General features: G+C 33.3%; 2 protein-coding genes across 2 annotated transcripts; one reads left to right on the forward strand and one right to left on the reverse strand.

Moving 5' to 3' along the window:
- Nucleotides 1–20,370: 20,370 nt before the first annotated feature.
- On the reverse strand, nt 20,371–92,598 carry Nubp2 (NUBP iron-sulfur cluster assembly factor 2). Its single transcript, XM_072529787.1, has 5 exons — nt 92,350–92,598; nt 87,558–87,646; nt 65,106–65,287; nt 37,354–37,525; nt 20,371–20,599 (listed from the first exon to the last, which is right to left on the reverse strand). The coding sequence occupies exons 1-5, from the start codon at nt 92,458–92,460 to the stop codon at nt 20,386–20,388; spliced, it is 768 nt and encodes a 255-aa protein (XP_072385888.1). The 5' UTR covers nt 92,461–92,598; the 3' UTR covers nt 20,371–20,385.
- Nucleotides 92,599–92,725: 127 nt separating this feature from the next.
- On the forward strand, nt 92,726–232,152 carry Ttc26 (tetratricopeptide repeat domain 26). Its single transcript, XM_072529786.1, has 10 exons — nt 92,726–92,914; nt 105,182–105,322; nt 105,391–105,562; nt 108,342–108,573; nt 137,022–137,151; nt 152,317–152,463; nt 190,746–190,925; nt 190,985–191,153; nt 203,127–203,479; nt 231,920–232,152. Exons 1-10 carry the CDS (start codon nt 92,861–92,863, stop codon nt 232,058–232,060), a joined length of 1,719 nt encoding a protein of 572 aa, XP_072385887.1. The 5' UTR covers nt 92,726–92,860; the 3' UTR covers nt 232,061–232,152.
- The last annotated feature ends 22,714 nt before the right edge of the window (nt 232,153–254,866 follow it).

Consider the following 254,866-nt stretch of genomic DNA (forward strand, 5'->3'; position numbering starts at 1 on the left):
GATACGGAAAAGCTAAAGGCCAATAAAGAAAAATATACTAATAAGGTAAAAACCGCCAAAGCACTGAATCTAGAACAACTTGGTCTAAATAAAATTAATTCAGCTATAATAAAAGAACTACTGAATGCTAGCTCAAAAATAGCAACCCCTCATAGAAACAAAAAAACCAAAATAAGTGCAGAATCACAGAATTAGAAAATATCAAGATTGAAAGAGTGATAGAGAAAAATCAATGTATCAAATATACCAAAACGAAACTAAGAAAGAAAAATATCGCTATGAAAAACCAACAAGACCAACTAAAAACAAGTAAAGTTCAGATAACAAAGATAATTGAAGACTTTTATACTGAGCTATACCACTCAAGAAATGATCCTCCGACTCTTTAAAGCAAAATCTGAAAAGACAAATAACAAACGTAAATTCTTAAGTAATGTCCGAAATTAGTGAAGAAGAAATAGAAAATGCCATTAAAGAAACGAAAAGCAATAAAGCACCGAGCAATGATCGAATTCTAGCAGGAATGTTGAGATAAAGCGTAGAAGAAGGAGTCAGATACCTAGAAATACTTTTTAGTAAATGTCTATTTGAAGAAAACATACCTAAGGAATGGAACGCTGCTAAAACTATGTATATTAATACGCAAAAAAGGGCACACTGCAGATCTGAAAAATTATCGTCCAATATCACTATTATGGCAACTCTATAAAATATTCACAAACATAATCACAAATAGATTGTCAACAAATTTCGATGAATATTAACCAGTAGAGCAAGTCGGTTTCAGAAAAGGGTTCAGCACATATGACCATCTTCACACACTAAAACTTCTAATAGAAAAAGTTAACGAATACAAATTACCAATCTGTGTGGTATTTATAGACTCGAAAAGCTTTTGAGTGCATAATTATGAGCTATTGCATTATGGCCATTAACATGCGGAAATGGTAGTCACGATGATAACGGAATAAAAACGAGGCCAATAAAAATAAACCGAGGAGTAAGACAGCGAGACACCGTATTTCCAAAACTATTTACAGCCACATTTGAAGACATCTTTAAATCACTAAATTGGGCAACAAAGGGACTCCCGATAAATGGAAAATATTTAAACCACCTAAGATACGCAGATGACGTAGTACTAATAGCCAACAGCTGAAAAGAACTGAAGACGATGATCTATGAGCTTCATACAGAATCCTTAAAAAAGGACTGAAAATAAATTTGAGGAAAACTAAACTATTGTCAAACAAAATTGATCAACCGACGATAACCATTCAAGGAACAAAAGTAGAACATGTAAAAGAATACATATATCTGAGTTAAAATATGAAGGTAAACAAACAAAACCAAACTACTGAAATAAATAGACGAGAAAGAATGGGACGGATTCGGAAAACTCATACATACTGAAAGACAAAAAGATACCACAAAACCTTCGAACCAAAGTTTTTGACACTTGTATCCTTCCCGTTCTCACTTACGGAGCTCAAACCTGGACATTCACAAAGATAAACAAGGACAAGATTCGAAATACTCAGCGAGCCATGGATTGACAGATGCTTGATATCTCACTCGTAGATCGACAAACAAACGAAGCAAGCTGGAACAAAACAAAAGTAAGGGACGTCGCGGAGCAAGCAGCTAAATTAGTGAAAGTAACAAGTGAAAAGTTGGAAACTGAGGCCAAGAGGAAGACCTCAAATGTGCTGGAGCGACGATATCAAAAGAGTCGCAGAACGATTGTGGAAACGCCTCACCCACAACAGGGATGAATGGCGAGAAAGGGAGAGGCCTTCATTCGACAATTATATATATATATATATATATATATATATATATATATATATATATATATATATATATATATATTATATATTTATTATATATTATATATTATATATTTATTATATATATATATATATATATATATATGTGTGTGTGTGTGTGTGTGTGTGTGTGTGTGTGTGTGTGTGTGTGTGTGTGTGTGTGTGTGTGTGTGTGTGTGTGTGTGTGTGTGTGTGTGTGTGTGTGTGTGTGTGTGTGTGTGTGTGTGTGTGTGTGTGTGTGTGTGTGTGTGTGTGTGTGTGTGTGTGTGTGTGTGTGTGTGTGTGTGTGTGTGTGTGTGTGTGTGTGTGTGTGTGTGTGTGTGTGTGTGTGTGTGTGTGTGTGTGTGTGTGTGTGTGTGTGTGTGTGTGTGTGTGTGTGTGTGTGTGTGTGTGTGTGTGTGTGTGTGTGTGTGTGTGTGTGTGTGTGTGTGTGTGTGTGTGTGTGTGTGTGTGTGTGTGTGTGTGTGTGTGTGTGTGTGTGTGTGTGTGTGTGTGTGTGTGTGTGTGTGTGTGTGTGTGTGTGTGTGTGTGTGTGTGTGTGTGTGTGTGTGTGTGTGTGTGTGTGTGTGTGTGTGTGTGTGTGTGTGTGTGTGTGTGTGTGTGTGTGTGTGTGTGTGTGTGTGTGTGTGTGTGTGTGTGTGTGTGTGTGTGTGTGTGTGTGTGTGTGTGTGTGTGTGTGTGTGTGTGTGTGTGTGTGTGTGTGTGTGTGTGTGTGTGTGTGTGTGTGTGTGTGTGTGTGTGTGTGTGTGTGTGTGTGTGTGTGTGTGTGTGTGTGTGTGTGTGTGTGTGTGTGTGTGTGTGTGTGTGTGTGTGTGTGTGTGTGTGTGTGTGTGTGTGTGTGTGTGTGTGTGTGTGTGTGTGTGTGTGTGTGTGTGTGTGTGTGTGTGTGTGTGTGTGTGTGTGTGTGTGTGTGTGTGTGTGTGTGTGTGTGTGTGTGTGTGTGTGTGTGTGTGTGTGTGTGTGTGTGTGTGTGTGTGTGTGTGTGTGTGTGTGTGTGTGTGTGTGTGTGTGTGTGTGTGTGTGTGTGTGTGTGTGTGTGTGTGTGTGTGTGTGTGTGTGTGTGTGTGTGTGTGTGTGTGTGTGTGTGTGTGTGTGTGTGTGTGTGTGTGTGTGTGTGTGTGTGTGTGTGTGTGTGTGTGTGTGTGTGTGTGTGTGTGTGTGTGTGTGTGTGTGTGTGTGTGTGTGTGTGTGTGTGTGTATGTGTCCGTTGTGTCCATATTCAGACGTTGGCCGTCATCTTGTTTACAATTTCCTGAAATGGTATGCCGGTAACCAAAATTTTTGTCATTCACGCGAATTTATTAAATTAACGGAAAATAAATTAGGACATCAAAGATTGAATTTAGTTTTGGTTGACTATTAACGGTGATTAATCAGGGAATATGAGTCAAAGTTAAATTTGAAAACAATTACTATTTTATGCACTTTGTTCTGATTGACAATATGAAGTATGATATGGTTGTGGGAGCAAACGAATTGGGCGATAAAGAGGCTAACGTAAACTTTGCGGAAAAATATGTGAAAATGGACAGGGATACGGTTAGGATAAAAGGAAAATTTGCGAATAAAACTGAAGACGACAATACAAAGGAAGAAGTGAATCTAGTAAAGGTCCAGGAATTTGAAAATGAGATGAGAGTATCATCGAAGAAGATTTAGAGAAGGACGGACAGGAGAATTGGGAAGAAAGAGACATTTTTAAATGCGAATATGTAAATAAAGAGATTAAAGTGGTTAATTTTAATGAAACAAAAGAAGATAATTATTATGAAGTAAATGCAGCTCCGAATAAAGGGGCGGGCGACTCGGGCGACCGCCCGACGCGCCAGATTTTGAGGGTCTCCAGAATAAAAATATAATATTTTTTAGATTTTGTAAATTAAAATACATTTTTTTTTTAATATACTAACAAGCTGAGGGATAAGTTAAAAAAAATTTCTCGGCTCCTTTATTAGATACAAACATGATTTTTTTTAAATATTATTTTATCTTTGAGTTAAACAAACTTTTTTTTTTGTTTTTAGTTCAGATGAATAGCCTGTTTTCTGGAGGGCGCCTAAGTTAACTTAAAAAAAAACAAAAAATTTCAACGGGATTACGTAAAGAAAGCACCCTTGCAAGACAATTAACCACTTTTAATCGAAAATTTAAAAAAAAAGGCAATTGAACATGTGAAGAAAAATTTGAAAAATTACTTTGTAATACAAATTACTTTACAATTACAAAAACAAAAACTTTGTACTTTTTTTTGTAAAAAGTGATTGTTTTGTAAGGGTGCTTTCTTTAAATAATCCCGTTGAAATTTTTGTTTCAGATGTGCCAATCCTGGGAATGTTCTGTCAATGCACATGCATTTATTTGTTTGGTTTTTATATCACTACGATGTGAGATCACCCTACTATGAAAATTACGAGATGATTCTCCTATGTATATTTTGTTACAATTGGTACACGGTATAGAATAAACAACATTCGATGACTCCTGTATTGTGAAAGGATCTTTTGTTTTTGTGTATAGCTTCGATACCGTTTTCACATTTTTGGTTGTAATTTTTAAACCACTAACATTTTTAAAGATGTTCGTTAGCTTCGGTGTCAGAAATGGAATGTAGGGTAGGCAACCATAAGTTATTTTAGATGGTATCACTGATGTGTTGTGTGTCAGTGTGAATTGTCGGACCTCATTGTTATGAAAATTTTGGTTGTCAGAAAATTCAACCATTCAAAACGTGTTTTCTTGGAAATGTGTTCTATAAAATCTAGTACATCGTGCATCAATAAAAAGTCTGACAAAGATAAACTGAGCAACATTTATTGTTACTTACTGGAAAAACATCCAAAATAAAATAAATATTTACCTATACATAAATTACACTTGGATGCATAACATGTTGCATACCATAAAGACAGGTTTAAAAATTTAAAAATTAAAAAGTAAATCACCCAAGATGGGCCTCTAGTATTTCTTAAAAACAAATATAATATTAAGTACACCTAATTATTTTTTAATCATAGGGTTTTTACTTTCTGTTCTCTATGTGTTAGAGTTAAAACACACCAGTAAAATATGCCATAAACTAAGTTTTACTATCTGTACCTAAATTTTAAAAATTTTAGAATGTATTTTGTCCATTATTTTATATTTTATATGTGTGTTATTAATGTTGAGTGTCAATGCTTTTACAAATAATCTCAACGACTAGTAAGTTGCACTGAAGAATTGTGATATTTTATAAATATTTACATATTTTTCTTATTACAGTGTCTTGAAAAAGGAATAAAACCATTCCTAAAGCTAGACAAAAAGTCAAAACAGTATTTCATTAACATCCCGGCCAATTTTCTGACTGCAACCCTAATAAACTGTGTAAATTTAAGTAAAATTGGTTTTCACGTAATATAAATGTATGTAGATTTAAAATCTTATTATTATAAAAATTTGAGTTATTTTCTTGTATCCTGATTGATAAGATAACGACAGAATTTGATAATTGTTTTATTCTTTCATATAAAATAAAGAAACGTAAATTTTTGTAATATAATATATTTTTTTTATTCTTATCCTTTTTTCTCCTCCCGATAAAAGACAACTAGAAAATCTTTGAATCCATCGATCACAGGTAATATAAGGAGTTTAGTAAGTAAGTAAACATCATAGCAATATATATATATATATATATATATATATATATATATATATATATATATATATATATATACATCAGAGTAAGGAAAAAGAAGTACTTGTCACTCGTTTGGAAAAAATTTATATATATATATATATATATATATATATATATATATATATATATATATATATATAGGTCTTAGCAGTCTAAACGGTCAAATTTTCAGCTTACCAAGCAATCAACAACCGAGAACAGCAATAGATGTTCCCAGAAAAATCAAAGCCTCCCCCATGGCGCAGTTTTGCACCTCAGACGTAACTGCGGTTAAAGTGAAATGACCATGGGGAAAGGGCAAAAATAGAGAGTTGAAACTAGCATCAGTCTACCTACCCTCAGATACAGCCACCCTACCACCAACAAGGGAAATGGAATACCTGGTAGACCATTGTCTCAGTCAGCAGAGATAACAACGCTCGAGGTAAGTCTCTTTATGACTATATTATTAAAAAAGATTTGTATATCTTAAATAGGGGCACCGAACTTTATTAATGTTCGTAGCCAAACAGTCATAGATATCACGCTGGCAACAGCTGAAATATCGAATAAAATTCAGAACTGGCAGGTATCGGAGGATATTTCTATGTCTGACCACCGCTGGCTAACCTATAATATTAGTCTGGAAAAAAGCCTTATCAAATCGCGCGACCCTAGGGGGACGGATGTAGAACTCTAGAACCGACTCTTAGAAGATGCTCTGCGGAATGAAAAGCCTCCAACTCCAGGAACTAATACAGAATTGGAAAGGTATACGGTATCTATCCAAAACAAAATAAGCTATGCTTATAAAAAATCCTGTCCAATAAGGATGGTCCAGGAAAGTCGCAAAACCAACTCTTGGTGGTGCACTGAATTGGAACACCTTAGGAAGATAGCAAGAACAGCTTTTAATAGAGCGAAACGCACCAAACTCAAAGATGATTAAGATTCTTATCAATCAAATCTCAGAAAGTCTGCAGACAAAGAGCTGCTTGGAGAACCTTCTGTGAGGAAATCGAGGATTTCCCTCAGGCTTCCAGGCTACAAAAAGCGCTCTCAAAAGACCCACATCGGCATGTCGGCATACTAACGAAGGAAGATGGGAACAAAACTTCCAACCTTCGCGAAAGTGCTGAGGTCCTGATGAAAACACACTTTCCCGGTTCCAGTGTCTCAATAGCACCAAACAGTCGGGACTGGATATCCTTCTGCCGCACCTCGTGGAAATATTCAGAGCCTCTTTGGTTCTGAGATATATTCCTAGGAAGTGGAGAGAGGTACGTGTGGTCTTCATACCAAAACCAGGTAGGATGGACTACATCCTACCAAAGGCTTTCCGACCAATCAGCCTAACATCCTTTCTGTTGAAAACGATGGAAAGGCTATGCGAGAGGTACATAAGGGATGAAGTTCTGGTCCATCACCCACTTCACCCAAATCAACATGCATATACTTCGGGAAGATCTACCGATTTTGCACTGCATCATGTAGTGGGAAGAATTGAAAGATCGCTGGATAATAAAGAATCCTCCCTAGGTATATTCATAGACATTGAGGGAGCGTTTGACAAAACCACATTCTCAACTATCACCCAACAGCTCAACGTCAGGAATGTTCCCCTGGCCGTAAGCGAATGGATATTCAGTATGCTCTCTAATAGAGCAATAAGCATAAGTGTAGAAGACATTTCTGTTAGAGGCATGATTACGAGGGGCTGTCCACAGGGAGGGGTGCTATCACCACTACTCTGGAACATAGTTCTAGATACCCTGGTTGACCAACTTAGCAGCAACGGTTTTTACAAAATAGCCTATGCAGACGATATTGCTGTCCTGCAAAGCGGTAAGTTTGAGAACACACTATGTGAGAGATCACAAGTTGCTCTCCGACTAATAGAAATATGGTGCAAGGAACACTCACTATCTATAAATCCTAAGAATACAGAGATGGTCCTCTTTACCAGAAAAAAAAAAATCACGGGCTTAATACCCCCAAGGATTCTAAACGACAGTCTAAATTTTTCTGACGAGGTGAAGTACCTTGGTATTACCTTTGACATGAAGTTAACATAGAACTCACACTTAGATGGTAGAGCTAAAAGAGCATATATTGCCTATGAGCAGTGTCGACGAACGGTCGGACGCACCTGGGGCCTCACGCCCAGGGTGATCGCCTGGGTCTACACTGCTGTCATTAGGCCAATGCTAACTTACGGAGCTATTGCTTAGGTACCAAAAGTGCTGCAGGCAACAGCGATTAACAAACTAAACCATATTCAGCGGATGGCTTGCATAAATATAACAGGTGCCATGAAAACAACACCAACTGCTGCAATGGAGTTGATCATTGGCATCACGCCTCTAGATATATATGTCAAAGAGGTGGCGCTAGGGAGAATGATGCGACTGCGCTCAGCTGGTGCAAACCTTGATGTAGGAATGGGACAATTGAGAACTCGTTTCTGGCGGGGAGAGATGGATGCGCTACCACTGCTACAGGCAGGCTGCGACTCAATTGAACCAAAGTTTGTCTTTAACAAACCCTACAAAATTGAAACAAGACAGTATATGGAGACAAACGTGGCAAATGCCTATTGCATATACACCGGTGGCTCCAAAGTGAAAGAAGGCTCAGGATGTGGGATATACTCCAGATCACTGAACCTAAGAATAAAGTGGGGTATGGGCAAAAATGCCAGCGTAGTTCAGACAGAACTGACTCGTATCTCCATAGCCGCAAAAGAGATAACCCAAAAAGGTATAGCAGGGAAAACTATAATGATCTACACAGATAGCAGACAAGGGCTACTAACCTTGAATAGACCAAGTGTCACATCAGGTTTAGTAATGGAGTGTCACGAACCACAAACCCAAGCTTCGGATGGTAATACCATCATCCTGAGGTGGGTTAAAGGACACAATAGGAATAAAGGCAACCGCATTGCTGACCAATTATCTAGGAAGGCGGCAGGCCTAAGACTCTTAGGACCTGAGAATCTTTTTGGTTGGTCAACTACAACAATCGCGGAAATTGTCAAATGTCACTCTCATACGCAAACCGTAAAAAGATAGGAAGAAGGGCAAGGATATAAACTTGCCAGGGTAACATTAAGTAACCTTGAAGAGTCAACATCAAAGAAGTACTTCGGACTGGCCAGGCAAAATCTACGTTTGGCAGTTGGTTTTTTAAATGGTCATTGTCAACTAAGCAAACACCTCCACACACTGGGGCTAGCAGACACACCTCTATGTAGGAAATGTGAACGAGAAGACGAAACTGTAGAGCATGTCCTATGTGAATGCCCGGAGTTATCGTTAATACGAGAGTACGCGTTCGGTGAGTCCTGGCCCACACCTGCCCACATAAGAGAGATGTCTCCTGGTGACTTTTCCACCTTCCTAGAAATGGCAGGATGGACAATGAGCTAAGGGTGACAGCTCCCTAGGAGGATGCACAATGGGTCAATTGTGGCCTAAGTGCTGTGAAACTTAACTCGCCCTCCCTACTCTACAGATACAGAAACACAAGGAAACTTTCAAATTAAGTTAATATATATATATATATATATATATATATATATATATATATATATATATATATATATATATATATATATATATATTATATAACGTTTACAGCACACAGCAATTCTATAAATAGAGAATGATGTGTAATGACGAGATCGTATGTTACGATTTCAGATTGTTTAGTCTAATGAAAAAAATAAGATTTTCCAAAGTTTTCTGTTTTTTGAAGTTTTGTATTAGGTACTCTCTAATAAGAATAAAATTTTACTTTAATTTGTTAGACAACTATAAGATACCTGTTAAACTATTTGTTCGGGCTGTTAGGCCGTTGTCTTCTGAGAGTAGTTCTCGACGTTTCGCCAACACTAGGGGTTGGCATCTTCTGGAGATGTTACTGCTTCACTTGTAAGCTGAAACTGAAAAGTAACTAGTGTTGGCGAAACGTCGAGAACTAATCTCAGAAGATAACGACCTAACAGCCCGAACAAACAGTTTAAAAAGTTAGACAATGGCCGTGAAAGCCTAACGCATTTTATAAGATACGTGTCAAAAGACTCATGATAATTTAATAATTATATCGGTATTAGATTTAATTTTTACGTAATTACTTATGTGTTTAAATAAATAATTAAATCCATTCAAATCAAGTTAAAACAAAACAAATATAACGTTTATAGCAGACAGCAATTCTATAAATAGAGAATGAAGTGCAATGACGAGACCGTATGTTAAAATTTCAGATTGTTTCGTCTAATGAAAAAAATAAGTATTTTGCAAAGATTTCTGTTTTTTGAAGTACTGTATTAGGTACTCTGTCTATAACAATAAAATTTTACTTTATTTTGTTAAACAACTATAAGATACCTAAAAGACACATGATAATTTAATAATTATATCGGTCTTAGATTTAATTTTTACGTAATTACTTATGTGTTTAAATAAATATTTAAATTTTTTTTTGGTACGCCTCTGCAAAATTGATAAGTGGAATATGATTTCGTTGAAAAGTTATCGTTAAGCGCTTTGTTAAATGCGATGTTGCTAAGTAATCACCTTTAATTAAAAATTGTTTTAGAGGTATATATATATATATATATATATATATATATATATATATATATATATATATATAATGGTAACCAACGTCCTTTTAGGCTATTATCTTACCATCATAGCTATCTTAATTTTATTCACTGCCACCCTAAATAGCATGCTGTATCAACACCATACCAATCTCGCAAGTTCTTCAACCATGAGGTTCTTCTTCGTCCTGGGCTGCGTTTACCTGCTATTTTTCCTTGCATGATATTTTGTAGCAACCTATATTTGGGACCTCTCATTACATGTCCGAAATACTCTAGCTTTCTCTGCTTGATGATTTTTATGATCTCAGTAGTCTTGCTGAGACGTTCTAGTATTGTGCAGTTTCGAATCTTCTCCACCCAGGAAACTTTTAAAAGTCTTCTATAACACCACATTTCGGAAGCCTCAAGGCGATTTAGATCGATTTTATTCACAGTCCAGGACTCGACACCATAAAGTAAGACCGAGAACACATAGCAGCGAAGTAGGCGGATCCTCAATGCCAATTTTATGGCTCTGTTCCATAACACCTTAGACATCCTTCTAAAAGCCGCTCTAGCCTAGATCTAATTTCGCCGTGACTTTCTGCGTTACAATTTAATTGCTGTCCAAGGTAAACGATTTTATCAACTTGCTCAAGTTTGGTATTATTTACATATATAGACTATAGTATTTTATATGCTGTTGTTTACTTATTACGAGTATTTTGGTTTTCCGTATGTTCAGATCCAGACCTGCCTCCCTATAACTCTCAACGACACTATCAAGAAGTGTTTGCAGATCTTCTCGACTAGAAGCTAGGAGTACTGTATCGTACGCATATCGCAAATTATTGATGACTTCACCGTTCACAAGTATTCCTTCTTGTTTTTCAGCAGGGGTGACAAGAGGCATCCTTGCCGTACTCCTCTTTTAATATTAAGAGCCTATGATTCCACACCATCTACTAAAACTGATGTTGTTTGATTCCAATATAAATTTGCAATTATTCGAACATCTTTGCCGTCCAAAAATTCTCTGGGTCAAAAATTTGGTGTTTCTTGTCCTAAATCATATTTTAAGTTGGATATTTTTTTGGCAGATGTGGAAAATATAATAGATGAAATACCGGACACATCTAAACAATTAAGAACAAAGGTTATTAATGCCGTTACAAACTTGTTAAATCATTCCGATAAAGAACATCCCAGTGTATTGAACACAGAGTTTAAAGAAACTGAACAATTCTTAAAATCACATTCAGATCTTTAAAATTTTGCAATCACATAAGGGAAAGTATACAGTATCCAACTACTATGATGCAAACTTCTTACAATAAATTTATTAAAGATATGAGAAATATCTTCAAGAGTTATTTCTCATATCTTTAAGATGTAAGATTTAACAGTTAAATTAACGCGAAATAAATCAAGAATTTGCCAAAAAACTGACTATATACAATTCATCTTGTCCCAAACTTTACTGCTTACCAAAAATTCATAAAGAAGGCATACCACTTAGACCCATTGCAAGCTCTACCAATTCAGTAACATATGACGTATCCAAATTTCTTACTAACATTCTTAAATACTTTTTTGACAAAGTGAATAACTATAATACAAGAGATACATTTTCGTTTGTTAATGATGTCAGAAAGTTGTTTCTATCGAAAAATTATGTTTTGATTTCGTTATTTACTAATATACCAATAAATCTGGTTATAAACATATGTAATACAATCAAGATGGAATTTAATTCAGAATTATACAACAATCTCTAAAGATTTTTAGCTTTTTATTACTTCTAAAATATATTTTTGACAACATCTATTTTAGCTTTAATGATGAATTCTACCACCAAATATTTGGAGCACCTATGCCCACTTAGCTCCATAATAGCAACTATCATTTTCGATCATTTACTTGACACCATGATTCCACAATTGTCTTTTTCTTTGCCCTTCATTAAAAAATTTGTAGACTACCTTCTTTGTTCTGTTCCTTCTTCACAAATTCAAAACACCTTAAACATTTTCAATACTTTTAATAAACATATAGGTACAATGTAGGTACTTTAGAGATTGAAAGTAAGTGTTCAATATTATTTCTAGACACAAGAATAATAAGAACTGAACAAAACAAAATATTGATAGATTGGTATCAAGCGCCAACACAATCTGGAAGATATTTAAACTATTTTTCAAATCATCATACTCATCAACAGTTTAATACAGTAATTGAAATGAAAAATAGGGTAAGGATATTAGTGACCAAAACTTGCTATTAAACATCTTTGAAAATAATGGATACACAAAACATATCCTCAAAAAACTGATATTTAACTAAGACATTTTTAATGGCCCCACTGATGTCGGAGCAGTACAGCCAATTTAATATAAAAAACTGCCATTGATTAAGCATTTAACCACTTCTGTGACTAGATTATTTAAACAATTTACTAATATAAAAATTGTTAAATATAATATATTAGAAAACGGACAACTATATATCTTCTTCTCAGCATATTCTACCGATTATGGTGTAGCCTCCTTTACATATTCATTCTTCATATCTGCCCACGATTGTCTAAAATTCGCTTTTCTGTGCCATGTTGTACCGGTTTGTTTCCTTGTGTCATAGTCCCATCTTAAATTTGGACGTCTTCTTGGTCTTTTGGATACCACAGTGAAATTCTAGTGGACCACATATTGTCAGTTCTTCTCGCTAAATGTCCCGCCCACTGCCATTTTAAAGATTTAATTATATGGATTACATCAATAACCTTGGTTTTCTGTCTGATTCATTCTATTCTTTTTCGATCTCTCTTTGTTATACCTAGCATGAATCGCTCCTTTGTTGACCTTTGAGTGACTTTGTTTCGATATTTTCTCTTTCTTTAGTGTCCATATATCATGCGGTCCATATGTATGGAATAAATTCATTTTTAGTGTTATTATGTACTATCTGCAAAAAAACCTGAAACAGGTCGATTTTTATTCTTAAATTGACAATTTACAGTATGAAAATATTATCTCTTTCCAGCACCCCCTCGAAAATTTTAAATAACAAAGGGGGTCGTGTGGCACCTTGTTAGAAAGGGATTTTAGTCCTCTGTTTAGCAATATAAAGTTTTTTGAGTTTGTGCAATCATAACTGAGAAAATTGATTTTTACAATTAAATTAAATTATATTAAAAAAAACTTTTAAATCAGCAATATTGCCGGGTCTATTAAAATATACCTACTTTAGAAATAATCAGGTATTTTCGAATCTGTTCTGCTAAATATTAGGGAAAAAACTTTGAAAATAATAAAATATTAGTCAAAAAGCCAAATAAACAATTAATATGAATCTAGTAGGCTGATGTCATTTAGGTATTTAAAGTTTCTAAAAAACGTCAGTATAATATTTGTGCGCGTATTAAATTTAATCATGGCTCATTTGTCCGAGACCTAAAGCATAGACATTTTAATTATGATTGGTTTTGGTAATAAAACAAGAACTCAAAAGGAGGTTTGTGAAATGTTTAATAATAAATACCCTGGTCTACAAGTTTCGCAGTCTACAGATAGAAAAATTGAACAGAAGTTTCGTTATACTGGATATGTAAAAAATATTGAAAAACCAGATAGAAATGTAAAATTTACTGATGAAAAAAGTTAGATGTACTTCTAGATATTGAGGAAAATCCGCATGCGACAACTCGAAAACTGGCCGCCGTCAATGATGTAAGTAAATCATCTATTTAGAGAGTATTGCATAAAGAAAAATACCACCCTTACAAAGTTTAGGAGTTAAATGAAGATGATCCCGATAGAAGGCAAGAATTATGTGAAACAATGGTGGACGGAATGAACGCATATTTGCAGTTCATAAACAAAATAGTTTTTTCTGATGAAGCGACGTTTCATTTAAACGGAACGATTAACAAACTCAGAGAAAATCCTCACTTGGTGTGTAAGACTCACGCAATATCCTAAAAAAAATTAACATTTGGGCTGGTATCATTAACAATAAAATTATTGGTCTTTATTTTTTTGAGGGCACAGTTAATGGTGAGGTTTATCTAGATTTTTTGATTAACTTTTTAGTGCCTACATTACGAAGATTTTTTCCTGATGTCAATCATACAAATGAGATAGATCGATCTATTTACTACCAACAAGACAGAGCTCCTCCGCATTTTGCACGTATAGTTAGAAATTATTTAAACGAGGTTTTTCCCAATAGGTGGATTGGAAGACGTGGAACGATCGAATGGCCGGCTAGATCTCAGATTTGACTCCTTTCGATTACTTCTTATGGGGTTATTTAAAATCTAAAGTATATTTTAATAGACCAAACAGTATTGGTGATTTAAAAGTTAGGATAACGGAAGAAATTAACAAAATAACCCCCGAGGTCGTACAAAATGTTGTATTCCAAAATCGCCTCGGCTACTGTCAAGAAGTGAATGGTGGTCATTTTGAACATTTAATTTAATTGAAAATTGCATTGAAAAATATATTCTTAATATTATGTGACATTATTATCTTCATTCAACCTAAAGTTTTGTGATTGAGACATTATCAAAATTTTACATCTTAAAAATCAATTTTCTTAGTAATGATTGCACCAAACTTAAAAAACTTTATATTTCTGAACAGAGTACTAAAATCCCTTTCTAACAAGGTGCCACACGACCCCCTTTGTTATTTAAAATTTTCGAGGGGGTGCTTATAATTCAAAGGGAGTGCTAGAAGGGAATAATATTTTCATACTGTAAATTGTCAATTTAAGAATAAAAATCGACCTGTTTCAGGTTATTTTCAGATAGTACATAATAACGCCAAAAATGAATTTATTCCATACATATGGACCGCATGGTATTTATATATATATATATATATATATATATATATATATATATATATATATACATATATATATATATATATATATATATATATATATATATATATATATATATATATATATATATATATATATATATATCGTACATCTAGTTCAATAGTGCCACAATTGCAAAAAATTCTAATTTTGAGTTAGGGCTTTAAAAAGGTTGCCTATATAATACCCCATCTAATGCAATACAGCCTTAACTGAAATATTGTCTTGGATAAGTATAAAGTAAGATACTTCGGTATTACACTGTAGGGTTTTGAAATGCAATATGGCCATAACTAGGTGTGGCGATAATACACTCCGCCACAATACAACCGATGTAATTCAATACGGCCACAACTGCAAACATTGTTAAGTTAGTGGTACGATTTTATCAGTTCTCAATTATGTATGCACGAGGTATCCACGTTTTTAGTGTAAAACTATTTGATTTAAAGTCTGAAAACAGTGTATAGTGGATATTATTATTAACTTTATTATAAAACACAATGTCAAGGACAAGAAAAATGCTTGGACTAGCTTTGCAAATTAAAGATGATGAGAATCTGAGAGAAAATTTAGAGGTTTTTGAGGCTATGAATGACATACCCTTTGTGTTGACGGAGGTTTGTATTTCAACAAAAATCACAGTGAGTTCCGGTTGCGTTACCCGTACAATCAAATCATACAGCAAATACATTTGAACATCAAGAAAAGCTACATACAGACCCTCGCCAAGATGATTACATAGAGCTGCTATATTTTCTAATAATGCACTTTTCAAAAGTTTATTTTTTGTTGAAATTTGTGAACTAATATCAAAACAGTACAGTTTTTAACATTGCTTAAAATATAATTACAGAACTGTATTAAATATTAATGTACCTGGGCAACAAAGAAAAACGTGGGAAGACTTTAAAACCAGCATGTGGAGAAAAATGTCGTACAAAATGCAGCTAAAAATTCAGCAATGCTGATAGATATGATATACATTCACGTTTCTGGAATTTGAAAGACAACGCTCTTCAAAGACAATTTGCTGCTTCCCATTTGGAAAAGTTGGTTACTAAATACAGAAGAACGGTTGAAGGCAGTAACCGCGGTATGAATTTACCTTATTTTTTAACAATACACGGTGTAAAAGTTAAAGTCTACAAAAAGTTTTTTATGAATACCTTGGATATTGGTGACAAACTTATTAGAACAACTTGGAGAAAATCAGATGGTAAAGGATCTGTGGAAAAGGATAAGAGAGGAAATTTTATGAAACGAGAAACGGTTACTGGACCGGTAAAAAATAAAATAAGAGAGCACATAAATTCTTTCCAAAGGGTAGAATCACATTATTTTGGAGCACAAACTACAAAGGAATACATAGATGGTTCACTTACTTTAGCACAAATGTATCGGTACTACAAACTACAGGAAGAGACTGAAGGAAGGCCTGTGGCTAAAAAATGCACTTACGAGCATATTTTCAAAAGTGAGTTTAACATAACTTTCTTTCAGCAAAAAAAGATCAGTGCGCGGTTTGTGAATCATATAAAAATTCTTGTGTTGAACAGCAAGCTACTCTTGATCAAACTTATAATAAACATATCCAGAATAAAATTAGAAGCAGAGAAGAAAAAGCACAAGATGTAGCAAGAGCAAAACATGATTCTTAAGTATTGGTAGCTTGTTTTGATTTGCAGGCGATCCTTCCTACACCTTGTGGAGATGTTTCAAGCTTCTACTATAAATGCAGCCTAAACTACTTCAACTTTACAATTTTTTAAATGGTACAAAACAGTGGTTACTGTTACTTTTGGCACGAGGCTATCGCTAACCGCGGCTCAAACGGAATAGCTACGTGACTGTTTGATTATCTTTCAACTCATTGTAATGATAAAGACGTTATATTTTATAGTGACAATTGTGTTAAGTAAAATAAAAATAAATTTATAGTTACCATGTATCTCTATGCAATTGCAAAAATTAATATTAAATCAATCACACATAAATTGTTAACATTGGGACATACCCAAAATGAAGGGGACGCCATGCACGCAACTATTGAGAGGCAAAAGAAGAAAATATGTACTTAAAACAGGTCCCATTTATGTTCCTGCATTATTGCCTGTCATCATAAGATCTGCAAAAAAGAGGGAAATCCTTACAATGTAAAGGAAATGTCAACAGAAGACTTTTATGACTTTAAGGATCTCAATTCAAAACTTGGAGGAAATTTTACAAAGAATAAAAAAGATGAAAAGGTAGTCTGGAATGATATCCAAGTTATTAAAGTTGTCAAAAGCAATTCTGGAAATTTCATTTTAAAGCATCGACAAGGGGGCGCTCAGCAACTTTGGAAGCAGTAATCGATTTAAAAAAGCCAACATCGATATCCTCAAAAACAAAGCAACACCTTTTGGAACTGTGCAATAAAAACTTAATAATACCTGTTCATCACAATTTTTATGAGGACTTGGTTAATAGTAATTAAAAAAATGTTTGTACACACTTGTAATAATAATAATAAAAATATTTTTGTAAGAACTAGTTGATATTATGGTGCCGCCGTATCTCCTAGGTATCGTTTTATCCATGACTTTCTTCACAATGCAATATCGCCATAACTATCAAAATACAATTAACGTTTTATTTTTAATAAATTCTTAATTCTTCTTTTTAATAAATAAGATCCAGCGAATAACTTTATAATTTGCTAACTGAATTGTAATTTTCAAGCCAGTCATTCTAAAAATAAATTATTTACAAGGCATAACTCGTTTGTTACAGAACGTTTTGCTCATTTCTCGAAATTATTGTATTTTGCACTTGTGGCTCTATTGAACTAGGTGTGCGATATATATATATATATATATATATATATATATATATATATATATATATATATACATATATATATATTATATATATATATATATATATGTTATATATATATATATATATATATATATATATATATATATATATATATATATATATATATATATATATATATATATATATATAGCTAATCCGGCCACGCTTTGCTGTGGTTTGGTTATTATACGACTAATATTATGTTTAATTTATCTAACTGAGTTAAGTAAATATCATGAAATCCGTGATGGCAATTTAAAGATTCTTTTGGATAATTTACGGCTTCGTGTTCATTAATACTGTCGACTAATTTAAAAGATATCAGATCACCTGGTAACAACTGTTGAATCTGTAAGTTAAGCTCGTTAACGTCAATATTTTTCGCCGCCCAAATTGCACAATCAATGAGCCAACTATAATTCAAGTAATTATTCAGTATAGCCGGGACGACACTTACAATTAATTGATGTTTGGTCTCATCAAAAGTGCAGAAATTATCTAGAAGTTTGATGTATTGTGTATTTGGATGCAGTTTTACTTTACCGTTTCCAATGTTTAGCAAATGTTTGGAAAATATTTGTACCGGTATATCATTTTGCACTCGTACTCTTAATGGTTAAACGAATTACATCACTGCAACCATTATACTTCTTTTTTTAATTTTACATATTACATTTTGTAGTATGTTCCGCAATATATGGAATAGCTAACACTCTTAGCGTTTTCATTTTCTCCCCTTATCTGATTGATATCTTTAAGAGTTACAGTGTGAAAGAGATTTCACCTCATTCCATTTGTTCTTCACTGCTTCTTATTGATTTTGTCAGTCGTTGCTCATTATAATATATATATATATATATATATATATATATATATATATATATATATATATATATATATATATATATATATTTATATATACCAAATATTGATATATATATATATATATATATATATATATATATATATATATATTTATATATACCAAATATTGATATATATATATATATATATATATATATATATATATATATATATATATATATATATATATATATATACAGTAAAACCTCCGTTAACCGAAATAATTGGGGGGAAGGCCGTTTCGGATATTAAGAATTTCGGTTAAAAATAACATTGCTTTTTATAAAATTCCTGATCAAAGTATTGGTATTAAAAAATACCATGAGTTGATTTCGTAATGTTTTCTAATAAGTAAATCCAAAATAAAGTAATAAAATTAAGGAAAATGAACAAGTTTAACATGCTTTTTTAAAGAAATCTAGTTTTTTTTGCGTTTTCGTTTGACAACGATGTTTCTCTCTCCCTCCATCGTTAATTTTCAGAACGTCATGATTTTGCCTCATTCGATTGTTCGACGAAACGTAAAGCAATCTGAAAAGGACAAAACTTTATGCAATAACAACAAAAATTAAGAACCTAGTCGTGTCCCTAACTAATTAGGCCTACTGTATAAAATTCTTTCCTCTAAAGCATTGAAAATCTCGTCGACGGTCTTGTGCTGCCTGTTGCCTCTTGGGTCGTCATCTTCGTCGTCTGATATGCTCAGGTTGTCTTGATAAAGAACCATATCAATGATGTCCTGATCGATGAATTCACGTTCTGAGTCATCAGCTGCTAACCACTAATGTATCTCTTCTTAGTTAATTTCGTCATATCCCGGCAAATTTTTAATGAAAGGTTTAATTTCTTCTGTCGTTTCCTTACCATTTTCTTCTTCAGGATCATCAATCAAAATCTTATTAAAAAGTTTGTTCCAGCATTTTTCCAAAGTTGAAGATTTGATCTTGGCCCACGACTCAGCTCACCAATAAACATGTTTCATTTTTAAAGATTCGAGAATTTCGGGAACACTTTTGGATTAATTCGTCTCCTGTAATAACAGATGTCTTAAGAATGCTCCTCTATAATGTCTCTTGAATGTCTCTATGACTCGCTGGTCTAACGGCTGAATTAAGCTTGTGACATTCGGTGGCAAAAATCTGACAATTGTCACCACTTTGTAGATTTTGAGGGTGAGCGCGCATTACCAACAAGGAACAATGCTTTGATGGGAACGTTTTTTGATTTTAAAAAGGATTTTACACTTGAGACGAATTCGATTCGAACCATTCTAAAAATAAAGTGGTCGACATCCATGAACTTTTTTGGCTTCTATAACTTAAAATGCCTTTTAGGAAATATCTTTTAGAGCTCTTGGTTTTTGTGATTTCCCAATACACATAGACATCAATCGGTGAGTGAAATTAACGGAATTGTTTACGTTTTGCGAAATTGTATTGACGAAATTATTGAAACTGTCAGTCGTTTCGGTTAAACGATGTTTCGGTTAAAAAGGTTTCGTTTAAGGGAGGTTTTACTGTATATATATATATATATATATATATATATATATATATATATATATATATATATATATATATATATATATATATATATATATATATATATATATATATATATATATATATATATATATATATCAATATTTGGTATATCAATAATAAATGGAGGAATAAATCCAATAACATTTATTTATTTATAATCTTGTTTACAATATTATTAAATTCTTTAGATAATGGTGAGTCAGGAAACTCTTTAATGCAACATTTTCCCAGCAATTCTCCAACTTGTGGGTCGATTGGCAGAGTACCCAATAAAGGAATTTCCGTAAGTTCCGCTAGGGATTCTCCTCCACCTTTACTGAATATATTCGTACAATCAGAACAATGTGGACAAACAAACCTAAAAAAAAAAAAATATATAACGTTCGTTCGTTATAATTCAAATAATTTATAGGGAAATTGTTCATTATTTCTTTCTATTTTATTTTTACCTTCGGTTTCACCGATCAATAGAAGTTAGTGTGCTACCTGTTATAATATATATATATATATATATATATATATATATATATATATATATATATATATATATATATATATATATATATATATTGTTATGATGTGTTTTTTTGTTTGAATGATGAGCAATGAGTATTTTTAATAATATAGGGTTTTTATCGCGGTTCTCAAAGAATTAGTTTGTAAGTACTTTTTTAAATTATCTTTATTATAACTATTATGGAACACACATATATATCTAACCTTGATAAAGCATCTGCCACTATATTGGATTTTCCAGAAATGTATTTGATTTCAAAGCAGTATTCACTAAGTATTAGACTCCACCGATGTATTCTACTGTTTCCATATTTGTTATTTAATATAGACGTTAAAGCTTGGTGATCTGTTTCTATTGTAAATTCATTACCCAACAAATAAAATCTTAATTTTGTGACACAGTGTATTATACTTGCTAGTTCTAATTCTGAAACTGAGTAACCCTTTTCATGTGGCTTTGTAATTCTTGAAATGAATTGTATTGGGTATTCGACCCCATCATGTATTTGTAATAATACCCCTGATAATCTCTCTATTGATGCATCTGTTCTTAATATGAATGGCTGTGTGTAGTCAGGATAGTATATTTTCAAATTTGACAGAAAAATGTTTTTAATCTCTTGGAATGCTAGTTCTCTTCTCTGATCCCATCTCCATTTTACACCTTTTCTCAGTAGTTCAAGTAATGGAATTTCTTTTATACTTAGATCTGGTATCATCCTTTTATAATAATTAATTATTCCAATGAATCCTCTTAAAGTTCTTAAATTGTGTGGTGTTTTATATTCCTGAATGACTTGTGTCCGTTCTGGATCCATTTCGATTCCCTTAGTATTAAGTTTATAACCTAAATATATTACTTCTTTTTGAAAAAATGTACATTTTTCTTGATTTATTTTTAGTCCAACTTTGTCTAATCTATTTATTATAATTTTTAGGTGTTTCTCATGATCTTCAGCCGTTTTAGAAAAAATTAAGATATCATCAATGTAGTGAATTACAAAATGTTCATATTGATCCAAAATATCATGAAGACATCTACATAGAGCACTGCAAGATGATTGAAGTCCAAATGGTACTACTTTGAATTGATATACTACTCCATCTATCTGAAATCCTGTATACTGTCTACTTTTTCTTTCTAGAGGTATTAACTAGAAACTATGCTGTAAATCGATTTTAGTGAAAAATGACATTCCTGTAATTCTTCCTAATATTCTATCTATACTCATTGGTGCTTCAAATTGCTTTTCAGTAATCTTGTTAATATTCCTTGCATCCAAACATAACCTGATTTCACCTGATCTTTTTCGTACTACTACTATGGGGTTAATAAAACGTGTGTCTGCCTTCTCAATGATCCCATCTTCTAACATATTATTAATTGTTTTGTTTACTTCTTCTCTGTATTTATATGGTATTGGGTATGATTTTGTTTTAAAATCTTTTTCTTCTTTAACTTTTATACTATGGATATAATTTTGTGCAATTCTATTTTCTTTATTGACAAGTCCCTTGTGTTGCTGCAATATGGAAATGACTATTGATTTATATTCTTCAGGGCAATTTAAAACTTTTATCACATCTTCTTCTTTACAAATAACATTATTCTTCATTATGTACTCATTATTCCTTGCTTCCAATTTTACGCACTCCGCCTCGTAGGCATCCATCTGCTTAAAATTTCCATTCCTTAAATATTCACTACAATAATTATTCTTTACATTCTTTTGGGACATTTCCCTATCATCAAAATACATTTCTTCTTCATAAACATCATTATTTTCTTTTAATAATATCCTATCAACTCTTATTCCTTCTTCTACCTCATCTTTCTGCATAAATTTAATTATTTGCCCTTCCAAAGTTACCATTTTTTCTTCAAAATCTATCTTTACTTTCTTCTTTTCCAATTCATCATTTCCCATTAATATATCAACACATAAATCCTTGACAATAAATCCTTGCATATTAATTTCTTTATTAAGAATATTAATTTTAAAATTGGCTAGTTTATCAATTTCACCCAACTTCTTATTATTTGCACCAATAATTTTAATTTTTGGAATCTTTATTATATCTGATAGTTTTAATGTATTAAAAATAAAATTCTCCGAGACTAATGTACTTTCTGAACCAGTATCTATAATAATTTTAATCATTTTATTTTTGGCCAAAGCATTTATATAAATTAAATTAATAGATTCAATAATTTTCTCTTCATCTAAAGAAATAAATTCAGAAGGTTTTTCATAATAGCAATGGCCTAACTTGTAATTCAGAAAGTTTACTGCACAAAATTTTGATTATTAGAATTGTCAGATTGTATCTGACCACTTGGATCTGATGTCCTATGTCTTTCCCTACTATGACTTCTACTCACATTTTCTTGCCTTGTACTATTTCGTTCCCTGTCTTCGCAGCTTCTATTCCTTCGAACACAATTTACCTGTCTGTTATAGTTAGGTCGCTCTGTATTTCTTCTATTGTTAAAATCTTGTCTATTATTATTAGTACTGTTATTAAAATGTTGTCTATTATAACTAGTATTGTTATTACAATTTTGTCTAATTTGATTACTGTTATTATTATTAAAATTTTGTAAATTATTACCATACCTAGTATTATTGTTATATGATTGTCTATATTGTTGATTATCATTTTTATTATATTGAAAGTTATTATTGTTTTTTCTGTTGTTAGTATTACTTGTCATATTGCCTCTTTGTATTCTTTGAATAAAATTAATAAAACTATCTATTGTTTGAATATTTTGTACAGTTACTGTTTGCACAACATCAACATCAAAATGTCTAGATACATTTAAGACTGTTTCATCCTCTCTAAGTGGTGGTTCTAAATATTTTGCAACTGTTATCAGTTTTAATGCATAATCTACCATATTTGATTTTAAATTGTGATTATACTTTCCAAAATATAGAATTTCTCTAAACTTGGCTTGCTCTAATTCACCCCAATAATAATTTAAAAATTTATTTTCAAATGTTTGAAAATTATCTAAATCATTCTCAATACTAGCAAACCGAGTTGCTGCATTGTCATTTAATGTCATTCTAATATAATCTTTAATATCATTAATATTATTCACAAATCTTAATTTATGTTTTAAACTATTTATGTATACTCTAGGATGCAAATTTTTTATATTACCAGAGAATTTAATCCCAGTCTCATTTGTTAAATTTAAGTAAGGTCTTCCTATGTCTCTCATTTGTGAAATATCATCTATTCTCTGTTCCACATTTCTTATTTGATTATTATTTATTTGGATATTTTGTTGTATATCATCTAATTTTTCTTCTGTGTTTCTCCTGTCTTCGTTAATTTTTACTTCTAAGTTACATTTCTGTAACTCTATTTTCTGTTCTATATCTATCTTATTATCTTGAATAATCCTCTTTACTTCTGTCCTCTCATTTTCTATCCTTTTCTTGTAGTCATTCCGTATAATTTTTATTTCATTTGCTACTTTTTTCTCTGCAGCTTCAAGTTTTTTATCCATTTGTTTTTCTATTTGTTTTACAATTTTATTATTATTATCTTCTATTTTCTTTTCTAATTTTCTATAATTCTCTTCTAATTTCTGTTCCATTTTTTTCATGTCTTCTTTGACTTCTTTTGAATTCTCTTCCAATTTTTTTATGTCTTCTTTGACTTGTTTTGAATTCTCTTCCAATTTTTTTATGTTTTCTTTGACTTCTTTTGAATTCTCTTCCAATTTTTTTATGTCTTCTTTGATTTCTTTTGAATTCTCTTCCATTTTTTTCGTATTCTCTTCCATTGTCTTGTTCATCTGCATCATTAATGACATCAAAGCTGCCATATTGACATTTTCCTCTCTTTCTGGATTCATTTCTGCAGTATCTTGTGGAGCTTGAACTAAACTCTCCTCTTGTATAGGTTGTGTTTCTACTTCCACATCTTCTTCATTCTTTTTGCTTCTTGTACCTTTCTTTCCTTGAGACATTTTGAGACTTTACTTGTTCAAATATAATTAAAAATAAAATCTATAATTTTTCCTTTCTACTGATGATTAATTTAATTATATGAGAGCACTTATCTTCCCAAACTAATTCTTTTAAATAGAGAGCCACCGCGTTGGGTGCCAAATTGTTATGATGTATTGTTTGTTTGAATGATGAGCAATGAGTATTTTTAATAATATAATATATAGGGTTTTTATCGCGGTTCTCAAAGAATTAGCTTGTAAGTACTTTTTTAAATTATCTTTATTATAACTATTATGAAACACACATATATATCTAAACTAGCCAATGTAAATTTAAAATAAACTATCTTTAAATTGATATTCTTATAAAACTAATTAAATTCTATAGACAATGTAAAATTTAAACAAACTATCTTCAAAATTGAAATTGTTATGACACTAACTAAATTATATTAACAAAATTTTGTACCTTTCTTTCACTGAATGCCTAAATGAACTGTTTTCCACTATATAGATTCTAATCATCACTGAATGTCTTCGTACTTCGGTTATCCTTGTTTTTGTGAAATTACTTTTTCCAATTATCAGCTTCTACCAATTTAAGATATAGTTTTCTTCACCAGCATTTATACACCACCAAGCAAACCAGCAAACACCATTTATATTTATTCTTCTTTTCAATATACCAATATCCAATTATTATAAGTTGATTTATACTAATCTCCAATCATAATATAATTTTAATTCCTTCCAATGTCCATCCAATATTCTTCTAATATACTTTTATAATCTTCAATAATTATTTGTGTATAATTATAAATGTGCATTAAATATAGGCATAATTTTTAATCTTCATTTAACTCACTATGTTGAACAATTTGACTATTTGTAACTGATTCACTGACTCCAACTAAATTTCATATTTCTTACTAAACTTTTCTGACTGACTTCTTGAAAATTCTGAACAATTTACTTCACTAACTAAATGTATCTACTAACTTTCATAATAAAACTGGCCTGACTTCTGACTAAAAACTGCCATCTTGAATCCAAATCACGGGTATTTATATCTTTTTGGATATTCCAGAATCATCTGGTAAGAGATCATGTTCCATTCGTTCTATTAACTTCTATATAGATGTTCTCGAAAAAAAATATCTGTTCGATCCACCGCCATAATCATTATTCCAGAATGTTCGACCGTAAACAATGGTCAAATTCTGCATTCTGGAGAATTCGTTCATTTTTTATTGATAATTTTGTTTACATTTAGGCTTTTCAGATCAGAATATATAATTAAATTAGTAACTTAACATTCTAATTTAATAAACTACACATTTTAAACAACTATAACCCCACTTATATTCGTAAAATTCTTAAAATGACACTTGGAATGGAGGGTATAGTGTGTTGCCTAGTCACATGGCTCACTTAAATATATCTACAAAATCATAACTACTAAAATGCAACTTTTTACAATTATTATATGCTAATTTCTTAAAATGCCCTCACATAAATATATTTTTATAAAATTCTCTAGTATATAACTTATTTAAAACAACCAAATATCTAATATTATGTAGTATATAACTTATAAATTATTTTCTATAAACCCTAATCGTATCAATATATATATATATATATATATATATATATATATATATATATATATATATATATATATATATATATATATATATATATATATATATATATATATATATACATACAAATAATGACGTCACTTGCTTGATGAGGTTGCGTTCGCGTGTATCTACTTTTCGATATGGGTACAAGTTAGCGTGTACCCAGAAACAGCGAAAAAAAAAATGGCGAAATATTCAGAAAAACTAATTTACAAATAAACATTCCCAAATGTATTGTAGTCAGACAGGGCATAATAAAATATATCTCTACAGAAATTTCGGTACATTATATTAAAAATAAAATTAAAATGTTTGATTCACATTGTAAATTTAAAGTACTGAAGTACCAAAAGATTAAAACGAAAGCAAGTAAATAAGTCAAAATATATACAAAATATATTACGATCAATAAGGTTCTAAAAGAAGTTGAAAAGTGTTATCGTTTTAACTGCCTCAGGTACGGACGTACTGGAAGTTAATGCAAGAACAGAGCTAGGTGTGACAAATGCAGTGTATCTCCAATACCAAAGATTGCCAAAAAGCCGAATTTATTCCAAAATGCTTTAATTGTGAGTGCGACCATTTCACTACCAATCCAAATGTGTGTTCAGAATTTAAACGACAAAAACTCATTAAAGACGCAATGCCAAACAATAATATTACTTATCAGGATAAGAACAAACAATTTACCATACAAGTCTTTCTACCACTACAAGGACAAACTTATCCTGTCAAAAACCTTTTCTCCATTAAATCCTAGTAACGTCACATCAATACAATTTCGTCACACCCAATGCATGGGTAACAAGAAACAATTATTTCCTTAATAATAGTACAAATAGCATAAATATGCCAAATAATAAAAAAAAGAGACCAACTAACCCAGATCCAATAACCAGGGAATTATATCTTCTCCTAGATATGAACAACCTAGGAAAGGAATATTAAATAGCAATAAGAGTAACATTAGTAATCAATTGGCTTCATCCTTCTCAGACTTAAGTAGGTATGATAAATCCAAATTAGCGTAAATAAAAGATGTCATACTCAGTTAAATCATCTTTAGATGATTTACCAGATTAAGACAAATACACCACTGCATTGATATCCGAGACCTGGTTTAAACCAGAAAAATATTATAATTTCAAATGTTCTAATAATATCCGCTGTGACTGTGACGACAAACATGGCGAAGCAACCATTTTATTAAACTCACATTTAATTTATCAAGAAATTTCAATTTCAACAGTAATCAGTTTTGATCATGATTGTATTTTAGTTAACATTCCCCATACCAATAAAAAAATATTATACTTAGTTTCAAAATATGTTAAACCAAGATCTCGAATATCAATTGCAACCGTGGATAAATTTTCTGGAACAAATTCCCAAGCCTTTTATAATTGGAGGCGATTTGAATGCTCATAATTTAGTTTGAAATTGAGAATATTAAGATGTATATGGTAGAGTTCTCTTGAAAGCAAACGTACACTGTAATTTAATCATTTTAAATGACGGATCACCTACATTAGTGAATAGTAAGAAATCAGCTATGGACTTGTCCCTGTGCCCTCATAACCTAGTACAACACATTACATGGTCTAACTTTAGAAAAGATTCTAAAGCTACCCTTACATATTAAATGTAGAAATGACGCCCCTCCTATACAAATTCAATAAGTAAAGCATAATATCATTAACGGGTATTATTGACAATATTAACAAGGCTGTGATGAAAGCAATTCCTTTAAGCTCTTCAAACTCTGAAAAACGTAATCACTGTTAGAAAGAGTGGTGGAACGAAACCTGTAACATAGCTGCTAAAGCAAGGAAACAAGCTTTCCTATGCTACGGGAAGAAACCAAAAGGAAAAGCTGGATTAGTTACTGTCAAAATCTAAATCAAAACACCCCAATTAAAGAAGTGTGGAATAAAGTAAACCAATAAAAAATCGTAAACAAATAGGCGTCCAATAAATCCTGAAGATGACTGGGTGAACTTCACGTTAAAATCACCCCCCCCCCTCATGGATAGAAAATGATGTTACCCACCAAATAACCACCGTTTACAAAAGCACTTATCATCGGTATTTTACTTATGGGAACTTGAACAATGCTTTAAATTAACAAACAATAAATCTCCTGTTATGGATAATATCTCATGCAGTATGTTAGATAAAATGTCCTTAGCACATAAAAAAGCTATATTAGAGTTATTCAATTCAATTTGGACCAACAGAATCATTTTTCCAACAATGTGGAGAGAGTATATCGTAAAAACTTGAAAAATCGGATGAAAATGCAAATTCACACCCATAGCTTTAGCATCATGTTTATTTAACACTCTGGGAGACAACTCAATATTGGTTGGAAAAGGAAAACATTCAACCCGATTCACAATATGCCTTCAGAAAGGGTAGTACTTCTCTAGAGCCTCTTACAATACTAGTTACTGATGTCTACTTAGGATTTACTCAAAAACACAATCTTTTAGCCTTATTTTTGGATATACCTTCAGCATGATAACGTCCAGTTAAATATTGTAGAAGAGAAGCTCATCAATATTGGGCTACCAACTTCTTTCACCAATTTGATTAGATCAACTTACTCAAATCGATCATTTCTTTAATAATTAATCAACAAATTAAGCTTCAAGAATCTGCAGATGTGGGTTACCAGAAGGTAGTATTCTGCGTCCAACCCTTTATGTCTCTATACAATGAATTTAGAGATTATTTCCAAAAATCTAAAATTATTCAATACACCGACGACGTCGTCATTTACACCAGTGAATAAACAGAGGAAAAATATATACAAAATATTACCACTGAATTTAGCAAAATTCAAAAATGGTTACGTGTATATTCCTAATACATGTATATTCTCTAGAAAAAGAAATATCTATCCAAACAAATAACAATAAAAAAATGTAAATTATCTATTAGTCATTCTGTGAAATACTTTAGCCTACAACTAGATAGAAAACTACTATGAAAGATTGCATTCAACAAATTATCAAAAAAAAAAAAAATAATAATAATTCTATAAATATTCTCAGAGACTTTGCAAAACGAAGTGGGGGCAGATCTAAACACTGCTTTTACAAAACAATGATACGATCCATAATAGATTATAGCAGTCAACTGTATGGAACTGCAACATATACTCATTTAAACAAAATTGAAGCACTACAAAATAAATGTCTAAGAATATGTTTAGGGCACCTTAAATCAACACCTATTAATAGAATTATTCTTAATAGATATTGGCATTCTAAGAAAACTCCTCTTATAGTAGAAAGTTTCACAGAAATAGCTAACACAGTACATAGCTAACAGGAGTACTTTATTCCAAGCAAAGTCCTCCTATCCTAGCTTTCCCACCCGAAAATATATCTGAAGGAAAAACTCACGGGGAAGTATCGAGAATCAATCAAAATTCAACTAACCAAAAAACAAATACTCATCTAATTATGAAAACATTTTTACTGATGGATCAAATTCAAATGAATATCAAAAGTGTGCCTCTAATCACTAAATTTAATCACAAAATATGTTTTACCTATGGAAGCTTTCATTTATACTGACGAAATAGCAGCAATCATGCAGGCTATGAAATATGTACAGATAGCAAAAATGGGTCGATCAATAAACCACATTGAAGCACAAATTTTGAATTACCCATTACTTAATGAGATTCACAACAAAAAAGTAGTCATTTATTTATGGGTAAAGGAACACATAGGCATAACCTTCTCTGACCTATTCATAAAACAAAAAAAAAACCAAATAAGAGAAACCAAATTAGAGAATTATAGTTATGAGTGCCCGTCGGCAAAAAAGTTTATGAAAGATACTCTCTCCAAACTTTGGGTATCGGTCTGCGATATTGGTTTGGGTTTGGTTCTGGGGCGTGTTTTTCTCTAATTTTCCCAAAAATTGTCACCCGTCAGATAGGAAAATCGGAAAACAAGTTCCGTCAGATAATATGAAATTATCTGACGTAGTTGTTTTTGCTGCTGTTAATGAAGAATCGTGAAAATTTAGCTGGTTACCTATGAATTTCGTCACAGTAGTTTTTCCAACATGTTCGAGTCGTCAGAAGCGTTGAATGACGTATATTTATCAGTCAATTTAATTTCGTGTTTTTCTTATAATTTTTGGGCTATCTAATTAAAAGAATATATTGTCAGACGGAACATTGATTATATTGTCATTCGAGGAAAAACGCTCCAGAACCAAAAAAATTCGCAGAGTAAAATCGTGTCAGACTCGACCTAATGAAGCGATGCCTAAAGTTTGGAGAGAGTATCTATTGCTAACGGGCACTCTAACTATTACATATTGAATTCACAAACGGATTAAATTTTGTAAAACATCAAAATAGAATTCCCAGACAACCATGGTGTCATAAAATGTCAAAATAGGTGCTAACCATGCACAAACATCGTACTATAAGTACAAAATGAAAATGATAGATAATCTATTCTGCAGTTGTGGTAGAATGAGAACATTAGTTGGTACATATTCTACTTAAGTGTCGAATACACATCATAAAAATTAATAAATCAGATAATGATTAATCGATTATCAGATAAGTCTTACTACAGATCTAAATTGTATTATTTTTTCAGAAAATATTAACATATTTTATGTACTTTATCAACACATTTTAAAATGAAAACTTATAATTGTAAAATGACTAATCAGAAATGAAAAAGTATGTATAATACAGATGCGATGAGGCACTTGGACAGTTCATAGGAAAGTAGCTTTCGAATTATCGAAGATGTAATCATTTTGAGCAGTGTATTTGATTGGTCTAGCATTATATTACAGTATACTCCCTCTATAACGAACACGGTTATTACGAGGTTTCGCTTATAACGAGGTACATTAGATGTCCCGTAAAATTTCTATTGAACTATCACTCTCTATAGCGAGGCAAATTTGGTTATAACGAGACAAAATAAAATTGAAAAACGTGTTTTTTTACGTTTTGGGCCCGGACGTGGCTATAAATAAATACCTTTTTAAACGGCCCCGCAATAAATATAACTGCCGCCCTCAATAAACTTCTTTACAATAAATACAACTGTTTCACATATTTAGAAAATATGATAGATAGAATAATAATGAACAATTTAAAGCAGTCAAAAATGAGAGAATTCTTCCAATTGCAGAAGCAATATGTAGTTTATATTATCCTTGAAAATGGGCTTTATACATTATGTAGTTGGAAAAAATTCAAGTACAGCTTTTTTGTTTTAACCTATATCATTGACAATAAAAAAAACTCTTTCATTGTATTTCATTGACAATAAAAGTAAACCACTTTTTTTCAAAAACGCCTTTCAAACAATATTTATTAGCAGCTTATATTGCTCCGAATGGTTTCACTATAGGAATTTAATGTTTTAGAAAACTACATATTCATATGTATGCACAGTATTATTGTTGTCTGATATAACGAGATCGGCTTATAACGAGGTAATTAGTCTGCCATTTCAGTTCTCGTTATAGAGGGAGTCTACTGTATATTTATTATGACAGATAAATAATAAAATAAATAAACAAACAACAAACAATTGATTACATATGTTAATTCATAAATTATAATAATTATTAAGGTCTAAATTTTGATTTATTCGAATTATTTTGAATTCCTGCATTTTATAAAGAGTATATAAATGATAGTTTTTACATAAAATAGGGTTGTTGTTATTATTTTTATTATTATTAAGGAATAAAGCAAACGACTTAACTAAACAATATATTAAAGCAAGAATATTAACCAAATTAAAAGATAACTGGCCACTATCAGAGACAGCAAAACATTTTAACATAAGCAGAACCACAGTTTTTCTATTAATCAAAAATGGAGGGAACAAGAAACTCTCGAAAGAAAACGAGGGTCTGGAAGACCAAAACTATACTAAATTTAGGTATGTAAAAATAAAATTAATATTTTGTAATATCTCCATCAGCATTGATAACAGCTTGTAGTCTTCGGTCCATCTGCGTGAAAGGAACTATGATTGTCTTCTTCAGAGAGCTCTTCCCAAACCTGTTGTATACCGTGCCACAGCTCTTCAACATTTTTAAGGTATAAAATTACGCAGATACAACAACCGTTTTATAATAAGCCCCCACACATTCTCGATTGGATTTAAATCTGGACTATTAGCGGGGGCATGGTAAGGTTTCGATGTTGTTATTCTGGAGCCACTGATTTATTATATTTGCAGTGTGAACAGAACAATTATCTTGATGGAGGATAAAATTATTTTCTGGAAACAACTGTTCTACACTGGGAAACATGATGTTTTCTAGAATATTCAGAGAAGTCTGCCCAACAAACCTACCATCAATACGTCATATTATTCCCATTCCTCTAGATGAAATCCATCAACATATAGATAATTAAATCTATTATTATTTGGTCCATACACCCCAATTTTGCCTTTTTGGAGATTGAAAAATTTAAGTCAAGCATTTAAGTTAAGCAAATATGGCTTGATTGCTTCTGTTGTGGCGTAAGAGCTTATTTTTTTTTGCTGCAGTTCGGTACCTAAGACGCGATGCTTTAATACTGCGCCAAGTTGTTGCCTTTCTTCCCGGAAACTGTGACATAATTCTTGCAGTTTTCGCATCTTCAAAAGCATTCTCTTCTAATCTCTCCAAAAGCGTACGATCTTCATGAGTGATAGATATTTTTGATCTTTCAGAACCTTGCTTGGACTGATAGTGACCAAAGTACCATGTGAAGCCAAGATTTGGCAGTGACAGTGACAGTATGTAAATAACAAGTATTTATCCTTCAAAATACACTGCTCAATTTTCTACAAAATACGCTTTAAGAGTCGTACCAGTTTTTTTAGGAACCAGCTGTAGATTAATAAATGTATTATGTTCATGTTGTAATATAGTGATGATACTCACTTCACAAATCGAACAGTCTGGTTAATTGGTCGTAACCAAAGCCATTATTAACAGGAAAACATATAATCTGGATCTCACCCAATGACTTAACAAATAACCAAATCGATCATGTGCTTTTATATGTTAGATACTTCTCCAACTTAATGGATGTCCGCAACTACAGAGATGCTGACATTGATTCACACCACTTTCTAGTTGGCACAAATATTCGAGCTAGAATCTCACATCCTAAGAAGGAGAGAAGAACCAAAAGAACTCACTACAATATTAAACCTATTAAAAATATCAAAATCAGAACTATATCAAAACTAATGAGGATCTATAGTCAAATATTAAATATTAAATAAAACTATAAATCAGAAATTATGCGCTGTAAGTGGTCAAATGTAGCCGAAATCACGAGCTCATCATGAATTCTAGGAAATTATGAATTAGATCATGGGCAGCGCGTAAGAAAATGTTTCCTTTGGTCACTTTACATTGTAACAGTACAATATTATCTTTCTGCTTAAGAAACATATACACTCGCGATCATAAAATCCGGGTCATCTTTAAAATCACTGATATTTCATTTTTAACGAGCTTTATCGTAAATAATAATAACACAAATACAAACTAATGCATGTTTCTGATAATTTTTGCGGTTTCCTTTGTAACAAAGAATTACAATAGTGCCGATTTCGCGGTAAAGTGCACACTTTGCAAAATAAACGCTACCTGTAACTACCGCTTGTTTTAAATGTCTCATTTGTGCTTCGGCTTTCTGTTCAAATGCAATGGACAAACGTTTATTATTGCCACCATTAGTGTTTATTAGTGCCATTATTAGTGTTTATTTTTTGCCAAACATGCCTTTGACTGTTGTTGAAACGGCACAAATTGTTACACTTGTGGAAGAAGGTTACATTCAACAGCAAGTCGCATGAACTGTTGGCGTAAGCCTTTCTACGGTTCAACGAGTTCTTCAACGCTTTCAGTAGGCAAGTTGGCTAACCAGACGACCTGGCTCTGGACGAAGAAGAACGACCACGCCACTAGATGACCGTTTCCTTTTGTTTCAAGCTTTACGAAACCGGACCTCAACTGCGGTTATGCATCAAAATCGTCTAGAGGAAGTACGAAATCGCAATTTTAGTGTTGCAATAGTCAGAAGAAGACTTCGTTCTTCTTGACTATCTTCTCGGGTAATGGCTAGAGGACCGCCACTTCGCCGGGTGCCTCGAGTTGCCCAACTAGCTTTTGCTCGACAATACGCGCATTGTGGAATTAACGATTGAAGCAAGTGTTATTCTCAGATGAATCCCGTTTCTGCCTAACTGGATCCGATGGACGTGTAAGAGTTTGAAGGAGAACCGGTAAACGATTTTCACAAGCTTGCATTGCTCCAAGAATGCCATTTGGTGGAGGCTCGGTCATGGCTTGGGGAGGTGTATCTTCCGACTTCCACACAAAATTACCCTTCATCGAAAATGGGTCCCTAACTGCACGAAGGTACATTACGGAGATTCCGGAAGAACATGTTATGCCCAACCTGGCAGGGCTTGGATAAAACGCCGTTTTTATGCAGGACAACGTGCTACCGCACATTGCCAGGATCAGTATGTTATACTTGGACGAGGTTGGAATTACGAGGGTACCCTGGCCAGCTAGGTCTCCGGACCTGAATCCCTTTGAACATCTCTGGGACGATTTGAAAAAAACGTATTCAAACCCATACACGTTCTCCTAACAACACACAGGAGCTTAAGGATCTGTTAGTGAGAGAGTGGAATAACATACCACAACATGTAATACGGAGAAAAATTGAGAGTATGCCCCGTCGTCTGCAAGAGGTTATTAGAGCAAGGGGAGGCAATACACGATATTAGTCATTGAAATTTCACTGATTTTTTACCACGTTCTGTATTTTCCATTTTTTTTTTCGTATGTCTGTTTTAGCAACAATTTGATTTGTTTTCAGTTTTTTCAATAAAAACAATAAAAAACCATTTTTTTTTCTTTTAAAACAAACATTGATGACAAATAAAAAATACATTAGCCAAAAAAAGGTTATTACTGCGCCAGAGGCAAAAATATTTAAGAAACTTGAAATTTTCAAGATGACCCGGATTTTATGATCGCGAGTGTATATGTGGTATATATTCAACATTGACTTCTCCATTACTCTCTGTACCACTTGTATCTTTTTTTCTGGTTACTTTTCTGGTAAGGGTCAATGTTTCTGCTCCATACGTTAGAACTAGAAGTACACATTGATCAAAGACCTTTCTTTTTAAGCACATGGGAATCTCTGAACTAAAGACTTCCCTCAGTTTTCTGTAAGCTGTCCATGTTAGTCCTATCCTCCTGTTTAACTCTGTTGTTTGATTGTCTCTTCCTAATTTAATCTCATGGCCCAGATACTTATAGGTGTAAACTTGTTCAATATGCGTGCCATTAGTTAATGTTTTATGTGAGTATAAGGTTGGTCACGTATTGTGTTTTGGAAAAGTTAATTTTAAGGCCAACTCGTGTACAAGAGCTCTGAGGATCTTAAAGAAGTTGACAGGCATGATATACTCGGTCTGCAATAAGGACTATGTCGTCTGCAAACCTCAAGTTGTTCAGAAACTCCCATTTATGTTGAATCCAATATTTCCCAATTATTGTTTCCACTTATAATAATAAAAATAATACATACAATAATACATTAGATCTAGTTTATAAAATAAGTTCTCATTCACATTAATAATGTATCGACTTAGCGGATAAGCGAACGTCGATTATGTACCTTAAGATGTAAAATACTCAAATTAGTAATGTTTGTTTGGTCTAGTATGCACATAATATATATATATATATATATATATATATATATATATATATATATATATATATATATATATATAAATAATTTGGTCTGGTATGTACATAAATGTCTTCTAAAAACATGCCAAAACATGTTTATTTGAAAGAAGTTATACATTGAGTCATGCAGTTCATGAATCATATTGTTACAAATACATTATTCACATATCAAAAGTAGAAACTTAAGCCAGAAAACAAAAATACGAATACAAAATACAACAAATATACAAAACAAACTTATACAAAATCCTTGTACTACCAGTGCTGACATATGGATCGGAAATATGGATCATCTCAAGAGAGATGAAAACCTCTTTCTATGTCACAGCCAATGTGGAATAGATGAAGAGGTAGGTCAAAACTAAAATGAAAGGATGGTGTAGATGATGATGCTAGAAAAATAGGTGCTGCGAACTAGAAGCGGTTGATACTTAATATGGTTGACTGGCGAAGTAGACTTGGAAAGGTCGATGCTCTACTAGAGGGCTGTAGCATCAATAATGATGACGTGGCGATCATAACTCAGTGGCTATGTACTGGCTTATACCAAGCCGTCCGACCTGCATTCGACCCCGGCACAGACACTCTGAATTTTTTAACTGCTAATTTAATTGAGACACCTCCGTGCTTCGGAGGGTACGTAAAGCTAGCTATTTTATCTGTTTCGAGAACAGTTGTTTTATTAACTCAGCTGAAGAGCCGGCCTTTGATGATTAGTTTTAGCGAAGTGATTTTGGAAAATTAAAAATTAAAAGCGATAATTATTAATATAATTAGAATTTGTTATTCGTAATTTGGTGAGTCTCTGCAGTTTGGTGAGTTAAAATAAAGTTAGTTAAACCACGTTTGCCTCGTAACAGTATTTTTATACATTAGTATTGTAATTACTATAAGTGTGCTATTTAGATACTTACAGCAATTGGTAAATTGCGTATTAAGAATACGAATTCAGAATATTGCAAACCAGAAATTCTCAATTTCAAAAGATAAAACGATGTCAATAATCGGTTGTATTGAATGCTTTAGTATATTGCGTAACACGAGACACTTTTATGTTGAATATCGATATCCCTATGTTCTTTAGTGATAAGAAGACAAATATATTGATGAACATTTCTTAGTATTAATTATTAGAATTTTGCAACCATTACAAGAATTTTAGACTTTTCCTTATTGCCTTCTATCGGCACTTACCCACTCATATTTTCAATAAGTCCTAATATCGGAATTCCAGTTTTTTTAGAAAATGTTATTTCTTTCCTAACATCTTCAATAGAGACCTGCTGCGGAGTAGTTACTATAATAGCGCCATCACATTTAACAGTTTTTAAAGTCTCCATCACTGTTATATGTTCGTCTGAGGTTCCTATAAAAATAGAATATAAAATAGCTATAATAATATAAAACCAGAAAAACAAAAAAATAGCAACATGATAAAAAAGCAAGTACTTATATAAAAGGAAAAGCACAATACACATCAAAAACAATATAAAATAAAAAAAAATTATACTAAGAAATAAATATTGTGAAAAAAATAGTACTATAATTAATATATCTAAAAATGAATGAAATCGAGGAAGGAATAGTGCCATTTACCTTCGCCATAGTGTAATAGAAACAAAGTAACCCGTGTCGATTATTTTCATTGAAGGATCCTGTAATATTTTATATTTCACGTTGTTTTGACAGGCGCGAGAATGAATAAAGTGGATTATTTGCCTACGTCAACAAACTACGTATAACTGAGCATGAAAGAAAATTTTTTTTTCTATATTTAGACCACGAACATTCTGGCTTTTTTTTATCGTCATGGCGAATACAAAACTAACCGAACATTCTTCTTCTTCGCGTGCCATATCAGAATTATCCGACGTTGGCGATCACCATTGCGAAGGCTTCTCGATCTTCTGCAATATGGAATAATTGTCCTGCATTTGATATCTGTGTCCATCAGTTGTAATATTTTATATCGGCTTCCCCTTACTATATGTCCCAGATAAGATATTTTTCGATGTTTAACAGTCTTTAGCAGTTCTCTATCTTTGTTGACGTTCCTCAGTACTTCTTCATTAGTTTTCGTTGCTGTCCAAGGTATCTTCAGCATTCGTCTATGAACCCACATTTCCAATGCTTCAATTTTGTTCATGATCGATACTTTTATCGTCCACACTTCTGCACTATACAAAAGTAAGGACCAAACATAACACTTAACCATTCTTTGTCGTAGTTCTAAACTGGGATGATTATTGTAAAAGAAATGACTTCATTTTCATAAAAGTAGTTTTAGTCATTGCTATTCTACGTTTTATTTCTATGTCTGGATCTAGTTGGTCCGTTATCACAGTTCCCAAATATGTCATTTTGTGGACCTTCTCAACTTGGACTCCGTTTAATTAAAGCTTTGCATCGGGATGTGGGTCACGACTAATCACTAAAAATTTGGTTTTGTTTAAGTTTATTTTTATGCCCATTTCCTCTCCTACCTCGTGAATACGATCAAGCAGAATTTGGAGACCTTCAATATTATCTGAAAGAATTACTGTATCATCTGCATATCTAATCACATTAAGTAGTTCCCCGTTGATTTTTATTCCATATGGTTGTCTTTCAAGTGCCTTTTTAAATAACTGGTTGTGGTTCACTGGAGTGAACATTGAACAATGTTGGCAACAAAATGCAACCTTGTCTGACTCCTCGTTGTATGGAGATTTCATCGGTGTAGTTATCTCCAATTTTTACGATAGCAGTTTGATTCCAGTACAAATTTGTAATGACACGAATATCCTTATCATCTATTCCGATATTTTTCAGTATTTGCATTAACTGTACATGCTGTACTTTATCGAATGCCTTTTCGAAGTCCACGAAACATGCAAATACATCTTTTCTTTGGTCACGGCATGTTTGTAATAGGATGTTAAGCGCAAAAGTGCCTTTCTGGTTCCCATAGCATTTCTAAAACCAAATTGGGTATCTTCGAGATCTTCTTCGCATTTGCGTCTAATTCTGTTGTGAAGTATTCTTAGGAAAATTTTAAGAGCGTGGCTCATTAGGCTAATTAATCGATATTCTGAGCATTTTCTCGCATTGTGTTTTTTAGGTATTGCGACAAAGATGGATTTGAGCCAATCTGTGGGAATCACTCCGGTGTTATATATTGAATTAAAAAGTCTTACTACTACTTTTATGTTATCATCCTCTATTAGTTTTAGCAACTCAGTTGGTGTATCATCTGCACCACAAGCTTTTCTAATTTTAGCATTATTTATAGCGTGTTCTACCTCGCATTTCATAATTTCTGAGCCGTCAGTACAGTTTTGGTAGAATTCGTCAATATTATTCCTGTCATCTTCAAACAACTCTGATATATACAGCTGCCCTTCTTTTCTTATTTCATGCTCATTTACAATAATTTTGTTATTATTGTCAACGAGTACAGAGGGAACTCGTTTTTTAAATATGTTACATCCTCCATTTCGTCGCACCTTTCTCTCATCCATTTTTTTTGGCTAATTTGATCTCCTTTTTTATTCTTCTCTGCAGGTTGTCTATATTCTGTTTCATTAGATTTTATCAGTCGACGTTGTTCCATTAATTTCAAGATGTCGTCTGTCATCCATTTATTTTTCTTGATTAAGTTTTTTCTATAATCATTGTGTAGATTTCATTAACTTGATGATTTTATTTCTACGATTGTATGTGCATGTATGCATATGTATGTGTGTATTTATGTATGCATGTATGTATGTATGTATATATATATATATATATATATATATACAGTGTAGGTAAAAGTTTATGGTCGGTATGGACCTTACGTGAGATGGAGTGAGAAACACCTGTTTAAAAAGAGAAAGGTATATTAGGTCCGCCCTTTAAATATCGCCGAAAATACATGAGTGGAAATAATAAAAAAGGGGAAATTCAACGTTGCCAAACTTATTGGTTTTATTTGACCTGTTGTCTTTTTAGCATTTGAACAATGTTCTAAGATAATAAAATTTTAGCGAAATGGATTTAAATGGCAGCTTACTGTTTTTTTATTGGGATATGCCACAATTTTACTTTACAATAAGTGTTATTTAACATTTTGATTTCCACTTCGGAAATCGTTTTATATAAATAAAATTTATTAATGTTTCGTATTTTGAAGTCACATTGTGCCTTATTTCCAATAAAAATAATAAACTGCATTATAACGCCAACAATACAAAAGTTTCATACAAAATTATTTGGCAACGTCGCGTTGCAACAGCAATAGCATTTCAGCAACAGCTGACCCGATATTCGACAGGCGATAACTAAGAAACTAGAGGTGGGACGTTGATATTTTTATCGTTAACGAAACTGAATCGTTTTTCGTAAACAAGTAACTAGTTGATTGTTACCAGTAGTTTCAAATAAGCGAGTACATAAACAAACATAATGGATATTATCGTTTATGTGTATATTTATTGAAGTGAAAGAAACTAATGAAGGATATATTTATTATAATTTGAAAAATAAACTAAACAATACAAATAGTAAATCGTAGATTTACATTAGACGTTATTATTAAATCGCGAATCGTCTAAATTGACATTTAAAAACATAAGTTTTTCTACTTTACTTCTTGTTAACCGTGTTCTTCTTTTATTTAAAATTAAATCAAATTTTGAACTTGTGTTCACATTTACAATATTTTATGAATATAGTGGTTAAGTTAGGATATACATGGCGATGGTTTTTCCACCATTGTAATGGACTCTCGATACAGGTGTACGTTTAGATAAGTCATGTACAGTTAATTGATAAAAAATACTTAAGTCATCTTTATCGGTTTCTTTTTCTTGTACTGGTTGATTTTCAATAGTACAATCTTCTTGTTCTTTAATTATAGAAGTAACCAGCTTCTTAACTCTTTCTTTTGTTTTTTTAGCTTAATTTTTATCAGAAAATCGATGCACTTTAAATCGTGAATCCATAAATGTACATAATGAGAATGTGCCACACTGTTCTATCCCTCTAAATCATTTTGCTAAACCCGATATTAGTAATTGTACTACGTCGGATACTATGGATGTAAGGTTACCGTTTGCTAAAATTTTATTGCAAGATTCTTGCAGGCAGCGTACCATAACAATCACTGAACTACCCTTCAAGTATTTTTGACCACTCATTGTACTTGTTATTTCTTTAAAAGGTTCTACCTAGTTTCCACGTCTTGGATTGGCCAAGATAAGGTACTTTTTTTGAAATGTGTTTTTTGCCGAATTGTCGAAAAAATACTTTTTATTTTATCTATTTGTACACGACAGCATTTAAGTGCGTCCTCCACCAATAAATTTAACGTATGAGCAAAACAATTTAAATGTTTTCATTCCAAAACATATTTAATATCTTTGACCATATTTGAGGCATTATCAGTTACTGCAAAATGTACTTTTCGTTTTAGACCCCGCTGATTAATAATTTCACTAATTTCAAAAGCGATGTTTTCTGAATTCTGAATAATGGCAGCAGCCATATAAAACCGTTTTCAATTCTAAATTTTCGGTTAAATATTGTCCTGTTAATGCGATGTAACTCTCAGTTACTCCAGATGTCAGTAGTAATACAGATATTTTCTACTTTTTTAACAACTTGTGATCTAATAATTTGCTCAGTTTTGATATAACATTTCTAAAGTAATGAACCTGACAAAGTTTTTCTTGTTGGCGGTTTATATCCAGAAATCCACCCTGCAAACTTTTTAAAAGCTCGTTCTTCAACTATGGAAAACGGATGAAACGAGTCTTTGCATAGGTTTAGTAAATCCATATCTATTTGTTTCTTTTGTTCTAAACTAATATTTTTATTAATGGAAGTATCCATCACCTTCGAAAATGCAGATCAATCGTAAATCGAAACTCATTCATTAATCAGAATACCTAGTTATTTTATTTTCAACGTTAACCGATAGCCCGACTGTCCACTGTCCCGAAAGAGTTTTGTAGTAGTCTCCCAGATCAACCAATCGTCCTCGTCGACGTAAAGTGTTCGTTGCTCCTCTGTTTACGTCTATACAAAACGTAGTTTTTTTGAATCCACCATCAACTAGTTAGCTTACCAGTGAGAAACCTTAGATTCGTAAATGACAAATAATGATTTAAAATGCAGGGATTTTCTGATAAAAATGAAGGTAAAAAAACAAAAGAGTTAAGAAGCTGGTTACTTCTATAAAAAAAGAAAAAGAAGATTGTACTATTGAAAATCAACCAGTACAAGACAAAGAAACTGATAAAGATGACTTAAGTCTATGGTGTATTTTTGATGAATTGGACATGACTCATCTAAACATACACCTGTATCGAGAGATATAAAAGAAGTCGACATGTATTTGTCTGATATATTACCCACAAAAAAAATCGAACGGAGATTGGAACTGTCCATTACAGTGGTGGAAAAACCATCGCCATGTGTATCCTAACTTAACCACTATATTCATAAAATATGTAGTATTGTAACAAAATCTGTTCCTTGTGAACACATGTTCAAAATCTGGTTTAATTTTAAATAAAAGAAGAACACGGTTAACAAGAAAAGTGGAAAAACTTTTGTTTTTAAATGTCAATTTAGACGATTCGCGATTTAATAATGTGTAATGTAAATGTAAGTACTATTTGTATATTTAAAATGTCAACGACCCACCTCTAGTTTCTTATATTAGGATCGGAACTAGAGATATGTAAAATATCTCTAATCGGAACTAATCGTCTCACTAATGGGCAATGGGCGTCAATAAGAAATATGGAGGGGAGACCAAGGGGAAATATGATTGTTATCTTTGTCTATTCGCTGAAAATATGATTTTATATCTGTGTTAGATATCCTGTTAAATTTTACCATACCGGCCATAAACTTTTACTTACACTGTATATATATATATATATATATATATATATATATATATATATATATACATATATGTATTTGAATATGTGCGAATACAGGGTATGGCCTCAACTCCGACACAGCACGTCTCAATGACAAATAGGGGACGTCTTATATAAAAATAGAATATACGTGAATAAGGTACAACCAAAGAAGCACCCGTGGATCAACTGATAACATTGTATGGGAGCGGCAGCTTTATCATTACTGTAGATTTGTCAATTGAACATGGCACAGGCACAGACACACACAAACACACACACACATACACAAAAAAACTCTCATCATGGTCAATTGGCATATCACAGACAACGGGGCCTGTCGTAAGAGGCGACTAATGGGAAGGAATGAACAGATGGATACTTAGAGACCTTGGGAGACTTAAGAGTGGAAGAGGAGAGCTCCTCGGCGGTACCTGTCCACGTGCGAGGTCGAATCTTGACCTGCGTCCACCTTTCCGCCCCGGGAGGGATAACGGACGGGTGTTCGTACCGCAACACAAGTACTACGGGGAGGGTGGAGCCCAGCGATGCTCCTTGCAACGCGCCACCCTCAAATGGTGTCGGACTCGTAGGGGTTAGTGGCTAGCAAAAGCTCGTATGCCGAAAGGCCAGGTAGACCTGGGTAAGGCCGGCATTTATTGTCGGGGTACACGAATTTCATCATGTATCACTGTCCCAAATATGCAGCCAAAAGGTGTTCCGAGAGGAACAGGCTTTGCACAAAGTAGCAAAGAAACGTCTCTCCGATGCTCAAAAAAGAAAGATGACGAGAGGTAAAAATGGCTGCTGGGAAATGGACCACAGCAAATCATCATGAAACCAAAAAAGGAGTACCCGCAAAACCCGCGGGTAAAAAGAGACCACGACAGAATACTATTATCCACCTGCAACAAAGGGTTGCTAAAATACCAAGGAACTCTAATGAGCGGACATAAAAGTGTTACACTGATATGGGCTTCAGGTCATCGGAGAACATATGGCAATGAAAGAGCTGATGCACTTGTCAGAAGAGCATCAGCTACAAAGTACTTCGGTTAAAGCCAGCCGTGGGATCTGAAGCCAACACTACTCACACTAGGAAAATATACCCAGCCAAACACATGGCAAGATATATATTGGACGGACATGTGCAAATAGGGCTGAAGTACAGCGGGAAACAAGCAGGAATGAGCTGAGTCATAACAGGGTTACTTACTGGACTGCCAGTTAAGGGACACCTGCATATGGGACTGGTTCATGGAGACTTGAGCTGCAGACTCCGTAGCAGATAAACTGAAACAGTCAACCAAATCTTACAAGACTGCGAGGCATTCGATCGCAGGCAGCAAACACTTTTCGAGACAACGAAGTGACTCCAAATATACACGATACCCATCCCTTGGACCTTTATAAGCTAGTACAGGGTTCCAGAATCTTGGACTGTGTATCACAAAGGAATGGAAGATGTACAATAAGCCAATTGGCTTCAGTACGACCAGTATATAACAGATGGTTTCCAGAAAAAAAAAAAGATTTTATTTTGAATGATTAAAAGTAATCTCTATTCTTGTTCTTTGCTGCTAAAATTATTCTTTTATTCAACCAATTGTAATTTTTGTGTCAAGCGATGATGTTTGGGAACACTGAGTTCGTCCTTCGTTGAGACAAAATGGCAAAAATTCGGCGGAAACGAAATCAAACCATTCCTTTCGTGGACAGGAATACGGCCATTTCCGATAGCTAGCAATTGCTTGGAGAACTGTTCGACAGAAATATCGTTTAATAATGCACCTTTCTTGTGTATCGTCAGTTAGTTTCATTAGCTTATCAGGCACTTTCTTATATTGTGGGTTCAATATTGGTATAGTGGTTAGAACTAAATGGTCCAGTGCTTCTCAATCATATTCACTTTAACGTTCCAATTCTCGATTGAAACCGTCGCTCAATTCTCGATTGAAACCGCTGCTCAATTCACGATTTGGCGATAGCATTCCTACCTGATCGGAGGGCATTCACCTCGTTTCATTGTGAAGGTTACATGTGTTGACTTGGTCTCATTTACTCTAATTCGTCATTTTTTTAGCCAATTTTATTTAGGTTTTCTTGTAAATTTACTGATGCTTTTGTGATATTAGAGTCCACGGTCAGTATTGCGGTGTCGTCTGCAAAAGTAGCAACGACTGATGGATGGGAGGCCTGTAGTGAACAAGACAAATAAAATAGGTCCTAGTACGCTTCCTTGTGGAACACCTGTTTTGATAGTGTGGAGCTGAGTGTATTCATCGTGCTGCTTTACCAGGAAGTATCTATCTGATAGGTAAGATTTTAGGAGTGGAAAGAAAGGATATGGCAATTGTTTCTTTATCTTTTAAAGTAGGTCTTCATGCTAAACCTTATCGGAAGCTTGACTGACGTCTAGGAAGGCTGCTGAGAGGCAGGACTTACTTTTCAGTGCGTAGGAGATTTTTTTTACTATTCTGTGCACCTGCTCGATTGTCCCATGCTTCTTAGAAGCGGGGCTTCTAAGTTATGAATCTCGCTAAAATTGTCGTTGGGATCTGGTTCGTTTGGTTAAAAAAATTTTACTAGGTGTTCAGCAAAGGCTGCGGCTTTTTCTTTGTTATCTCTGGCCCATTTACCCTGCATGTCTCTTATTGGAGTATAATATTGTTGTGGTTGTTTTAGCTTTTTTGTTCTTCAGAGGCTGCAAGACAACTTAGGTAATCCTTGTTACCTTTGTTTTTGATATTATTTAGTAACTATGTTAGATCTTTGGTAGCTCTATTTGGTTTTGCTTTACCGCTTGGGCATCTCGATATCTGCCAATTTTTTCGTACCTGCCTTTTCTCTAGTATTTTTTGTTTAACTGTAGGGTCAAGATTTTTTCCTGGTTTAGTGTAGTCAATAGTCGGGGTTGCTGCCCACGCTTTCCCCACGCTGCCCACCCATGCTTTCTGTATATCTATTGTGAATTATTTTGTTGCATGTTCTATTTCTTGCGGCGTTTTTAATGGAATTTGCAGATTGATTGTGTGCATCTAACTGTTCCCTAAATTCTACCCAGTTTGTTTTATGGTTATATAGAGTACTTGGTATTGTTCCATTTTGTTGTTTTTTTGGGGGCCAGTATATAGCAGATACTACTATTAACTCCGTGAAGTCATGAATGCAAACTGTTATTGCCTGTAGATAATCTCGTTTATATCCTTTCATCATGGTTTATATCCTTTCATCAGTCCATCCATGCGCGGTCCCATCTGGATGTTCGGTATATATTTTCGTTACAGTTGACACATTTAACATTGGTATCTTGAGTTTTCCTAACGACTATCTGTGCATTTTACACAGCAAGGTTTTCTGCGAAAAAAATTTTTTGTGTGTCCATATCCTTCTCTGTTGGGGCGTGGTGCTTCAAAAACTACATTTGAGTGCATTAGATGTTTCGTTGTATATATGTCTTTGTTATTTTCATTTTGTTTTAGATCTGTAAAGAACATAGGTGGTGGTTTTTTAGTCTCTTTAATGTTTGTTGATGAGTAGATGTTCTTTAGTACTACTCTAAATGTTTTCATTTTGTTAGTTTTATATGTATGATATTGCGTGTTTTTCTCCTTTAGGGCTTTTATGATTTTAGAGTAAGTTTTTCCATCTTCAACCTGTATTTTTACCTCCTCAGTACCGGCTTTAATACTGTATTTACCTGCAATTTCTTCACCTAACAGTGCCATGAGGGGATTTATATTTTCTACTCTAGTGACAAATATTGGTGGTGGTTTGGGTTCTTTCTTGGTACTTTCATCTGGTATTTCCATAGTTTCTTTTTCTGACTCTTCACTGAGGCTACTAAATCTATTTCTTAGCTAGTATTCATTGAGTTTAGTTTGTCTTGTGGATTTTCTATTTTCTTCCTCTGGACTTCTCGGGCGTTTCCTACTGGGAACTACATGTCATTCGTTATTAGGGTTAGGCGAAGGTAGTGACGGAAATGAGGTAGAATATGGCATTTGGTTTGGTATGACATTTATGACAATGTTTGATTTATTATCTTCTGGTAACCGGTGAATTGCTCGAACGCAATTACTCGAAATCAATTAATCGAAATCAATTACTGCGAACACTCACCAACCCGTCCGGCAAGCGTGATGTTTTAATGCCAATATACCCGTCAAAACACAACATGTTGAACTTGAAACAAAATGGGACGATACCCCAGGTGGGTAGACCTAGCAGCTCAGAATCCCACACCGGAAAACCGGTCAGCCTCACGGATTCTGGGGGAGGCACAAGCTCAACAAAACACGCCAAAAAGACATACGAATAAACAAAAACAGTTACTACTAGCCACATACAACATCCAATCTATGGCTAAAGATGAAAAGGTCTACGAGTTAGAAGAAGAACTATCCAAGATAAAGTGGGATATTGTAAGACTATCAAACGTGAAAAGAAGAGGCGAACAATGCATACATCTAAACTCTGGAAATCGCCTATACTATACAGGGAAATAGACGAAACATATGGTGGAGTAGGATTTCTTTTCAAAAAGTATCTCACACCATACATTTTTACATATAAAAGCGTTTCTGATAGAGTAGCTTATATTATAATGGACCTAGATCAAGGTTATACAAGTGTATGCTCCCACAACAATACATCAGGAAGAGCTAGCTGAAATGTTCTACGAAGATTTGATAATAGCATTAGAAGAAAATGATACAAAGTATACCATCATTATGGGAGATTTCAACGTAAAATTGGGTAAAAAAGAAGAAAATACTGAAACTAAAATAGGGGTGCATAGTTATGGCACACGAAATGAAAGAGGAGAAAACTTATATAACTTTTTAGAACAACAAAATTTATATGCCATGAACACATACTTAGAGAAACCAGCAAACCGAAAATTGACGTGGATATCTCCCGATAAAAAGACGAAAAACGAGATCGAATACTTCTTGTGTGGGAACAAAGACATATTTGAAGATATAACTGCTCTCAATCGATTCACAACTGAGAGCGATCATCGCCTTTTAAGAGCAAGGATTCTTATTAAACAGACGAAAACCAGTAGAAACAGGCCACATAATTATTCTAATCCGATAGATCAAACTAAAATACGACAAAAGGGAGATGAGTACAGAGAAGTCTTAAGAAAAGAATTTGTAGAACATTAGCAACAAGAATATTCCCACATGAACACAATTAATAAAGAAATGCAACGAAAGCTCTTGAAAGCAGGACTGACTGTTGCAAAGAAAACGAAAAATAAAGAAGACAGAATAAGTGATGGAACAAAACGGTTGATGGAAAAGAGACGCACATTTCTAAGCGAAGGAAAGCGAAACACCAATGATTTCAAAGAATTGAATAAACAAATAAAGAAGGGAGTAAAGGAAGATTTAAGGATCTATAATGAAAACAAGGTAGAAAAAATAATAGAAAAGAACCGAGGTCTGAAATGCTTAAGATCAAACTTAGGAAAGCCTATAACAATCTCATTGAAGGATAAAGATGGAAAAGAAATAAGAGAAACGAACGAAATCCTAAAAGTTACTCAAACATTTTACCGTGATTTATATTCCTGAAAAAAGAACCCAGATAACACTGCAAAGGAAGATCTTAAGAGAAAGATAACGAATGTCAACTCAGAAATACTCCTAACATAGAATCTTTCGAAAAAAAAAACGAGCTATGGCACAACTAAAGAACAATAAGGCTCCGGGCCCAGATGGAATACCAGTTTGACAATACTTCTCTTTAAAAAGGAGACAGGGTAGATCTGAAGAACTATAAGCCAATCTCCCTGCTATCCCAAATGTGCAAACTGTTTATGAGAGGAATAACTAACAGGTTAACGTCGAAGCTCGATAGCTATCAACCGGTAGAGCAGGCAGGATTCTGAAAGGGTTGCAGTACAGCGGATCATCTTCTTACAGTCAGAACGCTAATAGAGAAAGCCAATGAATATCACTTGAACTTATACATTGGCTTCGTTGATTATGAAAAGGCATTCGACTCCATAGAACTTTGGGCAATAGAGAGAGCTATGAACAACTGCAGGATAGACTTCCAATACAGAATACTCATACATAATATTTACAAGAAAGCTACAATGAAAATACAAAGAGATGTGAAAACCAAAGCTATACCAATCAACAGAGGAGTTCGCCAGGGAGATGTTATCTCATCAAAGCTATTCACACTTGGACTGGAAGATGTGTTCAAAGACTGCTCAGATAAAGAAATAAATATTAATGGAAGAAAACTGAGTCATTTGAGATACGCTGATGTCATTGTAATATTCGCTACAAGTTTCCAAGAACTACAGACCATGATGACGCAACTATTTCAAGCTTCGGAAAAAGTAGGTCTTAAGATGAACTCGGAAAAAACAAAAATAATGACAAATATAATGTAGCATTATAACTGCTACATTGCCTGCTTTCTTTCTTATGTTAATATATTTCGTTAATTCTATTCTCCAATTTCCATATCTTCTGTCATAATTCATATTCTTCTATATCCTCCATTGTATCTCTTATTTTTCTATATATTTTCTCAGATATAGATTGTATCAGAATTATGTCGTTACTTAATTGATTCATTATTCTCTTTTCTCTTTTTTCTGGTATTTGGTATAAAAACTAGTTGGCGTCCAAATCTATCTTCTTTATATATATATATATATATATATATATATATATATATATATATATATATATATATATGTGTATATATATATATATATATATATATATATATATATATGTATGTATATATATATATATATATATATATATATATATATTTCAGTATCTACCTTTCCTATTTTCTTAATAATCATCATTTTTATCTTTTACTCAAGTTTCTAAAGAATGAATTTTATTTTCATCTCTATTTCTGTTACTTTGGAACGAGAGGTGCCATCTTTATTCTCTGTTTAGTTTAATGCTAGTGACAAAGACTCCTTTTTGTTGACATTTCCCCCTTCCCGTTCGATACAAAAGTCGATATAATTGCTTTTATTTCTAAAAATGTCGATTTTCTTCATGACTTTTGTAAAAGTATAATAACCAATTGTTGTGTCGTCTCCTGAATTAGGAGTCAACCTCCGGGATACATTTCTCAGGTGCGGGTCAATTTATATTAACATCCAGAAGACCAACCGGCCTGAGAATGGCACTATCATTCCAATAGGAGAGTTGACTCCAGGGCAAGAAAATCCACAACTAACAACATGGCTTGCTAACAACCATAGCAGAAAAGACCAGGATAAAACCTAGGATTTGGTGACAAGCATTTTTCCTTACTATAATGTAACACTGTAGCAAGAAGTCAAATAATTTTTATTTAAATTCAATATAATATTTAAACATGTATTTTTCTGCCCTTTTTGTTTAATATTTTAATAAACATGTGTTAATTTAACTGTGTATTGTTTCTTCTTTTTACTTGTTTGCGTGTGTTGCTCCAGAGTAGGCCATATTCACGTCCTGAGTGAGCTAGCCAGGGAGTGTTTCGTATAACGTCTAATGTAGCAATTTTGCAATTGATACATTAGGGGTTATGACGTTAAAAATTGGTCCCAACGGGAAACGATTTGTCACTCCAACGTTGTTAGTGATGTTAGTCGGATTGTAGCAGCAAACTAAGGTTTGCGGTTACAAGTTGACAACAGCAGCTCAACGTTGGGATGTTACAAATTGAGCCTCGAAGGATTACAAATTGGCACCCAATGAATGTTCGTTGGAACGTTACAAATTGGTGCCTAACGTTACAAATTGGCGCACCAACGTAATATACTCTGAGTAATGCATACATTCTTGTATTTAGTTGAAACAATACTTTTATATTTTCTTGCTATTATTATCTTTAACATTTTTCTTCCTATTTTGAGTAGTAAATTTATTAAATTTCAGTAAAAATATCTATTTTCTATCTTACTTACTTTTTTATACTTATTTTTTTTATCTAGTTTTTACCAACCTTTTTTGTCTGCTGGTTATCATTAACCTTGACAAGTCCATGTGTTGTTGGGTAGTGTTAAAACTTAATTAAATATAAAATAGTAGTTTTATATTATTTTCGTAAATTTAATTATCTTTATCTTTAAAGTTGATTTGGTTACTTGTTGGTTTACATAAATTATTGTTTTTTAAATAATCTTACAAAATGGCTACCATCAACCCTAAGCATTTGAAAACTGATGAGTTAACCTATGAGTTAATTATTAGAGATCTTGAGGTTCCTTCTACTGTCGATGAGAAAAGAAGAGTCCTTAGTGGAATTTTGTCTCAGGAAGCATCAGACAGAAGCTTCTCTGAAACAGTTGTCCCTCTTGAATTTGAGCAAGACCATAATCAGGCCTTGGCTACTCTTGCTGATTTATCTAGTATCATCGATGAATTTTCAGGTAGTAAGTCTGATTATAGGTACAAATGTATTTGTTCTCGTTTAACTCATTTGTCTGGCCGTGTATCTCGTCTGAAGACCACTTCTTCAACGCAGGAAACAGTCAAAAGACAGTTACGGAGTAAATTATTGTCAATTGAGGGTGTGCTTGTGGAAAAACTTAATCTTCCTTCAGAATCTACTCCAGTTAGGGTAGAATCACATACTGCATCTTCAGTAGTGAAGTCTGTGCCCATTTATAAATGGGGAATTCAAAAGTTTTCCGGCAAACAGCCTTTGATTCCTTTTCTTGAACAAATTGAGACGCTTAAAATCTCCAGGAATTTTTCTAATGATGACCTGTTTCTTTCTGCAGGAGATCTGTTTGATGGCAATGCTTTCACTTGGTGGCATAATCATCTTCTTAAAAAGACATTTCAGTCATGGTCTGACTTAGTTGCCGCTTTAAAGGAAACTTATCTTCCGGCAGATTATGAGAGGAATTTGTGGGAACAAATTCGTTCTACAAGGCAATCTTTTCGAGAACCTGTATCTACATTTATCTCTAATTTTGAAGCTCTTTTCTTCCGTTTACCTTCTGTCGTTTCAGAGAAAGATAAAGTATCTGAAATTAGACGTGGTCTTTTGCCAGACTACATCAAAGCTTTGGCTTTGCACGATATAGACACTGTATCTGATCTTACCTCTTACTGTAAAAGAATTGAGTCTGCGTTATCTATACCCCACTTTAATAATAATAAGAAATTTTCATATGAAACAAATTCACTTGATGAAATTTGTTGGAATTGCAACAAACGAGGTCATTTGTATCCTCAGTGCAGGTACCAGAAAAATAAATTTTGTTATGGTTGCGGTTTTAAGAACGTTATTAAGGCACATTGCCCCAAATGTTCAAAAAACGAAGCGCGAGGTTGTTCGATAGCGGACAGGAATCAACCTCATTGCAGTCAAATGTCTGCATTAAACCTAAAAGGGAAGAACATACCAGGAAAAAATTTGAAGAAAACTTCAAACAAAGGACAAGCAGAGTAACATTTCAACTACCACCTATTATTAAAACGCGAGCTGAAACTTCTGATTCTAATTGTGATTTTAATCCTTTACCTATAGACAAAACTCCCATAGATACAACGCACAATGTTTCTTTAAATCCTGCGAATATTTCTTTTCCGTTGATTTCAATGTCTGATACTTTATGTAGAACTAATCCTCTTCTCGATATTCGTACACAGGATAATCGACCATATATTTCAATAAATATTGGCAGAGAAACAATATCTGCACTTGTAGACTCTGGTAGTAATGTCTCTATTATTGGCTCTCCAGCCTTATTTCTTCTTAAGAAGCTGAATTTGCATCTTCACTATGATATTTCAGTACAGCTAACTACTGCTGATGGTAATGTCCAAAGTACCTTAGGTTATGTGTTTTTACCTGTTACCTTATCTGGTAGCACACAAAAGTTAAAAGTTTTAGTGGTTCCTTCTATCTCACATAAAATGATTTTAGGTATGGATTTTATGAAATTGTTTAGAATTTCTTTGGATTTCACAAATTTTTCGTATAGTACAGCTAAACTGTCAACTTGTGTTGTTAATACTATAGTAAGTTCAGAGAATTTATCCACCCATCAGCTTTCACAACTACATTCGGTAGTCAAACTGTTTAAGGAAATAGGCCCAACAGATTCTATTGGTAGAACCCACTTGTATACTCACCATATAGACACTGGTGATGCGAAACCAATTAGGCAAAGACAATATCCTCTTTCGCCTGCTATGCAGAAAATTCTCAACGAAGGAGTTGATGAGATGCTTAAGTTGAAAGTCATCGAACCATTAACAACCAGTACACCTTGGTTGTCTCCTTTGTGGTTGGTTCCGAAGAAAGATAGTTCCTATAGAGTTTGTTTTGATGGTCGAAAACTTAATTCGATAACAGTTCCTGATAGTTACCCCATGCCTTTAATAGATTCAATCATATCTAAAGTAAGAGATGCTAAATTTATTTCGTCAATCGATTTAAAATAAGCTTTTTATCAGATACCTTTGGATGATCAATCCAAATTAAAGACTGCATTTACAGTTCAAAATAGAGGTTTGTTCTGTTTTAATGTATTACATTTTGGCTTAAATAATAGTGCACAAGCTATGTGCAGAGTTATGGATTCAGTTATAGGTCCTTTACTGGAGCCTTATGTTTTCTATTATCTTGATGATATTATTGTTGTTACTCCTGACTTTGATTGTCATATCAAAATTCTTAAAATGTTGTTTAAGAGACTTAAATATGCAAATCTTACAGTCAATTTTGAAAAGTGTCAGTTTTGTAGACCTTCTCTTAAATTTCTTGGTTTTGTTGTAGATCAACAAGGGTTAAGAACTGACCCAGCTAAAGTAGAAGCTATTTTGGAATATCCAGTTCCAAAAACTACTACTCAAATTCGTAGACTTATCGGATTGATAGGTTATTACCGTCGATTTTTGAATAATTTTGCATCCATTTGTACTCCCATTTCTGATTTACTCAAGGGTAAAAAGAAAGGACAGTCTATTGTTTGGACTCCAGAAGCTAACTTAGCTTTCAGTCAGATTAAACAGGCACTAACATCTGCTCCTGTTCTTGCTAGTCCAGACTTTGACAAGCATTTTTATCTTGCTTGTGATGCAAGTGACACTGGTGTTGGGGTGTATTATTTTAAAAAGAAGATGGTTTAGAGCATCCTATAGCTTTTAGTAAAACTCTCTCTAAAGCTCAACGTAAGTACACTACTACTGAGAAAGAACTGCTGGCTATTTTATTATCTATTGAAAAATTTAGGTGTTATATTGAAGGAAGTGAAAACTTCACTGTGATTACTGATCACTCATCCTTACAGTGGTTATATTCCATGAAAAACCCTTCTCCTAGAATTGCCAGATGGATAATGAAACTATCCTGTCACAAGTTCACTGTCATTCACCGTAGTGGTTCTTTAAATGTTGTGGCTGATTCCCTTTCTAGAATACCTGAACAAAATCCTGAAATTTCTCTTTTAGATTTATCTAATCTTAAAACAGATACTTGGTATGATAATATGGTACAAAAAGTACAAAATAATCCAGATCAATTTCCTGCTTTTAAAGTTCATGGTAATGTTCTTTACAAGCATATCTTTTCAAGGAATAAGTTTTCAGATCCTTCCCCAGAATGGAAAATTTTCGTTCCGTCTCCTCACAGAAAAGATATTTTGAAACTCTTTCATGATGATCCTACAGCTGCTCACCTAGGAGTATATAAAGCTCTCTAGAATCACGGAATTGTATTACTGGCCTAGAATGAGACTTTATGTCGCAAACTATATCAGTAAGTGCAAAATCTGTGCTGCTAGTAAACCAGGAAATGTACCTCCTGCTGGTTTAATGGGAAAGTACAGAGATATTAATTTTCCATTTCAGTTTTTATCTGCTGACTTATTAGGTCCTTATCCTAGATCTAAAAATGGAAATCGTTTTCTTTTAGTTGTTGTCGACTAGTTCACGAAATTTATTTTTGTCCATCCAATGGCAAATGCTACCTCTACAGCTATTGTTAAATTTATTGAAAATCAAGTTTTTCTTATCTTTGGGGTACCACAAATTTTCGAAGTTGATAATGGGAAACAGTTTGTTTCCAATGATTTCAAAAATTTAATGAGTAAATATAAAGTACAAAAAATTTGGTATAATGCGAGATATTTTCCTCAAATAAATCCTACTGAGAGAGTTAACAAAACTATCGTAACAGCTATTCGTTCTTTTATACATGATAATCATAAAGATTGGGACAAAGAAATCTTTAAGATTGCCCAGGCTATTCGCCTAGCCAAACACGAAGTTACACAATTTAGTCCTTCGTTTCTAACTTTTGCCAGAAATATCCCTTTGGACGGTTCCTTCTTTGGTGCAATAGAAGACAAAGCAAGCAATGTCATTAATATTAATAACAAGCTATTCGACCCAAGACCACTAGAAAATATGTCTTCTATTTTCAAAGAAGTGCAAAAGAGAATACGTCACTCTTATGCGACGAATTCTAGCAGGTATAACCTTCGTAGACGTGATGTCAAATATCACGTTGGTGATAAAGTCTGGAAGAAAAATTTTGTCCTATCAAAAGCTGTCGACGATTTCTCTGCAAAACTAGCGCCAAAATTTGTCCCCTGTATTGTCAATAAAGTTTTGTCTAAATTAGTCTACAATTTAAAGGATCTAGATGGAAATGATCTTGGAAATGTTCATGTCAGGGATATCAAATTAGATGTCACTGATTCTAGTGACGATGAAAATCAGTAATGCATATTAAAAATATATCTTTTGAGTAAAACTTGCAGTTATACTATTATATCTTATCTTTAAGTGTAATTTAAACTTACATATATCTTGTATTGCATATATTTTAAATTATCTTCTTATCTCTTTTGTTAAGCTTATACATATTTTTATTACCTGCGTTAACAAATATCTTCGTTATTTATGGACTTTTCAATAAAATATTTAGTTATGAGAACCTTTGCTAGAAAATTTATCTACTACCTTTCACAAGTTTGATTGTTATTTACTTATCTTTATCTTCGTTTAATAACACATTATCTCTTACCTTTGCAAGTTAGCTACTTGTATTACCTTTATGGTGTTATTAAAACTATTGCGGTAATAACTTATGTCTAATTTTCATACCTAGTGCAAGTGTCTTGTTTTTCCGTTGAGTGGGTTCAAATATGAGATTTGTTCGGACAAGCACATAAAAATTGCCTAGGATGATTTATCTTCGCGGGACTTGAGGTCACTGCAGGAAAACTATTAACAAGGGCGTTAATATTTTCCATTTACCCATTAGGGGTGTTGCGTTAGGCATAATTCTTTATCTTTTGGAGTGAAAGTAATCTTATGCATATATCTTCTTTTATAGAAACCTCTGGTGTAAGATTATGAAGCTTTGAAGTTTTTGATTGCATTTGAATTGTCTTTAACATTTTAAATACATACGTCTATATTTATGCAGTTCTAGTTCTATTTCTTTTGTGTAGATCCCTGGATAGTGTTTAGTGTTATAGCAATTTTATATGATATTACCACAACTTATCTTTGCTTTGTATTTTCCTTTATCATAAGTAAGCCAAATTTTATGCAGTATCTTTAATGTCTTTTGCGTAGAACTTTGACTTACTAGGTATTGTGAAGAATATACTTATCTTTATCTGACAATCAAAATTACTTGTGTTACTTAATTATCTTGATATTTACCTACCTTTAATTTTTGATACTATTTGGTACAAAAATTACTTTATCTTATACTAGCTTAATGTCAATTTGCTGTTTTATTGACTTGCCTTAGTCCATAAATATGCATATGCAATATGTCGAGAATTCATTCTCATTATCTTCTTATCTTTAATAAACAATGTAATTGTTTCCAGATCATACTGTCTATTGAAGTTTAGTCATAATAAGTTTCTCTGATTTAGTTCACAATGATTGCCCTCATCAATGCATAACTACAATGAATTTTCTTTTTCCTGAGTGTTATATTTTAATGAAATTTTTTTTATTGCATTTACAAGGTAGATTTAACCTTATGCATACTACTATTTAGAAATCTGGTGTAGGGTTGTGTCTCTTTGAAATGACAATGGAAAGGTTTTGTTTTTTATACCCTCTTGTATAACTTTGCTCTGTACAATTTTTCTGTATAGATTACTTTATTATTCTAACAGGTGCATAACGGTTGGATTTAAATCAAAGTATATTTATGACTAATTTTTCTTCTTCAGTTCAACTGAGTATAATTTTGTGCAGTTTTCTTTTCATCTTGTGTAAATTTTATACTTAATAGATGTCTAGATTGGTCTTACTAAATTTTTACTTATTTCTTTTATATTTTGATGTTTACCTTATCTTTCTTAACTGCTTATAATGTTCTACTCATACTATCTCATGCAATATATGCAACTAAAATCTAGATTAGTATTATGATAACTAATATTTGGATTTATATACCTACTGCATTACTGATGATTATGATATCTTATCTTTTATAACTTAATGATTATATGCATATCTAGTGATATTGCTAATATCATAATTACCTTGGTTTAAAATCAACTTCCCTTAAGAACTAACATTCTTGAAAGAATGTCTTTCTAACGATGTTTATCTCCATGAGTGATAGATACATCGTCCCCATATTAGTTGTTTTTGTATGATATTTATGTAATTACATATATATGGGACCGAACTGTGGTGGAGATGTACATTTATACCACTGGATCTTCCTTTAATGGTAAGGTTGTCTTTAGGGTATGGCGTCGGGGGGTTCATAGTACACAGGACTGTCGTCTCTGAGGAGCGCTTTCGAGGTTTAACCATGGATTATGAGCTACTGCGTTCATACCAACATGATTTCAATCGGCCCAGTGTATAATCGATGTACAGTACCAAAGATTGCGGATAACCCTTAACGTAGCTTTTCTCCCTCTTGGTCTACGACCAATTTTAGTGTGACGAATACTATAATTCGTTGGGATAAAATATTTCCCTGAGTATTAACTCTAAAGCCTTGTAAGGAATTGCTATAAGGTATAGCATAGGATTATTTACCTTACAATTTTAGTGTGACGAATACTATAATTCGTTGGGGATGAAATAATACCCAGAGTGCTCACTCTAAAGTCATTTAGTGTATATAGTATTACAATACTGTAATACATAGTTTATAATTATGTAGTTAAAATTTTAGTTTAACGGATACTATAATTCGTTGGGTGATAGTCATTTATTTTTTTGACTTAGGTTAATATAAGTATATTAATTTTTATATCTTATCACAAGTTAACCATTTTCACTTTATTTTGTTTAAATAATAGTACCTAAACTTACAAGTTATTATACCTATATCTAGGTATCTAGATAGCTTTATTATTTGGTAAAGATTACCTTTATTATTATTTTGATGATCATAACATATAATGAGTTTAGTGATGAGAAAAATTTCTCAAGGTACTTTCGAAATTTTTCTACTGGGTGGTGGAAGTGTGTAGCATTATAACTGCTACATTGCCTGCTTTCTTTCTTATGTTAATATATTTCGTTAATTCTATTCTCCAATTTCCATATCTTCTGTCATAATTCATATTCTTCTATATCCTCCATTGTATCTCTTATTTTTCTATATATTTTCTCAGATATAGATTGTATCAGAATTATGTCGTTACTTAATTGATTCATTATTCTCTTTTCTCTTTTTTCTGGTATTTGGTATAAAAACCAGTTGGCGTCCAAATCTATCTTCTTTATATATATATATATATATATATATATATATATATATATATATATATGTGTATATATATATATATGTATGTATATATATATTTCAGTATCTACCTTTCCTATTTTCTTAATAATCATCATTTTTATCTTTTACTCAAGTTTCTAAAGAATGAATTTTATTTTCATCTCTATTTCTGTTACTTTGGAACGAGAGGTGCCATCTTTATTCTCTGTTTAGTTTAATGCTAGTGACAAAGACTCCTTTTTGTTGACATTTCCCCCTTCCCGTTCGATACAAAAGTCGATATAATTGCTTTTATTTCTAAAAATGTCGATTTTCTTCATGACTTTTGTAAAAGTATAATAACCAATTGTTGTGTCGTCTCCTGAATTAGGAGTCAACCTCCGGGATACATTTCTCAGGTGCGGGTCAATTTATATTAACATCCAGAAGACCAACCGGCCTGAGAATGGCACTATCATTCCAATAGGAGAGTTGACTCCAGGGCAAGAAAATCCACAACTAACAACATGGCTTGCTAACAACCATAGCAGAAAAGACCAGGATAAAACCTAGGATTTGGTGACAAGCATTTTTCCTTACTATAATGTAACACTGTAGCAAGAAGTCAAATAATTTTTATTTAAATTCAATATAATATTTAAACATGTATTTTTCTGCCCTTTTTGTTTAATATTTTAATAAACATGTGTTAATTTAACTGTGTATTGTTTCTTCTTTTTACTTGTTTGCGTGTGTTGCTCCAGAGTAGGCCATATTCACGTCCTGAGTGAGCTAGCCAGGGAGTGTTTCGTATAACGTCTAATGTAGCAATTTTGCAATTGATACATTAGGGGTTATGACGTTAAAAATTGGTCCCAACGGGAAACGATTTGTCACTCCAACGTTGTTAGTGATGTTAGTCGGATTGTAGCAGCAAACTAAGGTTTGCGGTTACAAGTTGACAACAGCAGCTCAACGTTGGGATGTTACAAATTGAGCCTCGAAGGATTACAAATTGGCACCCAATGAATGTTCGTTGGAACGTTACAAATTGGTGCCTAACGTTACAATAACATTAGAGAAATAACGTTGAACGACATAAAATTAGAAACAGTAAGCGAGTACATCTACCTGAGACAGATAATGAAAGTTAAAAAAGAAAATCAAACTGCCGAAATTACCAGAAGAATAAGGCTAGTGTGGGCAGGATTAGGAAAACTGAGTTGGATCTTGAAAAGCACTAAAATAGAACAATATTTGAAAACCAGAATTTACGATCAGTATATCCTCCCTATACTCACGTATGGTTCAGAGACGTGGACACTTACCAAGGCTAATATGGATAAAATAGTAAAAGCACAAAGAGCGATGGAAAGATCAATGCTCGGGGTGAGACTTATAGACAAAAAAACACAAATGGATTAGAAGCAAAACCAAAGTAAAAGACGCAGGAGAACATGCTGCCAAATTAAAATGGAGCTTCACAGGACACAATGCCCGACTGAAGGATAAAAGACGGAACCACGAAATACAACAATGAAGACCATGGTTAGGAGAGATGGGCTGATGACATTAAGAAGATGGGAGGACACAACTGGAAGTAAGTGGCGCAAAATAGAAAACACTGTATTGATTTGGGGGAGGCCTATGTCCAAAGTTGGAATACTTAAGATTGAAGAAGAATTGCTCGACATAGAAATTGCTCGAATAAAAAAGAAAATTATATATCTAAATATTTATTCCAAATAATACAAAATATAGACATAAGAAAGATACTTAAAATAGGACAAATTATGTGATATTCCACGTATATAATCGTATATTAATTTATCCTGAAAAAATATTTATTACAAATCTAAAATATCTTGACCTTTGGAAATAATAAGAAAAATAATGGTTTTGATTAAATCTCATTATAATAATTAGGGATTATAATAATTTCCATGTATTAGGGAAGGATTAAAACATTACATGCCCATTAACATGTTAACTACTAATGTTTCCTGATTAGGTATATATTGGATTTTTCATTTTGATTGTATTCATTGTATTTTAATATTGTTCTGAAGCTATTTTCTTGTGGCATGTTAAAGTAATTACTATTTAAATGGGAATAAGCCACAATTAAAGGTTAAAGTACGTTTATTGACGTTTCAATTTCCACTTCGTAAATCGTTCTCAAAATACAAACATTAGTAAATTAAACAAATTTTGTATTTTGTATGAAGCTATAATAATTAGGATAATTAGTTAGTTTTCCAGGTATTACGGAAAGAACTAAAATCATTACCTGCCCATTAACATGTTTACTTATGGGTATATATTGGATTTTTCATTGTGATTATATTGATTGTATTTTGTGTGCCATTTGAGATTTGTGAAGTTTTTTCATTTTAAATATTATTTATGAAGTAGATATGCAGTACGTGTTAAGTGAGAAAGTCAAACCAAAATTGTGTTACAACAATTTCCCCTTCATCGAAGATCGAAGTGTTACATAAAAGTACATTGGAAGTGCCATCTCAGTCGAAAATATAAGTGTCGCGTTCGAGTAATAACCGTGGATGGGCAAGTCTTCATCTAACAACGCCCACAGCCAAATGCCGACGCTGCAAAATTAGAAGCAATAAATGTTATAAAGAAAATAAGAGAAGATGCAGACAACACGAGGGATTCTCCGCAATACATTCTGTCCCAAGCTTCTACAAACATAGGAGCTGTTGCAGTCAAATTGCCTTCCGTTGGAAATATGAAGCGAACCATTAGGAAAGTACGAGAAAAAAAAAGTTGCTCCGGCCAATCCAAGCAACAGAGCGCCAACGTTGGGTCAACTGTGTTCCCACGTTCGGTGAGGCATCCACACATTGGGTTGAGTATTGGGCTAATATCAGTCTGTTCCCTCTAGAGCCAACGTCAACATGTACGACATGGAAATTAAAACGGCTGCGACTGTCGTGATAATGAGTGCATATGATTATATTCTGCTACAAAAAAAGCGAATTTTATGTCATTTTGTCTACAGCGTTACTTAAAGCTACTAGATCTTTAGATATGCCGTATTTGGCAAATGCAGACTGAATATGAGTGTAAACCTGACGTCGAGGCTCTGAATCCCATTTATTCTTTTATTAACTCAATTCCCAAATTTCTTAGTCTTCTATTTTAGCTATATTCTGCATCAAACGTGATTTTAATCCACAGCCGATATATGGAAGTACATATGCTAAAAGTTACATGACCATACGACGGTGGTCTATTAGGACAAAATGATCTATATTTCAAAATTAAAAGCATATACTTTTGTAAAATATTTCGATAAGTATATTTTTTTTGGTGCCTGAAAGGTACTGAAAAAACCAGATATGTATATTATTTATTTATGTAAGAAATAGCCTTTTGTGCATAAAACCAGTTCTGATAGACCACCGACATGTATCGGAGTGTTAATTCTAAACAACTCAACGGAGATGACTCAGGTGGCCGAAGATCAATTTTTACATGTTGTAAATTTGTTTTTTAATGCCGTCATGGAATGGAAATTTTCTTCGATAAAGTAATTTTTATTTTCTAAAAAGAATGCTGTGTAAAATGGCAGCACAAGTGTTCCAAAAGAAAAAAGAAGATTAGGACTCTTTTTATAAACTGTGGCTTATCATTGGTTTATTTTCTTTTGCTTTGCTATATTGTACAAAATTAGTTACCTAATTTTATGCAGGATGCGAATATTACGCGCCAACAACTAAATTATGCGCAAATAGCATAATTAAACGCCGATTGAAACATTGCTGTAGCACCAATGTGTGGTCGGCATCAACGGCAACACCAATATTGGCGCCAATCCCTTTGATGTGTACGCAAAAACCGACAGTCCACGGAAAACTCCCAACGTTGGAACAAGTCATAAAAACGTTGGCCCCCATGTGTGGAGCCGGCGTCAGGCTCCACACATGGAGGCCTGGTCGCTCCGGTATAAACCAAGAATGTGTATTTTTTACCATTTATTTCTCCATTTACATATACAGTGGAACCTCGATTATCCGTCTCTCTATTAACCGTCACCTCTGTTAACTGTCAGCGTTCATACATAAGTTATATTGTCTATATAACCAACAGTCTATATACCGTCTGACGCCGGTATGCTGCGAAGTGACGATGGAAATATCACATGCTCTTTTCTGCCTGCGAATACAACATCATTGATACAGCCAATGGATCAATCGGTCATTAAAACATTCAAAAAAAGATACAGAAAAAAAATTATTCAAAACCTAGTTATGGAAGAGGAATATTCTTTGCCAGAATACTGGAAAGCATACAATTTAAAACATGCAGTCGACAATGCTGTGGATGCTTGGGCTGATGTTTCGAGAGTAACGCTGAAAAGAGCGTGGAATAAATTATAGCCTGAATCAACTCAAGATGAAAATGCTCCCGTGACAGCCGAGCGTGATGCGGTAACAAATGAAGTTATGGTTGGATCAACTGTTTTGTTTTCGTTGCTTAAAGATGACATAAACGAATGGTTAATTTGTGATGAGGACGCAAACGGCTATCGATTGCTGACAGGGGATGAAATCGTTGAAATGGCAATAGAGGCGGACGAAACATAGAATCTGACACAGACTTTGACGGTGGCGATGTTGATGATGCTATTGCAACTCACAAAGATTTTCGTAAAGAAGCTAGAAAAGCCGTATCGCACATATAAGAATTCATCGAGTGGTATTCTCGGCAAGAAGAAGCATATAAGGTAGATTTGATGATTTTACCTCGATTAAGAAATCCATCCATTGCAAAATGTGAAGTAACAATAAAACAAAGATTTCGGAATATTTTAAATCAAATTGAGTCGACTGTACTAACACAAATGCCACTTATATTGTCAAATAAAACATACAAATAAAATTTGAGAGTTATACCAGAGAACTACGAACACAGTATGTTCGTAGTTCTCTGGTTATACTATGTTTTTTTTTTAATGTTCTGTTAACCGTCTTTTCGATTATCCGTCATACCATCGGTCCGGTGCCCTGACGGATAATCGAGGTTCCACTGTACACATATACACTATTTTCACCACATTTCAAAGAAGCTATTAGTATGAGAGAGTTATAATTTTCCTGCTGGTGAGCTTATGGATTTGTGTTGTACCTAGGATGCGTACAAGAATTTCGTACGTGTTCCTTTTCGCCACAATCTAGCATCTTATGGTCTTCGATTTCTTGGATGCAAGGTCTTTTATCAGATTAACTATCTGGTCAAGTTTGTCTTCATCTTCTTCCTTTTTTATCAGTCCTAACTTTACTGTACCCGTCAGACGCTTCCATAGTTGATTCATGTTCAATGACAAGAACATCAATAAATGTTTAAACAGCCAACTTTTATATCATGTCCGAAGGAGCTACTGGATAAACATATCGCACTAAACAGACAATATCTACTTCATATTCTTGAAGAGCCTCATCTCGCTGTTGTCTTCGATTTTTAAACTGCGACTAGTAGATACGCTCCAAGTATTCGTGACAGCCTTTTCTTTTTCTGAATATCACTTCTCTCTTGCAGCTGATTAGAACTGTTTCATGTAGTTATTCCATGACGATTTTTCATCGAAAGATGGGACTTCAACAAGAACAGAAGCTCCACCCTTCAAATGTTGGTCGTGCCTCCAACTTACATTTCGTCTCGCGATCTTTTATTTCTACTGTAATTAATCGAACTCCTCTCTCTGCTGTCCCTGTTTCCTGTTTAAAAAAGGAAATCTTTTCAATCTCTTTGTCATTAAATGCTGACATAATGTTCGATTATAGAAAAGGTGCTGGCATAACAATATAAACAATGTATTTGGTCTCCTTCATATACTATTAACATCTACAGTATCGAGGGAGTGCAAAATAAATTTTTGAGCGTGTGTACTTACAAAATTGATTTTATTAGACAGCAATATACATATAACGATATACTTTCAATACTTAATATCATGTCACTACATCATAGAAGGTTTGACGCAGATTTATATTTACTTCATATGATTATAAATGGATATATTCAAACTCCAGAGCTATTAAGTTTAATTTGCCATTTCAAACTACAAACTATGGTCAAAATAAACCCATTACAAAAATTTTAAGAACTGCCAATGAGCACAGAAAGAGTTATTTGAAATATCTACAGCATTTAAGAAATCAGTTATGGTTTTGAGTATGTTCCTAATTTAGGTTAATTCTAATTTTTGTTTGTATTTTTTTTTGAACGCAACTTACGCTTTATAAAGGTTTACGCTATTCTTTTGTAAAAATGGTAGGTATATCCGTAAATAAATAAATAAATTTTATTAACATAATATAATACCTGGAGGTGTATCAATAATCAAATAATCAAGATCTCCCCAGCAGACGTCAGTCAAAAATTGTTTGACCATCGAAGTCTTTTTTGGACCTCTCCATACTATAGAACTATTTCTGTCATTTAAAAGGAATCCGATTGACATAACGGCTAGGTTTTGGTTGTTGTCAAAAAACACTGGTATCCATCTAAAAAATTAGTTAAATCTAATTTAAATAATATTAATATAATAATATAATAATCTAAATATTTATTCTCTTTTTGTTAAAATCTTATACAAACGACATACGATACAAATTTAGCTTAGTGGTAGAAACAAACAGAAAACAATTAAATCTAATATAATACTAAAATTTAAAGTAAAGTGCATTTAGAGTGCTTGATATCAACTGAAAACTCTAAGCTATTGCATGTCTTTTCCGATTAATACATTCGTAGTATATATTTACAATTTAAACTTTAATTAGTAAAATAAATTGGTCATTATAACTCGTTATTAAAAACTTAAATAGACTCAGAAACCAGCCAAGAAAAACGAATACTAAGTTACTTTCTATTAACATCTAAAAAGAAGAGACAGAACCGAATTTACAAATCCTATAATTAATTTTCTAAAATTGAATATTTAAACAAAGGATGAAATAGAAGGATTGTGGGTATAGGGAAAACCCTACCCATCCCAACCCATCGAGCGCTGAAGATAGTAGGCTGACGGTAACGGTGCTAGTAGTCATTTTTAAAGATGCAAAAAATAATATAAGTAACAAAAAAAAAAAAATAAATAAAAATGGATAGTGATACTTCAGAGGATACCAAAAAGATAGGAAGAAATAAAGAAAAAGAAGAATTATTTAAAAAATATATAAAAATGTTTCGAATTAAAAAAAATAAAAATTAAACCAAATCATTAACGGATGCAGAATTTAATAAAAAAAAACAATAACATCCACTCGAAAATATAACAAAAAAAATGACAACAATGAGAATTCAGGAAAGAATAAAATAAATTAGAGAAAAAAATAGAAGTAAGCCAAGCTAACCAACAATTAATAAAAGAAAAAAAAAGCAGCGAGAAAGGAACTAGAATATGCAAAAAACAGGCTAGAGCAAATAGAAAAGTTTATAAGGCAAATAAATTATTAAAGTGATATAAGGTTGAATGCTCGAATTAATGAACTTAAATCAAATGAAGGCAGATATCGAGCACAGTTTTTATTAAATCTTACCCAAGCACTTTCGCTCCAAGAGCGTCTTCAGGAACATCTGAAATAACCCAAGAAAAGTTTTTTCAACTGAAGAAAATTAAACAACTTCGAAAAAACTTTAAAGTTAATGGTTGATAAAATTTTTTTATGTAATATAACGTTTTAGACTTACTTCGTCAAATTTGGCCTATCCAACAATATATTGAGAATGTCATAAACATTAAAAATTATACATTAATACAACACGACACAAGGACAAACAGTTAAAAATTAAAAAAAAAATGACGAAGCAACATATTGGTTGGCATCAGGAGAGAGAATGGCTCCTGGTCTTAACGGAAATGTTAAAGTGACATGTGACATATGACAACTTGGATGGGCAGTCACAATTCATGGTGATGTGATCTGCACATTTCAAAATTCTATGAAACTAAGCATTGACCAAAGGTCCAACTGACACTACTATAGGAAATCAACTGATGAAATATGAAATTATATAGATTACTTTAAGTAGATTGCATAATCCAGATCTCACACTCAAACCTGTCTGTAGACTAAACAATCTATTAGATAGTGGGTGGTTGCCTACAATAAAAGGGTCTACCAAGCACTATCAATACTGTAGAAAAGAAGAAATCGAACCATGAAATTGAAATACTAAGAAATATATTGATGCACTGTGTCACCTTTCTTCATTATTCACACACTGTGTGCTTAAAAATTTGCTCCTTACAACTAAAAAATTGAATGCCACGGAGCTATTCACCCAAATAATTGGTCAAATCCAATATTATATATATATATATATACAGGGTGTTTCAAAAAAGTATGTCATAAATTAAATCACGCATTCCGGGGACAAAAATAAATTGATTGAATACAACTTACCTTAGTACAAAAGTGTACACAAAAAAAGTTACAGCCCTTTAAAGTTACAAAATAAAAATTGTTTTTTTGCATTATCTCCTAAACTACTTAACATTTTGTAATAAAACACGTAATTGACACGTTACTTTCTAGTTCTGAAAGCATTTTTCATACAAAAGAAACAACAAAATCTAAGCGCACAGAAAAATTTTAAGGGGGGTGTGCAGCCCTAAATCCCCCCAAACTTGTGAGTACGTTCAAATCAAATGAATTTTGTGGCATCATTAGTTTAACACATTATTTTAAACTTTTTAAAACTTTTTTGCCTCTTATCACTTTTTTGAAAAACTAGTTTTTTCCTAGTTGACCATAAAATTACAATTAGTTTCTACGGATACAATAATTACAAACAGTTCCATCAATAATAGTCAATCATTTGAAGCTATCATTTATTGTGTGAATAAGATTACATGGCCTACTCATTTCAGGAAACGGCAGATATGGATTTAACTTTGGGTAAGTTGGATCAGATTAAATTATGATTTCAATAAACTATGGGGAATATCGTAGGTGAATGTCAAGGAAATAGTGCAGCAGCCGCAAGGCGTTATGCAGTAAAATACCCCAATCGAAATACACCCGATCGATGATTATTTCTGACCAATGATAGTCGTTTGCGAGAAACGGGTACATTCCAACCGCAAGTTGCTGGCAATAGTGGTCGTCCAATAATGGATGACATTTAGAAATCATTGAAGAAGTCCCTGGAACAAGTACAAGGGTAATAGCTGCTCAAATAAATGTTCCTCACGTAAGGGTTTGGAGGCGTTTGAAGGATCAGCTGCTTAAACCCTATCACTTAACAACGGTTCAAGAGTTATTGGTTGAAGATTATCCTAAAAGGATTGGATTTTGCGATTGGTTGTTAATGGAAAACACTCGAAATGTTAATTTTATTAGAAATATTTTGTTTACCGATGAGGCTACCTTCAGTAGAAATGGAATAACAAACTATCATAATGAGCACATTTGGGCCGACGAAAATCCTCACCCAAAAAAACGACTCATCACCAAAGGACTTTTAAAGTTAATATTTGGGCAGGAATTTTGGATAACAATCTAATAGACCCAGTATTTCTTCCCAACAATTTAAATGGTGATAATTATTTGCAGTTCTTGGCAAACGATTTACAAGAGTATTTCGAAGAAGTGAATATTGCAATAAGGCAAAACATGTGGTTTCTACAAGATGGCGCTCCATCGCATTACAGTAATGAAGTCCGGGAATACCTTTGCACTCAGTATCCTGGTCGGTGGATTGGAAGGGGTCGTGACGCACCTATTTCTTGGCCACCCAGAAGTCCAGGTCTTAACCCCATAGACTTTTGTTTTTGGAGGTTTGTGAAAGAGAAAGTGTATTCTGTAACAATAGAGGATGAACTGGGATGTAAGGGATAGTGACGCGCAACGTATAGCCACTCCTATCCAAAAGTCACCCTCACCTGCTCGTGTGATGATCTAGATCATGGTCATCTGGTACATCCTGCTAGATAACTAACGAGGCTCTGACGTCCGAGTGATTGCCGGTATAAGCAATCCCCCACTTACTGACCAACGGCTTCGGGCGGATGAGTTGGTAAGTGGCAGGGCACTCTTTTGTCCTGGGGTTCATAAATCGGCCCCGAAGGCGAATGAACCAAAATTTGGCCAACGGCATAAGGATTTAGAAGGTAAGGGGAAGCCACTAAATTAAAGATCCACATGGATATCCCTGGAATAATTATCTTATATGTCGGACAAAAGTGAACCAAAGGCCCTCAGTTCCGGGCAGACCTTAGATGGCCCGAGGGTGCTAAGAATCCCCCGGGTTCGACTTAAAGATGTTATTCGTAAAGTAGCGACATGGAACATCAATAGTTTGTGCATCCCAGGAAAGATAGATAACTTGCTCAAAGAAATGCGGCGCCTAGAAGTGAAGATAATGGGTGTAAGTGAATCGAGGGGGTCTGGCTCAGGTATTTCCCATAAAGACAACTTTACAATGTACTATTCCGGTAGCGACACCAGAGATAACTACCACAGACACGGAGTTGCAATAGTACTTGATAGTGGAATTGCGATGTCTGTTATAGATTACATACCCATTTCAAACAGAGTAATAATAGTGAAGTTAGCAGGCCAACCTATTAATATCAACCTAATCCAGGTTTACACGCCCACAGCTGATAAACCTGAAACTGAAATTTTAGCTTTCTATAAAGACATACATGAAGCATTAAAGGTCACAAAGAAAAACGACATTAATATCATAATGGGCGATTTCAACGCCAAAGTTGGTAAGGGTAGATGTGGCGATGCGGTAGGTAATTTCGGTCTGGGTAATAAAAATGAGCGGGGAGACTTATTAATTGAATTTTGCGAAGAACATGATTTTGTCATATCCAATACATGGTATCAGCTCCCACCAAGAAGATTGTATACATGGCGAGCACCTGGAGACAGGCCAGGTCATATTATACGAAATCAAATTGATTACATCTTGATAAACAAAAGATTCCGCAACTATATAAATAGAGTGGCTGCTTACCCTGGTGCAGACATTTCATCTGACCACAACCCCCTAATCGCAAATGTAAGGCTTCGACTGGCGAAGGTTAAAAAACCATCAAATAAAAAATATATAAACATGAGAGAACTAATGAGAGATGAAGAGCTTAGAACTACATACGGCAACCACATCAACGAGAACCTGAGAAATATACAAGTAAATTGCATAGAGGAAACCTGCGAGAAAATAAAAATGGATGTAGCCAATGCGGATGAATCAATCGCAAGTAAAATAAAAAGAAATCACAAAAACGAGTGGATGACGGAAGAAATACTTGAGCTAATGGAGCAGCGCCGACAGTACAAAATACATCAGAACCAACGTAAATACAATGAAACTCAACGTACGATAAGAGCAAAAATTAAAACCGCAAAGGAAATCTGGATGAAAGAGCGTTGTGAAGAATTAGAATCACTACAAGAAAAGGGGGACAGCTTTGGACTACACAAAAAGGTTAAAGAAATTTCGAATATATACAAGAAACACCACGAGACAAACCTGAAAAATGATCAAGGCGACTACGTACATACCCAGGAAGAACTAGCTAAAATCTGGACAGATTATGCTTCGTCCCTCTTTGCAGACAACAGACCGAATCTGCCAACTACTAACCTATCTACAGAAACTTTGTCCGGTCCTCCGATTATTCGCGCCGAGGTGGAGTACGCTATAAAAATAGCAAAACTGGGCAAGGCCCCTGGACCGGATGGCATTACTACGAAAGCCCTAAAACGGTTGGATGATGACAACATCGACACTCTGGTAACAATCTTCAATGCCATATATGACACCGGCCACATTCCAACGGATTGGCTTTGTTCAACCTTCATAATGATCCCTAAATCACAAAGAGCGACAAGGTGCAAGGACCACAGACTGATTAGCTTGATGAGTCATTTACTTAAAATATTTCTTCGCATACTCCACACAAGAATGTTCAGAAAACTAGAAGAGCTGAGCGGCGAGACACAATTTGGTTTCAAGAAGGGACTCGGGACGCGCGAAGCATCATTCTGCTTGAATACCCTGGTACAAAACTGTATGGACCAACGAAAAGATATAGTCATCACATTCCTCGACTACGAAAAAGCTTTTGACACCGTAAAACACGATGAAATAATAAAAATGCTACACAATGTTGATATTGATGAGAAAGATATAAGAGTTATCCAGAATCTCTATTGGAATCAAAAGGCACGTGTGAGGCTGAACAAATCAACAAACACAGAGGAATTCGAAATTTTACGAGGGGTGCGACAGGGGTGTATTTTGTCTCCTATGCTGTTCAACCTCTATGTGAAGAATGTTTTTGCAGAGGCACTTGAAGGCACTGATTGTGGTATAAAGGTCAACGGGTACCCGATAAATAACATTCGTTACGCTGACGACACCGCAATAATCACAGATAACGAACATGATATGCAGTTGATACTAAATAAAATAAACACCACAGGAAAAACATATGGCCTGAAGATAAATACTGGAAAAACAAAATGCATGACAATAAGAAAGGGCGCATTTTTCAGAGTACAACTGCACGTAGATAATGCTCCAATCGAGCAAATGAAAACATTCAAATACTTGGGAATGATGGTGAATGACCAATGGGATCCTCAACAAGAAATAAAATGCCGTACCGAACAAGCAAGACAAGCTTTTCTTAAATTTAAACCGCTACTTTGTAACCGCAATCTTTCCTTCAATCTCCGTTACAAAATGGTTAAGTGCTATGTATGGTCCATATTGTTATACGGCATGGACACATGGACGTTGAAAATATCTTCCATTAACAAGTTGGAAGCCTTCGAAATGTGGACCTTGCGAAGAATGTTCCGCATACCATGGACAGATAGGGTGAGAAACGAGGAAGTCCTAAGAAGAGCAAATACTGAGAGAGAATTGCTCAGCTTGATCAAGGCACGAAAATTGGATACCTGGGCCACATCCTGAGAGGGGAAAAATACGCAATCCCTCAACTAATTATCCAAGGAAAGATTAAGGGTAAGAGAGGAGTAGGTCGCAAACAAATGTCGTGGCTGCGAAATATAAAGAACTGGACAGGCGTAACTAACACTGGCGAACTTTTGCATGCCGCAAAAGACAGACGTCTGACCTTAAGATAATTCGCCAACGCACTATAGGTGCACGGCACCATAAGAAGAAGAGGATGAACACCAATTGAGGGTTAGAATAATTGAAGCTGCAAATCAATTTCGCCAGAAAAATATGATTTTTCAGTGCATTCGGTTTTCCTTATTAAAACGATACGGAATGTGTATTGAAGAAAATGGGAGTTATTTTGAACATTTATTGTAATATTATATTTATAGAGGTTATAGACATTTTTTGTACTTGTTAATTCATTTAAGCCATTTATTTAGTTGCACGTAATTTTTTAAAGGTTAATGAAAAGGGACCTAACTCAATAAAAGCTGTTTTCTGAAAAAAGTGATAAGAGGCAAAAACATTTTAAAAATAATGTATTAAACTAATGATGCCATTTGATTTGAACGTACTCAAAAGGGGGATTTAAGGTTGCACACCACCCTTAAAATTTTGCTGTGCGCTTAGATTTTGTTGTTTCTTTTTTATGAAAAATGCTTTCAGAACAAGAAAGTAACTTGTCCATTTTTATTACAACATGTCAAGTAGTTTAGGAGATAATGCAAAAAAACAATTTTTATTTTTTAACTTCAAAGGGCTGTAACTTTTTTTGTGTACACTTTTGTACTAAGGTAAGTTGGATTCAATCAATTTATTTTTGTCCCCGGAATGCGTGATTTATTTATGGCATACCTTTTTGAAACATCCTATATATATATATATATATATATATATATATATATATATATATATATATATATATATATATATATATATATATATATATATATATATATATATATATATATATATATATATACAGGGTGAGTCATGAGGAACTTTACATACTTCTACCATATGTAGAGTCCCTCAGGAAGCATATCATGTGGCCACTAAAAAATGTCAACTCCTCTTCTTTATTAATTAACAGGGTGATTTGTGTAATTGACCATTTATTTTACTGTAGTGTTTATACGGCTCATTTGATTTTTTTAATTTTTGCATGATACAGTACACTACTATCAAGCATTCGACTGGTATTAGCTAAACTAAAAAATTCCAGGACTGGCTTTGGAAAAATTAATTTAGGGATTCGTATTAAATATTACACCCTGTATAATTTTTTTTTTAAAATGCAATAAGTGATTTTCAAACTACATAAATAGCCAATGAAAACGACATATGCGACAATGTTGTCGCACTTTTATTAAATTTTTAGTGAACGATCAAATCTTACCAAAAATAGAACAACCATAATGAAGTATCAAATTATAAGGTATTAATTTAAACAAATGTTATAAATTTCAAACATTTTAATTAAAATGAGTTCCTACAACATAATCTAATACGTAGAAAATTAACATCTTTACTGTCACTTTGTATTATCTCTACGATAGAATCAATTGTTTTTCAATTTTAAATTTTTACTCATAGATCGTATTGGGGCATTATTTTCGATAAATAATAAATTAAATTGATTAAAAAGTCAAACCTCTTGTATGTGTTAGTTTTTGTTGATTGTAAATGATTAAAATTTTATGTCAAATAATAATACATTGCATCAACTGTACTAAATAAAAATAAATCTAAAAAAGTTTAAAATGAAGGTTGGCGTTGACCGTTTGACGTTTCTTGATATTTTATACCCATTGTCATTATTGTCATTATCAATTGTTATTTATGTGTACAAGAATACATATTTCTTCTGTCATATCTACGTTAAGTACATTGTGTTAGTTTTGGTAGAGCTTTTGTTACTTTCGTTCAAAATGCCACATCAGTTTTCGACCACAGAATATGCAGACATAATATTTGTTTATGGATTCTGTAATGGGAATGGTAGGGCTGCTAGTAGAGAATATCGTCGAACTCCCAGTCATCCAACATTTGGGTCAGTTTTTAATTATTTGCGAGAAAATGGCACTTTTCCTAGTGGAACAACAGAGCGACATGTAGATGAAGCGCAGGAAGATGACATTATGGACGCCGTTACTATGAACCCTACAATAAGCACTAGACAAGTAAGTCGAGAACTCAATGTTACTCAATCAAAAGTAAGTAGAGTCTTACAAAAAAATAATCTATACCCATATCACATTCAAATGGTTCAGCGACTACATGCTGGAGATGACATCGATAGGTTGGAATTTTGTAGATGGATTAACAATAATCGACCAACGCTATACAGGACACTATTTACAGATGAAGCCCAATTTACCAGAGACGGGATAAATAATTCACGAAATTCACATGTGTGGGCAGAAGAAAATCCCCATGCTATTCGAGAACGTCGTTCTCAGTTAAGGTTTTCGGTTAACGTGTGGATTGGTGTCATAAATAACCAATTAGTAGGTCCTCACTTTTTTGATGGTCCTTTAACAGGGCAGGTCTATTTGAACTTTCTACAAAATATTTTGCCGAATTTGCTTGCCAACGCGAACGTTGCTATCCGAGGGATGTATTTTCAGCATGATGGGGCACCCCCACACTTTTTACTGGCAGTGAGACAACATCTCAATAATGTTTATGGCAACAGGTGGATAGGACGTGCAGGTCCTATTTCGTGGCCTTCAAGATCCCCTGATTTCAATCCCGTTGATTACCATATTTGGGGACGATTGAAGCAACTAGTTTACGCAGTGAATATTAATAACCGACAACAATTAATTGATAGAATTATACATTGTTGTAATACTATTAGAAACGATCCCCAGAGTATCCGTAATTCAATACGTCAATTAACAATTCGGCAACAAAAATGTGTACAGGCTGCAGGGTTCCATTTCGAAAATCTATTTTGAATTATTTTTATTTTGTTACCATTACTGTATCTTTTCCAGTTCTAATTTATGGGTTTATCATAACTATGTACATATTTTTAGTTTTTTTTTTAATTGTTCTTCGTTATTGTTAGTAGTTAATGTTTTTTGTTGTGCAGTGACTCAGTTTATCATTTCAATTAAAATGTTTGAAATTTATAACATTTGTTTAAATTAATTACCTTATAATTTGATACTTCATTATGGTTGTTCTATTTTTGGTAAGATTTGATCGTTCACTAAAAATTTAATAAAAGTGCGACAATATTGTCGCATATGTCGTTTTCATTGGCTATTTATGTAGTTTGAAAATCACTTATTGCATTTTAAAAAAAATATATACAGGGTGTAATATTTAATACGAATCCCTAAATTAATTTTTCCAAAGCCAGTCCTGGAATTTTTTAGTTTAGCTAATACCAGTCGAATGCTTGATAGTAGTGTACTGTATTATGCAAAAATTAAAAAAATCAAATGAGCCGTATAAACACTACAGTAAAATGAAATAAATGGTCAATTACACAAATCACCCTGTTAATTAATAAAGAAGAGGAGTTGACATTTTTTAGTGGCCACATGATATGCTCCCTGAGGGACTCTACATATGGTAGAAGTATGTAAAGTTCCTCATGACTCACCCTGTATACATATGTTCGGAAAGATTTCCGCGGTTAGTACGGAAGCTAGAGTAGCTAAGATTAATACTATTATAAAAAGCTCGGAAGCCCCGAAGAAGACATCAGAGAGGATGTCGAAAGCTCGGCAAAATGGATATTGACGCGGTACAACCCGGAAGACTGGTGAGTTTAATATTAATTTTTATAATAGTATTAATCTTAGCTCTAAGTTATATATATATATATATATATATATATATATATATATATATATATATATATATATATATATATATATATATATATATGTTAGATCACTAATCACTTATTTGACTTTTTAAAAAAGAACTTTATTTGTTACAAATTAAATATTAAATAATAGTACAAAATTAAATTAATTTAAAATGACTACATTAACTGGACTGGTCGAAGTTGCAGCTAAGAGTGGTTCCGGCATCTGAGAATGGTAATTTATATGTTTGGTATGAAGTGCTGAATTGCTGCTCCCATGAATATTGGCCAACGGTTCGTACAAAGTTCTAATGCGTGCTCAGCGGTTTCTATGGGAATGGGATGATGAAATCTGAAGTCGGCGAACTTAAGCTAGTTCAAGGTTAATATTTTCTCATATAACAGCTCCCCTTATTAGTGAAAAGTCAATGCCATTGCTTTGACTTTTACAGAGTAATTGGTGTTTCTGCTTCGCTTTCTTGTTGGACATTGGGTCTTCTTCTGAAGGAGGCTAAGCCCTGAAGTTTCTGTCTAATGGAATTTCTGCGTGGTAATGAAGTTGGACGCTGATCCTGGGACAAGGAGATTGCAATTTTTGGGAATATTTTGGTTCGGTATTTGCAGAAAAGGTATAAGATAACTAGGATAATAATCAGGGATAAGGTTGATATAGTGAATAAGGGTAGATGTTCCTCAATGAATGATTGGCTCATAATATGGTCCAGTTCTTCTGAATATTGGTCCAATTTGTGTTGTGCAATATTTAAGTCATCTACGTTGATCTTACTGAGTTTAAGTGGTTTCAATTTTGATAGGTGACTCTTTGTCTCAAAATGGTCACAGCATCTGTAGGGTACGTTAACTGGGTGACTTCTATACGTGATATTTGTATATTTCTCAATTTGGTCTCTAGCATGAATTCTGGTACTGCCGATGAATGCAATACATTCGGGAATTAATCTTAAGATTGAATTTGTTTTGATTATTTGTGTAGTGACGTCTTTTCTTGCACATTTGATTGTTACTGGTAATGGATCGGAAATGGTTAGTAACCATAAATTTCGGTCAATTTCTTGTACATTGTAACCTTGTGCCAAGAGCATGGACATCTGGCAAGTTTTTGGTAAGTTGCTGAGAGGTTTCAAAAGCTGGGCTTCACATATAGCATCTGTGTCTATGGGATACGGAAGAATGTCTGTACACATTCTTTGGTTTTGACTGATTTGTTTGCATTTTTCGGTGTCCATGGGTAAGACATATGAAATTGAATCATCATCTCGCGCTATGTATTTATGAACAGTTGAAAGTATATGATGAAAACCAGTTTGATTATCTAATATTGGTATTGAATATAATTGATACAAGGTGAATATTTCGGGATCAACTAACGGAATTTCGAGAACGAAAACAATTTTTGAATCAAGCTGATAAGCTTGCAGTTTTATTATGTCAATATACTGAGCTATATTTGACATATAAGTGGGTAGAGGCAATACGTTATTTTGTAATGACTGTGAGATTTCTTTTAATGCGTCCATTAAGTCTATGGGCGAAATAATAGAACTATGTAGAATTTGCAGGCGAGAGAATGTTATAGAATTTAGTATATCATTTAAATAATTTTCTAAAAATACGTAGCTTTCCATTAAGGACTCACATAAATCTAGTATTTGTAATTGTGCTTGGTAAAAGGATATGTCATTATTAATGTCCAGAAGTGTAGTCTCGATAGTTTTTAAGTCTTTGTTAAAAGTTTCTTCGTCTATTTGCAATTTTTGAATTGTAGTGTTGAAAGTTCTTATAACTGAAGTGGTAACAGATATTTGATTTTTTAGGAGATTTTCAATTTGAGTTTCATCGGAATTTATCTTATTTATACATTTATTAAAGTATTCGCCATCAGAGGCGTCTAAATTTCCAGTAATAGATTTCCAGATTGTTCCAATACCATTTACTAAACCGCGTTTTAGGCGTTTATTATAAGGTACTGTGTCAGAGGTTATTTCTTTATATTTTAAATTAACGGAGTTTGAGATTTGTTTTAGCAGACTAACATGTGTCTGTACTTCGGCTTGAAAGGCAAGTTTTCTCGGTGTATCCACGTTAATAAATTTTTCTAACAGGTTTTCCAAAATTCTGTCATTATTGGATATTGTAGTTTTGATAGGTAATAATTCTTTGTAAACAAGTAAAGTCCATTTGTCATTAGATATTCGTATAGTTCCTTTTTCATGAAAAAATATTCCAATTGTGTTATTAATTGGAGTGAGGAGAATTTGGGATTGGACGATAGGAAGGAGTCCATAGAATCTGTAAAGGAAAATTATTCAAAATAAGGTTTGAGTCTGTCAAAATTTACTTTAGAGGTTTGGTTAGTTTTGGGGTTAAGGATAATTGCGGAATTTGTAAAAACTTCTTGAATTTCGAAAGGTCCATTAAAAAGATTATCCGATTTTGATTTAATTTGTGATTCTTTTACGTAAACTTTGTCACCAATTTTAAAATCAGGTCTTCGTTCTGAAATATTCTCGTCAAATCTTACTTTCGCCTTTTCTTTCTGTCTTTCTGTTTTTGCTCTGGCTACTTTGTAAAAATATTCCATGCGGTTATTCAGGTCTCGAATATATTTACTCATTAGTGTTTTTTGATTGTATAGAGTTTCTGGTGGTCGGCCTGCAGTGTGCCCAAATATAAGTTCATATGGTGTAAAACCGTGGGTCTTATTCTTTGTGTTGTTATAGCATATTATTGCATAAGGAAGTATAGTGAAGGGATGATCGTTTGGGTTCTCGGCTTGATTTGCTCTAATCATTTCTGAGAGTGTGGCATGAAACCTTTCTATAGATCCATTAGATTGTGGATGGTTAACGCTAGAAAATGTTAGTTTAATGTCGTATAATTCGCATAGATCTTTGATTATAGCATTCTCGAATTCTCGACCGCAGTCACAATGAATTCTTAGTGGTGTTCCATAGTGTTGAAAAAAGAGTAGGAGTGTCTTGACTACTGTTACTGCCTTTTTGTCTTCCAAAGGATAGGCTTGCGTGAATTTTGTCAATTCGTCACGAATAGTTAAAGCGTAGTTCCTAGTAGGGTATTCGAATATGTCCATATTTATTCTTTCGAATGGTGTTTTTGGAGTTTCTGTTATGACTAGTGGTCCACTTAAGTTTTTCCTGCAAATCTTAACTTTTTGGCAAATTTCACATGCTTTTACAAATTTCTCTACATCTTTTGTTAAATTCTTCCAATTGTATTTCTGCTTTATTCTTCTGACAGTTTCGTTTATTCCTCGATGTAAGTTGTTTTTACCGCAATGGTAATGATCTAAAATTTGAGGGATTTCGTCTTCGCTGGCTGTTTTAATTATATTTTGACAGATTCTTAATTTTAATTCTTTGTCAGCAAAAATATAAGAAAATATCTCTAGGATAGGTAGTTCGAGATTATTTTCGACGCAATATATTTTTGATTCATCGAATTGATCTTTATTTGCAAAAAGTACAAGAAACAAGTGTGATATTACTCGTTCGGGATCAAACGGTAATGGTATAATAAAATATTTTCGATCTTTTACAGTTTTGCTGTGTACAATATTAATTCTTCGGTTACTATATTCCATGTTTTCTTCGAATATGTCATTCATTATGTTCTCGTGGAGTTCTTCAAGTTTATTTTGCCAAAAAAATGTAACAATATTTTTGTTGGATTTGTCTAATAAGTCCGTATTCGATGTTTCAATTTTAGAATAATCGATTATTGACTTTGTTCTATACAGTTCGATAAACTTGTCAAGTTCTTCGGACATTTTTTCTATATTTTCTTCATCGTCGTCTTCGTTTTCTTGAGTTTCCGTGTCGTCTTCATTCGATGCATGTAATGAGATTTTTGATTGAAAGTTTGCACAATCCTTGAAATGGTTAATCTTTATCCTTGAGAGGGCATCTGCATTTCTGTTTATTTTTCCTGCGCGATGTTCTATTTTATAATTGTATTCTTCGAGTTTTAGGCGCCAACGCGCTAATCGGCTTCCGGGATCTTTTATCGAGAAAAGCCATGTAAGGGGTCGATGATCGGTAATCAGGGTGAATTTTCGGCCAAAAAGATATGGTCTAAAATGTTTGACTGCCCATACGATAGCTAATAGTTCTCTCTCTATAGTCGAATATTTTGTTTCGGCACCGCATAATGTTCTGGAGGCATAAGCTATGGGTAAATCTTTTCCAATAGGGCCTTGCGATAGAACGGCTCCAATCGCGAATGCACTAGCGTCAGTTGTTAGTAAAAATGGTTCCTCAAAATTGGGATATATAAGTATTGGATCTGAAGTTAAAATATTTTTGAGTTCGTTAAAGGCTTCTTTACAATCAGAATTAAAAATAAAAGGTACGTCTTTCTGAAGTAGTTTCGTAAGTGGTTTAGAAATTTTGGCAAAATTTGGAATAAATCTTCTATAGTAACCGGCTAAGCCTAAGAATGACTTTATTTCTTTGGTGTTCTTTGGTTCCGGGAAGTTTTTGATACAAGATATTTTAGCTGGATTTGTTTTTACACCATTTTCTGTTACAAGGTGGCCTAAATATGCTACTTCTTTTCTTAAAAATTCGCACTTGTCTGGCTGTATTTTTAAATTTGCTTTTCGTAACCTTTTAAAAACTTCTGTTAGTCGTGACATGTGATCATGAATAGTGGGTGAGTAGATAATTATGTCATCCATATACACTAAGCATCTTTCGTTTTGTATTCCTAAGAGGATGTTGTCCATTACTCTCTGGAAAGTAGATGGAGCATTCATTAGTCCGAATGGCATGCGGACAAATTCGTAATGTCCATTTTCGACGGAAAAGGCCGTTTTCTGGATGTCTTGTGGCTCGATTTCAATCTGGTGAAATCCAGACGCTAAATCTAGTGTTGTGAAGTATTGGCATCTTCCTAGTTGGTCCAATAGTTCTGATATTTGTGGTAGAGGATAACGGTCTTGTACTGTGAGTTCGTTGAGTTTTCGATAATCAATAACAACTCGCCATTTTTGTTTTCCTGACGCATCTAATTTCTTCGGTACGACCCAGACTGGACTCGACCAGGGCGAGACACTTTTCTGGATTATTCCTTCTTCTAACATTTTATTAATTTGCGTCTTTACCTCTTCCTTATGTATTTGAGGATATCTATAGGATTTAGTGAAGACAGGTTTAGCGTTGTTTGTTTCGATTTTGTGCTTGATTTCGTTTGTGAAGGTCAGTTTGTCGCCTTCGACATAAAATATATCTGCGTATTCAGTACATATATCTAGAATTAGTTCTTGTTCTTCGCAATTTAAATGATCAATTCTTAGTTGTTCTTTAATTATTCGTGTTCTATCTACTACGGGTTCTTCAAAATCATTTCCGTTGTAGGATAGGATTGTCTCCGAATTTTTGAAAGGTTCGATTGAAATGTCTGAAAATTCGATTGTCTTCGGCATAGCATTAGCATTTAGTACGGAAGTTAAGAATTCTCCATTTTCATCTACATGGACTAATGCATGAGGTAATCTAACTTTTTCTATTTCTTGAGCTGATAATATGGCATCTGTATTTGATAAGTTGCATTTTAGTCTGCATATTTGTTCGGTCCGGCTGTCAATGGTAATTCTGTTTTTTCCTTTTATTCGTTTTCTCTCTGGTCTTTCAAGATTTTTGTCTTGATCTCGATTGTTTACGATAGTATATTTTTCATTTATAGGGTTTTGATATTTTAAATTTGATTCCTGTTTAGAATCTGATTTAATTTTTATTTTAGGTTCGTTTTGTGTTGTTTCTGTAGGGTGTGTCGGTGTTTTGTCTTTAGGAGGTGTGTTTGTCTCGTGCCCTACTTTGTGAAGGGTGACAGTTTTAAAATTTGTATGCAACTGTCGGGATTTGAGATCTATTACGCATTCATAATGATCTAGAAAGTCTAGGCCTATTATGCCATCGAAATCAATGTCTAAATTGAAAATAAAGACTTTGTGAGGATTATTGTCAGTGAAGGGAATCAGGACAGATTCTGTTATTAACAATTTTTGATCGGTTATACCTTGAATAGTAACGTTTTCAGGAAATCTATTATGATAATTGCGTGCTGTGTTTTCTTTGAAAACAGTGATTCCAGCACCTGTGTCGATTAAAAGTTTAAAAGTGTTGGTAGCATCATTAATGTAATATAAATTTTTGGAACTCATTGTATGAAATGGGGTTACATGAATGTCTGTTCGGGAAAATTGAGATTCGGATGAAAGTTGTCCAAGTTGAGTGCTTGGATTTGTTCTTGGATATTCGTAATATCCGTTGAGGGGTTCGTATGATTGGGAGGATGATTTTGATTCTGAAGTGAAAGAAAATCCTGATAATTTTGTGTGTTATTGGTTTCGTAAAAGTTATCAGTTTGCGGATTATTTTCTGTATAATAATCCGTTTCATAGTTTTCATAGTTATCGGTATTATAATAATTATCTGTATAGTAATCGTCTGTATAAAAGTCAGTCGTCATTTCATCAGGGTATTCGTTTAAAACATGTGCTCTTTGGAAGTTTGGGTTTCTTTGAATAACAGATGGACGATTTTGATTTTGATTTTGAGATGAAAAGGAAGGTCTCTGTTGGTTGAAATTTGGATTGTTGGACGAATATTGATTCCTATTAGGGTTCTGATTGTTTTGATAGTTGTTAGGTCCATTAATATATTGGTTTTGGTAACCGTGTGGCCTAGAAAAAGTTTGGTTTGGCTGTACGAAACGTGAAGAGCGGCATTCACTATTTAGATGACCAATGCGGCCACAATTTGTACATTTTGTAAACTGAGATGAGGGTCTTCTCATTGGTTGAGAGGATTTAGGAATAGTTGATCTAGAATTAGATTTTTGTTCTTCAAAATATGACAATTGAAGTTCGCGTCTAATACGATTGCTTGCTTCAATGAGATCTTTTGGATTACTAGCCCTAATAATTTGTCCTAGACGAGGTTCTAAACCGGTTAAAAGTGTGTTTAGGGCCATGGTATCGATTAAGTCACATTGGGCAGTTTTTTGATCTGGGGATAAATTTGCTACTTGGATCGAGGCGTGCATTTTTGCATTCAGAACTTGTAAACGGTTAAAGAAAGTTAGAGGAGATTCGTTAGATAGTTGTCTTAGTCTTTGTAAGTCTTGTATTAAGGAGGTCAGGTCTCTACTGTCTCCGAAATGTAGATTTAGTAATTGTTTTATTTCTGTATAAGAAATTGGTTTTCTAGAATTAATAAGCTGTGCAGCTTTACCTTTGAGTTTATTTTTTACGTGAATCGTTAATAGAACGCGCTGATCGCCTGTGGCCATTTTAAAAGCACAGTCGCACGCATCTAAAAATGTAGAAAGAGAAATCGGATCGCCTTCAAATTCTGGGATAATAGAAAATATTTCCGAAAGCTTGTATGGTTCGATTTCTTGTTGAGTCTGGGAACGTGTCTCAGGCATTTTTCGAGATATTTTTAAACGAAAATGAAAAATAGAAGTATGGAGAAATATAAAATATATCAGTATATTAGGGAGAAAAAAAAATGTGGTGGTATATAAAGGGCAAAATGTATCAATATAAAAATATCAAATAATATATCAATAAAAATGTATCAAATATACCAAATAAAAATATTGCAAGAGAAAATATACCAAAAATATAGCAAGTAAAAAATATGTCAATAAAATATCAGTATAAAATAGTATGAAAGAAATATGTCAATATCAATAATTTCAAATATTAGATAATCAACTTGTATTTTTTTATGTATCTTGATTAATTGACTTGCAGTATAGTCAATTTCGTAAATTATTATAACAAATTATTAACGAGATGATTCAAAATCCACTTACATAAAGAAGAACATCGGGACGCCTTGTTCTCTCTGCTCAGCTACCAGGGGCTTCACTAGGTGTTCCTTCCGTAGATCACAGGAGTGAGGTTGTTCGGAGATGCTTTCTTCTTTAAGGGTTGTCTTGTTCTCTCTGCTCGGCTACCAGGGGCTTCACTAGGTGTTCCTTCCGTAGGTCACAGGAGTGAGGACTTCCGTAGATTCTTTGTTCCGTTAAGGGATGAGAATCCGCCGCTGCCAGTGAGTATACACGTGTTCTAGCAACGTTAACCGGATCCTACTGACTGCGCCAATTGTTAGATCACTAATCACTTATTTGACTTTTTAAAAAAAGAACTTTATTTGTTACAAATTAAATATTAAATAATAGTACAAAATTAAATTAATTTAAAATGACTACATTAACTGGACTGGTCGAAGTTGCAGCTAAGAGTGGTTCCGGCATCTGAGAATGGTAATTTATATGTTTGGTATGAAGTGCTGAATTGCTGTTCCCATGAATATTGGCCAACGGTTCGTACAAAGTTCTAATGCGTGCTCAGCGGTTTCTATGGGAATGGGATGATGAAATCTGAAGTCGGCGAACTTAAGCTAGTTCAAGGTTAATATTTTCTCATATAACATATATATATATATATATATATATATATATATATATATATATATCTAACAGCTAAAACTTAAACCTAGAGCTAAGATTAATACTATTACAAGAATTAATATTAAACTCAGCAGTCTTTCGAGCTGATAACGTCGATTATCATTGAGCGAGCATTCAACATCCTCTTTGATGTCTTCTTCAGGGCTTCTGAGGTCTCAGTCTCCCGAGCCCTCAGACACTACTACACTGATCACTAACCAAAGCATTACTGCTACTGGGAACAGAGGACGGTTAATTTATACCGTTGATGGTGACATGGTTTGGGGGTTAGCGTGGGGAATGGCGCAAACATTTCTGACAGTATGATTTTGATTGGCGGGTGGGGCGGACGATATTGTCTTTATGAGAGGTCTCCATGTCGAAGGAAACCCTTTACCGTCATCTCTTTTATTGAGATAATTAGGCATTTTTTCCATTTCTATGGCTTCTTGGATAATTCTTGGTTTATAGAAGCGGATGGGAGGTATCGTTCTGGAGTTTTCAAAATAAATTTTGCGACCTGTATGAAGATGGTGTTGACCTAGAGCTGAAATTGAATCGAAATTGCGAGTTTGAAGTTTGGAGATGTTATAGAGTTTTGGCAAAGTGCTTGGCCAATGGTTGTGTAGGGCAGTTGTATGCACTGACAATGGGGCGTAGAGGAATATCGGGTTTGCGAATTTTGGGTAGGCCATACATTCGAGGTGTTCTGGAAGACTTTTCACGAGGAATCAGAGATTGTTTTATGTCAACATGAAGAGAGATTTTATTGATAATGGCAGATAGGTTCTTGGATTATTAGGAATTGGTCTGTGGTCTGGAGTATTAATGAGGTTTGAGAGTTTATTAATGTAAGAAGAAGTGTTTAGGATGACGGTGGCATTGCCTTTATCGGCCGAAAGAATGACTAGATTTGGATTTGACTGAAGTTCTTTCAGGGCTTTTTTTTTTCTCGGATTGGCTAATGTTTGGAGTAGGAGGCTTTGAGTTTCTAAGAACTCTAGCGATGTCTAGTTATTTCAGCATCTTTGGAAGGTAAACTGAAGATGGATTCTTCAGTTTGACAGATGATTGTCTCAATTGAAATGTGACTTGGGGTAACAGAGTAGAGAAAAGTTATGAACCATTGTAATGTACACACAGACAGTCCTAATCACTTTCGAATCTAAGAGTGAAACGCATAAGGCAAATTAGCGCATCTAAGTGCCGAACAAATTCCACAACCCACAACGTTGAAACTCCCTACAGTGGTTTATAACTTTTCCGATACCCCTATTCCCACCATTGCCACTCAAGCTGTAGCAAAATGTTATAATTACATATGTTTCTCAATACATCTGCAGATCTAGCCAGAATCGAAATAACATCCGCATAAGCCAATAACTGATAGCGCTTTGTTCCTAAAGTCCCTGTTCTGTTTAAATTGCTATCTCTTAGCACCCATTCAAGACACAGAATAAACAGGGTTATAGACAGAGGGTCTACTGGCTTTAAAAAACTCCACACTCCAAACAGTCTGACAGTTTTCCGTTGTATTTGATCTTCATACTTACATTATTGATTGTCATTTTAACTAGGTTAATTAATTTGCTTGATGTTTTTAACTATTTTAATAAATTCAGTATTTTTTTTTCGAGATACTAAATCATGTGCTTGTTTCAGACATAAAGACAGCGTGGATATAAATATTATACTCTAGCACATTCTGATGTGACAATAAAATGGCTTCAATTTGGACGCTGTAGCGACATCTGATAATATAATAAATCTGATAATAAATCTCGAAAGTAAACTTTAGAACTTCTGTACCAGTCGCTCTGATGATTCCTGCTATGATGAAATACGTATAAGCGAAAAAGCAGAGGCACTATACGTCAAATCAAATCTTAACTGTCTTTTCTTTTAAATAATTATAACTTTCCTTCATTTAATTTTATTTTGTTTCATTTCAATTCAATATTTGAAAAGGGCCCTTCGACAAAATTTTTTTAACTTAATTTACAAAATTCAATTTGGTCATAATTACATAACAATTTTTAAATTTATTTCTACTTTTAATATCTAATATAAGTAAGTACTGTTATATTACATATTTTAATTGATTTTCGTAACTGATTATAAATATATTATTACTTTATTATTTATTAGTGTTGTTTACTTTTGTGTTAACTGATTTTTGGGAATTATTTTTATTCAATTTTTATTATACTTTTCTATTCATTCTGTACCTTGTTATTTTTACTTGTTTGCGATTGAATTTGTCTGAACCCAAGTAACGCATTTCTCTTCTTTAAATGTAGGGCATTTCTTTGATGTTTGATTTACTTCAATTTGTTTGAATTGTCGTCTTTTGTCTTACAATGTCCAGCAAAATAAACAAAGCAAGATAAGTTAAGGGTCGCTGATCAGGCACACTACGGAGTAAAATCGATCAAGAGTTACTTTTGAATTAAAGATTCGTCGTCCTCTTCTTAGAATATCTCTTCACAATCTAATGCACCATCTTCAAGGCCTACAGTTAGATTTCCAAAGCTTAATATACCCACATTTTCAGTCAATTTCCGACATTGCGTCGATCAGTCAATTTCCGAGATTGCGTCGATCACTCAATAACCTTTGGCTCTTTTTAAAGGCATTCCTCTGAACGATGCAAATTATAAGATTGCTTACGATAATTTAGGGAAAAGATATAAACGAATAAACGAATTCTTGCTACCCAATATTATAACGACCCTTTCAACGCATCAGTCATCAAAAATTCCACTTCTTTTAATTTAAGAAATCTCTTAAATACTTTTACGGAAAATGTTGCCACTTACGTGTTCTTGATTTTCCGGTTGAACAATGGGATTTTCTATTATTCAATATGTTGTCGAACAAATTGGATACCCAAACTCGTAGAGATTTTAAATTAGAAAACAGTCGAAACTGCGACATTCCCACTTACAGGCAATTGATTTCATTTTTAGAAAGACAATGTATAGCTCTGGAATCGGTTCAGTTTAACGCATTAAACCTTTCTAATAGAATCAATCCATCATTCTAATAAACAACCCGTTACATTTAGTTTCGTCAGTGCCACAAATCACCCTAAGGTAACTAATCAAGGTGGAAAACGGGGGGGGTGTCTTGTGTTTTGGCTTTCATCCTTTATATAAATGTCCGTTTTTTTTTTGCTAAAAGGTCGCAAGAACGTTTTTCGTTGGTTAAACGCCATAATTTATGCGTAAACTGCTTGAGTACATCTCATTCCGTCGAGAACTCTAGTTCTTCAAAAAATGTAGGGTTTGCAAATCACTGCATCACACTGCTCTTCATTTCCACCAACGGTCCAAAAAATCTTGCTCATTCAGTCTACAAGAGACGCCTCTATAATAGAGACGCCTCATACCTATGAGTCTTGTTTTGCGCCGACGTCAGAAAATTCGTATCCTATATTGTATTGTATAAAGTACCTATACAACATTTAGTGAAAGCAAAATAATGTATAGGATATCTTAACTTACCCTTCATTTGCTTGATGCACATCTTTTCCCTCAAGCTGCAATAAATAAGGAATACTTGGACCGCATAAATCTATATCTAATATACCAACCTACAGAGAAATAAAATTAGTATCAAGCCAGTAAAAAGATTAAAAGTAATAATTTTATATATATATATATATATATATATATATATATATATATATATTTTTTTTTTCCCTTTCCTTTCCTTTTCCTTAATGGAAGTAATTGACAACCGAGCACTATCCACATCAATGTTCAAACCCACATGTTGGCTACGATATGTTATCGATACATTCGACATTTGGCCCCACGGCAGGGATGCTTTGGTGTCTTTTCAGACCCATCGGAATGGTATACATCCTAGTATCCAGTTCACGAAGAAAGTGGAAACTGGTTCATCCCTACCGTTTCTCGACGTTATCTTAAACAAAAACCAATCCCAAGTTTTTCATCACTCTGTTTATCGAAAACCCACCCATAGCAATTTATGGTTACTTGCATGCCAACTCTCATCATCCACCTTCACAAATTAATTCAGTCATTAATACCCTTCTCCCCAGATCAATATGAATTTGCTATGATGTAAGTAGACCCGCTGTAGACCTAGGTTCACTAGTTACCGCAGATAACAATGTCAGTGAAGAAGTTAAGAGAAGAATACATATCGCTAATAAAACATATAATGGACTAATTAAACATCTAAGATCTAACATCACAAGAAAAACCAAATGCAAAATATACAAGACCCTGATAAAACCGGTCCTTGTATATGGATCAGAGACATAGACACTGTCGAAAAGCGATGAAAACCTATTAGGCACATTTGAACGAAAAATCCTTAGACACATATATAAGGTGGTAAAGGAAAATGACATATGGCGCAGAAGATATAACTTTGAACTATACACAGCATACAATGAACCCGAGATCATAACATCCATAAAGATCGGACGTCTGCGCTGGATGGGCCATGTTGAACGAATGTTGGAGACTGAAACACCAAAACATATTATGAGGCAAACACCAGTCGGAAGAAGGTCAAAGGGAAGACCCAAACTTAGATACATGGAACAAGTGGAACAAGATCTGAAAACACTTAAGATTACCAACTGGAAAAACAAAGCAAGGAACAGAACAGAATGGCGGAAAATCCTAGAACAAGCCAGGACCCAGAAAGGGTTGTCGAGCTACTGATGATGATGATGAAGTAGACCCGCTGAGCTCTCTAGTTTAAAACAAGCCCTATCCAAAATGGTTACCATGAGAATCACATCAATAGGAGCATCCAAAGAATCAATCTCTCACTCAATCTCAACTCAAAGACTCAGACCCTCATCATTCGAAAGCTTTTCTTCCTTACATCAAAGGTGTCACTGACAAAATCGACCAAATTCTTCAATCAAGAGGAATAAAGACAATATTTACCCCTTCACCCCTAAACTTTCATCTCTTGTCCGATCAATCAAAGACAACATTCCAAATGAACAACAAGGAGTTTATGAAATTACCCAAACAAATCGTAGAATCCAAAATAGGATTTATGAACATTCCATTTCTGTTTGCAATTCTGATTCAATTTCAGGTCTAGGTCAACACCATCTTCATACAGGTCACAAAATTGATTTTGAAAACTCCAGAACCATAACCCTCATCCATTCTATAAACCAAAAATTATCTGAGGAGCCATAGAAATCGAAAAAAGGCCAAATTGTCTCGATAAAAGAGATGACGGCAACCGGTAACCATCGACACAGAGACCTCTCTTAAAGAAAATATCGTCCGCTCCACCCTCCAATCAAAATCCTGCCGTCAGAAATATTCACGCCAACCTCCACCCAAACCACGACACCATCGACAGTATAAATGAAGCGTCCGCTGTTCCCAGTAGCAGCAATGCATTGATTAGTAATCAGTGTTTAATTAATTATTAATACATAATACATTAATTTAACATTAAAAAAAGTGGAATGATTGCAGTGATGCAATGGTGCTGTCTTACTACTGTCTGGTGACTTCCGACAGACATTACAGGTTATTCCTTTCTCTACATACGGTGCTGAGATTAATTTATGTTTAAAACAATATTTTTTATGGGGTGATGTCGAAACAGTTTGATTGACCATTAACATAAGAGTGTAAGTGCAAAATGATCTATAAAACTACATCCAAATACACAATGCATCAAACGTCCAGATAATTTCTGCACTTTAGTTAACACCAAACATAAATTAATTGAAAATGTCTTCCCGGCTATACTGAATAATTACTTGAATCATAATTGGCTGAGTAAGAGTGACTCATATAGATTCAATAACTTTGTTCATGATTGAGATCCTAGACACACTGATATATTAGAAGTGCAGGTACTAATACAACTGATTTATTACGCAGCACGTCCGAAAGGTAATCATATGAATCCAGATGAGTTTTATAAAACTGATGAATCAAGTATAGAAATGTTCTGCCTGACTATGTCGCTCCCACGATTTAATTTTTCCTTCATTTAGAGAAAGTGCCGATTTTGTCAGTATATCCCATCAAAACCAAACACTTAAGGCATAAAAATTTTGGCTTTCACTGATGCTACAATGTTTTATACCGCTAATTTAAAGATATAATATGTTGGTCAACAACCTGAAGGATGTTTTCAAGTTAGTAATAAACCTACTGATGTTGTTCAATGGTTATGTGAACAAGTTATATGAGAGAAAATTACAATACTGGGAACCATTAGGAAGAATTAAAGAGAATTGCCGTTTGAATTCACAAAACCAAAGCATTCTGTAGATTCAAGTACTCGTATGTTTGGTTTTAATCAACATATTACACTAGTTTCTCATATTTCTAAAAAAAAAAAAAATAAAAATGTAATGCTTGTATCATCACTACATCATGATGATGCAATTGATTATAGTAGAGGTAATCAAAATAAACCAGACATTATCTCACTATACATTTCAACAAAAATAGGAGTTGACATGGTAGACCAGCTCAGTGCTAACTACAACTGTTCTAGAAGCACAAACTGTTGACAAATGGTTATATTCTATAGCATATTGAATATATCTGGCATTAATTCAATGGTTATCTTCAATGCAAATGATAACAATGAGAAAAAAGTGAAATGACATGATTTTTTAAGAAATCTTGCAACTGAGCTTATATATTCCCATTAAAAAATTCGAGTTTACTACAAATCTGCCAGTTAGCCACAAATACTAAATTAGTGAAATTTGTGGCATCACAGATATAACTCCTTCATTCCCAGAAAGAAATGAGACAAAGGGTTGTTGTGCATTTTGTACTACAAAAAAAGAACAGGTGTATGTCTTTTCATACATAGAAAGCAAAAAAATTATGTGCCTTGAACATATTCATGGAATATGTCAGCTTGGCCTAAGTAAAGCTACACAATATAAATGAGGCTCTAAATGTCATTGGAGCGGTGATACCGATTGTTTTGTTGTGCAAAGAGAGAGCACGTGTGTATGCATGGAGGAGGGATCTAAATATAGATGAGAATAAGAGAGAAAGAACGATAGTGGAGTGGCAGAGAGAATGGGCGAATGATAGCGGAAAGGCAAAGTGAACAAAGGAGCTTATTCCCGATTTGAGGCAGTGGTGGGAATGTAAGTTCAGGAAACTGGACTACTTTCTGACCGGACATGGTAGTTTTGGCACATTCACAAATAGAATAGGCAAATCTAGAGCGGTCTGTGAGAACGGAGTATGGAGGCGTAGATATAACTTTGAACTGCAGAATATCTACAAGCATATGTTTGGTGGTAAAGATATTACCACTATAATTAAGCGAAACCGCCTGCAATGGGCAGGACATGTAGCCCGGGCCCCTGAGTCAAACATGATAAAAAAGATTCTAACAGCGCAACCCGTAGGAATGAGAAGACGGGGTAGACCAAAGCTAAGGTGGATGGACGGGATAACACAAGATGCCGAGAAGATCGGAGTCAGCAACTGGAAAATGCAAGCGAGGGACAGAATAGAATGGCGTAGAAAGCTTGAGAAGGTCGAGGCCCTCTAAGGGCTGTAGCACCAAGATGATGTTGATTATTTATTAGTTTATGGCCTAACATCTGAAATATTTTCTGATTTACGGTAATAGGTATGGTTATTTATAAATTTTTAGTTTTTTATTTTAGTTGTTCATTAAGTGGCAAGACCAACTCTCTGGAACAGTGGTTAAGGTTTTAGCCAGAACAATGTTAATCTGGCACTACCCTGGGGTCTTCTGGCCTAGTATCCTACTTGGCCGAAAGATGCCATGGTGTCTTGTTCCTTGACATAGATGTCGAAAAAAGACTTCCCCACTGTTGCCTGTCAGAATTCAATGGATACCTTCTTAGGCTCTTACTGGAATCTGGCAATACAGCAATTAAAAAAAGTGAAGCTACACAATAAAATGTTTACCTTACTAAATTAAGTGAAATACTAACTTTATATTTTTGTTAAAAACCTAAGTTATTTTTTTTAGTTAATGTATATTCCTTTTAACTAAAAATTACAGTTTTTCCATTTCATAGATTCTAAGAACTTCTGTTTTTACGTATATTTTTATATTACAAATAACAATATATGCTTATACTAGAGTTTTTCATTTTGTATCTGTTGTTTTTCAGTAAAACATTTTCAAAAATATTTTTCAGTAATTCCTAAACACAATATAAAATATTTGTATGAAATTTATAGCAATAACATTTTTTATTTAAATTGTGGGTCTCTGACACCATAGCGATTCTCGATTAACATATTTATTTATTTACCTACTTACTTTGTAGCCTTTTTCTGTTAAAACTAGACTTAATTGGGTACTAACTGTTGATTTTCCAACTCCACCTTTGCCAGAAAGGACTAGTATTATGTGTTTCACACTATCTAACATTTTAAAAACGTTTATATAACATACACGACATATAATTTATTCATTCGTAACTTTAGGTGGTTGTGATTCAATATATCATTCTTTAATCATTTTAAATAACCAACAAACCAAATTTAAATCAAACTCGACGATCAAACATCAAACTTCACTTCAGATGTGTTTGTTCTTCCTGTACATTGCTTTTTTGGACTGTGACTGCACATGATGACATCCACTGATATTCGACAAACTATTTTCGAGGATATTTCTCCTGAGAGTAGATTTATTATCACAAAATATTTTGTATAACTAAATAACCTCGACCGTTAATTCATAAAAAGTATAGAAACTTTATGTATATCTATTTACAAAGAAATTATTATTACAAGCACAATCCCAATGTTCTGCTATTTTCAAAACCATGGTAACCAGTGGTTTACAACACGCAAATTACAATTGTACTGGAAAAACTATGGTAAGTTCTTATTTCAGTATTTTTTTTTGTATTAAGTATCTATGTGTAGGTACTATCATATTCTAATCATTTCAACATTTATTGTATTCTTAATATCCTAAATTCATTGTTAGCTATCTTAATATGTAGTTCAGATTAATTTTTAATCTGTCACTCTCTTTGCTTTTACTTCAATGAGAGTTCATCTTTCCCAATATTAACCGCTTTCGTAGTAGATATATCTCACTAAAACATTTTAGTAATTTCCCAGTTAATATTAATATTGATTAATGATATATATATATATATATATATATATATATATATATATATATATATATATATATATATATATATATATATATATATATAATGTGTGTGTGTGTGTTAAATATGTGTTAAAGTTAATTTTTGTTTTTCGTTTTTTGCTAATAGTTTCCCTGTATATTTATAAATTGCTATCAAAATTGGCACAGAGGCATAATCTTAGACAAGGCATTTCAATCAAAAAAGGTAATGATTACTTTTAAAAAATGCAACATTACACTACACTGTCACATCAAAAATAATTTACTCTGAACAAATGACATTTACCAATAACAATCATCTGACAGTCCAAAGCATACTTTTCATAAATGAAATAATATTTGAAATCCTTTTTTAAGACTCTAAGCAGTTCGACTGCGTTTTTATCGAAAACGGTTGAAATTATCATGTTTAAACAAGAGTACCAATTTTACGTAAAAATGATGTTTACGTCATATTTTCTAATAAAAATTACTAAAAAGTTTCATCAGAAAAAATTTAGACTCAATTTGATCATTAGGAATGATCCACGTGGCGCCCTCTATGACAAAACGTAAAATTGTAAATAAAATACTATTTCTTGTCTAAGATTATGCCTCTGTGCCAATTTTGATAGCAATTTATAAATATACAGGGAAACTATTAGCAAAAAACGAAAAACAAAAATTAAATTTAACACCCGCTATCTTTTTTCTCAGCAACATTTTATTAAGGCATATTTGGCCCAATAGCCATATTTTGGTCCAAATAACCTGTCCTTAGTCTATGTTCCAATAGTTATGACTCACCCTGTAAGTGGTAATATCGTGAACCCGACCAAATTGAAGAGTCAAAAAATTTAAGAGCTATAGATTTGAATATTCTTTCGTTTGTTTTAGTTTCGGAACGCGACATAAATTGCATCAGTTTTCAGGTCGTTGCATCTTTCAAACAAACCGCGTTAAAAAGCGTATATTATCTTTAATAATTAATTTATTATTAATTTTATATACTCAATACACATACAACTTTGTTTTGGCTTAAAGGACTTGACTCCAAGTCATATCAAATTAAAAAATAGTTAGAAAAAACTAAAACGTAGTGTTAAATCCTTTTTGATTATATTCTCTTTCACAGACAAAGTAGAGATTTCACAGCAACAACAACCTGTCAATTTGCCGGTGTACATTGGGGTACACACACGTGTTGTTTTTCTTGAATTTTCTGTTACCTTATCTACTCAGTTTTCTTTTGTCAACTTGATAAACTAAACAAATTCTTCAGTTTTCTTCGATTTATTTTTGATTGATAGTGGATTCGGATGCTTCGCGAGATAAACGTTTAAAAAGAGAAAGCATTTGCGCGGCGAAAATTACGATAGGCTCGCTACGTTTTTGTTTGCGACCTTTGATTTGATCCCAAAGATCTTCGTTGAAATCGGAAGATCAAAAAGTGGATTTAAGAACTTCAACAAATCCATCCCAACAACTTATTGAGGACTTAATACTGCGAAACCACACCACGGCATCACCAGAGAAAAATTCAATAGCCGAATTAAATAAAATATCTTTCGGGACATTACGGGATTCAGATAACTCATTAACTCGTTCAATAAAATCAAACACAGTCTTGGGATCACCATTAAATTACACATCCATTTAAATATGGAATATTGGGAGATATTTGAATCGGGAATAGAAACATGTATTATCTGCGGAGCAGCAGGAGAGACACACTCGACAGAAGAAGGACTAGAAGCTAAAGGAATGACTTTATCATTCATCTCTTGCTCCAATAACAAACAGGTAGCATTAGATTGATTTCGAAAAGAAATAGATTCCTCAGAATAAGGCTCGGGAATAGGGAGACGATCTATTCTACCTAACAAATGAATAAGTCGTGATTTGACTTGGCGAAAACAAGAATCTGTTGAAGAACCTTCAAACTCTTCAACTAACTTTGAAATCTTATCGATTAAATTTTAAATAGCAGTATTTTCGTTGTCATAATCTAAGGTATCTAAAGATAATTGATTGGTGTTATTCCTAACTAACAATCTCTTGAGGATTTTCCTCCTGTCTTTTACTTCTCTACTCGTAACAGTTCCTCTGATTTTTAACTCATAATTAATTTTCTCTGAAGTAAGAAAATTGACTTCAAAATTATTCATTTTTTAATTTAAGTCTACAGGTAATAAAAAAATATAAAAATAGTACAAATAGGTATACCAAAGAAAGATCAGGTTTAATTCTAAAATTTATACATAAATCTGGAGAACTTTTGTAGTGTGTTTACCAGACGGAACGCAAGAAGAAAATAAAGAATACTGAGATAGAGATAAAGCAAATAGAAGAAGAAATAAATAGAAATAGAACACGGAAGCTGATCGGGGTTCTCGTAGCTTGGCGTTATATAAATGTGAAAGATAAGCAAAGGCAACGGACAAAGAAAAAAACAAAAGGATATAAGCCCCACGCTTTGGGCGGCATAAAAATATGTGTAACCTCGAAAACATTTTTTGGATGGTGCTAGAAAGGTCACCAATGGAAACACTGCGGACGGCAGCCAGATGGTTGGTGGAGAGCGAGTCGTGGGTTCGAAACTAGTTTTTGGAACCAGGAATGGGTCCAACGGACGAAATAAGTAAAGATAGGATAGGAGATATTAGAAAAGATACAGAAATAAACAAAAAGATAGATGGGTTAAATTATCACAGATTAGATTAGATAAGATAGGAACAGGGCGCCACTTAATTTTTAGGGGTTTAAGGAGAAAATTAAGAAACCTTAGAAAAGAAAAGAGATAAGGAAAGATATTTAGGTTCAGAGATCAAACCCAAGAAAAGATATCAACAGTTAATTATTAAATAAATTTGGTTAACATTCTGCATAAACAAATAATAAGTATATTAGGTATTATACCTACTTACCTACGAAACTTAATCAGCCTGATCTTTCTTCTGGTCGAAAGTATAATAATAATTTAATATAATTAGAAAATACCTTTACAAAGATATATAATACAATCATGCACAAATAAAGTTTTGGCGCATCTCGAGATATTACAACAAAAAAAAAAATGAATAAAAATTATAACAAACACAAAAGATAACAAAAATTAACCAAATCTAAATTTACAAAAATACAAAAAGGTTACTGAAATGAAAACATAAAAATTTAACCAAACCGCACTTGGTTAAATCGATTAGCTATCTCGCACTATTATTTAATGATAAACTGAGACTTAAATGTTCATGATTATTACTTATTGAAATTTCTTAGTAGCTGATGGAATTTGGTTCGTAACAAAAAAATATAGAATGTTCTTTAAATTGAATGCAAAATTCAGTAGCTACTCTCAACTACAGGTAAAGACATGAATGAACTTTGATTCGCCCAGATGATTGCAGATAATATGATACCATACCATATTACTCGTCCAGATAAGTGGAGATACTAAGATTATGGTAACTTACAGTAATTCCTGACGACTGCTGCATTAATTCACTGAAGTTAATACTATACTTGTATTAAACACTGAATTTAATTAACATTAAAGGTACTTTAAAACTATATTTAATCTAATATAGTATAAGATAAAAAACTCAAATAAACAAGTGTATACACACTTATAAAGAAAATGCACAGATACGGTAAGGTAGCAGATTCGATAATATGAGCGAAGCGTCTCACGAGAAATTAGTCTTTTCTTAACGAGTGCCCACTCAGAAGTAACTTGGTTTCTCTCAAATTTTACCAAACTACCCCCAAAAAAGAAGAAGGGATATCTTGGGACAGTATCCATTTCTTAAAAGATAAAATTCTAACGACATCGGAAAGTTGGAGATAATTAACGGTAATAGTAATTGGACGTGATAAAATATAAATCTTCTAGATTGGGTCTTTACAGAAAAATTACTATACGAGCCTTCGGAATATTTAAAAATTTATCATAAAGGACCCGCCTTCACCGAAAAGCATTAGTTCCTTTCATACTCCGGATTAAGACGGAAAGGATTAAAAACCTTTCGGACGCAGGGAAATTCCGTGCATTCAATAAAATTTTGAAGATGGTAAACCGAACATGAGCGTATCATCACGGGGGTAAAAGGAATGAAAATAATTAATATTTTAATTATATAAAAAATGTTACAAGTTGATTTAACTCTTATCTCCCCTTTCTTGGCAGATTTGGTAAACTGGTCCGTTTATCAAGACACTTTAGGTTCTGATCACTAACCTATTCAAATTCAGCTCCAAATTGCTCCCATATCTTTCGAAATCAATCCGGCAACAAAGTGGAATGATGGTCGTGCCAATTGGTCAGCCTTTCAAGCATTTATTGAAAATGAAATCAGTACAAATTTATCTCTAAATGATTTAGATAACTGTTGAATAAGAAAAAAATTATTTGAAGTTATATCTTTAGCAGCATTTGCATCCATGCCCGTTAAAAAATCTTTCATTCCTTCTGTCCCAATGCCCTATTATTGGGACGAAGAATGTTCCGATATAGCTGAAAGACGCTCCCACGCACTTAAATTGTTCAGAAGACAAGGAAATATTACAAATTATCTGAATTATCAAAATATTGCAGCAAAGGCTAAACTCATTTTCAAGTTAAAACAAAAAAATAGTTGGATAACCTTTCTTAATCAACTCAATAGATCTACACCCCTTTCAAACAGTTGGAATTGTGTAAAAGCTATAAGACACAAATATCATCAACAAAAGAAACCTCCATTGCACGAAGATTTAATTGAGTATGTTCCGAATCAGCTGGCCCGCCTTCGGTCTCTAATGTCGATATCGAGAATCAAAAAAATTTTCATTTTTATTCTACTTCAGATACTATATCTAAAGCTTTTACCTATTCAGTGTTAATTTTGGCATTAAAACAAACCAGAAGCTAGACTCCCGGTTTGGCTGGTTTCACATATAAAATTTTACACAATTTTTCAGTTTCAGTTAAACAAATAATTTTAAAAATTTTTAACAACTGGTGGGTAAAACAAGATTATGCTGAGAATTTAAAAAATATTGTTATATGTTTAATAAAAAAACCATCTAAAGATCAAAAATTACCATCATCATATCGACCTATATCGTTAATGTCTTGTCTGACCAAGATTTTTAAACGCATGATTAAATTTCATCTAGAATATTTTATTGAAAACAATTCTCTCCTACCCACTACACAGTATGGATTTAGGAGAGGCCGTAGTACTATAGATGCATTGACCCATATGGTTACAGATGCACAAATATGCTTATCTGATAACAAATACATGTTATGCCTATTTGTTGACCTAAAAGGTGCATATGATGTGGTTGATTTAAATATTTTAAAAACAAAATTGTGTAGAATGGGTATCAGCAACCAGGTATCAAATAACTTAATAAATTTGTTTCTAAATAGAAAGATTTATATTCGTGACCACAAAAATGTACTCCACGGACCAAGAACAGTATATAACGGTTTGCCGCAGGGATCAATATTGAGTCCACTTTTATTTAATGTATACACAGCAGAGCTGCATAGTTTGATAGATGTCACTATAAAAGTTATTCAGTACGAGGATGATATTTATTTCTATACTATCCATAGTTCATATGAACGATGTATACAGATTTAGATTATATTTTTTGCTGCATGCGTGATTGGTTACATACTATGGGTTTTAGTTTTTCACAGCAAAAGACAGCGGTTATGTGTCTTACTAGGCACAGACTTAAAACACCTGATTTGATTGCCATAGGTGATTTTACTATACCCATAGTGAAAGAATATAAATATCTTGGCATCTATATTGATAATAAACTCCTATGGACCAGCCACATAAAACACGTAAAGCAAAAATGTGAGAAAGGGCTCAACATTCTGCGTGTAGTTTCGAAATATAAATGGGGTGCAGATGTTAAAATATCCCCTACTTTTTATAAGTCATACATTCGCTCAATAATGGATTATGGATGTACTATTTATGCCTCAACTAGCAAATCAAACTTATTAATCTTAGACAGAATTCAATATAAGGCAATTAAAATAAGTCTAGGAATTATGATGTCGTCACCTAATTGTGCAGTTCTCGCTGAAGTACAAGAACCCCCTTTGTGTCTTCGAGGAGAGTATTTAGCTAATAAACAGTTAATAAAGTATAGGACGTTTAGTACATTTATGGTGAAAAAAATATCAAATATAGTGGTCCAGAACCCTACAACTGAGACACTGAGAAACATAAAGAACTAATACATAGTCAAAAAAATATCCTGTTTACGAAATTAGTTTTCTAGCCTTAATATTTAAACCAACCATTATAATTCCAAACTATCCAGATAATATATTTCTATCAAAATTAATTTTCAAATCTATACTCTGTAATTTAGGAGATAATTTTTCGACTGTTCTAACAACCATTCAAATTTCGTCATTTTGTGTCATGTGGAACAATTTCACCCAACCGTGTCAACATTAGATTGATAATTGCATTTAGTGCAATTTTCAATCCCTATGACAACACGATCGAGTTTGACAACTTCATCCAAATAAATTTCAAAATGTCACGTTTCACAACAAGATTATAAATATTATGCGTGGTAATAGATCTTCTATAGTAGAGAACAGCAACGAATCTAATGTTAACTTAAATTTTAATAATTGTACTTTCACTAACTGTACTTTTAATAAATAAATGTTTCGTTATGTTGAGTTATGATTTTTTTTTTCGAAAAAATATCCGCCGAATATCCTCAGCCTTCGGCTTCGTGCTGTTACCAAGGAACGAGCTTTCGATTGTCATAAAATTATCTCGTCTGTTATCAATGTCCTAGGGATAGATTACTACTGAGAATAAAATCATCATCTATACGGATGGATCAAAAAAAGATTTAAAACAGGCTGTGCATTTTTAGTTTTTAATATTAACCATGTTGAGCAATATCAAGACCCACATTATTTATCGATTTTTGGTGCAGAAGCTATAGCTATTAGGAAAGCTTTAGATTGGTGCGAGATGAATATACCTTTATCTGTGGTAATTGTAACAGACTCTCTCTCAGTTTGGCACGCCATTAAAAGCCCTTCTTTTAAGCATTGTAACAACAATATTCTTCTATCTATAAAAAATAGTATATATAAACTGCTGGAGTATGGTGTACGAGTTACATTAGTCTGGGTTAGAGGTCATTCAGGGATAACTGAGAATGAAGCAGTTGATCTCGCACCTAAAAAAGCACTTGAATCAGAATTGAGAGTAAACATGTGCAACTCATCAGATCTTATTAATTTATATAAGGCTGATGTTAGGGTTAGATGGGAAGCTCAGTACAGTAAATTTTCAACTACATCAGAGAACCTCTTTTTTAAACTTCAACCGGTTTTACCGACGAACATTCCTCACATCAATTCGTGGGATTATAATAGATATAAGTCATTAATTATATTACGTTTAAAACTTAATCATGGTCGCTTTCCAGCACATTTGTTTAGGGTTGGTATCTTAGATTTTCCGTGTTGTCCTCACTGTCCAGAAAAACCTTTAGCCAATATAAATCACATTTTCTTAGAGTGTCACAAATATACTGCACATACAGATATGCTGTACCAAGAACTGAAAAAGTTTGTAAGTCTACCAACTAATATCCCTACTTTATTAGCGCAACAAGAGAAAGAAATATACAACATATTAATCAAGTTTGTTTTAGAACCAAAAATAGATATTTAACTCATATATGGTTAAATATATATGTATTTACAAATATTATGTAATTAGAATCCAAACCTCTGTTTTACCCCATTTGTTAATACCTCCTGCCCGTGACTTAGTCTAGTTTGTCTTAATAAAAATGTCTTGATGGGTGCCTAGACAAGAAACGAGTGGCCATGTTTTTTATCCTTATCCCATCCTTAATAATAATAAAAAAAATACAATTATTTTGTGACAAATAGACATGTTCTAATGCCATCCACTATCTACACAAACACAAAATGAAAATGCTACAATTTACGAATTTTCTCGATTTTGTCAGTGACACCTTTAATGTAAGGAAGAAAAGCTTTCGTATGAAAAGTATCCGAGTCTTTGGGTGATTGGGTGGGGAATTGATGTCTGTGGATGCTTCTATTGTGATTTTCGCGGTAACCGATTTGGATGAGGGCTTGTTTTCAACTAGAGAACTCAGCGGGTCTACTTGAATCATCGCAAAGGCGTATTGATCTGGAGACAAGGGTATTAATGACTTAATTAATTTGTGAAGGTAGATGTTGAGAGTTGGCATGCAAGTAACAATTGATATGGGTGGGTTTTCGATAAACAGAGTGATGGGATTGGTTATTCTTTATGATAACGTGAAGAAACGGTAGTGATTAATCAGTTTCCACCTCCATAGTGAACTAGATACTAGGATGTATATCATTCAGATGGGTCTAAAGAGACACCAAAGCATCCCTGCCGTGAGACCAAATGACGAATGTATCGTCAACATATCGTAGCCAATATGTGGATTTGAGCATGAATGTGGATAGTGCTTGGGTATCGAAGTATTCCATAAAGATATTGGAAATTACTGAAGATATTGGAAAGCCCATTGGAATACTATTTATTTGACTGTAGAATTGATTGTAGAAGATGAAATAAGTGTTGGACATACAATGTTTATTGACAGTGGTTATAAGTGGTCTTGGTGGATAGTGTATTTAGTTTTCAGAGTTTCGTCTATAGGAATGTTTGTAAAGAGTGAAATGATATCGAAATTTAATAGAATGTCTCATGGTGAGATATAATATTGTTTATGAAGTTCGATAAAACAAAAATAATTTTTTGACGAACGATGAAGCATATCCGGTGAGAGGTTGTAGAGTTTTGACTAAGTACGTGGCCAATGGTTGTGTAGGGCAGTTGTATGCAGTGGCAATGGGACGTAGAGTAATATAGGGTTTGCATTTTTGGTAGGTCTTATATTCGAGGTGTTCTGGAAGGTTTCACGAGGAATTAGAGGTTGTTTTATGTTAACAGGAAGAAAGGTTATATTGATTATGGCTTTTTTTGTTTTCTCTTTAATAAAAGAGTTTATTAATGTAAGAAGTACTTAGAGTAACGGTGCCATTTCCTTAATCAGCGCACATAGGGGTATTTGAACGATCCAGACGGCCAAAACTATTTTTGTATTTTATTGTGTTTTAAAAAATTTTACTAAGCTAATCGTTTTTATGAAAAAAATTAAAAAAAAATACTTTATTTTATATTTAGCCATACGGCTCACACTCCCTCTAAGGGAAAAATTCACTCATCCCAGATACCTACGGTATCAAAAGGATTGAGCTCTGGTGGGAATCTTTCCGTGTTATCGAGTCCTAGGTGACTTGGTATGTTGAAGTATCCCCCAAAAATTTTCGTACACATCTGGACGTCGCGAGGAGTACAGCTTTCTGCATGGTCTTATAGAGATGTTCATTTAGACCCAGCTGTTTTGTGTTCTCTAGGAGGTTTTTGGGAATAACACCAGTAGTAGATAAAATAATATGTACTGTCTGGGTACTTTCCATTCTCTATTATCTACTACTTCTAGTAAAATTAATTTCCTTAAAATTTTTTAACTCTTCCAGAGAACTTTTATCGACCAACGACATCTCTGCATTTTGAACAACTCTCCACCATCATTTTTTTTTGATTTTTTACAAATGATATCCTTAATCTAAAATTTATTAAAGCAGCAAAATCGTAAAAGTCATCTGAAGTTAATTTAATGCCATTAAATGGACGTTTTTTCTTTGTGCATCTAATAAGAGTTGCCCAGTCATGAGGATGAGCAATTTTTATTCCCGATTTTCTTTTCTAGGTTTCGATAAGGGAATGGTCGACATCGCATTCTATATGAGAATGTGCAGGATCATACATTTACTTTACTTTATTACTGACGTAAACATAGCAGTAGCATGCAAACTTTTATTCTGTCCTGCGCATGTATCTGAATAAACGGTTATTTTAGTGACTTCAGGTGACAGGTTCATTATTTCTTTGAAAATGCAGGAAACAATCACATTTGCACCACGGTGACCAATTGATTCATGCCAGATATAACAAGAAGCTGCCCCTATAGCACAATTATGTACAGTTAAATTGTAAGTCCAGTACTTTCTCTTATAAAAAGAAACGTAAGTTTCCAAAAAAGGCGTTGGTAGGCACTGCTGAAGATCGAAAGTGTAACAGAAAAGTGAGGCATCTTGCTTGGTCTCCTCTGACTAACTGGCTAATTTTTTCCGTATTTTTAATACCAGCAATTTTCATGTTTAATTCTTCACATGTATGACAGGCATCAGTTTTAGGGACCTTATTTAGAATAATTTTATGAAATTCTATTTTATACATAGTTCTTCCTACTGGGTTTTGACACATCTCAAGTAAAGTTGGTACGTTTTTGTCAAATTGAGGTCTGGGTTTAGATACTGTTTATTATTGGCCTGTTTTGTGTAATGGCTTTCGAATTTAGGAAACGATTTAAAATGAGCAATAACTTCTTGTAACCTTTTGTCACATGGTTTATTAGAAGATTTGTGTTTTCCTCATTGGTCTTGCATGAACATTCCAGTTATAATATTCGATTTGTTCTAGAGTAGTTTGTATTTTATGGGTTTCATCCAAAGTTGATTGAAAACATTTTTTACAAGTCTTATGCCACTTTACTAAGCAAACCCCAATTATTTTTCAGTTTTTTACCTATCCTAGAGACGGGGTTACCTTTTTTGAAAGACCCTGTATATATTTATATAATATATATATATATATATATATATATATATATATATATATATATATATATATATATATATAGATATATATATATATATATATATGTATATATATTTATATATATATATATATATATATATATATATATATATATATATATATATATATATATATATATATATATATATATATATATATATATATATATATATATGTTTGCAGCTGTTGCGTCTGAAGTGCTTAAGATGTGTAATAATAATTTAATAGTTTGGTTGTACTTTTTTATTCCTAAATATTTTATATAGTTTCCTGTGATTAACTAGGTAATTTAGACAAATTCGCTGTTCTCAAACTGGCATAATGTCATATTATTAGGTTATGGTTAGGTTTAAATACAAATAAATTTAGACTATTTAAAATAACAAGATACTTTTTTTACGACAAGTATACTTGTTTTAAATATTGTATTTTTTTATTTAGCGTTCCCTAGGACTACCGTCAAAGGTGATAAAAAATTCTTATTTGTTGTCTACAAAAAAGACTGTTCTATACCAATTTTTAGTTCATTAGCATCTATCAGCCCTAATTTGTCCATTGTTGAAAGTAGGTCTCGTCCAGATATTTTCATCTTTCTCTGTTCTGCGCCTCTGCTATCCAATTGGTTACAATTCTGTTGAGGTCGTCGGTTCATCAACTTGGGGGTCTTCCTCGGCTTCGCTTGCTTCGGCCGTAGTCTCTACTCAGACAATTTTTTTGTCCAACGTCTTTTATTCTTACAACATGTTCTGCCATCTCCATTTTTGCCTTGTATAGCGTTCGATAATGTCTTCCACTCCGGTTCGTCTACGAACTTCCTCGTTTCTTAGTCTATTTCCTAAGCTTCTTCCAGGCGTTGATCTCTTCATTTTACTTTGTGTTCTTCTTAATTTTTCCGCTGATGTTTTTGTGAGAGTCAAGGTTTCTGCTCTGTATGTTAGGACTGGTGGATCACACTGATTGAAAGCTTTTCTTTTTAAGTGCATTGTGGCATTTGTTTAAAACATGTCTTATTTTCAGCCCAACCTAACCATTTTTCATTTTACAAATATTTAGAATTGTGTACAAATTAGCCAAATTAGGTACTACAAATTTTCGACAATAATATCTTATCTTATTTTTCTAAGACATGTTTGTGTTAATCGTATGATTTATTAATTATGGAATACCCTGTATGCTTTATATAAGTTATATAAAATTTATCTAAAATATAATTTTAGATTTTAAGTAGATCCAAGCCTGCCATTCAAACTGTCAATGACTACACTAAAGAATCTGGAAAAAGTAATGTTAAACAATCATCACCCTTTGAGGATTACCTGAAAAAGAGGGATTATTCAGGAGCTATTACTTTATTAAAGGTATGCATGTTTATTTTTTCATTTTCTCCCTAATAATATTTATAGTCATTTTATTGTTATGTTTCAAGTTCAAGCAATTTCCTGAAAGCAAGAAAGCCATAGTAGATCAATGGTTAGCATTTTGTGCATTTCATAGAGGAGATTACAAAAAAACCTTAAGTATATACAAAAATCTTCTAAGTGTTAATCCAGAAATTGAGAATTATTTAGTAAATGCAGCATGCTGTTTATTCTACTTAGGTGAGTGAATCCGTAAATTTTACTTAGTAAGGTTTTTACGATTTATTATATAGTAATATTAGCATAAAAAGAAATACTTAAAATATAACAGACTAAGTGAAATTTCTAAAATAAATTTAATCTCAAAAGTTTTGTCCTACCAAAAATTATATTCATTTTTATAGTTCATTTTCTCGTGAACGGATTAACGGATTCTGCAATTTTTTTATTGTTATACATTTTTTATTGGTATTTACACTGTTAGGCAGAGGTTTACTCAAACTTCTCTTTTGGGCTTGTACCGGGTGGAAGAAAACAATGTTTTTCTTATGTTAAGTTTGAGACATCCTCTAGGGAGGATAAGATGTAAATGTATGGTTACATATGCATAAAGCAACATAACGATACGAGATTGTTTAATGGAGGCTCTGTGATGTTTTCGGCTGGAATTTCCTTAACAGGAAAAAGAAATTTGTGTCTTGACGCAGAGGCTCTTTAATGACCGAAAAGTAACTATAATACATAAATTTTTTCTGTCGCATCATATAGAGGAAATAATTTCATCTTAACGCATGATAACGCAGGGCCCCACGTATCGCGTGTGTCGTTACTGAATATTTATGTGAGGTAAATATTTAGACATCAAATTGGCCCCGTCACAGTCCCGAAATGAATTCTACTAAACACTTATGGGATATTGTCGGTAGACAAGTAAGCTTTTGTCAGCTCCTTCCTGCTTCCCTGCAAGATATAGAAACTATGGTTGTTAATATCTGAAACTCCATACAATACACCAAAATCAAATAGTCTGCTTAATATTCAGTATGCCTAGGCGATGTGAAGCTGTAATTAAAAGTAAAGGCGAAAAAACGCAATATTAGTTTACGTTGTTTTTTTCTGTTTTAAAGTTTTGTTTACTGTTGTTATTTTTTATTGTTAATTTGGTATTGTTTCGGTTAAAACACATGTTAAAGAACAAAACTGTAAATTTTTTTGTTTGTTTTTAAAATATACATCATCATCTTTGGCTCTACAACCATGTGTGGGTCTTGGCCTGTTCAAGAATTAGTCTCCATTCCCCCCTATCTTTCGCCCTGGCTTTCCAATTTCTGACCCCTAGATTCCTCATGTCATCTTCGACTTGAGTTTTAAATCTAGATCTTGGTCTGCCTCTCTTCCTGGTTCCTACTGGCTCTTGATATAATATCTGTCTTTGGGGGTCTCCAGTGTCCATTCTTTCAAGGTGTCCTAGCGGCCTTAGTCTATTAATTTTAATAGACCAGACGATGTTGCATTTTTCATAGCATTCATACAACTCAAAATTGTAGCGCCTGCGTCATATCCGGCTTTCTTGTACTCCTCTGTATATGTGTCTAACTATTCTTCTTTCAAAGCGGCCTAACAGTTCTTCGTCGCTTTTTACCATAGTCCATGTCTCTGACGCGTATGTCAGGACAGGTTTAATAAGAGTTTCATATATTAGTATCTTGGGTTTTCTGCTAATTATGTGTGATATTAAGAGCTACTTTAGTTCAAATTAAGCTCTGTTCGCCAGGTATATTCTTCTCTTAATTTCTACGCTTACTAGGTTGCTGTTGTTTAGTTGTGTTCCAAGATATATAAACTCTTAGACCCCTTCGAATGTGTGTGCTTCTGTCACCAGATCTTGTGCTGTCGCTATTTGTGTGCTCTTCGTGACCTTCATGTTTTTTGTTTTGGATACGTTGACCTGCCGTCCCATTGTCTTCGCGGCTTTTTCTAATGTTTCAAAAGCATGTAACAGGTCTCTTTTTGTCCGTGTTACTATGTCAATGTCATCTGCGTAGGCCAATATCTGTACACTTCTGTTGATGATCGTACCTCTGGTTATTATGTTACCCCGATTTCTCTATTGCTCCTTCTTAAGATATTATGCAAATTAGAAAAACGGACATTTTTCAAAACATGAGACTACAAACGACAAACAACACAGTTTTTTTGTCTCCTATCTGGTATAAGCCCAAAATAGAAATTTGAGTAAACTTTTGCCCAACAGTGTAAATACCAAAGAAAAATTGTAAAATAATAAAAAAAAATTGTGGAATCCGTTAATCCGTTTACGAGAAAATCAACTATGAAAATGAGCATAATTTTTGGTGGTGCAAAACTTTTGCGGTTAAGTTTATATTTAATAAAAATGATTTGACATGTGATTAGAATCCCCTGAATGCCTTCCTTACATATTTCAATTCCTATGTCGTCTACTTATCCCAGTTAACAAACTATACAAGTTATTAAACCACAGTGTTAAGCCGCGTTAACATGGGTAGTGAATCACGAGCAAGAACCACACTCGCGATACACGAATCTTAAGTTACTTCACGATCGTGGATATTCTTCGTTCGTGAAGAGAGTTTACACAGCAATTATTTGCTTCGTGGCGAATATGTAGTTTTTGGTGGCTAAAGCATGTCAAGTTATGTGTGGAATTATAGCAGACACGATTTTATAAAATTTGTCAAAGAAGTGAAGAAAAGACGATATTTTACAAGGGAGTGGATTCAACACAGAAGTCATACTAATTTGATTAAAGACATCTTTAAGTAACCTGAAGATTTAACATATTCTTTTACGAAAAAATAGGAGGCATGAGAAGGAACATTAGTACACTCAGTATCCATGGCTATAACAGATATGTAACTGAGAGTAGTCACTGCACAAGTTATTTTTAAAAAATATTTAATCTTAAGTTATTACAAGTGTTATATTAGGTATATTAAAATTCTTTTTGGCTTTAATTACTTTATAACTTATATTTTAGGTATGTATGAAGAATCTAAAGAACTTTTGCAAACAGCTCCTCAGAGTGGATTAAAGACCAGACTTAATTTTCATCTCTCCCATAAATTAAGAGATGAGGCAACTCTCATGGAATATCACCAACAACTTCAGGATATTTTAGAAGATCAACTTAGTTTGGCAGCAATTCATTATTTGAGAGCACATTATCAAGAAGCCATTGACATTTATAAAAGATTACTTTTACAAAATAGGTGAGATTATTTTGATTATATAAAATATAAACAAATTAGTAATAAAAACAGTATAAAATAATTAAGCAGTTATATTTTATGTTAAATACTATGTTTATATTATTTACTATATACAAAATTATCTCCGATTTTTTATAAGTAATCCTTTTAATAAAAATTTATTTTTTGGGTGGATTAGCTCTACAAAGCGATTAAAGTTTCCCTAGTAATTGTATTTTTAAGTAAATTTAAATTTAACATATTTTGTGAGGTTAGAGATGACTTCGATGTGTTCCACATATAATACCGATATTATACAAGAAAATAAAAGTGTTTCTTGCGACAGTTGTATGCTGATATTCCACCCCACTGATAAATGCTTGGGCCTCTCTGCAAGTGAAGTTCGAGCAGTCAGTGATGGGAAAATAAACACTAACATGCTAAACGGAAACAACACAATTGACGTTTTGAGTGAAATGCAGGATCGTGCTACGAGATCCAATAATATTATTATGTTTAATGTAGCTGAATCACAATCAAAGGATGTCACAGAGCGCATAAATCATAATAACTTTATGATCACAGCTACTTTGCAAAAAATGTCTATTAACACAACGGACTTCAAATCGGTACGTGTGGGAAAAAGCAGCCCCAGGCTGCCAAAACTGATTTTTTCAGATAAGAAGTTTGTTGGTGAGTGTTTGAAACGCCAAAGATCTCTAGGTAATAATATTAGGATTAATGTAGATCTACAACACTGCAACAAAAAACACTAAGAGTAGTACAAAATGAGCTGAAAACTAGAAGAGAAAATGGTGAGACAGATCTGGTTATTCGACAAATAAATGGGATTCATAAAATCATAAAAACAACCAAATACCCACTCTCACAATGGTAACCACAGACATCCCAATGGGGAAAATTCTAAAAGTGCATAGAATAGCGTCCCATTGCATATTTTCATAATATTGGAGGATTACGTACAAGATTTCGGCAGTTAGAGATGTCAGTATTAAATTGCTCATATAATATTATAGTTATTATTAAATCATGGTTGAGTGACGAGTTTTTAGAACATGAAATCACATTTCGTGGTTATAATATGTATCGTTATGACAGGATCATGGCAACAAGTTCTAAAAAGCGGGGTGGAGGAGTAATTATTGCAATAGCTGATATATTTAGGTCAAAACTCATTCGTAGATTAACTTTCTCCGACCAATTCCAAAAATTTCTCTGTTAGACAAGAATTCAAAAGGTCGGTTTTTACCTACCTCTGTATAGAAATATCGAAGTTGCCCCCGCCGCTCGAAAATTCCTTGTAATAGTCAAATATTGAAAATTGGAATTTTAAGTCAGTACAATATTGTACCCCAGCTTAGCTGGTCGCTCGCATATTAGTTAGTTTTCAGTTTCGAATTCGATATAATTCGACGCATTTTTGGTTTAAGAGTTTTTAGACTATCGCGTAGTCAGTATCTAATTGTATCCCAGCTGAGCTGGTCGTTTCTTGTTTTTAGAGTTTTATCTCGCGCATTGTAGTTATCGTTACATAGCTTAGAGTTAAAAGCTGAACGCTGATTAGTTATCAAGTTTATTCATATATAAGAAAACGTCCTTAGTGGAAGTGATAGTTAGTAGTAATATTTAATCTGTACCAGTGCTTGTGTTTGTAGTGTGTCGTGGACCAGCGTATAGATTGTGATCGGGACTATTTCAATAAAGAACTTGCGCTAAAACTTTGGCTAGATAATAACTTAGTTGTAGTAACATTCAATTATTAAATTACGTATTGTTTCAACTGCTTGTGTTCTTATTTCCCATGCCAGTGGGTGGTCTTTCGGATTGGAAGTAATTACAAGACTTAGTACGCTCTAAATGGTAGCAAATTCGCCATCCTAATTTGTTGAACAAATGTCCGTTTAATTCTACCAGCAAGGTTAGCAGCCTACCAATCGTAAAAAAGAATACTGCTCAAAGAAACAATGTACAACCTCGGTATCTGATTGATACTATGAAGGCGACCACTGCAGGAAATAAGGATCAACGATAAATATCCAAAACTCAGATGAGATTTACTACTTGGAATATCAGATCGCTCAACTCATGATACCAAGAAATAAGCCAAGTGATGAAAGAGAAAGAAATAGGTATTTGTGCTGTACAGGAAACAAAAAAGAAAGGAGAAGGACAATCAAAATTAGGCGAATTCATATTAATCTACAGTGGAATAGCAAAAGAAAACAGGGCCAAAGAAGGTGAAGCCTTACTAATTCACCAAAGGTACCAAAATCACATCAAAGAGTATCAATAGATATCAGAAAGGATTGTAACAGCAAAAATAAGAATGGAGAAGGAAGACCTGAACATCATCCAAGTATATGGTCCAGACAATAACAAGCCTCAAACAACAAGGGTTGACCAATTACAACAAGCAGTAGATCAAATCAGAGGGTGGATGACAATATGGGAGATTTTAACGCTCGAATAAGCAATCAAGTAATCCCCGAAACTACGCAAAAATATAACGAGAATGTTAAAAACGAAAATGGAGAACTCATGAACAACTTAGAATAACGAACTTAGAAATAAACAACACATCTTTTAACAACAAAGACCGACACAAATATACATTTAATAACTCCTGTGGACAAATATCTATGATATATTATGTTATAAGCAACAGAGATATACATCCATCGAAAATAATCGACGTAAGATGCCTCAACTCAGGAGAGGTAGGTAGCGACCATAGCCTAGTATTATGTAAAATTGGAATCATCCTGAAATACTTCACACCCAAGAGGGCGGCGCCACCACAAACCAAACACTAAATACGCAATCCACGGAATACTTATAACAGAAAAAGAATATCAGAGAAAATCGCTGGGAATAAAATATTAGAAAACAATAATATCGAGGAAAGCTGGGAAAAACTCAAAAATAACATAATTAACGCAGCAACAGAATCACTTGCAGAAATTAACGAACACTAACATATCAAAAAAGAAAACACCATGGTTTAGAGAGGAAGTGAAGGCAAAATGTAAAGAAAAGAAGAAGGCCTTTATATAATACAGAACACAACAAACACAACAGGCATATAACCACTATAAACGAATCAGAAATGCAACGAATACTTTAGTTAGACAAATAAAAAGGAACACTGGCAGAGTTTCTCAAAACAGATGGAACACGAATTCTGCCGAACACAAAAAGAAATATGGAGAATGATGAGAAGACAAAGAAAAGAGATCTTCGTCTTCTTCTTCTTTTTATGTACATAAAAGGACAGAGCATAAGTACAGATATACGACGTAAATGCAAGGTGGAGAACATCAAGAACTGGGTAAGAAATAGAAGAGTAGAATGTAACAATCATATAAGCCGAATGACAACAAATAGTAGTAAAGACGGCAAGAGACGGTTTATCAATAGGAAGATAATCAGTAAGAAGACCACGAAAACGATAGAATGAGAACTTACTGGAGACACATTGAAAAACAGCCAAAGTCATATCTACATAAAAAGAAGAAGAAGAAGATTGTTGTAAGTATTTGGTATTGTTAATATCTGCTGTAAACGTTTGTATGTATGTAGAGTGTTCCTGTTTAGTGAACGTGTTGCGTGTGTTGCATATGTGTTGTGTATGATAAAGGATGATGTGTATACAGTATTACTTATTCCGCTATTGTTGGTATATTTTTTTTAGTGATTTTTATTTTTAGTATTGGCAACCAAAGCCTGCTACATTCTGCTGATGGATTTGTTACACATTTTTCTTTATTGAGTAGGATGAGGGGTGCTTCTTTTATTTTCCTATTTTAAAATTTAAGGATTAATCACAGATTAACCTTACACGAAACTAATAAAGAACCCAACCAAATCACTGAAAAACAAAATATACAAAACTCTACACAAATTCAAGGAATACCTGACAGACTAGCAAAGATGAACATTAACACCTCACTACAGTAGGACTCCACATTTATATGGGGTTCCAAAAATTCAAAAGAAAACATACCCGTTAGACCAATCTGCAGTAGCATGGGTTCTACTTGCATCAAATTGTCCATAAATTATAATAAACATAGCTTAATGCCTTTATTTTGGATGTGAAATCAACACTACTATGGGACTATGTGACTATGAAAATCAACAAATTAAAAAATAGAGACCTAATTCTGAATGACCAACTTGAGACAAACAGTTCTCCCCTCCTCAACTAATTCAGTTAAAAACTATAAAGTGTAAACACATACCAAAAATAGATCACTTGAGAAAGGCAATCTACCGAAACAGCTGTGGTGATAAGAGTTTATAATAAATTTATAATAAAGTTTTGAAAACAAAAGTTATCCATCACTTGATTAAATGAGTAGGTACTTACCACTGATAGAGAAGTACCAGAAACATTTGAATTCCAGTCAGCAGATGAAGTAAGAATAAGAAAAATCGATTAAACTTTGATGAAAAAACTGTAGACAAAGTTTCTAGAAATATCGATGAAAAACTTGAAGAAGTTTCTTGAAAAACTCATGAAAAACTAAAAGAAGCTTCTAGGACTATCGACGAGAGATTTAAAAGATACCAGAAATAGTACAATTGATCGAGATCAATGAACAGTTCTTTTCTAACCTAAACTATTACAGTTGACATTATAAAAACTTTGGTTTCATTCAGTAATAGTAGTAGGTATTAACTTACAGCAATATTTACACTTTACATAGGTATATTAAGCTTACACAAAGCTCTGATTTTACACTATTTTCCCTTTACTCATTTAAGGGGTTTTATTCTGTTCAACATTCTTTCTATATCAGGTTTTTCTTGGAGTTGGATGACCTCGAGATTCATATGTTAAAGTAGATTTTCAAGTTTTCTAATCCATTTAGGATTAAATGGAATCTTCTTAAACACAAGGGTAGCTAAGTTATCAAGTTTCTTACGAAGGTTCACCTAATTCGTCATCAACAATAAATCTCCTGATTTATTGTTGCTTCATATAGAGATCGCTACTAGTGAACTTAGGTATGCTATGTTGCTATACCTCATAGGTGAAACTTCAAAACACGGTTAGAACAATGGTGGAGCTCGAACTAAAAAGAAATGCAATCGTCTAATATTGGAAACCTTTGTGTGGAAGTGATTTTAAATACTCTAGTGATGATAGTAGAGGACAAATAATAGTTCTGACCGCACCGTTCGTATACCCCCTACCACCGACCCATCCACCATTGGTATACCTTGCTCCAATGGTTAAGTAAGGGGTAAGAGTTCTGGCCGCACAATACAACCACTACCAGAAGGAATGAGAATTCTGGCTGCACAACCCCCTACCCATTCGCATACCCCCTACCACCGACCCATCCACCATTGGTATATCTTGCTCCAATGGTTAAGTAAGGGGTGAGAGTTCTGGCCGCACAATCCCACCACTACCAGAAGGAATGAGAATTCTGGCTACACAACCCCCTACCCGTTCGTATACCCACTACCGCTGACCCCCACCCCTTCGTATACCTCCACGACTGACGGGGTTAATGAATGGTCAAGGTGTCACGGTCAAGGGGTCACGGTCAAGAGGTCAATGACCGGTCAAAAGGTCAATAAACGAACAAGAGTTTAAAGACTGGTAAAAGGTGATGAAAGTTAAAACAGGTTCTGAACAATTTAGTTTAAACAGAGGCAACGTCCGAATGAGAGTGAAAGATTTTTTAGTATTCAAAAATAAAATACATTGAATACTCACTTCATATTGGTGAATTATAAACGGCTAAATAAAACAAATATTAATAATACAGAAATACCTTTAATAAATACATTATGCCGCTGGTACAATACTAGATACAATTTCAAATAACTATATTTTATGTAATACATTTATAACATTTTTTTTTTATTAACATTTAAGATTTTTACAATCTGTTTTGCAGTGAAAACAATAAGTAAAATTTTTTGTCTTTACATGACAGAGAGATGTAAGGTCCAGTGACCAAATCATCACGACACAAATTGGCTTTTTACCGGTAGGATGCGCACATACACTGATACGCGAGCACTAAAAGCGGCACTGATCACAATGGCTGGGTGTTGTTGAAGGCGTAACTCCCACTGCTGTAGGCTCTGTCAGGATAGGTGAGGTAGGTCCAAGGGGTCATGTCGCTTCAATCTCTTCGCTTGTTGGTTGTTGAGAAGATTGTGTGCCAGGGTATTAGGATGCGCCCGCAACCTGTTTTGATATTGTTCAGAAGTTTTTTTGCACTCTTCAGAGACTGTTAGTACCTGAAGATCTCTATGTATTGCATCATTCTGGATATACCAAGGTGCATTAGCGATTGTTCTCAGAGTTTTGGATTGGAATCTTTGTATTATCATAATATTAGATTTGCTAGCTGAACCACAGAGCTGTGAGCCATATGTCCAAATGGGTTTTATTATTGTATTGTATATCAGTAGCTTGTTGTCAATCGATAGGTGAGAGTTTTTTCCCAACATCCAGTAAAGTTTTCTGTATAAAATTCCCAATTGAAGCCTTTTCGTCCATATATGTTTGGTCCAAGTTAGACGTTTGTCAAGGTGAATACCTAAGTATTTTACGTCATGCTTTTGGGGCAAAGGGTGTCGATTTAGGTTAACTTGTGGACATGTACCTCTTCTTAGAGTGAATGTAATTTGTGTAGATTTTGAGGGGTTTACTCTAATTCTCCAGAGTTTAAGCCATTCATTTGTTTTGTTCAGATGTAGTTGCAGTGTCTCTGATGCTATTATTAGGTTGCTATGAGAGGCCAATAAAGCAGTATCATCTGCGAATGTTGCAAGCGTTAGGTTATTGCTTATTGGCAAGTCAGCCGTATATATCAGGTACAGAATCGGTCTGAGCACACTACCCTGAGGTACACCAGATAGGATGGGGTAGAGTTTTGTATAGGCTTCACTATATTTTACCAGATATCTCCTTTCTGTAAGGTATGATTGAAGCAGTTTAAAGTAAGGGTAAGGTAAATTTTTCTTTAATTTGTACAGAAGTCCTGTATGCCACACCTTGTCAAAAGCTTGAGAGGCGTCTAGAAAGGCTGCAGTACAATATTGCTTGTTCTCGAGACTACTTCTTATTGTTGTGTATAGTCTGTGAACTTGTTCTATTGTACCATGTTGGTTACGAAAACCGAATTGATGGTCAGGTATGAGACACTTTTCGTCCAATATTGGTTTGATTTTTCGTAGTAGAAGTTTTTCGAAGACCTTAGAGATGACTGGGAGTAGACTAATCGGTCGGTATGAGTTGACATCTTTTGGATCTTTACCAGGTTTTTGAATGAGTATAATCTGTGCCACTTTCCATTGCAGAGGGAAGTAATGCAGACTAAGCATGGCATTGAAGATCATAGTGATTATTCTGTAACATTCATTGGTTAGTTCCTGGAGGATCTTACCCGTTATGAGGTCGAATCCCGGAGCCTTATTGGGTTGTATCTCATTCTTTATTATCTGTTTTACTTCTTTAATATTAAACTTGGTGATTGGTAGATCCATTTGATATGGAGCCTCAAGAAAAGAATTAAATGGTTCTTCTTGTTCTAATGGCACTACTCTGTTAAATGGACTAAATACTGTAGAAAGATTTTCAGCGAATGTCTCAGATTTTTCTGTGTCTGTTCTTGCCCATTTACCTTTGATATTTTTTAGAGGAGGTATGGCGTCTTGTGGACCTTTTACCTTTCTCGTCGCCTTCCATAGAGAATAATTGGTGTCTTTGGACGGAGTCAAATTTTCTAAGTAATTTTGGATCCCCCTGTTTTTCTCTTCTTTTAATAGATTTTTGAGTCTTCTGGTAATTCTGTTTAAATTTTGTTTGTCAATAGGAGCGTGTGTGTTTTGCCACTTTTTCCTAAGTTTTCTTTTCTCATCGATCAGGTTTTTTGCACTTTGCGAACAGTTTATGCTTTCCTTCCATGTTGTTTGTTCAGGAGTAGAAATCCAACCTGCCTTTTGTATGGAGGTAGTAAGTTGTTGTACCGCATTTTCAATTTGTAATTCTGTTTTAAGTGGCAAGTTCGTTGGTATTTGTTCTGCTAGTGCGCTTCGGAATATTTTCCAATTTGTTTGATTATTGGTTAGGACTGGAGGCTTATTTCTGAGTATGATTTTGAAGTCTAGGTCAATTAGAATGGGAGAATGGTCTGAAGAGAGGTCCCAGCATGATTCTATTGCTAAATAGTTAAGAGAGATACCTTTAATCACACAGAAGTCTAAGAGATCTGGTGTTTTATTTGGATCTGTAGGCCAATAAGTTGGTTCTCCTGTAGATATGTATTGTAGGTTGTTTCCTGTTATTGACTTCAGCAGTTGTCTACCCCTTGTTGTAATTACCCTAGAGCCCCAGTGATGATGTTTACAGTTAAAGTCTCCTCCTGCTATGAATTTGTGTCCAAGTGAACTGAAATAGGTGCTAAAGTTGTTTTCGTTGATTGGTTGACCAGGAGGACAGTAGACCGCAGATAAGGTAAGGTTGCCTAGCCAGTCTTCGATGACAATACTAGTTGATTGCAGGTACTTTTCACTGAGCTTATTTAACTCATGGTGTTTTATATTAGATTTGATAATAATAGCTGTGCCACCGTGTGCCTTGTCATTTGGATGTTTTGTGTAGTGGACAATGTATTTTGGAATTTTGATATAGTTTTTGTCTGTTAGATGAGCTTCTGATACAAGCATAACATCAATTTTCTTCTCGTCGAGGAAAATTTTTATTTCTTGGATGTGGTTCGTTAGGCCATTTGAGTTCCAGACGGCTATTTTAAGTCTGTGTTGCATTAGTGCATTTTGGAAATCATAGTCATAAGAAGATTAAGCATAGTGTCCATTCTCTCTACTAGTTTTGTCATCAGGTTTTCAAGGTTGGCAATTTTCGTTGAATGGTTTGAGCCGACATTAGTTTGTTGATTTGTGATTTCATCCGCTTGACTATTTCCTGAAGTTTTTTGAGCGTAAGAAACACCAGGGGTTACTCTTTGACTATTGGTTTCATGGGTGTCTGTTCTGTGGGTCTCTTGATTCTTTCTGAGTTGGGGGAATTTTTCTTTTTGTATTTGTTTGTATACGCTGCAGCCCTTATAGTTGGCCGGATGGTTTCCCATACAAAGTACACATTTTACGTTATTGCTGCGTTCTTTTCGTGGACAGTGTAAAGTAAGATGATTACTTGCACACTTTACGCATCTTGGAGGCATATGGCAAAATTTTTGTGTGTGACCGTAGCGTTGACATTTGGTACATTGGGGAACCTGACGTTTGGGATATGGTGGTTCGAAGGACACAATCATGTTCTGGAGTGCTCTCACATCATATATGTCTTTATTATTTGGCTTGGTTTTTAATTCTATATAAAAGAGCGGAAGCGCTATTTTGGATCCATTCTTATATATATATTAGCTATGTTGGTTACTTCGTGTCCCATTAATCCTAGCTCATGTACTAAAGCGTCTTTATCTGCTGTCTGATGCATATTACGAAGCACAACTCGGAATGTTCTTTCTTCCTTTGTTTGGTAGGTGTAATAATGTGTATTTTTCTCATCGAGTGCTTTGGTTATGTTTCGGTAATATTCAGAAGTTGAGGGCTGGATCTTTACTTGGTTGTTATAGAGACATTTGATGGAATATCCCAGAGGGGATATTGTTTCTAACAATTGTCGAAGAGGTTGTATATCACCTACATCTGAAACAAATATGGGTGGGGGTTGAATACTTTCTTTAACTGCATCAGTTCTGGTTTGATTGGTCTCATCAGGTACTTCATCTAAGCTAGCAAATCTATTAGACGTTGGTGTGGGTGCTTTGAGCCAGTAATCGCTCATTATTGTTTGTTTTAGTTGTTTATCACCTCCAGGGCTGTCATTTCTTGCTCGTTTGTGGGCTTGAACAGTTTTCCATTCTTGATCTTGGTTTTCTTGGCTACCTTGTGGATTAGCGATGTATATTTGTGACGGTAGATAAGAAGAAGAAGAAGAAGCATGATTAGAAAGAAAAGAGTTACCTGGTTGTTCATGTTGATTCTCAGTTGACTCTGTCTCTTGGAGTACTATATTGGTTGAGCAATTTTCATTCCTTTGTTGTTCGCTAGACAAGGTTCTGTTGCTCGATGGTTGTTGCATGGTAGTTATTTGCAGATTAGCAGCGTGTTTTTCTGAAGTTGAACTTCTCAGCGGAGATTTGCTCACTTTGTTTGAATTTAAGAACGGATTGTCTATGTCCATCCTGTATCACGATTAAATATTTTATACATCACGAACAATTATTTATGATACGCCTATGACTTTTATTTATTTATACATTTATATACACATAAATACATTTATAACATTGGTATTTGTATGGTAGGTAATTGCTGAAGTAGAACAGTGTTTCCAACAAGGTAACTTTATTTGGATGGCTTCATTACACCGAATATGTCTTGGAAGTTCATTCCATTTATCCAATAGATCAAACCCATCAACATGATCCAGAAGGGTTCTATCTCCTGTTTGTTAAATAAACAAAAATCTTTACGGCGAAGATAATGACCTGTTATTACTTGCTGTTATAAAGGATTGTGTTCAACAAGATTTGAAATACAAATATAGCAGTCGTTGATGGAAGGAGGATACATCATTCCATCACAGGTGGAAGGCCACTGATTATAACAGCGAGTAATTTTCGATCGAATATGCGGATTATTTTTCACATCATCCGACAGTTTATGTTCAATATCTCTTAAGTCTGATGCTTTTATATACTGAAGATACTGTAATGGAAAATAACGTAATTCTTCGGAAGAAAATGCACTCAATGGAAGAGCAGGAAAGTGTTTACTGTAACAAGTCATAACAAATACTATTAAATTTCATGTAAAACATTTAACCACTACAAGAATAACTGGCTATACCTCCCACTAATAGATACCTCTCACTCACAGATACCTCCCACACTCAGATACCACTCACAGATATTTTCCATTTACTTACTAGACACAGAAGGTAAAAGGCTGACCTGTCTATCAAGTCAGTAAAAATGTTTCAGTACAATTTTAATGGTAACACACCAATTCAAAAATACAAGGTAGAGAATAAAAAAGATGTAGATTAATAGGAGAAAGAAGTTTTCAGTTACACAGATCGAAAAGCAAAGTTGTATCTATTGGGTTAAAGTACGGTGCTGGATGTATACCAGTGATATCAATATATGGAAATCAAGGACAACGAGCAGTATTCACCGAAGAAGATTGGAAAGATTTTTTATACTACCAAGGAGTGATTACAAATTATCTGTACAACACGGTGGAAAGCAGTGTATCTATAAAAAGAAGAAACTATAGTATAGAATTTGAAAAGGTACAGGAAGCGACAGTAATAAAGATATCACAAAGTAACTCCTACATATATTTAGGATATGAAATGATCTGTAAATTATGGGGGTGTTACCGCTTATATAACATCATACTCACCATTTAAAACAAGAAAATTTCTAGGAATATTTAAAGAGTTTATATTCGCGACTACGGAACAACACACGTGATTTCTATAAAAACGTGTTAAGAACCATCAACACAAACACTCAAGTTTGCTTTGAAAATATAAGTAATATTTTGGAATTGGTGTACGTGTATCCAGAAGCATTAAAAGATGTCTACATAAACTGGGAAAAGAGTATCCAACCATTCGATTATCTCTCCTTTTTTCCATGCCATTGTTGGCATTTTTTCTGCTAGTCTTGAATGGTAACTAGCATTATCCATGACTATGACAGAATTTGTTGGAATTAAATCCAACATTTGCTCAAAATATTCTTCAAAAACGTCAGCAGTCATAATCTTTGGTTGATTTTGAGGCAAAACTTAATAATGCACCATTGACAAAACCGTATTCGTTTCCAATATGGGTTATTATGAGTCTGCGTCCTTTTCCAACGGGAATATTGTTTATTCCAGTAGATACACCTTCGATGAATGTCTCGTCCAAATAAAAAATTGTTTTCCCTTCTTCTCGGTACTTTTTAATAGTTCTTAGATAATCTCGTCTCCAACGTACAATGTAATCTTTTTCAATTAAAACTGATTTTCTTCTATTCTTTTGCCAACGAAATCCCATCTCTCTCAATAGTTCCCATAATTTCTTGTTGCTTATGATTGGTAACTCTTCGTTTTCTCTAATTAATGTTTGGATTTTGTCCAATGTTGGAAATTCTTTGTTAAAAAAAATGAGTGGACGCTGCGTCTTATCATGTTTTTATGTATTTCTTCAATTTCCAAGGGTTTACTCCCTCCACTCTTCTTGGGAGATGAAACAGTTCCTCCTTTTCTTTCTTTTAGGAATCTATAAATTGTTGCTTCTCCAACCCCTGTAGGTAAGACATGAACAATGTACATCTACAAACTAAATGGAAGATGCAAACAATTTCTAATTTGTAATGCTTTTTCTAATTTTATGCTGTAATGTGGCATAAAAACTACTTAAACTATCATTAGTGAAGCCTTATCAGTAATTCCAGGTAATCGTTCAAAGAAGGTATTCTTTTTGTGTCAGGCGATAATTTGTATAGAAAACAATAATCACCTTTAAATTACTGTTTACATTAATTTATTTCGAGAAACATTGAATTCTCTCGTTAATCACCCATGTATAATTAACAATAATCGTGTGGCATATATACCGACGTTTTTTATGCACAAAAAAGGTATAGTGAGATTAGTGGACACTTATTTTACAGAAGATTTTTTAAAAGATAATGAATTGTTGACGGCATCTTAAAATATTAATTTTTTTTATTTATTTCAAAACAAGTATAGGGTGACGCCTATGGTTTTTTGACCTGTTGAGGATTTGCATACATAATGTGCTATCAATATGATGGAAAAGGACTATAGCTCATAAAAATATTGAGCTACCAATTAAATTTCATCATCATCACTGGCTCGACAACCCTTTTTGGGTCTTGGCCTGTTCCAGGATTCTTCTCTGGCTTTATTATTCTTGGCCTTATTTCTGCTTTTTTACTTACCTGCATATATTTTGTTTTGGTCTGATTGATTTTAAGACCACTATTTTGTGCAGCTCGTTCTATTTGGTTGTATGCCTCTATCATTTCTCTTCTTGATCTTGCGATTATGTCAACATCATCTGCAAATGCTAGTATTTGCACGCTTTTATTAATGATTGTTCCTCATGTATTGACTGTTGTGTCCCTCAGTATTTTCTCGAGTACGATGTTGAACAAGATGCATGATAGAGCGTCTCCCTGGCGTAGTCTCTTTTTGACATCTATTGTTTCCGCTAATTCATTTTGTATCCGGATTCTACTTTCTAGTTTTAGAGATACTTTTATCAGTTCTATTAGTTGTGTTCGTATATTAAATTCTTTCATTGCTTTTATTAAGAATTCTTGGTTTATATTGTCATATGCGCTTTCAAAGTCTATGAAGAGATGATGTGTGTCGATGTTATATTCACTTGTTTTTTCGAGGATCTGTCGCAGAACAAATATCTGGTCTATTGTTGACTTCTGTCTACAGAAGCCACTTTGGTATTTGCCAACTATTTTTTCAGCGTGTGGTCTAAGTCTTTCATAAATGACGTTGGACATTATTTTGTATGCTGCATTCAGCAGCGTGATTCCACGGTAGTTTCCACATTCTAACTGATTTCCTTTTTTATGTAATGGTACAATAATACGGCTATTCCACTCCGCTGGTAGCTGTTTATTCTTCCATATCTTTGTTACCAATTCATGTATTTTTTTTTTGTATTGCGTCTCCTCCTTCCTTTAGTAACTCCGATGCTATTTGATCCGATCCCGGTGCTTTATTGTTCTTTAATTTGTCTACTGCTGCTCTAATCTCGGCTATTGTTGGTGGAGTCTTTTCTATGTTGTCTGGTTGGTCTAATGGTATGTCAGGGTTTGTCTCTTAATTAAATTTCGTTCGTGGCAAATGATTGAATATCCATTATTAAACACTACAACACGACATAAGTGGGTGCTAAAAACCAGTACTAACATTGAGACACCGAGACATATCATTATCGCATTTCAAAAAGGAAGAAAATAAAAAATTACTGAAGATATGAGCAAATTTGATCATAACTACCTCAAAAATATAAAGGTATTTTTGAATTCTGAAAGATATCCCTATAATGATTTACAAGTAGATTTTGACACCAACAAATTTGCTCAAATTTATGAAATGTTTGGAAGTTTTCAGACAAGTTATTATAATTTAAGTTTAAACCAACTGATATTTAACACACAAGATTTCAAAACTAAAACACCGCTCATACATATAGATTGCTCTAGACAAAAAGAAGTGATCCAAAATACGCCTTTAACATCTGATGTATCCGCATATTGTTTAATTTTACATAAGAACGAATTTACGTATAATCCAATAACAAAAATAGTAAAGCAGTAATAAAACGCATGCGTTATAACTGTATATTATTTATCCACAAGGAAACTAAGTTCCTGTAGCTGGCAGTATACCATGTATCACAAAAAATTTTAAGTAAAAATCCTTTATAAAAGTATATAAATTAAAGCCCGTTTGGGTTTTTAATTGTTTTAATTTATATACCTTTTATAAAGGATTTTTACTTATAATTTTTTGTATATTATTTATTAGTAATAATTAAAAACATTAGTTGAAGATGGAACGTTTACATGAAAACACAATAAACAACTTCATAGACAATTTAAAAGATCAACAATACGAAGCCTTTAAACAGGTTATACAAAAACTTCAACAATTAAAAATATGAAACTTGTTAATGGGATCCAAAGTTTTAAAATTGAGAATAATAAATTTATTTGTAAATAATTGAGGTGTTATTCAGGAGATATTACGATTTAAGCCAACTTGTTTTAATAAAATGTTGATACTAAGAAATATACAGGGTGTTAAAGTGGAAATTAAAAATTTTATTTTTCGCTATAACTTTTACGTTTGTAAATATTCTTCGACAAAAATTTACAATTGGATGCTTTTGAGTAGAATAAATTATAATTTTATACATACTTTAATGTAACTGATAGAAGGCGCCATATATGTCACATGTGTGACATAAATTTGCGCTTAACTTTTTTGCTCTTTAAGTGAGCTCTATTTGTGAATATACTTAAATACAACTTTTCTGAACGTTGAATTGGTCGTGGTAGTCATATTTCTTGGCAATGTGGTGAGATATTGATATAATTATTTAATTCATTAAAAATCACAAAAAAAACTTATTATTCATTACACAGTAAACACACAGGCAATTTAGTTCAGCATAATATTAGTTCGTTAGTAAATCACGATAGTCCATTTGTTCGAGATGTAATTATAGCTACTCGTAAGCTGTAACGTAATCATATAAATAAGTAATGCCATCGATAGGTTATTCCGTGTGTATATAAGTAACCATTGAACGCGATACATCACAGTTTAATACATTATTTAACCTCTGCGACAAATAAGATATAGTGCCACAATATACCATAAGATTTGGATATTTAGCCAAAAGAATATATTCATCCATTATACATTATAGCCTCCACGTAGCTCAGAATTCAATCCGCTTGATTTCGGTGTATGGGGCGCATTAAATCAACGTTTTTATTAGAATCCCATAAACATTCGCAACCAACTATGGGAAGAAATAAATACTGAAGCAGTTTCTTTAGAACCAATGATGCTATTCAATATGAGACGATCTTTTATGGAATATATTGACAAATAAATTAAAGAAAATGGTGGACATATCGAACACTTACTTTGATAAAAAGTCCTGTTATTTAGTTTAATTATTTCTTAATTTGGTTTGTAAACAAAATATTTTGATTATGACTTTAATTTAACATAAAACGTAAAATGTTTGATTTAAATCCTATTATTCTGTTATTTTGTCAAATCCTATTATTAATTATCCTGCTGATATATTTATTTTATTTAATATTTCGTTAACTATTAACTTTAGTTCAAGGTATTTTACACCAAAATTCAGAAGTTTTAATGTTTTTGTCTATTTTTCCTTCGTTACCTGGAGAAATTGTCTTAAATCAGAATTATGCAGCTGATTTGTAAAATGCGATTATCTCGAAAACTGTTGAGTTTTGAAGTTATTAATAAGTATACCGTTTTTTGTTAAAATATTGTATCTTTAATATTTTTTGCCACAAATACAGGTAACTTAAAGTGCAAAAAAGTTAAGTGCAAATTTATGCCACATATGTGGCATATGTGGCGCCTTGTATTAGCTATATCAAAGTGTGCATTAAATTATAATTTCTCATATTTAAAAGTACCCAGCTGTAAATGTTTATACATAAATGTTTACAAACATGAAAGTTATAGCGGAAAATAAAATTTTTAATTTACACCTTAACACCCTGTATCTTTCTTAATATCAACATTTTATTAAAGAAATGTGTATTTTAAAGTTTAAAATCTACAATTATTTAAGGACCACCCTGTATATATATATATATATATATATATATATATATATATATATATATATATATATATATATATATATATATATATATAAACCAGCTTTCCCATTACGAATGTTACCCACTGAAGGTTATACTCCATTACACGAATTTAAAAAAAAATATCAAAGAAATAACGGACAAAGCAAAAATTGTTTATGTAAAAGGATTGGAAAAAGTGAATTATATAAGATAGTATTCTTCCACACCTCTAATTGAAGTAGGTGAATTTCCACCACTACCAGTATCGGAAGCAAACTGTTTTTACCATTCTAAAAAAAATGTATTTGTGCCCTTTCAAATGTAATTTTTATATATGATCACTTTGTAATGACTTAAAATTTTAATAAAGTATATAATTTGTTTTTGAAGTATTGGAGAATGTACTGAAATAACATCATAAAATATACTTAGATTATTATTACTTAATTATTTAAAACCTTACTTTTCTTATAAAACTAATAAATAAAAAACAAAAAACTGGTTAGTTGTTAATTAAAAATACAATTTTAATTAATAATTTTGGAAAAATATGTTTAAATTTTCAAATTAGTCAGATTAGTTTTAAAATTATTATTTAACTCATTTAAAAAATATATGTCCGAGTTGATAATACAGTAGCATTAACTGTTGTTGTATTATTGAAATTTGTTAACTATTATCACATACATAACACTAATTGCACTATAAAAAAATGTTAATAATATTAACAAAAAAGACTGACCATAACATACAAAACCAATAAGACCTTGACAGGTTGCTCACATTTGTTATCCACGTTCATAGAATAAAAAGAACAAAACCAATAAGACTTTGATCGGTTGTTCGCATTCGATTCCAGTGTTCGTAGGATAAAAAGGAACATAATGGAAAGAGACAGGTGTGAATTGTGTTACAGTTAGAGAAATGATTAAGAGAATGATTGAAAATAAAGCAGGTTGGAGTAGCGACAGTAGCGTACACAACTATATTCGTGATGTGATCAAGAAAAAAGAAGAGGAAGAAAGACAGCTGGACCAACGATAAAGGTAAGAGGGAAATATGCTGGAAGTTGAAGCTAGAAAAATAGGTCAGACTGTATGAGTTAGACTGCGTAAGTCAGACTGTAGGGAAAGAGGAAACGCCCATCTGAGAGTGGTGCTGTACTAGGAGCGATGAGAGTCTTCTACGCGCTACCTGGAACGGGACAGGGAGTCTCCTTGCTGATGAATGGAATGTTGATGTGGATGAATGGAAAATGAATGAATGTAGGTCGGAAGTGATGCCGGAATTGCAGCGGTCTTTCCGCTTCTTATCGCTGGATGATAGAGGAGGGTCTGGTTTAGTTGGTAGGCGTTCGGCGTAGACTCGGCGACGAGAGAGCATTTTAAAGTACCTCGGGAACTATCGCCGGGAGTACGAAGAACGAATTCTGCACTAAGGTCAGTCAGGCAGCGTTTTGGACTGACATGTCTTTTGAAAATTCCAGACCCCCCACTATAAAAACGAAAAAAAAAGGTTGGGTTAGGTGAAAAATTTTAATAAAATGTTACCTTATGGTACTTTACTTTTTAAATCACCCATTTATGGTGATTTACTCAATCCCCTCATCGCAGAACGCCACCATCAGTATTTTTGTTGTACAAGTCTAAAGTCTAAATTAAAAACATCAGTATTGTAATTGTCACTAGTAATACCTCGTACATTTTATATTGTGATTATTGGTAGTGTTTTAAATTTTATTAGTAAAATTGTAATAACATATTGTTATAGACATTCTTACCTCGAGAATCCGATTTTTCAGCATTCTCCAGCAAAGTGTTGGTATTTCTCCTCATGAAAAGCCTCGAACATTTTTTGACTTTAAACAAATATGTTTTCTACCGCTTTTCGAAGAAGTTCGTTTTTTTTTTATATTCCCCTTCAACCTCTACTAGAGACGGTCTCGATGACGTTCCAGAGCCGTCACAATCCCCACTTTGAAATCATTACAAAATGCTATGTGACAAGCTTTCACGTTATTTGGAAAATTAAGAAAGCTTGCCACTACATTAGTTAATGACGGCTCTGTCTCGGAAATTAATTTTTTCTCCGAGACCTGCTCCTCCGAATGTTTCTTGGTTTTCATCTTGGATGTGGAAACATCAGGTGTCACTTCCTCTTCGGAGTCGGAGGCATGCAGGATCTCATCCTCGATCCATTTAAAGCGATATGATGTAGAAGCGACGCCTTCAGCTGGAGCATGCACCTCTTCCGCTATTAAAGTTTGCGATGGTGCTCTATTTTTCTGTATTTTTATAATTAAGCGCTCCATTTCGCTTTGGCGTCGCTCGCTGGAAGTAATTTTTTCAGCACTCACAAATACTACGCTTTCTTATGATGGTGCACGATTCCCCCTTTTCCCGTGGGACACTGCCTTCGCGCGTTTCCTAGATGGCAAGCTAGGACGGTTTTCATTTGCTATTTTCATTTTTGGACAACACGACTTAAATATCTGAGCGAACATTATAAACCGACTTTATATAAAACGAATCCAGCCCACAAAGAGGTAGGGAAAAACCAATTTTTCTTGAGAAGAACCCGTAAGAACAAACAAAGTTAAATGTCTGGTTACACATACGCAGACAACAAAAAAAGGGAACAACCGTTAAATTTTTTTCGTTTTTTCTTTAACCAATGTTTTATTGGTCTTGTACTTTTTTTGGTTTTGTTTTTGTTTTTTATTGGTTTTCTGCTTTTTGTCGGTTTCATACTTTTTATTGGTTTTGTTGTATTTTCGTTTTTTTTGTATTTTTTAATAAATAAAACTTAAAAAAAAAATAACGCATTAAGCAGTTAAGCTGTGACAACTGTTTTTTTCTTTAATTGTAAATAGCTTTTGTAATTGTTTATTTAACTATAAATTAGATCCCGCTCAATATGTAACAGCTTCATCACTTTGCTGGGACGCCATGTTGCGTGAAACTAATATTCAGCTTGAATTATTGACAGATATTGACATGCTTCATTTTTTTTTAAAAAAGGTATACGTGGAGGTTAATAATAGGTTAGTAATAATCAGTATTGTGAAAATTATGATTGTTTCAAACCTAATTCCTATGTTATTAATTTAGATGCAGCAAATCTTTATGGTTACGCTATGAGCCAATACCTTCCGCATGGTGATTTTCGGTGGTTAGATGGTGTAGAAATCAGTAATTTTGATTGTTTGTCAGTCGATGATGAATCTTCAAAGGGGTATGTCTTAGAAGTTGATTTAGCTTATCCTGAAACATTAGATGATCACCATAACGACTTACCGTTTTGTCCTGAAAATGTAGTTTCTGCTATTGGTAAAGATCCCAAGCTTGTATTAACGTTGTTACCGAAAAACAAATATATTATCTATTACAGAAATTTGAAATAGTGTGTTGTAAAAGGTTTAAAGGAATCTAAAATTAATCGAATTCTAGAATTTTCTCAATCACCGTGGTTAAAGCCTTGAATTGAACACAAATTTACGTAATTCTTCAGATATGAATTTGATAAAAGTGCATATAAGAATTATTACACCAACTCTATATACGGCAAAACTATGGAAAACGTTGACAAACGTGTTGATATAAAACTTTTATCCCACTGGGGAAACTTGCCTGGTAGCGTCGGTGAATTTTCACTTTATTTCAGTATTTTCTGGTAATTTAGTTGCTATTCAAATGAATATCATAAAAATTATTTACGACAAGCCGGTAAATGTTGGTTTTTCAATTTTAGAAATATCCAAAATTCGTATCTATAATTTTTTTTACAATTACATTAAAGTTAAATATGCAGATAATGCCACACTTTTGTATACCGACACTGTTTCTTTAATTTTCAACATTCAAACAGACAACGCGTACCACGATATCAAAGAAAATCTTCATTTATTTGATACATTCAATTACCCCGCCGATAATATCTTTAAAATACCAAAAACACCATCAGTGGTTGGTAAATTAAAGGCTGAGTTTAAAGGTGAACCAATTACAAATTTTTGTGACATTAAGTAATGTCACAATGTAAACCTTAAAAAAGCTAAGGGAATTTCCAAAAACGTTATAGATATATATATATATATATATATATATATATATATATATATATATATATATATATATATATATATATATATATATATATATATATATATATATATATATATATATATATAAGAGGTATGTTATACCCGGAACTATTAACACATTAGCGTGGGATCATTACAAAATACATACTGTTACGATAAATATACTGGCCTAACTTTTATGACTAATTATTCTGTTTTATTGTAGAAATTTCGGTGGAAGTCTAGATTCAAATTATGGTGAATTCTCCAACTAGATATTTCTCGATTTTTCGATGCAAGACAAAGCGATCTTTCGATGCTGTTCTAGTATATCAGGATTTCGTATATAAATACAACATTTTTATATGGAGGGCCAGTTAATACTCAAGACCCGCGCTCGCGAATTTTGTACGTACGGATATAATAAATTATTGTCAGATAAGTTAATATAAATAAAGAAATAAATTAAATCCGTAAGTGTTATAAATATTGAACCTTTTAATAAATTCACAACAAATGGTGTCAGAACAGTGGAATACTTAGATAAATTGCGAAAATAAATTACAAGTGAATATAAAATAAATTGTGAAAATGGCTACGATTTATGAGCTGACAGTGACTAATTTAAGAAGACATCTTGAAGACAGAGAATTAGCTTCTACCGGAAAAAAGGCTGAGTTAGTCCAACGACTAAAGAACGCTTTGCTAGAAGAAGGACTAGATCCAGAGACTTATATATTTGAAGATGCTGTCCTCTCGTCGATTTCGAAAGTTTCCTCTGATGTAGCCAAAGTTTCCGGCGACATCGCATCATTGGAGAACAAAGTTTCTGGCGATATTTCGAAAGTTTCTGGTGACATCGCATCATTAGAAAACAAAGTTTCTAACGAGATTTCGTCTCTGGAAAGTAAAGTTTCTGCTAACATCTCTAAAGTAACTTCTGAGATGTCTGCCCTCGACGATAGAATGTCTTCGCTAAAAAACCAAGTTGCTGCCGATATGTCGGCCTTCGAAGAAAAGATTAAAGAGATGGAAAGGAAGATGGAGGAAACAGGGACAGCAGAGAGAGGAAACAATCCAATTACAGTGGAGATAAAAGAAGACGAGACGAAATGTAAGTTGGAGACACGGCCGAAATTTGAAGGAAGTGGAGGTTCTATTCATGTTAAAGTCCCAACTTTCGACGGAAAATCATCATGGAACAACTACATGAAACAGTTCGAATCAGCCGCAAGAGCGAATGGATGGTCTGAAAAAGAAAAGGCTGTAAACCTGACTATCGCTCTTCGAGGAGATGCCTTAGATGTGCTTCAGACCATAGCCGTAGAGGAGACCGATGATTTCGAACAACTGAAGAAGAGGTTAAATATGCGATATGGCCACGAACATTTGGAGCATGTATATCAGTCACAGCTTAAAAATCGTAGACAGAAGAAAGATGAGGCTCTTCAAGAATATGAGGTAGATATTGCCAGATTAGTACGATATGCTTATCCAACAGCTCCCGAAGACATGATGGAAAAATTGGCCGTTCAAACGTTTATTGATGGTCTTCGTGATCATGAAATGCAGAGAACACTGCGATTAGCTCGTCACAAGACGCTGGTTGATGTCTTATCCGCCGCCCTCGAATACGAGTCAGCTACGCAGGCCTCTGGAGGATACAGTAAAGTTAGGACTGTAAAAGAGGAAGGAGATGAAGATAAACTTGACCAGCTCGTTAATATGATGAAAATTATTACATGCAAGAAAACGAAGACCATAAAATCAAGAAACTCACCATCAGGAAAACCAGAACGAGTTGGCTTTAGGGGAGCAGCTTCGACCCGGAACTTTTCCAAAGACCCTCTTATACTAATAGCTTCTTTGAAGTGTCGTGAAGATAGTGTATATGTAGATGGAGAAATAAATGGTAAAAGACATACGTTGTTGGTGGATACCGGAGCGACCAGAACCATTATACGTCCAACAGTTATAAACAGCCGAAAGAAACTGTTACCAACGAGGTTACGACTTCGGACCGCTACAGGTGAAAATGCCAACATTCATGGAGAAATCCAGGTACAATTGGGAATTGGGGCAGAAAAGTTTGTCCATACTGTTATAGTTGCTGACATCGAAGAGGATGTTATATTAGGAATGGACGTAATGAATATGCATGGATTCCAATTGGATTTTAAGAATAAGGTAATCAAAGTTGGCAACGAGGAGGTATTTCTCCATCCACATAATGACAACACTGTGCAAGCAGCCATTACAGAAGATACAGTCGTGCCTGCGAGAAGCGAAACGATCATAGTAGCGCGACTACAGGGAATTGTAGACGAAGGGAGACCTGTTATGATGGAGCCTTGGAACCACGACGATGAGGTTGGCCGTGGAATCATAATTGGAAAGGAATTGGTGACTTCGGCTAAAGAAATTCCTGTGAGACTTATCAATGTCAACGACTACCCAGTGACCCTAAAGAAAGAGACAAAAGTAGGAACTTGTGTACCTGTGACATCCATAATTCGTCAGGCGACAACATCTGATAATTCCAACGACAAATTCGACCAAATGGTTGCAGTTGCAGGACAGTCTCTAAATCAGATGGAGAAAAGGAAATTAAGGGAATTTCTTCGGCAGTATCGTGATATTTTCGTACCGAAAGGAGGAAAGACGGGAAGAACTACCGTTGTTAAGCATAAAATTGATACTGGTAATGCTAAGCCAATTCGTCAAACAGCTCGACGATTACCACAGGCGAAGAGAGCGGAAGCTGAAACGATTGTTCAGGAAATGAAGAAAGACGGGGTGATAGAACCTTCTACGAGTCCATGGGTCTCTCCGGTGGTCCTGGTTAAGAAGAAAGACGGAACGACGAGGTTCTGTGTGGATTACCGTTTGCTGAACAACGTTACCAAGAAAGATAGTTATCCTCTGCCTCGGATCGATGACACATTGGACACATTGGCTGGAAGTAAATTGTTTTCTACTTTAGATTTAAAGTCTGGATACTGGCAGGTAGAAATGGACCCAGTCGATAAAGAAAAGACAGCCTTCACCACAGGATCTGGATTGTGGCAATTCAACGTTATGCCATTTGGACTTTGTAATGCTCCTGCGACATTTGAGAGGCTTATGGAAAATGTGTTGAGAGGGTTATCTTGGAAAACATGCCTGGTTTATTTAGATGACATAATCGTCTTGGGGGAGACATTCGAAGATCATTTGAGGAATTTAGAAAACGTTTTTAATCGACTTAAAGCTGCCCAATTGATGCTAAACCCCAAGAAGTGCCAGCTATTTCAAGGTAAAGTCAATTATCTGGGTCATATAGTCAGTAAAGAAGGAGTGGCCGTGGATAAGGGAAAAATCGATTCCATTAAGGAATGGCCAAAACCAACTGACAAACATCAAGTGAGAAGTTTTCTTGGACTATGTACTTACTACCGGAGGTTTATTAAGAAGTTTGCAGATATCGCTAAGCCATTAACGCGACTTACAGAGGAAGCAAGAGAATACCGCTGGGATATAGACTGCCAAAATGCCTTTGAAACTTTGAAAAAGCATTTAATAACAGCACCAATTTTAGGGTATCCACTGCCAGAAGGAGAGTTCATCTTAGATACAGATGCAAGTAATGTGGGAATTGGAGGAGTGCTGTCTCAGATTCAAGGAGGACAGGAACGAGTCCTCGGATATTTTAGTAAAGTTCTTTCAAAACCTGAGCGGAATTATTGCGTCACGAGAAGAGAACTTCTGGCAGTAGTGAAATCAGTAGAGCACTTCTATCAATACCTCTATGGAAGAAAGTTTCTAATCCGAACCGACCATGCCGCCCTTAAGTGGTTGATGCAGTTTAAGAATCCAGAGGGTCAGATAGCCAGGTGGATCGAACGACTCCAAGAATACGATTTTAAGATTGAGCACCGGGCCGGAGTTAGCCACAGAAACGCTGATTCTCTTTCCAGAAGGCCATGCTCAGCAGAGTGTTCCCACTGCAACAAAACGGAATCCAAGGAAGCAGCAGTGCTAAGAACGACGATTGTCAACGACGACTGGACGCCTACTAAGATTAGGGAAGAACAAGAGAGAGACCCAGTTATACAGAAAATCCGAAAATGGAAAGAGGAAAACCGTCGACCACCTTGGCAGGAAATATCAAACCTATGCTCAGTAGTTAAGACGTATTGGGCCCAGTGGGACTCATTTATCATCGAAGATGGCTTGCTTAAACGAGTCCTGGAAAATGATGACGGTTCAGAGAAGAGAAGACAGTTGGTGATCCCAAAGAGCAGAATAGCCGAAGTACTTCGTCAGTTACACGACAGTCCATCGGGAGGGCATTTTGGTGTAAGGAAAACCCTTCAGCGAATTCGGGAACGGTTTTATTGGATGAACAGTTCCGACGATGTAAAAGACTGGTGTAAGAAATGTACTATTTGTGCCACGAGTAACGGGCCTTACCGAAAAAGGAGAGCTCCTATGAGACAATATAATGTTGGAAGCCCGTTTGAAAGAATAGCTTTGGACATCGCTGGGCCATTTCCAGAAAGTGAAAATGGAGGCAAGTACATGCTGGTAGTAATGGATTACTTCAGTAAGTGGGTCGAGATTTACGCACTTCCAGACCAGAAGGCCGCCACCGTTGCAGATAAGTTGATCCAAGAATATATCAGCCGATTTGGAGTGCCTTTGGAGATCCATAGTGACCAAGGCAGGAACTTCGAAAGCGATCTATTCCAAGGAATATGTGATAGACTAGGCATGAAGAAAACAAGAACTACAGCATATCATCCGCAATCTGATGGTATGGTAGAACGGATGAATAGGACAGTTGGCAAATATTTGACAAAGATGGTGTCCGATCATCAGCGAGACTGGGACCAATACCTTCCGTTCTTCACAATGGCCTACAGATCTGCTGTTAACGAATCAACAGGCCAGACACCAGCGAAAGTCCTATTCGGACGCGAAATGCGACTACCTTGTGATCTAGAGTTTGGGTGTCGACCTGGAGAAGATGTAGCAGGTGAAGATTATGTGATCGAATTACGAAGAAGAATGGACGATGTACATGAGTTGGTCCGTTCCCACCTTCAGATCGCTAGCGACCGAATGAAGAAACGGTACGATACACAAGCCGAAAAGGGTTGCTTTAAGAAGAACGACAAAGTATGGCTGTATAATCCCAAGAAGCGAAAAGGTTGTTCTCCCAAATTGCAGCAGTTTTGGGAAGGTCCATACCTCATTATGGAGAAGATCAACGATGTCATCTACCGAATAAGCAAGATTCCGAAGGGAAAGCCGATGATAGTACACCATAACCGGCTGGCGTCTTTCGAAGGTGACCACGACGTAGATGAAGAAGTGGAAGTAAACCAAGTCCACGATGTGTCTGACCTCACGTTTGAGGAATTCATGGGTGCCTATGGAGGTACCGGTAAAGCAAGACATGGTGTTACCACTGAAGAAAAGCAAGATCTACTCGCGCTCCCCGATGACTACTCGCTGGCCCTTACCATCCCGGCCAGTATCAAAGACGCACCAGGGTTGGCATCCGTCTTTCGAAGGAAGTTTGGTCGAGTTGCAGAACTTCAATGCCAGGTGCCAGCTCCCGGTAAAACCTTGAAACTCCAAGATGCATCACGTTACCTTTTCTACCTGGTAACAAAAGACACTGCCCGTGACCAACCTACCTACCGAGATGTATGGGAAGCCTTACTTCAATTGAGAGAGCACGTACTAGAGTCCGACGTGCAAAAGTTAGCCATGCCAAAGTTGGAGTGCCGCCAATTAGATTGGAGGGTTATCCGAAATATGGTGGAGGAGATCTTTAAAGACACCGAAGTCCAGGTGTTAGTCTGTTGCAATCCGCATAGTTACTGGTGCGGAGAGAAAACCGTCCCTTGTCATTTTTATACAACTGGAAGTTGTAAAAGAGGGTCCAGTTGCCGATACCAGCATACAGTTCCGGTTCCAGTCCCGACAAGGTTCCAGGAGGAACCATCTTTTAAGAGGGGGGCAATGTTACGATAAATATACTGGCCTAACTTTTATGACTAATTATTCTGTTTTATTGTAGAAATTTCGGTGGAAGTCTAGATTCAAATTATGGTGAATTCTCCAACTAGATATTTCTCGATTTTTCGATGCAAGACAAAGCGATCTTTCGATGCTGTTCTAGTATATCAGGATTTCGTATATAAATACAACATTTTTATATGGAGGGCCAGTTAATACTCAAGACCCGCGCTCGCGAATTTTGTACGTACGGATATAATAAATTATTGTCAGATAAGTTAATATAAATAAAGAAATAAATTAAATCCGTAAGTGTTATAAATATTGAACCTTTTAATAAATTCACAACAATACGTTTATATATTTACCCCTTACCAACAACAAAAAAATCTCGATTATTTATTCCAGCAAGCAAGACTACTTCTTCCAGAAGCACAAAATAATGGTAGGGGTGAATTTTATCCATATATGGCTCCAACCATTCGTTGGTGAAGTTTTTGTTTAATAACACGTTGCAGGGCTAATTCTTACAGTTCTTCTTCTGCTCCACTGCTAGTAACTAGTATATACAATGTGGATGTGTTACGTTGCCAAAATTGAAGTAACGGATTTAAAAAGTGGTGTTCATAATTTACACCAATTTTTTCAAATCTGGAATTTGATGCTTCTCATGAAGCCATTTATGGTGCAGTGTGTGGATCATCTTATTCTCTAGAGTTATGTACAGAATTAGCCAAAAAATATGAAAAAGGTGCTGACATTTGTGAGTTCTATCTTAAAAACCAAATCTGTTTATATGGATTTGTATCGTTACTAAAAATTGTAGAATTGGATGGGTATTTAATTCGAATAAAAAATATCTCCCATCTGTTTTAGACGAAAAAGAAGAAAACAATGGTGATTCCAATAATGAAATTATTAATGTTATTGATCACCCTGAAGATGATTCCAGTAAATCACAAACGTAATACATTTATGTATTGTATCTTGTATTTAATAATAAAAGCATTTCTGTACTAATAATTGTTTTATTTGGTTGTTTAGCATTCACCAATATGGTGTCAGTGTTAAATGTATCTTGTTTTTGAATACTAAAATCTACTACTAAAATTAGATGTTGCCCTACAGTAATGGTGACACATCCAGCAATCAGACTTACTTCTTTGGGATATTGTTACTCTTTTCAACAAGTCCTATATATTGTTATAAATGTATTAGAACAAATAAATGGTGTATTACTAACATGGTATTTTTGGGCCATGTTGATAAGTTTTATCTATTGAATAAATGTTATGAAATTCCAACAATTATTCGGTGTAATGAAGTTATCTGAATGAAGTTACCTTTGTTGGATCAGTGTTCTATCTCGCTATTCAGCAAATACCTATCATACAAATACCATCCGTAGAGGAGGGGGTATACGAACGGTGCGACCAGAACTCTCATTCCTTCTGGTAGTGGTGAGGTTGTGCGGCCAGAACTTTCACCCCTTACGTAACAATTGGAGTGGGATATACCAACGGTGGGGTGGTCGGTGGTGTGGGTATAACAACGGTGCGGCCAGAACTCTCATTTGCCCTCTACTGGGTGATTGTCGAAATGCTATCCAGTTATGCCTTACCACCAGAAATTAGAACTTCTACATCAACTGTGCCTTACGCAGAGTTGTACTCAGTTTAAAGCTGTCCGGCTCAGTATCAGACTAGCGCGACAACGCTTAGCGTACGCTAAGTTCCATTTTTTTTATAGATGGCATTATAATTCACTTATAACAATTTTCGTTTTTCAACTAACCACAAAGACTAAGATTTTAGTATTTAAATGATAAATGTCACTTACGTGAGCAATTAATTACAAACAACATAATGTTTCTAAATATTTATTTTTTTTTGTAGGGAAAATATAGCGTTGAACGTATATGTAGCACTTTGCTATTACAAACTGGACTATTACGATGTCTCACAAGAAGTTCTTGCAATGTACCTTAACAGATATCCGGATTCGGTGATAGCTACTAATTTAAAGGTAAATATTATAATGGACATTTGAAATCGTCACCGGTAAACTTCAAAAGTTTCTTTGATGTGATATGTGTATCCTGTAAGAATCAACTAAAGATGCATAATAATAACGTGGTACCTAAATGCACACTCTAATAAAACAATACCCGTAGTGACAAAATTCTATATACTGGAAATTAATGTACAAAATGTTAGACCATAGAACTAAGTGAGTTTTTCCCGTGAATTTTCCCGTGATATTCGTTGGTATAGGCACAGTATATTGCTTAAAAAAAATGTACAGGTATATAACAACTGCTTTTGATAAATTTGGTGATAACAATATGTATTACACAAAATATACAAACAATTAAACGTCATTTTTCACTTATAAACAATTTAAGATTGCTATTTGATTTTAAATACTAAAGGTGGAAATCGTAAACTATATGGAAAAGTAACACAATTGTACCGAAAAAGCATAATCCTTTAAAATTAGGGTTTGTAAAGTTATTTTTGTTAATTTGTTGCTTAATCATTGCAAAACTATTAATGACTTTTCTAAAAATTCCCAAAAAGATTTAAGGTAAATGTACCTATTATCGGCACCTTTAGGTAACCAAATTACCTGAACAACGTGTATTTAGATTATGGTTTGGGCTAATAAAATCTATCACAATTACACATAAAATATTTATTTTATCCTAAAACAAACTTATAATATTTAAAATATTAATAAAATGAAAAGTGTCCAAAGTCCCCATTATCGGCATTCTAAATTAAATGCATGCTCTAATCTTCGGCACATCAAAGATCCTTTTTTTCTGCATGAGTTAGATACATAAGATTTGAATAATTATGTAGGGTACCTAAATATTGTGTTAGATAGGTACTCTTGAAGTAAATAAATTATTGTAGGTATGTAAATACACTAAATTGAAAATTCAAATAAAATTACGTATTTTTCAAAAGATAAATATAAAATCTTTAATGTATCTATGCAAAATAAATTAATAAACACAAATTATTTTAGTAGTCATTGACACAAGGGGCATTTCAGTTCTTCTCTATCATCTTCAGTTAGATCAAGACCAGCCTCATGATAGTATTTCAAGCAAGAACCACAAAGGCGCATGTCCAGCTGATCGTCAGTGTCACACAATGAACAATACCAATTCCTCTAAAGATTTAGATGTTGAAGGTTTGCTAATTAACATGCTTTTATTTTCTTGCATTTCCTGTGTGGAAAATAGATCCTTCATGACATTCTTCAATTTAGTCTTTGTCCTGCGATTAGAAAGTCTTTTATTCAAAGTTTGTAAAAAGCAACTTTTTTTTCTTTTCGTTTTCCAATTCTTTCGTTTGGATGAGCTTTTCTTCCGCTGCATTTTTAGCTGCTCTTCTTGTTTTTTCTTTTCTTCTTTTTTTTTGTAATATTGTTGCCACTGAGATGAAGTTGAGACTGAAATTTACGCGTAGCAATATTTTCCTTAGGTGTAGGCCAAAATAAAAATTTTTTGAACGGAGTTGGAATAGATTTATCCATAAAATTCTTGTCTAAATTCAAACTTGTCTCAGTATTAGAATCTGAATGATTCATGGATGGTGATGTAACTTGGGAAGTTTCCATTTGTTGAAGGTTTTGTTCCAAAGGTGGAGAAAGCTGCTGTGACGAGGATTAACCGGAGGAGAATGGATTAGAAATTATGATAGGAATATCTTCAGCGACGCCTACCGGGAGAAATAAATTTGTACAGTCAATCAATTCTGTAACATCAACCTCATCGTCATTTGCTTTCTGAGCAAATGTGTTATTGTCATTTTCTAAGTTATCGTTGAATTCGTTATTTACAGTTGTTTCTTGGTCGCCCAAATCATTATGAATTTCCACTTCTGTAAATGAGTCATTCGTAACAAAGTCGACTGGAAGTTCATTGGACGGCTTGTTCATGGCTTTGACTTTCATTTCCTTCCGTTATGAAAATAAGCTGATGTGCTCTACTGGTCCTTCCCAAATTGACCCAGAAAGCTCAATCGCAGCATATCAATTGAGATTCATTTTTCTACAACTCTTAGGGCGACTTGAAATTCTGTAGGTTGTCGTTGTTCTTGTATCTTTTGACAGTTTTGTGCTCCCACGTCTTCTTTAAAGTATTTAGAAAATGTAATATTTTCAACATTAAAGGGCACAAGTCCGCAACCCTTAAAACCACTCTTAACTATATAGGGAATATTTACCATTTTTTGAAAAGTGCTTTCCAAAATAGGTGCAAATGAATCTCTGGATATCTTTTTACCTTGGTTTTCCATTCTCCACCGATGCACGCTCTTTTTCCATTCACGTTTTAATGATCGAAAGAATGCAACATCTAGAGGGTGTAAAATATGTGTTGCGTTTGGACACAGAGCTATTGGAATAATATTATTATTATTACAAAATTCATGGAGAAAAGAACCCTGCGAGATGGAGACTGGAATGACAGGGAAAATTGGAGAAAACGGTTGAGTGAAGGAAGACAGTGAAAACTGTGGAAATCCTTAGTAGTAGTAGTAGTACAAAATTCACTTAGGGCCATTGTTAAGTGTGATCTGTGTCCGTCCAAAAACAGTATAACCGGAAACTGCACTTTTGAGCAACTAACCAAGGGTGGAATATATTAGTGATGTACTCAAGAAAGTTTTCGCCAGGCATCCACCCATTTTCAGACTTTCCTATCCCCCAGTGAGCCAGTATTTTCTCGATAACTGATTTGGCAATTCTTGTATATTTAAAAACTATCATGGGTGGTAAAATTTGACCGGAGACACTACAGGTAACCAAAGTTGTCAGACATTCCTTCTCGTCGTTGCTAACAAACGACTTAACAATTCTATCTCCCATTCTAACCAACACTTTGTCTCCCTTAGGAGTCAGGAAAAAAACCGATTCATCACAATTGAATACACGACTACGATCAAAAGTTATGTTGCGAATGTTTTTACTTTCTAAAAAGGTCCCTACTTCAATAAACCATTGACGAATTCGATTTTCTGTTATAGTATTTTTAGCACAAGTTAGGTTTTGGGAAATTCTTGTAGATAGTTCGGGATGCTTTTTTAAAAATAGTTCGTACCATTTACGTCCAGGCCTACCATCCACGAAATTATTAGGCCTATTAAGTTCTTTAAGCAATAGCTGAACACTATCGAACAACTGCGTTTTAGTTGCAGGAAATCTACAGGTTGCAATCGGAAATAGCCATGCTACCAGTAGGTTTTCTTCTTCTTCTGTTAGTGTGGTCCCTGGTCCAGATTTCTTCTCTAAAGAAGTTCTACCCTTTACTTTGTCCTGTAGAGTCGATCTGGATACCTTATACAACTTACTAGCTGTTTTAAATGGCATTTTTGACTGAACAGCTACAACAGCTTTGTTTATATCTGCCGCAGAATATTGAATTCGCTTTCTCTTTTCCATTGCTAATTTCTGAATTCTAGTCTAAAACAAAGAATTTCCAATTATTGGCACGTATAGGTATGTATTATCTGCAGTGTTATACTCGGTCAAATTATGGCTATTTCTACTAGAGATACGGGATGCCGAAAATTGGTACAAGAAAACATCATTTTTTATTGTATATAATGACCAAACATTTGTCCTAGTAAGTTAAAAGATTACGCTAAAATCAGCTTATATACAGTCTAATGCATATAACCAATTATCGGCACTACAGCCGATAATTGGATCATCTGCTAATATTTACGTACCTATTATCGGCACCCTCAAAATACTGCAAAAAGCTATAAAAAACAGTTTTTGGCCAACAAATAATCAAAATAAACTATTTCTCAACATACAAAACATAATAAAACGGTTATTCGATATTTTAATCAGGAATTATAGCATTCTGTAGCTTACCTCTTTCTTAACACATACAACAAGAAACACTTGGCGTTTGGCGCCAACTGACCAATATATTTTTAAATGTTGTGGTTGCAGTTTTCGTCTGACAATTGGCATATTGTTCATAGGCGTAGATAAAGGTCTTTATAAATTATTGAAATACTTTCGTCCAACAATCACGTGCAAGAATTCTTATTTTTGTCGATTATATAGAATTACTGCCGATAATTGGGGCAGTGTCGAAAATAGGAGCGTTTACCTTAATTTTGCTTGAGAAGAAGGAACGTGTCAGATATAAATTATAGTTATATTTATTTTATTTGTATATTATTATAGGTATATTTATATAATCTTATATTATTTATTTTCTTTTTTTTTTCTTAACTTTAAAAACAGTCTCTGGAATAGAGATCGAAACGTCAGTAAAATAAACATGTAAACAGATGTATTGTGGCTTCCAACATTCTTTCTAAAAATACGGAATGCCACAAGCAAAAAGCCACAGAAAAATAAATATTACTATAATTTGTATATTTGAAAACGATCTCTTTATATAGAGATCGAAACATCAGTAAATTAAACCTATAAATAAATATTTTGTGGCTTACTACAGTCTCCTAAAAATACAGAATGCCACAAACAAAAAGCTATAAAAAACAAGTAATTTTGCCTAAAGCTTACTGAGGCCACCCGGCTGTCGCGGAAGTTACGCTAAAACCTCTTTTGACGCGACCCGTCCTTAAAGACTTACACAATGAAATTTTTTTAAAACAAATTTTAAGACAGTTTCCACACCACCCCAAAGGTATGTCTTGTGGCGCGTTGCTTTTTTTTAAATGGGTGTTCGATAAGAGCCATATTGTCCCATAAAATAAAATGAACAAAACACTTAAACAGTATAAAACAAAACAAAATAAAATCCTATAAAACAAAATAAAATTCTATGAAAACAAAATAAAAATAATTTTTGATGTAACAAAACATTGTACTATTCTATTTAAACACAAACACCATACAGACTTACTATGTTCTCGTTTTTTTTTGTTTTTGGTTTTTTTATGCTGATGTTCCTACTAAACTATTAGAAAATATTATTCGCTGTCTAAATCTGAAGATGCAGTGCTGCTATCGCTGTCATTATCTTCACCTGGTGTAATTATAATTGGCTCTAGTAAAACTTCGACATGAGTGTCAAGTTCCCACATATGATGTTCTTCTTTAATTATGTGGCCTATACATTTAGCCCATTTCCCTGGAGTTACATGGAGGATTGCTTGAATTAAAAGTTCCTTAACTTCGTTCAATTTGAACGTTTTGTTATTGCGTGCTACTTCTCCTTTCACTTGCGTCCAGATAAGTTCAATGAGATTAAGTTCGCAATTATAAGGTGGTAGACGCAGAACTTTGACACTATAATCTTTTGCAGTTTCATCCATAGCATATTTAAGATATTCACTTTTCCTTAACCGTGCAATGTTAAGTAGCTGAGTTTTGATCATTGATTCTTCGAATGAAATCCCCTTTTCTGTAAGCCATTCTCGAATTCTCCCTTTCTGCGGCTATGATATGGAACATTGTCCATAACAACCACAGACCCAGATTCTAATTTTGGTAAGATTCTCTTAAACCAGCGCTCAAATACTTGGAAGTCATTTCTTCATGAAAATCACCTGTTTTTTTTCAACTCAAATTGAAGCAAACCATCATCAAGGAACCCTGTATCACTTCCTATATGGGTGATGATTAAACGCCGTCCCTTTACTGATGGAGCTGTTACTCCTGTAGACCAGCCTTCTACAAATGCTTCGCGTTTACTTTTGACATGTAAATCTTGCCAAACTTTTCCAACTGTATGACCATCGTTAATCCAGGTTTCATCCAAATAATATATTTTGCGTCCAGTGCTGCGAATTGTTCGTATTTCTTCTAAATATTTTCTTCTCCACAGAATAATTTCATTTTTTTCTAATAGCATACTTTTTCTGTTGCGTTTTACATATCGAAAGTTCATTTCGCGCATGGTCCTGATTAAGACTCTACGAGATATCTTGGGTAAGGAGTCATCGTTTTCGAGCTCTTGAGAAATTTTTTTCAGTGTTGGAATTTCACTCCGAAAATAAAATGAATGCATTTTTCGACGTATAATATTCCTTGTCTCGTCATCCAAAACAATGCTTTTCCTACCTCTAGTTTTACCATTTTCTTGCTTTTTATTTTCCGATGTATTTTTAAGTACACGATAAATACAGCTAACGGATACTTTTGTTAAACTGCTACAAATGTCGACCGCTTGGCTAACATTTAATACCATTTTTCTGCCGACAATTCCTTCATAAACGTTTCGTATCATTACCTTCTCTTCTGACGTTAACATTTTCCGTCTCTTTTGCGGCTTTTCATTTTTGGAATCAACATCAGAACTTTGCTGTCTTCTCTTGGAACAACTCGGTTTTTCGTCCATTGTATTTCAATAATCACAGAATATAACTAAAAATTTACTATAAAACGACAAACTATAACACTCTTATTATCAATAACACGTTTTATCAATACTACAATACAGTATTGATAAAACAGTATTGACAACAATAAGTTTACAAACTTATCACAAAGAATATACTCACAAAATGCAACACATGCACTACCCATAGAAACGCCAATGTAACTGAACCATCGGTTATATCTTGATGGGCATTTCTTCGGCGAAAAAATAATAAAAACTAGTTTTACAGCTATGTCTGGGTCGGAATTCTAAATCGGAGTTTCCTCGCTAATTTCAACGTTGCCAAACGATTGAAAAATAATGTTTTAAAATATCGATTTTTATTTTATAAATTTAAATATGTAACGAAACGGAACACATAAATAAAATTTATTTCATTGCAATTTTGTGCTTAATTTTTACTATTGAAAAAATCATGTTTTTTGATATTTTATGACGGTAATAATCGCTGCGTGGAAGAATACAGGATTTGTATGACCATAATTACTACTTGTGAACAAGAATTGGCTACACTATACGACAACTTCTGGTCAAGTCTACTATAGAGCTGTGTACATTTAAATTTGAGGATATTCGGCGTTAAAACTATGAAATTACTCTTCTAAATTGAGGATTTCTACTATAGCATAATCAAAGAACAATTAACACGTAAGGATTTGATTTTCAAATAAAAAATTATATTTTTTGTAAAATTTATTTTTGAAAGATATTACTTTTGCTTAATAAATATTTTGCATAATTGACATGATTAATTAATAGTGTTAAAAGCTCATGAACCCAGGATGTAAACTGGAATTTTACGGTCGACATTACACATACATCTACCCCACCAACCCGTTTGTCCAGTATGGTGGGATATGGCCAAAACCTCTAAAAATAAAAATGTCGATTTTAACAGAGACATGGAAGGTACCCCAGGTGAGTAGGAACTTTATTCCACAATCCCCCACCGAAGCAATGGTCTGCCCCAAGGATTCGGAGGGGGGGGCTCAAGTCGACATTGAAGAAGAAGAACAACAACACACAACTCCTTATAGCAACATACAACATAATACGTTCCATGACAAAAGATGAAAAACTCTACGAACTAGAAGGGGAATTGTTGAACATGAATTGGGGCATAATGGGTCTATCAGAAGTTAAAAGAAAAGGTGAAGGGTGTGTGGACTTATATTTAAGCAACAGGCTCTACTACAAAGGCAAAGAAGATTATACATATGCTGGAGTAGGTTTCTTAATCAACAAGAAAAAAAAAATCACAAATTCAAATGATTCATAGCATCTCGGACAGGGTTACATACATGATATGAAAACTAAATTCACAAACCTGAATAAAGATTGTGCAAGTTTAGGCAACTGGAAAAGCAGCTGATGATGAAAAAAATACTTTCTACGAAGACCTTAAAAAAGCTATAGACAACAACAAAGAATCTGAAATAATAATAATGGGAGATTTTAACGTCAAAATTGGAAGAATAAAGACTCTGTAAACAAGATTGGAAATTTCGGATTCGGCACAAGATACGCAAGAGGAGAAAAACTTATGGAATTTCTGGAAGAAGAAAACAAGTATGCTATTTTAAAAAAAGAAACCCAACGGAAAGTGGACATGGATCGCACCTAACGGAACTACCAAAAATATAATAGAGAAGGCAAATGAGTTCCAACTACCCATATTTCTTGCCTTCATAGACTATGAAAAGGTATTTGTCATTTGATAGTATCGAGATATGGGCTATAGAATAAGCTATTAATAATGGTAGAATAGATTCGATAGATTCGAGATAAAGGCAACTAATACATAATATATATGAAAACGCAACTATGTCAGTACAACTAGACGAAAAAAAATCCCATTCACATTAAGAGAGGAGTTAGACAAGACGACGTAATATCTCCAAAGGTTTTTAATTTAGCCCTAGAAGACGTCTTCAAAACTGCAAATTGGTCAACATATGACATCAGCGTTAATAGCAACAATAGCGAGCATATTCAAAGAATTACAAATTATGACAAAGGAACTCGCAGATAACTCCCAATACGTCGGTCTTAAATATGACACAAAAAAAATGACCAATACAGACGATTTCAGACCTATAATTATAAATGGCAGTGAGATAGAATAAGTACAGGAATATGTCTACCTAGGCCAAATTCTAAAACTTGACAAAGAAAACCAAATTGCGGAAATCACTAGAAGAGCAAGACTAACATGGATAGTATTTGAAAAACTCAGTTAGATACTGAAGAACCGCAAAATACCCTAATACTTAAGGAACAAAGTGTTTAACCAATGCATCCTTCCTGTTATGACATATGGATGTCAAACCTGGACGCTAACCAAGACAAATATGATTAAACTATCCACAGCAGAAAGGGCAATGGAAAGAGCAATGTTAGGTATACGATTGTCAAATAAAAGAAGAAACGACTGGGTAAGATCAAAAACAAATGTTGAGGATATCACAACAAAAATTGCCAAACTCAAATGGAGCTTCGCAGATCACAGTGCTAGACAAAAAGACCAACATTGAAACGCCACAATACAATATTGGAGAAATTACAACAGTAGACGACCTAGAGGAAGACCACAGATAAAATAGGTGGACGACATCAAAAGAATAGCCGGAATAAATTGAAGTCTGTTGCTCAGGATAGAGAATGAGTTGGGAAAGGCCTATGTCCAAAAATTGACGAGAGAAGGCTAAGATGAAGAAGAAGAAGAAGGTTCTTCGAAATTACTCCAGCAGTAGAAAGAATAATAGGTAGCGTCTGGGTACTTTCCATTCTCCATTGTTTCCTTATTTGTATTTCCAGATCTCTGTACTTGGCGATCTTTTCTTCGTTATATTTAACACGTAGATTATAGCTAATAAGTATCGCCACATAGTTTATTGTTGTTTGTCTCGTTAGTTTATTAATAAGTACAAGATCTGGTTTAGTATGTGCTATTGTTTGGTCTGTGAGCACAATGCGATCCCAGTATAGCTTGTAGTTGTCATTCTCAAGCATACTCTCAGGAACGTATTGGTAATGTGGGAGATGGTTTGTTTGGAGTAGTACCAATGTGAAAGCTATCTCTTGATAAAGGATCTTCCCTACTGAGTCTTGTTGTTCATTATATTTACTTGCAGCAAATGCCTGGCAGCCTCCGTTAAGATTTTGGATGGTTTCTTGGGCTTGACATCCATATCGGCATTTGTCATTTTAGACCTAAGGGTCTTTGACGATATATTTTACGTAATTTTTGGATTGGTATAACCTGATCTTGAATGGCAAGTAATGAATCTTCTTTTTCAGGGAACATCTTTCCTGATGTCAACCAATTGTTCGACGCTGTGTTGTCGACATAGTCTTGACTGACTTCATTGGGATGTCGTCCGTGCAGAGGTTTATCCATCCATGCAGAAGTTCCCTTAGTTTGATCGATGTTGTGTCATCTACTGCGCAAATCGCGCGATGTAGGGTAAATGTCTCAGCCTGCATCTGAAAATAAGTTCTTAAATTAGTAATCCGTTTTTTTAATTGCTTACTTATATCCATAAATCCTCGTCCTCCTAAATACCGTGGTAATGTGCTATTTGGGTTCTTTCTACTGCACTTCGAGGATGGTGTTTTTGTACCTTTGTAAGGTGTGTTCGTAGTTTTCGTTGAAGAGTTTCTATATCCGTTTTAGTCTACCTAATAATCCCAAATGAATAGCTAAGCGCAGAAAAAGCGTAGGCGTTTAGTGCCATAAACAAATTTTTACTATTAAGATGTTAACGAGGCAGCTGTTTTACTATTTGTATGAACTCTAAATATAATTCAATTTTCATTTGTTTATAGTCAATTTTCCGCGCTTGTTTTACTCCTATATCATTTTAACCTATAGACTCAATGTTTTGGGCATTTTGCATACCCAATCCTTCGGGCTGAACCTTTCCTCTGACTATATTTAAAACACGGCACTTGTCTAGCCCGAAGTGCATACTAATATCATTGGAGAATGTTTCTACAGTTTTTAGCATCTGATCTAATTTGTTCAGAGGAGTTCAATAGCTGAGATAGTGGGTTAATCGCTAGACACAACCACAATGGACTCAACGAATCTTAGGCCGCGGTTCATTGCAATATTTTCCATTTCGATATTGTTGTCACCAGGTATTTGGAGGTGAATTTAATCTTCCAATCTGTTGCGGTTCTAGGATATTGTTTAGAGCGCAGTGTTGGTAGATACGCTGGACTACACAGGATGTGACCAATTTATACAAAAAAGGAAGACACGTAATTGGGAGCTACTTTACTGGATTTGGGGTATTATTTAGATCCTTCGGTATTTAATAAGTTGTTCAATGAGTTAGGAATGATGATATTTCCTGCGGATTAGAAAAAACATCATTATTTAGTATTGATAAGCACTCGTGAGAACTCCAGAACCTCTTAAGCCAAAAATTTTGAACTTTGTCTGGTCCAGGAGATTTCCAGTTATGAAGCTCTTTGAGGATATTGGAGACTTTTTCTGTGGTGAAGGGTTCATAGAGTTTAGTACGGTAGTGTTGACAGTTGTGCGTTGTATCTTTTATCCATCCAGCATTGGTGTTAGTTAAGAGCAGCTGGTGTGCAAAGTTGATTTCCTTCTAAATTTCTTCTTAGTTTGGGTATGGTTTGTTGGCACTTTCTACAGTGAAATTAAGTTTCACGGTTTTCAAAAATTGCATTGTTACATTTCCGGCTGTTACTGTCTTTGTACCTCCTTAGCCGTTTTGAATAAATGGAGAGTTTTTGTTTTAATGTATTTAGGCACCGTTGGGCTGTGTTGTTTTCTAGATCATATTGCGAATATCTTGCAGTACATAGCTTTATTTCTTTAGCACTTCTGATGACTTTTCTTCTTGTTATTCCTCGTATATATTTTGTTATTTGACCAATTTCCCTACGCACTAAATCAATCTTGTTTAGAAGCCGTTTGTCCCTGTGTGCAACTCTGGTATCTGTTCTTCCGATATCGGTATCCCGTCGTGTTCTGATCTTAATTCCCATTACATTAGCTGTTGCTGTTGCTTCCCTGTAAATAAGAATGTGCAAATATTCCAGCGTATGGGCTTCTACGACGTAATTGCGTAGGACTTCAGTATTCATAATTTGTAAAAGCGCATCTAGTTTCTTATAAGAGTTTATTTTTGGTAGAGGCGATCTGCTAATTGGGTTTGTCCACTAAACTCTTGTACAGAACGTGCCATTTCGCTAACTAGAATATCGCGTAACTCGTTGTTCTCCCGTGGTGTATTATCAGGTTGAGTTTCTTGTATGGCAAACTCAGGAATCTGCTCATGTATTTTATTAGGGACTTGACCCACATTTACCTCTTAATTATTAATCTCCCGTTCGACTTCGTTTCTGATGATATTGCGTCTAGTCTCTGGCATAAGATTGTTTCTTATAATTACCCGGTATTGATCTGCAACTCTTTATTGATCGTTTCTTGATCGAGGCTTGTCACCTGATAACAGAAGCAAAAAATATTTTCATTGATGGAGCGGGACAACTGAAGCGCTGCCTCAGTCCGCTCCGTGAGCTCCGGCTGATGTTCCAGCTCAGCACCTTCAGCGAGTGGAGCTCTTGGTATTGTTTGGCTCGCTTGTGGTTGTTCTTGTTGTTGGGCTGTAGCTGATTGTATGACAGGAGCCCGCCTCCTCAACACCCTGGCACCGACGTCCCGCGTACTGTCACGTCCAGCGCCGGCTCCAGATGTGCCCTGGCTATCCCCAGGCAGCGACCCAACATAAATTATTAATTTCAATTTTCAATGGTATGCATTTTATACCTACTGCCAGGTGTCAGTTCTTGTTCCACGGCAGGTATTCCTACTAAACTCTGGGCATCGGTTCTAAGATTATCCAGAGAGCATCCTTCATTCGCAGGGGGCTGCGCCTGATAGAAGAACTGACAAAAAACTCCCACAGTTTATTATTATTATTATGTTTATTATAAATGACAACAATAGTCGAAAATTGGTCGAATCATTGAGCGATAGAATAGCAATGCAATGTTTGGGTCAGCTCCCCAAGAATTTTCTATTTTTTTTTATAATATAATGAATTTGATACTTCCATATCAGTTTACGGTCCAAATATGTGCCAATATATTTTATACAATTTTTGATCGAAAATTCTGTTTTTCTTAATTTGAAGTTACCTTGAGGAGTTTGGTGTTTTTTTTAAATAAAAAAAAAACAATTTTCAGTCTTTGTAGTTGATATGGATAAGACTAGAGAATTGTAATAATTTTTTATACAATCTAGTATAAATTCTAGTTGACACCTACAAAGTCCTAAAATAGCATGAGAGGTATACAGCACAACATCATCTGCAAACTGTAATATATTAGAGTGTGGAGGTATTATATAACCTAGATCTATATTGTACAATAAAAAGAGAAGTGGACTTAAAATACTACCCTGTGGTATACCTATATTTTTTAGCCTTGGTGGTTAAATGTTCTCATTTATTTTTAAGTAAGTCCATTTACTCTTGTACAAGAATATAAAAAATTTGAAATTTTAACTGACATTTCAAGATATAACAGTTTCTTATAAAGAATATTTAAATTTATGTTATTAAACGCAGAGGTTACATCTATAAATGCTGTAGTTGTAGACGTATGATTTGTGAAATTGACCTGTACAGAAGAAACTAGTAAAGTGAGAACATATTATGTAGACCTGCATTTGCGGAAGCCATATTGGGTAGATCTTTTGGGGCGACAGACTCAGTAAAACACAGGTTTAAATAAAAATAAATCTATTAATTTAGTATATATACAATAAATAAAAATTAAAGGAATTCTACGATGTATACTTATACAATAAATAAAAATAAAATGAATTCTACGTCCCCGTCTGGGTCCCGCGATGAATGAGTTCCCCGGCGAACGTCTATAAAAGAAAATAAACTAATTATTACTAATAAAGAAATGAAATAGCAGACCCACGGTAATGTTCAATACACAATATCGATGGGTTCCGCTTGGCTAAGGACAGAGTAAGATCCTCAATACGGAAATCTCTCTGTCCGGGTTGGCTCTGTGCAGTTCCACGGTAATGTTCAATACACAATACCGATGGGTTCCGCTTGGTTAAGGACAGAGTATGATCCTCAATACGGAAATCTCTCTATCCGGGTTGGCTCGCAGGTTTACTACATCGGCGAGTCAGGGAGCCTAGAGCGCTAGCTATCAGACTGTCTAATTCCGCTATTCACACGCCTTAAATAGCCGTTCCGAATCCCACTTCGCCGTCACGTTGTAGAAGTCAATGCCCAAATATTGACACTCCCACGGTTCGACCTGTTACAGAGAACATCGTTACAGAGATTTGGAGAGAATATATTCGGACTCAAGCCAGTATTCAAGCCGATTCTTCATTAATCTCTTTAAAGTTTTTGATATACAAGAACTTAAAGATATAGGTCTGTAAGACTCAACGTTGTTATCTAGCTTTCCTGACTTTTTTATAGGCAATACAATATAGTCCTCCCATATTTTGGAAATTAAAATCTAAATTCTTTTCAAGTAACCGGCGTTTTATTTCAGATAAAAATATGCTAGCCATAATAATAAATTATCAATGCCATATAAATCGGTTAAAAAAAAAACTTTAAAGCCTAAAAATCAATGAGGCCTCTTGTTCTCGCATTGACTTTAGGCCACGACCTTAATCCGCCACTGCATATAACACAAGGTTTTCAAAGAAAATAAAAAGTACAGTCTCAATAGCTTTACCTTTGCCACTTTTCTCGTGCTCTTTTCCGAGCAAAACAAACTACATAACAAATCAAAATAATAAGAAAACACGTCTTGTCTCAATAACAGCAACAAAGCAACAATAACCACACAACGGAAAGGTACGCGACGTTCGCGCATAATCTCTGCACTGCGGCGGAAAGCCCTCTGAGCGGATCTACCTGATTTTGTTGCAAACTTTAGGACTTACCTGGTTTTGAAACCAACCTTGACTTTAGCTAATTAATTCGAATAGGATGTACAGTTTGTTTAGCAGAAAATAGTTGACTTCAATAAGTGCGGTCGTAAATATTATTAAATTTATCTGACTTGGCCCATTGTTAAGACCTTGTACCTCAGGTAAACCATTGTTACCTGAATACAGGCCTTTTATACTATTATCGGTTAACCCAGGATATTTATAGTCGGTATAATATTATACTAATTGAAGTCAACCATTTACTGCTAAACAAACTTTACATTGTTCTGAACATTCTTACTTGGTACACATATGGATCCGTATTTTAATTCAATAAAAATAAAATAAAATGAAAAAAATGCATGCACCTGGTTTTGAACATTTTGAACATGTCGGATGTTCTAAATATCAACAGCGAAGTCGTGAATGCCGAGTCAGCGATTTTAACACAAAATTCCAGGAAAATATCGCGAATAAACCATTGATAGAATAACAAGTAGCATTTTCACGATCTTAAAGGACCGTAATTACAGTCACATAACAATATTAATTTCGCAATTGAAATAATTTGTCATTTAATCAATTTTAAAGTCGCATTAGAACAATTGAGTAAGAACAATACAGTACAAGACACTAATTCTTACAGACTTGCTGAAAATAAATCGCACTATTTTTTTGGCAATATTTTTAGTTTAAATTTAGTTAGTTGTAAGATTTAACAGTAAAAAATATTTTAAGAATAATCGAATCTATTGTAAATTCATCGTAGTGATTCATAGATTTTGATTGGTCCAATATAATTTTAGTGATGAAAACAAGACATAATTGAACTTCTATCTTTTTATAGGCTTGTAATACTTTTCGTCTCTATAACGGATCAGCAGCAGAAAATGAGCTAAAAACTATAATAGATCAAAGTAATCATGTTGGTTTCGGATATGACTTGTTAAAACACAATATGGTGGTCTTTAGAGATGGAGAGGGAGCCATGCAAGTAAGTATAAATTATACAATTCATAAAAGTAACATGCTATTTTAAGCTCAGAAACTCGATTAAATATCCAAAAATGGCTCTTATTCTCACGCTCCTTTAACCATCGATAAAATATATTAACATATAATAATTATTAGGGGAACAAAATAGCCTCATCTACCTACATCTAAAATTATTTTTGGGGCCAACTAGTTTTAGTATCAACAACGTATTGAAAGTGATTATCTGGCATGAAATATATTATAGAGTATTTTATTATAACAAATTTCTTCAATTTCTTAATTGTAGTAATAATACAATTATTAATATCATAATATTAATATATTGGCAAAGCGAGACTAGGCACAAAATACTAATGATAGATTTCAAACTAGTTTATATTTTAGATGGACTTTCAAAATAAATTAAAGCCTTATAAAAATCAAAATTTGAGTCTTTAGGGTCGACCGACGGTGGAATAACTACTTGTGATGTAACTATATCCGGTTAATTTTAAAAATTTTAAAAAGCTTGATCAATACTGTAGAGATGATGAAGACGGTTAGCAAGGTGAACTATATTGTCAAAAACATAAGTTTTTACTGAAAAAATCTCTTGTAACAGTTCGGGACGTTCCTGCCAGAATCATATACGTGAACGGCTAACCATGGAATTTTCGCCTGGAAAAGAATTTTGATAGTATTGTACCTACAATGTTTTTGTGCTTTTTCGATTTGTTTTGTGGCTGAAATAATTAAGATGAAAAATCAACCTCTTTAGATATAAGCGACAAAAAAATTTAAGCTAACTTTGAAAAAACACATATATTTCGTTTTTATAGGTATAAGTACGGTACATATTGGATCGTAGAAATTGGATCTGTGAAGTTGGATCTGTAAAAGAGGTGGGCGATTTTTCATTTAGAGACAATGGTGTAACAAATCCTGATGAAGCTTAACCAAACTCAGTATTCATATTTGATGACGATGACGATTCATATTGGATGATTAATGGATCTACAAAAAACAATACGTGAATATTACTGAAGGACAGACATTAAGATATCGATTGTGCATACATGTGTCAATCGTACATTCGAGTTGGCAAACACCTTCTGCGTGATAATGCCAACTTTATTGTATAGTGTAAACAGGATGAACTTAATTTAAAAAACGTCTTTGATGATCATGTCTCACCTGACATAACATTTGATCAATTAAAAAATTTTGATCTGCATGTTGGCGTTATAGGTATGGTACGTTCGTCATTGTTAAGGATTTCAATATTTTTAACAGATGATATCATATAGGCTTCAAAAAGTTTTTAAAATTGTAGGTATGTTCGAAACACACGCATTGTATAATAAGTCAGACAAAGAGGTAGCTGCACGCAAGTGTAAAGTTGCTAAACTAGCTCAAGTCATTCACAAAAAGTATTTAGCACTTAAACAAGGTAGAACAGAACAAGACGATGCACTAAATAAACTCTTTAAACCCATAGCCTAAACCTCTAAAATATATTGCGCAATCCTTAGAAACTTTTAATCGTGTTATTAATACCAAAGTTAAACGCGTCAAAAAGGAAGAGGCGAAACCAAAGGAGGAAGAAGAGGTGAAAAAAGAAGATAACGATGACGATGTATTTTCCGTGTTACTCGATTTATACGATGCGACATCAACCGATCAAAACATCAATCAAGTTACTTACTTTACTTTACTTTACTTAATCAGTAGAACCCATTTGTACCTTCGGCCCATCGGTGTTGGGCCGTTTACAATACAATTCATTAAATTACAATATTTGACAGTCTTCTGAGGTGTCCTAGCTCTTAACGAACTTTCTTCATTCCTTCCTATTGGATGCCATCTGTGTTGCTTCCTGCCAAGTCTTACCCTTACTCTGCAGTATCTGCGAGATGTCACTGTTCCATTATTTAATGGGTCTTCCTCTTCTGCTCTTCCCTATTGGCTTGGCGTCCCACCCTCTTTTTACTTGTCTATTATTGTCCATCCGGGTTAGATGTCCGAACCATGCCAATTTTTTCTCTTTGATTGACTCGAGTATCGGTTTGATTTTGAGTCTTTCTCTTATTTCTTCATTTCTGATTCTATCAGTTCTTTTTACTCCTATCGTTCTTCTGAGGTATTTCATCTCTGCTGCCTGAATTCTGCTCTGATGTATTTTGTTTAATATCCAATTTTCTGCTCCATATGTCACTGTAGGTCTATATATTGTTTTGTATATTGTCATCTTGGTCTTTGTTGATATTTCTTTGTTATTAAGGAATCCTCTATTTAGTGATTGGAATAGTTTTCCTGCGTTTTCCATTCTGTTGTTAAGATCATCCTCGATGTCTCCTTTGTTGTTGATTACTGTTCCTAAGTATTTGTATGAATTTGTCTGTACCTATTATTTTTTGTTGGTCTATCATTGCTTCTATTTGATCTTCTGTCCCTTGTTTCCTTGATATTTTCATTATTTGAGTCTTCTCTTTGTTTACGTTTAAGTTGTATTTGCTTGCTTCTAGGTTCCATTTTTCTAAGTTGTATTTCAGTTTTTCTGCAGTTTCCGCAATTAATACTATGTCGTCTGCAAATATACACATCTCAGCATTTATCATTTGCATTTTGTTCCAACCGATGCAGTATTTCTTGAATGTTTTCTTACATTCTTTCACTATCTCATCTATTACATTTAGGAATAGTACTGGGCTGAGACTTCCCCATTGTCTAACTCCTTGGGTTGTTTCAAATGGTTCTGACTGTATATTTAACATTCTTACTGTATTTGTTGTTTTCATGTATATACTTTTTGTTGCTTCTATCAGTTCTTCACTTACTTGTTTCTTCTTTAGGCTTTCCCATATATCTTTTCTTTTGACTGAGTCGAATGCTTTTTCCACGTATATAAAGCTCAGATGTATTTCTTTATTTTTCTTTAAGGCTTTTTCTATTACTTGTTGCATGGTAAATATATGGTCTTGTGTGTCGTGTCCTTTCCTGAATCCACTTTGTACATCCTCTAATTTATGTTCTATTTCTTTTCTAATTTTCCTTTCTATTATGGTTTCATATACTTTTGCTGCTACACATAGTAGTGATATACCTCTATAGTTCCTACAGTCTCTTGTGTTTCCTTTCTTGTATATAGGTATAATTACTGCATTTGTCCATTCTCTGGGTATTACTTTTCTCTTCCATATTACGTTATATATGTATAACAATTTTTCTTTTGCTTTTACTCCTATATATTTCATCATTTCTGGTGCTATTTCATCGCTTCCTGGTGCTTTTCCAATCTTTATCTTTCTTATTGCTTCTTCCAGTTCTTCTTTTTCTATAGTTTCTGGATTTTCCGTGTTTCTCATGGATACTCTCCTGTTGTGGCTTTCCTTCTCCATTGTATTCGCTTGATTTCCATTCAGTATCAGCTGAAAATGTTCCCTCCATCTTTCCATTATTGTCTTATCGTCGTTTATTATTGTTCCTTCCTTGTTCATTATTTGTTTCAGTTACGTTTCTTTGTTGCCTCTTAGGTTTTTCAGTGTTCTGTAAAATAATTTTACGTTTTCTTTGCTGTTTTCTTCCATTTTTTCCCCGAATTTTTCCCAACTTTTCTTTTTCTCTTTCTTAACTATCTCTTTAACTTTTGTTCTTTGTCTCTTATAATTTTCATATTTTTGTTGTGTTTTGTCTTGGATGTATTCTTTCCATAATTTCTATACTCTTTTCACTTCATCGTTCCACCAAGATGTTCGTTTGCCTCTGTTGTTATTTCTTGTGGTTCCACATATTGATTTAGCTGTTTTTATCATCGCATGTTTAAATTTTCCCCATTCTTCTTCTATTGTTTCTGTTATTTCATGTTCATTGTCCATCTCTTTCTCCAGTCCTTCTGAGTATCTTATTCTTCTTGTTTCTTCCCTTAGTTTATAAATTTTTATTATTTCTTTGTGTTTTCTGTTTATGTCCTCATTTCTTTTTATTTCTTTTCATTTCTTTTCTTTTGCTTTTGAATGTGGTTTCTAGTAGATAGTGGTCACTACCAATTTCATAACTCCTTTTTACCCTTACGTCTCTTATCCAGTTCTTCTCTGTTTTTTGCACTATAGTATAGTCTATAATTGATTGTTCGTTTCTTGATTTGACTTCTCTTGTGATCTTGTGTATCCTTTTATGTTGGAAGTGTGTTTATAATCACCAGGTTATTGTCTAGACAGAATTCGAGTAGTAATTTTCCATTTTTGTTTAGTTTAACCTCCCCATAAGGTCCGATGACATTGTTCCATTTTTCTGTTTCTTTCCCCACTCTGCTGTTCATGTCTCCTGTGATAACAATTTTCTCTGTACAATCATTTATCACTTCTTGTAATTTGTCCCAGAATTCATTCTTTTCGTTTTTTGTTGCGTCTTCATCTGGTCCATAACATATGATTAGGTTTGTATTGGTTTCCTCTGTATCCATATCTATGTCTACTCTTAGTATACGTTCGTTGTAATATATCCAATTTTTTATTTTGTTGATACTCTCATTCTTTATCATGCACGCTACTCCTGCCTGAGCTCTCTTCGTTTCTTCCACTCCACTGTATATTAGTAACATTCCGTTTTCTAATATTATTGATCCTTTTCCTTTTTTCTTTGTCTCTGTTATAGCTACTATTTCAATGTTCTTATCTCTAATTTCTTCCCCCAGTTCTATTTCCTTCCCATTTATACCTCTCACATTCCATGATGCCATTTTCCAAATTGTTTTTTTCTTTTCTGTGTGTAAGTTGTACTTCAATTTGTTTTTACTTCCGTTTGTGTTATTATCTTTAGATCTGCTCATGTCCCTGTTCTGTGCCTGTTTTGTTTCTCGGTCCGTCATTGTGTTTTCTTCAGCTAGTTTTTTGAACCAGTTGGTTCTGTATTGTATGTTATTTTTTCTATCCGGCTTGTTTTTTGATTCCATTTCCACTTAATGCCTTCTATAATTATGAAACCATATCCAATTTTTGTCCTTTTCCCATTAGTCTTTTCATCTGCTGCTATCTTCCTAAGATTTCTTTGTATCTCTATCTCTTTTAATGTTAGGTCACATTCTATATATACTCTATGTTGCTTATAGTTTATTAGTTTACCCTTGGCTTTCAGTATTTTTATTTTATCTTCGAATTTTTTACATTCAATAACACACATTGTTTCATTTATCTTTTGTACCCTATTTATTTCTGATTTTACTCCCATTTTTTTTCTATGAAGTTCTCCAGTTGCTCTACTTCTATTGTGTCTATTGGAAGCCTCTCATTATTAGGTTATTTTTCTTCTTTTCTTTCTGACATGCTTCCAAGGCTATTTCTATTTTATCTATTTTTTGTTTCATCGTTGTCATTTCTTTCTTTAGATTTTCATTTTCTCTTATTATTTCTTTCATTTGCGATTTGTATTCACTATTTTCCTTCCTAATTTCTTTTAGTTCCTCAATCATATTACCCATTGTATTTTTTATCTCTTCCAGATCCCTGTTTTTCTTTTTATTATCGCTTGCTATTTCTCTCATTAGTTCCATCATTTCGTTCTGGCTGCTGGTTTCATTCGTTGTTGGTTTCGACCTGTCTGGCGTTCGGCTCACTTTTCTGCTCCTGCTAAATATGTCTATCCCCTGTTTGCTTTTTCTTTTACCATCTTTATTAACCTTACCATCCGCCATCTTTCTTCTTATTCAAATAATTAAAGTATTTATAAATATAAATATTATAAGTAACGGTTACGGATCTCGACAAGCGCCGCGCCTACCTCTACAGTTAAATTTTAGCAATTATTCTCGATCCTAACCAGTTTCGACTTCTACCACTTGTAAATACAAAAATACAATCAATATCAAAACAGCAAATAAATTCAGCCTTTATAATTCTGTATAGTTTTACCTAAACCTGAATAACAGACCTATTGTTTTTGTTGATTATTATTGTTTATCGTTCTTAATCACCCGTCCAGCGCAAAAACCTCAACTCGTTTCGACCACTCAGAAGTTTCACTTTTATCCGTAGGGCAATTAAAACTAACTATTAATTTAATACATTTCAAAATCAGATAACTGATTATTTACTTACATAAAGGTCCTTTTTAAATACACATTACACTAATTTGCATGCAGATTACACTCGAAACCACCCAAAATTGGAATTTAATTTCGGAGCGATACTACACACGGCCAAATAGTCTGACCGCCAAAACCTTACAGTTCAATCAAGTTAACGAACATGAAATGTTTGATCCTAATAATGTTTCGAAAGTGGCAATTAATGAATATATCGAGCAATATTCTCCATTGAGTCATAAGAATCTTTGATGAAAGATGATAAAATTGATAAAAACTGTGGACCTATTTACGATGATAAAATTGGTTGGACTTTGGGTAAACAAAGAATAAACCTTATCAAAAACAAAGCTAGTATAAAAATCATTAGTGACAATAGTCGGAAGGGGCTGGATACTGGGAACTTCAGGCCCGCACCAACTTATTTTCTATGATAACGCTTAAGATTATAATGATGAAGATTTAAAACACTATCAAACTTTAATAAATAGTACCATTGTTTAAATAGGACTAGTTAGCCAACGCAATGTATAAATTTCATCGAGCAAAAAGACAAAAGAGGGAATCTAATCGTTATGAAAAGGCGACCAAAAAAGTGGCCTCTGATGGCGGACATATCCGGAAATGCGAATGCGCCAAATTTAAATTTTCCGACACTTATTAACAGTAGCTATAAAATAGATTTCAAAATGTGTCTTAGACGAGAAAATTTTAATTAAATATTAACGATAACAGTCTAAAATGTGAAACAATTGTTAAAAAACTTCAATATAAATAAGATTTCATGTGACAGTTGGGACAAATAATAACATAACCCAACTAAATTTGATTTCTTAAACAAGGAAAGACTCTCTTTCCTTGTTTAATTTGGCCTCTCAAGATGGCACTTCCTGTCTAACAATATTTTTGTCCCCACTACCTTTACATTCCCTCTTTTGTCTTTTTGCTCGATGATAAATTTGTTTGATTCTAATTGAGACAGTCACTAGATGTCACCACTCTTTCCGTCTCAATAGATTTTAATATACCATTGTTTGTTTGATATTCGTTATACTAGATGGTGCTATGTGAAAAAGATAAAGACTAAACTAAACGTCCATTTTTGATCCCCTGAATTAAATTCACCAGCGTTGCAATATTTCACTGACATAGTAGCAACAGATTTGCTTACAAATAAAAATGAAATAAAAAACAGACTATGAATCACAGGTATTTATTTAAAATAGAGTTATTACTATCAATTAGTAAATATCGTGTCAACTAAAATTGTACCTACATAAACGTGCTGTGGCTTCTAAATTTTCCTATATCTAAATAAGTTTAAAGAATTTAAATATTTTATTTTATTTGGAAGTGTATTACAAAAATTTGGTCCGAGGTAAGTAAAACATTTTAATTCTATGTGTTTAAAACAAAAAACATTTGTATGAGAAATGAACAAATTAGGTATTTAGAAATAAATTTTACCGGATAATACATACAGTCGATAATATTTGAAAAAAGTGATTTTAAATTAAAGTAATGTTACTTCCATAATAAATAAATGTTTTTTTACAGATGGCTGGAAATATTTGTTGTTATTACAAATGTGGTTTATCACCATACAAAATTCATGGATTAAGAATGTTCAGATTTCCGACAAAAAATCCTTCGGCTTGTCAAACATGGATATTACACTCTGGTAAGTAAATAGAAACTTTTTTATATTCTTTTATTTTACACCGTTTCCGTTACGTAATTAACTTTAAAAAAATGTTTTTTTTTCATTCATCATTTTTTATTATCGCCAGGGTGCATGAGTCATATTCGAGATGCATTAATTCGAATTTTACGTTTTCGTTGGTATTATAATTACGATATATTAAATTTCGGAAAAACAAATTAGTGAATAAATATCAAGTTATTAAACATAAACAAAGTATTAGATACTTGAATATGTATTTCTTTAGCTATTTTTAGTTATTGTATTGAAAAGTAGAAATAAGTTCATCTTTATCGGAGAACTAGTTTATACACCAGTCCATCTGGGAAAAAATCATTGATTTCATGTAAAAATCTTATAAAGATATTTGAAGGTCCTAAAAGATATATGAGGGTTAGTTAATAATAAATCTGTGAAGATATACAGGTGATTTTGGTTTGGTTTTGTTTAAACAATTTTAAAAAGTGACAGGTCATTCTTTTGCCTATAAACGTTTTTTTATCCAGTTTAGAGAAAAATAGTTAAAATAAAAATTGTAGATCTCCAAAAATTCTTCCATTTGTGAGTTTCTAAATTAAAATATATAAAGAATTCACCAAAATAGTTGCAAAAAACCCTTGATTTTGCAGAACTTTATAAATTTTAATAACTTTGTTTTTGCATAATGGTATGTAATGTAACTAATAAAAATAGTGATGATTTGTTTATCATGGAAAGCGATTATTTAAACAACTTTTTGTTGAGCTACCCCAGTTAAAAAAAATTTATGTTTTGTTGCAAGATATTGCAAATTTTGCAAGCGCGATTCATTTTAAAAAAGTTCAAATGTAAAAAAAAAACGGAGCTCAGATGGTTCTCCATTCTACTTTTCCGAAGCGGTATTTTACGAATACCATCATTTTAACGGGTTATCAATTTTTATTTCTTTACCGCATATGCCATCTGTAAGTTGGATCTTACAATTCAGATCTTCATTTAGAATCCCTTCAATTTTCAGCTCCTACTGTTAATAGACAATGGAAGTATGATTTTAAGAATAAAATGCTTTGGTTTTAAATATAAAATGCTCTCTTGGCTCGTAATGGTCATAGAAGATGAAAGATTTTTTTTTAGAAAGTGTGTTTTTCATCAGTTTTTCATTAAGCCTCTATATAAGTTTGTGGTATAAACGATATCAAAGTTAATATAAATGTTTATAAACAGATTAAATAACCTATAAACTATTTGCTCTGATTGATATTTAGCGCACTTTAATAACTTATTAATTTCCATAATTTCAAGGAGCTATGTTACATGTCTTTGCGCAAAAAAGAGTTATTTTAATTTATAAATAACTGCAAAAATAAAGTTTTTTGCAACTATTTCGATTAATAGTTTCATGTATTTTAATTTGGATACTCTCAAAAGTTACATAACTTTTTATGATCTACAATTATAAAAAAGCTGAAAAAATCTTAAACAGATATTTAAAGTCTCTAAAAGGTATATGAGGGGTAGCTGATGACAATTATCTGAAGACTTCAGCTAATTTTGCTTTGCATTTTTATTAAACAATCGTAAAAAGTGAAAAAAGTTTATGCGCATAAAACGTTTCTTATACATGTTAGAGATATATGGTTAAAATAAAAGTTATAGATCATAAAATGTTCTCTTATATTGAAATTTTTATAATTAAAATACATAAAAAATTGACCGAGATAATTTAAAAACCCTTATTTTTAAAGTATAATTTATAAATGTTTATAAAAATAACTTTCTTTTTGCATAACGATATGTAATACAACTATTTAAAATTATGGCAGTTAATGAGTTTTTAAAGTGTACTAAATGTCATACAGAACGACCATACAGTTTATGAGTTATTCAATTTGTTTATCACGGAGACCGATTATTTAAACAACTGTACTTGTCCAAACAGTCACTCTAGAGATATTTTGTAAATAGAAATCGATTTTTTTATAGCTTCGTTTTAAATTATTAAAAACAAAACATCAAGATTATATTAAATTTGATTTTAAAAATCAGTTAGAAGAATAACAAATTTTTAGCATATAAAAATTTCTAATAACTTTGACTTTTTTATGTCATACACTTGTATGTAGGCTCAATATAAAGCTAATAAAAAAAAATTTAAAAAAAAAACCAAAACCTTCTATGGCCCAGAGGAAATCAAATAGCATTTTTTTTCTTGTTTAAGAAATTGCAAATATTTTCATTGTTTATTAACATTAAGAGCTGAAAATTGAACACATTGTAAAAGAATATCTAAACTGTATAATTCGATTTATAAATGGCATACACAGTGAAGAAGTAAATTAGTTTTGAAACATTAAAATAATGGTACTCGTAAAATATCGCCACAGAAAAATGCAAGGGAGATCTGTCCGCTGCAGTATCTCAGCTTGTTTCTTGTTATTGGTTATGAAAAGTTCTGTTTTTTTTAATTGTGCTTTTACACCAGCTTTTCATTGAGCCTACGTACAGCCGTATGACATGAAAAATATCAAAAGTAGTATAAATGTTTAGAAGCTAAAAAGCACTTTTGCAAACTGTTTTTTTTTAATAATAAGTTTAATAAAATATTGAAGTTTATAAATAAAGCTTCAAATAATCGATTCAAAAAACATCAAATAACTGTCAAAGGTTAAACACCCTTTTTAAAGTTCCTCATGGATTTTAAAGATTTAAACAGTGTTAAACAGATAAATTAATTCATCGACGAGTTAACAATACGAAGCGAAGTTCTTTAATCACAATGTGATAAGAAAACGAGTATCAAATTTGGTTTTATAACTATTTCAATAGTCGAATTTAATTGTGGCTATATTGGTGTAATTAAATAAAACCACTGAAAATCCCAAGAAATAGGTGAGATTCCTTTTTTCTTTCTGTCCAGTTTGGAAGAGGATCCATTAGGTACTCACGTTTAGGTATTGTGTTACGGTCTGGGTAACCAGGACTACACATCATGAATAGCAATTTAATATTTACATTTACACAAAACAACTCCAGTTCCAACCCAAAATCATATGTCGTTGCCGCAGTCTCTAGACCTCTTTCCCGTTCGTTTTCTGAAAGGGAACAAGTTATTGTCATGCACTCCATTTTGAATACTGTTTTATTTGAATATATTAAAGAAATTGGTGAAATAGTTTATCCAAAAAATATTACTTTTACATCTCGCATTTCGAATAATCGAATCTGCATTTTCCTTACTTCTACCGACATCGTTGATCAACTAATACACCGAACGTCATAATTAATTCCACCGTCATCTTTATCTGTCGACTTCTTTCTGCGACCAAAAGAATCCTTATTTCAAATGTATCTCCTTCCATCCCGCATTCACTAATCCAACAGTCTCTAAAAAATACGGAACATCAGATGATCAATAGGCATATAAGTATCATGAGTTTTTCTAGGGTAACATTTGTAATCCCTGACAAGGAGGACTTCGAAGTGCAATCTTCTCTGTTAATTAACCATGAAAATACATCCTTTAACATATTTTTATTCTCTGACAGACTATAGTGTTTTCTTTGTAAGCTTACGGGTCGTACCGTGGAGTTTGATCGCAAAGTCTCCAGTTGAACAGATCACACACTCATTGCAGCTAATGCTCCTCCCTCTTCTTTATTTTCAGCTGACTCTAAGGAGTCCTTAATCCTGAATCCTTAACTTCATAAAAAGAACTTCTACCTTTAACTACACACCCATTCTGGCTGCCACTATGGATTTATCCATCCCTCGTCGTACTAATTCAAAGCTCATGTTGGCAGTAGGACAAAAAAGAGGACACTTCAATGACAGTCCTCCTGATACTCCTACCATTCTATCTTCATCCGGTATTCTTGCTCTATTAAGTTCTTTTTCTCCTTATTTTATTATTACTATACTAATTTTACACTCAATTCCATGCAACTTATTGCATTTCTTGAGAACTCTTTTGTATGTATCACCCCACTACAAGAAGCTTAAAAATCCTCCAACATAGATGGTATTCAAAAGAACTTATTGCAGCTCTATATAGGTACAAGGAAAAGATCACTAAAAAACCGTATCGCTAGAATCTTAAAAAAGTTAAAAGAACAGCCCTACCTCCTACCAAGAGTATATATAAGTATATAAACCTTCTGATGTCAAATCTAATCACAGCATACATGATGAATAGAATTTCTCTCTTTCTCTCGCATTTATTCATTTTTTCTGCTCTATCTATATTTTTATTTCATCTTTTGCCAAATTTAGACACGATATTTAATTAAGTAAGAAAACTTTATGTACTTCAAATACTAGCTCAAGTCTAGTTTGAAAAATAAATTGTTAATAAAAAATAACCTTAAAATACCCAATCCCTTTTTTAATCAAAAGGTTATACTTGATAAAATAAAAGTTTTGCAACAAATCCGGACCTAACCATATATACTCTTTTCTTCCTTCACCCTTTCCTGATTTATCCTCAGTTTCACAAGATATCAATTATCCGAAATCTCCTATAAACTATTTCGGACTAAAAGCTGCAATCAAATCCTATAAAAACACAAAAATTTGGGTTTTCTAGAATTATCTTGAAATTTTTTTCGAAAATTCCTTAGGCACCAACGACCCTCTAAATGAAGCCAGTAAATTTACCACTGAGATACCGCTGACAATCGTTAATGAAAGATCTTGCCCTAATCTATACTAAGATAAAAGAAAGATTATTACAAAAAAAAAATTTTGTTAAAATCCTTTATAAAAGGTATATAAATTAAAAAACCCAAACGGGCTATGTCATGAAGACAAAAGGTTTTCGGAATCTATATTCCATTATCAGTGTCTAGGTGAACATATTTTGAGCCACTAAATATCTGGGTAAAAACCCGTTAAAAGTTATATGTTACAATTTAGTTTACATTATTTAGTCTTATATATTAGGATGTTAAAGTTACCAGTGGATATGATAACATGGCAATTCTATCATATCATATCCACTGGTAACTTTAACATCCTAATATATAAGACTAAATAATGTAAACAAAATTGTAACATATAACTTTTAACGGGTTTTTACCCAGATATTTAGTGGCTGATAACATGTACACCTAGACACTGATGATGGAATATGGATTCCGAACACGTTTTGTCTTTATGACATAGCCCGTTTAGGTTTGTTAATTTATATACCTTTTATAAAGGATTTTAACAAAAAACTTTTGTGATATATGGCATACAGCCAGCTACAGGAACTTAGTTTCCTTGTGGATCATTACAAAATCATATAACACGTCTAGTAAATAAAATTCTTTATCCCGATCAAAAAGATCTCACAGAACAACTGCTCACTAACGATGGTTACACAAGTGACGCCTCTATTCTTTCTCAATAGTTTTTCTCTCCTTTCTCCCATATCATCTTTAAAATTTAATAACTTTCAGTTTGATACAATCGAATTGCGATGGAATTTATCATCGCCTAGAAAGAATTCAAAAGATTATTTCCTCTCATAATTCCGATATCTTTTGTCTTCAGGAAACAAATTTTAAAATCAACCATTAAGCCAAACTTAAAAACTTCAGAGAATACGGTTACTGCTATACAGTACTGCGATACATTAGTGGTTACTGCTTGGTGTCCTAACAAACTTACCATTTGTTAAGACACCATATAGATCCCTCATAACCATACCCTCTATGTAGAAGAGATAGTCGATTTAATATTTCAACTTCCCGTCCCGTATATTCTTGTTGGTGACTTTAATGCCCATAACAGAATTTGGGACTCATTCCGTACCTTTGGTAAAGGAAAAGTTATTAAAAACATCTTAAATTGTTCAGACACATTTCTGTTAACTACTGGACTTATAACCATTTTAACGTCTCCTCAGAATAATTTTCAGCCATTGATCTTAGCCTTTCTGACTCCAAAATTTCACCTTCCCTCTCCTAAGAAGTTTTTGATGGCCTACATGATAGCAACCACTTTTCTATCATCATATCCAGCTCCTCCAATAAGCAAACCACTACTAGAAGTTTCTGGAACTTTAAAAACACTGATTGATTAAAATTTAATTCTAAAATTGAAATATTATTGTCTTCCTTAGCTATTTCAGAGGATATTAACATTATTCTAAATTTGTTATACGAATGCTTACTTACTGCTGCCAAATCACTTATCGGTAAAAAAAACCATCTCTGCTACTCACAAAATGGTACTATGGTGGAACTATGATTGAAATAATGCCATCCGTTTATCCAAGATTGCTTTAAATAAATATCGGTGAAACAAAACCCAGGAAAATCTTCTAATATATAAACAACTTAAAGCTAAAGCCAAATTCCTTATTAAGCAAAGCAAAACATCCTCTTGGCAAAATTACACTTCCACCCTAACACACAATGCAAACTCCACTCATTTATAAAAAAAACTGTTTCACAAATTCAAGGCAATAAAACTAACCTTCATCGTATGAATTTATTCATCCTTCATTCCTATGTCCTAACTATTTCTCTTATCATCTTCAACAACACAGTTATCTCTGACATTCAATTCATTTTCGACACACTCGCTAATTGGGTTGAAGACAGATTCAATAAAAGTAATATCGTCTTTACTCCCAGTTCTTTACGCGCTCAATCTTTCTCTACTATCTCGTCAACTCCACACGATGTCACGTTTATGAACGCCTCGTTTACCCTAAATAAACTAAAATTTTCCTTATTTTCATGTACAAAATCTGCTGATGATCCCGATGATATCCCTTATATATTTTTTAAAAATCTCTCTAATACATCTCTCTCCAAATTTCTCAAAATTTATAACCTTATCTGGAACACACAAAAATTCCCAGATGTTTGGCGCAATTCTATAATCATTCCAATTAAAAAACCTGACCAACCCTCTATAACTCCAATATCTTTCGTCTGATTTCTCTTACTTGTATTACCTGCAAACTTCTTGAAACAATGATCAATAAAATACTCTAAATTATTCCCGACGCTCAATCCGGTTTCCGACGTAATCGGTCTACTATTGATAACCTTTTTATTTTTCAAACACACATTTCTTGAGCAATTTATAATCAACAAGATGTTGTAGCAACTATATTTAACGTTGAAGAGGCATTTTATTCAATCTCCAGAAAAACAATCATTGACAATATCTCCCACTTTAATTTAAATGGTAATATTTTCTCATTTGTAAAAAACTATCTAATTGTAAGAATCTTTAAAGTCCTTGCCAAGGGTAAACTTTTTCAATCTCTTCCTCAAAATTAAGGTGTCCCTTTAGAATCTGCATTAAGTTTAACTCTATTCATTCTTGCAATCAACGAAATTTGCCTCCCATCAAATATGTTTAATACGCTGATGACCTAATCATTTACTGCCTGTCCCAACCTCATATAAACTTATACAAAGTGTAGTAAATCTACTTCAAGAGAGATCTAACGAACTAGGATTATCACTCACTGAGAGCAAAACCAAATTAGTAAAATTTTCCAGAGGGATTTCCACTCCCTTACCCCAAATTTTATTTAACAATTCTCTACTTTCTGTTGTTAATTAATGTAAAATTCTCGGTTTTATGTTTGACTCCAGATTAAATTGAAAGAATCAAATCTCTGAACTTAAAATCAATTGTTTTAAAAGGTTGAACATTTTTAAAACCCTCATTCATCTTCAATCGGGTGCCGATAAAACTACTTCTAGGTCTGAGCGCTTTTCGCATTAGTCCTACTGAGAGTGTATACCGTGAATCTAATGAACTTTCTCCTACCCTAAGACGATAATCACTTCTACTTTCGTATGCTGCATCAACATCGCAAATCCATTTAATCCCGTTCATTCCCTAATTGCCACAATGGCGTCTTCTTTCACTAACAATAACCAACACCTATCATAAAACCTATACCTCAATTAATTTGTCCACTACTTAAAAATATTGACCTTTTTCTGAATAGTTCATTTCCTCTAACTTTACTTCCCCTCTGGGCTAAAGATCTCCCTTCTATATATACCTCACTCACCATTTTTAACAAACTTAAATCTTCTAACCTTCTTATAAAGAAAGCATTTTTAGAATTTAATTCTCTATACAGATGCTTTTAAAACGACCACTGGTATTGGTTGGGCAGTAACCACTAAACATAAACTTGTAAGATCATCTCGGTTACCCTTAATATGCAACGTTTGCACAGATGAACTATATAGTATTCTGTTGGCTTTTAAATGCATCTCCTATTAAAACAAACATATTGCCATTTATTCAGATTAACTTTCATATATCCATTTAGTCAATACAATTTTCACTGACCACATATTAGTTCAAAATATTCATGACATATACCAAAATCTCTCTGCTTACGATGTAAGTCTCTCTCATATGGCTGCCTTCTCACACCGGAATTACTGGGAATAAAACAGCAAATAATTTTGCCAAAGAAGCTACCAACCATGGGGTGACTGAAGTCACCCCAATTCAACTAGCTAACGAATCTCGAAATTCGTTTTTAAAAAGTCAGTAGAGGATACTTGACAAAACTTATAGCAAAAGAGCAAAACAACTTTTCATAAACTTCAATCTTTTATTGGTCATCTCTCCCTAGACCTCATAACTAGAAGAGAAGCATCGACTATTAGAAGACTACGAATCAACCATACCAAACTTACCGACTGCAAACAATTCACCAACCTGTATAAAGCACTGGACTTTAAACCTACTCTAAGGAACTAGAGAATTATCTACCTCTTCCTCAACTGTAAATTGTATATGTTAATTATGATTGTTGAAAATGTTGACTATTCCATTAATTTTGTGTTTAGGAAGTGCCAAAACTAAATCATCTACATATCTTTTAATAAAAGGAATAAAAAATGTGCAAAATTTGTTTTTGGTGGTCCTATGGGATCTTTTTTTTTCTATCTAAAAAATTTCTTTTTTCTTACTCTTATATAATATACATACATATATATATATATATATATATATATATATATATATGGTTTCAGTTGTTTTCCGGGTTTGACTCCGCGTTAAATATTTTTGGTTTTTAGAAAAACCATTGTTTTGACGACGTTTCGGCAAGGTCACACTTGCCATTGTCAAGTCAGATTCTGCTTCGTCTTGATGTTACAGGCGAACTGATTTCTCGGTCGCTGCACGCTGAGTTTAAATTTAAACTCAGCGTGCAGCGACCGAGAAATCAGTTCGCCTGTAACATCAAGACGAAGCAGAATCTGACTTGACAATGGCAAGTGTGACCTTGCCGAAACGTCGTCAAAACAATGGTTTTTCTAAAAACCAAAAATATTTAACGCGGAGTCAAACCCGGAAAACAACTGAAACCACATATAGCTCCCGCGGAAATTTCAAATTCAATATATATATATATATATATATATAGATATAAACATACAGATTGAACGAATTTAAAACGGAACATACAATTTAATATATGTCTGTTTGAACTGCATTTGAAATAGTGGACCAATATAAAACTTGGACAAAAATAAATCCATACCCGGTGATAGACATTGTATAAAATATCGTTCAACTATCTGTCTCCTTTAAAGGAAAGAGGAGCTTGCCTAATAGTCGGAGAGATAGAGCCGAAATTTTGAACTGATCAGTAATATGACATTTCTCTATTGGAATATATTCATTGTAACTGGGTTAAGACTTTGCCTTACAGGCGGACGCCCCTCGTGGTACAGGGGGTGGCTATACAGGGATGAAGTTGTAATTTTTTTCGGAAAAATTAACGATCGATAAAATGGCTGAAAATTTGCCCAGAGTAAGATCTTGGTATAACTAGACGAAATCCCAAAGGGCGGACGCGAGAGTGGATACATAAGGGGTGGCGGACAGGGATGAAATTGCAATTTTTTGGGGAAAAATTAACGATAAGTAATATGTCCGCCATTTTCATGGCTCATTATTTAGCCCCTAAAAACTCTAAATCCAAAAGAGCGGACAGCTGGGTTGGTACAGAGAGCCATAAAACGGGGTCAAATGTACCACTTGCCTGCGCATTTTAGGTCTCGGTAACAATTTTCAAACTGATTTTATTATATTTTTATACCGATTGATTTGAAAATTTGTATGCTCACTTCTGTTACTATTCTGAAAAGCGTCAAGTAGAGCTTTCCTCAAAATTTTCCAAAAAATTTCCGTAAATGAAAATTTTCGTAATTTTTTGAGGTAAAATCTAATTTGTAGAATCCTTTCGATTTTCTGTCAGTTATACCATGAATTTTTCCAAAAATTTTCAAACGATTTTTCCGATAAGAAAAAAAAATTTAGAAAAACTTTAAAAATTTCGTCATTTTTCTCACTCTCACTGATGTCATCACATTCATCATCTTCGTCACTTTCACTTTCAATAATATCACATTCATTATCTGCTTCATTTTCAATCACTACTTCTCGAATTGATTCTGGCATCTGAGGTCCACTAAACCATTTGAATTTATATGTTTCATCTTCAAACTCCCAACCATGTTCTTCAACAATCAATTCTGTTGGTACTTTTTTATGAGCATTTGTCCAAATATTTGAAATATAATGGGCTCGCAGTAGATGTTGGTGTAATTCATCTTGACATGGTGGTAAGCTTGAAGTATCGAAATTTTTTAGTTTTTTTTTTAAAAAGGCTCGTTCATATCATGCATCTTATACTGCCGGTTAAATAGTGAAAATCTGACATCGTTTACTTTTCTTTTTGGAATTGTTCTCGTCAGTCCTGTTCCATATAAGTGACATATGAAAGTTTCTAAAGTTTCAAAAACTTCATTACAATTGAAGTCAGTTTCACCAAGTTGGATAAAAGCATCTTGATACTTATTACATTTAGCGCATGCGTCTAGAATTACTGATCTAAATGGAACACGCATCATTATTATTTTAATATTTTAAAATAATAATGATGCAAAATTAATGTCCAAACAGAATTTGTAAAATTATAATTAACTAATGAAAAAAAAATTCAATCAATTTGAAAGTTAAAAAAAATATTGAAAATATCTAAGTACAAAGTAAATTTCAAAACTTAAAAAATTGATAATTCCACTATTAAATTGATTTTTATTAATAATTATTTGTAAAATGTTAAAGGAATTCTACAAATTGAATTTTACCTATTGATAAATAGAAATAATATATTTTGTATTTGATTATTAATGTAATAATAAATCAAATTTTTCTTATATCTGAACAACCATTATTTATGCAAAATAAATTTAAAAACCTTTTTATTGTAATAAAAAATAAGTAAAATTACTATTTGTTATACCAAAAATATTTAATAGTTAACATTATAAAATTACTTTAATTTAATAAAATATCAAATATCAAACATTTATTCAATTAAAAATGTAATTCGTAAAATATTTATATTTAAGAAAAAAATGTGATTTGTAAAGTAAATATGACTTTAGTTTGAAAAAAAACATTATCATAATATCATTTTAAAACTACAAAATATTCTATAAAAGATTCGGACGATGACGTAGAGTTTTATCAAATGTTTTAGAAAAGTTTTTCTAATTTTTTTTTTCTTATCGTAAAAATCGTTTGAAAATTTTTGGAAAAAAATCATGGTATAACTTATAGAAAATCGAAAGGATTCTATAAATTAGATTTTACCTCAAAAAATTACGAAAATTTTCATTTACGGAAATTTTTTTGGAAAATTTTGAGGGAAACTCTACTTGACGCTTCTCAGAATAGTAACAGAAGTGAGCATACAAATTTTCAAATCAATCGGTATAAAAATATCATAATAAAATCAGTTTGAAAATTGTTACCGAGACCTAAAATGCGCAGGCAAGTGGTACATTTGACCCCGTTTTATGGCTCTCTGTACCAACTCAGCTGACCGCCCTTTTGGATTTAGAGTTTTTAGGGGCTAAATAATGAGCCATGAAAATGGCGGACATATTACTTATCGTTAATTTTTCCCCAAAAAATTGCAATTTCACCCCTGTCTGCCACCCCTTATGTATCCACTCTCGCGTCCGCCCTTTGGGATTTCGTTTGGTTATACCAAGATCTTACTCTGGGCAAATTTTCAGCCATATTATCGATCGTTAATTTTTCTGAAAAAAATTACAACTTGTACAGCCACCCCCTGTACCACGAGGGGCGTCCGCCTGTAAGGCAAAGTCTTAACCCAGTTACAATGAATATATTCCAATAGAGAAATGTCATATTACTGATCAGTTCAAAATTTCGGCTCTATCTCTTGGACTATAAGGATGCGATAAGTGGTTTGACAGCTAATAACTGCTTGTGTAGTCTAGTTTCCACAGTGAACTCGATGGATTCTAGGCAACCTATTTGGGTGGAGTTTTGACTTGTTCTTGAATGAATTCAGAATCCAGCAGCCCGCTGAAGTATTGGATTTTTATAATATAATTATTTGACAACCTTTTGTTGGCCAACCGCCTAGAGCGGAGTTGAGCCGAAATACATTGATTACGTATGTTCCGTTTTAAATTCGTTCAATCTGTATATTGGCATAACTGCCAAGTTATCTATATTTTAAATACAGAACTTAAATTGTTTTTTTACTTTATTGTGCAGAAAGTTGCTGTTTTTTCAGTTGTGTTAATAATAATATTGTTGTAGGTAATGCTGCATTGGAAAGTCTGGAGCTACCCGATTTAAAAAAAAATTTCTATGCAGTAAGCATTTTGAACAAAAATATCTAAATGCCAAATATTTACCCAGTACTGCTATACCAAAAAACTATAGTGAGTTAGAAGAGGAAGGTTCTTTAACGACACCACGCGTTTTTCATACGTATTCGATAGCAAAACAACCATCAACCAGTGCCAATACCATTGTTCCAATATTGTTTCGCACAGTGATAATTCTGAACTTGACGATTTTGTTGATGAGCTTATAGATATGCCGTTATCATCATTGGTCAAGAAAAAAAGATTTCATAATTATCACACACTTTAAAGGAGATTACATGCATCTCGAATACGGATTAATCTTATGAAAACTCGCATAACAGCACTAAAAAAGAGACTGGTTAAGATTAGGACAAAATCTGTACAAACTGCACCAAAGCCACAAACTCAGTTTTCTGCTGCAGTTTTTCTTGAACACTTTGCTAGCATAACGTTTGTTGGACTTGATACCATTGTAGTCGATCTAATATTGTTAAACTAGTATTGCTGGTTCATACATATATCCAACTCATACATTGCTTATTTTAGTTCATGAAAACAATGTTACAATCAATTTCTATAACTATTAATGTAAACAATTTTGTTTTGTTTTTTTTACCTTGAATTATTATTTTGTTAATATTGTCTATGGTGTAGATATTAGAATTTTGATAAGTGTTATATAACTATTAAAATAATGCGAATTTAATTTTTGCAATATATATCACTTTGTAATTTAAAATTATTTCATTAATAAACAGTTCAGATCGGGCGAATTGATTAAAAAAAACATTCTCATTTATGTAAACAGAAATACAAATATGGTGTGTATATTATAAAGTACATAAATAAATAAAATAAAGGGTACTATTTATTAAAGTTTTGTTAATTATTATTCCTTTTATCCCAACACATAGATTTTTGTCCCTAAATATGTGTTGCCTCTTGTTGTGGCATATCGATCTGTTTATTTGTTTCAAAACCATTATCAAAAAACCATACTCATAAATTTACTATATTTTCAAACGTCATTTTAAGGATTAAAAGATTGAAAATTTAATTTTCTCAAAACATACATAAAACCATTGTTTAAAAAGAATTTTTTTTGAAACGATGATAAAACTTAAGTCTTGACTAAAAAATAAACCTCCGCATGAGTGTTCTAAGACAATAGCAATCGAGTCTATTTCAATTAAATATTTAATCCTTTTCTAACAAATCATTCTTCTTCTTCTGGTTCCTATCCGTTTCGGATGTTGGAAATCATATTGGCAATCATGACCTTGCTCGCTGCGGCTCGAAACAGCTCCGTTGAGGTTTTCTTAAACCATGTTCTTAAATTCCGCAGCCATGATATTCTCCTTCTACCGGGTCCTCGCTTACCTTTGACTTTACCTTGCAATATAGACTGCAGCAGGGAGTAACGGTGCTGATTTCTCATAACGTGTCCCAGATATTGCAATTTTATGCGTTTGATCGTAAACACAATCTCTGGGTCCTTCTTCATTTTTTCTAGAACTTCCTTGTTCGTGATCCTTGCTGTCCATGATATTCTCAGCATTCTTCTATAAAGCCACATCTCAAATGCTTCAAGTTTTTTAATAGTGGTGTCTGTAAGTAAAAAATCATATAAGTAACCAAATTAAATATGTGGTAAACTAATAGGTAAAAATTAAAAAAAAGGAACAATTACCTACTTCATTTAAATAGATTACAATCTATTTACAATTATAAAAACAATTTGAAATATTCGGTCGAAATAGTCAAGTTATCTTTCACAAGACACATACAACGATAATAGCAATAAGCATTTTATTAAAGTCTTATATTTTCTTCACAATCTGGCACCCGTGTACAGGTTTGCATTAATAATTAGACAGGTAAAAATATACTCGAATAGAATCCTGCAAAGAATTAAGTTTCTGTTAATAGTTTTTTAAATTTATGACTAGAGGCCGCCACATGCCGGCAGAATAAAAATCAAACGCTTGTTCCATAAGGATTGCCTAACTAGTCCTATTTAAACAATGATAGTACATTTGAATTCCATAGGCCGTCTTAAAGGTGCAACTGGAGAAAAATATTATAATATTTATCAAACTGTTGTTTAGATGTAAAACAACAAAGAAGCAATCACCACCAAAAACTCGGTCTCCTGCATTAAAGAGATCACCTTTCGGAGGTCTTGTTCGTTTAGCAAAACCGACTCGTTCATTATCATTAACAACGCCTCCTCGAATATCGTTACCTTCGCCATCTACCTCTGAAGGATCAGGGCTCGTCGATGCTTCTCATTTGATCTATAACGATTATCCTATTAAATATATGTATCGGGATGATCCAAGTAAATATTATATATTAATGGTAGGCCAGATTATTGGACATCATTTCCAATATGAGTGTTGACAAATTTGGTAGCCATCATTATAGTTCTAATGAACAAGCTGTTAAAAAGCTACGTAAAGGCTTCAAGCAATTCATTTTATATTTATAAAACCAGATACATGCCGTAAATAAGAATACTAAACGGAATAGAATAAATTCACTGGCCTCAGTAGCATAAATCAAATATTGTGTTCATATGGAACACATTAGGCACTATTTTTATTGCAATTTTTGCAACAACTCTTACATTTTTAATGTCTTTTGTTCGTGGACATATAGTGCATCGTGCCTTTTTTATAGGCATATTGTCACTGGTTGTTGCTGCATTATCTAAGACGTTTTTCAGAGAGTTTGAAGGAGATTTTACCTATGACCTAACTTCCATCTGTGGTTGCATCGGAGTCAATCCAATCTCTTCTAGAAACTTCGATCTGGGAATTTTTTTAATAGGAATATTAAAGAAATAAACGATGTGGGAATTAATTGCAGCTGTATTTAGCAAATGATAAAATATCCTCAAGGGCCAACGACGACAAGTTCTTGCCACATTGTATGTCTGGCATTTTTGGTTTACACTATCAATCCCACTCTTGGTCTTATTATAAAATAATATTATAACAGGCTTATTCACATTTGAAAAAACTTCAACCATAGTATTGTCATTTATGTGCATAATTTTATTAACAAAAAGATTTCATTTTTATTTTGCTTTGGGTAGTATGAAACGAGAGTCATTGGTATTTTTTGGTGGAATCCGAATAGAGATTGCACAGGAACCTTATGGTGGTATCTCTTTCTTTTGGTTTTTCCTGAGTGTACCAACTAACGATAATTTGTGAGACAGTAATGTTTCTGCTAATGGTATGCTGGTATACCAGTTGTCCGTTGTGATGTTTTTTCCTGAACCGAAGAGTGTACTACACAAACCCTGCACAATATCAATGGGCTTATAGCTTACTTGAAAAGGACCATCTGGCTGCATTCCAATATAAGGTTCAAATTGTAAGGTATTCGCTCTGTGCGTGACCATGGTAGGGGTACTTTGAAACGATGCCAGCGTGCGTAGCGGCGAAATATGACAAAATTGGCACTACCTTTTTACGCATAAATGTTATCAAAAATGTGTGCAAATACATATTGTGTATTCAATTGTGCTAATAATAGCAAAAATAGAAAGTGTAGTTTTATAAATTATAAATTTTATAATTTATATAAATTAGAGAAAAGAAAAAGATGGATCCGTGCTATTAATATGAAAAAGTAAATATCACATAACTTCATTTTTATGCAATTGAAATAGAAAAAAAAATTTAAATAATTTACCTTAAATGATATTTTATAAGGCTTCAAGCTAACTGCAGAGTGCCTGATGACTTTAGCTTTTATATTATAACTTTTACTATTACTGTTTTTAAATATATGCTCTTTCACGTGAAAAACTTGATTTGCCAGTACTAGATTTTTCCCTTTCTTTTCCGTTTGTGGTTGAAAAGATATATTATGATGAATTTTGAGAAACTCAGTTTTTAATACTACATTTATTTTGTACATTAACTAAAAAAATATAATTAAAAAGTTAATTATTAATAATTGTCAATTCGCATGTATTTAACAATGTCAAACATATGTCATGTGTTTAACCTGAAAATTCGTAGGTAAAAAACTGTCAGATGAAGGCGGAAGGAGTCGCGTCAGTCACGCACGGAGCGAATAAAATGTCTTGGAATCACATATAGCGAAAATCCATACCGTGCCGGCTTCTTTGGTAGATACTGTCGAAAAGAGCATCTATCCCTAAAATTCAAAATTATTGTTAAACTGATTATAAATACTTCTAATGGGAGCAAAGTTGTCAAGCAATACTCTTTCTGCGCGGGTATTTCTATTGTTAAACCTTAGACATTTTATGAGAAAATAAAAACGAGTGTAACTCATAGTTTTAGAAAACGTTTGAATTCCAAGCCTTAAAATATCCCACAAATCTTTGATATTCCTATGGCTGGATTTACAAATGCCAGATAATATTAGTAACCCAACTAAAGCACGAATTTTTATGTCATTGGTTTCTTTGCAGTCTCTCTTATGTTTGTAATTAGCGGAGAGTTTATTGATAAATATTGTAACGAAATAGCCCATCTCTGATACGGTTACGTGTCACAGTTCTTAGACTGGAATGTTCGATCGTTGGCATTCTCGATGTGCTTTTAATGTGAAGGATAGAGGTGGACTACTCCCGAATGTTCTAGTACGTAATATTTTGTATATATACACTTGAGTGCAAAATAATCGACTCAAAATTATTTTGTCAAAGTACGTCTTCTGTTTCAATCTAAAAAGTGTTAATTTAAAAATATTTAGTGTACAATCCTTAACCTCATTATTGAGTTTTAAAAAAATTTTGTTTTTTGGTGAATTGGATGACGCATTACAAATAAATAATGAAACAAGTAGAGAAGGTGTCAGAATTTGACTCATTGAAATCGAGACGCACTGACTTAACGCGTTCGGTTAACATCGTACACATTAATTTCCATAGCAAGCCACTAATACATCAGTCACTTAAGTTCGCAACTGCATTACAAATAGAAACAACGTCCGTCAACGCAACTCAAGCAGTAGCATTATTGAGGGAAGGCCTGAGACAGAGGGCCGTGGCAAATCAACTAAATTTAAGTTAATCTTCTATGTCCCGAGTATATCGTTCGTACCAAGATACTGTTGATTATATCCGTCGACAAGGAGGAGGCCGGAAACGAATAATAACGGAGAGAGACGATCAATTTCTTGTTTCGAAATCCCTGAGAAATCGATATTTGAGTGGTGCTAAACTCAAAAAAGAGCTTAAAGAGGTCCGAGGTCCTCTTTAAGCTCTTGCACTGGAGAGTAGTGACCAGGGTTTGGACAGTCAGAATAAGACTAAAGACTAAAAACCTGACACCAAAAAGGACAGCTACGGGTCCCAAGCTAACTGCAGCCCAGAAGCAAACGCGATTAGAATTTGCTCGCGAACATCTGGATTGGGACGACTATCAATGGAGTCAGGTAATATTCTCCGATGAAAGTATGATCTGCCTACATGGCAACGACAAATAGCCTCTAGTCTATGGAAGGCCAGGCGAGCGATTTGCTCAATTTTGTTTACGAGAAATTGTCTCATGAATTCGGTTCTTGTATGTTTTGGGTAGGCAGTTCTGTAAATGGGAAAACAGAGTTGATTTTTATACCTGGTGGAAGACGTGGAGGAGGTTTTACTCCGGATCGTAACATCAGAGACATTTAGGAGGAACATGTGGTTTCATATGAGGGATTTATTGGTGATTCCTTTATTTTAATGCACGATAATGCACGATGCCATATCGCACGAGTCACCACCACGTATTTATCTGAGATCGGTATACCTACAATAATTAGCCTGCGTTAAGCCCGGACATAAATCCAATAGAGCATTTTTGGGATGAGCTTAAACAAAATCGACTGGAAAGCGTAATTAGGAGTAGTGGTGGTAATATCAAATACTAAATAATTAAAAAATTCATGTTGTAATTGATGATTTCACTGTTCATAACGTCTTTCCATTACAATTTTTTATTTTCATACTTCTTACATTGAAACAGAAGGTGTAATCTCAAATATCTCTTTTGAGTCGATTATTTTGCACTCAAGTGTATATATATATATATATATATATATATATATATATATATATATATATATATATATATATATATATATATATATATATAACTAACGATGATTGAAGAGTTTAGTTGTTAAGATACTATCGAACTTTAAACTTATAAATAAATATATTTATATAAATTCGAACTGCTCGTTTTATTTAATCTCGCTACAGTTCGTGTCCGGTGTGAGGATAATTGATTTATTTAAAAAATAAATTCAGCAGTGACTTTTGAAAAAGACTTTTGAAAAGTATTGTTCGTCAGGAACATCCGCCTAGTTTGGTAGTGATATTTGTACGAAAGAACATTTAAAAAAGTACGTGTGGGCCTGACCAAAGATGCTGCTAGTAGAACTTTCAGTAAAAGCGTTACGTGAGCAACTAGAAGAACGCGATGAAGACTGCAGCGGGTCCAAGAAGATCCTTCAAAAACGACTGAAGGACGTTCTGAACAAGAATGGAGATGACCCAGAGACATACCAGTTCCAGTCAGCAGAAGAAGCCGTTTTAACTAAAATAATTGATGGAAAATTCGAGAATGTTTCCAAAAGATTCGATGAAACGTCTCAAATGATAGAAGCAACTACTAGAAAAAATGATAATAAATTCGAAAATGTGTCTAGAAGATTCGACGAGAAATTTGAAAATGTCTCGAAAATGATTGAAGAAACTTCTAAAAAAAATGATGAAAAAGACGAAGACGAGACTTCAGAAAATATTCAAGAAGTAGCTAGACAAAACGACGAGAAACTCGAAAAGGTTTCTAGAAGATTTGACGAAGTATGTACTCAGAACAATGAAGAAATTTGAAGAAGTCTCTAAAACATTCGATCAGATACAGAAAAATGTAAACAACGTAGAAGAGAAGATCAAACAGTTAGAGAGCATGATAACCAATACAAAAGTGCTACTACCAGTTAACACAGTAGCTTTAGATCCGGTAGTGAAAGAAGAATCACCTAGAGACGAAACGACACATCATATGAGATTCAAATTGCCACCATTTGATGGAAAATCTTCTTGGTCCATATACCTTAGACAATTTGAAGCTATTACGACAGCCAATCATTGGACAGAACAAGAAAAAGCTGTTTCCTTGACTGCTGCTTTACGAGGTGATGCTGCAAAAATTCTAAAATATATTCCGAAGGGTCAAGAAAAATGTTACCAGACCTTGTTTACTCGACTAGACAAACGTTACGGAGAAACCCACCTACAACAAGTCTACAAGGCGCAACTAAGAAGTAGAATTCAACGAGCAAGTGAAAATTTGCAAGAGTTTGAAGCAGATGTTGCTCGTATAGTGCGGTTGGCTTATCCAGAGGTAGCAATTTTGGAAGAAATTGCTGTAGATACCTTCGTCAATTACGTCCTCCGGTGGAATTCATAGCCTCTACATCGAGGGTCGTATCAATAATAAATGCTAATAAAAGAAGTAGTACAAGGCCATCTTAAATTATCGCCTGCAACAGTAAAGCTTAGAACAGCAACTGGTGGGATAATTAATACATATGGCGAGACTAATATGTCAGTATCCATTGGCCAGACCAGACTACAGCGAAACATAATAGAGTATTAATTGCAGAGATCTCCGACGAGTTCATATTGGGGATAGATTTACTAAGGAAAGTTGGGGAGCTGTATTGAATGTCAAAAATGGAGTTCTCGAGATCAATGGTGAAGAGTTGCCGTTGAATGAGGATAAAGAAGATGTTATCAGCTTAATAACTACTTGTGACGTAACAATACCCCGTAATAGTGAGAAAATTTTGATGGCCAGACCTGATGGTTACTGCCGAGAGGGAAGTTTAAGGATGGTCGAAGATGTGAACAATGCCGAGTTCCTAACGACAAAAGCCTTGGTAAGAATTAGAGATGTCGTTCCTGTAAGAGTTATGAACTTAAAGGGAACTGCTATTAAGTTAAGTAAAAGAACTTTGATCGGACAGTGTGACGAACGAACTAAAAAAGTGAATGAAAAAGACAGAAAAGATTTTATTTCACGTTCAAAGCGTCTATGTATCTATTGATACGTATTTCGCTTTAATAAAGCTCATCAGAATAGTTATTCATAGCCGTTCTTAACGTGAAAAATAAAATTCTCTGTCTTATTAGAAGTAACAATAACATGACTTCGTTATGGACGCAATAGCGACATCTGATAGAAAAATCGGTAAGATAGTTTCGAAACAAATTCAGATTTCTGCTTTAATCTGGATCCTTCTAAAAATTGCAAGACATGACCAGACGATGATAAAGATGTTAAAGAAGACATGGGGAATCTAAAATTTGCATTCCACGACATGTCTATTCATCTAGGCAGAAATCCTAACGAATTTGTTTCTCGTACTCATACAGAGTAGATCCGAAGAAAATGAAAAAGACAGAAAAGATTTTATTTCACGTTCAAAGCGTCTATGTATCTATTGATACGTATTTCGCTTTAATAAAGCTCATCAGAATAGTTATTCATAGCCGTTCTTAACGTGAAAAATAAAATTCTCTGTCTTATTAGAAGTAACAATGTATGCATCACAGAAGTTGTTACTTCTAATAAGACAGAGAATTTTATTTTTCACGTTAAGAACGGCTATGAATAACTATTCTGATGAGCTTTATTAAAGCGAAATACGTATCAATAGATACATAGACGCTTTGAACGTGAAATAAAATCTTTTCTGTCTTTTTCATTTTCTTCGGATCTACTCTGTATGAGTACGAGAAACAAATTCGTTAGGATTTCTGCCTAGATGAATAGACATGTCGTGGAATGCAAATTTTAGATTCCCCATGTCTTCTTTAACATCTTTATCATCGTCTGGTCATGTCTTGCAATTTGTAGAAGGCTCCAGATTAAAGCAGAAATCTGAATTTGTTTCGAAACTATCTTACCGATAAAAAAGTGAAGTTTATGCTAATAGAATTTCAAGATCTTTTTGCCATTGATAAGAAAGATAAGGGTAAAACAAGCATAGTAAGGCATAAAATTAATTCCGGAGACGCTCAGCCAATCAGAAAACAACCTAGACGACTTCCATTTGCGTAAAGAGATGAAGCCAAAGACATCATCAAAGATATGAACACAAAAGGGGTAATTGATCCATCAAACAGTCCATGGACATCACCAGTAGTGCTAGTAAAAAGTAGAAAGATGGTCAACGCGATTTTATATTGACTACGGATAGCTCAATGCGGTAATTAAAAAAGATAGTTATCCTTTGCCCAGAGTAGACGATACTTTGGATACTCTTTCTGGTTCACGTTGGTTCTCCATACTCGATCTAAAAAGTGGATATTGGCAAGAAGACATGGAGCCAGCTAATCGGAAAAAAACCGCATTCTCGAATCAGGGCCTTGGCAGTTCACAGTTATGCCCTTTGGTTTATGTAATGCCCCGGCCACATTTGAAAGATTAATGGAGGCAGTTTTAAGAGGTCTAACATGGAAAACATGCATGGTTTATTTGGATGACGTAATTGTGGTTGGAAGATTTTTCAATGAACATGCCAATAATCTGACAGAAGTCTTTTAACGATTGCGGGCAGCGAAATTGAAGTTAAGTCCGAAAAAATGTCACTTGTTTCGACGAGAAGTGAAGTACTTGGGACATATTGTAGCAAGTAATGGTGTAACAGCGGATCCTGAAAAACTTGCATCAATTAAAGATTGGCCAGTACCAAGAGATAAACACGAAATTAGAAGTTTCCTTGATCTATGTACATATTACCGACGTTTTTTCAAAGGATTCGCCAACATCTCCAAGTCATTAACAAAGTTGATAGAAAAAGGCAAATAATATACATGGAGCGAAGAGTGTCAAAGAGCTTTCGAACACTTACAAATGGCTCTGATCAGTGCACCGATTTTAAGCTACTCTAGACAGGTAGGAAAATTTGTGTTAGACACCGATGCCAGCAACAGTGCACTAGTAGCTGTTCTCTCCCAAATCCAAGATGGGCAGGAGAAAGTCATCGCTTACTTTAGTAAAGTCTTGTCGAAACCAGAAAGAAGTTATTGCGTTACCAGGAGAGAACTGCTAGGCGTAGTGAAGGTTTGCGAGCATTTCCATAAATACTTGTATGGCAGAAAGTTTCTTATTCGTACGGATCACGCTGCTCTAAAATGGCTTTTACAATTCTGTAATCGAGAGGACCAGATGGTAAGATGGTTAGAACGATTACAAGAATATGATTACGAGATCAAACACAGGGCTGGAAGAGTTCAATTAAATGCTGATTTTCTGTAGAGACGGCCGTACAGTGCAAATTGTTATTACCGTCTTAAATTAGAAGAACGACTTTGCCCCGTGAGATGAACCACCGTCATTATTGATCAATGGCAGCCTCAGCTACAAGACGCTCAAGCAGATGATCCATGTATAAAAAGAATATTGGAGTGGATGCGTCGAAGTGAAAGACCTTCTTGGCAAGACATTAGTGCATGTAGTCCAGAAGTCAAGTGTTACTGGAGCCAATCGAATTGCCTAGTGCTAAAAGATGATCTTCTGTATAGAACCTTTGAGAACGATGATGGTACAGAATCTAAGCTTCAGTTGATTGTACCTAAAAGTAAAGTGTCAGAAGTATTGCGTCAATTGCATGACGGTGCATCAGGTGGACACTTTGATATCACGAAGACTCTGCAAAAGGTTCGAGAACGGTTCTATTGGATGAACTGTAAAGATGATGTAAGAAAATGGTGCCGGAAATGTAAACTGTGTGCAACCAATAATGGTCCAGTTGGTAAAAAGAGGACACCCATGAAACAGTACAATGTTGGTAGTCCTATGGAACGAGTAGCAATCGACATTGCAGGTCCACTTCCAGAGACAAATGATGGAAATAAATATATCCTGGTAGCCATGGATTATTTTACGAAATGGACTATGGACAGAGGCCTATGTGATACCAAATCAAGAAGCTACTACCGTTGCAGAGGTACTTGTTAAAGAATTGTTTAGCCGATTTGGTGTTCCCTTGGAGATCCACTTCGACCAAGGGCGAAATTTCAAGTCAACCCTTTTCCAAAACGTTTATAAATTGATTGGTGTCAATAAGACTAGAACGACACCCCTGCATCCTTAATCAGATGGAATGGTCGAGAGGATGAACCGAACGATGGATAAACACCTGTCCAAAGTTGTATCAGAATATCAAAGAGATTGGGACCAGCACATTCATTTATTCTTAATGGCCTACCGCTCGGCCGTGAATGAAACTACAGGCCAGACTCCAACCTGCCTGATGTTAGGTCGTGAAGTTCGTTTGCCCTGCGACCTAGAGTTTGGCTGCAGAACTTTCGAAGAACATGTTGCAATCGAAGATTATGTCGACCGCCTGGAATTAAGAATGAATGACATTCATGAACTTGCCCGACAACACATCCAGTTAGCTAGTGACAGAATGAAAGATCAATATAATTCTCGATGCAAGAATGAAAGCTATGAAGTAGGTGATCTTGTTTGGCTTTATAATTCACAAGGTCTTCGAGGCTTGTCTCTTAAACTGCAAAGACAATGGGAAGGTCCATATGAAATTAAAAAGAGAATAAATAACGTAATATACCGAATTAAGAAATTGCCGAAAGGTAAACCAAAAGTAGTTCACATAAATCGTCTTGCACCATATGCTGGCTCAAATGAAACAGAAGAACCACGAACCCTCCAAAATGACATCGAAGATGAATAGCGACCAAGCTTTAATGAATTTATGTCAAATTACGCAGAAAGAAAGAGTGCTAGATTCGGCGTGACGACAGAAGTTCAGCAGGATCTTATTAGTGTTCCGCATAACATCTCTCTAGCCCACTGTGTTGCCCAAAATCTTAAGATGACTAAAGGAATCTCACCCGTATCTTATAAGAAATTCGGTCGTTGGGACGAGTTAAAAAACCAGCAGCCTAAAGTTGGAAGAATATTGAGATTAGAAGATGGTTCTCGATCTTTGCTGTATATGGTGACCCGGAAGTCGTATACAAACACGACAAGCTACGAGGATATATGGCGTGCTCATATAAATTGGAATCGTCTGCAATCGTCTCATTAACCTTATGTGAACTTGAACTGGCACGTCATTTACTTTCGTTAGTTATATAAATAGAGTACATATGTAGAAGAATGGTCATTGTAGAAATATACTTATTAGAATATTGTCTCACAACGTTAGTGTAGGTCGCGGACCTGTGTTTATATATATTGTTTTGATATTAGTCGTGAAATGTAACCAACGTTATATTAACAACATAAAGTACCTAGTTAGTTGAAATATATTTCGTTATTAGTTTTTATTACTAAGGACCGAAAAGGGCACTTTATCCCTTAAATACCACATGGCGACCTTGCAAACACAATGCTGATCTTCTAATGCGAAAGAATTTCTGAAAATAGTTGTAACAAATTGGAAACGAAGGCGGAAAAATGAAAATTGGGCAATCCCGGATGGACTGGGAAGAAAACGACTTTTGAAAAGACACAGTGTATATAAGTGAAAATTTAATTTATTTTTATAAAAACCTCATTTCGAGTTGTTTTATTGAATATTTAATATTGATTTTTTAGCTTATAGATTACCCATTCTGGTTTTTGATGGTTACCTAGCTGGTTTAAGGATAAGCATATGGATCAAAACAGGATTACGGGTTATGAAAATTATAGTACAAGAATTAAAAACGCATACATAATCTGTTGTTCTGATCTATTGAGTTAACCATATCATGCTATCCGTTGCATATGGATCGAAGTAGAATTTCCGATTAAGATGTGCAGAAAATGAGATGAATAAAGATATATAAGTGATATTTTAAAAATGATGATAATGCAGTTTTACATATGATATCTAGTTAAAACGAATATTATAAATGAATATTATAAATGAACATTTTAAATGACGAAGATAAATGAATATGAATTATGTTTAAAACTACTAGAAGAAAAAAAATGTAGAAGAAAGTACTAAAGTACAAAAGAAAATAAAGAATTATGTATTTGTGGAGTACCTAAGTTAATGACAGACGAGAAAAAGCTAGAAGCAAATTTAAATGAAAGAATATGGAAAAATGTACGAGTACTGTAAATTAAAATTATCATGAATGTCAAGTGAAAGAACCACTAACGAGAATTAAGAAAGCAGTCATTAAAATAAACGTAATTAGTTGAAATCTTTGCATTAACGTTAATGGTAAATTATAAATTGTAAATGTCATCTAAAGTAACTTGTACATTGTAAACGTCAATGGAGATTTCTAAAGTAAATAATTATTAATCTAATTGTAAATTGTAAATATATAAAATCAAGTCATATTTTTGCCTAAAGTGTAGTGATAAACAGACTCCAAAAAGGAAAAAACCACTGTGCATAGAATTAAGTTATTATTAGTTAGTTAGTTTTAGAAAATATTTGTATATACATATCTACGAAAGAGAAGTAAGATTAATTTTTCTGTAAAGGGGAAAGAGACGGTTCTGGTAATCTCTCAACTATAAATTTTTATTTTAAAAGGTGTAAATGTGCTAGGGTTTTCTGCTTTATATAATTCGTATTTTAATGTTTAATATTTAAAACATTCTTTAATCTAATGTGATCTTGAAATAGCACGTCGTTTATCTTTTGTCGTATTACTTTATAAAAGTAATGTCCTACAACGTTAGTGTAGGTCGCGGACCTGTGTTTATAAATATTGTTTCGATATTAATCGTGAAATGCAAACAACGTAATATTAACGAAATAAAGTATCTAGTTAAATGAAATATATTTCGTTATAAGTTTTTATTACTAAGAACCGAGAAGGGCACTTTATCCCTTCAATACTACACAAAGCATAGCATCGAAGCCTGTAATTATGTCTAAAGAAAAATAGCAGTTGGTCATCATGCAACTCGATGGGCACTCGATCAAACATGCACGAAAAGCAATCCTTGTCGACGAACAAGTATTAAAGGACTAAATAATTTATGGCAAATGGATCTTACTGAAATGCGCTCCTATGCCAACAAAAATAAATGTACAAGCCCATTCTTGTTGTAATTGATTGTTTTTAAAAGTTTGTGTGGCCTTGAACAGTAAAGATAGAAAGAGGAAAGAAAATAACAAAGACGTTTATTTACGATATTTTAAGCCATAATCGACGAGTTTCGAAAAATTTACAGACAGAACAAGGTACAGAAAATTATCAGATAGAGCCTTCAGATATGAAGTGTAGCTGTAGTATATAATAAAACAGCAGTCCCCGATCAAGTAGCGGCGATACTGGAGAGTGTAGTGGGTATCACTTAGGAAAGTGATACCTTTAAGGTAAATACCTTAAAAATGCTATAATAGCCCAGGGGAAAGTATCTCGACATGTCGAGTATTACAACCATTAAATAAACATAGCGGATGCCCTAACCTTACCGACTGACTGCGGATATAAGCTGTTCCTCTTTTGTCAGTCAACAGTTTTGAGTAGAAAAACTGAAAATATAATAAGAGCATCCACTTGTCTTTGGAATAAGAGATTGTCCCACAAGGTGAAGGAACCGATAAACGGACAACATACTGTAGGCCGTTGTATTAATCGAAAATATCTCTCAATCATCAACTAAAGTTGGTGTAATATTGAAGGAAAACGCTAGGTTAGAAGAAAACAACTGTCCTAGGTGCTTAAAACTAGACAGAGGACAGGTCTAAAGGTCGAGAAACTTGATGGTATCCAACGCCAAAGACAATATCGAGTTTTAATAGGGAGAGAAACTGTTGACAACTTCAATTCAACAATTTTTATTACTTAATGTTGAATAAACGACACTCTAAATTATGACGAAAAAACGCATTTCAAACACAGAAGTATTAAACATAATAGGTCAAGGTGGGGCTGACTAAAGAAAAATGATAAAAAATATAAAACTTGAATACTTGGTAGAATGAAAGTTCTTGGTTTTAACAATGGGAGCATTAAGCAGGCAACTTGGTTTTACTTAAAAATGAAGCCATTGTCTTTTGGAAACCACATAAAAACAACTTTAAGTTTGGGGTTTCAATGTAAAAATTTACGGATGTTCTTTGAGCTTTAAAGTGTAAATGGAGTCTCATCATTAACAGTTTGTAAGAAATAAAGCATGGACTCAAGAGACAAGAAAACTAAGATCCATTATTGACTACATTATCATGAACCACAAAAGCTCCATCAAAGTGAAAGACATCAGAGTGAAAAGAGGGGCAGAGTGTGGAACAGATCACAAACTTGTGGTGGCATGGATGGAATTCCCCTATATCTGGACAAAACAAAAACATACATCGATTGTTACAACGGGAACGACAATAAACGAAAAGAGGCTCAAATTACATCTATTGCAGGAAGAATCAATAAAAGATTTATACAAAAGAAGACTAGACCAAAAACTAGAAGAATTCAGATATGACACGTTAGATGAAATGCATGAACACATAAAAACCTGCCTGATTTCAGCGGCCTTAGAAGCTCTTGGAGAAGACGACCAAAGGAACACCCATCAGAATATCAAATTAAGGGAAGACACATTGAAATGCATAAAAGAAAAGAAAAAACTACACATAAAATACCTAAACACCAAAAAACAGGAAGACTTAGACCTATATAGAGCGAAAAACAGAGAGGTAAAGAAAAGAGTAACAAATGAAAAGAACGAACGATGGGAACAAGCATGCACAGAGATAGAACGACATATCGGAGGAACGAGAAATTCAGAATCATGGCGAATATTAAAAGCACTTCAACGAAATAAGACAGAGAAAACCCAGATCGGCAAAATTAGTGAAAACGAGTGGCAAGAATACTACGTAGAACTACTTACAGAAAACCGTCCCCAATTTCAGGAAGAGAATATAGAACATGCAGGAAATGGGGCATACGACCAGATAGAAATAAGCCTGGCAGAAGTTAAGAGAGCAATCAAGACATTGAAGAACAAAAAAGCCAAAGGACCCGGAGGAATACCAAACGAACTAATTAAAAACGGAACGGAAAAGTTATTCCGCATGCTACATAGAATGTTCGAAAGAGGACTAAATGGAGAAGAAATACCTGCGGAATGGACACAAGCATACATCACATCCATACATAAGAAAGGAAACAGGAAAAAATGTGAAAACTATAGAGGAATTAGTATAATATCGTCGGTAGGTAGACTTTACGGGAAAATTATTAAAGAAAAACTAGAAACTGAAATAATAGGAAAAATTGGAGAAGACCAAGCAGGGTTCACAGTAGGAAAATCATGCCTAGATCATACGTACACATTAGAACAACTGATAGAGAAGAAAATGGCAAAAGGTAGACCGGTCCATCTGGCCTTTGTTGATCTAAAGAAAGCATATGACTCAATACCTAGAGTCAAATTATGGGAAGCAATGAATGATCTCGGAATCCGACAAACACTAATAAAAGCAGTTAAAGCACTATACAAAGAAAACAAAGCAGCTATTAAATGTGGAAATAAAGCCTACAATCCATTTAAGACGACAAAAGGACTTCTACAAGGCTGTGCTCCGTCCCCTACTCTGTTTAAAATATTCTTGGAAAAGACACTCAAACCATGGAGGAGAAAGTGCGAAGGAATGGGCATACCAGTAAGAGACGAATACCTATACACCTTAAGTTTTGCCGACGATCAAGTAGTCATCGCACAAGATGAAGAAGATCTCAGCTTTATGCTCAGAAAACTAGAAGTAGAATATAAAAACAACGGAATGGAAATAAATTTAGAGAAAACCGAATACCTAACAACAGAAAACAAGGATATGAGAAACCTAGAGATAGACGAGGGAAGACAAATAAATGGAACAGATAAATTCAAGTATTTAGGAACCATAATATCGAACCAGGGAACAACAGAAGAAGATATAAACAACAGACTGAGACAAACAAGAAACTGTATAAGACAACTAAACTCAGTGTTGTGGGATAAGAACATTACGATAAAGACAAAAAAGAGAATATATAACACCCTGACAAGAAGTATCCTGACATATGGGTCCGAAAACTGGACAATAAACAAGAGAAATAGAGGTAGAATAAGAGCAGTAGAAATGGAGTTCCTGAGGAGAAGCTGTAGACTTACAAAAAGAGACAGAATTGAAAACACAGAGATTAAGCGGAGAATGGGAGTGCAATCAGACATAATCGACTATATAGAGAAGAAGAGACTATCCTGGTACGGCCACGTCAGAAGAGCGGACAGAGGACGCTGGATAAACAAAATCACAGAATGGAGCCCGAAGAAGAAAGAGAGGAAGACCCCGAAGGTCATTCAGAGATGAAATCGACGAGGCTATGGAGAAAAGAACCCTGCGAGATGGAGACTGGAATGACAGGGAAAATTGGAGAAAAGGGTTGAGTGAAGGAAGACAGTGAAAACTGTGGAAATCCTTAGTAGTTGTAAGAAATAAAGCAGAGGTATGAAGTAAGCTGATTTGTAGCCGTGATGGGTGACTATTGCTAAAAATTTCAGAAGGACTTTTTCACATGTATCACCCAAAGATGAAGAAACTTTATGGCAGAAAGAATAGGTCATAATTAAAAGAACCCAACAAATATGTTACGTAATAAAAATTGTAAATTTGAGTTAAACCCGTTTAATAAATAGAATTTACAAAAATATAGGTTTTCTTCATTGTTTCCAATTTAATTTCCTATTTTTGTCAGGAATCTTACCGAAAAAATAAACAGAAGCCATTTTTGGATTTAAGTCAAAAAATATATAAAAAGCTTCCATCATGGATAAAACGATGTTCAATCCCAGACCTGTATAATCTATAAGTTTACTGAAAAATGCCATAATAATTTCCAGGTATTTCTTTCATTGATAGACGTAGTGCCAGAAGCCAGATTGAATTTGGTCATACACTATCTAAAAAATAATGATACCAAGGAAGCGTTTGACTTACTCAAGGATCTACAGCCCGCCGTTCCTCAGCAATATATTTTAAAAGGAGTCGTCAATGCTGCTCTTGGACAAGAACTGAATTCCGTAAGTACTGTAAGGTAAATTAAATAATATATTAATAATAATAAAATCATACCTTTTAGATAGAACATATAAAAATAGCAGAAGAATGTTTTCATTTAGTTGGTAGTTCTACCAGCGAGTGTGATACTATTCATGGAAGACAGTGTATGGCAGCGGCCTTTTTTCTTGCTAACCAATTTGAAGATGTATTGGTCTATTTAACATCCATCAAAAGTTATCTACATGCAGGTGAGAGTAGGTAGAATGTAAAATAATTTTGAAAAATATTCAATAATATTTGGGTAATATTTCCACGCTGGACTATATTTATTATAGTGATCTTCAATATGCTCTATTAAAATGACGCAGTACCTTCATGCATTACCTCTAATCTAGTACAATTTAATGTTGTATGCACTTATTTGACATATATGTATTGGTGTATTTAACATCCAATTAAAGTTATCTACATTCGGATGAAACTAGATAGAAGAGTTTGTGAGTTGCAGATATAAATATTTCAGAAAGCTAGAAATATTTCGAAGAATAAATAGGGGCAATTCGATTTTAGGAGTTAGTCTAAAAACATATTTATATTAATAAATAAATAAACGTTATCAGTTTGTTGAGTTTTAAAATAAAAGACTTTAAATAAATTAAAATAATAAACATTAAATTAGTGTCACAAGAGGGATATTTAAAAAAATCTGTGAAAAATGGCTACGACACTTGGCTACGGTGGTTTTAAAGTGACAGATTTACGATGGGAATTTGACTATAGAAAATTAAATTCTGTCGGAAAAGAATCTAAATTAGAGGACAAGCATGCTGCTGCCATTTTGTCGATTCTAGAAAGCAAAGTTTTTTGTTATATTTCCAAAGTTTCTACGGACATTGTTTCTTATGAAAATAAAGTTTCTAACGAGATTTCTTCTCTGGAAAGCAAGGTTTTTGCTAACATCTTTTTGGAAATTTCTTAGGCTCCTTCTGAGATTTCCTTTCTTGACGATAAAATATCTTCGTCGGAAAACAAAGTTGCTACCGATATTTTGTCTTTTGAAGAAAATATAAAAGAGGTTGAAAAAATTTCCTATTTTGAACAGAAACTAAAAGACATTGAAAAGGAGATGTAGAAAACAGGGATAGCAGACAGGGGAATTCGATCAATTACAGTAGAAAGAAAAGACGACAAAACGAAATGTAAATAAAACAGGAGAAAAGTTAATGGTAAGAGCGATGAGAGTATCATATTTAAATAACGGTGTATGTGCAAAACTGTTACCAGTTTTTGAAGTCCTGTATCGGGTGCATAATAAAAATGGAATTAACAGTTATGTCTTAGAGCACTTGTCTGTCTGAAAACATCAGATAATATTTACTATAAATGATATATACAATTATCATGAATAAATCAAACCTACTTCGTTTTTTGGTTTCCCTAGATGCATTGACGGGCAAATGTTTTTTTATTATGAAAAAATGGATGAAATGTGCATTGACGGGAGAAGAAAAAAATATAAATTGATCTAGTTTTGATTTTAAAATTTTTTTAAGCGAAGACTGGTAAGTTGTTATGATCCGTGTCTTGATATATTTGCTATAAAATATTATTTTATTAAATTGAAATAATATACAACCACAATTTTCATAGAACTATTTATTGCTTTCTATACATGTTTACAGAACTGAGTTTCGTTCGATACTACTAAAAATACATTACAAATGCCTAACACAAATCCCTGGTACAGGGGAGGGCGTTACTAAGAACTTTATAGTTTTACCTTGGGGATTAATTACATAAATTACAAAATCATTCATATTGTCCTTATCAGAACCATATACAGACGGATCTGCCGGGTACATACTTTCTAAAGGGAGGGATTGTAGTAGACAAATTTTCCCCAGAAATATGTAAAACTAATAAATATTTTAATCTTTTAATAGATTTCTGGAAACTAAAATTTACCCAAAACTTTAAAAATTACAACTATGAATCTAAACAAAATAAAATCAAAAAATAATATGAACTAAATTATAATGAGACGGAACATGCCGCCCGCCTTGAAGTACTGAAGTTCAAAATGAGGTTGTCGGTTGACGTCAAAAATCTAGCTGATCGGAAGTGGACACAACTTCTTCACGCAGCGTTTATACTCTTCAAATTTGGTTTTCAGAGTTACCACTCTGACAATGCCGCCCTCTACAGGGTGCACAGACGTGATGCGTCCAACTGCCCACTGTAACGGAGGCAAATTGTCTTCAAGAATTAACACCAAAACATCGAGCACTATTCCATTATCAGTAGCATTAACATTATTGTTGATGATATTCTTTATACCATCGTTTCCAGAAGTGCTGCTTCAAGTGCTGGGCGTGCTGCCAAGCTGATAACTTATTGGAGGACGTATCCAAAAAGTCGGTTTCACGATAGCTTGTCTTGGGACCAACAATTAAAAAATGTCCAGGGGTAAGGGGAAGAAGGTCATTTGGGTTAGACGACAAAAGAGGAGTGGATTAAAAAACAATGTGAAGAAATGGAAACCTATGAAAAAAAGTACGATGCGTTCAATATGCACAAAAAAGTAAAAGAGATAACAGGAAGCATAACGAAATGCCAAATAGGTAAACTTAAAGACAAAGATGGAAATCTTATTGTAGATCTGGAGAATAAACTAAAAAGATAGACAGAATACCTGAATGAATTATTTGAAGACGATAGAAACAACTTAACTGAGATAATCAATGCAACTGGGCCAGACATATTGAAAGAAGAAGTAGAATACGCAATAAGAAACGCTAAAAATGGAAAAGCAAATGGACCTGATGAAATTCTTACAGAACTGTTGAAGCTTTTGAATGATAAATCCGTAACCCTAATATTAAATTTGCAGCGAGGAGTTAAAACAGTTTCCCCTCCACTTTCCTATGTCGATCTTTCGAAAGTAACTTCGTTTCGAAAGGTTTTAAGTTTCGAAAAATTGGATGAATTTTATAGCTATAAAATTCAATATAAAGTTTAGATTTTCATTCAAAATTTGTGTAAATTTTACTTCTTAATGTTTATAAACAATGGAGATATAATTATCAAAAAATTGTCGCTAGCTTCGTTCCTATTGTTCATAGAAGGTTTATTTTTTTTGTTAAATGTGAGTTTTTTTACCAGCTATCTAATGGTTGTACGTACAAGTCTGTAGCTTGAAAAATATAGAAGTTATTACAATTGTTTATAAGTAAAAAACATACCCCTTTTTCAAACGTTTATTTTGTAAATAATTTCGATGAAAACTCAATATTCATTTAACTTTTAAGATAGTATAGGTCTTAAAGAATCCTATGAAATTTGATAAATGTGTCTAGCATCATTCATAGGGCAAGTTCAACGGTTTAAATAATTAGTCCCAGGGATAAACAAATTGAATAACTTTTAAACTATTTGACCGATCGGAGGGAAATTTCGCACAAATTTAAAGGACGGTCATTCCTCAATGTTGAAATGTAATAATAACATTTTAATTTGTTAATAAAAAAATTAATTAAATTTATAAATTAGTGCAAAAAAACTGCTTTTTTGCAAATATCTCCGTAAATTATTTATCAATTTTAATTGAAAAAACGGGAAAATAAAGATATTTTTGATATAAAAAAATGGTATAAATATTGTTTATTTAAATTATAAGGGAAAAAACTTATAGATAAAAAATCCAATTCTGACCATAAATTATTGCTTAAAAAAAAGGCAAGGTAAAAATAGGAGTATCTTTTTATCTATTCGTCATCTAGTAACCCCCACCTATGTCTTAAAAGCTTCAGATATCTGCGAAACATTTTGCCGTGAAATCGATGATTTTTGTATAACCAGACTGGGCTATGTTGCCAATGACACCGACTAGTCAATCGTTGTATTCAATCAAATCAATCACACAAAAATATTTCCCTCAGCATCAACAAAACAACAATAAAGACAAGCGCCGTAAACCTTTTTGCTGGCATCGCAAAATCCATGAATTTGGATATTGACGGGATTTGGTATTCGTTCGATAAGTTTTAATTGAGCCTAAAATGACAACTATAAATCGTGAATTTCGAGAGGAAGTGATTCATCCCAGGTTACTCTTAATTTCCAGCACATTTGGGCCCAACAATCCCAGCGGATCAAACAATTTTGCGATTTGCGACAAAATAGAGCGTTTCGTTACAATGTCGATACTTGAAATGCTCGAGCTATAAAACAGAGTATCTTTGCGAGAATTCCATTGAATTCCTAATGCCTTGATGGTGGCCATCAGGATCTAGAGACATGTGAGTACTCCCAGCCTGTTTATTTTGATTGACTATTGAAGAGCTATCATTTGATGCCCATTTTCGAAGAAGAAAAACGCCGTTTTTTAACAATGCGATATATCTTCTCGCAAGGCGGATCCTTCTGCGCGAGTCTTTGCACCAGTGAGAATATCATCGACGTAAATGCGATAGCTGCGAGAGGATGCGCAAAACCCTCATCTTGAGCTAATTGCTTAAAAGTCCGAGTTGACAAATATGATGCTGGAGCGGTACCGTACGTGACGGTATTAAGAATGTACGTTTTAATTGGCTCTTGTGGATTTTTACGAAACAAAATTTTTTGGTAAACTACGTCATCGGGATATACGAGAATTTGTCGATACATTTTTTCTGCGTCGGCTGCCAATACGAATATATGTTGACGATAACGAAGAAGAATGACAAATACGTCATCCTGCAGCTTGGGACCGACCACTAATGTATCATTGAGCGATATTCCCGTTTTCGTTTTCAACGTTTTCGCTGAGCCGTCAAAAACTACGCGAGTTTTAGTTGTGATACTATCTTGTTTTAATACCGCGTGATAAGGAAGATAAAATCCAATTTCTTTGCCATTTACGTCATTTGTGTACGACATGTGTTAATTTCTCATACTCAGTCAAAATAGCAGAATAGTCCAGTTCCAAAACAGGATTTTTGCGGAAACGATTTTCTAGCGAATAAAAACGTTTTAACGCGCTACTGTATGAATCACCTAATTTCGATTTTTTGTCTTTAAATGGCAACCTTACGATGTATCCACCATTAACATCCCGAGTAGTGTGACAGTCGTAATGCTCTTCGTATGCTTTTTCTTCCGGTGACAAAACTTTGATGCTTGGAATTTCTTCCATTTCCCAGAAGCGATTTAATGAAAGATGGCACGAAATATTTTGCAATCGAGACGAATTATTTATTTCACCTGCAACAATCCAACCCAGCTGAGTTTTTTGCAGAACAGCATTAGGCTAATTTTTCAACAATATTTGACCTACACTGAGAAGTTTGTAAAATAATTGTACTCTCAAAAGAGCATCTACTTTTGCGGGTTTGCAAAATTCAGGATCAGCTAACACGATATTTTTTGGTAAGTTTTTTGAAATTTGCTAAAAAGCGATTTGATTGTGGCTTGTGCAGAATTTGTTATTTTAGTCGACAAATCATCTATCCCGGAAGCTGTGATATTAACGGGCTTTTGATCTAAATTCAAAAATTGAGCCACGGATTCGATAATAAAATGTGCTTGAGAACCAGCGTCCAAAAACACTCGACAAGTTTTGGCTTTTACGCGACTGTTTACGATATCTACCACTGCGTTAGCTAGTACTTCCGTGGGTACATGAGCGTGCAAATTTACGCTAGCACTAAGTATATCCGTGTTTGTATTTTTATTGTTATTCGAAGTTTTTTTTTGGTTTATTTAAATGTAACAAACTATTGTGTTTTTGATGACAAGTGTGACAGTTGGAAGATGAAGAAAAGCTAGAAAATATTATTTCTGGTGGTGAATCATCCACAGTTGACTTTCTGTTTAATTTTTTCGTAATCCGACCCGACAAAAAATTTGCGGCGACTGCGTGTGTTCTATAATATTGTTCCTCAAATTGTATACGATAATTATTAAGTTCATCTGATTCTTTAAGTAATATTTCTAATTCCTTTTGAACGATTTCAAAATTTTCCCGAACCTTTTCTATGTCCTGATACCGTTTTTCTAAGCATAAAAAATCTGTTTCAGGATTGTATTTATTTAAAAAATTTTCATATCTCGTTAAAGATCGCTTGGCATTACCGCGTTTGACATTAAGGGCTTTAACTGCTTCTTAGGTCATTTTAAATTTTTATAATATATATAAATAAAAAATAAAAGAAAAACAAAAAAACCAAAATTTGTCACGACGAAACGGTAATAAACAATTTAAATTATACGATCAGTTTATCAAATTCCTACTAATTAATTTTTAGTAAACTCGTAATAGAGAGCATATTAATTTTTATGAGTAGTAGAAAGAATACAGCAAAAAGAATAGATTAATTGAGTGGTTCGCATGACTTACTTTGAATTGGTGATTTTCGATACTTCTCGTGTTGCCAACTACAATTTGATTTAATGCAATGATGACCGTTGTTGGTGATGGCACAGGAATACGACGACGATATGTGATGAATCCTTGAGAATTCCGACGAAAATGGCGATAAATTATTCTTGAGACACTTCACTCACGGTCACTTTACTTTGATTTAAAGCGATAAATCACAATACAATAAAAAGTTTTCTTTTTTCGACAATAACTAAGCCCAGTTCTTCAAATACGACACGAAAACCACTAGTTATATTCGGCTCGATGAAGGACCATGTCTTGTCCCACGATTAGTTTACCGTGAGATGTATTTGCTATAAAATATTATTCTATTAAATTAAAATAATATACGACGACAATTTTCAAAGACGACCAGGAAGACGACAAGGAGATGGATGATAAAATGTAGAAAATGCAAAAAAAAATGAACAAAGAGGTAGCACAACCTACAGTGAATAGTAACGAAAAAGAAACTACAAAAAAGATAGGGCGAAAACTGCCTGCAATTATACTAAAATATATTGGCGAAAACTAAAAGATATTAAAGAAAGCCGTCCAAAAAGGCATCGGCTAAATAGATAAAAGTGAGGTAGGTAAATTTTTATCCAAACGAAAAGCAAAGAGGATTTCCTTGGTATGCTAAAGTTATTAGAGGAATATGACCATAAGAAGAAAATTGAGTATGTTACATACCAAGAGCATAGAAAAAATAAAAAGAGTGGAAATCAGAGAACTATTAGAAACGACTGGTATAGTAACAGTTTAAAATGAAATACAACATAAAGGAGTCGATGTCGAAGAGTATCGAATATAATATAAAAAGAGAAAAAGAAAAAATTACTATTCTTCTTAATAAAAATAGGAAAAGACGACGACGATAAAATAAAGAAAATAACGGACCTCTGCTACATGCGAATTTGTGGAGAAGAAGAAATATAATAATAATAGTCTCCCGTTTTATACCGCTGTCGCGGCTTTGGGAGTATAGCAGGGTAGTCTTCTATATCTAGGGCCTACGGTATACAAGGAAGGTAAAATGGCCAGTGCTACGCTTCAACCGTCTATTATTACCCCTGGTTTTACCCAAGGTACTCATTTTTATTCAGGCTGAGTCGACCTGGGGCCTATAGACATTTTTAAAATGTCTAGATGTTCTTGCCGGCGGTGGGATTCGAACCCCGGACCACCGGCTTGCGAGTCAAGCATCCTACCGCTTGCGCTACGCAGGCCCAAGAAGAAATAAAAAACAAAAAAGAAGTCATGCAGTGTTGCCACTGCCAAGGATTTTATCATGGGTCCAAGGCTTGTCATTGCAGCTCAAGATGCGTGAAATGTGGTGAAAATAATATAAGTTGGGAGTGCAAAAAGGATCGCAACACAGATCCAAAATTTGCAAATTATGGTAAAGCACATACTTCCAACTATAGAGATTATTTTAAAGCACCCGAAACAAACCAGTGGCTCTACAACCAACCAGGAGCAGAAGTGTACAAAGTACATCAGTATATAAGAACATAAGCTATGCGCAAGCGACAAAAAAGGCCCCAAACCAAGTCGAGATACCAAGCACCGCTACAACAATCCCTGCAACAGTTTAAACAATTAGTTGAATAACTTCTCCCGAATGCTTTAAAAAATGTCAAATTTCATGACTGCACTGGAAAGCTTCGGTCAACAATAATTCAACGTTCTACCAGTCGGATGATCTACGAATTGGAAACTCAGGAGGACTGAAAACAAAAACCAATATTCTGAATGAGTTTACCAACATACTCAAACTAGATATCATAGCGTTACAAGATAAAAAACTAACGAATACAATAAGAGCCAAATTTTACGGCTAAGGTATCTATAGAAATAATCAGAGGACACTATCAGGAGGTATAGCAATTCTGGTAAAAAAGGAATAAAAGATCATCTAATTCCTATACCAGATAGCTTAGTTACTATGGAACCCATCATAGTAAAGATCATGACAGGAAATGATACCCTAGAAACAATTTCAGCGTATGCTAGAACAACAAATCGTAACGAGAGACTACTGTGTAGCTATCTCGAACACAGAAACAACACATACATAATAGGACTAGTGTAACCAACATGCTTGCACGGACAGGATGGACATTTTACTTACCCGGGTATAGCAATTATACACAACGTGGGTCAACAATACGAAATACCTTTACTAAATTAGGGTGATACAACACATAATCCAATTCTAATGATCCTGGGTGCAACACAAACAGAGCAATTGCAACCACAGAAGAAGAAGAAAAAAGTTTGCCAAACTTCAAAAGAATTCTGAGTGAAAACATCGGAGCATCCGGAGCATGCTATAGATGCCAGCACCAAAAAAAAAGAAACCACAACAATAAAAGGAAGATTCAGAGACATTAGTAATTAACTGAACGATCTGATTAAGGAAAAAATCAGGAAAAGAAGAAGATCTAACAGAACAAGAAATCAAGAAAACAAGATAATTGCTAAACAGAGCAGTCAAGAAACAACTAGAAAAACCCAGAAATGAACATGGGACAACTTAATCCAATAGCTAAACGAAAATAAATCTGTATTCTGGAAGCTTTCAAAAGTACTACCGAAAGACAGGAAGTTAATTTTACCCCTACGTGGAGAGAATGAAATTGTATATACAGAAAAAAAAGCGAAAGTACTAAAAGGCACGCTTAAAATGGGATGTAGGAACAACTACCATCCCAACGAAGACTAAGACTTCGTAGAAGAAGTAGAAAGAAGAGGAAGATTTCTAAGAAAAGAAAGGGATAGATAGGTATAACACATACTTTCCCCGAAGAGATAAAATAATTAATAAAAATGACCAACGCCAAGAAAGCACAAGGACTTGAAAACATCACAAACAGAGCACTCAAAAACCTACCAGTAAAAGCGGTAGTCTATTTGACAAACATAATAAACAACATGCTAAAACTGTTATTGTAAAACAAAATTATAGGCCAATTAGCTTACTATAATCAATAAGTAGAGTCGCAGAAAGAATAATACTAATCAGGCTAAAAGAAGAATCTGAAACAATCGGAATCATACCTGAAGCACGGTTGGGGCTCAGGTCCGAACATTCATGCGACCTCTAGGTACTGCGTCCAACGGAATGTATAACGAAAGTGTTTAACGAAAAAATGTATACAGCAGCTGCTTTTCTTGATGTCAGCAAGGTCTTTGACAGAGTTTGGCATGAAGGCTTGCTGTGTAAAATAAACGAATACGGATTTAGTGAAGCGATGTCGTGTTTCCTTGCATCGTACCTAACCAACAGAAGTTTCAGAGTTCGTATAGTATTCGTAAGTAATAAATAGCCGGATATAGGGAGGACCAGCTAGTTCGACGAAGCAGGTCTTTTTAGACCGCTAGTGAATAAGACACTGGATTGTGGAGTCGAATAGCCCCAACTTGACAAAATAAAAAGTGCACGGCGAGCAGAGTGGACGTTTATACCGATGGGTCTTAGGCTAACGTCGGTGCTTCAGTCAAAAAGGAATGAAAGGACACCACGATCAAGAATCCACGAGATGTCTTCATAAAAGGGCTCTCTACTGGACTGAAAGCTTTAACCCAGAGAGGTCCTCGGTTTGTTCTTCTTCATGCTAGAAGTGAAACTGGTTTTGTGGCATTGGCTGAATTAACCTTCTTAGCCAAGAAGGGAACCGCTGATTACCACGACGAAATGGACGGGGATCTGTATGAAGAATGATTTGAGAAGACATTAATTCCAAATTTGCCGAAAGACAAAGAAAACGTTGTCGATAACGGGTCATATCACTCCCAAAAATTTGATTTCCCGAAAAAATTGTGGAACAAAAGCCAAATCAAGGATTGGCTAATCGAAAAGAACATTGTCTTCGAGAAAGATTGCCTTAAAAGTGAATTATTGGATACTGCTGCCGCATTTAGAGACGAGTACGACAAGTACAAAATTGAAACAATTGCAGAAAAATATGGCGATAAGATTTTGAGATTGCCGCTTTACCATTGTGAGCTGAACCCGATTGAGATGGTGTGGAGTCACGTTAAAAAGTATGTGGCTTTAAACAAAGTCGATTTTAAAGAAAAAAACGGTAGAACGGTTGATAAAAGAAGCTTACCAACGCGTATTTAAAGAGGAGTGGGATAATTATGTGAACTTTATTAGTACTGATTAGTATTAATTAACGAGAAATATCTCAGATTTAGTGCTCATAGTACTGTACAGTTATGATCTTCTTGTGGATTTTATATATATATATATATATATATATATATATATATATATATATATATGTATATATATAATTAATATTATTTATTATATTATTATTATTATAAAAATTAATATTAAACTCACCAGTCTTCTTCAGGGCTTCCGAGGTCTCAGTCTCCCGAGCCCCCAGACACTACTACACTCACTAGTCACTTCTAGTTCACTCACTAGTTCACTACTACTAGTGAGTGAACTAGATATAATAGATAGAATAGTGCTCTTATACAGTTTTTCTTGTGTTTTTTGTTTTTTTTTCTCGTTTAGTTAGTTAAGTTTTATTGTTAAGTTATCGTAGAGTTTTTATAACATCATAAAAACCTACAAATTGGTTTTGTAAGTATGAACGTTGTTCCTTTTTTATTTATATTCTATGATCATTTCTATTTGTAGAGAACTGATACAAAAAAGAATAAAAGCGAAACGTATTCTATTAAAGCAATGAAGTAGTTGACGACTTTCATTTGACAATAATTATTGACCGATCAAACCTCTGAAATTCAACCATTGAATATATTTTAAATATATATATATATATATATATATAAATATATATATATATATATATATATATATATATATATGTATATATATATATATATATATATATATATATATATATATATATATATATATATATATATATATATATATATATATATATATATATATATAAATATCAATGCGTCACTTAGAGTAGAGCAGTGTAGTAGTGTCTGGAAGTTCGGGAGATTGAGACTTCGGAAGCCCTGAAGAAGACATCGAAGAGGGTGTCCAAAGCTCGGCGCAGTGATAACCGACGCGATTCAACTCGGAAGACTGTCGAGTTTAATAGTATTAATTCCTGTATCCTAGTATTAATCTTAGCTCTAGGCTTAATATATATATATATATATATATATATATATATATATATATATATATATATATATATATGTTTTTTATGGGTTGGAGTCAATAAAAGAGCTATTGGTGCAATATTCTTTATGTCAAGCTTTCAATTGTGTTTACAATCTTTATCAAGAGCTTCTAAAAAAAATACAAAAAATCTTACAAAGTGAAACTAGAAAAATAAATTTTAACTCACCAAATAAAATTAGTTTTGTTAGTAAATCTAAACTGCTAAACATCTTAAAAACTATTTTAGAAAATATCTAATGAATGTTTCTTTAAATTTAGTAATTTTGAAAAATTTTTTAACAAAAATAATTGAATTTATAAATAGTTAAAATAGCGTTTCCATAATATATAAATCTGATCTTGTTTTTCATGATTGGTAACGTCTGTCCTATTACTTTTATCATATTTATGTGAGTTTAATCAAGACAAAGACAAGGGTTTCAAACGTTGATTTCAATGGACAATAAAATCTAGTTCCAAATTTAATATTATAATTATATATATATATATATATATATATATATATATATATATATATATATATATATATATATATATATATGTCTGTATATATATGTCTGTATATATATGTGCATATATAGTTACATATACATTTCTATTCTATTTACTAATTTTTTTGTTTTTTTTAAGATGATACTTTTAACTTTAATTTCGGTCAAGCCAAAGCAGCTTGTAATCAATTAAAAGAAGCCGAAGAAATATTCCTCTTGATCAGTGATCCTCGGATTAAAAATGATTACATCTATATATCGAATTTATCAAGATGTTTCATTATGAACAATAAGCCACAACAAGCTTGGGAACTATATAACAAGATGGACAATAACTCAGAAAATTTTAATTTGTTGCTCTTAATAGCCAACGACTGCTACAGAATGGGAGAATTTTGGTATGCAGCTAAAGCTTTTGATATGTTAGATAAAATTGAACCTAATCCAGAGTTTTGGGAAGGAAAACGAGGAGCAATTGTTGGTGTATTTCAGGTAAATTAAAAAAATAACCATAAATATGGTTTAAAAAATGTATCTACGTATTTGCGCTTCGTTGTAGTCATCTTTTACCTGCTTTTTTTTTTTTAATTTACGAAGACATTTTGACAATCGGGTGTTCAGTCAAATTCAATCTTTAATAAATTTTCGGTAATATGAAAAGAGTCTAAGAAAACTTCCCATTTCCTTCTTATTACCTGGCTTAGACCAATCTTTAATAACTGAAATCTTCTCTAGATCGGTTTTTGTAAAAATTTGTAAAAAAGAAATTGTAGAAAATCTCATTTGCAATAATTTCAGTTTGTGCTATTTTTGTCAAATATTTGAAAAGTTATTTTTTTTAGTTCGCTGTAGTTTTTCGTTCAGAAATTCGGTTAGAATAAAGGCTCTGGTTGCGCCGGTATTAATAATAAACATGCATTTTGATTGTCAACGTAGCCCTTAAGTAATAAATTCTGTTCATTTTTATATAAAATATAAGTGCTACTTTAGGGGTTTTTATTAGATAAAGCTAACGGTCGCCCCTTAGTGCTGACTTTTATTCGTTTCCCTGGCTACTATACGCAATATATTTAAAAGGAAACATGGGCAGACTACTTTCGATTTTTATTTGCTAAAGCTGACGATAATAAACCACCAACACCAGAGGTGACGACAAACGAAAAAATAAATATTTAGGAGGAAGAGGTAAAGGAAGCATTAAGGCCAATAAAAAAGTAGAAAATCACCAGGAGAGGACAGAATACCGAACGAATTCCTAAAATACGAAGGACCAGATCTGACCAGAAAACTATTAAAAGTAATCCACAAAATAATTGTACAAAACAGAATTCTTAAAGAATTGATATCAAGCATCATAATACCTCTCTTCAAAAAAGAGAGACAAATCGGACTCGAAAAAATTACAGATGAATTAATTTATTAAACACGCTATAAATTTAATGCTATAAAAAGTAAAACCGCCAAAAACTCTACCTACTGCATTAAACTGCTACCTTTCGAAGGTGTTGTTCGTGTAGCAAAAATGACTCGTTAATCATCGTTAACAACACCTCCTTCTCGAATATCATTATCTTCGCCATCTGCGTCCAAAGATCAGGGCCCTGATTCTATTTCATTTCGATGTCGAAATTTAAAAGCGACTACGCCATGACAGTCGCAATCGCTAGCGATTCTCATTAATTTCGATTGTAGTTAAAACTGGGGATATTTACTTTATCATTTTGACACTGCTGAAAATTTGGGTTGGCCCTCTTGTTTATTGGCTGCACGCTGCACTACGCTTGTTGAATGTTTGTTTTGTTTACGTTACGTGAACGTCTTTTTTTTCTTGTTTGAGTTGTTAAATCATAAATAGTGGACATTCGCAATTATATTTTGAATTGAAAGAAAAGATGGCAAGGAAAGAAAAAAGGCGATGTGGGAGATCCTTAAGTTATAACCACAAAGGTTAATATAGCCACTAAGATTTGACTTAGTGGTTATATTCTAATATATTTTTAAATTTACCGCAGCTTAGTAATATACTTGCCCTAAACTTTTTGGGTATCCTAGAGGCATAAACACCCTCTTCCAAATATGGTTCTAATACCCTTATCAAATAATTTGCAGCTTGTTTATTAAGCCGGAATTGCTGACTAAATTGAATATCACTTAGTGAAAAACGAATTTTGAGTATCCCGTAACATTCTTCTTATCCTCCGTTGTGAGCGTCGGATATCTATCCTAATTCCTCCAAAACCAGCAAATGTCAGATTAATTTCGACTCGAAATGAAATTTCAAACACTTTCTTGAAGTTGAAATTAATTTCGATAAATTGAAAATTAGTGACGTCGTTTGGTTAGTTCAGCTGAAATCCACAAGGTTCACAAAGTCGCATTTCGACGTCGCCATATTAATTTCGACATGTTTTGAGTCGAAATCTCAATTAGAATCAGGGCCCAGGGCTCGTCGATGCTTCTCATTTAATATACAACGATAATCCCACTGAGTATGTGTATTGAGATAATACAAAAAACTATGCGACACACGCAAATTGTTGATTGCTTCCCGTAAAGCCAAAAATATATTCCACAATAACGAAATTGTTGCTATCATCAATTAATTACGTGAAGAAGATATATTAATGTTAGGTCGCAATGTTGGACATAATTTACAATATGAGTATTGTCCAGTTTTTTCGCTATCATTATGGTTCTCATGAACGAGCTGTTAAAAAGCTACGTTGTAGCAAAATACTGGGGTGTGTAGGAGGAGAGAGGTATAAGAAGAGTGGTCTATATATATATGGGATAAAATAGATAACAATTAAGTAAAGAAGTATGAAAAAAAAATATTGAACGGAATGTGGCTAGGCTAGCAATGTAGGCAAGAGAATGACCACTAGAAACTCAAGGATGGATACGGCCAATTTGCATGCCTTTTAAAGACAGTAAATCAGGAAAATATGTATGATGGATAGAAAAGAAGATAAGAAAAATGAATAGATATAATGAAAATTAACAAAGAAAACAAATTGAGGGCGCCAGAAGAGGGATAATACTCTAAAAAGAGTAACAGTCACTCTTCCAGGTATCGTATACTGCTAATATTAATTAAAGTTGATTTAATAAACAAAAATGCTGTAAATGTAAAAAGGTAAGGAAATATTAATAAAAAATTATATGCAAAACAAATTCAAGTTTATTAAATATAACTTCTTAGATTCTGACAATCTCTAAGTTACCAAAAAGTATATGAAAATTTCACAATATAATATTTAAAAAAAAATGTTGAAAACAACTATAATAAAAAGTTGAAAACTAGACAGAATAACTCTGATATAGAGTGTACAACCTACATCTAGGTTAAAAACAACCTTAAAAAAAAATAATGCTAACGTTTGAAGAACGTATAGCCAAGTAAATATATCATACTAACCTACAATATGACCAACAAGATTGTTAAACACCTCTAAATTCAAATACAAACAAAATAATATATATAAATGGGAACAAGCCAAGTTAAACAATTGAAACGGTCTATTATCCTGAAGGGATAATAACCGGAGTTAATAACGCAAGATGAAATATAAAAAACAATTAGTTAAGTAAACAAATAATGAAATAAATGGTTAATACAAAAAAACAATGGAAGATAATCTCTGGGTAGAATTTGAGCTCAAACTTACCGATACCTTACACCAAGGGGAGTTATATTAATTAATATATATATATATATATATATATATATATATATATATATATATATATATGTTATAAAAAAAAACCTATAACTGGTGAAACAAGATATATATATAGTTCTGAAGTAAAAACCAACTGTCCTCCTAGGTGAAACAGTTGTCTGGAAGGATACTCCCGAATGACTTCGGTGACCCAGCGAAGTCCTCCTTGAGGTCCGAAATTAGCACGGAGCTGGTGCTAATTGGCTCAGTTCCGATGATGACTGTCCTGCCCTACCTCTAGGTGCAGGCTGGAGAAAAAAATGAGGGTGGAGTAGATACTACTCCCTGGCTTGTCCCAATGACCCTGATTCTAATAGAGTTGAAGTGGTACTCTCCCTCGGATGTTCTGAGGGAAATTTATAATTCCATGGTAGGTGGCTGAAAACAATTCCCCGTTACTTCTAATCTCAACATTGATAAAAAGAAATCAAAGAAGAAGTGAGGAAAGTTTCTTTCAGCATAAGAAACCGGAGCAAAAAGATAATTATAGTAGATAAAAAAACCCATCCAATCGGATGTAGCGTGACCTTGCTTCACATAGAGTAAAAATATAATGGCCTTGAACAAAATACTATATTAAAATATGAAATAATTAATCTGAATAATAGGATATAGATAAAATACTCTAATGTTCATTAAAATATCTGTGGAAACTGTAATAGATGTTAGAGATTTACGAAAAATTCAGAATTTTAATCAGATTCATGCCGGAATGATTGTAAGCGGCCATACTATACTTGAATTCGTGACCCAAGGTCATTCTGAATACCTTAAGGATGTGGAAGGTGAGAACAAAAGTTAGTTTTTATAATATAAAAAAAATTATTATTTACCAGATAGCTACTTAATTCCGTGCTAGAAATCTCACTTCAACCTCCCGAGTTTCCGAAAACACCGTCAATTAAATTGTTATGGCTATACTTAGAATATTTAACTTCTTGAAGTGAAGGAAATTCTATGCATTAATTGGATTTTCTTTCGCTAACTGCCACCTGTGTACCGCTTCAAACTCTCGATCAAAAGTGAATTGTAATTCCTAGTTTGTTTACCAAGTTAACCTAAAGCCAGTTTCCACTCCCCCTAATCTCCTGTCATCTCTCTGGTTCGCAATGGTACCAAATTAGATCAGAGTGACAACTTAAATTATTAAAAATACACACTTAATGGGCAAATGAACACTTAAAGTTAGGCAACCCATACTACGTCTCTGAAATTATTTTAATATAAATTGTTTATTATTTTAATATAAATTGTAATAAAAGTAACGACTGTTACATTCCCCTAGTAGTCGAGAAAAAAAAATTTTAATCAAAATTTTTTTTTTGTTCCTAAAATTAAAAGTATCAATAACTAAGTGTACTGGCCTAACATTCCACGTTGATCTGCAAGTTTACACAAAAAAATAACCACGAACTAAAGATCACGGGAAAAAAAGAATGGTCATGACGCCAGACACCACAAACTCAGATGACTCAAAGTAAAAATCAAAATTTCAATCGACAATATGCTTAAAAGCCAAATATTAACTAAATATACCAACTAAATTCTTGCTGACAAATAAATGTCGAATTGGGCACTAAATCCAAAATTGAACTATCCATGGACATCAGCTCTATAAGACTAAGTATATCCAAGGACGAACAACCAGGCAAATGTATGAGCCAATTCAACCAATATCTCACCCGGAGATATACTAAACTAAGATCAAAGAAATCATAAACTAAATAGGTTAAGAATTGAACACTTAATCCAAAATTGAACTAACAATGGACACCAGATTCATAGTAATATATCCAGAGAAGAACAATCAGGAAGATTTATGGAGCAATTCTCACCAAACCAAATAACACAAATAGTAATCTAAATCGTAAACATACCAAAGTATATCAAAGACGTAATAACCAAAATAAATGTGAAATAGGACGCTTAATCCAAAGTCAGACTATCAATGGACCAGATTCATAAAAGCATATCCAAAGAAGAACGACCAGGAAGATTTATGGACCCATTCACACCAATACTAAATCTCAAACTAAATGAGGTCTACGTACACCCACATCTGGTGATACGAACCTACATAACCAAATAAACCAAATAAGTGAGGAATCAGACACTGAATCCAAAATCGGACTATCGATGGACACCAGATTTATAAATAGAGCATATCCAAAGAAGAACGATCAGGAAAGGACCAATTCTCACTAATGCTAATAACTAAATTAGCTCTTACCCTCATCCGGTAATATGAGCCAATACCAACTAAGTAATTACAATAAAGCAAAATTTCCTAAAGTGTGAAGCAACATTGTCACACTTATTCAGACTAAGTAATGTAATATGTAACTGAACTAAACCAAAGATAAAGATAAATACCTAAAGTCTAAAGTCTCAAATGGACTAAAGGAATTCAGAGGCTAAATAAATTTTGAGTGTGCTGGTATTCGCTAACTATAGCATGTGGCTACAACAGATGTATGAGAATAACCAGACACCGATAAAACCCCAATAGAAATCCTAAGAAAATATAAGTGGTGGACTTTTCCTATAATACCATTACTAACGATAGGAAAAAAAATATGTCGAGAACAAGCAACCAATTTTGAACAAAACTGTAGATTTATAACAAGTTCTCGCAGCATGGAATTATCCGGGAATAGTCCTAAATCTAAACAGCAATTTATGACTAAGGAAAGAAGTGGGATTACACTAAGAGAACAACTCATTTGTCTAAACTCTTAAATAATGAAAATGACTAACTTGACATGTGTAGGGATAGTTAAAGAAAAAAAACATAACCTGAAGTAAGATAACTAATATGAACTAATTAAACTTCCCTATCAAGTTGTGAAAAGGTAACTGGAATATTTGGACAATCACACAAGAATGGTTAGGACATGTCGCGAGCATTTCCTGACCAGAAATATTATGAGGCATAAACATCTGCCTACTCTGCAATAAACACATATAGTACGAACCTAATTGAGCAGCAGTGATCAGTTGCTGAGCAACAATCTCGAACCCACGTATTCACTAAAGCTGAGTATTGACAGAAATTCAGAAGAATAAGTAAGAAGAAATAAGAAGGACACCGGTCATCCTTACCTACTTCAAAATTCCAAACTAATTCCAAAACCATCCTGTATATGGAATCAGGACATAAATTATTGTAGAGTATTTAAGATTTTCGTGACAAGTGAGAATAAAGCAGACCAAAGATAAAAAAAAATCACAACATCTTTCCAAATTGGCACATATTGAACAAATATATCAAAACAAATACTAAGGAATCAAATATCAAAGATATAACATACAATATATGATCCAGTAGTGTAACAACATAGTTCCATAGTTCCTTATCAGTAATAGGATTAACTATAAGTATAAATCTAAATATGTAAATATATACTAAACAACCCTCGTATCATATGAGGTTAAAAGGAGTAATTCTCCTGGGAAGATTAGTACTTAAGAATATTAATTCATTATAAAGTGCATCATTTATAATACAAAAAAAAATGGATAAGTCATACATACTAATTATCTAATAAGTTATAGAAGTCATTAACCAATGCCAAAAGATACAAAAAATAGCGGTGTACCTACGTTATCTGGTGATTAAGAAAATCTTAGACTAAAATGCAAAATATAATCAAAATAAGCTAAAGACAAACAGAGAAAGAGATTAGCTTAAACGAAAGTGTTAAGTTAGTCTTCTTCTGAGGATGAAGAACTAACCTCGTCGATGGTGTTATCAGGCAGTAAATCCTTTACATAAAATTGACCAATTCGTTTGTTGGACGAATTGTCCCTTAATTCATATACCAAAGGAGATATTACCCTTACAACCGTACACGGAATGTATTTCTGGCAAAATTTTGCCGAAATAGCATCACCTTTACTTGATTTTACAAAGTTTCTCTTTAAAACTCTATCGCCAATAAAGAATCGCAAATCTCTCTTCCTCAAATTGTATTGAATTTTGTTCCGGAGGTAAGAAGTTTTTAACTTCTTCCTGATATCAGCAAAAATTGGAGGTAGAGTCTGAAGGTCATCTAGACGATGAAGTCTCTCGGATATTTGAGGGAGATTTGCGGAATTTTCAGAAATTAACCCAAAATAGTCACCAGATAAAGCAATGTTTCTGCCAAAATTCAAGTATGATGGGGAGCACTGTGTCACTTCATGGACAGAAGTCCTTATGGCTTGAGCTATGGAGTGAATATATTGATCCCAAGCTCTGTGATCTGGGAAAGTGTATGATCTCAAGGCTGTGACAATACTTCGATTCACTCTCTCAGTATGGTTTGCTTGCGGATGGTACGCAGCATTATAAAAGATCTTCTGAACCTTGTATTTGGTTAGAAGGTCTTTAAAAGCTTTAGACACGAACTGTGGACCATTGTCACAGGAAACAATTTGGGGAACACCAAACAACAAAAAGACTTGTTCCTCCAAATATTTCACGATTGCTGGAGTTGTGGCGTGACGAAGAGGAAAAACTAAAGGGAATTTAGTGAAATAATCCACAACTACTAAACAATAGGTATTTCCTTTGTAGCTACGAGGATATGGTCCAATGAGATCCAACGAGATCATTTGCCAAGGAAAATCAATGTTCCTGAAGGAACCCATGAGTCCAGCTTGTGGTAAATTACTTGGTTTACAAGTAGCACAAACCATGCACTTAGCAATATGCTTTTTTACAGATTTGCGCAAGCCGGGCCAATAATATAACTCTGCAATACGGTGATACGTTTTATAAAAGCCAAAATGACCAGCAGTAACCTCATCGTGAAACATATGCAAAATGTTTTCCCGATTTGGCGTAGGTACGACTATTTTCCAGTCGGACATATTAGATAATGTCTCTACCGGACCTAAAATGTGTTTGTACAGCACATTGTTCTCTACCTTAAAATCAGGATACTTTTGTGGGTCTTGAGTAACCCTATCAATCATATTCTGATACCACGCGTCAGGAGTTAAAGAGGACAGATCTAAGACGTTAATGTCATGGACACGGGAAAGAGCATCTGCAACTACTACCCCGTTTGCCTTTCTATGGATAATCTTATAGGAATAGGCAGCCAGTTTACAGATCCATCGGGAAAGTCTCTGTGAAGGGTTTTTCATGCTATGAAGCCATACTAAAGAACTGTGGTCTGTAATGATAGTGAAATTACGACCTTCCAAATAATAACGAAATGCCTCTAACCCATGGATAATAGCTAAGAGTTCTTTCTCCGTAGTGGAATAGTTCTTCTGTGCCTTATTCAACTTCTTGCTCGTATAAGCGATGGGGTGTTCAGAGCCATCTTTCAACTGAAATAACACGCCACCAGAAGCAGTATTAGAGCAATCAGTCATTAAATAAAAATGCTCATTAAAATTAGGTGACATCATGACTGGAGCGCTCGTTAAAGCATCTTTAACGCGCCTAAAAGCTTCATCTGCCTCAGGAGTCCAAGTAATAGTTTGTCCCTTTTTCCTGTTCTTCAGAAGATCAGTAAGAGGTGACAACAAGGTAGAGTAAGATGGTACAAACCGACGATAATAACCACACATTCCCAATATCCTACGGACTTGGGTTGTGGTCTTAGGTATAGGAAAATTCTTAATGGCAACAATTTTATCAGGATCAGTCCTTAGACCCTGATTATCAACAACATAACCCAAAAACTTAAGACTAGGACGGCAAAACTGACACTTATCTAAATTAATCGTTAGATTAGCTTCCTTAAGGCGTAAAAACAACTTATCTAAAATTTCCATATGAAGGGAAAAATCAGGAGTAACAACTAAAATATCATCCAGATAATAGAAAACATAGGGCTCTAACTGAGGACCAATGACTAAATCCATCAGACGACACATTGTCTGGGGAGCAGAAACAAGACCAAAAGGCATAGTGACAAATTGAAATAGTCCTTTGCCACTGACGGCAAAAGCAGTATACTTCTTGCTCTCTTCACTCAATGGGATCTGTAAGAAGGCCTTAGACAAATCAATAGAAGAGATGTATTTGGCATTCTGAAGTTTGCTCAAAATCACATCTATTCTGGGGATAGGATAAGCATCCCGGTTAGTGGTAATACTGTTCAATTTCCGACCATCAAAGCAGATCCTAAAGGATCCATCCTTCTTTTTCGTTAACCATAAAGGCTACAGTAAGACGAGGTAGAAGGTTCTATGATGTTTAACGAGAGCATCGAATCGACTTCTGTTTCTAAATCAGCCTGCCATGCTTGAGGTATGGGATACTGATAAAGTCTAAAAGGAGTGGGATTTCCCACCTCAATAGTGTGAGATATTAAAGACGTGCGACCTAGTTTGTCTTTGGAAGAAAGAGTAGTAAATTTAGAGATCATGTTCTCTAATTGCCTTTGTTCAGAACTAGATAGACTAGAAAAATCATGAATAGCACTCAGAGTAGCTAAATTAAATTCAGAAATTGAAAACGAAAAATCAGAACAACTTAACGTGCTATTGAAAGCATTGAAAAAGTCCATGCCTAAAATTATAGAATTCTGTACAGAAGGAATAACATAAAATGTGATTTCTCTACATATATTTGCAACAGTGATTTCAGTTTGAAGTTTGCCTGTAATAGACTGAACTGTACCATCTGCAGTAGATACCTGCAAAGATGAAATGGGCATAATGGAAGAAGTTGCATTTTTCAAAAGATGTAACGAATGTGCACCTATCAATGAAATATTAGAGCCACTATCTAACAACGCTAAGCATGCTTGTCCTAAAATCTTAATGGGTAAATAAGGCCTATTATCATTAACCTTCCTAACTAGTAAAGAATTTAAATCTAAATCTAAAGTATTTGATTGGGTATAAATATTATATGGTACAACCATAGACATATCATCATCATCAACAAACCTAGAAGTTGATACTGATAATGGAACTATTTCACTACTGTAATCATTAGAATTGTGTTTAACGCTACTGGGTAAAGAAGAATTGGTAGTTGACCATCTGTGATCACTTAAAACAGGCGGATTCAACGTTTCATGATTAGTAGCTAATTTTGGGACTGATTTTGTCCTGTGGTGTGCTTTGCTTTTTTGAAAGTTACCCCTTTCCCTTTCCGACTCGGAGATGGGTTTGGGTTGCTGGATGTGCTTGGACCAGCGGTCTCGTTTGAAGTTTGGGTTTGATTCCCTGATTGTATGGTGGACGGAGAAACGCTCAGGAGACGGACCTCCGACAATTCGTTTCCCGAACACTTAAAACAATTTCTCTTTAGAGTGTTTTCCCTACCACAACCATGGCAGAAAATAGGAGTGCGAGGGATCGAACATTCAACAAACGAATGACCAGACTGACGACAATTCCAGCAGACGATAGAACTTACAACTGACACATTACGTTCAGGGCCCTTATTTTGCCAAGAACGATGACTAAAAGAGTTTGGCTGAGAAGAAAAATTAGAAGAAGGTCGAGATGTGGATGAAGACTGAGAGGACCAGGATAACGTTTGCTCTAAACGTTTACACTTTACAGTAAGGTCATCAATAGTTTGGATGTCCATAAGAGCTAGCTGTTGATGATAAAAAGGTAACAGACATTTAAGAATAATTTTTATCTTAGCAGAATCTGATAAAGAAGTCTCCAAACGGCCACACATGCCCAAAATAGTGTTAATGAACATGGTGACAGATTCTCCAGGTTTCTGCTTATGGTTTTTGATTTGGTCCAATAGATCATCCTGGAATGAGTAAGGAAGAAAATCTGACTTCAACTGGTGTACCAGATCATACCAACAAGAAAAACTACCTCTATTATTCATGAACCATGTAAAAGCTGTACCGGTGAACAGTTCAGCAGAAGCAGCAAACAAATCCTCTTCAGAGACACCTCTAGAAACACGAAGACATTCAACCCTTTCTATAAATGACATCACATCAGTGTGCTGTTTTTCACCAGAAAATGAAACACCCCATTTGTGTACTTGCACAGGTTTGGAGTACGAAAAGCTAGGAACTACATTGACTGGAGCATTAGGAGTAGATGTAACAATGTAATTAACTCTAGAATCAAGTTCACCCTCCAACGTAAGTATTCTCAGAGAAACAGTCTTTTTAAAAGATTCCTGCTCTTCAGTAGTGCAATGTAACAAATGTACGCGGCCAGAAATGTGAGCTAAACGAGAAGTTAGTTGCGCATACAAGTTATCTTGTACAGTTCCCCTGAAATCTCCTATTCTCGTCGACAAATCATCTAAGGTTTCGGATATTCCTTTCTGTTGGTCATCGAAAGGGATGTGTGTAGCACAAATCTGAGTAAAACTCCTGTTGTCCTGTTTCTGCTTTAAATCTCCACGCAAAAGCTTGCGTTTGTCTTCAACCTTTGCCGACTCTGCAGGCGTTATACCCCTAACATTCAATTCGTAATCCAATTCGTTTACCAAAAGATGCTCAACTTTGAAAGCACACATGATGAGAGGAAAAATATGGACAAAGTGATACCAAGATCAGAAATATGAAATACTAATTATTAATTATACCTAAGTTGTAAAAAAAAATGTGGACAAATTATTAGCAACACACCACCAAGATCAAAATAGCCAGCAAAAATAATATATATATATAATCAAATAAATACCTTAGTTACCTTACTAAAATACTCAAAATAATTTCTAGTTATATGTAAATTATAACTATTCTAAACCAAATATTTTTTTTTTTTTTTTTTTTTTTTTTATTTCGAATTAACGTGTCTCAACATCTTAGGTCATTGACACGGGAGCAAAGGTTTACAATAGTACTTACAAAGTTATGATACAAAGTTTACAATTGTGAAGAATAAAAATATTGTGTAAATTATATTTTGTTAAACAATTGAGAAGTCTTTAAAAAGTCTATTAGGCTCTTGAGTCGGCTTGAACAGTTCAGAAGTTCTTCTAGACTATGGGTTATATTGTTGGCAATGCGGGTGGCCTGGTAGTGCTGACATTCTGTGAGGATGTGTTTGACGGTGATAGGAATATCGTTGCAGTGAGAGCATAACTGTTGGTCTGTAGAGGACATAAGATGACCGTGTGTCAAACGTGTGTGTCCTATTCTCAATCTTCGTATTGCTATCTTTTCTTTTCTGTTCAGAGATGCTAGGGATAAATAGCTGTAAACATTAGGTTGTATTTCTCTGAGCTTTGTGTTTTTGGTGATCCAAAGTTTCTGCCACTTGTCTTGGATATTTCTTTTGAATTTTGATTTTAAATCTTCTTGGAGCTGTATGTTGTAGATAGGTAAGTTGGATGTAGATGCTTCTTTTGCAGCGCTGTCAGCCATCTCATTTCCTTGGATGCCGATATGAGAAGGCACCCATATTATTGTTATTGAAGTCCCTCGGGAAGCGAGGAGATGGATCGATTCTAATATTTTTTGTACTAAATGATGTTGATTGTAGATATTTTTTAACGAATGAATTGCGGATAAGGAATCGGTACACAGAGCTACACTTTGATGATTGTCAAAAGGGAACTCGAGAGCTTTTGAAATACTAAAGAGTTCTCCTGAAAATACGCTACATTCGTTTGATATTCGGTATTGTCGCAGCACTGTATCAACTGTAGTGACAGAACAGCCAACTCCATCTGCGTTTCGGGATGCATCGGTATAAAGCACCTTATCATAGTGGGATGTATTCACAATATCTTTGAAAGCTTGTCGAAAAAAGATATTATTTGTTTGTTGCTTATTAAATTTACAGAGAGAAGTGTTTATAAAAGGAGGTGTTCTAGACCATGGCGGGGATTCTGATTTTATAGATGCAATTGTTTGAGATAATTTTGTGTCTTGGCACAAGGTTTGTAGGATCTGTGGTATTGAAAGTATACATCTGGGCGAGATTACGAGTCCAGGTCTTGGCGAAGTCAGAAGATTAAATACAGGGTTAGTCGGATTCGACGAAATTCTGCTAGCATAAGATAGGAGTAGTTGCTGCCTCCGGAGGTAAAGGGGGAGTTCATGAGATTCACAATAGAGACTTTCAGCGGGACTGGATCGAAAAGCTCCTAAGCAAATTCGGAGAGCAGTGTTGTGAACAGAGTTTAAAGATTGTAATAAATTATTGGATGCAGACAAGTAAACTATACAACCATAGTCTAATTTGGATCGGATTATAGCTCGATATATTTTGAGTAGTACACTTTCATCGGCACCCCATTGGTGGTGGGACAATGTCTTTAACAAATTCATTCTGCTTAAACAGATGCCTTTTATTTCATCGATATGACGTCGCCAGGTGAGTTTGTTATCGACAGTTAGCCCTAAAAACTTGTAATGATCAATTGACTCTAAACTTACTCCGTTTAGTGTTATTTTGGGTATTTCTGTGCTGTTGTATCTCCTGGTGAATTTAATTATTTTGGATTTATTGGAAGAGAACCTGAAGCCAGTTTTCTCGGACCATGTAGTAAGGGACTCGACAGAATTTTGTAATAAAGATGAGGTTGCAGCTGTGGATTTTCCTTGACAGTATACAATAAGGTCGTCTGCGTATAGGGCAAATTTAACAGGAGATTTTATATGAGAGCAAATATCATTGATGGCTAGCAAAAAGAGGGTAGAACTCAAAGTAGAACCTTGAGGTACACCATTTTCAGTGACATATTTGTCGGATAATACTCCGTTAACTGTGATTCTGAAATTTCTGTTATTTAAAAAGTTGTTTATAAAGCAAAATATGTTGCCCGTAAGATAATTTTCTACCAGTTTTTTAAGGATAACCGACTTACATGTTGTATCGAAAGCACTTTCTATATCAAAAATTACTGCAATTACGTCTTGCTTGGAGGCCATAGCATTTGCTATATCTGTTTGTAGAATCACTAAATTATCAGTGGTGCTTCTATTAGGTCTAAAACCTGATTGAGCAGGGTTAAGGATATTGTTTTTTTCTAGATACCAGATTAATCGCTTATTGATCATTTTTTCAAATAATTTGCAAAGGGTACATGTTAGAGAGATTGGCCTAAACGAGTTTGGGAAGAGAGCTGCTTTTTTTGATAGGAAATATAATGGATTCCCTCCATTTGGAAGGAAATTCTTGTCGGGACCAGATTAGGTTGTACAACTCAAGCAATTTGTTTATGGTTTCTTCATGGAGATATTTGAGGAAAATTGAGGGGATGTCATCAGGGCCAGCAGCTGAGTTTTTTGTAGTGGATAGGGCTAGAGTCAATTCTTGTTTAGAAAAGGGTAGGTTTATTGGGTTGGAAATATCGTTAGTTTTACCACTTGCGATGTTAAAAGAGTGTGAAGGAGACTTATTTTGGTTTAGCGTTTTGGATTGAAAGTGATGCGCAAAGATCTTGGCAATACTTTGACTTTGAGTAACTATTTTGTTGTCATGAATTAAGGCGGGGATTTTGTAGGCGGTGCTTTGACCTTTCATATGTTTAATTTTATTCCAAACTTGGCTTGGAGGTGTGTCGGAAGAAATAGAATTGATATAAAGGTTCCAAGAAGTCTTTTTGCTTTCCTTTATGATACGTTTTGATTTAGCTTTAGCTAATTTAAACTTGATAAGATTTTCATTAGTTCTTGTTCGTCTATATTTATTCAGAGCTTTCTTGCATACATGAACTGCTACAGCACAGGAGTCATTCCACCAAGGAACTGATTTTCGTGTAGGTTTAACAGAATATTGTCCTATATATTTTTGAGCAGAGTTAATTATGCAATTAGTGAACTGATCAACTAAGTGGTCTATGTTACATTCATATTTAATTGAATTGACTTGATCTCGGACGTTTTGGCTGAAATTCATCCAGTCCGCTTGTGCAATACGCCATTTACTTATTGGGTTGTACGATTTAGGTATATTGTCTGAGATTAATATAGGGAAATGATCACTATCGAACAGACTATCTAGTGGACACCATGTTAGAGATGGACCTAGTTTTGGATCACAAAGGCTGAGATCGATATTTGAGAAAGTTCCTGAAGATATATTGAAGTGGGTGCTACAACCAGTATTGAGTAGAAATATATCTTCATTGCTAATTATGTTTTCTATAATTTTTCCTCTGCCAAATGTGCTGTTAGATCCCCACATTGTGCTGTGAGCATTAAAATCTCCTACGAGGATGAATGGGGATGGGAGTTCTGCTATTAACTTAGAAATTTCTGTATGATTTATCCCCTTATTAGGTGGTAAATATATATTGCAAATAGTGATTTTATGAGGACACCAGAATGAAACAGCTACTACCTCTAAATTAGAAGTGATGTTAAATTTTTCGGAATATATATCTGACGATACAAAAATAGAAGTACCGCCACTTGCGCGTAGGGGTGTGGATCTAATCTGATGATAGCCTATATAATTTTTTAGGTACGGATTTTGGGTTTCCTTTAAATTAGTTTCTTGTAGACAAAGAATATCTGGAGAGGTCTCTTGGATAAGTTGTTGGATGCGTTCTAGACGGGCGTAAAACCCATCACAATTCCATTGTATTAAAGAGAAAGATTATTTTAAAGAGTTTTGGGAGGCAAGGGAAGTATCAGAGTAAGATTCATCGTCACTGGGATCTGTTTGTGAAAGACATGGTAATGTTATTGTATCGTTATTTTCTGCAGATTTAATATTGTATTGATGTCTGATTTTTTTCATTAATCGTGTAAATCTGTTTTTTATTGTTCTTTGAGAAAGATGCGGGTAGATAGAAATCAAATTGGTAAGGAGTGTATTGATGTCATTTGTAAACTTTAGGGCCTCATGATAGGGTTCACTGCTACCTTTAGTATTTTCTAAAAACGCAAGAAGATCGTTTAAGGAGAGTATATTGTTTTGTGGATTTTTGTTGTAATATTCGGTAATGTCAAGCTTAGTAATATCAGAGATACTGGTATCATCCGTTTTTCGCTTTTTCTTTTTGGATTTTCTTTTAGTTGATTCATTAGGGATATAAGGCGGTTGCATTTCAGAGGTTTCAGCTAACGGAGTTGTAGGAAGACTAGATTCGTCATTAAGTGATTCCGAAGGAGGTCTTTTTTGGCCTATTACTGGAATGTCTTGAGATGATTGGACGCTTTCATTTATATTCGTGCTAGGTTCATTGTTAGAGATGGGAGCTCGGGTTTCTGACTGTATAGGAATAATGACCGATGGGGGATTAATGCAGTTATTTGCAACATGTCCTGTTTGCTTGCAGATAAAACATTCCATTCTATCTGTAGAAAGAAAAATTCTATGATCATGACCATCATATGGAATAGTTATTGATGTTTGTAGTTCGTAGTTATCAGAAGGGGGAAATATATAAACTTGGCGCCTGAAGCTTAAAACATGACTGTATTCATCTCCAGGGATACCTGCTTTGAGAAACGATATGGGGGATGCTAGTTGTAAGCCAAGACTTTTTATAGCATTTTCAGCTAGATCATGAGGAATAAAAGGTGATATATTTGAAATAACAATTCTTTTGGTTGGAGATATAAGTCTCCGAATATTTAGTGAAAATGTATTAATTTGAATGAATGGATGAGACTTTATCAATTTTTCGACAAGTTCAGAATTAGATAAGTAAATACATACCCTATTATTCGATATCCTGGATGCGAAGCAAATGTTCTTGGCCCCAATGATAGTTCCGATTGCATGTACATAATCGTATAGCTTTAAACTATTCTCGGCATGAAGAACCACGGCCTGATCCTTTTTTGGGAACGTTGGTCTAGGTGCTGATTTTACTGCAGCCGTGTAAGATATGTTACTGTTGGTGGTTGGGTTTGTGTTGGTTACAATTTGGTTTGTTGACATTGTTGGATTTGAAGCATCCTCGTAGTCAAAGACAGCTTCTTGCAATTTGTTTGTATTCATTGTTGAGTGTCAGAAGGCGGCAACTTATCATACACCATAGTGATGGAAGTTGCCTAGATATGGAGCAACTAGTGTAATGCCCAAAAATGTTGTTATTTTCTTGTAAGGTTATAATGCACTTAATGAAATATTGTTTATACAAGTTTAGCGATTATATGCACCCGCGAAAGTACACGTATATAGTTACACTGCACTTTGTTATTGTCTGGAACAAGTATAAATCGCAAAACAAGTTTAAAAACTATTATAAACACTGTAAATTACGAGAACGACAAAAACGATGTTTACTCGTTCAGGTACCGAAGTGGAATCCTAAACCAAATATTAATATATATGCAACAATTAATAGTACCTATAAGTATAATAATGTTGGCTGTAGGAATAAAAGTTTATATAATATACGATATAAGTATGTGTAGGTAAGTAAGTAAATATAAGTTCTCAATAAAAATACAAAATTCAACCTAGAATGTAAGTTGTACTACTATAACCTATCACTGAGGTCTCAAAATATTAATAACTAATAAATCTAATAAATAAAACTAAGAAATCAATACAGCAGTATAAATATACCTGTTTAGTATTAATAAAAAATTTAAAGATAGAATAAACCAGCAATAATATGAGTAAAAAAAGAAAAGCAAAAATACAAAAACTCAAGTAAGAAAAAAAAAGAAATAAGCTAAAAGCTACTGTCTTAAAACCAAAACTTGGAAAGGGCACCGCGTTGGGACGCCAATGTAGCAAAATACTGGGGTGTGTAGGAGGAGAGAGGTATAAGAAGAGTGGTCTATATATATGGGATAAAATAGATAACAATTAAGTAAAGAAGTATGAAAAAAAAAATATTGAACGGAATGTGGCTAGGCTAGCAATGTAGGCAAGAGAATGACCACTAGAAACTCAAGGATGGATACGGCCAATTTGCATGCCTTTTAAAGACAGTAAATCAGGAAAATATGTATGATGGATAGAAAAGAAGATAAGAAAAATGAATAGATATAATGAAAATTAACAAAGAAAACAAATTGAGGGCGCCAGAAGAGGGATAATACTCTAAAAAGAGTAACAGTCACTCTTCCAGGTATCGTATACTGCTAATATTAATTAAAGTTGATTTAATAAACAAAAATGCTGTAAATGTAAAAAGGTAAGGAAATATTAATAAAAAATTATATGCAAAACAAATTCAAGTTTATTAAATATAACTTCTTAGATTCTGACAATCTCTAAGTTACCAAAAAGTATATGAAAATTTCACAATATAATATTTAAAAAAAAATGTTGAAAACAACTATAATAAAAAGTTGAAAACTAGACAGAATAACTCTGATATAGAGTGTACAACCTACATCTAGGTTAAAAACAACCTTAAAAAAAAAATAATGCTAACGTTAGAAGAACGTATAGCCAAGTAAATATATCATACTAACCTACAATATGACCAACAAGATTGTTAAACACCTCTAAATTCAAATACAAACAAAATAATATATATAAATGGGAACAAGCCAAGTTAAACAATTGAAACGGTCTATTATCCTGAAGGGATAATAACCGGAGTTAATAACGCAAGATGAAATATAAAAAACAATTAGTTAAGTAAACAAATAATGAAATAATTAAAGTTAATATTGAAATAAATTGTTAATACAAAAAAACAATGGAAGATAATCTCTGGGTAGAATTTGAGCTCAAACTTACCGATACCTTACACCAAGGGGAGTTATATTAATTAATATATATATATATATATATATATATATATATATATATATATATATATATATATATATGTTATAAAAAAAAACCTATAACTGGTGAAACAAGATATATATATAGTTCTGAAGTAAAAACCAACTGTCCTCCTAGGTGAAACAGTTGTCTGGAAGGATACTCCCGAATGACTTCGGTGTCCCAGCGAAGTCCTCCTTGAGGTCCGAAATTAGCACGGAGCTGGTGCTAATTGGCTCAGTTCCGATGATGACTGTCCTGCCCTACCTCTAGGTGCAGGCTGGAGAAAAAATGAGGGCGGAGTAGATACTACTCCCTGGCTTGTCCCAATGACCCTGATTCTAATAGAGTTGAAGTGGTACTCTCCCTCGGATGTTCTGAGGGAAATTTATAATTCCATGGTAGGTGGCTGAAAACAATTCCCCGTTACTTCTAATCTCAACATTGATAAAAAGAAATCAAAGAAGAAGTGAGGAAAGTTTCTTTCAGCATAAGAAACCGGAGCAAAAAGATAATTATAGTAGATAAAAAAACCCATCCAATCGGATGTAGCGTGACCTTGCTTCACATAGAGTAAAAATATAATGGCCTTGAACAAAATACTATATTAAAATATGAAATAATTAATCTGAATAATAGGATATAGATAAAATACTCTAATGTTCATTAAAATATCTGTGGAAACTGTAATAGATGTTAGAGATTTACGAAAAATTCAGAATTTTAATCAGATTCATGCCGGAATGATTGTAAGCGGATTGTAAGGATGTGGAAGGTGAGAACAAAAGTTAGTTTTTATAATATAAAAAAAATTATTATTTACCAGATAGCTACTTAATTCCGTGCTAGAAATCTCACTTCAACCTCCCGAGTTTCCGAAAACACCGTCAATTAAATTGTTATGGCTATACTTAGAATATTTAACTTCTTGAAGTGAAGGAAATTCTATGCATTAATTGGATTTTCTTTCGCTAACTGCCACCTGTGTACCGCTTCAAACTCTCGATCAAAAGTGAATTGTAATTCCTAGTTTGTTTACCAAGATAACCTAAAGCCAGTTTCCACTCCCCCTAATCTCCTGTCATCTCTCTGGTTCGCAATGGTACCAAATTAGATCAGAGTGACAACTTAAATTATTAAAAATACACACTTAATGGGCAAATGAACACTTAAAGTTAGGCAACCCATACTACGTCTCTGAAATTATTTTAATATAAATTGTTTATTATTTTAATATAAATTGTAATAAAAGTAACGACTGTTACAACGTGAAGGCTTAAAGCAATCCATTTTGGATTTACAAAGCCAAATTTCTGACTTTCAAAACTCCGTCAGTAAAATTGAAAGCAATTTTAATAAGAAATTTAATGAGTTATATGATGACATTAAAATGGTTCGCGTCTCAGCAATATCCATTTGCTATAAATCATCTAGTCCCTTAATGATTGTTCGTCGACGAGGATAGTTTTTTCGTGCTGGTTTATGCAATTTGCCGACCAATTGTTGTTTTTCTTTAGACATTATTACAGGCTTCAGAGGGCGTACAGAAGAATTCTGAAAATATCATGGACAGAACACGTCACAAACAAAGAGGTTCTCAGAAGGATGAACAAAGAAATGGAAATTTTAAATTCAATAAAAACAAAAAAATTGGAATATCTCGGACATATTACACGTGGAGAGAAATACACCTTGCTCCAACTGATCATGCAGGGAAAGATCCAAGGAAAGAGAAGCATAGGGAGGCGTAGAATGTCATGGCTGCGCAACCTGAGAGAGTGGTACGGATGTACATCAAATGAACTTTTCAGAGCAGCCGTCTCAAAAGTTCGAATAGCTATGACGATTGCCGACCTCCGCCGCGGAGATGGCACTTGAAGAAGAAGACAGGCTTCAACTAACTTAAGACGATTGTGTATATACCATGAATGAATGTTATCTACTACGTCCTATAATGTGGGTGTCATTTGATTTATTCTCTTTTGAATCTTATTTACTTTCACTTAGACATTATTAAAGGCTTCAACTAATTGAAGACGATTGTCTAGATCTCATGAACGAGTGTTATCTACTACGCCATGTAATATAGGTGCAATTTGATTTATTCTCATTTTAATCTTATTTACTTTCACGGTATTTTCTGCAACTTTTTTTTGCAGCAGATTCCATTTCTTGTTTTAATGCATTGTGGTCATTTCTTACTGCCTTTTGTAATTTATGCATTTCCTTTGTTAAATGAGATATTTCCAAACCAACCGTTTTATTTTCATCAGATAACTATCATTTTTTTATTAACATTGTTCAATTTTACCGATGGAGTTTTGAAAGTCGGGAATTTAGCTTTGTAATTCTAAAATAGACAGCTTTAGGCCTTCACGTAGCTTTTTAACAGCTTGTTCATTAGAACGATAATGAAGGCGACCAAACTTGTCAATACTCATATTTGAAATTATGTCCAATAATCCAACCTAAGGTGGGTATATCTGCTTCACGTAATTAGTTGATGATAGAAACAATTTCGTTATTGTGCAATGAGTATTTTTCTTCTTGGGAAGCAATCAACAATTTGCGTCTGTCGTATAGTTTATTTGAATAATCTCAATACACATACTTAGTAGGATCATCATTGTAGATTAAATGAGAAGCCCTAATCCTTTGGAAGAGAAGAAGATGTTGTTTACGATGATGAACGAGTCGATTTTGGCATTCAGATGAGCTCGTGTATTATTTAATAAAATTTTATAGCGTTTTAAATCTTCATCATTATAATCTTTAGGTTTATCATAGAAAATAAGTTGGTATAAGCCTGGCGTTCCTGGTACACATGCTCCTTCTGTATCGTAAAAAACAATGGAGGTATTACCGATTAAAATGTATGTCTTGGTCTGAACATCCCCTGTTTCGTATGCTTTAAACTTGGATTTTTCAAAATTGAAGGCTAGTTTGGCTTTCTAATGGACCCAGCCTTACAGTCCTTAAAATTATCTGTCAAATGGCTATATATACACATATCAAACTTAAAAATTACCTGACTTATTGAAGAAAAACCGTTGATATTTTTAGGAGATAATTTTGGAGCATAAAAAATATACGTATTTTGAAGGTCTTATATATCTAAACTACCTATAATAGTTTTGTAGATGAATATCTCGGTACCAACAAATAATATTGAGTGCTTCGTACTGTTATTATGTCGACAGTGTTGTTTTTTATTGTCTGGTTACGGTTGGGAAATCTAATGTTATTAAACTTATGATATCAGTGCTGAATTGTTACAGTGATTTTCCAGAGTTTTGCCGACTTTAGAAGCATAGCTTTTTTATCCGTAACGACACATCACGCGACCACACTCTACATGGAGTAGTAAACGCAGTGCTATACGTCTTTATTAATAAAATCAAATAAACAAAAAAAATTAAAATAAAATAAAATAAAATAAATAAAAAAAAAATAAAATAAAGTAAAATAAAATAAAATAAAATAAAATAAAATAAAATAAAATAAAATAAAATAAAATAAAATAAAATAAAATAAAATAAAATAAAATAAAATACAATAGAATAAAATAAAATAAAATAAAATACAATAGAATAAAATAAAATAAAATAAAATAAAATAAAATAAAATAAAGTAAAATAAAATAAAATAAAATAAAATAAAATAAAATAAAATAAAATAGAATAAAATAAAATAAAATAAAATAAAATAAAATAAAGTAAAATAAAATAAAATAAAATAAAATAAAATAAAATAAAATAAAGTAAAATAAAATAAAATAAAATAAAATAAAATAAAATAAAATAAAATAAAATAAAATAAAATAAAATAAAATAAAAGAAAATAAAATAAAATAAAATAAAATAAAATAAAATAAAATAAAATAAAATAAAATAAAATAAAATAAAATAAAATAAAATTATAAAATGAATAAAATGAAATGAAATAAAATGAAAGAAACGAAATGAGATAATGAAATGTAATATAATGAAATGAAATGAACCGAAACGAAAGAAATAAAATGAAATGAAGCAAAAAAAATAAAATGAAATGAAATGACTTTATTTTACTTTACTTAATCAGTAGACCCATTTGTACCTTTCGGTGTTGGGCCGTTTATAATACAATTCATTAAATTACAATATTTTACAGTCTTCTGAGGTGTTCTAGCTCTTAACGAACTTTCTCCATTCCTTCCTATTGGATTCCATCTCTGTTGCTTCCTGCCAAGTCTTACCCTTACTCTGCAGTATCTGCGAGAATCCTCTATTTAGTGCTTGGAATAGTTTTCCTGTGTTTTCCATTCTGTTGTTAAAATCATCCTCGCCTCAGTCTTATTTATTGTTGATTACTGTTCCTAAGTATTTGTGTGAATTTATCTGTATTATTTTTCGTTGGTCTATCATTACTTCTATTTGATCTTCCGTCCCTTGTTTCCTTGATATTTTCATTATCTGAGTCTTCTCTTTGTTTATGTTTAAGTTGTATTTGCTTGCTTCTAGGTTCCATTACTCTAAGTTGTATTTCAGTTTTTCTGCAGTTTCCGCGATTAATACTATGTCGTCTGCAAATATACACATCTCAGCGTTTATCATTTGCTTTCTGTTCCAACCGATGCAGTATTTCTTGAATGTTTTCTTACATTCTTACACTATCTCATCTATTACATTTATGAATAGCACTGGGCTGAGACTTCCCCCTTGTGCAACTCCTTGAGTTGTTTCAAATGGTTCTGACTGTATATTTAACATTCTTACTGTATTTGTTGTTTTCATGTATATACTCTTTGTTGCTTCTATCAGTTCTTCACTTACTTGCTTCTTCTTTAGGCTTTCCCATATATCTTTTCTTTTGACTGAGTCGAATGCTTTTTCCATGTCTATAAAGCTCAGATATATTTCTTTAAATGAAATGAAATGAAATGAAATGAAATGAAATGAAATGAAATGAAATGAAATGAAATGAAATGAAATGAAATGAAATGAAATGAAATGAAATGAAATGAAATGAAATGAAATGAAATGAAATGAAATGAAATGAAATGAAATGAAATGAAATGAAATGAAATGAAATGAAATGAAATGAAATGAAATGAAATGAAATGAAATGAAATGAAATGAAATGAAATGAAATGAAATGAAATGAAATGAAATGAAATGAAATGAAATGAAATGAAATGAAATGAAATGAAATGAAATGAAATGAAATGAAATGAAATGAAATGAAATGAAATGAAATGAAATGAAATGAAATGAAATGAAATGAAATGAAATGAAATGAAATGAAATGAAATAAAATGAAATGAAATGAAATGAAATGAAATGAAATGAAATGAAATGAAATGAAATGAAATGAAATGAAATGAAATGAAATGAAATGAAATGAAATGAAATGAAATGAAATGAAATGAAATGAAATGAAATGAAATGAAATGAAATGAAATGAAATGAAATGAAATGAAATGAAATGAAATGAAATGAAATGAAATGAAATGAAATGAAATGAAATGAAATGAAATGAAATGAAATGAAAGAAACGAAACGAAACGAAACGAAACGAAATGAAATGAAATTATATTAGATTAGATTAGATTAGATTAGATTAAATTAAATTAAATTAAATTAAATTAAATTAACATAAATTAAATTAAATTAAATTAAATTAAATTAAATTAAATTAAATTAAATTAAATTAAATTAAATTAAATTAAATTAAATAAATTAAATGAAATTAAATCAAATGAAATGAAACGAAGGAAATGAAATGAAATGAAACGAAAGAAATATAATGAAATGAAACGAAAGAAGTAAAATGAAATGAAAAGAAAGAGATACAATGTAATGAAATATAATGAAATGAAATGAAATGAAATGAAATGCAATGGAATGGAATGGAATGGAATGGAATGGAAGGGAATGGAATGGAATGGAATGGAACGAAATGGAATGAAATGGATCGAAATGGAATGAAATGGAATTAAGTAAAGAGGTAAAATAGAATAAAATGAAAAAATAGAATAAACTAGAGTAAAATGGAATAAAACGGAATAAAATGGAATAAATTGGAATAAAATGGAATAACGTGGAATAAAATGGAATACAATGAAATAAAATGGAATGAAATAGAAAAAAATGGAAAAAATGGAAAAAACTATAACATCATTATTTCCGAAAATTCAACGATTTTCTTACAATGTAACGTTGAATACATATAGATCCAAATATTTGCAAGAAATGTCTCCTTTTACCGACCATATCTCGGTTTGTATTGTATCTAGAATATCTTGTAAAATATGAATCTCATTTTTCTTAAGCTCTCATAAGCTTCATTTTTGGTTTGTATACTTTTTCGATTGAACTCATATTTTTTTTATTTAACATGAAAACCGTTAAAAAAGCGTGACTTTTTTGAATGAAAATTCGCTATTTTCAACCATAAACAGCTTAAACAGTATTGACTTTCTGCAAAAAGCTAATTAAACAAAAGTTGCTTAAAAGGTTATCCTTTATCGATTCCGGTGATTATTTTGAGTAAAAGAATTTCCACCTCAATAAGGGGTGCCAACCACCCCTGGGGAGGAAGCACATATTGGCGTTATATAACTTTTAGTATGTGAGTACTTTCCCATCAACTCACCAAATTTCAAGTGAGTCGGTTTAGTTCGACAAAATTTAGAGGTGAATAGCCCGAATGACCGGAATAATATGGTTTCTTACAATTCTCCCTTTTTAATCTACTACTAATTTCCATATGTATGGTTTTCTCTTTAGTAGTTTGAACAATTGGCTACTCGACAAAGTTTTGAAAAAATTCAATAAGTCTATCATCCCTTTCGTTTCTGTTTATCCGACCGTAGACTTCTGTACAATATTTTAATTTTTCTATCTCTGTATTTTCGTTAAAATCTTCCATTATAATAATTATTACCTACTCGGTTTAAATGGATTTCAAAATGTTGTCTATATCTTCGTAAATATATTCAATATTCTGGTTTGTCAGCAATTATAGCTTAAACTTCTATAATGTTTACTTTTGTTTGATCTGATTTAAATGCATGAATATAATTCTGATTGAGTATGGAGTGAAATTTACTACCGCTGCAAGAATTGTTTTGCTTAGTATCATCCCGACATCATATTCCAGTGAACCGCCTTGACTTCCTGAATGATACACTGATTTATTGTTAATTGTTATCTCTTCTGTATCGGTTACTGGACGGCGCTAATTCCTAATATATCTTTAATGTGTCTGTGTTTATTTCTTTGACTGCAATATTCACTTTTCTAGCTTGATGGACATTCTAAGTTCTTATTCTAAGAAATATTTTCATAATTTTTAAGATTAACAGCTTTAAAATCCGGGCATGCGTTCAGGAATAATTTTTAAACTCATGATATTGTTGATCTTATTATCAATATATTCTGTTAATACATTGATTTTTAATAACAAATAAGGTATCAGATGGTTTTGGAAAGGCCTTTTACTTGCTTATGCACTGTAAAAATCACTATAATAAACTGTATTGGTGGCAGTTACTATTATTATTACATCTATACTAGTTCAATATTAATATTTTTCTTATCAGTTCCTTCTCGTAGATCGTAACATAAAATTATGTAGCATTCTAATCTCATCTAGTCTTTCTGTTCTTCTTACATCAGATGCTTTTTGTCTTTAAGACTTGATTGTGTGACCTTTCTACCAAACTCTCTTCTTTCATTAAACTTCACCCATTGCATGTACTATTGATAAACTCCAAAAACTTTCTAATGGGAAGTTCAAGGATTTTCTCTGCATTAATATTTGTCTTGCCCGTACCTAAGCGTCTCTTAAAGGACATAGGTATATACTTCGTTTTACATTTTTGGCGCCATAATACATTCATCATGTCTGTTTTGTATCTACTGTACAACTGTTATCCTAGATGAGAGTTTCCAGCCATCATCTCTGTGGCCGTCTTCAGTTCTCTTCTATTAAGATACAATAGATTAGATGAGAACTTCTTGTCCATGTTACACCGGCTATCAAAGGCTCTCACAAGAAGAGACTCAAGGATGACAACAATACCATATGTTAAGGGATTATCAGAAAAATTAAAAAATCGAAACGTCAAATTTACTGAAATTGGTATTCAATGAAAACGTTTGTATTGATACACGAAAAGTACTAACCGATTTTTCTCGAAAATAGTTTGTCATAGGGACTTCATCTTTATATCAGAGCATCATAATATTATTATAAAAAATCGAAATGTGTTCAATGTTATATCAAAATAATGAAATTTTGAAAGACAAAAAAGTTAAACGTACGGCTTATGAAATTCAATTAAAAAAACGTATTCACGCCAAACGATTGAGTACGTTTCACTAAATAGGTAATATACAAAATTTTAAAAGATATTTAAATTAAACCTATGTAAACGTGCCATGTTTATATCGGTTTAACTCTCGTGCTTTTAGTTGTAACTCATTTTTCGATGATAAGTTGATTTCGCCAAAACAGCATAAAATTCAATCGACATTAAATGACAGCATTAGTGTATTTTTCAAGACTCTTGGGATATTCAGGATCACTGAGTCTGAGAGTGGTCAGACTTGCTATATACATTTATAATTTCATTTGTTTCCAACAGTACCGGTCCCCGTTGGTCGTACTAGTACTCTGTGAAACCAATAGGTTACCGTCAGTTTCAATCCCCATGTTTGACGAAACATGGAACGTGGAAATTTGACGAACAATTATGCAGTTCCAGAATTATTGCTACTATTAATAGTACTCATATTCCAATTGAGTTTAGATTTCAATGTTACTCCCAGATATTTAGCTTGATATGTATATAACTAGTTTATCTCAAATAACTTCACCTCACGTAAACCGATAATTTCATCTCTTATGTGTAAAAACAACTAAATTATTTGTAGAAGGGTTAAGGGAAAAGACCTGCGTTAGACACCATTTCTCTGTGTAGTTAAGTGACTGGAGAGAGTACAAAAAAATGGTCCATTAGAAATTAGCACGCTGTAGTCTGCAAAGCTTAGTGTAAGTAATCCCTGGCTACTAAGCCCGTCGATCACATCATCAACAATTACGTTCCACAGCGTTGATGATATTAGTTTGTCTTCCACTTGTTGGTGACAGCACACTGTCGATATTTTTATTAGATCATACATGAGTTTTCATAGATATATCAGAACTAAAGAATTTGAGTTACCTACCTATATGGTGTTTCGTTAGTATTTTTTCTTATCAGTGTTCTGTGTATAAACCCGAATGTATTAAATGAAAGTTTAGTGTTTAAGAATGTAGAAAATGTCACCGCTCGGTTGTCAGTCTGTCTCGAGATAGACATCAGACTTGCAGGATGATTCACATATTTTTTCTGCTATATATGTTGTAATTCTGATTATCATGTTTTAAATATTATTTTGCTATTACCTCGTTTTTGGAGATCCTTTCGGAGAGAACCGGTTCATATATAAAACTTTCCATAAGTTAAGTAATCCGCTAACGCTTTTACATGCTGGAGTCAAATAAAAACAAAAAAATTTACTGGTGATTGTTTAAAAAAATTAATAGACCTTGCATCTCAATTATCTGTTAATTTAAATATATTTTATTAAAACTGTGGTTTTTCTAGGGCGTTATAGCAAAGAGATTCCCAGTGGACATGTTAGGCGACGTTTTACAACTTCTTAGAAGCTCAACATCAAACCAAGCCGATCAAATAGCCAGTGTGATAAGAAAATGGGCAAAAGAGCAACGTTTAAGTGTAAATTAAATTTAAGTGAAACTAAAAATCACAAGCAATTCTAGGTATATGTTGTTAAGGTACCGTTTTTTTCAATAAAATTATAGTAAATTATGATTTGTAGTTACTGATGATTTGTAAATAATAAACATTTTTTTGATGTTTTCACTCCTTTTCTTTCCTTTTTCTTCTTTTCTGCTTTTCACTCGCCAGCTTAAAATTCGAATCCTACATTTAGCTTTTATTTTTTGTTACCTTTTTGTTCTCTAATAATTTTTATTATTTTTTGTGGGTTATTTTTTTAATATTTTTAATTAGTATTTCTTTTATTAAACCTTAACTGGTGACGTAATCTAATCTTCATATAACTTTTGACGTGGGGTCCAGCGGGACTCCAACTTTTAAAATTACATACTGATTACTAAAATAATATTTTTGTAACAAAAAAACATTACACATATAAAACATATTTTATCAGTTGTGCATTAAAAACTTTAGAAAATATTTTGAAATAATTTAAACCAAAATATAATTATTTTTTCCTACAAGTAAAAAAATATGAATCAGTATATCGTCAACGATTTAGTTATAAAAAAATAAGGTAAACAGATAAAAATCTAAAAAAACTTTTCTTTAAATTAACTTATACAATATATTCCAACAAAAATTTGACCCCCCCCCCCCAAGAGGTTTTTTCAAAATTAAAAAAAAAACATGTCAATTTGTATTTGTATTGGGAGGTGGATGAATTTTCATGCAAATTTTATGCCCTCAAATGTAACTCCCTACTGCTCCGCATCAACCCCCAGGTTTTTTTAAATATCATGGTTGGTCGAGTTGCACATCATTTGAAAGGTAATTTTTTTTTCTTTACACGACACTATTTTTTTTTTAATTTACGGAATAACTTTGGGTTATATATAATAGATAATTTTGGATTTAACTAATTTATCTTCGTACATTTGCAAATACCTACGGTGTCAATAATCGACATTCTATCGCAATTCTTTGTCGCAACTCTGCAAGATCTGCAGGTGAAGTGGCATATATTTTTGATTTTAGGCGTTCCCACAAAAAAAAACAAAGGCGAAAGATCCGGTGACTTGGCCGGTCAGTCTATTAGACCCCTTCTACGCCGTCTAATCCAACGCCGTGGAAAAGCTTGATTCAAAAATTATCTTGCGCGTATATCATAGGTGGGAGTGCCTCGTTCTGTTGTAAAGTCAGTTCATCCTCTAAAAGATGATTATCAGATTAGAATGTGTCAGTGATCAGCGGATTAAATACGGTTTCTAAAAATTGAAATAGGCTGTTTGGTTGAAATTTCCGTCAAGAAATAATGGTCCAATAACGTGATTTCCTAAAATTCCAACCCATAAATTTAACTTCTGAGGTGTTTGTGTATGTGTCTAAATGAATGAGGATTAGGGTTACTCTAATAGCGACAATTATGTCTATTAACAACACATATTGTACAATCGATCGACGATCAAGATCATCTTCATTTAATTAATGAAGTAATCGTATTTTATAAGGGTGAAATTAATGGGATTTTATATTTTGATAAACACTAGATTCTGATAGACCAGAGGCACGAGATAGATGTTTTTCTTATTATTACTGGTATTCAACCAATAAATGAGTTAAATCTAAAATTATCTTTACAGTTATTACTCAAATTAAAAAAAAAATACGTGTAGAGAAGAAAATTACCTTTAAAACGATTACTCGACCACACTTGCTATTTAAAAAAAATTGGGGTTGATGCAGGGCAGTAAGGGGTTAAATTTGATGGTATGAATTTTGAATAAAGGTTTGCCACCCTCTCAATACAAATTGACGTGTTTTCTTATATTTTGAACAAACTCTTGGTTTTTGAGTTTCTGGGGGGGGGGGGGGTCAAATTTTTTCGTTGGAATACTCTGTATATGTACTGCCAACAGGTTTTACTATTAAAAACTAAAATATAATATATAGTAAAGTTCATACCTACTTCACAGTCTTTCGGTACACATTTTTTCGATAGATTCTAAACAGATAGGGACAATATAAAATCTGCAAGCCACAGAAGTCTTCTTGTCTTTTGTTGTGGGACATTTGTTGTTCTTGTGTGTTTTGTGTAAAACGTGTTGTCGCTATTTAAATGAATTAGAATAATAACAAAGAAAAAATGTAATATTTAGATTTTGAATAAATTAGCAATTAATTTAAATTACGAAAAATAGCTGACTTAACTTATGGCTGTTATCTGTACAAAGAAAAAACACTTACCTTTGAAATATGGTGTATTAATTATAGCAAGCGGAATAGAGTAGCATCTGCGCGTCGCAACGCCAGGGCCGAGGCACAAAAAAGGGACGTCACCGATAAACCGGAGATGTTTTCAGTACGCTGTCTCGATTTAAATTGCCTTTTGCATTGCGCTTTTGAATAGCGATAATGTAACTAAATGGTCACAGAAATTTGATATTGTGTAACGTTTTTGAAACATGGTAGTTTCGAAGTAACAAAGACAAGTCAATTTCTTTGAACTTAAAAACATATTACACATGTCAGCCAGTTTACCAATAAGATATTACTGAAGAGAAGAAAAATAATATACTGTAATATTTTAAAGTAAATAAGTAGTTAGAATATATAATAAAACAAGATCATATTATAATACAGTAATAAAAATATGTAAATAAATACTAAATATTTTCCCGAGCAAGAACAAGTTTAAGAATTGAATTGTTATATCAATTGTTAATATCAATTCTCTCTGCAAACAGTTGTTGATCAGTCGTATACTCATGTGTCCTATTATTAGATCCGTGTCTAGTTATTTTATAAATTTAAAATGTTTATGTTTACTTTGGTTTTAGCAGGAGTATAAAATGTATGAGTAGACAAGAGATATATTTAGCAGCTAATCAGAAATAGCTATAGGCCATCTTTGCGTTCTTTGAGGGGTAAAAAGAATCATGCACTTTTGGTCCAAACTACCCACCCCTTCTTTCCTGGTGTAGAACTGAATGATCTCGGGTTTTTCAGATTACCTATTAGGTGATTTAGATCTGTGCGTTAATGATATCGTTATAACAGCCTTATTTCGTTTTGGTACATATAATAAAAGTTTCATTTCTTTTTTAAAACCATACATTGATGACTTCATCAATATATGGTTTCTATTACAGTTCTATGCAAGTTTTATTTGTCGAAAATTGCTCAGGAATTTAAGTATCCCACATATGTAATTTTTCTAGAATTTAACTCTCCCCAATCATCTGAATAGAGCTGAACCAATTAGCTGCAATAATATTTCTGCCGCTTTCAAAAATTATCTTTAATAGTCCAAGTGGCGATTAAGTGGGAATCAAGAAATTTTTTCATTGGCTGATAATCCTTCTCCTACTTCTGTCGGTATATATTTAAGCATTGTAAAAATAAAAATTTTGAGCATCACAAAGAGCCACTTTTATACCATATTTGTTGGATTTATTAGGCATATAAATTTTAAACTTGTACCTTCCTCTAAATCCTATTAACATTTGGTCGATCCACATAAGATTATTAACACGGCAAATCCAAGGAACGGCCGCCGATCGATCAATCTTTTTCCTCTCGTTCCTAGAATATACGTTATCAAATCTCAGGTAAGTTAATATGGTAACTATTCTTTTTAGGGATATTGTGCACCGGAAAATTGATCTACTCATTCCATCTACTGCATACATTAATTATAGATCGTCAATATATGATTTAAAAACTATTCTTAGAAAAAAACAGCCTAACTAACGCTTTAGGTTCTGTTTTGTCTATATCTTTTAGTTCCACTTTTTGTTTCCTTTTGTACTTCTGTCTTGATAAAGCCAGTCTTTCATTTGTCTTTTTTAGTATTTTTTCTATTGCATCTCTAATAAAAATACATTGTATACAAATATTAATTTGACTTTGATCTGCTAAAGTTCTTATGAGGCCTTTAAGACCTCTAGACTCTGCGCTGGCAGTATCGACCTGTTAAACCTATCGACCTGTCTTTCATAAAACGTACTACCAACATCGCTTGAACTGTCTAATTTTTGTTCATTATGTTCACTACGATTGCTGTTTTTTTTCCTCTTCAGTAACAGTGTGATATTATTCCTAATATATCAAAATTTTTAAATAATGTTAGTCATATTTTTATATTTTTCATTGTGCAATTGGAATTATTTTTAATCAAGAATCGGGGACGCCCTAACTGAGTCAAGTTTATAGTAAATACAGAACTTTAACAAACATATCATTTTTACTATGGTGGGCTTACTTACATATACACCATATTGTTTGATCACGTCGTCATGCAAGGACGAATATAAAAGCGGTAAACAATGAATTGAGAAGAGATTGAGAGTTGAGTTGTAGAGTTGGGTCGTAGAGTTGGGTTATTAAATTGAGCAAATAAGTAGGGTCGATAACTTAGAGTTCGAGATCGTAGTTCTCTTCGGCTTCATTTAAGTACTATTTTAAATGTTAACAATTAGTATATCAAAATGTTAATCGACTTGAGTTATAAATAAAGATAGAGGTGCTGAGAGAAGTAACCTTTATTATATGGTAATCCTATCCAACCATTATGTATTACATTTTGAAGAAACATTTTGATTTTTTACAATTTTTTTTAAACGGATATTTTTTTTGTGATTGATATGAATGAATGTGAATATTCCTTGAACTTTTACGAGTATCACACTACATTAGACTATTGAATTTATGTTTTCGTTCCTAAATGCCCAGCAGTTGGGAGGATTTTTTCGGAATACTAGACACCATTACGCAAGATATATCGAAGCAAAGTATAAGGATCTTAAAAAAAGAAATACCTAAAAACAAGGTAAAAAGATGGAGGTAAAGACACAGTTATATGAAGCATTCAAAGTTCGTACACCTTGTAATAAAAATTGGGAAGTCTATGTCACTGCGATTTAAAAATCAAAAAAAAAAATAAACGCATGTGCGCTCACAGAACATGCATTAACGTTAAAACATGAATTTAATTTCGAGGATTCCTGTACTTTGGCAAGGGAAAAATACCATTCAAAACGTGTTTTCTTGGAAATGTGTTTCATAAAATCGAATACGTCTTGTATAAATAAAAAGTCTGACATAGATAAACTGAGCAACATTTATTGTTAGTTACTGACAAAATATCAAAAATAAAATAAAGATTTACTTTTACATATACACACCATAATACACCTGCATACAAAACATGTTGCATACCATCAAGACAGGTTTAATATACTTCTTTCATTAATATAACATGAAGAACACCTAATTACTTTTTAATCATACTAGTTTTGTTTTTTCTTTCTGTTCTCTATGGATCAGTTAAAACACACCATTAAAAGATGTCACAAACAAAATTTTTACTATCATAACTAAATTTTAAAATATATTTTGTTTATTATTTTATGTTATATTTTATATGTGTTATTAATGTTGAGTGTCATAGCTTTATATAAATAATCTCAACGACTATTAAGTTGCACTGACAATTTGTGATATATTGTAAATATTTACACATTCTTCTAATTACAGTGTCTTGAAGAAGGAATAAAACAATTCCGAAAGCTAGAACAAAAGTCAAAAGAGTGTTTCTGTAACATCCTGGTAAAACCTTCTGACTGCAGCCCTAATAAACTGTGTTGTTTGTTTATATCGACAGTCAATAATATCCAGTATTTCTTATATATATATATATATATATATATATATATAGTAGACTCCCTCTATAACGAGAACTGAAATGGCAGACTAATTACCTCGTTATAAGCCGATCTCGTTATATCAGACAACAATAATACTGTGTGCATACATATGAATATTTAGTTTTCTAAAACATTAACTTCCTATAGTGAAACCATTCGGAGCAACATAAGATGATAATACTGCCGTCCTAACATGAAAAGTCCTATCTGCAAAATTTGGTAAAATGACTTTATTGGCTCACGGCATTCGTAAACATATTATCTATGTATGTACAAAATGAAATTGTCCTATAAGCGTCTTAAGTGCCTTATTATATACCTAAATGGTTTGTCCTAACTGACTAAAAAGCCATGTTTACTAATATAAATTGTCCTATCTCACATATACTAAGAAAAATTGTCCGTTTTGACTTTAAAAATGCAGTTAGGACTATTTAAGCTAGTATTTTATACTGAGCGGCATCATTTAGGACAATTTTTGCCTAGTATGATATAAGCATGTGTGTAACATAACTTCAAATAATTAATTAAAAAGGGGATTTTAAGGAAAGGGGAAACAAAAATTTTTTATTGTCAGACATTGGGAATACTCTCATGCTTTTTGGAATTTTAAGTAAATATATTGTGAGAAATGGATGAAGGGTAAGTTTAATAATGTTACCTTAGGTATAAGCAATAACTGATCGTAATTATTGTTTGTAGTAGTAGCAAAAGATATAGACGCACATGCGTCTATATTTTCTGGTTGTAGCAATGCAGCATGTAGTAGCCAGAACAGCGATAGGTGTAAACGTATGGTATTTAGCCAAAAGCGAGAATGATCCAGATTATGCACCTGGGACGTCCAATAAATTCGACAATAATATAAATGGAAATGAGTCGGATTCTAGTTTCGAATCTAACTATTATCATTTATGTTACATATATTAGGATGTAAATTGTGTACTAAGTTTTAAAACTTCTTCTTCTTTTTATATAGACATGACTCTGTCTGTTTTTCAATGTACCTCCAGTAAGTTGCCGTTTCATTGTTTTCGTGGTCTTCCTACTGATCTCATCGATTTCGTGGTCTTCCAACTGATTGTCTTCTTATTGGGGAACCGTCTCTTGCCGTATTTACTACTCTATTTGTTGTCATTCGGCTTGTATGATCGTTCCATTCTACTCTTGTATTTCTTACACAGTTCTTAGTTTGTCTGATGTACCTCACCTTGCATATACATTGTATCTCTGTACTCTGTATCTTATCTTAGCTCTATCACATAGTGTTTTGCCATCAATGTTTCTAAGTGTTTTCATCTCTTCTGTTTCTAACATCCTCTTTGTCCTCTCTGTGTCATGTCTTGTTTCTGCTGCGTATGCCATTATTGGTCTGATGACTGTTTTGTAAATTTTGTCGTTCATTTCTTTTCCGATATTTTTATTTCTTCATATTGTTTCATTCAGGCAGCATGCGGCACTGTTTGCTCTATTCACTTGAACTTCCTTTTCAGTTTCGAGCTTTCCGTAGCTAGATAATGTAATGCCTAGATATTTAAACTCCATCACTTCTCCTATTATCTTACCTTCCAGCTCCAATTTACATCTTAGTAAATTTGCTGTTGTAAGCATGCATTTTGTCTTTTTTGGGTAAATTAACATTTTTCTGGCGATTATATTAAATTGGTGCAGCTTAAGTTGTAAATCATCTTCACTTTGAGAGATCAGTATTGCGTCGTCTACATAGTAGATTATTTTAAGTTGTTTTTCTACCATTTGGTATCCTTTTTTAGGTATTTCATCCATAATCAGGTTAAATAATAAAGGACTCATAGAATATCCCTGCCTTATCCCATTGCCAGTTACAATAGGGTCGGTTAGTTCTTCTACTTTTATTGTGTTTTTTTGGTAGATATTTTTGATCGTTTTGATTATTCCTGGAGGTATCTCTCTTGCGTACAGTAAGTGGATAACGTCTTTTAGTTTAACCCAGTCAAATGCCTTCTTAAGGTTCACGAAACATAGATATGCCGGTTTGTTGTATTCTAATGATTTCTCTTGCATTTGCCTCATTATAAATATAGCGTCGATGCATAATCTTCCCGACCCAAATCCTTGTGGTTCTTCTGGCTGTGTTATAATTTCATTCAGTTTATTTGTTATCACTTTGGTTGTTAATTTTAGTGTTATGTTTCATAAATTAATTCCCATTCCCTTGATCTCCATTCTTGAGGAATACTATTTTTTGTTTTATTATTTTATAAAACTTAGTATAATAAAATTAAAAGTGTTCAGTTAATTTGAATTTTAGTTTTATTTAGGACAATTTTAGTAAGTAATACAAAAAAACGTACTTCAGATACACTAAGCTAAATTGTCCTAAGTGGCAATTTAATCAAAAATCGACTAATCTGGAAAGAATAAAACAAAATTCTGACTAGCAATTAAATTCTATTCTCTGACATAATATATAAAATAAAACATAAAGACTTCTTTAAATTACCAAGCGTTATACAATGAAAAGAAACAAAAACTTGATTTTCTCAAAACCTAAATTTTGCAGATAGGACCTTTCATGTTAGGACGGTAGAATAAATATTGTTTAAAAGGCGTTTTAAAAAAAAAGTTGTTTACTTTTATTGTCAATGAAATACATTAAAACAAAAGAGTTTTTTTATTGTCAATGATATAGGTTAAAACAAAAAATCTGTACTTGCATTTTTCCCAACTAGATAATGTATAAAGCCCATTTTCAAGGATAACATAAACTATTGCTTCTGCAATTGGAAGAATTCTCTCATTTTTGACTGCTTTAAATTGTTCAGTATTATTCTATCTATCATATTTTCTAAATATGTGAAACAGTTGTATTTATTGTAAAGAAGTTTATTGCGGGCGTCAGTTATATTTATTGCGGGGCCGTTTAAAAAGGTATTTATTTATAGCCACGTCCGGGCCAAAAAAGTAAAAAAACACGTTTTTCAATTTTATTTTCTCTCGTTATAACCAAATTTGCCTCGCTATAGAGGGTTATAGTTCAATAGAAATTTTACGGGACATCTAATGTACCTCGTTATAAGCGAAACCTCGTAATAACCGTGTTCGTTATAGAGGGAGTATACTGTATATATATATATATATATATAGATATATTTAATTACGCCTGTTATAATTTTTTGTCGTCATTTCAATTCATAAACATTTTCCGTTTTCTATATTCCTCTCTATACTTTGTTTAGTTACTAGTAATTTTTTAAACGTGATTATATTTACCTATCGCACTGTTGTGCCCTATTCGGTTTCTCTTTTAATAACCGTTATGAACATATGTGTATTTGATTATCTGTAGATTAGCAGAAAGTAGATGTTTAATAAAGATAAGAGGATAACTGGCCACGCGCCAGGCATTAGAAGTGCTCTACTCTGTGGTCTCCCCTTAAGATAGGCTAATATTTTGCAAGGGCAACTTGGTTGAGGCAATAAAGAAAATTGAAACTTTAACCGCTTATAATTATTATTTTACCATTAAATTAAATTATATTTTTTAGAGTGTTTTTTTCTGTTATTAAAAAAGTATGATAAAAAGACTATACTGAAATATTTATTTTTTTTTAAGAATACAATAAACATTTCATTTGGTATTAATGTAAGATTTATCGCTAGTAAATTCTGACAACCTCCTAGACGGGTCAGTAAATATTCTTGAAATAAACTTCAGTCTTAAATTTTATGATAGTAAGATATTTGTTTTTGCAGTCGTATCATTACACATACTAGATGACAAGAACAAAGTGGTACTCAATTATACTTCTTATATTATACAATGCCGTGAAAGTTTTCACTACACACAATTCGGGACGATTGTTATCAAAGCATCCCAGGTCATTGGGTTTTTCTAGATATAAGAACCTCTCCAAGGAGTAGTAAGACCATGACGTTGGTGGAGGGGCTCAGGTCCGTCTTGGTCGCAGTTGTTGTAAGGCGAGCACGACGGGTAAGTTAGGGACTTCTCAAAATGGAATTACGCGAGACTGGAATCCGGAGATAAGTGCAAAATTCCATTGCCGATCAATTACCTTAACAGCGTTCTGATAGCCCTTCCACAATTTGTTGTAGCCTAAGAGGTCGCTAAGTAACTTCTATTTGGACTTCGGGTGTAAGACGCAACCTACGTTTTATTAGCCTTCTTCCGATATACGTGACTGCCAAGAGTGACCATTCATTCCGTGCACCTCGTGAGAAAAAATGGACAAACAGTTAAACTAGAATAAGGAGACTTGCAAAGATTACAAGAAAGATCACAATAATCCGTATAAAAATGGTTTTCATAAAACTTATTAGATTTCTGCAATTTAATGAACATTACTCAAAAGTTGTATTTAGCATGCTAAGTAAGGGCTTTAGCAAAACCTAAGATAGAGCTAAGATTAATACTATTCTATACTAATCCTCTCTGATGTGTTCTTTGGGGCTTCCGAGGTCTCAGTCTCCCGAGCCGCCAGACACTACTACACTCACTAGTTACTTTACTACCATAGACTAATCCGAGCCAAGCTGATCATTGATAGTAGATTTGAAACAAGAAAGAAAATGGAAAATAATCAGAAATTAGACATGGAAAAACTAAAACAAGAAAAACAAACGTACGAAGAGAGAATAAAGGAAATATTGACGACCAAAGAAGATATAGAACACAAACATATCGATGAAATAAACATGATATTTACTGAAACTCTAATGAAAGTAAGTAAATAAATAGCGCAGTCAACAACAAAAAAAGAAAGTTTCATATCCCAGGAAACAAAGATCCTTATGAACACAAAAGAACATTACCAAAACAAGGGGACAGAAATAAAATGGAATACAAAGAAATAAACAAAACTATTAGAAAAAATATCAAGGTTTGTAAACGGAGAGTACAGGAAGAAAAGATAGAGAAACCAATTGAAAAAAATAGAAACATGAAGTGCTTAAAGCAGAACCTGGGAAACAGACAAATTAATAGCATAAAGAGCAAAGAAGGAGTGGAGACCATCCATATAAAAGAAATTTTACACATAACGCACGAATATTATTACGGTGGGCCAGGGCACGTGGTCCGCATGCATGAGAATAGTATCCCCAGAAAATTACTAAATGCAAGAATGCAGGGAAAAAGACCTGTTGGAAGACCTAAAAAGAGATGGGAAGACGAAGTCGATGAGGATGCCAGGAACTGCTTGGAAGCGCGTTCATGGAAAAGAAAAGTGGTAAATCGAAATGATTGGAGAAGCCTGTTGAAGGAGGACAAGGCCCGATTTGGGCTGTAGTGCCATTGGATGGATGGCACGAATATTATACAAATTTCTATAAAACAGAACAAAAACCAACCCAAGAAATCCTTTATCAGTTACAACTGAAAATAAAGAACGTTATCTCTGACCTACAACCAGAAATCAGTAAAAATGAAATAAAAAAGGCACTCAAAGAAATGAAGGATAACAAATCTTCTGGGAAAGATGAAGATATCTAAACTATAAAAATCCGAATATACAGATCATAATATTATGTTCCTTACGTGTTTTTTAATTAGAATAGGAATCAAATAAGAAAAACTGTTTCTATTCACAATAACGATACCTTTTCAAAACACCTCTACCTATGACTGCCTTTTGAAAATTTTAAATCAAAATTTAATCTGCAAATTGACAGGACCTCTTCTTAAAAACCTGCATCTCCTACTTCAAGGTGTTCTCCTCCTGGGTCGATCTTTGCCCAAAGAAATTATCTCTCATCGAAATAAAATATCAACAATCAAATGCTACTTACAAGTCTCCAAATCTAATTAAATAAACCTAATATAAATTACCTAGTCAATAACATATCCTTTAGTTTTTAAAAACGTCCGTTTTTAATCTGCAATTTGGTTTCCTATTTCAGAATTCCAGTTTATTCTTGAGAATATAATTCACTTGTAGTTTTCCATCACGAAATTAATATAATACTAATTTTTCTACAAGATACAAACGGGTCTATCTTATAATAAGAAGCACATTACAAAATATTGCTGAAGATCAAAAAAGAGTTTTTAAAACAAAATTTAAAAAATTTAGGTGATTTTTAGAATGAAAAAGATCAAAAGTCACTTAATTATGTAAATAAGTACACACAGTCGAGTTTCATTTACAGATCAATATTCTGAACTAGAAATTTACAGAGATGCTCGGATCTAAATTATGAACTTAGATATATGGATATTTTAAAATACAAGAATGCTTCTGTTTTGCCGGTCATATTTTTCTAGGGTAACATGAAAACAAGAAAGCAAAGGCGACGGGGGTTCACGACTCGTCATCTAGCACTGCCTTTAAGATAACTATACTTTGTTTTTAAACTAGGAGGAGTAAACTCAAAAGACAGATTCACACCTAATAATGTCACTAGAAAAATCAGCAGATTCATGTTCTTTTTGGTTGACCATCTCGGTCCTCGACGGTAATCCAATAATCAGTATCGGATAACTTCACAGATTAAAAACTTAATTTACTTCATTGAAATGAATGGCACTTGAAATAGACAGAAGTGTATCTCTGCAAAAAAGGTTGATTGAAAGAAGTTGAATGTAAAAACTTTTTACAAAGTCGGTATTTAATACAACTTCCATTTTGTTTCTCTTTACTTTCTTACTTGAAAATTATATATCTTTGTTTTAACTTTGATGATCAAATCGATGCAGAATTTAATCCCTTAACTAAGACATACACATCTAATTATATGTTTAATTTGAATAAAATACAAATTCAAATAAATCATAATTACGTTAAAATTACATTGTAGATACAATTTATTCATCTTCTGAGAAATTTGAGTTACTGTCAGCATTGCCAATTGAAATTATTAATGGTTCTATTACACCATCCATGATGCCATCTACACAGTTACACATTTCTTCTTCTACTTTGAGGATGTGATTAACACAATTTTGTCGATGTGTTGTAGTTAAATTTTCGAGAGCTTGGTAACAGAAGTTTTTTATTCCTTGTAATTTAAATGTTGTATTTATGAATGCTACTTTTGCCACATTTTTCACCTCAGCACAAATTTTCCCACTTGGAACCCAGCGGCGGCTCGTGGCCTAAAAAAGTGGTGAAGATGAGGAAAGCTTGCCGGACCAAAAGGAGGTTTGGTACCTACGTCGCGCCCAAAACTCATTAAAAATTTGTTAAAAAAATGTATAGAGTTTAGGGCCCTAATAACTTGAAAACAGTTTTTTAGGGCATTTATACTAGATACGATTCGTTCTGCTTGCCTGGGGTATTTTAGTTCTGAACCTTGACATTTCATTGAGGGTTTTTTGGCGATTAAATCACCACGTCTGCTTAAACGGGTTGGTGAGTTTCGATTCAGCCGCCCACTCTGAGTCAGATGCTGATTGCAGCCGACCACTCTGGATCAGACGCAGATGTTTAAAATACTGGTTGGTCGACCATGTAAAAGAACATCCCTTTTATCTTCATTTTTCCAATGCCTAAACGGAGTCTCTAATATATTACACACCAAGTCATTAATTTAGCCACCATTTAATATAGTCTTCTGCAGGTCATCATGCAGGATAGAGTCGATGGCAAAAACGGAATAAGTAGAAAGAGGAAATCATGGCTGCGAAATATTCGAGACTGGACAAACATGACTGTAGACGAATTATTCCACGTTGCAAAAGGCAGAGAAACTTTTAGAAACGTGGTCGCCAACCTCCGTTAATGGAGACGGCATAGGAAGAAGAAGTCATTAATTGGATTTATGTCTGTCTAAAATTATTTTTGTTCAAACGAAATCCACGAGAACACTTTATATCCGAAATCCGAAACAAACCACAGAGAAATGTATTAATAAAGTGCACTAAACAAATAAAATTAATACTGTGACTAAACTAAACTAATAAATACTATACTATACACTATACTATATAAAACATATCTATATAATAGACTAAATTTCAAAATATTGTCGCTGAGAGAAATTTCCGAAAAATAGGAATACCAAATACACATCCAACAGTGGGTGAAGACGAATAATATATTTATAGTCGGAACTGCACTCACCAGTTTTCTCAGCTATCACTAAGGATAGGCTGACGTCACGTTGCCATGGCAACCGTGAACGCTCATGCAGATGCATTCCGAATTTCAAAAACTATATTCACCTATTCCTGAATACTAAGATTCAGTACACGGCTAGTGACACAGGTCAGGACTTGACCGTCAAGTACGTACCGCTAATAAAGCTAGTTGTCTTTTTAATTTTTAGATTAATTAAAAGAGAATAAATAATTGATTTCAGAATTTAGATATAATAATGTTGCTTTCATTTTTTATTTATTTGTCTCAATTTAATTATATTTTTTGGTGAACCTCACCTTCACCTACTTCACCTGGCCGGCCGCCGCTGTTGGAAACAACTCGCAATGGTATTGAGGCAGCCTCAGTACAATTTGACCGTGTGTTTTAGCCATCTTATCAGCTACATACATATTATATTTATCTTTATTTAAACGTATCAGATGTAAAACTTCTGACCTAACAATCTCCAAATCAAAAGGAATATTTTTTATTTGTGAACATTCTTGCATATCTTTCTTTTCTGATGCTGTAGTCCGAATTTTTTCTAATTTTCAGCTGTAATATGATGTAATATTTTTTAAAAAAATGACATTCTTTTTTGGTAATTTTTTCAAGATATTAATTCAAGATATTAATTCAAGATATTAAGATATTACCAAACCAATTTTTAAGAACAGTTGCATTCATTTTGTCATGGTAATCTTCTGTCTTTCTTTCCTCAAAAAGTAAAAGTCGTTCATTAACTCTGATCCGATATGTAAAAGTATGAGGCGTTTTTCTTTCCCTGATGGGTTTTTCAAACCAGTAGACAACCACACTTTAACTTTGGTGTATCCTTCATTTACCCATTTTTTGTCAAGGTAATAAATGTGTTAACTCTCACTTACTAGAATATAAAAAAATTGCCAATTTACAATGTTATAAACGATCAGGTCGGCGTCAACACAGATTTATAGAAAGTTAAGAATGAAAAATCAGATTGTCAAAAGATGTTTGCTGAAAAGTGAGCTATAGAGGATTTTGATACATAGATGTTCCTTATAAATTTGGTTCCCTCTGGTTGGAATTAGGAGTTTGATGTAGAAATTATGTAACATTAATAAAATTATTTAAAATTCCTAGTATTAGATATTTATGCCTTTTAAAAACGTGGATGGGACTAAAAATGATATAGGTACGTAGATAAAGCAAATTACATCAGACTTGTTCTATAGTGGCCATGTAGTTTTCATAAACGTTATGGTTTAAGAACTATGCCAAATCAATAATAAATTAAGATTATAAATACACTTTATAAAACCAAAGTGATGACGATTTCTACAAATTGACATGATAGCGGAATATATTTATTATTAGTCAAATAGATGATATTTCTATTCCAAATTTAAATAACACATGTTAAATTAAACAAAAAAAAAATCAATAAACAAATTATAAAGAAGCCCTAACGTATTTTCTCGTAATTTCCAAATGAAAATAATTTACTACACAAGTCACAAATACAGAACTTTATTTCGCACATAGCATCAGAAACGTATAGGACAAAAGTTCAGGTAATCAATAAGGCAAGTCCAACCCCTCGGAAATACAAAGCACGTTTATTGGTTGCTAGGGCTTCATTCTAATTGGGGACAAAGCTCCGCCCGGCGTAATATATTATGGTAAATCAAGAGAAATGTAGCACTTTTGTTGTTGGAAGGAGGGTAGTAGAAGTACTAATAATATGCTGTGCATATTTCGATAGCACAGTAAAAGAAAATCTTTTAATAGTATAAAATACATTTAAATCAATAACTATGAGACGTCCGTTAATATAATATAGGCAGGTATAAGAAAGGGGATGTCTGATGTGTACCTTTCATAACATTCCTGTTGAACCAAAGTGTAGAGGAAAGCCATAAGTTTCATTTAGTTAAATACATACCTATATAAAATATTATCAATTGCCAAACTATTTAGAAATGAATTTATATGATCATGAAGTTTTTTTTCTTTGGCAGTTTATTATTATTATTATATATTCAAAGAATTTATTAATGCAAATGTACTTATTGGATTATATAAAATCAACTTTAAGTTAAGAAAACCTGTCAGAAAATTAATGATTGTATGTCTTTTCCATGTATAGGTTCATACATTTTTCTTAATTTACTTTCTCTTTTTGTTCATTTGTCACAGTTTAGATTTCCGACGCAGTTATACGTGCCTGAAAACTGTTGTATAAATTTTTAGTTTAAAATTATTCGATGTCCATTTTGATTTCACAATAGTCTGCAAGGAATTGGAATACCTAAAAGCATTTATTTTCAAGTGAAATTGTTGCTGTTTATCTATTGAATTGTACTATAGAATTAGTTTCTAATGATAGAATTGTGTGCCTTAGGCAGGTACTACAAAGTTTGAATCTATAACGTATAAATCATCAGTTTGTTATAACTATTTTATTTAGAATGGCTATACAATTTCTGTTTACATATTATTGTTTGTTATTGACTTTTTTTGTTTGAATTAGTAAAGTAAGTTGAATAAAGCAAAATGCATTAAAAGATAATGTCATTTACTTTTAACTAGGTAAGTAGTTGATTGTAAAAATAATACAACTATATGGAAATCACGAATAAAATTAAACGGGTGAAAATGAGTGGTATTTTTTTATTTTGCAGATTAATAGTTATTTATTGTACAAGACGATAAAATTGTACTTTATCTTCGAGAGCGTTTTTTAGCGTCGAGACGTCAGTCGAGACGCTAATTATGCTCGAGAAGATAATGCGATTTCATCGTCGTGTGCAATACAACATTTTTTTCTATAGCAAGACTTCAAGTTCAGGTAAAAAATAGAATTTTAAAGAAAATTGTAATTTTTAGCACAAAAATCGCAATTGTTTTGCTCCGTTGCTAGGGATATGAATTACTCTGTATCCAATATAAAATCAATCCAGTACCTCGAATCAAGTGTTTAAGCAAACGAATATAAGTTGTGATGCTCCAAAAATGGATATTTCTAATAATGTTAATTGTAAAATTTCAGTTGTTTTTAATCCTTAATGTGTTTGAATTTGTAAATTTTATTGAATAAAAAAAAGTTAAAACATTTTATCTACACTTGCTGTTAAAGTGTCACTTTATCTACCCTTGCGGTTAAAGTGATACTTTATCTACTCAAAACATTTGTTATAGCAACACTTTAACATTAGCTATGGAAAAATAGTTATTTATTGTACAAGACGTTAAAATTGTACTTTATCTTCGAGAGCGTTTTTTAGCATCGAGACGTCAGTCGAGACGCTAATTATGCTCGAGAAGATAATGCAATTTTATCGTCGTGTGCAATACAACATTTTTTTCTATAGCAAGACTTCAAGTTCAAGTGAAAAATAGAATTTCAAAGAAAATTGTAATTTTTAGCACAAAAATCGCAATTGTGTTGCTCCGTTGCTAGGGATATGAATTACTCTGTATCCAATATAAAATCAATCCAGTACCTCGAATCAAGTGTTTAAGCAAACGAGTACAAGTTGTGATGCTCCAAAAATAGATATTTCTAATAATGTTAATTGTAAAATTTCAGTTGTTTTTAATCCTTAATGTGTTTGAATTTGTAAATTTTATTGAATAAAAAAAAGTTAAAACATTTTATCTACTCTTGCTGTTAAAGTGTCACTTTATCTACCCTTACGATTAAAGTGAGACTTTATCTACTCAAAACATTTGTTATAGCAACACTTTAACATTAGCTATGGAAAAATAGTTATTTATTGTACAAGACGATAAAATTGTACTTTATCTTCGAGAGCGTTTTTTAGCATCGAGACATCAGTCGAGACGCTAATTATGCTCGAGAAGATAATGCGACTTCATCGTCGTGTGCAATACAACATTTTTTTCTATAGCAAGACTTCAAGTTCAGGTGAAAAATAGAATTTCAAAGAAAATTGTAATTTTTAGCACAAAAATCGCAATTGTGTTGCTCCGTTGCTAGGGATATGAATCCAATATAAAATCCAATCCAATATAATGATCCAATATAAAATCAATCCAGTACCTCGAATCAAGCGTTTAAGCAAACGAGTACAAGTTGTGATGCTCCAAAAATAGATATTTCTAATAATGTTAATTGTAAAATTTCAGTTGTTTTTAATCGTTAATGTGTTTGAATTTGTAAATTTTATTGAATAAAAAAAAGTTAAAACATTTTATCTACACTTGCTGTTAAAGTGTCACTTTATCTACCCTTGCGGTTAAAGTGATACTTTATCTACTCAAAACATTTGTTATAGCAACACTTTAACATTATGGAAAAATAGTTATTTATTGTACAAGACGATAAAATTGTACTTTATCTTCGAGAGCGTTTTTTAGCATCGAGACATCAGTCGAGACGCTAATTATGCTCGAGAAGATAATGCGGCGATTTTATCGTCGTGTGCAATACAACATTTTTTTCTATAGCAAGACTTCAAGTTCAAGTGAAAAATAAAATTTCAAAGAAAATTGTAATTTTTAGCACAACAATCGCAATTGTATTGCTCCGTAGCTAGGGATATGAATTACTCTGTATCCAATATAAAATCAATCCAGTACCTCGAATCAAGTGTTTAAGCAAACGAGTATAAGTTGTGATGCTCCAAAAATAGATATTTCTAATAATGTTAATTGTAAAATTTCAGTTGTTTTTAATCCTTAATGAATTTGTAAATTTTATTGAATAAAAAAAAGTTAAAACATTTTATCTACACTTGCTGTTAAAGTGTCACTTTATCTACCCTTACGATTAAAGTGAGACATTATCTACTCAAAACATTTGTTATAGCAACACTTTAACATTAACTATGGAAAAATAGTTATTTATTGTACAAGACGATAAAATTGTACTTTATCTTCGAGAGCGTTTTTTAGCATCTAGACATCAGTCGAGACGCTAATTATGCTCGAGAAGATAATGCGATTTTATCGTCGTGTGCAATACAACATTTTTTTCTATAGCAAGACTTCAAGTTCAGGTGAAAAATAGAATTTCAAAGAAAATTGTAATTTTTAGCACAAAAATCGCAATTGTCTTGCTCCGTTGCTAGGGATATGAATTACTCTGTATCCAATATAAAATCAATCCAGTACCTCGAATCAAGTGTTTAAGCAAACGAGTACAAGTTGTGATGCTCCAAAAATAGATATTTCTAATAATGTTAATTGTAACATTTCAGTTGTTTTTAATCCTTAATGTGTCTGAATTTGTAAATTTTATTGAATAAAAAAAAGTTGAAACATTTTATCTACTCTTGCTGTTAAAGTGTCACTTTATCCACCCTTGCGGTTAAAGTGATACTTTATCTACTCAAAACAGTTGTTATAGCAACACTTTAACATTAGCTATGGAAAAAATATTTGAAACAGTTATCCAAATAAATCCAGTCAAATAGTTACTGGGATTATACTATATAGATAGGTACAGTTATTTTACAGTTATTAATGCTAATTATGTTATACGATAAACAAGCTGTAACCCGCAGAGTTGCAAATTCGTCACTTCCGCCTTAAAGGTGTTAGTATTTATGTGAGTTAATTAATGCGATTACACGATATCTTTAAAATCCCTTTATTAAAATGGTACCGCCTTTAGACGTTGTAATTTTAAAACGTTATAAATTACTTTGCTAAGAATAGCAATACTGTATCTTGGAATAATTGGTGATTCAATCGAAAATTTATAGATTATATACTGATAATTGCATTATTTGTTCCTTTCGGTTAATTTCAAAATATTTTAATAAGTTCTATGATAACCCAAACATGTTAAGTTACAAACAATAACACAATTATTAACATACTTTCGAAATATTATAAAAAATAGATTTATAAGCCTACTTTTCATTTCAACAACATGATTTATTATGTTATCTATTTAGTAAACAGTCTTTTTGATTTTATATAAATAATTTTACCTTTACTTCTTGAATTTTGTCATAGTATTAAAATAACCTCTACTGTGTCATAGGGAGGACATGTGTCGCTTGTTAGATTCGATTGTTTTGTAAAGCATATTAAAAGTTATTTGTATTATAATAATATTAATTTAAGAATAACAAAAAATAAAAATTATTGTATTTTTTGCCTGAATGATTTGTTTAAGTTAGTAGATTAAAGTAAAGTGACCTTATTAATTTTTTAGAAATGAGGATCGAAGTATAAATATATGAATACAGTACTGGACCAGAGAATCTGGACGTGATTACCAAATTCAAAAATTTTGAGGATGATTTTTGACTATATTTTAAGTCTATTAGATTTTAAGATTTTATATAACGTAGCGTCTTTGCATTTGACAATACTTGTCTCAAAAATATATTACTATATTCTTCTGCTAATAAATTCGTTGTGAAATATGGCATACTTCATTCAGTTTCAAGATAAGCTCGAGGTTAACAGTTTAGGACACGTGATCGGCGGATGTGTCATTTTGTCACAGTTTGCCATTGGTTAGAAATTAAGTGCTAACCAATAACAAACTACCAGGACACGACAATTATCATGAAATTAAATAAAGTGTAGTAATGTCTGGTCTATTATAAATGTAAGAAACATGTTTTAAAAATAGTGCAGAAAACGTTCGGTAGATTTCTAACTGAGGGTACATATAAATAAAATTGAATAGATTGTTTTGCTATAAGTATATTTGTACATAATTTGTTTATTGTGAACGAAAGGCTAATATTGCTAGATGAAGGTTTAATTTACACATTTATTGGTCGCTTTATTGTTTGAAAATAAATTACTTTGGTACTTCTTGTACACACACCACATCTTAAGATTTATTTTAGTTAGAATTCCATGACATAATTGAATCGCCTATTGAGAAACAAAAGAAAAACAAGACAATACTGTGTGAGGAAAACACGAAGAGTTCTACATGTTCAAAACTGACCTAATTCCATTTATACACTGTTTCTTGACTTGTTTCCAATATTTTTTGAAAAAAAGATTGAGACTAAGCTATTTATAAGCTCAAACTTGATTGTTCAGCGTTACCTGAAACTAAATTTTATATGTTACACATATTAATGTAATTTATATTAAAAAGTACATACATTATTATTCCAATCAAAACGAAAAAAGTGACTCTTCTTCACGCATATTATTAGTCGTTGTGGACCAGTTGAACAATTCAACATACAAATACTGGATATTTTCTACATCCGATATATCACTTATAGTAGTTTTTGTATGTCAACAATCTTCTTATAATTAATTGGAGTCTTTCTACTGGGATATGCCAATGCTTCAGGCAATATTAGTGCATTTTTTATTATTGATAAGCTTAAAGGTATGATTGGCCAATCCGCTTATAAAAGGGTGTGCTGCAAGCAAGTTTGTGTTCTCGTAGGAGTGGTGAAAATGCATGAATTGGCTTATTTTTAGTTGAACCTTATGATTCCTTAAAATATTTTTGCCACTGGATTCCTCAAATAACATGGTTTTTTTGTAGTGCTCTAGCCACCAACTATTGTAGTCAATTACATCTTCAGTATTTACCAAAACCACATTAAAGAGGTTATTTTTACATGAAGTTTTTATCAACTATTTATATTCTTCCATGGCGTACCTATATATGGTCTACTTTTTTAATTTTTCTTTAAATCACCGCAAAATCCCTACCACAGGATAAGAAGGAATGTCCCCCAATAGAAAGAGAAGGGTCAATGGTCCTAAATTTTTGGAGCAAAATCAAAGCGAAAAACACCTTAACACATGTAGTTTTTATTTTGTTATCTACAACCGTCAGAGAAAATATGAAGATAGTTCACCAACGACGTTCTCTTTAAAATACTTCATAAAAAATGAGCAAACTTCATTCTTCTCCTTCGAACCGTTACTCTCATGATACAAAATACGTTGCTTTTATTATTATTATTGTAAATACAAAACACGTTCACTGTTACCTGGCGAAGATAGAAAATCTCTTACACCGGAATTTGTGGCAGTTGAAGGTTCTGCAAAAAATCTATAGAAATATTTCCAATTTCCTTGTTGGACTCGACCATTTCTTTAACAAATTTCATTTGAGTTGAAAATTTCTTAGCTCGCTGTAGATGAATCATTTTCTCGCGGCTGCAACTCTCTTTGCATTATCGTTAAAATGTGTACTATGTATTTTCATTGCACAACTACTACTACACTACTACTACCACTGCTACTGCTTCTATTAGTTTTTGAAGACTCATCAAGTGCTTTTCTTCTACGTCGTTGATTAACTTCAGTTGCGAAAATTTGTCTTTGCAAGTAACAATCTTGCTCATTTTTTGCAGTCAAGTCCCTAAATCGTTATAATAATAATAATTAATCATAAAATTTAGATTGGGCAGTCAACCAGAAATTGTTTTCCAAGAAAACTTTTTATTAGAAAAGTAACCAATTATCAACTTACTTGCAATTTTTGTAGGATGAAGAAGGAACTGAAGAAACTTTCTTTCCCTTCTAACTGACGTATTCGTTTCCTTTGACCCTAGCTCATTTTATTACTTTATTTCAATATTCGTAGAGTCTTTTTATTCTTTTCTTTTTCCGAATAAATAAATTAATATCGTTATGATCAATAATTCTTAATATTATTACTACTTTATTCACTACACATTTATTTCTCTACGTCCATTACAAACACAAGATTTTATCACTGACATGTGCGCTGCATAGGAGAAATGCCTTTATTCATGGACTTATGGTGTTCCTCTAATCTAATAATACATCGCCAAATAACACTGCTCTAGATAGGTTACGAATACATTGGCTGAAGGTGTTTCTTTCAAAAAATGTGAATTTACAGTTTAAAAGTCCATTTTAATGAAAAGTTGATTTTGGTAAAATTATAACTTATGGAGTTTCTCAAATAAGCGATTCAATTTAAACCGGAAAATAAATACTAAAGAAATACTAAAAAATTTAGTATTAAACCCTATTCATTCTACAAATTCCCAATCGTCAACATAACCACGTGAAAGCCAAACAGGGTCGTACTGATGTACGACTTTTAG

Source organism: Diabrotica undecimpunctata, chromosome 4, assembly GCF_040954645.1.
Source record: "Diabrotica undecimpunctata isolate CICGRU chromosome 4, icDiaUnde3, whole genome shotgun sequence".
In the NCBI taxonomy this organism is placed as follows: Eukaryota; Metazoa; Arthropoda; class Insecta; order Coleoptera; family Chrysomelidae; genus Diabrotica; species Diabrotica undecimpunctata.

Bases quoted from the DNA above. Each gene is read 5' to 3' on its own strand.
- Nubp2 (XM_072529787.1), bottom strand. From the start codon at position 92,460: ATGTTAGATAGTGTGAAACACATAATACTAGTCCTTTCTGGCAAAGGT. The intron at 87,647-92,349 runs GTAAGTAGGTAA...ATTTCTCTGTAG, and splicing joins TAACAGAAAAAGGCTACAAA to GTTGGTATATTAGATATAGA. The intron at 20,600-37,353 runs GTAAGTGCCGAT...TTTTTTTTTTAG, and splicing joins CTTATTGAAAATATGAGTGG to GTTTGTTTGTCCACATTGTT.
- Ttc26 (XM_072529786.1), top strand. From the start codon at position 92,861: ATGGTAACCAGTGGTTTACAACACGCAAATTACAATTGTACTGGAAAA. The intron at 190,926-190,984 runs GTAAGTACTGTA...CATACCTTTTAG, and splicing joins TTGGACAAGAACTGAATTCC to ATAGAACATATAAAAATAGC. The intron at 203,480-231,919 runs GTAAATTAAAAA...TGGTTTTTCTAG, and splicing joins CAATTGTTGGTGTATTTCAG to GGCGTTATAGCAAAGAGATT.